This window comes from Pleurodeles waltl, chromosome 3_2 (assembly GCF_031143425.1).
Source record: "Pleurodeles waltl isolate 20211129_DDA chromosome 3_2, aPleWal1.hap1.20221129, whole genome shotgun sequence".
Lineage (NCBI taxonomy): Eukaryota > Metazoa > Chordata > Amphibia > Caudata > Salamandridae > Pleurodeles > Pleurodeles waltl.
In genome coordinates this window covers 78,264,172-78,552,529 of record NC_090441.1, presented here as the reverse complement: position 1 = coordinate 78,552,529, position 288,358 = coordinate 78,264,172, and the positions used below count along the sequence as shown (strand labels likewise).

The 288,358-nt window shown below is 44.2% G+C and overlaps 1 protein-coding gene across 35 annotated transcripts; it reads left to right on the top strand.

The window, feature by feature from the left end:
* Positions 1–72,696: 72,696 nt before the first annotated feature.
* On the top strand, positions 72,697–285,258 carry ELN (elastin). 35 transcript variants are annotated; one of them, XM_069226797.1, is made up of 43 exons: positions 72,697–72,862; positions 167,098–167,190; positions 169,502–169,543; positions 169,943–169,975; positions 183,448–183,603; positions 194,283–194,414; positions 203,338–203,514; positions 206,855–206,908; positions 207,133–207,342; positions 208,149–208,211; positions 208,309–208,356; positions 211,934–212,005; positions 212,529–212,558; positions 212,870–212,941; positions 215,569–215,610; positions 216,229–216,297; positions 218,651–218,704; positions 222,366–222,551; positions 223,218–223,265; positions 224,818–224,901; positions 230,415–230,447; positions 233,487–233,534; positions 239,319–239,357; positions 243,794–243,820; positions 245,091–245,117; positions 246,389–246,415; positions 247,687–247,713; positions 249,067–249,093; positions 250,968–251,006; positions 251,845–251,877; positions 254,976–255,008; positions 255,674–255,706; positions 259,236–259,274; positions 259,702–259,734; positions 266,621–266,680; positions 269,976–270,014; positions 270,179–270,211; positions 273,055–273,087; positions 273,730–273,762; positions 278,128–278,154; positions 280,764–280,790; positions 282,142–282,195; positions 283,802–283,999. In XM_069226797.1, exons 1-43 carry the CDS (start codon positions 72,787–72,789, stop codon positions 283,849–283,851), a joined length of 2,562 nt encoding a protein of 853 aa, XP_069082898.1. In that variant the 5' UTR covers positions 72,697–72,786; the 3' UTR covers positions 283,852–283,999. The 35 variants fall into 35 exon arrangements, with proteins under 35 accessions (XP_069082898.1, XP_069082909.1, XP_069082897.1 ...); XM_069226796.1 differs by having other exon boundaries at positions 72,698–72,862; positions 194,283–194,423; XM_069226808.1 differs by lacking the exon at positions 218,651–218,704 and having other exon boundaries at positions 194,283–194,423.
* Positions 285,259–288,358: the final 3,100 nt, after the last annotated feature.

The following is a 288,358-nucleotide window of genomic DNA, read 5'->3' as shown; positions in this document are numbered from 1 at the left end:
TTCATGCGTTGAAAAAGAACTGGATTTAAACGCCAGTCCGGGGGAAGAGCCACTGCCGAAGGAAAAACTCTGAACAATACTTTCATAAACTGTTTGATGATTCTGTTTGAGCGCAAAGTGAGTGAATGTGAGGATTGCCTGTATCTAGATGTTGAAGCGAGATGTATCTAGATAGAGTCATGCACCAACCCAGAATGAGCTACAGAAAGAAGACAGAGGAGTAGTAGTTGCTCAGGTGATGCCTGCAGAGGATGCAGATTTTATATCTGCAACCGTAAGCCAAAACGTCTCCATTTGGGCTGATGTGTTTTTATTATAGCTTTATTATAGCTTCCGCCCTTGCTTTGGAGATAGTCCCTGCTGTCCTGAGGAATATTTGTATCTTTGACTTCATAGATTTTAGGAGCGATGCGCATATGTGGAGAGAAGTTGGGACTGGATGAAGGACATGGCTTTGGTTCATCGCCAATGCTGCCTGGGCCACCTGGGAGCTAATGGATGAAGCGATACCACTCTTTCCTCTTGTAGGGAACTTTTGGTATTAGAGATATCTTGGGAAACGTGTAGGCATAGATCCCAGACCATACGATCGAAAAGGTATTCCCCCACAATCCTAAATGTGGATGCCAACTTGCATAGAACTGGCATTTGTGATTCTCGTTTGTTGCAAAGAGATCTGATGCTGGTTTGCCAAAGAGCGAAAATATCCTATTTAGCGTCAACTGATCAAGCTTCCATTCCTGGCAGCTGTTCCTAGTTCTGCTTAGCATGTCTGCTAAGAGATTGCTTGTCCGGGAACATGTTCAGCCTGAAGAGTTATTTTGTGAGTTGTCAACCAGCTCCAGATTTCCCGAGCTTCCTTGGACTGCACCACTGATCTTGTGCTCCTTTGTTTTTTCACATAGTGCATGCTGGTGGTATAGTCTGTGCGGCCTAACAGGTAAGACTCTGCTATGCATGGCAGGAAAGCTTAGAGACTGAAAAAGATGGCTTTGAGCTCCAGCTGATTGATGTGCCTGCTCCGCTGGAGCAGAGACCACATTCCTTGAATTTGGAGGTCCACAGATGACCGCTGAAGTCCTCTAGAGAGACATCCGTAGTTATTACGAAGTCGGGTACTTGAGGTAAGAAGGTGAGGCTCTCTGATAGGTATGAGTCCTGGGGACCACCAGGCTAGTGCTTTCATCATTCCTGATGTGATGTTCACTGGGTCCTCGAATGATCCTTCTGTTTGTATCCATGGTTTTGTAGCTGTTCCGGTAAGGCTGTAATTTCCAGGCGTGTGAGGGATCGCTGATAACATAATGCAGAGGCTATTTGAACAAATGCACTGAAACAGTCCTTTTTTCTGGGTAGTTTGAGAGCCACTTGCTTGAGCCTTTATTACCTGTCCTGGCATAGAAAGTCTTTGTCATGTATATATCTATTGTTGCTCCCAGGAACATTAACTTCTTGGAGGGAATAGTTGATCATTTTTGGTAATTTATAGTGACACAACTTTAGGAAAAGCTTTGTGGCATTGGGCAGTTGAAATGTTGTTGGTACTTCTATCAGCCCATCTTGGATGAAGGGGAATACCTGATGACGATGACCATCCCTCCTGAGAGAAGCTGCGACAGGGGCTAGGCATTTGATAAATGCGGAAAGCTGATTTGAGGCCAAATGGGAGGACTTTGACTTTGTATTGGGAGCTAGCTACAGTGAAGCATAGCTATTTGCAATGTTTAAAATGGATGGCAATGTGGAAGTATGCATCCTGTAAGTCCAGAGTTGTCAACTGCTCTCCGTGTTAAGAGATGTAGGATGTCTGAGTGTGTGACCGTGCAAAAAGACTGTGGGGCTCATTACGAGGTTGGCAGTCGTGAGACTGACAGCCTTTCGATGACGGTCGGACCGCCTCACTCCAGGTGGCCCGACCGCCACATTACAACCCTGGTGGTCAGACCGCTAGGGGACCGCCGTCCCTGTCAGGAACATGGTTCCCGATGGCCTGACGCCGTTCTGAGTTGTGGTCAGCCATGACGGCACTACACTCAGCACTGCTGTGCTGATTACAACTCAACTTTCCACCAAACATTTTATGGCAGGACCCCTCCAAAAAAAGGCTGGTGGAACCTCAAGACATTTTCGATATAAAGTCCTACATTTTAGACTAAAATCAGCTCCTTAGACATTTGGAAAATGTATTTCTGTTGTTGCAGTACATCTAAGGAAACCAAATATATTTATCTATTCTTACGTGATAAAAAGGAGCATTTTCAGATGTTGCAATCAGATTGGGTCTTCTGGTAAACCTAAAAAAATCCGCTCTCTTCCCTGTGCACAAATGACACTACCTGGGAGCTATAATAGATAAACAGTCTGAAAAATTGTTGCCTTTCTCCAAGGATTGGGGGCACACCTGGTCCACTTAAGGCCCCAAGGATTATGGTCATACAAAGAAAAAACCTACCACATTAACCTGCTTCAGCTAAGAGCAGTTCATCTGGCTTTGAAATCCTTTTCTTCCTGCAATTAAAACAACTTCTCTGCTTCTCAGACGGACAATACAACAACACTGTACTACCTGAACAAGTAGAGAGGGCACATTCAAGGTCTCTGTCACTAGAGTCACAAGCTATTTGGAAACTACTCATTGCAAGGAATTCGACAATCACAGCTATCCCATCTCCCTGATTTTCAAAACGAGAAGTGGACACCCTCAGGTGAACTTTTCAATAGAATCATAACTGGATTCTAAATGATGACGATATGGAAAAATAAATCCAAGACTGGAGAGTTCCTCAAATAGTTGTGTTTGCCAACGCAAAACAAATGCTAAGATTACTTCTCCAGATTTTACTAACCAGGATCGAAAGGGAATGCTCTTTCTACAATTACTTAAATTCCCCTCACACCAACAGTTCTGGTCAAGTTTTACCAGTCTAAGACCAGAATGATAATGATAGCACCGGAATGCCCTCATTAATGGTGGTTCACAGATCTCCTTCGCCTATCCAAGCTTCCACACAAAAGACTGCTGTGCAGACAGGATCTCCTGTACAAATTCAGGGGGCAGATCCTGCACCCCAATCTTCCATCACTGACGTAAGCAGCCTGGAACTTGAATTCCTACAATATGGTCATCTAGGTCTTCCAAAATACTGCATGAATTTCCTAATAGAAGCTAACCGGCCTTCAACTAGAAAATCGCATGACTTTAAATAGTAGAGGTCTTGCAGCTGTTGTATTTAGCAGCCACAATCCATCTTAATGCCAAGAAGATGTACAGATACTATTCCTCCTTCATCTGGAAATTTACAATCTACAAATTTCCTCTATAAAGTACACCTTGATGCCATAGTTGCCTATAGGGAATCCTCATCACAAACATTCTTCTTTGGAATGCCTGTGATTAAAGATTTTTTAGAAGGTATTAAAAAGGTATTTCCTCCTGTTACGTTTCCTTCTCCTCTTTAGGAACTTACCATTGCTGTATCTAAATTATTGGGACCCCCATTTGAACCCATTCACAAAGCCTGTTTACAACATCTTACATGGGAGTTAGTCTTCTTAGTGTCAGGCCTGCAAACCTGAACATGCTCAAGAACCCACATCTGGCATTTAGTAGAATGTGCCTGTAAGAACGAGTACTCCAAAGTTGTAGTAATTGTAGTTTATTCCTGGCAGCACATCACGTCCACCTGTATCACAGGCAGCCATCAACTGACTCCAGCATTCCCTTCATGACATTCCATGGAATACAGAATTAAGTTTACAATCAAAACATTACAATGGCATGCTCCAGTATAGACATAGAAAACAAATGTGACAGTGCCCCTACCCAAATCACCTGCCCTTGCATAGGCCATTGATTGTTGTTGCCTTTGATAAATGTTTACTTGAGCCAATGCTTGTTTTAGAACTTGTGTAGGGATCTGGGGCACGTGTCAACTTGTTGCCTGAGCTTGGGGCATCCTCATGAATCAGACTGGGTGAGACCAGGTACAGCAGTATTATGACTCAGACTGGGTGTGGCCAGGTGACCAAAACTGGGTGTGGCCGGGTGTAGCAGATATTTAAAGACATACCAGTCTTGAGGCGATTGCTTGCTGTGAGAGGTCCTCAGAAGCAGAGTGGGATTCTCTGCTCTTTCGCGCTTCTTCCTGGATCGTCTATTCCACAGCCCAGCATTGCGTATGCCGATCCTATAAAATAAGAGATCGTGTAGATTATCATCATTAAAGGCGGTAACGTGCTGCACATGCTTGAAAGGCTTCTTACTGGTTACCTTTCATAGTTGATTGCCGGATGTTCAGACGGGCAGTGCGCACTAGAAGGTCATGTTATCAGTGTCCTTGGTTACTTGAATACTTGCTGTCTGCCGAATATTAATGCTCATTGTTGTTAGCTCACAATGACAGTACAGATTTGAGCGCATGTTGGACAATTGGTATTTTAACGATGTACTATGAACATGTTTGTTATAGTTGAGTTTTATGTAGCATTTTTGTGATACCAATCATTGCCTATGATAAAGAACACCCAGTGCTTGGCATATGCTAGTTTCAAAACGTGATTCAACGGTCTGTTATTTCCATGTTCAATTATCCCTGTGATGTAACAGTCATGACACCAATTACATTCAGAAGTAAGCTTTACTATATTATCCCTGTGCTCTCAGTGTGGTTAAAACACTGAACTGTGTTCTTTCTGATAATAACATGCTGCACTGATTAATCCCTGAATATTTGAGAAATCTAACTGCTTAAGAATTGATTTTCATTCTTTATCGCCTGTTATATGTCATTGATTGTGAGTGTGACTGTGTTTCCCAAAGTCTCATCAAGACCCAACAAGCAAGACGTACACTGAATTTCTGGAACTTTTTAGGCAGGTCTTCCAGTGGGGCCACAATGACTTGGGAACAAGGTGGGAATACATGTAGTTAGTAGAGAAGGCTGAACATTGTATCTGGTTGCAGGTTTCATACTGTTTCTTGAAAATCCCTCGAGAGACGGGAGAGACATCAAAAGCAGGAAAGGGGACCCTGACAGGTACACCTAGTGTGTGGAAATTGGCGAAGAGTAGTTTTAGTATATCGGTTGCATGAAAAGTGTTATTTTACTAAATATTTATGTCTGCTCTTCGTAGACCACTGCTAGCTCTCCTGATCTTGCCAGGTGACGTCCATGTGTCTCTCTCTCTCATCTATGCCCTTTCCCCTGGAACGTTCCTGTGCTGATCATGTACAAGTAAGTGGGAGGCACGCAACATCTAGGTGGAGTTGGGAACAAGCAACTTGGCTCAGCATTTTGTCTCCGTGGGACGAACAGGTTAGTGCTTGACACTTAGGCGCTATTACCTCTGCACACAGAGTAGTAAGTGAGATTCAGGCTTGATGTGCAAAAGAGTAGTAATGAGAAATCACCCCAGCTTTCTTCCTAATGTAGTTTCAGATTTTCACATTAACAAAACCATTTCTTTACCTACATGCTTTCTAGTCCATCAACACCAGCAGAGAAACTTTGCATTCTCTGGAAGTAACATGTTTACTAAAATTCTGTTTAGAAAAAACTAAAGATATACAACATTCAGAACCTTTTTTCATAAACGATGGTCCCGTAAGAACAGGTTTACCTTCTTCTTCAAAGCAGTCCATTTCTAGATGGATAGTTTCCTGTATGCTTTTTAGATACTAACTAAGAAGCCCTGCCTAGTAGTCCTAAAGCACATTCCACACTGGAAAAAGCTGCTACTATATCACTTCTAGGAAATGGTCTTATTTCAGAGATTTGTAACGCTGCTCATTGAAGGTCTGTTCATACTTTTGCAAGTCACTATTGTCTAGATTGACATCCTAGTGCAGATACTCAAGTAGGGTAGGCCTGTTTGAGGAACTATTTTGGTTGATTGCTGAAGCTCTTTTTATTTCATGTCCGCTTATTTATGACAGTACCCGTTTTTCTCTATTGTGCTTTGCATTGCAGCCTTTTTGCTAACAATGCCATACATTCCCTTTCCTTTTCAAGATTTGTGAACGATTTTCTGTGGTCACTTCTATGGCAGTGACTAGTTTTCATGTAGTCTGCTCTTATTTAAAACGTAAATGGAATGAAATCTGGCCATTTTTGCCTTTTTTAAGCTGCAAACATATATGTAATGTACTGTTTTACAAAGTTATATACACATATGTATAATTTTAAAAGTGCTCTAGGATCCCTGCGCTTGATCGGGACTATTCAGTGCTTATGACTTTGATGAGGATTCCCCTCGAAGAGATCTAGGATTACAGGTAAGTAACTTTTACTTCTGCTGGGTCAGACAAAAACCTCATGTAATACTGGTTAATACTAGAACTATCACTGCTGCTGTGTCAGACAAGAACTGTCATTGCCTAAAGTTCAAACTAGAACTGCCACTAATACTTGGTCTGAGGAAAAGTGTCGGCAGAGAACTAGCACTTTCTCTGGGTCAGAATATAACTGTCACTGCCACTTGATCAAACTAGAGATGCGTCTTCCTCAGGGTCGGTGTAGGGCCTCAGTTTCAGTTTGGATATACTAGAACTGCCACTGCTTCTGGGTCAGATTGGAACTGTCTCTGCCTCATGTCTATATAGGATCTATACTGCCTTCTGGATCAGACTTGAACTGTCACTGCCCTGGAACCAGCTAGAACTGTCACTGCTGTTGTGACAGACTAAAACCCCCACTGCCACTCATTCAGGCTTGATCTGGCAAAGCTGTTCACTCAGATTAGTACTGCCAGTGCCTTAAAGTCAGACCACACACTCCAAAGCTGCCTGGGTCAGACCAGAACTCTCACTGCTGCTGAGTAGCCTAGAACTGTCCCTTCTGCTGGGCCCGACAAGAACCTCATGTAACGCTGGCTAATAATTGAACTGTCACTGCAGCTGTGTTGAACTAGAACTGTCATTGCCTTAAGTTCAGAATAGAACTGACACTGTCAAAGGGTCAGACTAGAACTGTCACTGCCACTGGGATAGGTTACAGAGCTCACAGCCTCTGAGTCAGGCTAAAATTGTCTCTCAGGTTTGAACTGTCACTGCCACTGGTATGGACTGGGATCTCAACTGCTTCCAGGACAGACTCAAAATGTCATTGCCTCTGGGTCAGTTTAGAACTGTCACTGCCACTAGGTTCAAGCTAAGGGTATGTGAAATTTGTGTAATATGAATTTCAGCAAGTTTCATGAAATTATGCATAACCACATGAAACGCAAATCCATAATTTTTCACCATATTTTAGTGCTAAATGCATCATTGTACTAATTTTTGGAGCATGGTCGAATATAAACAAAGCGCAAACGACGACCACTTGCGGTGTGCTGTTCCCATGTGTTTGCAGTACATTTTTACTGCATGGTTCCATTCACAGTAAATGTTTGCTGTAAATTGTGGGTAAATACGCAAGGTGGCATAGTGGCTTTTGGTGTAACAGAAAATTCCCGAAATTACGCAAATAACGCAGGTGTCATTTAAATTTTGCCCAGGCTTAGTTCATGCTAGAACTTTCACTTTCACTTGGTCAGACTAGAAAGGTTACTACTACTAGGTTAAAATATAAGTAATAGCGCATAATAAAATGATGGACAGAGTATCGAAACTTTTCAAACACTCAACCCTAGTCACAGATCAGTTCAATCCATCGTCATTTTGCTTGCCAAGTCACCCCAGTTTGGAACCAGCCATATGCAAATCATTCTTGGCCCTGCTCCCCATGGGAACAGTTAAGCCCAAACTGCCATGCCAGGTCCTCCCTGGACCGGAAATAAGCATCTGGGACCGGTTTTGGGGTATCACCCCTCATCGGCGCAGCGAGCAAGGGACCATGTTGGGCGTACCCTAGTCACTTATGGTGCACAGAGGAATGCTCTATGTCGCTCGATCAGGATAAAACTATTACTGTCTTTAAGTCACTCTATAACTGCCAATGCTGTTGGGTTTGACCATACCTAGCACTGCCTTAGGGTCACAGTAGAACCTCCACTGCAGCTGGGTCATACTATAACTATCACTGCTTCTAGGTCAGAGTAGAAACTCCATTACAAATGGTTTAGACTAGAACTGCTGCTGCTGCTGGTTCAGACTAGAACTATCACATCTGGTGGGTCAAACACCAACTGTCAGTGCTGCTGGCCTTGACTAGAACTGTCACTGGATCAGAGTGAGACTAGATCTGTCATTATTGTTTAGTCCGCACTGTTAGGTGGCATGCATCAAGTGTTAGTCTAACACGTTTCAGTTCTGGTGCCTTTCTTACTGCAATGAAATTAGAGGTGGGCGGAACTTGTGGAATTTTACCCCATGGAATTCTGTGGAGTTACATAAAAGCTATGCAAGATTCCACAGAGTTCTACCAATGGGCGGAAATAGGCATGATGCACCACTTGTGCTATGATTTAGTGGTGGTAGCATATTCCACACTGAAAAATCAGAGCAAACGGCACCACTCGATGCATCAAAGGGCACAGCTACTTGTGGTGATTTTGTTGCCACTCGAGTAGATTCACTACTCAAGCGGCAGCCTTCTGACTGCGAACACTCATGAGTGCCCACATTAGAAAAATCTTGCAGGATGTCCTTCTAGCAACCTGAAATCACGCTAGGAGACGTGAAATCTTGTTTGTGCTCGCCATCTTACCGTTCTGGAGCCTCGTGTGAGAAAAGATTCTGCCATGCTATGACTGGCAAAATTTGGCCGGAACTCTGTGTTACAAGAGTAATGTGGAGACGCCAATGCCACCAGTTCTGCAAGCGGAACAATATTCTGCCCACCCCTAACTACAATGCAATGTCATGCATAATGAAGCACTGCGGGAAGTCCCTTAAGGCACTGCAGAGTGGTGTTGTATATGAGTCTCTTGCTGTGCTTGCAGCAGGCAAGCCCCTGCGACTTAAGCGCAAGTAGCGGAGAGGTGACTGGTTGTTACTGGATACATTACAGCCTCTCAAGCTGGATCTGGACACAGTTTATTCTAGTGTGGGACCCACAGGAGTGGGGATCTTTCTCGAGTCCTCGTCTCCTCTCACAGTCACCTTGTGAGACAATGGAACAGTCACAGGCAGATTTGGAGACCTACAAGTGTGTGCTGACTGCGCATCTTCCATGCACAGGACAGCCACTCTTCACTCAGAATAACCTCAGGCCATCGCTGCTGACACTGCCTGATGCTCTGGGCAGTGCTTAATTTGAGCCAGTGTTTTCCGGTGCTCTGCACCGGCACTTAATTCTTAGCACCGGTGCTTATTGCAGTCTGCCACATTGTGGAACTCTCTGCCAAATTTGTGCATGAGCACAACAGCTGTTTATTATTTTAATACACATTAATAATCACTAATTTGTGCCACCCAAGCCATTCTTATAGCTCTGGGGGCCTTGAATAGAATGAATTGAAACACTTGCAGGAGTGTGATGGTTAGTACAGCGCAGGCTGGGGCTATGGATGGTGCAAGCTGCAGTGCCCTCCCGACGAGGGCCCTGGCACTTCTTGTTTTACAAATTAACCACTGGCTCCGGGGAAGCAGTGTGCTGCTGTCTCGCACTGCCAGGAGCGCTTAAAACATGCAATTGATGTTGGCAATCTGTTAAATGGAGCATTTTTAAAAAGGAAGATTTTTTTTTCCCTTAAATAGCACTCAGCGTAGCACGTTTTGTTAGGCCAAGACGCACGTTTTCCAGCCATTTCTTGTTTAAGTCAACTTAGTGTATATTTTGACTTAGTGACATGGCACCTGACTCTCCCCGATCAAGTTTGTCTTATGGGCCTAAGGCCTGCTGTTGGCTGTTCCAGTCCTGTCAGAGCTGTCAATCACCAGGCTTGAGGATGTTCTACCTGTGATATTATTGCTCGTCTACTCCCTGCCTTCAGAGCACGGGCTCTGCTGCCCTGGCCTGCTATGACTGACAGGCTGTCACACTTAGACAGCTCCATCGATGCTCAACTTCTTCCGACAAACTACTCCAGTCAGTGGCTCAACTTCATAATGTGAGCTCGTCTCCGGACTACCTAAAAGTCACAACAGCAGATTGCTATCCTCTAAACCATCCTTCCTTAAACCAAAACACTCAAAGCAAGTGCCCCTCTATGGATACCATGCATCGCCCCTACAAAGTTGGGACATAAATGCTGAGATTTTAGACAAGAGTGTATTTTTCCTGCTCAAGTCAATGTCAGTCGTAAAGCATTCTCATGTCAGGAACAAACAGCCTGAAAACCTGACAGCAGGGTCTGTCAGGTTCGAAGCTCAACTGTTGTTGGTTCAAACTAGAACTGTCACTGCCGCGCGTTAGGAATAGAAAAGCCACTGGCTCTGGGTCAGGTTAGAACCTCCACTGCCGCTTGTTCGGTCAAGAAGTGCCGCGGTTCCTTAGTCAGGCCAGGACTGTTACTGCCTCTAGGTGTGAGAAGAACCTCCTCTGCCTCTGGGTCATACTGGAACCGCCGGGGTGTCCGAACTACAACTCTCTCTGCGTCAGAGGGGCGACTGGCCTGGGGCTGTCATGGCTCGGTCTTGAATGGAGGATCTCTTTCCTCGTGGGCTGCCACCTCACCCTCACCCTCGCACTTTCATGGTACCATCCCGGTAGCAGTCAGGAAGGTCTGGAAAAGAAGACTTGTTCTGTATTTGAGAGTATTTTGGAGCTGTGAAGTAGGCACGGGTGGCAACATCCAGATCTCAAAGACTGATGTACGCAGAACCAGAGAAAACTCGGGGGCAAGGGGGGTTACAGGGCAGCCAGAGTAAAGCTTGAGACTAAGTATAGTGCCTAGCATGTGCAGTGCTAACATTTCAAGCTAGAGGGAACCAATAGCCTTGGCATTTCCAGTTTGAGTGTTGGAACTCGGGATGGCGTCTGAGTGCGCTAAGCGTGTCCTTTCTGCGATCTGACCCTCTTTCGTCGCAATATGTCTGGTACTTTGTATCCTAAACTGCGCCCCAGAGGCCATAAGAAATCAAGTTGCTGCTTTCGGGCACTCCCTGTGAAATAGTATCATGCTCGGTTTGTGTCACTGCCTTTCGTCTGTCGACCCTCCGGTGCTTCAAGGACGGTCTAGTTTTCTGATCGTGCCTCGCCTCTGCAGCCTCCTGTAATGTAAGCCCGGGTCTGTCACGAATTCAGGTTCTCCCCTTTGCAGATATCGCATTGGTACTGTCGCCGACACCATGTGATACAGCTCTGGGATTAATGCGGTGGTCTGAATGTCTGAAGCAAAACCTCGATCAGTGGAAACGCTGAAAGATGATTGCTTCCTGAAGTGATGCTTTTAGAACCAGTTGGCTTTTAAAGCCCTGTTGTCGCCTATCGAGTGCCCTCTACTGGCACTCATGAAAATAACAACTTGAATGCGAAAGGTTGAAAACGAGTTGGGGAAAAAATTCTGAATTCATGTCTGGTCTTCACTCGTATGATTGTTGCAGTCAAGCCTTACAATTACACCCATTTGCACACGCTTTAGAGTGAAACGGCTTCTTCGACTTACTCGTGAGAAATGGTAGATCCAGGGCTCGTCCAGGGGCGGCTCCTCGTTTCGTTTGCTAAAGCGGCGTGGCCACGGGGTGAATCGGGACATACTTCAGTGACACCAGTCGTTAGTGTAAAAGGTCATTTATTAGGACAGGATTGTAACAATAATACATATTTAAACTTTAAACGCTTACACCCCAACTTTAACAGATCCCACCCTTTAACCTTTCCCCGCGCATCTTTTTACTTCAAAACTCCCGCCTTTTCCGCTAAACACTCCCCTTTTCCTTTCATGCCCTAGTTGCTTTGTGCATCCCCCACGCTGTGATCCTTTGCCTGCTTATTTTTCTCCTGGAAAGGTGGCCAAGCCCGTATCTGACTCTCCACCCTCCCTTATCTACCGTCCCACTCCTGTCTTACAAACCTGCCCTAACTGACGTTCTTCAAAACTCCCTACTAGCCTACAACAATCACCCCAAACGGACTATGCCCTAACTAGACTTAATGATTATTGCCGGGTGGGTGGGTGGCCAAACTCCAAACCTAAAATCTTTGGCGTGGAAAGAGGCCAATCCCTCCCCGGCACCCCTTTTTATAACCTAACCTAGACCTCCCCCGGTTACCTAACATCCTGCCCTCCGTCCTTGAGTCACTTCCCCCGTCCCGAAAATGCCCGCGGAGACTAGAGTGTGTCTCATCTCTGCAGGCCCCTCCAGAGCAGTGAGGGGAGTGCACTGTGCATTCCCCTCAGTGCGCATGTATGTTTGGCCACCGGGCCGGCTAAACACACATGCGCAGAAGGCTCTCTCCAGCTCGGCACTGTGTTGCCAGGTTGGAGAGAGCCTGCACAGTCTCTCAGTCTGCCTGGGAGGGCCCTGGCTGGGCACTCTCAGCCAATCCTGATGCTGCTTTGAGCAGCGTCAGGATTGGCCCAGGGTAGACTGGGAGCCTGTGCCTGCAGCGAGACGGAGGAGAGGAGCGGCACGACGAGGCGCAAGGTAAGTTTTTATTTTAGTTATTTTTTATTACATTTTAGACCTCCTCCCACCCCCCGTACAGAACGCGCCCCACTCCTTATGAGTAAAGTGAGCCACAACTGGCTCGTTCTATGATTCTTGTGTCCCCTGTAGAAAGGGAATGTGCCAGGCCCCTCTACTTTGCATAGGACGGGTTGGGACTGTCTGAAGGGATGCAGGGATATTCTTCCAGATCCTTTGTGCATAAATGGAGAATGGTATTTTGTCTTTTTTTTCTCCTTTGGATTACTATGTCCCCTTACTGAAGATGTCTGGGATGTGGGTGTGTGGAGAGCCACTGGAGATAGTGAGCAGGTTATCCGAGTAAGCAGGGATGCTGATCACAATGGATTTGTAGATGTTGCAGGTGGTTTTGAAGGTGGTGTTGGTCGACAAGAGGGCTTTTGGAGTTCCATCAGGGTGGAGTGGGCCCTAACGAGGTGTGCAGTAGCATTTAGGATGCACTTAAAGGGGGATAGTGGAGATTACATTTCGAAGATAGATTCGCAAACACCCAGTGTGAGACAAGGTGTGTGATTTTAGAGCAAGATATGAAAGCAAACAGTTTAAAATGGCTTGATTTCCATTGAAGTAACTGTCAGATTAAGCAATGCGACCTAGTGAGATAAATCTGAGTTCTGGTACATTTACCTTTTTATTTGAAAGAATATAAATCACAGGCTGTACAAATAAAACATGAGAGTTAGACCTGATAGCCTTAGGGTGGTCATCCCTCAACTATTTGCCTACCTCCCTTCACCTTTCTGACACTGTTTTTGCTGGTTTTAGGACTCTGCGCACTTTACCACAGCTAACCAGTGCTAAAGTGCATATGCTCTCTCCCTTAAACATGGTAACATTGGTTCATTCCCATCTGGCATATTTGATTTACTTTTAAGTCCCTAGTAAAGTGCACTACATGTGCCCAGGGCCTGTCAATTGAATGCTATTAGTGGGCCTGCAGCACTGGTTGTGCCACCCTTATAAGTAGCCCCTTAACCATGTCTCAGGCCTGCCATTCCAAGGCCTGAGTGTGCAGTTTCACTGCCACTTCGGCTTGGCATTTAAAAGTACTGCCAAGCCTTAAACTCCCCTTCTTCTGCATATAAGTCACCACTAAGGTAGGCCCTAGGTAACCCATAGTACAGGGTGCTATGTAGGTAAAAGGCAGGACATGTACATGTGTGTTTTATATGTCCTGGTAGTGGAAAATTCCTAAATTAGTTTTCCACTACTGTAAGGCCTGCTCCTTTCAAAGGATAGCATTAGGGCTACCCTCATATACTGTTTGAGTGGTAGATTCTGATCAGAAAGGGGTAGACAGGTCATGTTTATTATGGCCAGAATGGTAATAGAAAATCCTGCTTATTGGTGAGGTTGGATTTTATATTGCTATTTTAGAAATGCCCCTTTTAGAAAGTAAGCATTTCTCTGCAATTAAAATCCATCTGTGCCTTACAGCCTGGCTCCAATCCACGTCTGGGCTGGGCTGGTTGACAGCTCTCTTGTGCATTCCACCCAGACAACCACAAATACAGAACACTCAGACACATCTGCATTCATCTGCATACTGAATGGGCCTTCCTGGGCTGGAAGGGTGGAGGGCCTGACACTTACATTTCAAAGGCTAGTGGCCTGCCCTCACACAATGGACTACCAAACCACCTACTGCGACTCTGGCAGATAGACCTGTACTGAAAGGGGACCTTGTGCACTTCAAAACCACTCTTTGAAGTCTCCCCCACTTCAAAGGCATTTTTGGGTACATAAACTGGGTCCCTGACCCCACCAACTCAGATACTTCTGGACCTGAACCTCCAACCTGTCAAGAGGAACTGCTGAGCTGCCAAAAGGACTCATCTGGACTGCTTTGCTGAGAAGGACTGCTGCCCTTCTGCCTTGCTGCCCTCTGACTTTGCTGAGAAGTGCTCTCCAAGGGCTTGGATTGAGCTTGCCTCCTCTTTTCTGAAGTCTCAGGGACAAAAAGACTTCATCTCTTGAGGAAACTCCTTGTGCGCTAAAAATCGATGCACAGCCTGCCAGAAATGACACACAGTTTGCCTTGCAATGAGAAAATCGCTGCACAGCCAAACCAAATGACGCAGCCCGACTTCCAGAGTAAAGATTCGACGCAGCGCCTGCCTTCCGACTAGAAATTCAATGCACAGCCCTACTGGATTGACGCACAGCTGAATCGGAACGACACAGCCCGACTTCCCGAGTGAAGAATAGATGCAGCGCCTGCCGTGTGACAGAAAATTATATGCATCACCTACTGGATCGACACAACGCCTGTGACTTATTCCTGCATGCCCAGGATTTTCCCTGCATCGTCCCTTGGCGTCAAAAAGATTCCTGCATCGCAGCCAGGAACCAAGACTGGGCATCAGAAAGTGACGCAAAGCCCCTTGCAGCGTGGAAAGAAATGACGCATTGTCTGTGCTGCGCTGGAAATTCCGACGCACACCCTATTTTTCCACGCATCGCCTCCTCTGCGGTCTCTGTGCGCATTATTTTTGACGCAAACCAGGTATTTTGTGCAAACAAGAGATAACTGTTGATTTCTAAGATTTAAGACTCTTTAATCTTGCAAAAGTGATATCTCAACTTGTGCTTATTGAATCTTTATTGTTTTGTCCTTAATTTAACCAGATAAATATCATATATTTTTCTAATCCTGTGTGGTGTATTTTTGTGGTGTTTTCACTGTGTTACTGTATGATTTATTGCACAAATACTTTACACATTGCCTTCTAAGTTAAGCCTGACTGCTTTGTGCCAAGCTACCAGAGGGTGGTCACAGGATAATTTAGATTGTGTGTGATTTACCCTGACTAGGATTGTGGTCCCTACTTGGACAAGGGTGTATACCTCTGCCAACGAGAGACCCCATTTCTAACAATGAGGGTTTTCTCCGACCATCATTAGCATTCTGGAATTTGTGTTATCCCAAATTTACATTGTTAAATGTAAAACTACCAGAATGGATTGATATGTAGGTTAATAGTGTTCAATTGCATTTACCCTGAGCCATGACTACAAGGCTCCTATCAACCCCCTCCGCAGCCTTTAAAGCATACATTCAGACTGCTCCAGAGTACATTTCTTTTCATAAATTAGCAAGATGCAGATTAATTTTTTTTTGCTATGCTTTCATCTACATACAATGATTTCTCAAAGAGGAAAGCATGTAATTGAACGTTTCTGTGACCCTTTCCTTGGTCCTCACAGTCCTGGACTATCTGTGAAGTCCAAGGGGTGGGAAGCCAGCCTTCTAGGGTTGTAATGTGGACCATATTTCACCAGCATTCTATCAGCATGGTTGCTATTTTCATGTCTAAACCAGGAGAAAGGTTGGGTATGGGAGTAAAAGCCATTATTTTCTTACAGGAAGACCAAGGCCGATTTGCATATGGCTGGTCCCTACCTGTAGGACACTAAGCAAACCAATGATGACCTGGAATGCTTACTATCATATTCACTAGGTGCTGAAATTATGTCAAGCATTCCGATAGGGGCTGAAAGTGATTCAGGTTCTCTGCCCGTCACATTTTTTTTTTTGCTCTTTGAAACTCTCAAAGTCAAATGGGTATGTCCAGATGTGGGCCCATTGCTCTCGGTGCTGTAAAGCACAAACTGCACCTCATTGAGAAAGCCTAACAAGTATGAGACTAGTCTCTGGTTTCTTGTGTTTCTGTTGAGAAAGGATATGACATAGAATGGTTGAATTGTTCGTATCTGAGCAGGACCAAGACTTATTTGCATAAGTGAATAAACAATATGGGCTGGAATTTCACCTCAGTAACAACCAGTGTCTTAGATTGATTCATGGATTCCTCCCATAACTTTTTGCTTTTCTCAGCAGAAAAAAGAGTAAAACTATCAATATAATTTCTTGTGATATAACTATATAGAACAAAAACTCCTTGGTTCTCTCATAAAATAAAATCTTTCGAGTTGACAATGTACATAATACAAATACAATGGCATAGAGACTAAGATATAAATTATAGATCAAAATATATCAGCATATCTGCCCCATATAAATTTAAAATCAAGGAAGCCAAGAAAAGCTACTTTTCTGATCGCATCTCTAAAGCTTTTACCCTTCAAAAGAAACCTCCCACATCATATCAGAACTACAATCTCCTTTAGTTTTCTCAGCTACCTTGTCAACATTCCAGAAAACTATATGATAAACTTGCTCGAAACTTCTTCAACAAGATTAAACTAAGACGTGACAACAGCTAGGCAGAAAAAAATATGACACATGATAAGCTTCCTGTGACCACTCAGAAAACCCGAACTGTGACTTCTTTAGCCTCTGATATATCAAAGTATGCAGGCACCTTGATGCAGCTGTTACAAGTTGTCATCCGACTGGCTTATGCCTAGCTAAATCCATGAAACACCTGTTGCCTTTTCTCAAAACTCAACTGCTGAACTTGCTTAGCTGTTTTGTAGGACAAGGTATTTTCCCCATAGATGGAAAATTATCCACATACATTTTTTTAAAAATCCATCCTTGACCCATACGATTTCAACACCTTTCAACCAAGCTCCCTACTGAAATTCTTTGTTAAAACTTTGGACTACAGGTTTTAAACAACTCCAGCAATTTTTGAAGACAATCTTTTGGATGCCTTCCAAGCCGAATCCGACCATGACACAGTAAGGAACTATTAATCCTATTTGGTTTGAAGAACTTCAACGCCAGCTTCTTACATTCTTACCTAAGTGTATATGAAATCTGTTCAGCCATCTGAACACTAGTCTACCATTGGAAACACAAATGACAAAAGTGCCCAGGATGTTGGTCCACTCAAATTCTTGAAAAACCTTTTACCTTACATTGACAGCATCTGGCACACAGCAGTAGGCAAAGTCTTAATTTAATCTAGGCAGGATTACTCTATGGGCATTTATTTAGCTGTACCTGAAAAACTCTATGCACTTCAAGTCATGCAAAACGCCAGTGCCTGTCTGACATTTGGCACTGCATGACACAACAGGATATCTCTGCTCCTAAAAACCCTACATAGACTACCATTCGATGTAGAGGTGCCTTAAAAGCCCATATGATCATACATAAAATATTACATCAACACTATCTTATCTTTCCAACTTCTAGATTGTTGATTTAGCAGCCAAACAGAACTTTACACTTCTTCAAGAAGTTTGGAAGTCAACTTTCAATTATCACATCACAGGATACTAAACACACTTTTAGTTTCACCAAGAAAGTGTCTATACACGGTTAGCCAAAATTGCTGAGTTACATTTTTGGATTTTCATCCCAAAACACCCTATCGTAAATCAGGCCAGTAATGTCTTTAACAGATGAGACAAGTGTTACAATGCGAAAGTTATGGGTCTTGAGACAAGCAGTCCATTGTTGCAATCTTAGTTCTTCCGTGACCATATTATTTGACCTTGGGCAAATCATGTTCTCCTTGGCCCTTTGTCTCCTTATCTGCCATCCTAGACTGGACATCTACTAATTCATGGCTGTTTTATTCTCAATGTGTACACTCCTCCCTTTTTACTACCTCTAAAGTAATCATAAACATTTTATTATAGTGGCTTGTGAATGCGCTGCAAGTTCTCCCTCCAAGTTACTATCTTAACATGCTAGTCTCTCTCACCTCTGCATTGTCAGTGCTGGGACATCCCGCTGCCCTGGGCTGCTTCAGGCTTCCCAGCTGGCCTCGTTGGTTTACATCCCTTTGTGATTAGCCTGTTTGCCTGTCTGCAACTGTCTTCTGGTGAGCAAAAGAGTTGGACAGTTGGTGTCCTATAAGGAGCTCACTCTGGAATGCAGGACAAACATTTAAAAGGGGGTCAATCCTGCACCCTACTATGCTATGCCATACAGCTTTGGACCAGTGCTGCGAAGCCCACGAGAGAGGGCCAGTGGTGTACCAATTGTGCCATGGGCCCAACACAAGCAAGGTAAAAGGGTTACTTCCCACACCCACTACCTAAACAGTAAAATACAGTGATCATTTGAGTAAATTGGTCCTATAAATCCCCTGGGCTCCAGAGCCACTGCACCTGCGGTACTTATGATATTTACACCCCTGAGAAGGGTCTCATTCCCTGGGCCTTGCAGACCAGTTATGTGTTGTGAGAATCTCCCTTGTCATAGGCCTCACAGGACCATGATTGAGAGGCCCAGAGCAGGGTTGCCAGAGGTGTAGCAATGGTGCCATGGGGCCTGTTGCAGGCAAGATGAGTACTCCACCCCCCCACCATCCACTGGTTGAATTGTAACATATAGCCTTAATTTAGGTGCATTGGGCATACATCCCTTGAAGGCCACTGTGTCACTGCACTTGCTACCCTGTTGATTGTTACACCGCTCAGAGGTGCCTCTTCTCTTGGCCCTCATGTCCATCAGCCGGGTCGTGCAGTGCTGGATCATGGCTGTGAGGCCCAAGGTAGAGAGTGCCACTGGTGTAGCAATTGCGCCATCGGTTCTGATGCAAGCAGAGCAAATTGGGCCCCCATCCACTTGGTGGTCAGTAAAACACAGCCATTATCTGGATGATTATACCGAGCCAGACGGGTGGGTGCGGCCAGAGACCTAGAAAGATTTATTTTAGACCTCCCACACACAAAGCGAGGCTGGTGTTGGATTCAGAAATCACAGAAGCAGAAATATCTGAAGCTACTTTCCAGATGGAGTCGAGGAAAACACCCCACTGAAAATGTTAAATGTGCCATATTCCACGTAGCGTTTCGACTGTGCGAACTATTCAATAGGGCAAGACCCCCCTTTTGTTTCATTGAACCTTTAAAAGCCCCACTGTGGGACCCTGCTACCATGACCATGTGGAGCAATTCCACATACTTGAGTAAACCCCCAGACCCCATATCAGTTACACCATCATCACTCCCCCTCCCTACACCTCCTGCTTTTTTCCCCCCCCCTTTTTTTTCTTTTTTCCTCTTTTTCACCTGTTTTTTTTTTTTTTTTTTTTTTCCCCCCCCGTTTCCTCCACCTTCTGTGTGTTCAACTGCGTCTCCCTTTTTCTCTCTCTATCTTTTGCTCTTTCTTCCTCACCTTGTGTTTTTTTTCCCCCACACTTGGCTTTCCGCCCCCCCTCCTCTTTTTTATCTTTGTTATCAATTTCCTGATTTCCCCTCTGTTTCTTTACTGTCCTTTCCTTTCTCTCCCCTTCTTTTCCCCTTTGTAGCTCTCTCCCCCTTTTTTTTTTTTTTCCCTTCCCTTTTCCCCCCCCCAACCCCCCCCCCCCCAACCTCCCCTGCTCCCTCTTCGTGACTATCCATCTCTTCTTTCTTCTCCCCCGACTGGGCTCGTCTCCTCATTATCCATTCCATTTTTCTTCATTTCCTCCTTGCTGTCTCTATTTCTTCCTCACTTCCTCTTTGCCCCCTCACTTAGCTCTTCCTTCCCCCCTTTCCCCTGCCTATCAATTACCTTTTTCCACCCCCCCGTTCCCCTCCCCCTGCTCCCTTTCGTCTCCTTTTCTTCCTTTTCGGCTTGGACTACCAGTCCGCCGTTTTGGGACTCGCTCTCCCAGCGGCCCCTGCTTTCAGTGACGCGTCGCGCGATACGCGCCGCGTCACTGCGGATTCCACCCCCGTGTGCGCCAGCCGCGCCACGACAGGGATACAACTATGCCTACGTTCCGTGGACTTTCCCACGGGACCCCGGTTTCCAGAGGTCCCGCGGACCACAACGCTTCACCACGGCCCTGCTGGCCCCCAGGCCCATGACACGGCACAGCCCCCGAGAGGGCGCGGCCAATCATATGGGCGTGGCACACCAATAATTTCCAACCGGGCTCACCTGGCTTTGCCCGGCATACTTGATCCCGTCCGGGCCCCGCCCCCACGCCAGGAGCACCAGACCGATTGGCTGCAAGCCACCATAAAGACTCACTTTGCTTACTAGCCGGTAGCAGAGCGGCCTGGCTCCGGCATGTAGGTACCCCCCATGGTATTCCCTTTGGAGTGGTAAGTGATGGCCTCCCTGGCCCCTTGGAATTCTCTCCCTTTCCCTTGCTCTCTTCCACGCTCTGATCTTTCTTTGGACAGTCTCTATGACCTGGCGTTTTCTTTCTTTTCTTCTCTGACACCTTTCCCCCCCCTTTTTTTTTTCATGTTCTGCCCCCATTTTCTTCCTTTTTTCCACCCCTTTTTTTCCCCCTCTCTCTCTCTTTTTTCTATTAGTCCCTCCTCCCTTCCTTCTCTCCTTCGCTCCTTTTATCCCCTCCCCTCATTAATCCCCCTGGTCTCTAGTCTCCCCTCTGCATACGTTGCGCCCCTACTTTCCGTCTCCTTTTTTACTGTTGACCCCACGCTAAACTGTTGACCCCCTCAGAGTGTGACTACAAGGGAAAACCCCCCCCGGCATCAGCCAGACCTGAGGCATACCGCCCCTCTGCCCGGGGTAAGTCACATTTGCATGCGTGTGTGAGTGTTTTTTACCTTATCTTATTTTATTCCTCACCAATTGCTGTGTTGTGTGCAGTGCCCACTTATTCCACCTTGAATAACTGTGATCTAATTATCATCTACCACAGGCCTACCCCACCGTGAACTACCTGTTCAGGTAGGCCACACCATTCTCTTTGAGCACCCCACTGACTACATGTGCTCCGACCCTGACGAATGCCCCTGACTTCCCAGCACACAGTGAGGGCAGAAACATGTTGGTCCTATGTACTTCTTTTTAGACTCCTAGAGACATTATTCTCTAACGAGCCTCTCTTCCCCCATATAGATTTTTTAGTCTTACCAGCATACACCACCATTAAAATTAGGAATAGTTATCGGTGACTTGCTCGGTAATTTTATTACTCACCCTATCTGGATCACTGTAACTATCCAGTCAGTTTAATTTCAGCACTCCCTCTGGTTCTTTTAACCAAGAGGTTGAGTCCGCCCAAGTAGTATCATCTTACTTGGGTGGGGCTAGGTGGTCATATGATGAAGCAAGACACTATTATGTGTGTGAGACCACCTAGTCCGTAAAGGAAACTCCCCTTGACTCCTGTGTGACAACACAGCATCCCCCTTTTTAGTTCCTACTACCCCACACCTTCAGTGTTTATACAAGATGGTAGAGCACCATACCAGGAAACCTAAGACAGGTCACGATTGTACTGAGCCACAAGCCTGGGAAGCCGAATGAGGATTGTCCCTCTTGCAGTCTGGTATCACTACTGAATGTAGAAACTAAGATTCTTGTGAGTGTCTGGGCCAACCACTTGATACAGATGGTGGATTCCCTGATGGGCCTGGATCAGTTGAATTTCATGCCCTGTAGAGACAAGACACAACTTGCGTCGTCTGGCTGCATGCTTCCCATGCAGAAACTATATAGCCAAATTGGCAATTGATTCATTGGAGTGGCCTATACATGTGTAAGTCCTGGAGAAGTTGGGATTCGGACCCAGATATTTGTCCTAGGTGGACTCCTCTACACCAGTCTGATGTCAAGATTAAAACTCAATGGGGCACTCTCAACAAGAGTTTACATTAGACAGAGGCATCCAGCAGGGATGTCCATTGTCTCATCTGCCGTTCGCAGTGGCACTCGAGCCACTGGCCACTTAGGTACGGAGGGATGTGCTAGTGCACGGGCTGTGATGGGATCCAGAATGGGAGGGCATAATTTCCCTCCTCACGGACATTATCCTACTCTATCTATTGGAATCAGAGAACTCTAGGCCAAACTCTAGAGATTCAGTGATTCGTATCAATTGGCACACTCAGTGACATATCCCCTGTTCCGGACCGCCTCCACTTCATGATGGAATAGCCCACTGAGATGGGAGCTGGCTAGGTTTTTGTATCTGGACATATTTGTGACCACAGAGAGGGAAGCTTTCTTTAGGAAAAACCTCACCAGAATTTTACATAGCTATAAAACAGATGTAGGCCGCTGGTGTAAACTTCCGTTGTCATTGATGGGAACGGCAGTCCAGTATAAAATAGTATAGCTGTCAAAATTTCAACATGTGTTACAGAAAACCCCTTTAAAGGTTATAGACTGGTTCTTCTGGTCAGTTGATGATGCCACTCGGGCCTGGCTATGGGGTGGAGTAGCGCCACAGATAGCCCCCACCACTTTGACCAGAAAGCCCCTAGAGGGCCGCCCACCCCAACCTGTTCTTATACTACTGGGCGACTCTGATACAGGTGATTAGCGACTGGGCATTCTCGTCACAACAAGAACCATCGCTGATGGCAGACCGATGAGCAATGGACCCAGAGGACTACATCTAATGCCTCTATAGGGTCAGGGGCTACCACCACTCCCCCCTCCGACAGAGGCGGTTACAAAAATATGGAAGAATGTGACAGCCATCCTGGGTGAAGGGCTAATGTGACAATGGAAACACCACTATGGGATTCTGATATATTGAAAGGCCTCTGAGTCATTGAAGGGCATAGAAAGTGAGACCTGCTGGTTATACCGAAGACTGGGGGTGTGTGACACGATAATAAGATGATACAGTCAGTCAGAAAATTCTTTATTCAGCAGATTGCCATAAAAGCACAGATCTACTGTAAACAAAGTAGAAAATAACTAAAACGCATTTCAAGATGTATAAAAAGTTAAAAACATATCAATACAATACAGAATCATGTTATATCCTGGAGACATAAAGACAACTAACAAGTTTAAACCGTTATCAATATACAAGAAATAAAATGTGACATTTACTTAATTAAGTTACAAAATCAAAAATTTGTTTCATAAACTAATCCATATCTGAATTAAGCTAAAATGCAGCTTAGTCAACCAGTTTGTATCGTTTCCTGATAGCGATTGCAGACTTAATAAAATTTAGTACAGAGTAACAGATTTGAATTCTTGGCAATTTTTGGACATGAATCAATGCGTCCTTATGGGATACAAATTTTAATTTACGTAAGCCAGGTAGAATAAAAACATGTCTAGGTGCAGTATACAGTGTACAAAATAAAAAGAAATGACATGTGCTCTGCTTAGATCTAGCATTGCAAGGGCAATTTGGAAGCTCTTTTTGCCAAATACATTGTTTGGGAAAAGCCACTCTAAAGTGAATTAAATTCAATCTAAATAGGGATAAAAGAAAACATAATTAGGGGCTCAAGAACCAAGTTAAATAGGGTTCCAAAATATCCGTGGTTGAAATTTGAACATCGGGGTCCAAAGTTTTCAGTTTCAAAAACCCGTGGAGCCTAAGATTCAAAGTATACTCAGTGTGCCGTTTTTTCACCAGCTCCTTTGCATTTATAGGTAGGGACCTTGGCTCAAGTAACATACACTCAAGCCCTGAATTTCGAAAAGATGTATGCAAATGTAGAAACCAAGGAATTCTGTTTATTTTAGTCAGTTGAATACAATCAGTCAAATAATCTTGTACCAGAATAGCCTCAGGATTACTCCAACATCTAAGCCACAATAGGAGAGGGGCAACTGCAACCAAGTTCTCTATGTGTTGTAAGCCCAATTTCTGATGGCAGATAATATTTGCTACATTCTTAGGTACCTGCAATAATCTGTGAGCAAATGTATTCTCAGCACGTTGAAGCTGATCTGATTTAGCATAGCCCAATAAACCCGCCCCATATGTGGGTGCTGAAACACATTTAGAGTTATAAAGCCTAGAGATGTGGTATACTGGTCTATGACCCAGTTTACGGGCAAAGCGGAAAACTGCTTCAACGTTTCTCACCATTTGCTGTGTCTTGATTCTAAGATGGGTGTTCCATAGCATAGAGGAACTTACATGCATACCAAGGTAACAAAAGTCTTGAACTTTGTTAATGATGTTTCCTCCCATAGTAAATTGTTTCGACCTTGTATTTCGAGGACCACAAGTCATAACATATGTCTTTGTGTAGTTTACTTTCAAATCAAGATCCTGCATGAAAGTTAAAAAAAGGTCCAACATACCTTGCAGACTGTTTGCTGTGCGCGTGATTATAACTGCGTCATCAGCACACAGTAATACTGGGAGCTGTCTCGGTCCCATCCTAGGAAAGGCCTTTCAATTTTTTACTAGGAAGTCATCAAGCCCATTAATATATAACAAAAATAGGAATGGCGCTAGGATGCAACCCTGTCTTACTCCTTGCGTAGTTGGAAAAGAGTGAGTTCTCTCACCATGAATATCGTATTGCACTGAAACCACCAGATCAGTGTGTAATTGCTTTATTAGCACCAACAGATGCGAGTCGATCCCCATGGTTTCCATGATCTGCCAAAGTTTACCTCTATTTACCAGATCAAAGGCATTTGACAGATCAACGAATGCCATGTGAATGGATTCTTTTCTAACAGTGACGTATTTACTGAGAATGAGGTGTAAGTTAAGAGCTTGTTCTACAGTGCCTAGACCAGGTCTAAATCCATATTGGATCGGGGAGAGGGTCTTTTCCTCTGACACCCACTCCCCTAGCTGCGACAAAATCACACTCCCCAAAATCTTGGCGGTTGAATCTATGAGGGAGATTGGCCTATAACAGGTTAGATCTCGTCTGTTGCCCTTTTTAAATATAGGTATAATTATGGCCAACGTCCATGAAGAAGGAATATTCCTCTTTACTATACTTCTTAGAACATTTGCAATTAAAGGACCCCAGAAATTTGGCATAGATTTAAAGAGGTCGACAGGAACCCCGTCCGGCCGGGAGCCTTGCCTGACCTTAAACGATTGATTGCTGTAATAACCTTGTGATGCTCAAAAGATATATCTAAGATATTCGAATTAGATTCCACAAGCTTCTGATTAATATTGTCAGCCCCCACCAAAAGAAGATTGTTACCAGGCGCAAATACCCTTATGAAATGATTCACCCAGACAGATTATGAAATGTCATATTCAGAGAAAAAAGGGTGATTTACTACCCTCCAAAATTTTGATGTGTCCCTCAGTTCAGTAGCTGCCAAGAGTTCTTCCCATACTTTTGTTCTGATTTCCGTTTTTCTCTCTTCTAATGTTGTCTTATACTGTCCCCTAGCCAGTTTAACTAAATCACAGGAAAAGGGAACAGATCTAAGAGCTTTTTAAAAAACTTTATGGGCGGCGGTGTACCTCCGGGCCCGAGGAATCCTATCCCCTACCAATGCCTCGGAGATTGCTTTACTTAAATGCTCGTATTCCAATACTATAAGTTTGTGAGTTGGGTGAGGCGACAAGCATAAATTAATGGAGTCTAACTTTTGTTTAATGATTTTCTAATTGAAATTCTTTGGGTCTACCTTTTCCCATTTCATACGTGCTCCAAGATTTTTTTTAAATGCAGGTTTACAACTCACTTACCTGTTTAATTTATCCAGTTTGGTATTATAAGCTAGATGAATCCATAAGGGATTGTGATCACTAGCACAATGTGGGAATACCTTAAAATCAAGAATTAAGAGAAAATCGGAAAAGTTAATAATACTAAAATCGATACTACTCCCTCTAGAATTCCCTGTGGGGATTTTTTGAACATTCACAGGGGCCTTCTCCCTTGCGTATGCAAGATCGTACATATACATAAAATAATTTAAGTCTTCACTTTGATTTGAATGAATGAAGTGGGCTTGTCGCCTCTCTACCCTCCGTAGGGGTGCTACATGCATGTGAGGCTTCCTGATGACATAGGGGCATATTGAAGTCTTCTAGCCATATCAAGGTTAGTTCTTTATCCTGAAGCCGAGTGAAGGAGTCCAGAAAGTCTATTACTTCCTCAAGGCTTTCCTTCAGGAGGCCACGTGGTATGTTATTATAAAAATGTATTAACAAGATACCTTTACTCCCCTCAATCAGCAATTATACAATCATAAAGTAAGATGAGGACCAGATTAAAGTTGCCTCCATTTTTGGTAATTGTAGTGAGACGAGAACCAAAAGTCCCCCACTTGTCCCTCCCGCTGTAGAGGCAATTGCTGGTTGATATAAGGATACATAACCATCCAATAAAAGGGGGTCCTTTGACCAAGTCTCCTGCAAACAAATTATATCATACATAGATATAAAATTCAACCAATCTGGATTTTTAGTATTAGACTGAAGCCCTGCAACATTCCAACTAATTAACGTCAAAGATTTGCGACCTAGTCCCACCACCTGATCTTTCCTAGTGGTAATGGGTGCAGAAACACCAAGGGAAATACCCATCTCATCAAGGCCATCCTCTAGTAAAAAAGTATCATGCCAAACTCCTTCCATTTCACCCGTGAAAACATCCCTTGTAAATCTATCAGTGCCTATAAGTCAGTCATTCTCGTCTAAGGGGTTAAGGGCCTGCCAACAATGAGTGATAGGAACATTGGTCCGAGCTTGTGGCAGAAACGGCCCTGAATTAAATTCACACTTCACTGCTGTGGAAACATAGAAGTGACTTAATAGGAAAGTTTGGATCCCCTCTTTGGTCCGGACACAGTGAACCAAGTCAGCCAACAGGCGCTTGACTAAATAAGGATTAGCAAAATTAATCACAACACAATCACCCTCATATGCTTTCTTTGATGAACCAACCCAGTTCACTCTATCTATAAGATGATTCATTTCTCTCAACTCCAAGAGCATTATGAACTGATGTATAGTCAGTACCTATGATACTGGCAGTTCTCATAAATCATAGGTCAGCATAAAGAGTTACTGATGTGATACAAGATGAGACGCCTTTAGAATGCGGGTTGCTAGGGGCATCTCTAACCAGCCATGCAGTGTCACAAATCAATTTTACACTTCTACATAACAGCCTCCCTCCGCTGACCATCCTGAGGGGAAAATTGCAAAACGACCTGGGCAGACTGGAGAATGATGACTGGGGTATGGCATGCCGATATCCCAGCAAATTGGCAATAAGACCAAAGATTCAACTGATCCAACTAAAAGTGTTCCATACAGCATACTCTACCAAAAACAAATTATCGTAAATGGTAAGGAGTGAGTCTGACCTTTGTTCATGGGGTTGTAGACAGAAGGACACACTACACACACTCTGGGGCTACCCTAAGATCCAGGCATGCTGTGTGGGAGACGCAAGATCTCTGAGGTGTTGGAAATAATAGTAGCTCTCACACCACAGCTGGTGATCTTGGGAGATCAGACTTCAGATCGATACGTGCTTCTTTTTTGCAATGTTGCCCTGATGATGGCTCCCTGCGATCTAATTCACAGGTGGAGTGGTGCCACACTCCCGACAGTGCGGAAATGGGAATCCAATATGGATTGGGTTATGCAAGCTGAAAATTTGTGTTTCAGTCCAAAGGTTTTCCCAGAAAATTTGAAAGTGTGCCCCCCCCTTGGGGGTGGCTGCAGACTTGTAACGGCAGATAATGGCGGTGGATCGTGTGTGGGGGTGAAGTCGGGGGGGTACACCGGGAGCTAAATATGCAGGGGATTCTGAATGGATAAAAATGTGGGGCGAATGCCCATCAGATATGATCATGATATGGGCAAAACATGATGTACGTACAATGGAGTACATGGCCTGAGTTATTGTTTCGGGTTCCCAGCTATTTGGGTAAGGGTTGTACTAAGACCACAATATAAATATGTTTATAAATACAAATAATAACTAGGATGAATTTGGTCTCTAACATCCCTGAACCCTAGTGACACTGCACCTGCTGCAATATTGACTGGTACACCTCTCTGAGGGGCCTCGTCCCTTGGGCCTCGCAGCATTAGTCCAGCACTGCAAAGCCTGTGGTAGGGCATCTTCTCTCCTTCGACTCACAGCACGCAACTGTGACAATACAGCCCAGGGGAGAAAAGCCCTCTCCTGGGCTTCGCAACACTGTAACATGAATGTGAGTCCCATGGAAAAGAGGCAAGCAGCAGAGCAATGGTGCTATGAGTCCTGGCACAAAGTAAAAGCACCCACAAGTAGTCTAGTGGCTGCACTGTAAAATGCAACCATAATATGGGTGCAGTGGGGCCATAACAGCCCTGGTGGCACTGCAATGATACACTATTGTCGGATATCATCATGGCATCAGCCATGCACACAGTCATGGTACAATGCTGTAAGGCACAAGAGAGGAGTCCGAATCCTGAGACCTAGATGGGGGAGGGAATCCCTACCTCGCTAAGCAACAGTGGTCTAGTGCTAGGGGGCCTACGGGATAGGAGTCCTTTCACTGGGTCTCGCAGCCTTCACCAACATGATGCAGAGCTGCAAAGCACCTGGTCACATCCATCATCTAGAAATGAAAGGCCCAGGTGAGGGGGGCCTCTCCCATGTGCCTTGTGGTTATGGTCTAATGCTGCAAGGCCCATTCCCTGAGACTTGCAGCTATGACACAGCACTGCAAGGTCCAAGGAAGGTGGCGCAGAGCTATGGTATAGTGCTATAAGGTTCATGAGAAGGTAGACCCATCTCATAGGCCTCAAAGCCATTGTCTAATGCTGTAAGGCCCAGGAAAGGGCCCACTGCACTGGGCCTTGCAGCCATGTTCTAATGCTACAAGGCCCACTGGAGGACAGCCTCCCTCTCCTTGGCCTTGCAGCCATGGTCTAGAGGGGCCTTGCAGACATGTTCTAATGCTAAAAGGCCCAGTGGAGGACAGCCTCCCTCTCCTTGGCCTTGCAGCCATGGTCTAGAGGTTCATGGCCTACGGGAAGGGTACCCTCCTCACTTGAATATCACAGCTATGACCCAGTGCTGTCTTCTCAACCATTATCCAGCTTTACAAAGTCCAGGTCTCGCAGGCAATGATCTGGTGCTCTGAAGCCCAAACCCAACTCTGCGGAGTCTGTGGGAGAGGAGCATTGTCAGGCCCAGTGGAGTTAGGGCCCTCAACCTTGGTTTGGCACTATGAGGCCCAGGAGAAAGGTTTCTCTCCCCTAGGCCTCTCAGCCATGGTCAAGTTCTGCGAGGCCAAGTGAGGGGACCCCAATCCCTGAGCTTCTCAGCCACAATCTAGAACTATGAGGCTGGGCTCTCTCTCTCTCACTGTCTCTCTCTCTCTCTTTTCCCCCCACCTCTCCCCCCCTATCTCCACCCCTCTCTCCCTCTCTCTCCTGGATCTCACAGTGCTGGGTCACAGCTGCAAGGCCCAGGCGTGGGGATCATTCTCCCTCAGGCCTCACAGTGCTAATCTATGGTCATGGTTGGGTGGGTCTTGCAGTTATGACCCATTGCTGTTAGGCCCAGGTGAGGAGAGCCATGGTTTAGCACTGCAAGGCCCACGGAAGAGAGATCCTCTCTTCAGGACCTCAAAGTCACGGTCTAGTGCTGTGAGGCCCAAGGGAAGGGGGGTCCATTCCCTTGCGTCTCACATCCATGATGTCCACGGCAGAGGGCCCTTTTTCCTCTCCCTCTGCTGGGCCTCTCAGCACTGGATTATAGCTGCATAGCCAAGAGGAGGGGACCCCTCTCACCTGGGCCTCGCAGCACTATGTCTGTGAGCCTTGCTCCTATGCCCAAGTACTGTGAGCCCCATGGGATGGGGTCCTTTTACTCTCTCCCTCTTCTGGGGATCTCACAACTGGGTCATAGGTGTGAGTTCCAGGGGAGGGGAACCATCTTCCTGGCCTCACAACTATGACCCAGTGTGGTGCAGATAGAACAGAGAGAAAAAGAGATGCCATTTATAGCACACTAGCCCTGGGCCCCCTGTCATGAGCTGAGGGCAGGGCCCTGGGCAGCTGCCCACACTGTGCATGCCAAGTGGGTATTTTGCTATGGACTAGCAGTAGCCTGTCACTGTGACTCCTACATTGAATCCAGCTGCTGCTATTTCTCTGTGAATGGCGAGTGCCTAAAACAAATTGATGTTGTGAAGGAGTTAAACAACCTGACTGGTATGAAATAGGGTGTCTGTGTGAGGTGTATGATTCAGGTGCACACATTTGAAAACTGAGGCATTACCCTTGTCCTACTCATTCGTCCTTGGTGTGTCCGGAGCTTGAATCCATTATGTCTCTGTAGCTGGTACTGCAGGATTCTCTTGAGCCCTGCTCTCAGTTATCTCTCCACGGTTCCTGATCAGTGACCTGATTTCTGATACCTGAGCTCATGATACTAATCTCGTGTGTGATCCCCACTCTTTGATCCCCTGGCCCTGATCTTGAGTCTCGCATTCGATTTCCTGTCCCTGCTGCTGATCATAGACAAGCTTTCTAGTCTCTGGTCACCTGTGACTGATCTCTCATCATTGATCTGTTTACCCTGGTGTCATGCCCCTATTCTGTTGTGATTTCCTCTCTTGATATGCCATCTCCAATGTTCTCTCGCCGATCTTCTATCCTCAGTCCCCTGTCCCATTCCCAATCCTCGGCTCTTGATTTACTCCATCTCCTGATTTCCCTACCTTAATCACTGATCCAAGTCCCGTAATTCGGGAGCTGCACTGGTCCTATGCTTTTTGAGGTTTATGCTTCTCCAGCTGCTGCTGTTTGTTCAACCCTCATTATGTTATAAATCCATAATTTGTTCGTGCCTTGGCTAATTTTAAGCTCACACCCCGGGTCTGGATATATCCTCCCTGAACATATCCAGAAATTCCAGTGAAAGTAGTTACTATGTTTGATGAGTATTTCCAAAACATCAAGGGCTTGGGAAAGCTCTTCCATTTCCATGCCAGGGATAGCCTCTTGAACTTTCCTTGGTAGGTGATTTTTACAGGGCTGAACTAAGATCAAGAAGACCATGAAAACTACTAACACCGGTGTGTGTGGGTGTGGGTGTTATGGCAGAAATGATATAGAGAAGCGAATTAGCCACAGGCCAGTATATACTCAAGTCATTTGGGACTCGAATATGGACAGTCACATGCCAGTCAAACCCTATGCACAAAAGAAGGGACGCTGGATCCCACAATAGAGGATGTACCAACAACAGCCGCTAGATGAACAGAGGGAATTTCGAAGAGATGTCAAGACGAAAAGCATGCTCTTCCCCAGCTTCATCATCCTGTCATATGCGCTACACAGGCAAAGCTCCTGGTTACTTTACCGACATGCTGCTTCTGAATGTTTATCAGACAAACCGATTGGGACACCAAACTAGAGACAGAAGAAATCACCCTTTTCAAAAACATCAGTCTACATTTGCTCAGAAAAAGGTGTTACTTTTTCAAAAGCATTAGAAGTATAAGTGTAACTAAATACCACTTTGCACAACCCATATCCCTTCTTTAATATACAACAAAATAAGAAAGAAAAGAAAGAAATATCAACATTATAACTCACTGCAGATGCTCCATAACAGAGTATACACAGTCACATTACAAAATCATGAAATTTCTTTGGCAACACAACCGACCTACCCCCACGTGTTGCTTAGTGATACCACTCAACTCAGTACCGTTAGTAACTGGAATGTGGATATCTCCTCTACCACTCCCATTTCCTTCACTCGAATTGGATGCACTTACATACTTGCATGCACTTGCTATGTCATCCCACATCCATTCCATAGAATGTGGAGGGTCTCCTTGTTCCCTTTTAGAAATTTGCCAATCAAGGACCTTATTGCATCTGGACATTCTACTAAAATGCCATATCTTTTAGTCACTGAGCAAAGCAGATTTGTTCTAAACCTCCACAACTTGCTTTTAAAAAAAATATATATATATATTAAATGGATGAATGAGACATAATTAATTACCAACACAAGAAAGGAGATAAGCTCCCATCTGGTACAGCAGCTTTACAATAAATTCAGAATAAAGTGCTTCATGCCATAATACATAAAGAGAAAAAAACAAAAAAAGAGAAAGATCAAATACGTACAGTTTTACAAGTGACAATAACAAGTCCATTACCTAGACCTAACCCAATCCCGAAGCACCCCCAGATTACCTGCCCCTTACTTCTTGCCTTCTTCCCCTTACTCTGGTGAAGTGCTATCTCAGATGATATACAGATAAGAGTCGCCCCAGCAATTGCTGAAATGATGGAGGTTGTGGATCTAGCCATGCAGATGCGACACAGATTCAATAGACCGCCATGACCATAAGGATGAAAAATTTAGGTCCTGCCACTCTTCCCTCTTCTAGTTCTCCAAAGACCAGCATACCCGGCGTAATGTCCAACTCATATTTTATCACCTCTTTTAAAAACCTTTTGACCTCCCCTTTTAAAGGTTCCAATTTTATGCAGGTAGCAAACATATGTATGAGATCTGTCCCGAATACCGAACACCTTGGACAACACGTCCCTGCCATCTTCTCCCATTTGACTATTTTAGATGGGTAAAATATAAGTCATATATTGTCTTATAATGCTGTGCCTGTAATGCTGATGAGATTAAAGTCATACACTCCAATTCAAGGGATTCATAAAATGTTGTGCTCCCACTATTCAGCCTGCCTTCCCACTTCTTGTATATTTCTCGAGGTCATCAAGCTGTTCTGATATGAGTAACAAATACAGGGAGCATATTGACGGCTGGGCCTCACCTATTATCATCTCCATGAGGGTTTTTTTAGTAAACCCAACCGGCCCGTCAGTCTTCTTACTTAAAAAATCTCTTATTTGCAGGTACTTTAAGAATTCCTGCTGCTCCATCCCATATCTTTCCCGGAAGTCCTCAAATGTTCTTATCACAGTTCCCTCCTAGAAATCTCCTAACCTCTGCATCCCGGCAGCTCCATTTTGCAGAGCAATGATTCTTAAAAATCTCTGGTATGGATTGATTATTATGGGTTGCACATACTGATTAAATCTACAGAGTCCAGCTTTCTTCCGCCAGGGGTTCCAGCATTTAAAAGCGACTTCTAGTACCTTAAACTATACTTTCTTATAGCAACTGGGTTCTACCAAGGTCAACAATCCCCCATTAGCTATCGGCCCAATTAATAATTCGTAAATATTTGGCCGATGTCCCTCACCTGCCACATCTCCTTTGCTTGCCATTAGCAGGCACATATACTGGAAGGCGGCTGCCAGTTGATGTAGTTTAATATAAATCTGCTAGCTCTTCTGCTCTTACCATACGCCCAAATAAATCTTGTTACTAGCTGATCCATTACTACAAACCACAACTTTTCAAAGTCCAATGGGATTGTTCGAAACAGGTACAGCACCTTGGGGAGAAAAATCAATTTAATCGTATTACAACGTCCCATTATGGACAAATGCAAGTTGTTCCATCTACTGAAGTCTTGCTTAGCTTTCCCTAAAATCGGCATTAAGTTTAGATTGACTATTTGTCCCAACGTGGGGCTATGCCTAGATATACTGCATGGTCCACTCTACGGGTGTCAATGGTAGTTGTATACTTATTAGCCAACAGCTGAGTCTTCTCTCTATTCAATAAATACCCAGAAATGTCACCGAAATTGCTTGCCACATTCTCTATTTACCTTAAAGCTTTGTCAGGGTTGGCTGTTATAACCGCTATATCATCTGCATATGCATAAGATATAAGTATCTTGGTGTCCCACCCATACATATTAACTGGTAAAATGGCTGGGTTCTTTTCTAGCTGCCTGAGCAAGGGATCGATGTACAGTGCAAACAACAGCGGGGCGCACTGACACCCCTGTCTGGTACACCGCCCAATTTGAATGATGTCAGATTGCCCTCCCATCAATTGTACATGAGCATTCGGTTGCCCATAAATAGCCTTAATTGCCTTTCCCAAACTTGTCTCAGAGTTCATACATCTCTAAAACTCTCCACAAATACTCCCAATTAACCCTATCAAAGGCCTTTTCAGCATCTAATAGTGCCACTGCCATAGATTTTTCTGCCACGCTTGTTGCATCAAACAGCGCAATGACTCTTCTAATGTGATCAGTGGTGTCCCTCCCGGGAACAAAATCAGGTTGATTTGGTGTGACTAGTTTCCTAATAATAGGAGATAAACATGATGCAAAAAAATTAGAGTATATCTTAGTGTCACTGTTTATTAATGTGATAGGCCTATATGAACTGGGATTTTGTGGTATTTTTCCCTTTTTCAGAAAAACTACTATTTTAGCAGTTTCTCAGGAGGGATGAGCCTTACTATCTTGTTGCACCTGAGTAAACAATTCGAGCATCACAGGCAGCAATATAGTCTTAAAGTGTTTATAACATTCTTGGGGGGCTGCATCCGTCCCCTCCGCCTTTTCAGTTGGAAGTCCGCAGATTGCCTCCTCATGTTCTTTCATCCTAATCTTGTCCCCCAGTGCCTCCTGATCCTCCGTCGTGGTACTGCCTGTCCCAACCCTGCTTAAAAACCTATTAACTGCTTCCACATCTACCAGGGGTGACCTTACAAAGTTCTGCATAATACCTGCAGAAAGCTTTCCTAATATCTTAAGGATCGGAGACAAGCCTTCCAAGCGGATCTTTAATTTCTCTAATAATACCAGCCTCTGCCTTTTGGCAAGCTCGTATCGCCAACAGGTGACCCACCTTCTCGCTGTATTCATAGCATTCAGCCCGCTTTGAGAGATATTTTTCCACCACTTTTTTTGCTGAGATTTCATTACTTGTTGCTTGGCTATTGCAATTTTCTGTAACGCACCCTTCACCTCCATGCCCCCATCAATAGCTAGGATGAGTTGATTTTCTGCCTCTTTAAGCTTGAAATGTGCTTCCTTGATCTGACTTTGGGCATACTTCTGCTTATTGATACTAAAGCTAAACGTTTCTCCACGTATTCCTGCCTTTAAGGTGTCCCATTCAATCTCCACCGGAGCGGACCCCCTGTTAAATTCAAGAAATTCCCTCAGCCATATGTTCATATGGTGGGGGTAATCTGGATCATTCAAAAGCCCTCTCTCAAAGGTCCACTCCCTCCTATTGCATTTAGAACCCTTCATATTTATTTCCAATATTAACGGATTATGATCTGACATAAACTATGGGTATAATTCCATACGAGCCCCTGTCAGCAGTTTGGGAGACATAAAAAATAATCTAATTGGGCCAATTTGGAGCCGGATCTGGTGCACACAATCCTGGCCAGCCATCCTCCAATCCTATTTCTTTTTGCAGACTACAGAGAGCTTTATACACTCTAAGTTTACATTGTTGATATCTATTGGGGTTGATCTCAATTAGGTCTTTCAAGAACCATTAAAATTCAGATCTCCACATACTATATATGGGGCCGGCCACTCTTCCAATTCTGCTGATATAAAATCTAATACTGATGGATCGTCCATCATTGAACCATAAAGGGAGCATAAGGTGAACCCTCCTTCACTATGTTGACATTCTACTACGGCCCATCGTCCATACTTATGTGCCGCCCGTTGTGTAAACTCATACTTACCACTGCCAGCTACTATGGCTACCCCTTTGGTCTTGACATTCTGTTCGGTGCATATCATAACCCTCATCCCAAGGGAATCTAAAATAGATCTTTTACCATACTCTATATGTGTTTCCTGTAAACAGTATATATCAGCCCTTAATGTTTTCATATCTTCAGCAATTCTCTGCCTCTTCTGGGAATTATTTAGCCCACAAATATTTATAGAAGCAATTCACATTTTAGACATTTGCCGACCATTTTTCACAAATTACCCTTGGGCTTATACAGTTGTGGAGAATCACATGCATTTCACCCTTCCTAGTAACTAGTCTTTTGCATCATATATCATACTTCAGTATTCTTAGTGCCTTATCCTTTTCCTCTTGTCTTATAATATCTTCTTCCCTTATCGTCCTCTGCCACCTCCTGTTCCCATTCATCCTTTTTTACCCAATGCCTGCCCACTGCCCTCCCTAAGTCATCCTCCCTCCCTCCCTTCCCTCTTCACCCTTCCCAACACTCCACCCACCCCCTCTTCCACCACCACCCTTCTCGCCCGCACCCCCCATCAATGGAGCAATCAGACCCCAAATGGTCTGAGTGATGATTCACTGAGTGCTGCCCGCAGCCCCCCCCCCCACTGGGACATGCTCCCACCATAGTCCGTAAAAATTAACACCTATTCTCGCTGTATGTTAGTGCCCTTTCTGTCACTGCTCAAATTTTTTGCAGATTCTGCTGCTTCAATTCACTCAAATACTCCTTTGCTTGAATCTCTGAAGTGAATACTCTAATTTTTCCTTTGATTATCATTTTCAACCGTGCTGGAGCTAACAAAAAAGGCTCCCCGCTGCATCCTGATAGGGCTTGATTAATTGTCGTAGCTCCATCTATGCTCTACAGTCACATAACAATAGTCTGGTTGACTGAAAAAAGTGAGATTGTCCATGCATCGAGGGGCACCCGATCGGGCCTTTTGGAAGATAGCTTGTCTTAGCAAATAGTTGCCAAAGAAAACCAGAATGGCCCTTGGGTGCTTGGATTCAGGGTTGTACTCTTTTCGCCTGACTGATGGGAATCAATGGGCTCTTTGTATTTCCACCTCCAATTTGAAAGTTCTGGAAAGGCCTTGCGTAGGAGATTGACCATGAATGACCTAATATCGTTGCCCTCCACCCCTTCTTCTGTGCCCAAGAAGCACAAGTTATTCCTCCTTTCTTGATTTTCTTAGTCTTCCAACTTCCACATGATGTTGGTTAATTGCCCCCGTGTGTTTCTGCCTGCTCTTTCAGTCCCTCGACTTCTGCCTCTATTATAGAAGCTCTGTTCTCCACTGTGATTAGTTTATCTTCAATTTCCCTGCAAGTTTTCGCCACTTTCCTTACCGTAACCTGCAGTTGTTTGGTAGCCATTCATGCTCTCTGACTCTCCATTCGTGTTTCAGTTTGCAGTTCCTTTATTGTACCATATATCAATTGCAACATTGTTTTGTCTGTACTGCCTGTACTACTTATGGGATCCTCCGTACTATTTTCTCCTAGTACCTCATTGGGAGATAGGATGGTCTCTGGGCCCCTCTCCTGGCTAGAAAGGGTGATCCATGAATATACCATTTAAAAGTCGAGCGCACCGTTCTAAATCTCCAGTTCCAGTAGCTGACGCAGGTCTCTGCTTTGTGCGCCTTCGCTGTTGTTGTTTTGCCATTTGGCCTGTATCTGATGATAGACTCTCAGAGCCATCTGAAATGCTTCCTTCGTCGTTGCTTGGATTACAGCCACTACTGATGGCCTCTGAGTCTTCAGTTAATGAGTAAAACTTCTCAGCACCATCTTAAGCCCAATCCATACTGTTCCCGCCCCATTCGGTCTTTCTTGCCTCGCCTTCCTGGCTGTCTGTGGCATGGCCATCTTCCAGACTTAGCTACTTGCAGTTCCTGATGTGAGTTTTTTTTCATAGGGCTTCAGGGGTTCGTCAACCATGCCACGTATGTCTTGTATGCCTTCATTATGGATATCTGCTTGTAGTTGTGTGCCTACATTAGTGGTTGACTCAGTGGCTTCTTCAGTCTGTTCCATCCACCTCCTGGATTCATCCAGCTGTCTCTCCCCTGTGTTAATGGCATGTTGGGATCGAGAACGGCTGGTAATTCTACACTAACCTGTATCTTCTCCCCTAATGAGTTTATCAGTTCTTGATTATCCTTTGCGTTAATCAGTGTGTCTTCCAACTGGGGCGAGGGCTCTGTGTTGACAATCTCTTGACCACCATTAGAAAAGAAGTTAATAATAGTGGGTTGTGGCCTACTCTTGGCCCTATGATCAGGCTGAACCGCCCTTCCCATGCTCAAACCATCCTTAAGAGCCCCCGCCGGTTTTGCTGAGTGATTTAATCGGTCCTGTAGCAGACCGCTTACCTGCTGGGCAGTCACAGCTCCCATCCTTTGCTCGCATTTGACACACCACCCTCGTTGAGCGGCCCTCAATAGTGGTGTTATCTCCTTTCTCCACCTTCTCTCCTCCAGTCCGCACGCTTTTTGGCGCCATGTCCACTTCGCCCGTCGGCCTCACTGACCAATTTCCTCTCAATATTCTCATTATTGCACTCACACGATCCGTCTCGCTCGCTACGAGGCAAAGTGTGCACCTCACTGGTAAAATCAGCATCCATAAACTGCTGCCTGGAGGGCGTTCTTTAGTACCCCCTAGCACACCCTTCTCGTAACGCGGCACCATCCTCGATTGTTTCCTGTTATAAAGACTCCGAGGGGATCTCGCACAAATATTTAGCCTCCCGGCATCTTCTCCACCTTTCACCTGGGGCGCCGAGCCTACCTGACGTGGCGGCTCCGCGTCTTCCAAGTCTGTGCTCACAGCAGCGAGCGCTTGCTCGCACATCACTGGTGGGCGGGACCTGCCGTCAGCAGCCCTACGCGCTCACCATCTTGCCCCCCACAACTTTCAATGGCTCCGAAAACTTGCTACCCCCTTTCTTTGTTTTGTGGCCTAATATTACTCTCACCCAATCTCCAGGTGCTAAATACACCTCCTTCACACCATATATCATATTATGTTATGTACAACTTCTGCATTTTCATTATTCTACTTTTCACCACTGAAGGAGACCATTTACTACAAATTCTCATAGGCCTCCAGGCCACACTCTCTTCCACTAAGAATTCTAAATGGGCTATACCCTGTTCCTGTGGGTGTTATCTTATATGCCCAGGCTGTGCTACTCAATTCCTTCAACCAATCCGGACCAGCATTGATGGCCACTTGTACACTGCCCATTACCACTTTCTTGAAGCGTTTCACAATGCCATTCCCAGTGGAGTTGTAAACTGGAATTTTCTTCCCTACAATCCCATTTCTGTTCAAATTTTTTTTCATATTTTTCAGAGATAAATCGTGCCCCATTATTGCTTAAAATGGACTTGGGAATACCTTTTCTTAAAAATATATTTTCTAGAAAGAAAACTAAGGACTTAGCATCAATTTCTTCCAACACCTCAATCTTGGGCCATTTGGACTAATGGTCGATGACCACAACAACATACTTAGATGCACCCCGAACATCTAAATGGGTCCTAGAATGTCTATGCTTACTTTTTTCCATGGGTGCTCTGGGCACTTCCGGTCCCCCAGAGATGGTCTAAAAATAGATTGTGCTTTATCAGAATTGTCAAATAACTGGCAATTCTTTCAAAATCTTTCTGTGTCTACATCTGTGCCTAGCCACCAATAGGTTGATTTCACTTTTTTTTAGCTTAACAGTACCAAGGCGTCCTTCATGATTTATGTCTAAAATCCCCATTCTGATGGCTACATCTACCTGTATACTCCTGACCTTTTAAATATCCCCAATGTGCAGCATTTGGTGAAACGTTTCTACATAGCTCTCCATGTCAACGAGAACATCATAAAGCACGGCTCTGCACGCAACTTTGTCTGACGTCATCAGAGCCATAAGAAGCCCTCGTCGGCATGCTGACCTCAGATCCCTTTTTTCTGCACCTTTGCCGCGTAACGGTTTTCTGGTAGCTCTCAGTTACATCTTAGATTTCCTTTGATAGTTGTTATGCAGGGTTGCAACATTGTTACTGGAAGAAAAATTTCTCCTCCAAGGAAGTCGGGATTAAAGCAGTGAAGGGAATGAAAAGGTCAGATGTCAATTTCTGACCCTCATGACAATTGCCTTTGGTGTTTGAGTTCTGGCCATGATGTAGAGAGCTGTTTATGGCCAAGGCAAGAGATGTCATCTGAAGTCTCAGCCTCGGGCAAAGTCGCCAACACCCCAATCTTCAAAGTAATTGAAAAGAAAACACAATAAGAAGCGGTGTCACTCCTCTCAATGCCGTTCTTCAAGGGATGACTCTCTGAAGTCGGGGTCTCCGAAGCAAAGTAGAGAAGATAGATGTGAGGTATCTCCTTCTCAATCTCCAATGCCCACTCTGAAGTCGCCTATGAGCCTGGCTCTGGCCCCGAGTTCACCTGGATGTTCTGATCTGGAGCATGAAGTTGAGCCTGTGCCTACTTCGGTACCGACTCCTCCGACACAGGAACAGGGTTATCTAGTATTTCCTGCTCTAGGGACAGATCCCTCAAATTTCCAGAATTCTATGTATGGCATTTTTGCAAGGGAGTTGACTTCATCTGAGTTCACTGTCCTATTCGCTGGATGGATTCCCGGAGCCATATCAGCAAGGCCCTTTCTTGCCTTTTGTACCTATGCCTCAGGTGTCCTGGCCTCATCCAGTGCTGAGGTGGTCGACTATGCCGGTCAAAGTAGTTTCGTCTGCACGGGCGCCAGCTATGTCTTCTCCAGCATCAACCGGAGTCACTGCGAAATTGTGTCATTCAACTCCAGCACCCTCTGTTCCTTCAGCCTAAGGTTCAAAGTCACCAGGACCATTGCTGGATTTACCGGCGCCATTGCCGGATTGCGCCGTTAACAATGTCACTGACTCTGATGATGAAGTCAAGGCAGAAATCTAGAAGCGAGGCTCAGAGACTTCTGGAAGAGGAACAGTATGCCTTGGAAAGAGGTGATCTTGAAGAGGGGCAAATAATTCAACTGGACCCTGATTGTGGATATAGCAAGTGGACTGGGCACTTTCTGCGAATAGGAACTGTTATCTCCAAAGGGTATCACTCCACTTGATGTCATGTCATATAACTCTGTGGTAAATGAGGCAGCTGAGATGTTAGATCTGCCTTTGCCCTCAACTGAACTTAAGTCACATTGGTTGAAAGAAGTGTTAGATTCTTCTTCTTCTGAACCTTTGTCTCCCTTTAATAATGTGCTGACTGAGCCAAACTGTGAAATCTGGCAGAAGCCTATAACTTCCGCTGCAGTGTCTCGACCAAATGCAAGGAGGCACAAGCCAGCTCCAGGAGACCCTTTGTTTTTGTCTTCACATCCTACACGTGAAAGTTTGGTTGTGCAGGTCTCGAGTTCTTCTAAGTTGACTCCTGAATTGTTTCCATCTTCCTCTGCTGATAGAGAGTCAGAAAGAATTTTCTTCATGTAGCATGGCACTAAAATCAACCAATGCAACATGTTTGTTGGGTTGGAACATACATGCTGTAATGGACTCGGCTAAAGCCATGGTACCAAAATTGCTGGAAGATGTCCAAGGCCATTTTGCTAAACTCTTGAATGATGGCCAAGCTGCTGCACGCCAAGTCATCCAGTCAGGCTCGGACACTGCTGACTCTGTGGCAGGAGTAATGGGAACCTCAGTTGATTCCAGGAGGCATGCTTGTTAAGTGGGTCTGGTTTCTCTTCTGATGTTCAAACAACCTTATTAGATCTCCCATTCAAATTGTTTAGTGCTAAAAGCTGACTCTGCTTTGGAGAGGTTCAATGAGAGTAAAGCAACAGCAAGATCTTTGGGCCTTCAAATCCAACCCAAGGACTATAGACAGTTTTGGAGGTTCCAAGGATTTGGAAGGTCTTTTTCCTTTCAAAGAAGACAATAATATCAGTAGCAGCAACATCAGTAATCAAATTCCCTCAATAGAAGTTACAGAAGGCAGAGTCATGGAAGACATCATGGAGTCGCCCGTCAGCCTTCCTCCTCCTCTTCCTCTTCGGCCAATGACTCAGGAAAGCATCGCCATCTTGGAAAATGCTTTACCTGTGGGAGGGAGGTTGGTTCATTTTCTACAAGAGTGGAGGTTCATAACATCGGACATGTGGGTGTTGAGTATTGTAGAAAATGGGTATGCCCCACCCTTCCAGGTTTTCTCATCTCCTTTTCCCCTCAACAAATTTTTGTTCCAAAGAACATCTCCTGCTACTTCAGCGGGAGGTCCAAACCCTACTTTTAAAAGACGAGGTGGAGTTGGTTCCAGAGCAGGAACGGGGTCAGGAATGTTATTCACGATATTTCTTGATTCCTAAAAAGGACAGTCGTTTGCGTCCAATCCTAGACCTTAGGGTTTTGAATTGGTTCCTCAAGCAGGAACAATTCAAAATGCGGACCCTAACACAGGTGCTTCTTGTGCTGAACAAGGAAGACTGAATGGTCTTGATCGATTTGCAGGATGTGTATTTTCATATATAAGGAAGACTGGATGGTCTTGATTGATTTGCAGGATGTGTATTTTCCCATTCCCATTCTGCAGTCGCACAGGAAGTATCTCCGCTTCCCAGTGGGGTCTCAACATTACCAGTTTGCGGCCCTTCCGTTTGATCTTACTTCTGCACCTCAAGTCTTCACAAAGGTGATGGCAGTGGTCGCAGCACATTTTAGCAAGTGGGGAATACTGGTGTTCCCTTACTTGGACAATTGGCTGCTCAAGACCGGGTCTCCAGAGTTGGTGTTGCATCATTTGCAGTTGACAACTCAGTTGTACAACTTAGGCTTTTCCATCAACGTGACCAAATCTCACCTAAAGCCCTCTCAGCACACCCTGTTTATAGGGGCACTCCTGGATACCACAGTGAATGGTGCCTACCCTTCTCCTCTGAGGATTCAGGACATACAGGCTATGATTCCGATGTTTCAAAATGGAGTAACGATTCCAGTCCTGAAGGTCTTGATTCTGCTCGGTCTGATTACTTCCTGCATTCTGTTGGTCAACCATGCACGCTGGCACATGAAGGCTCTCCAGTGGTGCCTCCACAGTTAGTGGTTTCAACACAATGGAGATCTCAGGAGTCCATCAAAATCTGCTGCAGTGGATCTTCGATGGTGCGGTGTGGACAGAAATCTGACTCAAGGGAAGCTATTTTGCCCTCTACCTCCGTAGCCAGAGTGATCACGGATGCTTCCACTTTAGGGTGCAGAGCTCATCCGGGGGATATGGAGATCAAAGGACTCTGGTCTCCAGAGGAACAGTTGTTCCACATCAATCTATTAGAATTGCAGGTGATACCTCTGGCTGTCAAGGCCTTCCTCCCTTCCATTTGCGGTCAGTTGGTGCAGGTCTTAACAGCCAATGCTATCACAATGTGATACATAACAAACAGGTTGTATCTTCTTTGCAAAGAAGCTCTGCGACTCTGGTCCTGGGCTCGGATTTGCGTCATAGCAAAACACTTGACTGGAGTTCTGAACATAGTTGGGGTTAGTCTCAGTCAGAATTTTTTAGCTGAACACGAGTGGCGTCTCCATCCAGATGTGGTGCTTCTCATCATCTGGCTATGGGGGACCCTCGGATAGGCCTGTTTGCCACTCACGAGACCAAGCACTGCCCATCGTTCTACAGCCTCCAGTATCCCCTGCAGGGAGCACTGGGGGATGCGTTTCAATTGGAATGGGGCTCCCAGCTGCTTTACATGTTTCCCCCGTACCCTTGATTCCTCTGGTTCTGAGGAAGATTCACAAAGATCGGGCCCCAGGCATATTTATAGTCCTGTATTTGTCTAGAAGGGTGTGGTACACAGACCTACTTCACCTCTCATTGTGTCCTCTGGTCCATCTCCTGCACAGGGAAGACCTCCTGTCGCAGTCTCAGGGGCAGGTTCTACACCCCCAACTTCAGAACCTGCACCTACATGCCTGGAGATTGAACGGGGCAACCTGAGTTCATTTTCTCTTCCTCCTTAGGTGGTGGATGTTGTTTATTCAGCCAGGATCTCTGGCTGGATGATCAACTGTTTGTTGGCTACATAGGCAAGATGAAAGGAAATGCTGTGCACAAGAGGACATTGTCCGGTTGGATCATCTTGTGCATAAAGATTTGATATGCCATGGCTAACAAAGAGCCAACAGAATGTATGAGCTCACTCTACTAGAGCTAAGTCTTCCACTTTTGCTTTAGCAAGAGGTGTGCCAGTGGTTGACATTTGTAAAGGAACTTGGGCCCCCGCACCACACTTTTGCAAAGCACTGTTGCTTAGACTCCGAAGTGAGGAGGGTATGTCATTTTGCCTGTTCTGTTTTACAGGATTTTTTGGTATAGGCAGACAGGCACCCACCGCCGAATGTGGGACTGCTTGGGGATTCTATTCAAAAGGTGAGGAATCCACAGGTCGATGTATCCATCACAAGAACAAGTTACTTACCCTCAGTAACGCTTTTTCTGGTGGATACAATATCTACCTATGGATTTCTCACTGACCCACCCGCCTCCCCATTGCTTGTCTGTATATACAAAAGAGAAATCTATTTATATATTGTGTTAGTATTCTTAATTTCATAAACATGATGTGTATATATGTAGATCTTTATGTTTGCAACCTGATGTTGTACTTGTGATGTTGGTTTAACCTGTTCGCCTCAAAGGCATAAAAAAAAGTAGGTGGAAACTGACATCAGCACGCCAACAAGGGCCTCTTATGGCTCTGATGACGTCAGACAGAGTCACGTGTGGAACCATGGCATTATGATGTCCTCGTCGATGTGGAGAGCTATGGAGAAAAATGACGGTTGAGTGCTGCGCATTGGGGATATGCAAAAGGTGAGGCATCCACTGGTATAAACTGTATCCACCAGAAAAAGTGTTACTGAAGATAAGTAATTTGTTCATCTCAATCCTTTTAGAGGTACCAATCTGTCTCCCCTGAGAACATAACCTGCATAGCTAAAGGATGATTCATCTTTAATTTCCCACAATCTCTTTAATTCATCCTGTAATTTGTTCTTAACCGACCGACCGACAATTGGTGATGAATCGTTTAACCAACACCAAAGTTTCATCTTCCTTATATTTTGCTTCCCATTCTTCCTTTGGTATGGCATCTTTGCCATCCTTAATCATTGCCACACTGTAGTCATTCCACTCCAAAATTACTTGTTCATCCATCAGCAAGGGAGAATGACTTAAATAATCTGCCACCTTATTCTTTTTCGCAGGCAATATTCAACATCATAGAAAAAATCCAGTAACCTCAAGGTCATTCTTGCAATACATGGAGTAGCTCTGATAATGCCCTTGGATGTGAGAATTTTCACTGTACGGCGTTTAAGCCAAGAGCCCCATAAATACAATCTACAGTTTTCCATTGCCCAGACTGCAGCTAATATTTCCTTCTCGATTAACGAGAATTTCTCTTCGGCAGGGGACAAAGAGTGGAAAGCGTATGCCACTGTACCTTCTTCTCCTGTTCCAGACACTTGGTTAATGCTGGCCCTAGGCCTTTCCCACTGGCATCTGTGGTGACAGTACTACATGCTCCTACTTCAAACCCCTGCAAGAAAACCGCTGTACTCATATCATGTTTTATTTTCTCAAAGTCAATTTGTAATTCTTCATTTGAACTGAATTCTTGTCTCATATTTAACAACTGTCTCATTCTATGTGTTGTCATGGGAAAGTTTTTTATAAACTTGGAATAAAATTCTTTAAGACCTACGAAGGACCTGACTTCCTGCTTGGAAGTTGAGGCTGGAACATTTCTTATTGCCCTAATTATGTTATTTGTGGGTGAAATACCATCTCTACCCACTTCATGACCAAGATATGTTACAGAATTCAATGCAAACTTGCATTTCTTTAGTTCAGCAGTCAGTCCCTTGTTGGCTAATTTCTCTAGCACCAACTTTAACCTAGAATCATGCCCCTGCCTGTCTCCACCCATCACCAGTATATCATCCTGAAAGTATGTCACTCCCTTGATGCCTTTAAAAAGTTTGTACATTAGGTGTTGAAATGCTGCAGCCACTGACGCAAGGCTAAACGGCATGCAAATGAATCTATAACACCCAAAGGGAGTGGTGAGCACAGTAAGATTCTTGGTAGATGGATGCAGTTGGACCTGGTGATAGGCCAAAGTTAAATCTATTGTTGAAAGCCATTTTATATGTTTGGATTGTTATATGAACTTGTCAACCCTACATAGTGGAAACTTGTCAATAGTAATGTTTTTATTCAAGTCATTGAGGTCAATGCATAGCTGTAAGTGGCCATCAGGTTTGCAGGCTACTACCAGGAGAGCCAACCATTCTGCGCTCTCTTCTAGCTTTATAATCACTTTACTCTTCAATTCATCCACTTCTTCATGACCCTTTCCCTGACACTCATAGTTATATTCATGACCTTATGACATACCAGTACTGCTCCATCCTTCAATACAATTTTGTAGACAAACCCACTCAATTTCCCTACTTTCCCAGAAACTACACCAGGAAATTGTGTCTTGATTTCCTCCTACATAGTCACAGCTGGTTTACTAAGTAGCATTACTTGGTCTCCACTACTGTGGTCAAGGATAATACCTAAAGCCCTTTGAATGATCCATCCAAATACAGATGGCCCTTTTTCTGCCACATACAATTTCCCTTGGGCTGTCCTGTTTTTTAATTCAAATGTAATGTCCCTAAAACCTACCATAGGGATCTTCTCACCTGTGAAGGTATCTGGGTGTACGTCTGTAGGATTCAACTGCTGCAAACTTGTCCTCTCATACAGAACATTGTACAATGGTATATGGTGACCCTGAGTACTAACGTTTATGTCGCACTTGGGTTTTTTATTGGAGCTTACTTTCACATCTAAAACTGCATCTTCAATACTAAGAATACCATTGTCACTCATGGCATCATTCTCTCCTTCCACATCATTCTCATTATCCATCCCACACTTAACAGTATTTCTGTCTCCTTTGTTATTCTTATTCCTGCAAACTTTGGAGAAATGGCCAATGATTCTGCAATGTGCACACTTAGGGCCTGATTTAGAACTTGGAGGAAGGGAATACTCTGTCACAAACATGATGGATATCCAGTCCACTGTATTATGATCCCACTAGGTCCTACGGAGATCATAATATGATGGATGGGATATTCGGCACATTTGTGACAGAATATTTCATCCACCAAGTTCTAAATCAGGCACTTAGTTTTAACTGCAGAACATTTTTTGTCCTTGGTTATATGGCCTCTATTTCCGCATCTAAAACACACAGATCTCTTGTCATCCAACTCAGTTTCACTTTTAACTGAGTTCTTCCACCCAGGACCATTGCTACTTTGCTACTTTGCCTTCCTACTTTCTTCTTGTCTTCTTTGGGATTGAACACCTTGCATACTGCCATTTTTCAAAGCAGCCTTAGCACACCTTTTTTACATTTCTGCCTTCTTCACAATTGCTACTATTTCATTTTAACGGTGAATCACCACATACCCATAGTTTTGTTTTTATTAGATATTTGCATTATTATGGTGCATCACTAACTGATCTCTAATTAGATCATCATGCAAGGCCCCAAATTCACACATTATTGCTAGTTCCTTGAGGGCAGCTACATAGTCCCGAACTGACTCAGTCTTATCTTGTCACTTTTGAAAAATGTGGACCTGTCAAAAGCCACACAAACGGTTGATAATAAACATTTAGATCTTCCATGGCATCTTTAAATACATCTGTGCTGTCAGTCAGTCTTGTTTTCTTTTCCATCTGACTATAAATATGCAACCCCCAGGGCCAAGACTGTAGTAGAATATTTTTCTTCCTAGAAGGAATACATTTCTCACAATTTTCTTCTTCTAGTGCTGAGATGTAATTAATAAAGTATTATATCCAGTCTGCCCATTTTAATAAAGGGTTACCAGGTTGTGGAAGAAATGGCACAGGTGAAGTGAGACCACACTTTTGGGGGCTCATTGCTAAATATTTGAGAGTCACACAATACAGATTACCCTTCTAAGGTTAATACTAATGTTACTTGCAATATATGTATCCTACAACATGTATATGTTTATAGATTGTAAAACACACTAAAATCATAATAATATTGCTTGTTGCAGAATATATGTGTGCAAATCACTGTGGAATTGCACTGTGTAACTTTCTATGTTCCAGGATAATTGTATCACTTCAATCTAAGTGTAAAGGTTAGGCACAATGATTTCTGAATAAGATGTGCGAGCCTTCATAAGGAGTTCGTATCACTGTGATGCCCAACAGCATATCTGAACTCATCCACTTCACTGTAACTCACCCTTAGTGAAGCTGGTGTCATAAGGTGTGCCGATCACTGTGACATGCACAAGTGCTGATAACATGAGGTGTGAGAATCACCGTGACATGCATCTAATAACTGCCGACTCCTAGAACAAGGTGTGTGCATCACTGGAAAGGAGCACTTCAAAGCAGAACCAATTAATGGTCCCGGGATCCAGTGCATCTTGGAATTGTAGTGGAGCTGTGAGGATCCTAAATTGGCGTTGATGTAGACACGAGCTCACGTCAGTAACTTCAGTAAATGTACAGATGTGACATCATCCCAATCCAAAATGGTGTAGACGTAGGCATAACCGTGCATCTGTAACATGCAGATACCACTCCAGAGTGACTTGTCTCACCTCTAACAACATCACTGTGTGGTTGCAGTGTTGCTACGCTCTGCCCTTCGCGTTCTACTGCAAATGTTGAGCTTGAGATCGAGTACAAGCAATATGTCCGAAAATTCTTGCACTTTCTGCCAATACAGCATGCAACCCGCGTTTTCTTGCAGTACACAGGAAACTCAGGAAGTACACCTGCACATCACACTAGTAGCTATGCCTGCACTCAGTACTGTAGAGAAAAACGCTGATTCAAGTGGCTGCTTACTCATAACTTTTATTCGAAGAGGCAGTCGGCAACCATCCGTACAACTCCAGAGCTAACGAACTTCTGTCCGAATCCGCTTCTCGCCCACGTTCTACCTCCCACCATTCTATCCCTAGTCGCGTGCAAGTGCCATGCACGCGACTATATACAAAACATCCTAAAATTAAAGACAATAAAAATTCAAAATTGTCCATTAAGAATCTAACACAAAATTCTGAAACTTCCTTGGTAATTCTATAACTCTTCTACTACGAGTAGCCACTTGAGGCAAATCCTTGTGATTATTAGTACAAGACTGGTTTGACATTTGTTCCTGTGTTTCCAGAGCAGGTGACAACTCATTTTGGACAACTGAAGATGTGGAACTTGAAATGAGTTCATGTTGTTCATCTCTTCCAGATTGTTCTCGTGTTGTCTGCAGATGCTCGTAATTCTTCTCACAATTGATCTCCATCTCTGGCCTAGACCAATCTAAGGCCCTCATTACGAACACGGCGGTAAACACCGCACCACCGGCGGCGGTGGTAAAAACCGCCAACAAACGTGCGGTCCGGACCACCAAAAAATGAACCATCTGAAACACAGGCATCCCGAAAACCACCCACCGCCAGCAGAGGAGTGCCGACAACGACGGCAGAGCCCGCCCACAGGCCGACGGAAAGGCCCTACTCGCCCATCAAATAATGAAGCACTAGACCGCCGTCAGTTCTGGGGCAAGAACCACCGCCACGCAAAGCCAGGTGGAAACAAACCAAATATAAGGAAACACTCACCGGAGGCTAACACAACACGCCGAAGCAGACATGGATAGAGAGCTGCAGATCATGCCAGCCCTTCTCCTTGCCATATACCTCCACGACCGAGACCGCCGACGAAGACGACGACGGTAAGTACCGCAACCTACGAAACAAGGCAAGAAAGGGCACAGTTATAGACCCACCCAATCCACCCTCCCTGCAACGCTCCAACAACCCTTCACAGCAGCACAACCCATGCACCCCACAGCAAGATGTACTACCTCGACACAAGGCAAATCTAATCTGTCTAAATTTCATACATATGCCCCACAAACAATGAAACAAGAGACCAGGGATCCAGAGTGTGCCGCCAAAAACACAGGCCACACATTAACTTTTTATTGTGCTCACTCAGCAAACGAAGTGGATAAAAGGCCAATGGCCAGTCCATCAGGACACCAGTCCGATAGGCCACAATGGCCCCACCCTGACTCCCACAAGTGCTATGGTACTCCACCTCATAGGGGCAACAATGGGGCATCCAGGCACCTCAGGGAACAGGGGCAGGAGGTGGTGGGGGTGGGGATTTACGACGGGGGTGGGGCTTAGATTTACGTTTGGAAGGTGGAGGGGGTTTGGGTTTGGCCTTGGAAGGTGTGCTTCTACCGGGTGGAGGCAGATGGAACAGGCTCAGCACATGGCTTCTTCCTCTCTGGGGGAGGGGCACAGGAATAGGAAGGGCGGTCAGGGGTGGGCTGTGATGTGGAAGGAGTGGATAGGGCAAGGAGGTGTACGCATTTCGGGTTGAGATGGGGTGGGTCAGTGGGTTGGAATAGGTCATCATGGGAGAGGAAAAGTTTCTTTGGTGCAATTGGGTTGGGCCTGGAGGGAGGCATGGGAGTGGAGGTAGAGAGAGTGGTCGTAAGTGGTGTAGGTGTGCGTGATGTGGTGCAGATGACTGGACAGGATGCTGAGGTGTGGCGGATGTGTGATTGGTGGGTGTTTTGGTGCGAATGAGTGTCTTGGGAGGAGTGGGGGACACAGTGGGACAAGACAGGCTGCCAGTGTGAATGTATGTTGTGTGGGTGTCTGGAAGTCTGGTGAGTGTGCTGCATGTGTCAACTAAAGTAGTTGTGGTGAGTGCAGGTGTGGTGTCTGGGGTGCATGTATGGATGTGTGCTATTGTGGTGACTGCAGGAATAGGCTCAGCAACAGTGAATGAAGATGCAGTGCCTGGGGTTGTGCATGTAGAGGGGACAGACATGGAGGCGGAAGAGATGGGCACACTGGGGGAAGTGGATGTTTTATGTGCATGTGTATGTTGGCTGTGTAAATGCTTGTGGTGGGAGGGGTGGTGCTTGTGTTTTGAAGTGTGCTTCTTGTGTGTTGAGGTGTGTGCCTGCATCTCAGAATGTGTGCTTTGGACGGGTGAAGGGAGTGGGGTGCTGGAAGGGGTAGAGGAGGTTGGCGGGGGGATGGAATGCCCAGGGACACTGGCTGCCATCCAAGAGGAGGCCAGAGCCTGAAAAGATCTCTGTAGGCCAGACACAGCACCGTGAATGCCATCCAGATAGGCATTGGTCTACTGCATCTCTGATGCTAGCCCCTGGATGGCATTGACAATGGTTGTCTGCCCTACAGAGATGGTTCTCAGGAGGTCAATAGCCTCCTCCATGAGGGCAGCAGGGCTGACTGGGGCAGGGGAAGAGGTGCCTAGGGTGAAGGAGACGCCCAGCCTTCTGGGTGAGCGGGCACAGGCAACTCGGTGGGGAGCAAATGGGAGGGCAGTGATGGTATGGAGGTGGCGGAAGATGACACAGTAGGTATGGGCCCACAAGGGTCCGCCACAGCCAGGGAACTCCCATCGGAGGAGGTATCAGAATTACTACCTCCAGTGGTAGTTGTATCCCCCGTGGTACTCCCCTCGCCCTCCAACCCACTGGTCCCCTAGGCGTCAGACGACTCTGCCTCCGAGGATCCGTGAGCCGCTGCATCCCCACTCGTCGGTGCCTCAGCTCCCTCGCCAGATGATGCTGATGTACACAGACAACACAAGAGAATAGGGATGGTTACATAATGGTTCATAAATACGCCCACCCAGAAGACCCTCCTACAGGCAGCACCTACCGCTATACCCATGGCTATGCCCCTGACTAGTGGCCAGAACCCTGCTCTACAGCCATTCCCCAAGTAACTTAAGGACCCGACATGTAGTAGACCTGACAAAAACACCCATATTCCCCACGGGGGCCATAATGTAGATGGACATCAGTCAGAGTCCCTGCAACTAAGCAGCATAAGTCCGAATGTACACACACACATCCATCAAGTGACAAATAAATGGGATGTGTACTCACCCCCTTGTGACTGCTGTGCAGACTTCATGCTCCCATCCAGGTCTGGGTACGCCACCGCCAGGATGCGTTGCACAAGGGGGCTCAGTGCCCAACGGGCACCCCTTCCCCGTTGGGAGGACTTCTCCAGCTGGGCATCACAGATTTTTTGCGCCCAGCTCCACAGGTCCTCCCACCTCTTCCTGCAGTGGGTGCTCTGCCAGTTGTAGACCCCCACGGTCCGAACCTCCTTGGCGATGGCATGCCAAAGTGCCCTTTTCTGGTGGGTGCTTACCTAAAAGGGACACACATAAATGTAACACAGAGGTCAGGCACTGGCCAATCAAATACAGCTTGCTATACGTCCACTATGGGACGGACAGTACAAACTGATGAACAGCACATTCACACGCAGCATGTCATGAACCCTGGCCCATCCAGTGTCAGATGTGCACACATATATGTAGCCAACACCAACCATTACACACATACATGGCCCCCAATCCTCCTACTCACCTTTACCTCTGGCCATCCGTAGAGCTTGGCGTACAAGGGCAGGACCCCATCCATGAGCCTCTCCAATTCCTCTTTTGTGAAGACCGGGGCCCTTTCCCCTGCAACACGTGCCACTTCCATGACCAGAGGCAGGACAGAGCAATACACTCAGTGGAGTACCTGCTTGCACGAGATCAGGGAGTCAAGTGAAGTTGGGATGACGACTTCGTGTACGCACTGCGGCGGTGTGCACCGTCACCGTCGGCGGCGATAATGATAACCTAGCATTCCCCATTGACATCCATGTTAACCAATGAATTGGCGCACAGCGGTAAACACCGCCTTATGCTGGTACGTCAACCGCTAGCGGTATGAGGTCACTTCAACAACGACAGTAGTGGATTACATGGGGCAGATATTTTGGCAAACACTACGCATTTTTAAAACTCAAATCTGCACAATGCAGGCCCATTGTTCCCCAAACACCCATAGGCATGTGGCAATTAACTTTACTGCATCTGACAAGCCCTGATCTATCATTGTGGTCAAGTTGCTGTTATGTCATACACACTATGCATTTGTGTAGACGACAATCATGCCAGCAGTACTCGATGACTGACAATGTGTGCAGATGTATGTGTGTTCCTCACAGGTGTTTTCAACTCCTCCCAGGTACAGACCCTTGTGGCGAGGAAGGGCCCCATCGGTGTACAGACCACTTGTGGATTTGCGGACCATGGTGGAGCGTCACAACATTTTTAATTACAGGCTCACTCGTGCAACTATTCTTGAACTTTGTTCATTACTAGATCCTGCACTGACTCCGGCAAATCGTAATCAGCATGCCATCCCTACTGAAGTGCTGGTGCTTTCTGCACTCCATTTCCTGGCCACAGGCTCATTTCAAGTGACAGTGGGCATGGGTGCAGGTTTTTCACAGCCAATGTTTAGCATTATACTGACAAGATTCCTGAATGCATTTGTATGACACCTGTAGTCCTATGTGAGGTTTCCCCAAAGTGCTGACCTCCCTGCCATCAAGTAGGACTTCTATGCCTATGCCAACATATCCCTTGTGATAGGTGCCATTGATGGCACCCACATAGCTATCATCCCCCAAGAGTCAGTGAACAGGTGTACAGAAACAGGAAGAACTTTCATTCCATGAACATTCAATTGGTGTGTACTGCAGACCAGTACATCACACATGTGAATTCCATGTTCCCTGGTTCAGTCCATGATTCATTTGTGCTGAGGAACAGTAGTGTGCCACACAAGATGGAACAACTACATGAGGACAGAGGGTGGATCATAGGTAGGTGTTTCTATCACTTATTGCCACCTAGCACACAGCCTGCCTGTCTGCCTCTGAGGCTTGTCATTTAAAGTTGTGTTGTGCACATTATTGTAGGTGATTCTGGCTATCCCAACTTGCGTTGGCTCCTGACACCAGTGAGGAAACCTGGAACAGATGCAGAGAGGAATTACAATGAGGCACATGGACGTACTACGAGGGTGATAGAGCGCACAATAGGTCTCCTGAAGGCTAGATTTAGTTGTCTACATATCTCTGGCGGTTCCCTGGCCTATGGGCCTGAAAAGGTGTGTAGAATAGTGGTGGCCTGCTGCATGCTGCACCACGTGGCTGTGAGAAATTCTATCCCCCTCTTGGAGAAGGAGGGTGCTGTATATCCAGACCAGCTTCCTTAGAGAGGGGATGAGAGTGATGGTGAGAATGAGGAAGGGGAAGATGTAAATTCCAGGGCCCAACTGATACAACTATACTTCCAATAACTATGTGGGACAATTGGCTGAGATTGGTGTCTGTGCATCATACTGTCAGTGTGCCTTGTCATCTGGGGGGGTTAGATGAATACTAATTGCCACTGTGACCAGGTCTGCATAGAACAGATTACAATTGAGTCCATTATTTCAACACATATTCAGGCACAACTACATGCAAGGCATGTGGTGCTTTTCATGCTACTCGGGTACAAATAAAGGAGTTATCAACCTGTTGCATCCATACTTCACTTTGTTCATACTTGATGACAGGGGACATTGAAGCAGGTGTAAAATGTGTTTTATTTGGTGCAGGGATAACATTGTGCAGATTACAGTGATGGGAGTGGGTCAATGGTGGTTATCCAAAATGGCAACATGGTGGCTGCATTGTTGGCAGTATTGGTAGGTCCATCCATGCTTACATGAGTTTTCATTATTTGTAGTACAGTTTGGTGGTTGATTGTGTGAGACGCTTGGTGGACAGTTTTTTGCAGAGTCACTTCTTAGAGGGGGCCTTGTTCTTGGCAGGTGTTCCTGTGCCATATCTTGGCCTGAGAGTCCGTTTGGGCGCCTGTTGTTGGCCTGTAGGGATTGAGATGGAGGTCCCCTGTATTTCCTCTGATGGTAGTACATGTGAGGTTGATGCTGATGCTCTTGTTGTCCGGTCTGTCTCCTGTGCTGTAGTGGGGGTTTCCTGTTCTGTGTGGGCCTCAGGCTGTGTTTGGACAAGCTGCAGCAGCGCACCTGCTATGCTGGCCATTGTGGCATTGTGCAGTTTCCACAGCTCCATGGCCTCTTGGTGGTGTGCTTGCTGCATCCTCTGACTCTGCTCCAGGGTGGATACTATCTGGGCCAATCTATCCTGGGTATGGTGGTATGCTCCCAGGACCTCCAAAATCACCTCCTGGGCTGCAGCATCCACCCTGTGGCCTCCCCCATGGGCCACTGATGCCCTCCTACTGTGCCTAGCCCCCTGTGCCTGTGTCCCCTGCACAGGTCTGGCGGTACCACTTGTACTGGGGCCATCGTCTTCCTGCCTGTTGGTAGGGGGTGACTGTGGCCTCTGTTCTTGTGTTCCACCAGTCTGTGGCCTGGACACACAGGTGTGGGGACGGTTGCCCTGGGCTGCTGTTATTGGCTGGGTGGTAAGGGTGTAAGTGGTATCCTGGGTGGTACTGCTGGATGGTGACAGTCCAGGACTGTGTGAGGGGCCAGCCTGGTCATCCGTGTCCAGGGTTCCATCCCCAGTGTCCTGTGAGGTGCCTCTGTCTCCCTGTGGTGCACTGGCACTCCTTGTCCTGTCCGTCAGGGTGGCATGGGTGGTGGTGCCTGTTGGGGGAAATGGGCATGTCTGTTACGTTAGCATGGTTGGATGGGGTTCAGAGGCCTGGGCGGGTTTGTGCAGCTTACACACTTTGGGGCCATGCAGGATGCTTTGGTGAGATTGGCATTGCTTTTAGCTTAGGATGTAGAGGTGCCTTGTGGGTGTTATGGGCCATTGTGTTTCCTTGCAGGGGTGGGTGGGTGTGCACAGGGGGAGGGATGTGGGCCTGTTAGTGGGTTTGTGGGCATGCAGGGGGAGTGGATTCAGTGCCTGTGGGCTGGGTGGGGTAGTGGTCCTGGCGGGTGTTGGAGGGGTGGGGTAGTGCATGCATTCCAGGTGTGATGGATATGGGGTAATTGTAGATGACTTACCCGAGTCCATTCCTCCAGTGAGTCCAGTGAGGCCCTCAGGGTGCAGAATGGCCAGTATCTTTTCCTCCCAGTCAGTGTAGTCGGTGGTGTTGGTGGAGGTCCTCCCCCAGTCTTCTGGACTGCAATGTGGTGCCTAGATGCCATGGCCCTGACCTTCCCCCGCAGGTCATTCCATCTCTTGCGGATGCCGTCCGTGGTGCGTGGATGGTGTCCCACAGCCTTGACCCTGTTGACAATGGTCTGCCATAGCTCCATCTTCCTGCCGATGGGTGTGTGCTGCACCTGAGCCCCGCATAGTTGTGGCTCGACCTTCAGGATCTCGTCCACCATGGTCCTTAGCTCCCTTTCTGTGAAGCGTGGGTGTTTGGGGGTGCCATGGTGAGTGTCGTGAATGGGTCTGGTGTGGATCTAGGTGCTCTTGTGTGGTTGGGTGTGAATATCGTGGATTGTGGCGTTCGGTGTCTGCTTCTGGTGTTCTCTGTCTTCGTTGGCCTACTTTCGTTGGGGTGTGTCTGTGAGTGTTTTATAGTGTTGTTGATGTGTGTCAGGTGTGTGGGTTTCTAACTTATCCAATGTGTGCACTTCTTACTGTTGGGTGCACTTGGCGGTCTGCTTCGCCAATGGTCGTTAGGCTTCCACTGACCGCCAAGGTGATTTGTGCATCATTATTTGGAGGGCAGGGTGTTGGTGTGCTCGGCGGTGGTGGGGTGGGAGGTACAGCATTTCCCCCGACAATGTCCTGGCGGAGACTGGTGGACAGGTGATTTTTTTCGGAATCAGATTTTTGCATCATTATATGGCAGGTGTCTGTTCACCGCCAATAGCAGTCTTCTGTTCACCGTCCCCACTGCAGTCGGCGGTGTTTACTGCTGTGTTCGTAATGAGTGCCTAAATGTGCACAAGGTTTTTCCAGTGCACTCACACCAGAACTCTTCACCATGTCACTACACCTGGCCAACCTACTACAATGCCATATCTTCCCATCACTCAACAATGCTGAACACTTGAACATTTTCCTTACTTGGAGGGGATTAGAGAATGTGCTATCTCCCTTCCTTGTCTTACACATAAATTTTATTTTGACCCAATCACCTGGCTTAAGTTTGACTTCCTCAGCCTTATGATTACGATCATAATACTTCCTATATGCTTCTTGTGCTTTTGAAATATTGCTTTTGACCATGGCAGGAGACCACCTACTCTGAATCTTAAGTTTTAGCCAAGCTCTGCTGTCTTTAGCAAATAGTTCTCTACCTCTTAAAATTTTGAGTGGACTATATCCTGTAACCGTTGGTGTAATTCTGTAAGCCCACATTATGCATGCAAGTTCCTTCTCCCAATCTTTCCCAGCACTGAATGCTGCTTGAATAGAATCCATAATCACATGGTTGAAGCGTTCTACAGCACCATTCCCTGCTGGATGATAGACAGGAGTATGTTTTCCTTAACACCATTTCTGGAAAGAAACTCTTTTCACTTTTCTGACACAAATTGAGGACCATTGTCACTCAAAACTGATCTGGGTATGTCCTCCTGCAAAAACGCATTTGAAACAAAGGAAATCAAAGTGGATGAGTCACACCTCTCACACACTTTGTACTCAGGCCATTTACAATAAAGATCTAACAATACTATTACATACTTAGTTTTGTCATAAAGACTATCTAAGGATTACGATATAGGACCTAAGATGTCAATTGCAACCTCCTCCCACGGATTATCTGGAAACAAATTTATACCTAAAGCTGGTCTGAATGTTTTCAAAGACTTGTCAGCATTAGCACAAACGCTACAATTCTGTACCACCCTTTCCACTTCTGCATCCATACCTGGTCACCAATATGACATTTTCACTCTTTTTTTGATTTGACAATTCCTAGATGACCTTCATGAGTTATTGCTAGAATCTTTTTACGAAGCACTTCCGGTGGTACCATTTTCTCCCTCCTCATGAGAAAGTTGTTCTCATTAATGGTCAACTCATTCCTGACCTCCCACCATTTGACAAAGTTTTGAGTCAGTTTCCTCTTGCAAGGCCAACCATTACGAACATACCCCATGATTTTTTGCAGAACCTCATCGCTGTTGTAAAGAGAAATCCATTCAGTTTCATTAATGACATCACCCTCCAAACTGATTTGATCTCCATCCACCACATCAGCAAATGCAAAACTATACTCATTCCATTCGCAATCTTCCGCCGCCTGGAATGGTAGCGGTGAACGACTTAAATAATCTGCCACTTTTTTCTTTTTATACCAGGGAGATATTCCACTTCATAAACATAATCCAACAATCGTAAAGATAACCTAGCTATGCGAGGCGTAGCCTTAGTAATTCCTTGAGAAGTCAAAACCTTCACCAGAGGTTTGTGATCCGTCCTCAATACAAAATCTGTTCCCCACTAATAGTGTCTAAATTTCTCCATACCCCGAACTGCAGCCAGTACTTCTTTTTCAATAACAGAGAATTTCTCCTCTGAAGGGGATAAGGCACGTGAGGCAAAGGCAATAACATTCTCTGCCCCTTTATCTGACACCTGAGTTAACGCTGCTCCCAGACCTTTTCCACTAGCGTCAACCGTGAGAATACTCTTTTCTTTGCAGTCAAATCCTTGCAGGGGAAGAGCTGAACACATTTCTTTTTTTTTTGCTCAAAATCTTTATTCAGCTCAGAATTCCACACAAATTCTTGTCTCTCCTTTATCAGTTGTCTTAAAAGATAAGACTTACTGGAAAAATGCTTCACAAATCTTGCATAGGATTCCACTAAACCCAAAAAGGATCTAACATCATCTTTGGAATTTGGAGCTGGAGCATCATTAATTGCAGATAGGATCCTATTCTTAGGAAGTATGCCTTGCTTACTCACGACATGTCCTAAATCCGTAACAGATTCCTTAGCAATCCTGCACTTACTTAACTCCGCCGTGAGCCCATTCTCTGCTAGCCTTGTAATAACCGACATCAGTCTCGAATCATGTTCACACCTGTATTTTCCCATGATGAGTATATCGTCCTGGAAATATGTGACCCCCACCATGTCTCCTAACAACCTGTACATAACTCGTTGGAACACCGCCTCAGCAGAAGCCAAACCAAATGGCATGCAGATGAATCTATAACACCCAAAAGGTGTTATAAACGATGTTAGTTTCTTACTTGACTGATGTAAACAGATTTGATGGTAAGCTGAATTAAGATCAATGGTAGAAAACCATTGACAACCCTTCGATTTAGATAAAAGCTCTTCAACCTTGGGTAAAGGAAATGTATCAATCACAATACACTTGTTTAGCTCTCTCAAATCCACACAAAGCCTAATTTGCCCACCTGCCTTGCGTGCTACAACTAAGGGTGCCAACCACTCTGCACTTTCAATCGGCTCTATTATACCTTCTTTCTCCAACCAGTCTAATTCCTTCATGACACCTTCCCTCACACTTAGAGGTATGTTCCTTACTTTGTGAGAAACAGGTGTAACTCCCTCTTTAAGTACAATTTTGTGCTTAAACTTCAATAATTCATATACCTTACCAGAAAACACTTGCAGAAATGTTTCCAATAACTGTACCTCTAAGAGTTTACCCGGCTCCTCTAAGGATAGTACTTGTGTGACACTATTGGGGTTTAAGACAACTCCTAGAGCTCCCTGATCCTTTCATCCTAAGACAGAAGGTCGTTTCTTGGCTACCAATAGGGTACACAGTGCCTTCCTGCCATTGAATTCAAACACCACATCTACAGAACCCACCATAGGATTTTTTTTCTCCTGTAAAGGTAACAGGGTGTACACACGATGGTGAAAGAACATTTCCATACAATTTAGCAAATTTTTCCTTCCGTACCTCTTTACAGATAATCGTAAAAGGTGGCCCAGAATCTACAAACAGGCTTGCTTCGCAGCTCATAGGTACCTAAAATGAAATTGTCTATACTTAGAACACACTCATCATCATCTGATTCACACCCTTCTGTAAGATCTCCTTGTTTAATATCCACACACTTCACAGTAGACTCATTCGACTTTCTTTTGCACACCTTGGCAAAATGCCCAACCACTCCACAAATGGCACATTTTGACTTGAATGCCGGGCAGCACTCCTCTCTTGCATAATGCCCTTTGTTACCGCATCTTTAACAGGTGACTTTCCCTTGCTGACTTTTCTTAGTGTTCGACTTATGCATGGAGCTATTGTTACAAAAAAATATTTTTTTCTTCTTGCATTACTTTTCACACCACATCACCATCCTTCCCATTACTTAATGCTGCTTTAGCACATCACTTAGATAACTCTGCTTTCTTGACAATAGCGATAATCTCATTCAAGGGGCATACCCACAAACCCATAGTTTTTTTTTAACTCCAGTATTATTTGAATCCATAATGATTTGATCCCAGATCTACAAGTTATTGCCAATTTCTTTAAAGCAGAGACATAATCCTCCACTGACTCATCCTTGCTTTGTTTCTGTTGAAAAAAATGGTATCTGTCCACAGCTGCACACACAACCCGTTGATAGTGTGCGTCTAGGTCTTCCAAGGCATGCCTGAAGACATCCATGTCTTCACTTGCCCTCTGTTGTTTCTGTAATTGGGTAAATACGCTCTGTCCCTCCAGTCCAAGACAATGTAAAAGAATGTGTTTTTTCCTAACACCACAGAACGCATCTTCATTCTCATCTTCTATTGCAGCTATGTAATTAAAATAATAGTCTTTCCAATCATTCCATTTCATTGTAGGTTCCCCAGCCTTAGGAAAAAAGGAAACAGGAGGAGTGAGTGAAAATGATTGAGCACACATTCTTCCAAATAAATATTAAAATTCCTTCCAAATAACAATGAAAAAAAGAAAAAGAAAAGAAAATCTTCTCTCCTTTTTAAAAAAATTTTTTATCACCAACAAAAATAATCCACAAAAACACTCTGAAAATAAAGGTTTGTTCTTTACATTCCTTTTTTTACAGTATTTATGCACTTCCAATAGTGTCAATCAGCCAAAATATTTCTTCACGTTTATTGCCTGGCTTCAAAATGTCCGCCGCTTGAAGATTCCTTAAGTCCTTCCCTTGTTTCTGCAGAAGTGATGCGTTGTACAGGAACGTCACCACGTTCAGGGCCAGTGCCTAATAATACCCTCTGTAGCCACGTGACGCCAACAACGATGTTCCCAGACGGCACAAAGTAAGCGTCTTCCTTATAAATAAAAGTCAAAGTCAATCACAAATAATGACATGTGAGGATCCACACACTGAATATTCGTCACGTGCATTCAGGCTCCGTCGTGTCAAACCCTGCAGTGCTGCACAAACCTCGTAAATGCTGAACGCTTTCCAGTCGCTCAGTAGAGGTTCGTGTCTGCTCGTCGCCAAAATTATGTAGAGAAAAACGCTGATTCAAGCGGCTGCTTACTCATAACTTTTATTCGAAGAGGCAGTCAGCGACCATCCGTACTACTCCAGAGTTAATGGACTTCTGTTTGAATCCGCTTCTCACCCACGTTCTACCTCCCACCATTCTATCCCTAGTCGCGTGCAGTCTATATACAACAAGTACCTTGACTGTCAGCGCCTGCAATGTCACCAATCCTCTGCTTGCTTTCTTCCAGGCAGGTGCTTCAGTTCCTTAGAGAACACCTGAAGTAGAAGGCCTTCACCTCATCACCAATTTGTAGGAATAACTACTTGTAGGAATTGGACAAGCAGGTAAGTTAAGGTGAGTTATACATTTATTGAGAGCAAGCCAGCAGCAGCATCAACTCCACCATGATCCTTTCAACTGACACTCCTCGCTCCCTTCAATCACCGCATTCCAGAATCTGTGGCATCCTGTTACCTAGACACAGGTAACATGGATACCACAAAAGGATGTTCCATTTTTATTGCCTGCATGACATTTTACCCATTTGCTAAATGTGTGGCTGTACAAGCTGTTGTCACCCTAAGACCCATCTTCAGATTCATATTTGTGCTTCGGTATTCAGACCTGAATTGAGCTGCCTAGTTTCAACAAATCTCCACTTGGAGACTTGACGTTCTCTGTTCAAATGTCTCTATACATCTTTCAGCCCGCATTAGGAATAGTCAAAATCATCTTACTTGCTGCAGGGTCCTCACGAGCTGGCTAAAGATCACTATCACCCTCAGTTTGTCAGACCATGCAGAACTGCCAACTGTGTCCTGAATTCTGGTACGTACCATGGGTCTATTTGTCCTGCATCATATCCTTCTGCCAAATATTGTTTTTCTGTGCTGTGATTGGGTTACGTCTCTGTCCCTCGTGTCTGGCACCTGGGCACAGGGTCAGACTGGGACATAAAGTAGGCCTGGGAACCAAAATAAAATGACCCCCATTAGTGAATTAGAAAGCTAAAAATGTGGCCCATGTTTACAAATTGTGCCAGTTTTGAGCTTTTAATGACACTTGGTGGAAGACTGCATGGATTGGAGCTTGCTTCAGGCAATGTCGGTTTTCATGTTAGGGAAATCAGCAGTAAAAAAAAAACTAGCCAGCTGGCCATAAAGCAGAACCAGAAACAACCAGAAAACGGTCCCACAGACTGACCTGTCAGACCGGCCCATCAGGCACTGCCTGGTTACGCTATGGGCCAGTCCAATCCTCCCTATGCACAATTCTCTCCCCTGCATTCTCCCATTCTGGCACTGACAACCTCCTGCACAAACTTCCAGCCGCTGCCTTACTTTCTTTAAATCACTCCCCTTTACATTTCTTTCCAGTCATTCTCCTCACTTTATTCCACGTGAAATCCACTGCGACATATGTGCACAGATCTGTCCGCCATTCACACATCATCCAACTAACTGTCCATTCGTGCCGCACCAGCCATACTTACAATACTCTTTGCATTGCATGCCTCTTTATGCTTTTTGACAGACAAGGGGATTGAGCTCGCTTGTTGGCCTACACTATATAAATTTCAGATGCTATAGCAAATCTGTTTTTTTCAATTTTACATAACAAGAACTTGGCCCATAATTATCAAAGCGCTTTACATTAGCACCAAATTACATTACACAGGGTCAGGTTTTAATTTTGACATGGAAGATGCTAATATTATTAAGCTAAAAGCTATCATAAGCTTCAGCAGAGAAACGGCGTCCTTCCATACAGTTTATGGAAATTCAGCTTGCATAGGATTGGATGTTGACCAGTTTTTAGACACCCACTCACGGACAAACACCATATATATAGAGATGTAAATTAAGATTACAGACAAATATAGCACACCTGGCCTTTTTTGCCACTTCTCCCCAAGTCAGACATTTTTTCTCAAATGCAACTCCATGTCATGGTTGGTTGGATCACTCAACATGGGTCGTTCTGTCTTAGGCACTAGAGCGGTGCCTTACAGCTGCTTGTCTTTGAAATAGGAAGAACTTGCAGTCTCTCACTGTCCGTCCTGTAGAGAGTCAGATTTTGGACTATGACCACTCTTTTGAAAGGGTCTAAGGCTATATGTGCTCTTAAAATGAAGTGCTCCAGGGGTCTTTTGTAGCAGATTTCTCAGCCTTCCCCATTAACCACTTCAGCTTCGCCTCATGCATCCAGCCAACTTGAAAACCTATACCATCGTTCTGCTTGTAATACTATTACCACTTCATCCATCTTCCTCTCCCTGTCCTTACATCCACGAGGGGTGCATCCTCCTCGAGTAAGGCTTCCCTTTAGTTATGTAGCTAGAAAAAGACATCTTTACATCCTATATTTTCTTCCATATCGTTCTCTTGCACTTTACATTAACCCCACCCTTTCCTCTCATGGACATCAGGGTTCTGTCTCCCCACGAGAAAGGTTTTACTTGAAGTAAGATTTAACTTTTTAACTGCATTCTTTTTTAATGTGCCTTATCAGGGTTCCATGCTTTATCAAGATCAGTGCAGCGTATCTTGGTGTTACTGCCTTAGCGGGAACCGTGCTTTATACCAGTGACTTTTTCCTGTACTGCGGGAAACTACTGTGCCGCTGGAGTATTGGTTAGTGAGTGCATTACTGTGCTTGGGAGGTTTCCTTCCCCAGCGTGAACATTGCTGTGTCCTGGCCCTGTGCGACAGTCTTTTTTGGCGTCCCCCCAACCCATGACCACCTTGTCGGATTCACTCACTACCACCCTTCGAATGAGCCCCTCATCTCTCCATAGCCCCCCTTAAACATACAGTGATTTGTTTTAAAGCACTTGCAAAGGCTGGCTTTACTAATCCACTCAACTATCCACATACAGTATAGTTCTGTTCTTTGCAGCAGGCATATTAACCCTTTACGCTACTTTATGGCAAGTCAAAGCTGCCGCTAGACAAAACTCTTGTCTCTCTCCCTAGCAGGAATGTTAATTACAGGAGGTGGCCTGACATTTTAATTGTTACCTGAAGGCTGGACGCACAAGGAACTTTTCAGAAGGTACTTTCAAATCGCAAGTTTTGAAACTCATTGCTAAACACAGCGCCCCCCTGAGGTCAGCGCCTCTCAATCCAGGTCAGCACCCGGTGCGGCTGCATCGCTTGCACTGCCCTAAAGCCAGCCTAGTCCTTTGCTGATGGAAACATTTCCATGCTCTGGGATGTTCTGTGCCCAGGCTGGAATATAAAGCACACTTAAGCATCACAGCAGGTATTTAGTGCGCCCTTCAAATGTTTATTTTGTTTTTCATTTAATGAGGCAGGGAGTTTTGTCGTGGGTGCGCTGATTGTGCAAAAAGGAGTTGTCCTATGGGGTGTGACGCCGGCCAAGGACATTCACTTATTGTGCAGAAACACACTTATGCAGTCATGATCATATGCAGCATCTTTGCCGTTCCCTGCTTTAGCGCGAACATGATGTTGTATGCCCCACTTTTTCGGTGGAGGTTAACAGGCAGGGAACATATCACAGTATTGTCATCTTGCTTTAGATAGGCTTAGTGAGTAAGTATATGTCTCCATACACTGAATCTGGTGGCTTAGTGGACTAATGCATCCACTTCCAGGGTTAGAATTGAAGGTCAGAGGTTCAAGTTCTGGTGGGATACACTCTGGGACACATTTATGGGGATCTGGCATAGGGCTGTGCAGCAAGTCACTTTGCTGCACTGCCTTCTGCCAAAGTGAAAGGGTAGGAATGCACTGTGTTAATGCAATATGGTGCATTTCTGTCCCGTCCCCCTGCGCTGGTGTCGTTGTGGCAGACTAGCGCCAACACAGGCACCCTTGCACTATGGTACAAGGTGCCTATGTTGTCAACAGGAATGTTTTTGTGCTGGAAGGGGCACATTCCTGCACAGAAACAATCCATAGAGGTGTTTTTGCTGCAGCACACATGGAAAGAGGAAAGAATTCGGAGATATAAAAATATTTCTCCTTGTTACGCCTGCCCTGGGGAGGTGTAAGGTTTTGATGCATTCCCATGTTTACAAGTCCTTGTAAATCTGGGAATGCATTAAATCTCATGGGAGTTGCCTGGGAAAACCCACCGCAACGCCCATTGAATACCTCCCTGGTGCAGAGTAGGGCATAGCAGCGACTTGCACTGCCTTGCCTTACTCCATATCTATGAGGCCATTCGAAGCCACGCAAAGTCACCTTGCGTGGCCTTGTAGATATGGTTGAGAGGTTTGCGCTACTGCTGCATCACTAAAAGTGACGGAGTGGTGGTGCAAGCCTCTCATAAATATGCCCCTCTGTCTTTATCCAGCCTGTCTCTAATGTTGGCTTTTGCAATAGAAAAAAATGATAAATTTAGAAAGAGAAAACATACTTTTGGAATGAGGTAAGTTCTGCTGGCACCGGGTTCAGGTCTTGTTTTCCAAACAATTTTCCTTCCATTCTACCATCCAGCACTCTTCTCTGTGTAGGGTAGGAACGGTGCAGAGAAGAGACATCTGGTGGAGATGAAGGAAGGGCTCTTATCCCTCTTGTTCTGATCCAAAGTCTATGACCTCTGAAGCTGTAACACCAGCATTAAAATCTGCCATAAAAAAATGCCCAGACGACCTCTTACCATAGCCGAATGAAGATGATGATGATGACCAAGATTCCTTACCAAAAGTGAAATCACTTCAAACAATTCAGTAGCAGCAAGTATTTCCCCACATCAGTGCATCACTGGGTACCCAGGAGCTAGATATCACAGATTACTTTGATGCCCATTATGAAGCCTTATCACCTAACTATCTTCTGCTTCATAACAGCATAGTTAAAGGATTACAGTTAAAGGAATGGAACGACGTTGAACATTCTGGTTTTCCAAATTCCTGTCAAAGAGATAAAAAAATACCTGAATTTGAGAAAGAATTTCCACAAACTGCAAAAGTTAACTCCTTTCAAGCCAGCATATCCTGCTTCCTCACTGGCAACAAAAGCAGATTTGTTATCAAATACATTAGACAAAAGAAGTCCAAGCCGCTCTAAAGTGACCATATTTTGCCTCTGATTTTTTTGTAAAGTGCTGGAATGTACATAGCTAACGAAGCCCAAACACTTTTGAAAGATTCCCAATCATTGTTTGAATCCATCCAAAAAGGTGAAGATTCAAGTTCTCTTGTTTTCTGTTGGAGAACCATGACCTCCTATTCCGCTTCATTTTAGATATTGCCTTCGATTTATTATGGTCAGCAGCAAAAGTGGAGGTAGCCTTGCTTGCAGAAAGAGGCCAACTATGGTTAAAGTTATGGAAGCTCAATCGAGGTCAATGATCAATTATAAATCATTAACACTTTTTGGAACACAAGTTATTAGAGACTGAGCTAAATGACAATTCAAAAGGCAGCAAATAAATGGAAGATCCATAATCTTTTCAGATCTTATCCAGGGTGTTGCAGATCATTTGTAATTCGAATACTATCAAAGAGAGTCAAAAATACCAGATAGCCTTCCATGGCCGAGCCCATGATCGGGGATATTGGGGTGAGTGGAGAAACCTGACACTATCAACAGAACCTGAATTGCTCCCTGTGCCAGCCTAGAAGCAGTGGGGGAAGAATTATAGCAGAATTTTGCCCCAATTCATCCTGGATGAAGAGGTTCCAGAAGTAATTTAAAATGGATAGTTTATAGAACTCCAAGATCCTCCAGCAGAACCTCTTTCCAGGACTATCCCTGAAACTTACAATCAGCAGAAACTACCAGTTCTTCTACAAGTGATATATTTTCTTTTGAAATGCAAGTTAGCAAAAATGCAAATGGTTCTATTAAATTCGTTGTTGATAATCAAACCAGACTTAACTTTCCATACCATTTTAGATCTGAATAAACTAAACAACTTTGTTCAACATATTCCATTCAAATTGTTATTTCTTCACTCTGTGGTTCAGCTATTTGCTCTGGGAGTCTTCCCAGTGACACTAAGTTTACTAGATATATGTTTCCATATTCTAATATTTCCTCTGGCTCAATGATTCCTAAGCAACATCACAAAATAAAATGATGGCGCATTGAAGCTTTTCAAACACTCACCCCCGGCCACAGATCTGGGTTTATTCCATCGTTATTTTGCTCTCCACGTCACCCCAGTTTGGATCCAGCCACAGGCAAATCAGTCTTGAACCTGCTCCCCATGGGATCAGTTCAGCCCGTACTGCCAAGTCAGGTCCTCCCTGGACCAGAAACAAGCATCCTTGGAGCAGTTTTGGTGTATCACCCCTCATCAGCCAAGCTAGCTTGAATCCAGTGGTGCAGTCAGTGAGCAGGGGACCCAGAAGAGAGTAATAAAGAATCCTTTGGGCTCCCTACATTCCAGGAGAGTAAAACAGTATAGCGGATCCCATAAACATGATTTTTCTTTCGTCAGTGTTTTTCCATCTGCCACAATAAAACTTCAGTATACAAACACTGGGAAATCTGTGGCTCGACCTATTTGGGTGAAATTACCTTCTCTCCCCATTTTTGCACAGAATTTGTATTGTAAAGCTTGGGGTGGGAGGTGGTACTCTCTCGCTCTCTCTCCCATGCCCCAAAGGACTCCCTTGTGCTTTTCTTCTTATTCCCATAATCCCATGAGTGCTGAGGAAGAATAACAGTGATTGTGATTTCCCCTTATTGGCCCACCCCCATTGGTTCCATTTCTTTTTAGGATATTGATTCTCTCTCTGTTTCTTCTGCAATTAGACCCTGCAACCCTATCGTTTTCTCCCATCCCTCATCAGGGTCTCGGTTGTCTTCATCTCTCAGCCTAGAGATTGCATGGGAAGGACTGAAATTAAAAGGCTGTTCTAGAGAGGTGATTATAGAAATTCAAGAATCCTTGAAAAAAGTATAATATTAGCTGTTATCTAAAATTCTGAAAACGTGTTGAATATTTGTGTCAAGAAAATACAAGACGACATGCAGTCTTTTTCAGAGATCCATAACAAATGGGTTTCGCCGCTCTACATTAAATTCACAGTGGTCAGCAATTTGAGGTTTTTAGAACAATGGGGTTCCTTAAAAAGAAAGAGGTATTTTAGTTTCTAAACTTTTTAAGAAGAAAACACCTATATTTCGTTTACCTTTATGCCCTGGCACCTTCACAATCATTCTCCAAGCGTACTCCAAGCATTACCTAATAATTTGTCAAGGCAGAGAAGTCCTTCAGCCAGGCCCAGAATTTAATTCTAAAGTATAGTTCCGATTCCATCTTTTTCAAGAAAGATTGTCCTGAAGATTAGAACATTAATTCATACTCCTTGGATGCCCCTTGGACGATCTCAGCCTAATTAGAAAGAAATAAAGGTTTTTGTTTGCCTGGATCATTTTTGTTTATTTCGGTGATCCTAGAAAAGGAAAGAAGCCCACAATAACGACCCTCAATAAATGGATACCCTTACTGTTTCTTAAGCGTATAATCCCAGAAGGAAAGAAATCCCAAGAGGCTTCCAGGTAGGTGGCAAGAAGAGCTGCTTCCTCTTGGGCAGAAGATAGTGAGGGTCGGTCTAAAAGAAATTTGTAGTACTGCGACATGGGCTAAATCATATACGTTTCTCATTTCTGACTCGTTTTTATATTTATATAGTAATTAAAACTATCAGTAAATAATCCGAGCATTAGACTACAGAAATTATTTTTTAAAGTGTCATTTTACAGTACCAGCAAAGCCTTCAAACCATGATTTCTCATTGTATGCTTTATACTTTTCTTCTGCTTGTACTTTCCCTCAGGTCACCTTCCTTGTGTAGGGGGTGTTTAAATCTTAACTGCGAATATATTAACAAAGTTTTTGTTGAGAGGTTGCCGTTAGTTAAGGCTTTTATTTGTACCACAGTCGCCTATTATTATTTACAGGCCTGGCAAGCCCTGAAAACCCGCTGACAAATAAGTGAACCTCTGTTTCCTACATCTTTGTATACAGCCAAATGATTTTGAGCTTTTGTCCAGTCTAACACGTTTACCCATTCACGTCCCCACTTGTGATGGCCGATCATGAAATGCTGATGCATGAAGCCCAACTCTTGCATGTGAAAGATACAGAACAACACTTACCTCTCTGTGCCCTTCAGTGCTAGAAATCAATCAGTCTGCTGCAGTCAAAGATCATCTGTAATACTCGTTAATGGCATCTTTTCTAGGTCCACCTAACCTACAGTCGCAGACCGTGAGGATATCTTTTGTTTTCAGTATCTATCAGTGGCGTAGCGTGGGTTGTCAGCACCCGGGGCAAGGCAAGTAATTTGCGCCCCCTAACCCGGGGCAAGGCAAGTAACTTGCGCCCCCTAACCCGTGGATTTAGTCTCTTCCAAGATGTTGCGCCCGGTGCGGCCGGCCCCCCCTGCACCCCCTACGCTACGCCACTGGTATCTATGCAATCTTCTGTTGTACTTATTAATGACATCTTTACATTTCTGGGTCTACTTAATCTTCCAGCGTATTCAGTGAGAACATGTTTTCTTTCAAGGTTTACCCAATTTTCTGTCATGCTGTTTTATGGCATTTTTCCTTTTGTAGGTCTACCCACCTTTGTGTTGTAGTCATTGAGGACATATTTCCTTTTCAAGATATATCCAATCTTTCATCGTGCTCATTATAGACATCCTTCCTTTTTAAGGGGTAACTGGGAAATTTAGAACTTCCTGATCCTATGGTTTGTACCCTATCGTTTTGCAGTTCTTCACAACTGGTGAAGCATTTGCACCGTGGTCTTCTTTCCTAATTTGTTCCTATTTTTTTTCTTCAATTTTACTGATTGATTTCATATCCTACCATGCTCTTATCTTACCATACTCTATGGCCGACCATATATGAGCTGATTCTTTTTAACTATGTTTTTGAATTGATCAATGGCGAATGAATTGGCCAGAGAATAGCTTACCACCCAGCATTCAAGGCAATGCGTTGTTGTAGTGGTTAAAGGTGGCTAATTAAATGGTGATGATGAAAAAGGTGTTTGAAAGTTCAACACACTCATGCTGTTGGCTTGGTACTGATGCTTTGTAAGCATAAGGGGGAGAGGTCACATCACACAGTGGGTCACTGTTGTTGGTAACTCACACAGGCAGGACAGGCAGGACAGGGCACAGTGTCCACCTATTGGTAATGGAGTGGGACATGTATGCCCCCTGTCACTGCCACACAGATTGTCCAGAGTGTTTGCTCTGGCAGGACTGGGAGCAGTGTCTACCCATTGGCAATGGAGTGGGACATGTATGGCCCCTGTCACTGCCACACAGATTGTCCAGAGTGTTTGCTCTGGCAGGACTGGGAGCAGTGTCTACCCATTGGCAATGGAGTGGGACATGTATGGCCCCTGTCACTGCCATCCAAGATTGTCCAGAATGTTTGCTCCAGACAGTCTGGGCAGAATGACTTTGAGCTGCAGAAATGATTTTGAGCAATCTTATCTTCATGCGCTAATGGTTAATTTCCTGCACATTCCTCTCCCACCACTGCTCTACATTTTTTGCGTTTTGTTTTCTCAGTGTTGCTTTTTGAATCTGTCACTTTTTATCATCCTCTAATCTCGCTTTCTGATGCTGTGGAACCTGCGTGTTAAAAAAAAAAAAATGTGCACACAGTGTAAAAAAAAACATGGACATCATTTTTTAGGGAAATGTGCAAAATTTTGCGCACGAAAAAAATGTCTTCAATACGTGCACATTCTGGTTTTCTATAGAAACGATCCGAACCTTCATTAATGTTTTGTAAACGCACTTAACTGAGTTCTATTTGCAAAATACACTAATTCTGTGTATTAGAGACGGTGCAAATCATTCATGATCACTGTTCGTATGAAGGAAATTTACATTTTGGCAGAGCTCACCACACCACCTCCCCATGATCTTCTTGGTGAGTGAGAGAGCACATACTTTCCCCATCAGCGCCGTTTCTTTTACTTGGCAGTCCTGTCCTTGGCATGAGAGAGAAGTCTGCCCTTACTGCCGGTGATGTACCTGTGAGAAAAGCTTGTATTCCTGCTTTCCTTGATTTATGAATTGAACTCACAGCCTGTGGTGTGCCCGTGAAAAAGCTCATATCTATGTTGCCCGTGGTACTTGAAAGACCCTCAAAGTGTTGTCGCCCTTCTTCCATTTCTTCACTTTGTGTGTCAGTGAAGCTTGCGCGCACGCAGCCCGTTGTACCAGTTCCACACTGATTTTTGGTGTGCTGTCCCTGCTGTGTGAGGAGATTTCATTGCGGTCGCCTGCTGGTGCTGTCTGTTCGAGTCGGGGGAAGTGCCCTACTGCTTACTTCCTGTACTGTGTCCCGTGTGCAGCTCGCGCTGGTGCTGGCTCCCTATGATGCTCTGGACCTGTCTTCTGTGTGTGAGAGCACCTTGCGCTACTGCCGCCCATGGACCATCAAGTTTGGATGCAGCGCGCGCGTTCCTTCACCGTGCCTGTGTGCGCATCTAGGGATAGGCGGCTCACTAGCTATCTCTACGGTGACCAGACGTCCCGGATCTCCCCTGACAGTCCCGGTTTTTAAAGGACTGATCCGGTGTCCCAACTCTTCTCTTAATTTTAAATACACTTCCCGTTTTTGGGGACAGATGTTCGGATTATTAAATAAATGTCCCGGTTGTTGGGACAAAGGTCAGATTATTAAATACATGACCCCGTTTTTGGGACAAAGGTCAGATTATTAAATACATGTCCCGGTTTTTGGGACAAAGGTCAGATCATCTAGGGAAGCATAAATTAAAGAGGCCTACGAAGTATAAAATAATTAAAGTATTTTATCTGTTACTGTCAGGCAACACAATCTCCTGCCTGCTCCCAGTAGAGAGAGGAGTGGGGAGCTGAGAGAGGTGGGTGGGGGCAGGTTGGGGGTGCAGGGTGGGAGGTCAAGCCATAGCTAATTTTATATATGTATTCTTGTGTATGTGTGTATATATATATGTGTGTGGGTGTGTGTGTATATACATATATGTACACGCACACACACACACATATAGGCACACATTCACAACGCTACGCAAAAAAACAGGACAGGCCAGAGATAAAAGTGAGAGTAATGTCTTTAGTCTTTCTTTTATGTCTGACCTGTCCGGTTTTAGCTCCTCAAAATCTGGTCACCCTATCGATAACACATGATGGATTGGGATGAAGAAAATGAAGAGGCGGCCACGCTTGACTTAAACTGACTTGGATGCAAATTGCAACGTCAAAAGGTCCAGGATGTAAGGAGGTCACTACTCTGGGGTAGTCTCGGTAGCTAAGGGACTTAAGACATGATGGGGGGAGAGGGAGGCTTCAAGCTCCTACACCTGCTCAGAATCATGCCCTAAGCAAGGTGCAGCGTGCAGGTGTCAGAGAGGACGAGGTGTGGGCCTGAACCGTTAAGAGAGCGGGAGAGATCTGGCTGGCCCAGGGCCCTTCCTCTCCTGTTTTCACTAAAGCCTGCTTTGGCAGCCTGCCTTCCCACTTGGCAGGGAATTGGAGACTGTAACGAGCAACGACAGAGCAGAATGAAAATAGTAAAGTTAAATAGCTCATAGTGGGGCGGGGAGGGGGCCTGGCCTGTCCCAGCGATGTGAACCCCTCAGTCTCTCCTCATCCATCCTCCTTTGCCCCCTCCCTCTAACACGCCCCCTCCCTCCCCTTACAACCTCGTCCCTGGGAGCCACAGTCCAGGCAGCTCCGGGATAAAACCCACGGCTGAGAAGGGACGGAGGCATTTCTCAGTGAGATGGCGAACCGAAAGGCTGCATCCCTCCTTTGTGGAGTCCTTCTCCTCTCGATCCTGGGATCTTCTCTTCAGGGAGGTGAGTAAACATTTCTTTCCTTCAGGGGTCACTTCCCTCATGGGAAGACGCAGCTGTACGGCCTTGTTGGGTCCTGCCTCAAGTGAGCTGCAGGGGAGAGTCAGTGGGACACGAACTGCAGGCAGTAAGGTGCAGGGACATTCAGGTGCGAAGTGCAGGTATTTAAGAAGAGATGAGGTCGAGAATCGGTGGCACTCGGAGCACAGCTCGTAGGGTGAAGGGTCCTTTAGCACATCTTCCAGGCAGCGGGGATGAGTCTGGGGAACATAGAGTGCCCCTCGTGAAGAGGAAGGCCATTGGGATGCGGAAGTACAGCTCGTGCTCTGGGGTCGGGGGATGTGAAGTGCAGGTAGGGAGGTGGTGGGCATTGGCATGTAAAGTTCAGGTACTGAGGTGGAATATCAGTAGGATATGAAGCACAGGCAGTAGAGTGGAGGGCACAGAGGGGTGATGTGCAGGCACCTGACTGGAGACTCTTTAAGAGATGCAGTCAAGAACCAATGACACCTGGAGTGCAGCCAGTAAGCTGCAGGATCCGTAGAACGTCAAGTGCATCCAGTGAAGTGGTGGGTGATGGGCACTTGGAAGTCCACCTCTTCCGCTGGAGGTATGGGGACATGTGTGAAATGCCAGCAGTGAGGTAGAGGGCTTTGGAGCATGAAGCTCAGTTAGTGAGCTGATGGTTAATGGCGACATGGAGTACAGGCAGTGAGCTGGAGAGGTGTTGGGACTGAAAGTGCTGGCAATGTGATGGAGAGTCATTGACACATGAAGAGCATGCAGTGTTATGGGAGATATCAGCACACGGGGTGCATGCAGTGAAGCTGAGGTCCATTGGGGTACCAAAAGCAGGCTGCAAGCAGAGGATAGCGTGATGCAGACAATCAGGTGAATAAGATTTGGACGTGAAATGCCGAAAGTGGGCAATTAGTTATTCAGGCAGGAAGTGCAGGTGTTTTGTCAATGGGACATGAAATGAAGGTAGTGAGTGGGGCATTTGGGGGTGAGGTTGTGTGTTGGTGGCATGTGAAGTGAAGGCAGTCAGGGGGAGAGTCACGGGAAACTGGCTTGGTCACCTGGAACTGAGTGTCAGAAATAGGCACTGTCTCCCCCCAAGACATGTGATCCTCAGAGACTAGTTCAGGGTTACAGAAGGAAAGCGACGCATACACTGCAACTCGGTCAGCACCCGATTGCATGCACGAGTGTGCGGAATATGTGTTTATTCACACGGATTTAAGTTTAGAGACTCCAGGTATCTCATAGGAGCACCTGCTAAGCTTGGTGTCCTCTTAGGGATCGGTAATGAGATTCCAGCTGTCGGAGGGATCTCTAGTGCATTTAACATGCTTTCATGGTTTGGGAGTCTCAATACATTTTAAGAAGATCCATGAACCTGACTTATTCTCATGGGCAGCGGTAGAGACTCTGGATGTTGAATAAGTTGATCCTGAGCCTAGTGCAGTCTTATCAATGGAGGAGGGGTGTCTCGACTGTATTAGAAGGCTGTCCTATGGGCCTGGTTCATTGCTATTGATGACAGAGGTGTACATTTTTCTGGGTTGGAGGTGTATTGCTTGAGCTCTAATGTATTAATTAAGAGGAATGTGAGTTACATAATCAGCGGGGGGGGGAGGGGTAGGGACCTGGGGGGCTCACTAGGTCTGGAGTTTCTTCCTAATGAGACTTATACTGAATCCTGAGCATTTGGGTAAGTGTCCCTAGAGCTGTAATGTAGTCTTTTAAAATGAATGCAAGTCTTACATGACGACCTGGGAGGATCTTTCCAAGCCTAGGCTGTATGTTTATAGAGAAAGCCAGTCTTAGTCATGGATGAATCTCTGTAACGCTGTGATGTAGGCAGTGAAGGGAATGCATCCTTTACAGGATTGTGGGTCTCGCACGATGTACTGGGCACCTGTGTCAGCACTTCATTCCTCAGTAAATCTGTGGGTGATTTTAACCTAGGAATGTGAGTCAAACCTAGTGCAGTGAAGGAATTAATGTAGATTGATGCTTTGATAGAGGAGTGTGAGTTAAACATATTGACCCGAAGGGATCTATGTAGATCTGTGTATTATTTTAATGGAGTAGTGGGAATTAACCTAGTGACCTAGAGGAATATCTGAAGATCAGTGTTTCTAATGGAGTAATGTGAATCACACCTAGTGACCTGAAGGGATCTTTGTAGATCAGCCTATCAGCAAAGTAATGTGAGTTAAACCTAGTGACCAAAGGGATATTTGAAGATTAGTATTTTTAATAGGCTAATGCAAGTAAACTTAGCAACTGAAGGATCTTTGTAGATCCGTGTTTTAATGGAGGAATGCAAGTAAACATAGTGACCCGAAGAGATCTTTGTAGATCAATGTTTTTAATGGAGGATTGCAACCTAAACCTAGTTCCCCGAAGGAACTCTGAAGATCGCAGCTTTTAATAGAAGAATGTGACTCTCACAAAGATAATGGATGGATCGCTTTATTTTCATGTTTTTATTGGTTGACAGAGGAATGCGAGTGTTGCCAGATGCTCTTATACCTTTGTGATGTATTCTGTTTCATGAACCTCACACAGTACACAGTGGAGGAAGTAGATCGATCAGCCTGTGAGTTGTTCTTAAAGAGTGAACTGAACGATCTCTCAGGTTCATGGTTTGTTCCTAGAGAGGAATGCGAGTTTCTCAAAGTAACCGGAGAGGCCTCTGTAGAGTCAGGTCTGTGTAGTGCATGTAGCGGAGCCTGCCACAGAAGGGATCAATCTGAGTTTCATTATCCTCACCATCAGCATTTTTGCAAGCATGCCTTCTGCATGTCGTATGGCAGCTCATACTCACCTAAGGGCTTGGGAGTGTCATGTGGCACATTCAGTATATAGACCACCTTCCAATTTGGGGATACATCTGGAAACTCAAAGGAGTGCACAGGATGCACACCCTTGGTCCTGCTGTGACTCAAAGCCTTCTGGTTTGTGCTTCCCCAAGTAAACACAACCCAACTTGACATCTTATTTCCACTGTAACAGCCCAAAGGGGTATTACTTTTTTAGGAGATTTAGATTACCATTTCATAACATGTTTACTTTTTTTTAAATCTCTTTTTATTACATCATTAAACACAGATACAGTCTGCATAAATAAAAGTGTTGAAAACTGCACCTTACCTCCTTGCCCCCCAAGACATCGCACACCTCATGTGTGTTTTAAGGGAGCCAGGTCCTGAGAGTCCACCCCTCTTCGGTGGTGTTCATTTGCACATAAATTGCCCTTGTAGGTATTCCAGCTCCTCCACATTTTCTCCCATTTCTTCGGGCATCCCCTACGTTCATCGATCACTCGCTCCTCCAACATACACCAACCTAAATCACATTTCCATGCCCCTATATCTGGTGGCTGAACGGATACCCAGCCTTTAGAGACGTTCCTCTTTGCCACCACTAGACCCACCGTCATCCATATTCTAGATGTCCTCCTGGCATCCGTCTCACCCTAATGGCATTTACTTAAAGTATACTTCTATTTGTTACACACTATCACTTCACGAACATGTGAATTTATACAGAAAAAAATTAAAACATGACACAAGAAGTATCTTTTATTAAAGAAATAAATGACTTATTATATACGCACACTCACGCACACTCGTTTCAAAAGCCAAAAAAGGTGGTGATTTTATTGCAAAACATGATTTATTGCAGGAAACCTCCCTGCATTTGCATCTAGTTATTCAGTGGGCTGAGCCTAGCCTTGACCTGGGGAGGGCGCAGAGAAGAGCTTTTATTTAACCAGCATTCCACAACCCTATACCCGCAGTGACATCTAAGTTTAACTCTTTCAGGTTCGAGCGTCCAGAGGTGAGATTCTGGGTGGAATATCAACAGATCGTATCTAGGGTTTTGTTATCTAATGCTTGTCATTGAAGGTCTACGCTGCTTCATGGTACTGTGAATGGCAGTTGTTACTATTACCCAACTCATTGGCATCGTGTATATCAACCTTGAAGGATGAAGGGTTGAGTGGACCCTGTTGAGATTCGAGCAAGTGACCTGCTGATCTCATTTGCATCATTGGGTTAGCTCACTGTGCATGAATCTGGATACGTTGGAAAATATATAGTGTCACACAGAGAGTGGACAATGAGTGTTTAGGTCCATTCCAACGTTTGTAATCTTTTGAGCGCTATAATATTACTGCAGAGCACAGCTGGTGCAGACGCATGGGAGCACCCCCTGCTTTGTGTCTTATTACACTTAGGGTGTCATAGTTAATGCTGTCGGAGAGTCTCATGCAGAGACTGTAGATGCAAAGCAGCAAGGCAGAGCTGTGTGCGTTACAGTTATTAGGAGGTCATTGGTGGTGAGTGGTCAGACCAGACCTGGGTGAATTACAGCACACAATCTCATGTGTGATGTGGTGTCAATTGTGGTGCTGGAACAATTATTAGAGTGTGCGTTCTGCTATCAAAGTTATATCACTGAACCACTAGGAATTCCATAAAATCCAAACATCACACAAAGAACCAGAGTCGCAAATGAACAAAGCTCATTCAGCAACAGCATGGTTAGGGTGTAGGATGTAGCTGGTGTTGCATTTTGGAGCACACTGTCACAAAAATATTACTAAAGCATGGTGTGGTAGTGCGCTGTCATTTACAGATAGCAGATTTTCCATTGAATGACATTACAACGACGTACAGTTTTACTGATAAAACTATGTAGCACACAAACCATAATTTGTTAGGTAAAAACAACATACTACAGCTTTCCTTTCCCACAAGCCAAATTAACTGAAAGTTCACTTTACAAAATCCTCAACCTTTTCAGTCAGAGAAAGAAAAGTAAACACCAATCTTCCTATAAAAATAAGCACTAATTTTTCAGAAGACTAGCCTGACATTTAACCTCTGTCTTTTAGTGCACTGCAAAGGTGACATGATAGAAACAACAGGTAAAACCATCTTTAATGCTCTTTCACCTTCGGAACTCAGGCATAGTTATTTTGGGGGTGCTGCCGTACCCCACCCCTACTTCCAGCACCCATGGGCATCAATATAGAGGGTCACAAAGGGTAGAGATAATGAAAGGAAGTTGCACCCTTGCGCACCACATATGGGATCTCGTTAGTGATGTATTGTCACTGTAGAGTCTCAGGTAGGATACGGAGAAGAGGGTTACCTAGATTCAGGGGTGTTTACAACACTCTAGAGGCTATTAAAGAGAGCGTAAAGGCTAAGGAACAAGACAGAATATGTATTTGCCTCAGTTTTATTGAAGACGGGCCTGTGATACACAGTACTAGCAGGGACATGTGGAGCTAAGTAGTGAGCACATGAAGACGTCGGACACCTTTGGTTGACTATAATATAGACCACATCACTTTGTCCCTGTTTCAAAGGGGACTTCCGATGACATTGCAAAGCAGCGCAGGCGTGTAATTGGCGGGCAGAGGACTTTTTCCCTTCAGTTGGGGAAGGACGGAAATAAAGTGCCCTAGAGTCCTGGCTCACTCAGAACCATGACACAGAAGAAATCTCTATCTCTCCACCCGACCTTCAATTGGAAAACTGGTACCAGCAACGGAATACACCAGCAGCCTGCAGAAAAGCAAGTACTGCTGTCGGTGCTACCCCCATCAACTCGCACCGATTTTTAGGCCCGGGTTTTGAGAGCTCAGTTGTCAAATAGATCTACAGTATTGCTTAAAATATGCATAGAGTGGGCCTTGCGTCCCCCTTTTCATCGAGCAGCCTCTTTCAGCGGTAGCCTTTAGACACCGTTAATCACGTCTTGGCTCAGCCCGGAAGGGTAAACTTCTCTCACCTGATGCTGTTCGCTGTTTCAGTGTATTCATCCGCCTCCACCGCCTCGTGACCCTGTGTCTGCTGCTGGCGGCTCTCTCCCATTGGTCTTGCGCTAATGGGCAACTCTGCATGAGTTACCCCATTGGGCCCAGACCTACTGGCTCTGTAAAATGCTTATTAAAGTAGGATGGATACATGGCAGTTGGAAGAAATAAATTTTGGTGACACAGATGTTATAAAAGTTGTATAAAATAAGAACGCAGCAGCAGTTAGCACATCACATGGCCTGTGGTTCTCTGTCCATGTGGCACAGGAAGCTCAAACACTGCAGAAGATAGCTCATCATCAGGTCTAGTTTAGTGTCTTCACTTCACACACAGTTCAGGCACTTTAGTAGATATCTCAGCACGGTCTGTGGTTTACTGGGCTCATACCATGGAGTACAGGCAATACATTTGACAGTTCTGTATGGTATGTGGTTTATTGTGCTTACTGCAAGAGAAGTTCAGACAAGGCAGTGAGTGTCTCAGGATGGTTTGGGGTTTATTGCTTTCAATGCATGTAAAACCCAGACAAGGCAGTGTCTATCTCCCTACATGGTTTACGGATTACACATTGCACATGGAGCTCAGCTCGCTGCCTGGCTTTAGTGTTTTAATCACAAATGAATCTCATAAAGTGTGACCGAAATCTCTGTACACAGTCTCATTGTTAAACATGAAGCTCACGGAGGATGGTGATGACTTCCCTGCAATGTTAATGAATTGCTGTCATTTTTATACCCAACCTTCTCCGCACGTCTGTGGTTTTATCTATATGTTGGTTATGGAACTAAAACAGAGAAGTATATATTGGTCTGCAGAGTCTGTAGTTTATTGTCCATGTTTTTTCTGAAGTACAGACGGGCTCGTGGATATGTCATTTTTAGTGAAAAACTTGAATCTTACTAGCCAGTGACACATAGATCACAATTAACTCCCTGACAACTCTAGCAGAAACTACATTTATATTTCATTTTAAAAGATGGGTAGACAGAGACAACAAACCAACCTAGAAGTTTTGCAAAAAATTCAGCAGGCTCGTTATAGCTATCCACAGGAGTGGTGAAGCAGTCCTCTATCTATCCTAAGGGACTTCTAAGCCCTTAGCCTCTTTGAGGAAGGAATGACTTATTAAATAAATCATTGTGCAAACAAAGGACAAACAAAACAGACTCTTAATCGAACAGAGTGATGGAGAGTCAGGGCTTTAACCCATGAACATCTGCTTTCAACCTATTTGCTGACTACAATAACCTATCCTTTACCCGAAAAAAAGCCAGGTCCCAATGCCCCAGATATGGTTATCTTACCTTAAAGTCTGAAGTTTCACATACGTATAGATTATGATGTATTTTCATTTAACATAGAAAACCGATTTTAAATTGTCAGATTAAGAACATTGTCTTACAAAATTATCGTGATACGAAAAGATCTTTTTGGCAACACCTGTACAAGTGTATAAACCATTTAGAAATACAGTTAGTCAAAACATTCTCAGTCGCAGGACATATTATTTTGCAGTTTTCTCATGCTCAAATAAATCACCTAGTTTGTAGTTTCTACTCCTCTGTCACAGGCCCTTCTGAAGAGTCTCTCGGTGCCTATCCATGCCCTAGTAACTGGCACTATTGACATTTGATTAAATCTCCAGTGTGTAAGTGCTAAACTGTTTTTATATTACGCAAATCGTACTTCTTTATTCCATTATATGTCAAGTGATGGTTTCAGTGGCGTAACAAAGGCCCCGCAGCCCCCGCAGTGTGGGGGCCCGTGTTCCAGGGGGCCGCCTCTGCACAGTACCCTGGCCTGAGAGCTCCTGAGTGAGTCCCCCCTTTGGGGAGGGAGGGGATTCTTGGGGGGGGGGGAGGTGTGTAGTTTGCAGGGGGGCGCTCAGCTTTGGTTACACCACTGGATGGTTTAAGGGACACCTTGCCCATACTGACTCTGAGGAGTCTTTCACTAGCTTCACTCTGAAAAAGCACATTAAACTCACTCCTTACAGGCTCTTCAGAAATATTCAGAGTGCATAATGTAACAGCTGGTGTGCCTACCTGCCTATCTGATCTTGTCTTACTATTAAACTCTACTGCAGGATTGACCACATCAGAAGGACCCTCTTAGCTTCAGGAAGGTGGTTGGAAACATTTGCCCAGTTCCCAAAACACCTAAAACGTAGCTGCCAAGTTTTCAGTGTGCTTGTGTGCAACGTTTCCTCTGCTTTCAGTGTCGGCACGTGTGACACTTTAATGCCTTATGCGTGACACTCCGAGAGACACTTCATTCATTCTTTCATTACCACCATCTGTATAGTACAGTCAGCCAGGGACTGGCACTGCCTGTCCAGCAATGATGATGCACAGGCAGCAGTTTTAGCGAGTCCCACAGCTCGCCCCCACCCCCGCATCTCCATTCTTGGGACTCCTGTGCCTTCTGCGTGATAGCGCCTTCGAATGGAAGTGTCTACTCATAAGGGGTGAGAAGAAGGCATCAGGAGAGGAGGGCCTGTGATCTGCAATTTCACCACCATTGCACTTCCGTTATATTTGCAGAAACAGTGCTCACTATGTGCGACCTGAGGGCAGATCCTTCTGCCATTGCTCTCATCATTCCTCCTTTACCTCTGCCCCCATTGTCCTTTAGGGAGGGCTTGACCAACAGAAACACACCCAACTCGATTTTAGCTTTTGGCAGAGGCGCTAGCAGAAAGGAGATTCTGAAATGTCTTCATGCATTCCTCATATAACTCCCCTCTGCATTCCTGTTAGCCCTGCTATATGCTGTGCGAGTATGCATAGCCCGTCGATGCTGCAATGACACTAACATTGTTTTGGTGCGTGACAGTGTAGTAGTAAGTGGAATTACCGTCTAGGTAATCTTCATTTAACACAGGAAAGGACTGTTCTTCATTGCTTCATTATCCTTTGACTTTGGCCTTTTGTCTCCTCATCATCCCCTTAACATTCCAGTAGATTCACTTTGCCGGATTGCCAATAGTACCTACCTGAGCAAGTCAATTTTTTGCCCTGGGTGTAGAGTTCACGATCGAGAGCGTTCTGTTTGCCTTTTTGGATCCAGACTAGGCATAGATTTTAAATAATATGATGTCACTCTACTTTTTATCAAACCACCCTTCTGACAGGACATCAAGTCCATTGATATGAAAGTGATCCGCATATGGTTCGAACATCTCATTACGGGTGTAAACCCCACTTTAACTCATTCTCCCTGACTCTTTTTCGGTTCCTCAAATGAAAACATATTCACTCTATTATTAGTGATCACCAGAAGAGTATCTATGTGTATATATTTACATATATCTCAGAGATATTGGAGGGCAATATATATATATATAGATATATAGATATATATATATATACACATACATATATATCACCCTCCAAGAGTTCCACTTGTCGCTACAAACCCTGTCAAGGTTGGTGTTCAGTAGTATTGGATTGGATTCCCACATATACTAGCCAAACTTCTAAACAAACCCAGGCACTCAGATGGGTTCCCTTCAATTGGCTATTTGTTCACCATGTGCAACCAGCAAACAGACGTGTTTCGGCTGAATTCTTCTAAAGGTGTCTGTTTGTGTGGATATATATATATATAAAACTCAGTGGTGATCGCCATTGGGTAGTTACAGTTAGGACCATGTTTCCACAACAAATGTATTTCTTTTTGTTTGCTGATAACTTTGGCACTATTTGACGAATCTTCACAAAACTTTCCAGAAAACATCTCATTCACCTCAGCTCCTTCCTGGAAATTTTTGGGAGATCCAACAAGAGGGGGTTGAGAAAAAGGGGGTCCCAAAACATAGGAAAATTGAATAGTGATGCAGAAAAAAATGGCAGAATGGAATTATATCAAATTGGGCAGAAAGCTAGATTTTTACCCAGCAAGCACACTTTTTGTGATTTAGTGTAAATCCATTTAGTAGATTTTGAGAAATTGAGGTTCAAAATTCAAGTATATTTTGGGTCGAGGAGGCTCTGCAGGCCCGAAATATCAGCACATTAAATCCAATTGCCTGCTATCAGCATCAAGAAAGATGTTGCAACAGTCATTTCAGGACCCAGTCCCCTATCCTGAAAAAATAATTAAATATTGTATTGGGGGTCAAGTTAGGGTTACTCTGGGATCCAAAACATATTTATATTTTTTTGGTACTGCGGATCTGGGGAGGAACCACGGATCCGCAATAAAATGTAAAATAGCAGTCTCCTGCCTTTTTCAAATAAAATGCTCACCCCAGGGGTGAGGAAGAGTCCAGGAGAGCTGGGGGGGGAAGCATATTTATTTTTTATTTATTGTGAAGGGGTCGAGCTGCCCTCCCTGAGCCATATAAAGGCTCTCCGTATCCCATCCCCTGAGGCCAATGCAATTTTTTGGGGGAGGGGCCAAGTGGCCCCAGTACCCAAGCCATTTAAAGGCACCGGCCTCAGTACCCCCATCACCAGGGCAGATGCACTTTTTTGTGGACAGGATGTGGGTCTCTGTCCATGAGCCATAGAATAGCCCTGGTGACCGCATCCCCTGAGATACTGTAGATTGTTCCTGCCCAGCGGTGGCAGAAAGAGAGGCTACTCAAAGCTGGGCAGGAGCAAAACTGTAGGCTGCTCCCACCTAGCGAGAGCAGAAAGAAAAACTGCTCACAGCCGGGCAGGTGCAAACTAGTGAAGCTGGCTCCCACTGGCATCCAGGATGGGTGCTTTATGTGGTGCCGCAGGGGCCACACGAAATCCCCCAGAACACCACCTACCCCCCTCCCTCCGTGGCCCCCAGTGACAGCATGTGCTGTCAGTGCTCTAGATGTGATCGGGGCACCTACTTAAAATAAAAAAAAGTTTTTATTTTTTTTAGTTTTTTTCAAAAGACACAGGCAGCACAGGAGTGGGTTACCCATGCTGACATTTTTTAAAACAAAAATAGACTGTTGGTGCCCTGGTTGGGATCCGGTCACCTCGGCCTCGCTGCTTCCCGATTAAGCAGTGAAGGTGTACATAAAATATTTTCTGCCCCCTCACAGGAGTGCCCCATAATGCCCTGCATGGGCTTTTTCTTAAAAATAATTTGGTTGTCATGGTGCCCCAAGGGGCTGTTGGGGCACACCTACAGTTTGTAAAAGTGTTGTGGGATATGCAAGGAGCACAGCACACCCCCAGGAAAGTTTTTGAAAAAACAACTGTAAGTCTCCTGGGTCATTGTCCCCAGGAGAGCCTACAATATTTGTAAAGCAGCCTGAGCTGGAGTTGTATGCTTTTCAACTGGGCTGCAGGACCTCTTGTGATTTATACAATGGATTCATTTTGTGGTTGGGAGTTTGTTAAAAGAAGAATCGTACATACATTTATAGTTATTTGGAGTAAAAAGATTTTTGGGACAAAGTCAATAGGTCTGCTTTAAATAGGTTTATGTTCTGACCACTTGCTAAAGCCAATGAAATAGCTTTCCTATTTTGGTCTTCTGACTCTTTGACAAAGCCAGTAGGCCTGCCTTAATTAAAGCAACATCCCTTTACATTGTGACTTTAAAAACAAATCTCAGAAATTCACTGAATAAGATTAAAGTGACGTTATAGTTAGGTGAAAATGCCAGTTAAAATGTATGTGACCAGTTCAAGTTAACTGGAGTAACTGTAACTCATGCCTTCATCATGCATTGCTCATAACCTCACATATTACAGCACTCATGGCATGTTCTATGACATAATTACTCTTTACCTAAATTTGTGAACTATCTACAGTTCCCAGCTACCTTTTTTGCATGTGTGTGTGTGTGTGTGTGTGTGCGCACGCGCACACATGTGTAGGAGATTGGGTTATTGTTTTGGGGGGATGAAAACCCTTCTCATGCAACAACCACAATTCTTGTTGGGGTGCACCACAAAAGTCATTATATTAACCTGTGCTTAACCCTCTGGTAGCTTAGTACAAAAGCAGTCAAGCTTAAATTAGAGGTACTGTTTTAAGTATTTATGCATCTCACAAATAGTAATAAAGTTCAAACACCACACAAGAGATATCCGATGCCACTTTCTAAAAATATAGTACAATTTAATAAATTTAATTAGTCCAAAAAGACAAAAATCCAATCAGTAGAACCAGACATTTGCAATTTAAAATTAAAGATTTAAGTAAAGATAGCACCAAGGAGCAGAAAGCGCTAACTGTGGCTATCTGTTTGTGCTAGACCAGAAGAAAGTCACAAGTTCAGGCTGACCACAATGAGTGCAGGCCAGAAACAAGGACCAGGTAAGACCCGCTGAAAAGTCAGCGCGCAATGTTCAAAACTTCAGGATTTCACAGGAGGAGCTCAACTGATGCCAGCCAAGGATACAGGGCCCTGGGAAGGTGCCTCTTGGGGATCAGGAACTCACACTCCAGCAGGGCTCAGGCAGGTCCAGTTGTAGGTCCAGTCAGGGCCTGTTGAAGGAGGTCACTCAGGTTAGCCTCAGATAAAGGGAGCAGGCCCAATCTTCATTCTCAGAGAAGAGGACAGGCTTCAAGCAGCAGGGAAGTCCTCTGAAGAACAAGGCAGACCTTGAGCAGCAGGGCAGTCCTCTGGAGAACAAGGCAGACCTTGAGCAGCAGGGCAGTCCTCTGGAGAATAAGGCAGTCCTTCTTTTGTAATGTCCACAGGTCCAGGAGCGTACTGAAGAGTTGGTCTGAGGGTTCATTATTTATACCTGGTTCTAGCTTTTGAAGTGGGATACGCTTCTAGCCCCTTCTACAGCTGGTTTCGGGAAACATCCTCCCTACCCCTGCCCAGGCTTCAAGACATCTAGGGTGACAAATGACTTTGTGAGTGTGAGTGTGCTGCAGCCAGCTCCTTCGAAATGTGATTGGGCCCGGGGAACAATTCCACACCACCCATCCTGCCAACAACTAGCCCCCCTTTGTCTCACTGTCTGGGTGGAATACAAATACCAGCTGCCATGCTAATCACAGTCATGTGACCCATGACACAAGCTACAGGCACCAAAATGCTAGGACAAAAAAAGACCAATTTTCCTAAAATGGCATTTTCAAAACTGTGCCTTAAATTCTTACTTTACCTTTAAAGAGGGTTTAAAATTACAATTCTTATTAAAATTATCAGATGTAATAAGGTAACCTAGTGTTATCCTATGGGAGATTTAGCCTCACAGTAGTAAAAAAAACAAATTTAGGAGTTTTTCACTACCAGGACCTGTAAAACTTAAAGGTACAGGTCTAACTTTTTGAATACAAAGCACCCTGCCCGATGGGCTGTCCAGGGCCTACCCCTGGGGCAGAGCCACTGGAATTGTGTGGCAAGGGAGAGTCAAAATTATGCGGGAGGGTTAAGTAAATTATGTGGCAACAAAAGGCAAATTATGCGGCACTTTTGTGATAGTATTACCTGATTATTTTGACATTTTGAAACCTGTTAACACTTTTTGGGTATTAGCTGCACTTCATTAGTACCAGGTTAACATCTAAATATAGCAATAAGCTACAGAAAGGTGACCAATCAGTTTTTGCAAAGGGTCTTCCACTGTGCGGCAACATGTGTCTCTGTGTTTTAGTAACTTTTGAACCGTTTGAGCTATAAACATTTTTTTTTAAAATCTGCAGATTGTGCAGCAGATAATGGATTAGGTGGCAAATGCAGAAAATGTCCAATTATGGGAAAATTGCCACTGCCAAACAATCGCATAATTCCAGTGACTTATATGTACTTTGCCATGCTGAAATGGCAGCTTACAAATTGCACACAGATGCTGCAATGGCAGGCCTGAAACATATTTAAAAGGCTACTTGTGTGTGGGTGGCACAATTTAATTTACATGCCATGAGTGCAGGTTCTACCACTTTTCTAGGGCCTTCCAAGTAAATGTGCCAGTTGGTGTATGCCAATTGTACCATGTTTAAAGGAGAGATCAAAAGCACTTTGGCACCAGTTAGCAGTTGTATAGGACACAGAGTCCTAAGGTCAACAAAAAAGATCAGCAACAAAATAGAGGAGTAAGGCAAAAAGTTTGGCGGAAGACCACCCTAAGGCTGACAGATCTAACATGGAGCCAGCAATGCTCCTTGTTTTAGTGCTTACTTCAGGCACATGCTCCCTGAAGTAGCTCTTGCTAAAGACATGGGTTTTGAGTGCCATCTGCAGGCACAGGTTTCGTGAACTATCTCGAGTGAGTGCTTACTCCAGACGTGCGTTCTGAAGAGTGTTTCCTGCAGAAACAGGGTCCTTTAATTACCTCTTGGTTGAGTGCTGCCTTCACACACAAAGTACTTGGAAGTGCCACTTGTGCGAGTACGTCCTGGAGATATGTGGGTTCCGGAGTGTCTTTCGTGTTAGTAGTTCTTTTCGAAGTCTGAATCCACCTTCTGCCCTGGGGATCTGTACAATACCTACCAGCACGTGAGCACCTCACCTTGTGGCCCCAAGCACCTCGTTTGTTGTTGCTGCCTGCACGCGCTTGAACCTCGTGGAGGGCTGGCTGGTTGCAGCTCCTCGTGCCCTTCTGCCACATTTTCCTCACTGTCGGAGTCATTGCGAGGGCCGTGGCTGGAGCTAGGATGACAGGAACGGGTCAGATAATGGACGGAAACAGTTTCGTCAGCCACTTACAGAGGCTTTCAAATGAACAAGGAGAAACTTGGAAGCAGAACCGAAAACAAATCACAAAATGGAGACAACTAATTCTGCGCCTAAGAAGAGAGGGTGACAGGGCAAAGGAACGTTCCTGTGCGCACGCGGGCCTCCCAGCTGTTTAAGCGGGGCTCGGCGCCTTCCCAAATCCCTTCTTTGACATATCCTGTTGTGAGAATATACATAGCCATCTTGGCACAGGTCTGGCCTTCCAGATGTTTAGCAGAACTTCGGGACACATCGTGATGTCTTCTCCTTCTCGGCCGCCCGCAGGAGAAAACCTCATCACGTTCAAGAAATCTTTACAGCAGTTCCTGCTGCAATAATCTCCATTCCAATCTCAAACCCGTTGGGCAGACTCAAGATACAGTCTGTGTGTGGTGGAGACTAAATAGCTTGCCTCCCCTCAGTCTTTCACTTGGTCTCTCCCGTGACTGCTTATCTTCTCACTGACGCACTCGTATTCTAAAACTGTGGTTCTTTAATCGCACTGTACACGTAAACTTCATTCGCAGTGTAATATTAGCCTAAAGTCTTTGTATAAAGTGACATAAAACAACCTTCAGGTAGACTTAATGCGTTTAAACATTAACACATTTTTCCCCTTCAAGACATGTTAAAATAAGCAATGGGGTCTTACAATAGCAGTAGCCCAACTCTGCATCCGTAGACTCTGGAAAGCACCTACTAAACCAAGGCTTTCAAATTGGCAAGCAGAAACGAAGGTGGGACACCAAAGAATTATAGATAAACTGAACGACCAATTAGAAGTCTTCAAGACCATATTATGTCAATTACCCACCTCAAACCACTAGTACTTGGCCAATGACCCCTCACATATGCTAAACATCAAGCCCCATTCTGAACAACTACATAAACTCAGAATCAGAACGACCCCGACTAACTGAGTTGATAAAAAATACCATCACTCTTGCTTGAGAAAAAGGCGACAACACCACAATTAGGATACACTAACACGTTAAGACCAAGACTGCATCTTCCACTAATAATAAAAGCAATCAACCCCTTATCGACCACACATTAGTATAGAACTCCTGATGCCAACCTGGGTCTGTTTAGGATGTGATAGGAATATGATGTGATAGGAATACCCGTCGTGATGTCTGATGTTCAGACCCCCACTCATGCACATCAGACTGCCAAATGGAATAGTACAACTTCCAAAACTTCAGTTGATTAACACAGAGTTGCTGATCACACTACCAGGAGACACAACCGTTCGTGACCATTCAGAAGAGGTACCCAAGGGCTGAAATATACCCTTTCGAATACCCACCGTCTTTTAGCCTCTGCCCCCCAACCAGACAGGTAAGAAAAGATTTACCTGCCTATGTACTTTTATCTTTGCTCCGTTTACGATGGAGAAACACTGAACATGTGTTTACAGAGTATATTATGTATGTGTGCTGAACATTCTCTGTGTTAACGAAACCCCCCGAAAAATAACAGTTCCTAAAAAAGCACAGCTGCAGGCCATCTGTCCTGTCTTCCATCCTCGGTCACAACTCCATGGAGCCCAGTTTTGATGCTCAAGTTTCCCGCTGTTTATGTTTAAAGCAGTTGATAGGCGACTTTCTTTGTGTGCCACTGCAACAAAATAGTGGAGGTAACACCATGGAGAGTTCCCAGACATTGTTCAATTTGTTTAGAAAGGGCCATATGAGGGACTTTATGATTTTTAAAGTTCCTCTATTTTAAGAAAGAACACACTGATGGCCCTATGATGGGATTCACTCAATGTTTTCCACTTCACCTGCATGATTATTGTCTCTCAAATACCTCCAGAATGGCATGCCACTATCGCTCACAGTTATACCTAGACGGTGTGAAAATAAGCTTAAAGGTTCTACCCAGAAAACAGTTGCCAAACTTTACAGTGTGACAACTACCCTGTTATCTGTAGTATTTCTAGGTCATTCGTGTTTTAGTCCTGTATGTTTTTTTCAGAGACCCTCTTCTATGGATAAGAGCTCTTTGTGGGACACCTGTGTCTATAAAACGAGGAATTCTTAGTTCAGATGCCTTCAGATATTTCCAATTCACACACTGTATCTTCAACTCCCAGTGTGACTCATAAAGGGCAAGTGATATTCCAAGCAGGCCTCCCACTAGCACACAGGGCATCAGGGATGCCTCATGTTCGCATGTGATTGGCAAACATCTACTGGGATTAATTCATTTGTACAGTACTGCAATACTTATGGTAAGTTTTCCACCTGTTCTTAACTATTGTTTCTCATTAATTTGGGGTGAGTGCGGGATGATCGCTCTGTAAAGACTGCACACCTGGTAATAAATCAATTGCTGCTCAACTCTCACCAGTTTTAGTGATTTATAAGTACTGGGAATGAAATACACAGGTGGTGGGTGGAATGCTTGCAAAAGCCTTAGCCAATGCGATTGCTTAGTGGTGATTTCAGATCATTGTTTTTTGCCCAATATGCCACTCCGTACCAGGCTCAGCCATATGCAAATTGTACTAGGTCCTGCTCCAATAAGAACAGTCCAGCCTGAACTGTGGGACCACGTCCTCTCTGAAAGGGAACACAAGGTACCCCACACTGGTTTTGGCCTTTTTGGGACTCATTAGTGAGGGTAAGCTTAACTGCTGTCCCATGGCAAGCAGGGGTCCCATATCTGTTAGTACCCAGTGCGCTCAGGGCTATCCTGCCCTGCAGTCACAAAAATGATTCATGGAATGTTTGCAAAAGTCTCTGTCAGTGGCAATCACTTAGGCCTCACTGTAGCCTATCTTTTTTAACTGAATATGCCACTCCAGACTGGTCTGCCAGCTCAGGCTGCACTTTTCCTAATAGAGCCAGACTGAGTCTTATTTGCATATACCTGTCCCCTGTCTGGAATGGTGTAGTGGACAAATAGACCATAAACCTAAAAGAGCTCCTATAGATTGTCAGTTGTTGAGACTTTTGCTAGCATTCTACTCATCACCTTTTTCTTTCAATATAACCTTGATGGTCAGGCAAATCTGGATATCCTTTCCAAATTTGGAGTGAACTGGACATTTGATGCAGTTCTATTGCTGTGATTTAGCTCGTGGTAGCAAAGATGAGTAGCTGTGAACAGTGTCTGTTGTCAGTATGAGGCAGCCTTGCATTTAGTGTCATACCCTCCTCTCAAAGTGCCTTCCTGGGGCACTATGGGAAGGATAGGATTGGAGGGGAGATCCCAAGTGAGTGACAGTAAGACTCCAAGCCAATACTTGGGCACACAGTTGTGCTAGGGAGGACCTGATCGGGTCCATCCTACAAGAGTTTTCATGAACTTTTCCTTCTGCTCAGTGTTGGGTTTCACAGATAAAGAAGTTAATGTATTGGACTCAGCTTCAAGGGAAGCACATCGCTGATGCATTCAAACCCCAGGGGGAGACATAAAGGATGATATCAGCATTTCACAGAAATTTGTAAGCTTCCTTGAACTTTGCATCAATATTCACATAAAGCAACAAATCAGTACTCCTCTCAAAAGCCATGCAGGCGAGGCAAAAAGCACTCATGCGCTCAGAACTGATGTTCGAGTCACTGTCTGACAGGGCTTCAAGTGGGGCGGGTCCGCACTGACGTTAAAACGGGTCCCAACTGGACCGCATATTAATCTTCCTAACTTTACAGGCAAAAATCTCGATCCATTTTCCAGCAATGACTGTAAAAACGCATTAATCCAAGTCATTGATGCAAGCTCCTGTTTACATTCCATATAGTTTACTTTAACTTGCATTGCCCAAGAGTATTTGCTTTTTCCAGTCCTGTTTTTGTAGTGTTTTTTTCATTGTAACATATGACTCTTGTATCGTGCATTGCATACTGTGAACTGAGTTGCCTCCCGGTGTCTGCATCCATTCAGTAGGTAATAAGGATAGGGCACGATTGAGAACATTGACACTGGGTCATAGAGGTAGTCAATTCACACATGCTCAGCCAGTCCTAGGCCTTTTTGCAGAGTGCACAGAGCGATGGTTACATATGTGCCAAATGTAATTCCCATTTTAGGTGAAAATATGTGATGGGATATACACAGCTGTTGCCATATGGACAACAACAAATGAAAAGCAGATGCTATGTTTACAGATGAGTAGTGAGAGAGTGGGTGTGTGTAAGAGAGGGCATTTCAATGGGAGGTGACACAAGGAAAAACATGCAGGAGACAGTGATGGAGAGGGAGAAGAGGATGTGTCAGTTATGAAGATGGAGAATGTGAGAAAAATGTGGGGAGAAAAGGGGTCTATGTATCTGTCAAATACAGCAAATGCAGAGGAAGGCTGTGTGAGGGGGATAAAGGGAGTGATTGAGGCACTCCGAGGACAAGTACCGTTCCACAGGCCTTAGTGATGTTTAATTCACAGGCTTATATTTTCAAAATGTAAAAATGTTCAATTATTTTTATTTATTAAAAATAATTTTTGTTAGTCATTTACCTGGTACTGCTGTCAAGACCAGGCAAAAACAATAGGTTTGCCTTGTTGAGGCATATGTTAGTTGTTGTGTGATGTGTCAAGATCCAATGACAGAAAACACAGAGCTGTGCCCAAATACTGGCTGTCATGCACACTGTTTGAAACGCTGGATTCCAGTTCACGTTGTTTGAGCCACATCCCTAGTTGCATAGGCTATGCCTCTGGAAAAGGATTCCTAGTTAATCATCTTTGACACGCCCCTCTTAGAGACCTTCTCTTTTTTCATCCCACTTTAGGCACCAGAAATGACATGTGTAAGAGCTCCAGCACTGTAAGTCAGTGCTTAATTTGAGCCGGTGGTTTCTGGTGCAGGGTGCTGGCACTTATCTTTGAGGGACGGCACTTAGGGGTATATTTAAGAGCCCCTAGCGCCACCTTAGCACCGCCTTAGCATCATTTTGTTTTATGCTAAGGCGGCACAAAAGTGGCTTTTCCCATGCGCCATATTTACAATGCATGCATTGCGACACTTTGTAAACCCTTGAACCACATTATGCCTGCGCCAGGCATAATGTATGAAAGGGGGCGTTCCGGCGCTAGGAGGCCCCACAAAAAAGGCTCAGTGAAATTTAACAGATTTCACTGCTCCATTTTTGTAGTCATTTTTAACGTCTGCTCAGAGCAAGCATTAAAATGACACTCACATAGAAACCTATGGGCCTCCTTGCACTTTGCTATACTAGCGTCAAAATTGTTGACGCTAGTGTAGCAAAGCACCACAATAGTGTAAAAAATGTTGACACTATTGTGCTAGCAACTGCCATGGTGCGCCATATTATAAATACGGCGCAACCATGGTGTTGTTAGGTGCCAGTAGGGGGCCCCAGAAAAAGTGGCACATCAGCTCTAATGAGCCACTTTTTCTAAAATATTGGCCTTAGTTTTTTGCATCAGGCATTTAGTGCGAGCAAATGACTCATATAGGAAAGGCAGAGGAAGGGAAAAACGAAAAAGGGTCACAAAAGGAGCAAGCAGGAAGCTGCAAGAGTAAGCTGAAGGGGCAGGAAGTGGCTGTAAATGGATTAAAGATGCCTGAGATGACTTTAGGATTACGCTGCCTCGGTGTTCAGTGCTCACACATTTAAAGGCAGTAGCAGCGTGATTCAAAGGAGAGCTTAGGGCACCGGCATGTTTTTATTTACAAATTAAGCACTGCTATAAGTGCAGAGCTGCATATCTGTACCAGAAGTGAAGGAGGATGCCTTGAACAGCTGCATAAGCTCAGGCACTGTAGGGAAACACATTAGAAGATGACGACCACTACAAGGAATGTCCTAGCGCAGTTGTCTTAAACTAATATCGGAAATGGCCTTGGGCAGTTCAACATTTTTTTAAACTGCAGGTGTTTGTCACACATTTATTCATTTATGCGTTCAGGTATCACAGTGCTATGCCCTGGCTGGACTACACAGACATCATCAAAACAGAAACATGGATTTCATCACAACGAATATGACTAGGAGAGAGGCAAGCAATGCAGTCACGTGGTCCTGGACACATGTTTGTAATGACTCAAACATCATGAGACCAAGAAGTTGAGGGGCAGGCCCATAACAGCAGTACAGCCACCAGAGACACATGGAACAAATTTGTGAGATCAGACTGAGACTAGGAGAATAATAAGAAGGTCAACTAGATTTGTTCAAATATAAGAGCCATAGGGTAACATGAGAATTACCTTGAAATATCTTTCAAGTGTAGTTTTCCTTTGGGAGCAGAGAGAGAGTTAGTGTTTGGGGTGTCTGAACTCACAATTTAAAAGACATTTTTGGGTGAAGTTGGTTTTTGAATTGTGAGTTTTAAAATGTAACTTTTAGAAAGTGGACATTTTCTTGCTTAACCTTTCAGTGCCTCTACCTGTCTGCTGAATACACGTCTGGGTCAGGATGACAGTTGGGCTGTTTGTGCATTAATTCTAGATAGTCACACAAAGGAAGCTGAGGTGTGCCCTGGATATCCTCATGGCCCATCATTAGGCTGATAGATCTTCTGGAGCTAGAGTGGTGGAGGACCTGACACTTGCACCTGAAAAGGGCTGTAGTAGGTGCACTTGCCAGGTCGACATGGCAAAACTGCACTCAGAGACACTGCAATGGCAGGCCTGAGCCATATTTACAGAGCGACTCATGTGGGTTGCGCAGTCAGTGCTGCAGGCTCGCTAGTAGCATTTGGTTTACAGGACCTGGACACACCCCGTACACTGTACTAAGGACTAACTAGTCAATCAAATATGCCAGTCATGGAGAAACCAATCACCAATACATTTTAGACAGAGAGCATATACACCTTATGACTGGTTAGCAGTGGTAAAATTCCCAGAGTCCTAAAGCCAACAAAAACAGGTCAGAAAAAATAGGAGGAAGAAGGCAAAAAGTTTGGGGATAACTCTGCAAAAAGGGCGAGGTCCAACATCTATCAAAACACCTCCGCCTAGATATTGATATGAAGGACCATTACTGTCAGCAGTGTCTTGTGATTGTGAAACCAATTACTGCACTCAATATTTGTGTGAGTACGGCCATTGGCAGAAAAGTTTCCCCAGAGTCAGCTTATGGTGCATTAGAAAATTGCAGCGAGGATGGAACATTAGTTACATCAACAATATTTTTATAGAAAGCCCAGATCATTCACATTCTTTTTAGTCCACTCACATCAATTATAAAAGAGGATTATGATTGGATATGATGAACTGCTCTGCTATTGGCCGTTGCATATTCTATCATTAAAAACAACTTTTTAAATCTACACAAACGCTGTTCCACGCCCTGCCATCTCTTATCAAGCTGACATGAGGTTGAATATGAGATGGGCATGCAGCCACTTCTTAAGTGAAAACAGGTATTTTTCTGTGATTGGCAAGAATCCTCCTCTCAAGTGGCAACAAATACTCCCCTGCGACTGCCAAGCAACCTCTTCTCCAGCTGACACAGCTGCTCTACTGTTCTTGATCAAGATGATTTTTGCGACCTCATAATCTCTAGATGGCGATCATGCTGGCTCCGAGTTACACCTAGTCTGGTCTGCCAGTGTTCTGCATGGCCATGAACTGCATTCCTCTGTTAATCCGAGACAGAGACTTGGGCTTCTGCCTTGTGTTCATAAGAAAAACCTTTTAGGTCATCCATCCCTTGATCAGAATTATAGCAGACTGCAGCGTACAGCGTGTACAGCAGTCACAGCAACTACCATGTCAAGTTCACAAGGAGGCAGATATGTTTATCTCACTGGCACCCTTGCCTCGAGCACGAAGTCAACCTTCAAACCTGGAGACTTCTTAGTAGTCTTTCTGTATAGGTCTCATTTCCATAGTTCATTGCCATAGAGCTGGATGCTCCTAGTCGGGTACGATGGAGCAGACTCACTAAAACATGTGAGAAAAAGGCATGCACTGGGGGTGCGTCTGGTACATACGTCTGCAACCAGTTCACTGTGGAAGGACCAGGTGCACAATATTGAGCAACCAGAATTTACATGACTATATAGGCGCACAACTCATATGGATTTTTAAGATCTTCCTGTCCACGTGGGCACGGGGGCAGTATAGCACCATCTTTTGGTTTACCCAGACAAAATCTAGAGGACATATTTTAAATTGACCATCCTCTGCAGTGCGACAAGTCGGGGCAACGCGCGGGTAGACATTGTCCACCAGCTATTTTCACAGGGTTGCCCCGTCCACCCTGCCAGAAAGTTGGGCCCCATTGAAATATGCTGAAGAAGTACTGGTGTAATTTTCAGACACAGGGACACGTTCATCAGCGCATGCAATGCCCGTTGTCTGATTTTGTTCAGCGTAGCAACATGCAGGCAGTGAGGGGGATTTTTTTTTTTTTCTAGCTGGGCCCAAAACAAAGGTCAAGGTTAAGGGGCTATCAGTCCTCCTTTTATTTGATTATCCTTGCTGGGAGCTGGCTGGAGCTTCATACCTAGATGCCAGGCAAGAGAGGGGAAACAAGGGCACACAGGTTATTACTTCACAAATTCTTAAGAGAGACATGGTTTGACTTTGTTCAGATCCTGTACATAAGAGATATGCATGCACTGTAAGTATCTTAGATGTGTAGGTCTGTCCCAGTATTTACACAAAAAATAATTTAAATACCTCTATTTTGTTTATTTCTTTTATAGCGCTATGCATTCCAATCCAGGATATCAGAGTACTTTACATAACATGTACATATTATACATTGGCAATAAATCATATAAGCATGTAAATCTATGTACAGGCTGTGTTACACAACAGCGAGGTTTACAAAGTGTAGGAGTCACATTTCTGTCAAAGCTCACTGTGCTATGTTAGAAGGATTGCAATCTATGAACTGCACATAACAAAAGATTCTCTGTGTGGAAAGCAGTAATCCACTTACCTAGCTATAAAAAATGAAAATATGTCACCTGTGTGTTACATGGTGTGCTTAGCAGGACATACATTAACACTCTACGCTACCTTGATTCAAAACTGGGACTAGGTAAATCACAGATCTGGCCAGCAAATGTGTTAACTTTCAAAGTTATCTTACCATTAATATTATTCCCTGAGATTTACTGGACACACAAAGAGCTCTGCAGGAGGTGCCCAAACCTCATAAGATGTATTAAAATGCAGACTTTGCAACCAGTTTAGCAGAACAGATTTTCTGCCACATTTCTCCAAGTTGCCAATTTCTTTGTGGCAGAGTTTGTAAAATGTAATGTGTAAGCTGAGGCCCGATTTTGTGTTGAGGTTGTGCCACTTTTTTATCACAACTTCAACATAAAATCTAATTTGTTGAATTTCATATTGTGCCTAAATGTGTTCATGATAGACCTGCTAAACATATGCGTGAGGTCTTAAGATCTGATGTCACTTCTTGTGAGGTCAAGGGGTTGTGATGTCACTTCCTGTCATGCCACTTGCAATGGCATGTGCCATGATGTTACGCGCTGTGATGTCACTTGCAAATACTGCCTAACATAGTTAGTCAGCCCACTTCTTTTTTTAGGACTTATGCTCTGATCCGCTGAATATCTACGTTTGCTAAATTAGTAATTTCTTCTCTTAGGAGAGAGGCGGCAATACATCGCGGGCAACAAAGCTTCTTCTGTGTACCAAGGCTGCTTACTGTGAATGGAAAATCACAGAGTTTGTACATGATGCTTTGGTGCCTGGTGCTTCCAGGAGTGCCAACTCACACTTTGCTGAAATGAGATCATTGTATGTGAGACATAGTGGATTAATGGGGTGCTTTTGAAGTAGACAATGTCCCTGTCACAGTTCTCTCCCCATCACCTCACCCGCCACCTCCTGCTTGCATTGCCCCTATTTTGCTTTAATGAAATGGCTGAGGAAATCACCAGAATTTTCACCGTAATGGATACTTGTGAATTTCTTATATGCACATGTTTTGTACATTTTTCTGAGTTGCCCTTGGACAGTTCTTAAAACTTCTGAGTGGCTTAATCCGTTTACTTCTGAGTCCACTGTCTCGCTACAGATAAATTCTCGTAGAAAGCAGAGGACTGAGATACAGGCAAATGTGCCCGATACTTCTGCACTTTTGAGACAAACTGTGTGTCTTACTCTACATGATGCTTCTGCTCTATTTTACACTTGACCGTGTTGCTGCTTTTCACCCCTGGCACGTCGTCTAGTTTCAATCTGTGTCTACCTGCATTTTCCCTGTGTGATTCTGTCTTGCACATCTTTTATCTGCATATCGTATCCTCCCTGCCCTCTTCAGAGTGCACGGCGGAAGCAGGGGACAGATCATTCATCGAGTGCATTCCCAGGATAGCTTGAGGAAAGGTGAGGCACTACATGGAAGATTACTAGTGTGAAAAATACATTTCTGAATGTTTGACTGCCCTTGCCTATCCACTGGCAAGTCAACTTCCATTTCTTCCAGGTGATCAGTAGAACAGCACCTCTTCCCTTCTAAGTGGCCCGGAAAAAACATCTTCTGTCCAAGCTTGTAAGGGAGGGCACAAAAGCTCAAACTTATCTGGAAAGATAAGTTATATTTTTAAGTCATACATGTCCAGGCGAATGAGTTAAACTTTAAAGTCTTCTTAGCAAGGGACATCTTCCAGGTTTTGAATCCTGTTTTGGAACTATGGGATTTACTTTTATTCCAGCCTTGAGCCTGAAACCTATAATTCTTACAGTTATCTGCTGAGATCAGAAGGCCGAATCCACGGCCTTGGGCAAGTGAAAAAACAGATGCCCAAGTGTGAAAAGAAGGGTTGAAATATGAAGCCTTCATTTTCCGAGTCCTGGATGGCTGGATTACAAATTGAATTGGACACGAGACCTGCAGCATATTCCCTTGTAGCATCTTGACTGTAGAACTAAAATCTCAAACGTGATATTTTCTTCTCCTCTTTCTGCATCCATCGATGGATTGACCATAAGAAAATTTCACCAAACAGCATTTGTACTTTCTGAATATATCCCCTATTTTCACTTTCCTGTGATTATAAGGTTATCAGCAGGCCTTCATTTTATTTTCACTTTTTGTCTGAAACCCAATCTTACGTGTCTGGAATGCTTCCTTTCTCCGAAGACCCCCTCTGTAGTATACTTTTCTGCATCATAGGATTCTCACTCATAGTCTTGAACATAGACGAGTCCTGCCTGGCTGCGAAACCTCTGAAAACTTCTTTACATACATGTATATATTTTTTTGGACATTGGAACTAGCCACCTCAATGTTGAACATTCTGGTGACACCTCAATGAGGCCATGATGGTCAGCTTTAACTCTATGTTTTCTGTAGAAAGCTACAATATTATTATAAATATGCTTATGAACCATATTGCAGCATGTGTTGTGGGAACAGTGACCTAGAACCCTGCTGTAGCTGCAGGGAAAAGGATGAAGGGAAAGGTGCATGTTAGGTTAAAAATGCATTACCTGCACTCAGCATGCACTGTAGCTATAAGGGAGCAATCAGAGACCATTACTCTGCAGGTGCTGTACTGGCAGTTTGCCTCAGAGACTCAGTTTTTTTTCTGGCTCATGCTGACTGAATCGCAGTACACTTCAGATATGTTTTACCTCTATTTTCTGAGGATTTTTCTCAGAAAGTCAGTAATAAGAACATCATGCAATTTTGTTTTGAATATCTAAAGAGTTTCTCTGTAATTTTTCCAGCTTAGGGATCTTCTTTTCCTTCATTATGCCATCACTATTTGTGAAATGTCCCAAATGTGGGATAAAGAAGGTTTCTTCAGACATAATGTGTGCATGATCTGTCTGCCATCCTCCCACATTGTTAAAGACTGTCACCATTGCCAAAAAATGTTTTAAAAAGGCGCTGAAGCACAGGAAAGGCATTTATTCGCCTTAGAGGAAAATTGGATAACCTCACATCTGAAGAAGAAAAGAAAAAGCAGAGAAAATAGGACAAGGCCTTTTTGGCCGCTAAAAGCTCCTCCAATAAAAAGGAAACCCATAGAGCTAGATCGAGGGAGAAAAACATAAAAAAACATTGGAGGCATCACCATCATCATTCCACACACTCTCACACCTCAGGAGATTATCATTTGATGTTGAAGCCATCAGCACCGACATGTTCACTGTAGAGAGGCTCTGTGGATCTGCCCGTGGTCACTCTGGCACCTCAGGCACCAACCACTGCGACTTTAATTCTAATTACATCAACTCTCTTGAAGACAAGACCGGCCCTATGGACACTCATAGTAACGACCCCGGCACCATGGCATCATTGCTCATCAAAAGCACCAACAACTACTTGATGGCAACACTCTGTTTTAATGCATTCTTTGGCCCCATCCTTAACATCAAGACATCCTATCTTGATGCCAAGAATGTCCAATGCCAGAATCCACAATTTGGTCAACTTCTAGAAGATCATCCTCAAGAAGGTTGTATTTTAGGCACTCTTCATGGTCAATCCATACCCTTTCTTCTATCCATTCTGATGCTATAATACTATTAGATCCTATACTATCTCCAAAACCAAGGTATATCATACTTGTGGAGGATCCACTGCAAGTACCTTTAAGACCATTGACACTACTGCCTCTACCTGTCACTCCGCTGACACCATCCACACCACAAAGTGAGACTGGTCAGGATGTTTATGTTTCTCCATCACATCATACGTCACTGTGACTGTGCCTACTCCAATTTGACAAAAAAGGAAAACAATACCCTCAAGTTCTCAGAGTACAGTTAAAGATCACTGTACAGATTCATCCTACAGACCAAGCTCACTTCCAGGATCTCCTGTAGGAAATTCACTTTTCAGGACACATTAGTGAGAGATACAGTAAAATAAACATGCAAACTGAAGTAACACAGACTTCAATTTCAGTAATTATGGAGACATAGCAGCCCAGAGCATTAAATAAGCGAATACTACCAATGGTCTGAGGTTTTATAGAACGTGTGGAAGAAAAATTACTATCACCAGCTACTTTAAATCAGCAGCACCGTGGAGACCTTTTCAACAGAATCTTGTTTACCTTTGATTTGAACCAAAGTCAGATTCTGTGATTGTTTCGGCAGTCCGGAAGAAGCTTCCCTCTGTGCCAGAGACGTTGGTTCCTCCAGAGTGAGAAAATAAAAGACTAGATGCTATGAGTATAAATGTTTGTGGGTCTGCAGCTGTGACACTGAATTCAGTGAGTGATTCTACTCTTTTGGGCAAATACAATAGAGCCTTATGAGACTCATTACTCTCCTTTGCTGATGATCTTTGAAAGGATAGAAAACAAGCTTTTTTTTGTGATTCTAAACAAGGAGCAGATAATCTCGAATCAAGCTATCAGTGCTGCTGAGATACTGCAGACTCAGCAGCAATAACATACTGCCATGGAATTACATCAAGGCACTCATCTTGGCTTCGTCTCACATCTCTTAAAGCAAATGCTAATTGAAAATTATGTATTTGTTCTCTGTGGTCCTCACACTGACAAAAAGATGGAAAGTTGTGGGCCTTGAAGAAAATAAGTGGTTGTACAGTTCTTAGTAGAGAAGCAGAGACTCCAGACAGTGTTGTCCCCTTAATGGTCCTTTTATCCTCAATCCCAGAAACAACAAGTACAACACCAACAGTCCCAGCATATACAAAGATCTGTTTGCGGGAGACGTCAACAGCCACAATCGCCTTAGCAAGATTCCAGCACAGGAAAGTCAAGACCCCAAAACAATAACAGCAGGCAATGAACAGAACACGCCATTCCTCTGTGCTCACACCTCTGGTGGGAAGGACTTTAATAAAACATCTGGAAGAGTGGAAATAATTACCACCAACAAAAGGGTCTCACAAATAATTCAGAAAGGCTACAACAATCAGTACAAGTCTCTGCCTCCCATCCAACTATTCCACCGAAAAAGACTCCTCACCATCAACTCCTTCACCTTCAGGTGGAAAAAAGATTTTTACTCCAAAAACAATCAAAAGAACCAGTCCTTTTCTCACGGAGAGAGAAAGGTTATTTATTCAACCCTCCCTCCTCTCCAGCTGACAAAGCAATTAATTTTTATACAGATAATTCATTTTGAATGTCATTTACTCCTGCTCAGTATGTGAGGCAAACTGGCAGTAGAGTGCATGATGGGTAATGGAAGCGGCTGGTTCCCTTAAAGCTACAGTGCATGCTGAGTGCAGCTAATACATCTTGAAACTGACAAGCACCTTCTCCTTCGTTCTTTTCTCTGCAGCCACAGCAGAGATATATGTAGTGTTTTTATTTGATGGCACTTTTCCAAATTATATGTTGCAATGTGGTTCACAATTACAAATATACCACTGTAGCTTTTTAGGATAAATGAAGTTAAAGCTGGCCTGTCATGGACTTTAGAAGGTGGCACCAGACTGCTCAACATTGAGGTGGCTACACCCAACGTCAATAAACATACCTTCAACACAGGACTAGATTAACAAGTAAGCGGCATTTCTTTCTTCGTGCCCACTATTTCCCATGTAAAAATGATGAAGTCCCCTTCCTTTCTCACACGTAGACTGAAGGGATAACAAACAAACTGATAACTTCTTGCATGAATGTGAAAACAGCTGCTCTTTAGAATAGTGATCTAAGGACTCCCAGCCATAGGTACAACCACTGAATGTAATTTGGTTGTCTTAATCTGTACTCCATCCATTCAATGAGGTCCAGGGTGTTTGGAGGAATACATCCACATGCCTCAGGCTTCTACTGATGGAATCCACTCCCACACCACCTGACAACTGGAACTATTTCCTGAGATTCTGGAGTGGGTTTAAGCCTTATCTCTCCCCCACCACCTGTGGGTCCATTCCAGTGTGATCTTACTGTATCGTGAACTAACAATCCTTTCTCGGAATCCCTTCCCACTGACATTGGTCGGAGAGATGCCTAAGACTGATGTTTGCTACTTTGCCCATTAGACAGACGTAGGAGTTAAGGGAAACTTCTCTTCAGAATTGAAAGTTGAGGGAAAACTCTTTTCCATCTAGGCCAAAGCTATCATGAGCCTGGTCCAGCACACCTGTCCGCCTGGACAGCCTACCTGCCTCAGTTTGTTACACCAGGCGTGCAGGTAGTCCTAGAATTCTCAGACCTGTGGGTCATTACATCAATTGACCTGATAGAAGGAACTGTGTAGGCCAGATCGTCAGAGACGTTCAAACAAGTATTGTTCATAATCAACTCAGTAACGCTGGGGAAAGAGGCAGAGACACCGCTGTGAAGATTGGGCTACTAAAGGAAAGCTCAAGGATATTTTTCAGAAATCCTGAATAACCCTTGCCCACAACTCTAGCCCCTCCATCTATGCCCAGAGATCTCTCCTCGAAGCGCGATTCATGCCCTCCGCGGAGCAGACAGGGAACCGTCTGTTTGGCTCTGCTTTTGGACACATTCAATTTGTAAATCGAAACAACATGCTGGGGGAAGCTCTTTTAAAAAGCAAGTCCCGCATGTTCGCTGCTGCTCTGACCCTGAGATTGTACTGTATACCCGGGCTGTGCAGAACCTGTGTCTCTGGCCGATTGCGGACGCACCACATGACTCCTTGCAGAAGCCGAGGCCTGTTCATGGGCCACTCCCACAGTCTGCCCCACCAGGAGAGCATAGGAATTATTATATCATGTAAAATGTTCTTCTTATTAGCTGTTCTTAACCCTTTAAAGACAGTGACAGAAAAGGTCATCTCTTCGGAACCTATCAAGTTGTGGTTCTCGATGTAATATAGAAAGCTGGAGTGCCCTCTGCTGTGCATTGACATTGGTGGGTGAGAAACAGTCGGGGCACACATTGCAGGTTCCCTTTACTTTGCGACTGTAGGAAAGATAGGATTCAAAATTCTGGTTACTCTCATCTTAAATTGAAAAAGGCAGTCAAGTGCACGCCGTTTGCTCTGAGTAATTGGTGTGCGAGTTTGCCAGAGTGCTGTGGTAGTTTAGGAATCCTAGGCAAAGTGCGCACTGAAGGATGATCTAAGTGTGTGTGTCAGTGTCAGGCAGATTACAACCCGATGGTCCTTCCACGGTCTGTAGAATAAGGAAGAGTGAGAGCGCACACCGCCCCTGCCCCCATGCACAGCCCACGGTTCTTGTGAGTTGTGTGGCAGGAGCAGTGAGAGCGCACAGCGCCCCTGCCCCCATGCACAGCCCACGGTTCTTGTGAGTTGTGTGTCAGGAGCAGTGAGAGCGCACACCGCCCCTGCCTCAACGCACAGCCCACAGTACATGGAGATAGGTGTCAGAAGCAGAGAGAGCTCACAGTGCACCTTCCTCCCTGCACTGCCCACACAGGGGCAAGAGGGCGCACACTGCGCCTTCCTCCACGCACTGCCCACACAGGGGCAAGAGGGCGCACACTGCACCTTCCTCCACGCACTGCCCACACAGGGGCAAGAGGGCGCATACTGCACCTTCCTCCACGCACTGCCCACACAGGGGCAAGAGGGCGCACACTGCACCTTCCTCCACGCACTGCCCACACAGGAGCAGAGAGGGCGCACACTGCACCTTCCTCCACGCACTGCCCACACAGGGGCAAGAGGGCGCACACTGCATCTTCCTCCACGCACTGCCCACACAGGAGCAGAGAGGGCGCACACTGCACCTTCCTCCACGCACTGCCCACACAGGAGCAGAGAGGGCGCACACTGCACCTTCCTCCACGCACTGCCCACGCAGGAGCAGAGAGGGCGCACACTGCACCTTCCTCCATGCACTGCCTACGCAGGAGCAGAGAGGGCCCACACTGCACCTATCTCCATGCACTGCCCACACAGGAGCAGAGAGGACGCACACTGCATCTTCCTCCACGCACTGCCCACACAGGAGCAGAGAGGGCGCACACTGCACCTTCCTCCATGCACTGCCTACACAGGAGCAGAGAGGGCCCACACCGCACCTATCTCCATGCACTGCCCACACAGGAGCAGAGAGGGCGCACACTGCACCTTCCTCCAGGGCGCACACTGCACCTATCTCCATGCACTGCCCACACTGGAGCAGAGAGGACGCACACTGCATCTTCCTCCATGCACTGCCCACAGTTCTTGTAAACTGTGTCAGGAGCAGTGAGAGGACACACCGCCCCAGCCTTCACGCACAGCCCACAGTTGTAATAAGATGTGTGGCAGGAGCAGCGAGGGCGCACACTGCACCTGCCTCCATGCACTGCCCACACAGTAGTAGAGAGGGCGCACACTGCACCTGCCTCCATGCACTGCCCACACAGTAGTAGAGAGGGCGCACACTGCACCTATCTCCATGCACTGCCCACACAGTAGTAGAGAGGGCGCACACTGCACCTTCCTCCATGCACTGCCCACACAGTAGTAGAGAGGGCGCACACTGCACCTGCCTCCATGTACTGCCCACACAGGAGCAGAGAGGACGCACACTGCACCTGCCTCCATGCACTGCCCACACAGTAGTAGAGAGGGCGCACACTGCACCTGCCTCCATGCACTGCCCACACAGTAGTAGAGAGGGCGCACACTGCACCTATCTCCATGCACTGTCCACACAGTAGTAGAGAGGGCGCACACTGCACCTATCTCCATGCACTGCCCACACAGTAGTAGAGAGGGCGCACACTGCACCTTCCTCCATGCACTGCCCACACAGTAGTAGAGAGGGCGCACACTGCACCTATCTCCATGCACTGCCCACACAGGAGCAGAGAGGGCGCACACTGCACCTGCCTCCATACACAGCCCACACAGTAGTAGAGAGGGCGCACACTGCACCTGCCTCCATGCACTGCCCACACAGTAGTAGAGAGGACGCACACTGCACCTATCTCCATGCACTGTCCACACAGTAGTAGAGAGGGCGCACACTGCACCTGCCTCCATGCACTGCCCACACAGTAGAAGAGAGGACGCACACTGCACCTATCTCCATGCACTGTCCACACAGTAGTAGAGAGGGCGCACACTGCATCTATCTCCATGCACTGCCTACACAGGAGCAGAGAGGACGCACACTGCACCTGCCTCCATGCACAGCCCACAGTTGTAATAAGATGTGTGGCAGGAGCAGCGAGGGTGCACACTGCACCTATCTCCATGCACTGTCCACACAGTAGTAGAGAGGGCGCACACTGCACCTATCTCCATGCACTGCCCACACAGTAGTAGAGAGGGCGCACACTGCACCTTCCTCCATGCACTGCCCACACAGTAGTAGAGAGGGCGCACACTGTACCTGTCTCCATGCACTGCCCACACAGGAGCAGAGAGGACGCACACTGCACCTGCCTCCATGCACAGCCCACACAGGAGCAGAGAGGGCGCACACTGCACCTGCCTCCATGCACTGCCCACACAGTAGTAGAGAGGGCGCACACTGCACCTGCCTCCATGCACTGCCCACACAGTAGTAGAGAGGACGCACACTGCACCTATCTCCATGCACTGTCCACACAGTAGTAGAGAGGGCGCACACTGCACCTGCCTCCATGCACTGCCCACACAGTAGAAGAGAGGACGCACTCTGCACCTATCTCCATGCACTGTCCACACAGTAGTAGAGAGGGCGCACACTGCATCTATCTCCATGCACTGTCCACACAGTAGTAGAGAGGGCGCACACTGCATCTATCTCCATGCACTGCCTACACAGGAGCAGAGAGGACGCACACTGCACCTGCCTCCATGCACAGCCCACAGTTGTAATAAGATGTGTGGCAGGAGCAGCGAGGGCGCACACTGCACCTATCTCCATGCACTGCCCACAAAGTAGTAGAGAGGGCGCACACTGCACCTGCCTCCATGCACAGCCCACATCCCGGGAAGACGTGTTGGTGTGATGACAGTGCGGCACCGGACCACTCCCTCCAACCTGTGTGCAAGCCACGAGATGCCACCACAGCGCCTGCAGGCCCTCATAGCTTGCTGCTCGCATTGGTGAGTTGATGTCACAGATGTCACTAGTCGTGCGTCTTTGCTCTGCCTCCTTGGTCTTTTCCGGGGACCCCTCTTACCCTTAAATTGCACAGGGTTGTTAAGATGTAGTCTGCGCTGCTAGGGTTAGTGGTACCAGCCTGTCACTATGGTTTCAAAATATATTTTAGAATACGGCAGTTATGAGCGTGGTACTCCTGCTTGGGGAGGTGTGGTGACTGATGGCATATCTGGACAGCCTATACAGAGTAGAGGGCGGTGAATTTTAATAGCATAAAAATTACGGCTAATAATGCCCTCGCCCTCGTTGGACAGCAGTGCCAGCCTACCGTTAATAATGCAAGTGCGGCTGTTCCTCAGAGCGTGCTTTCCGACTTCACCTTATGCCAGATTGTTTTGGTGTCATTAATTCAATACAACCCAGTGTACATTAAAATCAATTACAGCCTTTGTACCCTTCTCATGGGTAGAGTCTGAACCGCGTTAATTGCGCTGTGGGAATTTGCATAGACTATTCAGTTTCTGGTTAGTGGCTCGGTACAGGGACGCTCAGAGTACGCACATTCATCGCATCCCAATGCCAGCGCTTAGAAGCCTGTGTATGTGTGTATGTATGAGGTATTTGTGTCACGTGAACCTAGCCAAAAGGGGGCGCAGTGCTGTACGCGCCAAAGACAAGCATAAAGTCAGGGAGTTATTGAAGAGGTATCTGGGATGAGGTCGTGATGGATACGCGGATGTAGTTGCAGATCCTGGGTGCTTAGATGAACACAGGAACAGTGCGAGTGTAATCTGCTGGTTCTTGTAAAGTTGTTCCACCAGGAGGAGTCAGAGCACATGGTGTTCTTTGTAGCTTGTGTATGGACAGCAGGCACAGTGCAGACCCAGGGTTCATCAGAGCTTGTGTATGGCCAGCCGTCGCTGTGGTGACAGATGGATCTTCAGAGCTTGTGAATGGACAGCAGTCACAGTGCAGACCCAGGGTTCATCAGAGCTTGTGTATGAAGAGCAGTCGCAGTACGGATGGTTCTTTAGAGCTTGTGTTTGGACAGCAGTCACAGTGCAGACTGAGGGTTCTTTAGAGCTTGTGTATGGAGAGCAGTCGCAGTATGGATGGTTCTTCAGAGCTTGTGTTTGGAGAGCAGTCACAGCGCACACTGATGTTTCTTCAGAGCTTGTGTGTGGAGAGCAGACCAATGGTTCTTTCGAGCTTGTGTATGGTCAGCAGTCACTGCAGACCAATGTTTCTTTAAAGCTTGTGTATGGAGAGCAGTCGCACTGCAGACCGAGGATTCTTTAGAGCTTGTGTATGGAGAGTAGTCGCAGTACGGATGTTTCTTTAGAGTTTGAGTATGGAGAGCAGTCACAGTGCAGACATGTTTCTTCAGAGCTTGTGTATGGCGAGCAGTCGCAGTACGGATGGGTCTTTAGAGCTTGTGCATGGAGAGCAGTCACAGTGTAGATCGATGGTTCTTCAGAGCTTGTGAATGGAGAGCAGTCGCAGTATGGATGGTTCTTCAGAGCTTGTGTTTGGAGAGCAGTCACAGTGCAGACCGAGGATTCTTTAGAGCTTGTGTATGGAGAGTAGTCGCAGTACGGATGTTTCTTTAGAGTTTGAGTATGGAGAGCAGTCACAGTGCAGACATGTTTCTTCAGAGCTTGTGTATGGCAAGCAGTCGCAGTACGGATGGGTCTTTAGAGCTTGTGTAGTCGCAATATGGATGGTTCTTTAGAGTGTGTGCATGGAGAGCAGTCACAGTGGAGACCAATGGTTCTTCAGAGCTTGTGTATGGACAGCAGTCACTGCAGACCAATGATTCTTTAGAGCTTGTGTATGGAGAGCAGTCTCAGTATGGATGGTTCTTCAGAGCTTATGTATGGAGAGCAGTCGAAGTACGGATGTTTCTTAAAAGTTTGTGTATGGAGAGCAGTCACAGTGCACACTGATGTTTCTTCAGAGCTTGTGTATGGAGAGCAGTTGCAGTACAGATGGTTATTTAGAGTATGTGTATGGAGAGCAGTCGCAGTACGGATGGTTCTTCAGAGCTTGTGTATGGAGAGCAGTCATGTTCCAGACCGAGGGTTCTTTAGAGCTTGTTTATGTAGAGCACTCATGTTGCAGACCGAGGGTTCTTTAGAGCTTGTGTATCAAGAACAATCAGATTGCAGACTGCCGGGTCTTCTGAACTTATATTAAAATAGTCAGAATACCAGTCACGGCTCACAGGTGTTAAAGGGGGAGGGTGGAGTGGGCTGTGGGGGGGAGCAGGAGGGTGGCGGAGGGGAATAGTAATTAAATTAAAAAAATAAAAAAATAAAAACTTACCTTGGCTCCCGTGCCGCGCGCTGGTCCTTTGCTAGCTGCAGGCACAGGCTCCTAGCCTTCCCTGTGGCCAATCCTGACGCTGCTCAAAGCAGCATCAGGATTGGCTGGGAGTGCCAAGCCAGGGCGGTCCCAGGCAGACAGGGAGCCTGTGCAGGCTCTCTCCAGCCCAGCAACTGGAAAGAGCCCTGTGTGCATGTGTGTTTGGCTGGCCCGAGACGGACGGCCAAACACACATGCGCTCTGAGGGGGAGTGCTTGGGGAGTGCTGAGCATGTCCACTAATTGGTGACGTAGTGTATCTCATGGATCATGGGCATTCAGAGCATTACTTTCTTGTTGTTTGTTGTTTTGACCAGCAGCTGCTTGTTCGTTTCAGGGTCACAGGGCCAATGAGAGAGTATAGTGTGCTGGTTCCTGTAGGGAGGAGCAGAGGCCACCCCAAAGGACGCATTGAGGTCCGGTGCCTTAACGGCCACCTGGGACCCGAAAGAATCGGTTTGACCGACCTGGTGGCTGGCGGCAGACACTTCAAAGGAAGTGGCACCTACACGACACCTCCCCCAAGTCCCCCTAGAGCGCCAAAAGCAGCGCCAAGGAGCGGGGGCCAATTGGGGGTTAGGTTTTATTTTACCCCCCAATAAGGTGGCAAGTAAAGAGTACCTTGAGGGGGCGGGGTTTGCAGGAGGGTATAAGGAGCGCTGCCCCTCCACCAGGGGTCACATGAAAGAAAAATGTGGGACAGCGTGCAACACAACACCTGGGGATGTCTTACAGCAGTGTGAACGTGGCCTGCAGGGGAGTGAGTGGAGCACGGCACTCGCAGCCCAGACCCACCGGATGGACGGCAGGGCACAGACACGAAACATGGTAGCACATTGGGCCTAAGCAAAACAGGAGGCTACCCCCCTCTCACTAACAAGGACGAAACCAACAATATGCCAAGGGCATCCCCTCAAGCGGCATGTATGATTGCCGAACAAAGAAAGAGACAGAAAATAAGCCAAGCGGAGGTTAGGACTGGACTGAGATATGTCACCTTGGGAGTATGACCTAAGAGCAAATGTATATTTTGATGGCCTGTCACTTGTGATAGGTTTATGACCTTGTTGGCAATGATTTATGACTTGTGATTAATGTTACTCAATTTTTTCTTTAAAACTCACTGAAGTGATATCTAACGTGTGCAGTGGTGATCATGCATTGTTGATTAAAAGTGGAGCCTTTGTACAGCCTATAAGTGTATAAGAGTTTTTAATATCAACACTGTTGCACCTTAAGGGGTCTGGAGCGTTCCACGTGCGGGAGTTATGCATTCACAGCTCGGCTCAGAAACCTTTAGTACGCGTTATAATCGCGATACAGACTGATGCTTTATTTCGGTTTGTGTACCATGGACAGTCAGAATGCACACTGTTGCTGTTTCATCTTAATGCACAGGTCACAGGCTGCGTGCTCTTTTAGACTGTCATAGAGAGTGCGAGAACACATCCCTGCCCCTCCAGTGCGGGCACCAGAAAGAGTGGTGGTTCATTTTATCATGCTGATCGCTGACTACATACCCTGTGTCATCGACAGTGATGGCAGAAGTGCGTGCATCAGAGAGAGTGGTGTCACCCATTGTTGCCCAAGGTCACAAGACACAGCATCCTTGTGGATCGTGTCTCCTGGACTGTGCGCGTACTCGGCTGGCTCTGCGCGTGCATCAGCAGGGGCCCTGGTGGAGCCGCGGGTCATATGATCGTGCTCATCAGCCTGCACGTTCACTTAGACGGACGGTCTGCCGTGCTCAGTGCGCGCACTCGCTGCCGGCTCTGTCTTTACTGGAAGTGCACGCTGGAGTGGCGGCGGCTCCGCAGACCGCGGCTTCCTGTGATCGGGTGCATCCGGCCCAGACGGTGCGCACCCAGCGTGCTGCTCTTGGCTCCGACGCCACTGAAAGCCCCCCAAACCGTGCGTTCTGCTGACAGTTTGAAAGGTGACACTTTCTGAAAGCAAAGAATTTGAAAATGAGCATAATTTTGAGCGAGGTTGACCTACACTTCAGTAGCATTGCTGGCAGGCACGCGGGGTCCTGTGAGACAGCTGCACGGCAGAGGCTTTCCGCTCTGGGACCTCTCTCCCAGATAAAAACACTCTCACTAGCTGCCCATGCCCCTTCCTGCCCCTGCCTGCCTTTTACTGTTTGCTTTAATTCAGCTTGGAATAAAAAGAACAGTTCTCTGTGATCCGTAACCTCTACGCCATCTTCATTCACCAATCACCGCCCCTCCGACAACTCTCATGCATTCTGGCCTTGACTAATGGATACGTTTTCAGGAGCTATGTGCGGGCCCTCTTCAGAGGCCGCGGTGCTATCAAAGAATGATGGGCGATGAGCGGTTTAGTGAGCGCTGTTTATGTCTTGGAAAAGGAGCAGCGCTGCTCACAGATCAAGGTTGGCAGAACTGAATACAGGTGCTTGAGATCCTCTTTGTGCTAAAGAAAGGTGTGTGCAGGTCAGGACCGAGACTAATTGGAGGCCTATATTTGGAAGAGAAGTCTGTCTGTCCTGTGGATTTCCAGAGACAAGAGGTCAGATTTACAAAGCCACTTTTAGTGACACTCCGGTGGCGCTATGCAGTGTGCCACATTTACAAGGAGACCCTGAGCCACGTTTTGTGGCTTAACGTCTCGTAGTAAATATGGGCCCCTCTGAGGCAGTTTTCTGCGTCAGAGGGGCGTGCAATGCGTGTTGCTGTGGGCGTTCCACCACAACACCTATTGCTTTTGACGCTGCCCCAGATTTACAAGAGGGCATAAATCTGAGGCAGCGCCAAAAACTAATGCCACCCAAGGGGTGGCGTTAGCATGGCTCAACAAGGAGGAGTACCTTTATTACTCCTCGATTTTTGCTTTTTGCTCTTTCTATGTGTGCTGCGTTCTGCAGCACACATAGAAGGAGCAAAAGGCCACGAATGCTTATTTTTGTGCAGGAAGGTGTCCCTTCTTGCACAAAAACAGTCATTCCAAAATTACGCTTTGGTACTTCTATGTGTGCTGCATTTTGCAGCACACATAGAAGTGCCAAATCGTCATTGTGGATTGTTTATGTGCAGGAAGGGGCACCTTCCTGCACAAAAATAAGCATTCGTGGCCTTTTGCTCCTTCTATGTGTGCTGCAGATCTATCTAACAATCTATCTATCCCCTCAACGCAGACACCCTTGCACTTGGTGTGCAACTTAATTCAGCGCCAGCGCAGGAGGAAACACAGGAGTGCGCCGAATTCCTGTAAATGCAGCGCATTCCTGTGTTTCAAAAGTGGCTCAGCGCAGCGCTGCTATTTTTGGCACAGCACCACGCTGTGCCACTTTGTCATCAATCTGGGACAATGTTTCCCTTGATTAGCGACTCCATCATTTTTAGGTGTGGGCTAGATCAGCTTTAGCTTATTTCAGCAGGCTCATCTTTTCCAAAAATCATTATAACAATATATAGATGAATACAAACAGGGTTCTGTCAACCATTAGAGAGTCATTCAGATTTTGCTTCTGCCTACCATGGCAAACAGCAAAGGGAAGTGGTTCAGCCCACTTTATCAACTGACTCTCTTAACACTGTAAGTGGGTCCATTCGGCCTGATCACAAGTGGAGAGCCTCCTGAAAAGGAGTGCACTTCGTTGCCAGGACTACTGGGCTACTCCTTTATTTTTTTTTTTTATTTTTTTTTTTAATGTCTTTGCATACTGTATTTGTTCATCGTTTTTTTAAAGCACTCTTGTCAGGCCACCTATTAGCTTTAACAGTGGTTGTTTGCTTTAGTAGGGCTGGTTTCTCATGTTTCGTGGCATAATGTGCCACAGTCTGCTGCAATGGCTACTAACCTTCCCTGTCGCTGGTCATTTGAATCCTTGTGCATAAAACCACAACTTCACATCTCCATCAAATCTGCTGCCTGAAGGCAATTGTCAAGGTCTCGGGGAATATAGATGTGACAAGAGCCCATCTCTATTTGTATGCAGAGCTTACCTTGTTGGTCAGAAGCTGCTGGTAACTTTGGGAGTTGCTGGTGACTTGTTGCTCATGAACAGGTTGTACTGCTATCATGGGTCCTTTAACTATGTAAAGGAACCCCCAAAAAACACAATTGTGAGGCAACCAGATTTTGAACCTGCAGTAGAAGTGCACACGTTAGGGCAAAATAGGTTAAAATAGACTCCTGAAAGTAAAGTGGAACATATAAAGTCACGAATTACAGCAATAAAATGTAGAAATAAAAACATTGAGAGATAGCGAGTTGGTTAATGGCAGGCTTGAAATGAGTGGAGACGAGGCCACGCCTTTTTTTATCAGGCTTGGGGCACACCCTTTAACACTGAGGAGCACGATGGTTTGTTTGAGTGCAGTCACATCACTCTTTTGGGGTCTCCCGAGGCAAAGACCCCCTGTGTTTAGTGACAGATAATCACCGCTCGGAATTAATTTACCTGTAGCAAGAATCGTAAAAAACACACAGGTTAGATTTCCAGTATCCCATACCAAACTCTCAATTTTAGCTGGTGTCAGTGGTGTTGCAGTGGAACCTGCCTATTGTCGTAATGGTTTTTTGTTTCTTTTTTATTTCTGAAACTCAATACAAATATAGTTTAAAAAAAGAGGGTGTCCTAGGGACAGCTGAACCTTATATATCACCTGCACCCTCTGTCCCATTCTTAGGACCACACTTCCGGTCAGTTGTCCACCCCCAGCTGCCAGTCTCCTAGGAAACCAAAGGATGCAGGGAGACTCCACAATGGGCTGAGACAGTAGCCCAGCCCATGTCAAAATGGAATGGCTGTCAGCCCTGCACAGTGGCTCGACTAATGACACCTCTCCGCTACTGACAGGGGGCTTAACCCAAGACCATCTGCAGTAAGGAAGCTTTAGAGATCAAGATATTTAAACGTTTTTTTGATTTCCATTGACAACATTGTGATAAAGCCACACACTTGATCTCACAAAGATACAAACTGCACGGCTTCAGCTTCTTTAGCCATTCTATTTTTTGTTGGTGGCTAGGAAAGCTCTTTGTCCTCGAGCTCATTCTCAGAGCATCTGGTTTCATTTGACCCTCTTTGGATTCTGCATTGAGATAACCTTTGCTAGTACAAGAAGAGCTCCAGAAAAAGAACAAAGAGTGAAAGTAAGATTTTCTGACCAGCCCAGTCTCCCAGGTCAGGATCCCTGAATGTCCTGCAATTCCACCTACCGCCAGGCTTCGATTCTGCTGACAAGTCACCTAACTGGACTCTGCCATTTTGTTCAGAAATTCACATAAACTTTAATTAGACTTTATGGGCAAATAAATGGTCATCACCATTGACTTAAAAGGTTTAAAGTTATTTTCTCTATATACCTTCATCACAACCTTTTCGAAGTTTTTAATAATTAAAGATTTATTTGTAATGCTATGTTTGTCTGAACTTTCTGCAATTTATAATTTAAATTGATGGTGAGTATATTTGTAGATATTTGCCTTAAGTTCAGCCAGTGCAACTATTGGTAAGCCAATAGCGTTATCGATTATCTATGTTTCCTATTATTTGATATACGTAATCAATTAATCTGTGCATGTCACCAGTTATCTATGCCAGTTCTTTAGTGTCCAAAAGTACTTGTGCAGTTAAAACTGAGTCTATAAAACTTAATTAAAATAACCTAACAAGGAAGCCTTTTGTCTCACCTCTTTAGGTAAATCCTTGGATTAGGGCACATTAGAAGCTCGGCTAAATACACAACACAACCACTCTTGCTCTGCCAGCCCGTTGCTTACAGGGAACTGCAAGTATTCTTTGCACGTACAACATTCCTAGATACACAATCATTAAACAGCAAGCCCCAAACATTACTGTTCCCAGAATATATGGCCTTTTTCTCAATCACAGTGTGATTACATTTTTTTGTATGACATTTTATTTTCCATTTCACCATTCATACAAGGAGAGGCACGTACAAGGTCATTGACAAAGGTCATGCTGTAACACTGCTAATCATGCCATTACATGGATAAAGGTTTAGCCACAACGGTGCTTTCATACGTTGTGGAACATATTAGGTAAACAGATAACAGTAGATTTTTCTGCCCTGCCTGGGAACTCTTGGGCACCTGACATAACCTTAAGGTCCGGTGGATGGGGTTCAAGGGATACTACTCCCACTGTGATCCTCCCTTCCATTCGGATGTGTACCCAACCGCTGTTCACTCCAGCCCCAGATTTCTCAAATTTGGATGGGCATCCCTGCCCCGGGTAAAGCACGTGCTCTTCAGCCACAACACCAATCCACACCTCTGACCCGCTCCTACAGTGTCTCTGTTACGGAGTTACCCTAGAGTCTGGCTATGTCCCTCTTCTCTACAGTCAACAACTGATTTACAATCAAATTTTGACATCTTGTAAGGTCGGTAGTGTCTCACATCCATAAGAGCATGGCTGATGCAATCTTGACAGTTTCCAGTCCCTCTGTAGATTCAAGTTCCATATGTACTGAATTCCAAATAGTTCGAAATCATCGGGTGCTCCTATATTGTATGGAAAAAAGTGCCAGCTATTCTACACCCCCACAGAGAGTGTCCCCCTGCCAATTGTCAGCAGTTGTTGCCTGGTGTAATGTACCCTGTGCAACAAACAGTGATAACTGGGTGATTTGAAAGCTTCCTTAAACTACCCTTCCCTAAGGAAGTCTATGGCCTCTCTGCACATTCGTCATCCTCAACATGATCTACAACTCAGCTCAGCTGGATTTCAGCTTCGTCAAGTCTTTACATGTGGTGTCGCTCCTTGATTCCCCTAGTGTCACATGCCTGCTTCCAACAAGTTGGTCTCCATATGTCTGCTTCCAACAAGCTGGTCTGCACATGTCTGCTTCCAACAAGATTGACCTTGGTGTCAACCAGGTGGCCAAATCCCTCTCTCTATTGAGTTTGAGCCCCATCTTTACAGCCGCTTTGGTGGCTTGTGTGGCCCAGCTGGGCAGGGTGCCTCCATATATGAACTGTGTATAACCTTGCTACCCTATTGCACATGTCCATCTGAGATGTTGGCATGTGAAAGCATATATATTGACTGCAGTGAGTTAGGGCAGCATGATCATTTTTACAGCTACTGTAAAGTGCTATTACTGTCAAATTTGGATCTCTGAAGAGTCTCTAGGACGGTTCTGCCCCACCCCTTCCAAAGTAGAGTTCTAGTCATATCGTTGATCCTACGGAAAGAACTCTGCAGAATTTTATAGAGTATTTTAAATGATATATAACATTTTAGGAGTGCAATCATTTTGAAACTAAATCATTTTGAAAAAGGCAGTGTGGCTCAACAGAAAAAGAGGTAATGATTTCCAGTGTGAGATATTAGTCCGTACCAATGGGTCAGGGTTACCTGCAGTGAATGGTTGAGAGCCCACTGAGTCCCGTATCCCCACATACCTAAAGTGTTTATTTTACACCGTAGGGGGCATAGGAAGTTGGTTTCCACCGTCCACTGGAATCAGGGGTAATTTACTCCAGCTAATCCGGAGTACCTGTTGTATTAGTCAAATATAAATTTCAGACTAGAGAGCAATACTTCAGGGTTAGCTTTGTATATCAGTACGCCATTCATGTAAAGTAAAATGCTATCTTTCCATTTAGGTCTCCTGCACCATACCCTAATCTTTGCACGTGCCTTAATTAGATTGGCCAGCAGTTTGACCATCAAGGTGAAAAGCATCCGGGGCAGAGGGCATCCTACCGGGTGCCCTAGTGTATCTGGAGAGTCCTAGAGTGTGTTCTGTGTACTCTTACTCTAGTCTTCAGCAGTTGTACCTAAGAAAAGCAGTAGAGTTAAAAAACTATTTTTCTCAGTATGCATAGCCTACTTTACCATTTGATTGAATCAAATGCTTTGTTAGCGTCCTATGATATCACTGTAGGAGGTTCTGTGACTTCCCTCGCTGGAGCTAATTTTTTGTGGAGTCTTTGCAAGTAAAGTATGGTGGATTTATTTGTCATGAATCATAATTGATTTGGATAGTTCAAGCCTGGAATTGCAGATAATAATCTGCTGGCAAGCATCTTTGCCAGGATCTAAGTCTTACTGTTGATTAGGGAGATTAGGCAATATGATTCACATTGCCCCCACTGCTCCCCCTTTCTGTGGCTCAGAATCACAGTTGTCATTCTTAGGCTGGGTGGTAATGTTCCCTTTTCTCAGGATTCCAGAAATATTTCTCACATTGGTTTGGCTGTCACTTATGCCATTTTTATTGAAGCCTGTCAGCAGTACATTTGGACCTCGTGTCTTCCCTGTTTGTAATTTTGGAATTGCAGATCTCATGTCTTCAGTTATAAGGATCTCTTCCAATTCCTGCCGCTGTAACACTGTCATGCTGTGTAATGGACACAAATGCAAACTAGTTCACATTCAAGTTCTGACATGCCAATCTAGTGGTCTAGAAGGACTCAAGTTTATCTGCAAATCTCCCTGATACTGCTCTGTCGACCTTTATTCTCTCCTCGGTGTCTGTGAATATGTGGGGAATGTGCCTTAAGCTCCCTTCTTGCCTGATCAGCCGGGCCAAGAGTTTCCTTGCTTTATCTCATTTTGTATATTCTACACTGCTGTCCTATACTGTATATTGCTTCCATGCTTCATTATGTAATAACTCCCTATATGTGCCTCTTTTAATCTCTAATTCCATCATCAGTCTTGCTTCTGGGTGAGATACATTACAGTTCTGCTAGTGCAACTATCTACTGCTCTAGGTCGCGGAATTTCCGTTTACGTTCCAAATCTTTGCCCACTGACCGACCCTTCAGATGCCCCTGATGTGAGATGGGATATTGAATACTCTCCTGAACATCCATACCTCACCAGTAAATGGCCACAGTTTACTACTGAGCTATAGATTATTGAACCACTGCACATTCACACAAGTTTACAGTTTTCAAATTAGACTTTTCAGTGTGTCCGGCCCCTAGGACAGAAGCTTCACAGCACAGATATTCTGAAGAAAACCCACCCCTAAAAGTGTGTGAAGATTCAGATCGCTTGCAATTTCAAATATTACAGTGCGTTGGGGGTTTGTCTCTTCTTTCTGGAGTGCTGTCATCTAGTTTTAGAGCCAATCAGTTTAGTCATCCCTTGGGATCAGATTACATCCAGTTTTGTTCAAATCCATCCCCTGAGGCGGGCTTTCAGGCCGATATGGAATGATCTGGTTACCTAGACACAAAAAGGCATGTCACATAATGCGAGCATCGCGAGCACCGAGTTATAACCCAGTCCTTGCCACAGTTTTGGGCTGACTGTTTCTTAAGTAGTTGAAGAGCTGGAGCGGTGCTGTGTTCCCACTTTATAAAGTGGTAGATGGTTGTTTGTCACAACTTTCAAGGCGCGTGCTGCTCTTGGTCAGTAACACAGCAGTGTATAATGGCATATCCAAAGCAACAGGACACAACACAGCATAGCAAGGCAAAATAACCGCACATTGAAACACAACATAGCATATCACAATTGAACTGTCAAAACAGAAAGTAAAACAACAACCGCAGTACAATACAACAAAATCGTATTGCAATAATGTAGCACAAAACAACAGAACACATCACCACTACAACAAATTCCAAACAGCAAATGTGCGCACTTTCTTGCCACATATCACCAACTCCAGAATCTTGGTTTCATAACATGGTGTAAAAAGGGTTTGATGGCAGCACTGCCTGAACTAACCACCAAGAACATGAAATCACGACCGGAAAAAATGTTTTTGTAATCTAGCCCGAGTTTTCTTGTATCAGTAAAAGAGGCCAAGCCCATAGTCTGGGTGACCACATCATGTAGTCACAGGGAAGGGCGGGTGATGTTTCTGTGCGAGAAAGCCTGCGTCTCGAAGCCTGTCGTTTGGCACATTCTGCCACAGGACGGGCCCTTGCAAGCCATAGGCAGCACTGCCTGCCGTGTATACATTGGCACTCTCTTACCAGTTCTGAGGGTATTTTGTGAAATTCCTGGCATCACTTTTCCTGACTGGGCAGTAAATGTTCTTTCGAAAGGTTCAGCCAACAGTAGCAGGGCTGTGAGGCACAGAAGCAGCACTAAGTTCAGATCTGTGTTTGTGGATGTTACTGGCGACTTTTAGGTGATTGTGGGACATATGAGAGCAACAGGCGCCGCTGATGAGCCTCAGGTGGGTGCTGTGGGCGATGGAGATGTTTGTAGCCGTGGCATAGACAGCCTTACCTGCTGAGCTTGAGATGTGTCGACTAGAGCTATGAGGAGGGATGTGGCAGAAACAGGAACCTCTGTAGGTATTGGCAAAGTAAACAATGTGATTGTAAACGGTATAATCCTAATCTTAGCTGTTTTATGGGTGTGCATCTGACACTTATGAGAGAACAGACATATATTTAAACTCTAGCTAAGTTATCGACAGCAATCTAATGGAGGTGCTTGACCACAAAGTTTGGAGACATAGAGACTTTTGCTATGAACATCTATGGCCTGTGCTCACCCCGCCCCATCTGTGAGTGCTGTCCATGGGATGATGGGCAGGCAGAGAGCTAGGCCTTGTTCTGAATCCTGAGGTTGTGCAGATCAACTAGCCATATCAAAGGTTGGACTGCCTATTGTTCTTGAGAACCTGAGTACTAGGTTCTTGGTCTGAGATGGAGAAATGGGCATCTAAAGCCTTTTTAACTCTGACGTAGCTTGGTTGAGCAGTCAAGGCCTTAACAAGAGAGGCGATGCAAAGTTTTATGCAGAAACAGTATAACACAATTATAAGCACACACATTAACTATTGATGTACAGTTAGGTGTATTTCTTAAAAATAAATCACAGGTCATTAAGCACCTTTAAATGACAGCACAGTATAAGTAATACAGAATGGCCTTGTCTCATGTCTTTCTAACTATAACCAATTAAGCAAAATTACAGACAATAATGTTAGGATTAGAGCTGTGCTCTGAGGTTTGGAGGCCATTTTTTGACTTGGTTCTACAATTCGTTCTGGCAGAACACCTTTCATACAAAATAATGGGTCACTGGTATCTTAGGAGAGTTCTACAAAGGGACATCAGACAGCCTCTCTAATAGATATAGGGAGAACATAGACTTTAGAATCATGCAGCTACAGCCCAGTTTGTAATAGCCAGATGGAGGGTCAATGGTTCTAAGTTGAAGGGGACCTGAGTCTTTGTCTAAGGCTGGTAGGGGTTAGAACTGACTACAAGTCCAAGCTCTTGTTGACCAAAGTTTACCAAATGCAAAAGCAGTCACAGACATTGTGGTCTGCTGATCCCAGCAGGCCACCATCACTGTGAGGGTGGCCATTCCCAATGGGGTCACACATAGCGACCTACCTCATGAATATTGATGGGGTAGGCCATTTGCGACCCCATTAGGAATCGCAAACAGTGTACTTAACACTGTTGTGCATTTTGTTTTGCGACTCGCAATTTGCGATTCCCAACCGGCTCACAAAATGCGAGTCGCAAAATAAAAGGTTGTACATCTGGCCCTTAGTTCATTGCATCTTAAATTTCTTATGCCAAGTCTGGAGATGGTATCACTGGACAGGTTTGCATGTATGTTGCTACATCAGATGATGCTGACCTGCAGAGGCAGCTGTAGTTGGCCTATTAGGGTGGGAGATGGTGTGGTCATACTTCAGCGGTTTTATAAGTCAAGTAGTCGCTTGTGGGATGATCTTTAGTGTTGCTTAAGGTCACACTGGCAAGTATGGCATTGTCACCTTCCAAAACAGAAGTGATCAAGCTTCAATGTGGTTTTATGTGAATCTCCTTCACCTTCATGTTGGTGAGCCAGCCCTGAATTTCTTCTTCTTTAGGCGCAGTTGCTAGTGAAGGTCAATTTTGTGTTCACTGTGTTCATTTTGAGCAAAGCTGTTTATATTTAGGCATGGATGAGGTCATGGCATAAAGCAGTCTTTGAACCACTTAATGACCTTGATTATAAAAACTTTCAGATACAGTTGCACATATTTAAGAAGATAGAGGAGAGGATGCATCCTTGGGTTAATTGCTACTCACTGTGTGCTGCTGATTTCTGGAGTTGTCAGCCTGGATGGATGGTTGTGATGGAGTGTTTGAAGAAGAACCGTATTAGTACAATTGTCAAATCCCATACTTGATGACAGGATGTTGGTCAAGGAACAATGGTGAATGTTATCAAAGGTGGCTGAGGAATCAAGCAGGGTCAGGTGTCTAATGGAAAAAATGTCACATATACAGCACTAACAGAGGTTCTGCTTCCCAGTTGCCTCCCCCATCTAAAATTGTAATTGTAATTATGTAAGCAGGAACTCTCTAAGCATTTCATAAAACCATGGCGTGCCTCAGGGTTCTTATGTACAATAACATTAGGAAAATACTGAAAAATGTATTCAAGATATCAAACTTCTCCCTCTATACTAAAAGAATTATACACACATGTTCTTAAACAAAATAAACTCAAATCAATACAATACAAAACATTTTTATGACTAACTTACAGAAATCTGAACGCACATAGGTTTCCAGTTACCATATACTTTTAAGCCTCCTAACAATGAACACCGAATTATGTATGTATGCATCAAAACAAAATAATTTATTTTACATACAAACTCCTCCAAATAATTCTGATGTTTACGTGTCCTAATACTCTTTCTATACCTAGCACAAGATACAGTCACCCCTTTTTTGTAAATTGAGATCCATTGTTATAGACTGAAACTTGGCATTCTCCTATCTTTTTTTATTCACATTAGCTCCTGTATCAACTCTCACAACTCTATTTAAATTCCATATTCTTCTAGCATCAGTTTATAGCATTTTTTAGAAGTTCCATTACTTTAACAATTCAGGTAAACTAAGACGAATGTGCACAGCCAATGGGCACTTTAATTCTAACAAGGTTTCCAATTTTAGGAGTACTCACTTTTACATTCTTCTTCTTATCAAAATTAAATTTCTTCTTCTTTTGTAACTCCAATGCTCTCTTACACCACTCACTTAGACTATTATATTTAGCATCTTTACCCCATTTAATCTAACCCGGACACACTGATGTTCTAGCAACCCTTCCCTTAAAGAGTCCCCTCTGTGGATTCATTAGGTGACAAGTGATATGGATTGATTCTCTCTTGCAAAGTTTTCTTCCAATCACACCCTTTAGCTCTAGCCTACTGGTTGCTCCCCTTCAGAGTCTTGTTTAGTCTTTCTACTGCACCATTAATTTCAGGGTGATAAATGGAAACCTTTGTAAGGAATATAAAAGAATTTTTGAGAAACATTTGAGAAAATTTCCAAATTCCATTGTTGGTCGATATAGAATTAGGATAACTTTCTCTTTTGAAGATTTCTTCAAGAAGTTTGATTATACGGTATGTTTAAATATCTAAGACACAAGTGACCTCAACCCATCTGGAATGCAAATTAAAAAGAACTATTAGGTAAGGGGTGCTGTGTTACCTTCACAGAGGACCAACTATGTACATTGCAACTTCAACCTAAGGATGGGCCGGAGATTTCCTATACCACAGGAGTAGGATGAGTGACCAATATCTTACTACTTACTGCACTCCACACAATCTCTCACACAGCTTTCCACTTCTGTATCCATACCTGGCAATCAAAAAACGTAGAAATAAGCCCTCTTTAGTTTTATCTATGCCCATGTAGCCCACATGGGCTAGAGAAATTAGTTTGGACACCTATAGTCAATTCATCCTTCACTATTGACCAGTTTTTGTCTAGAAAACCTTTCTTCCCTGTTCCTGTTTGTTTTACAACATACTTGTTCCCCGTTCATCTTCAGTCACTTCACCAGGTGTGATTTCACAAATACTCATATTTTTTCCACATAAATCATCATCCTCTTCACACTGTGAAATGTTCAACTTATTAGTCCCCACTGAACGTGAAATACAGTCTGCAGAGCACATTTCCTCAATAGGAATGTATTCAACTACAAAATTACAGCTCTCAAGAGAAATAATTCATTTCCATATTCTGGATGGAATTGCGTCTAACCCTCTCTTTATAAAAACTACTTTCAATGGTTTGTGATTCGATCTCACCTCGAATGATATTCCCCATACAAAATTCTGAAACTTATTCAGAGCCCAGAATGTAGCTAATGCCCGCTTTCACTTACAGAATAGTTCAACTCTGGGCCTTTTAAATGCCTAAAAGCACACACTATTAATTGTTCCACTTCTCCCTTCTTTTGTAACAACACTGCTTCCAGACCTTTTGAGCTCTTATCTGTTACAATTTTGGTCTTCTCACCAAATATAAAAACTTGTAAATTGGGATCTTTTTGCAATTCATCCTTGATAGCTTTAAACTCTTCACAAACTTTGTGCTTCAATAAAATTCTGTGATCTTACAGATTATCTTCCTCAAATCAGTAGTTTTGTCCGTGTAGCTCTTGATAATCTTGTTATAATATTCCACTATACCAAGAAACAAAACTAACTCTTCCATGGTTGCAGGTTCTTTTTAATGAACAATCGTATCCAATAATTCTTTCCTTGGTGTAATGTCTGCACCGGAAGCATGATAACCCAGGTTGATTACTTCTTCCACTCCAAATCTACATTTCTGCTTCAGTCAACCTTTCTAGCACTCTTCAATCATCCTCAGCTCGATTACTTCCAAAGACCAACAAATCACCTTGGTGACACAGCACACCAGGTAAACCTTAGAAGTATTTAGACATTAGTCTTTGAAAGCATCAGAAATGACCCCAAATGCTATTCTTTTACATTTGTATGCATCCATGGGTGGTATGAATGCTGGCAGCTCATGTGAGGCATCATCCAAGTCTGCCTGGTGTACAGCCATGGCCCTCGACAGCAGCAGCTGCAAAACTTGAAAAATAAAATGATAATAAACCATGTCTATTGTTGTTTAATTTTTCTAGAGGGCAGGGCCATGGAGGATGACAGGCATGAGGGGGAGTAGTGTGAACTTTTGACAGTGCACATGTGGGTTTGGCCGACCATCTCAGGATGGCCAAACCAACATGCGCACTAGCTGTCTCCAACCTGAGCTGTGTTGCCAGGTTGGAGACAGCAGGCACAGGCTCCCAGTCTGTCTGGGAGCGCAAATCGAGGGCACTCACGCCAATCCTAATGTTGCGGCCATTCTGCCAGCAGCATGAGACCAGTGTTAGGATTGGTCACAGGGCAGTCTGAGAGCCTGTAGTGGAACCAGAAGAGCGGTGGTGTGGGGGGTACTGAGGTAAGTGGTCTTTTTTGTTTTTTTGATGTGTTTATATTTTTGTTTTGTAAACACCCCCCACAACGCCCCACCACTTTGCCCCGACACCAGCCACAACTGTTGTTGGTAGGCAAAAGTCCAATCCAACGCTGTAAAATATTTAGCTCCTTCCAGAGTAGACACTAACTCACCAATATTTTCCAGTGGGAGTCTACCTACAACCAGCTCCTGATTGAGCGCTCTTAAATAAATGCATCAGCACATTTCATCACTGAATTTTCTTGCTACTACTATGGGGGATGACCACTCAGTGGCGTCCACTGTCTCAGTCACATCAGGTTCACATTATTTTTGTAATACAGCTCATACAATATTCTTCATGCTCAATGGTACAGGTCTGACCTTAGCTACAATTGGTTTTGCTTCTTTCGAGTCTAATGTGATGTGTGTATCCTTTCAAACACCCCAGCTTATCAATGAATACCTGCTCAACTATTTGTACAAAGTAGGCTGTTTTAGATTGTACCTCTTGAACTATCACTTGAGGATTTCAATTAGGATCCAGTTTTACTCAGTGACTTCTGATGGGACCAACTTATCAAGTTATCTTCTTTAACGGAAGCATATACCTTATCTTCAACAATAGAGTCTTCCGGATGTAGTTTGGAAATATAATACCCAAGTGACTCTATAAGAAACCATCCATATCCTCCTGGTTTTATGTCTAATGCACACAATTTACAATCCCTTGCAAAATATTCTTCAAAGACATTCTTGGAGATTATAGTCAGGTGTGAGCAAGAATCAGACCTAATAAGTACTTCAAATTGTTAATCTTCACACATTCAGAAAGGTGTTCGCACTCTGTTTTAGTGCTAACACTTTCCACAGTAAATTGAAGAAACTTCTTGGTAGGTAACGCAAGCTATATCTTCAAGTTGGAATATTATCTCTTGGGTAATCTCCTGCACAGTCTTACATTTGTCTTTCAAATTGTTGCTTCAGCAATATTTCCCAAAATGTCCTTTTTTCCCCACATTCTTGACAAATAACTTGTAATTCTGGACAATTTAAAGCATTGGCTTTACAACTTTGTCTCCCACATCGAAAACACTCCCATTTTAATAAATATTTTGCTTCTTTTGTTTCTTCTACACAGTCTCCTCTAGCTGCACTTGTTGAGTGACTTGTTTGCGTTGTGAAGCACTTAATTATTTCACACAACTAATCATGTGTTCTCCTCTCCTAGCTACATTAATCACTTTGTCTAAAACCAGAGTTCTTCTCTGTCTTTATCATTCCCACACTTCAACACAAAATGTATCTCGTAATCTTTGCTCAAATGCCACTCCAAACGTACAGGTTCATGTTAATTGTCCTAAGGTGGTGATGTAATCCGTAACTGACTCATCTTTATCCTGCTCCTTTAAACCACATTGATATCTGTCCATAATGTTATTTACACATCCAAAATGATGTCAATCCATTTTAACCATACATGTTTCATATTTATTGAAATTCCTTTGTTCCTCAACAGATAATTCAGACAGTGTTTTGAGTACTTCTTGGCCGTTGCCTACTAAACAATGTAACAATAATGAATACTTCCATTCTGAACTGAGTTTTGTTCCACACACTCTTGCACAATTTAATGAAAATCTACTTCCACTTACTCTTAAAACTTTAGTTGAGTTACATTTTGCACTGTTTACACACTATTAATTTACTTTTAAGCGACACACTGTATTTTTTAAAGCCAAACTGCAAATTACAAATAAATATTATCTGTACTATAATGGTTTTCAGTACTTAAATCTCTACCCCAGTGTTCTTAGTGTCCCACGTGTACTAAAATAGACAAAGTCAACTTCTCTAATAAACCAGCACTGTTTCCATATTGACAGTGCTGAGACAAAATAATCAACAATCCCAAAATCAAAAAATAAGACAAAACAAAATTCATGCCAAAAATTTCTGAAAGGTGTGACAGTCACTGAAGCATGGGCTAATAAGAGTCATAGACCCTTACCTCCACAATGATGACATTTTCCTTCTCTTCTGCCTGTACAAGTACAGTCTCAAGCCAGGAGGACTGATATTGGAAACTCCAACATGAAAATTAAATGTCATATTGCACACAAATTTGCTAAGATGTCTTTTGTAAGCAAATGTAACCTTACCACAACTCTAGGTTCCTTCTGTGATGTTCATGTGTATAGAATATCACTCTAACTGGCTGCCAAACACGGATCACTTGGAAGATCATCTAGCCCAAATTAAGATTGCTGCCAACACTGTTTGGTGACTTTCTACAGGCGATTGCAGTCCTAGGCATTCCTCAATGAAGTAACTTGGCATGCTTCATACAAAATGGCTGCCAATGTCATCCATATCTGTTTCTATAGTTGATTGCTCTAACGAGTCACAACCCGATCCCGTCTCACCATGGTGTAGCAGGCAATGAATACTCCTTCTTCATTTGAGGTTTGCGCACCACCAACGTTTCCCTTTGATGTTGTACCAGTTCATTAGTAGACAGCTGGAACTCCCAGTCGACCGGAAGAACTGCAGTGATGCAGTTTCTTGCTTCCGCTCTCCGTTCGGATGTACTTCTTTGCCATCAAATTCACACCAAACTCGTCACCAGTACAGAGTTGTATGAAAGACACACCAAAAGGCTCAGGTAAGCCATTAGCTTTTTGGATGCACCCCAGCCAGAGCAGCTAGCCAGGAATAACGTCCGATCTCACAAATACCTCTGAGCATTGCATAGAACCTTAGCATGCGATTAGGTTCTTATGGACAACAGCATTAATAATTTGTAAAAGAATAAGTGCGAGGCACAAGGTTTTTATCAGAAGCCTGTGGCCAATGCTATCGAAGGTCAGGGTACCAAATACCAAGGATGCATAGTCTTGATTCCATCTCATGCTTTCTAATCCTGCACCAAACACTCCCTGTCCCTTTATCTCTCTTTTGCAGGTTCTTTTTCATCCCTGTGTTCTACTTATGTCACTATTTTTTCTCTTTATCCTTCGTCCCCCCTTTTATGTTGCCCTCTCTCTTGCTCTAGCTCACAGCTTGCCGAGTAAAAATAAGTCCTGGTCCTGAACAATGAGTGCTAGTGAGCCCACCCTGCAACCTCAGACCACGGAAATGGTGCTCTGTTCCTTCTAGAGGCATGTGCGATGGCTAACTCCTAATAGGTAGCTTTGGCCATGGTCATGACGTTTCCACCTGAGGAACAAAGAACTTGAAGTCTTATGAGTCTTGGTGGTTTTGGAGTTCCGTTTTGCATCATTTCTTTCTATGAATAGCCTTGGCTGGGGTAGGAGGAGATGCCTGGTGTCAACAGTGGCTAAATACAGTGTTATTCATGCGTACGGCCTCTTACCATACAGGAAGAGGCTGGCAGAGAGTGTGACTGTCACTTTCTGCTACAAAAGTGTTCTTAACTTTCCTCTTTCTGCCCCTTTTGGTTATACACCGAGACAGGCTCATGGCCAAGGGCAGATGTTTTGGGGGCCTGGCCTCCAAAGGAAAACTACAGCATAAATGGTGTCTTGGGCGGACAAGGATGCGCCTTACCCCCAATATATTTTAAAAACGACACACTATAATTACATTTTAAAGAATACAACACGTTTGGTGGTATTTTTAAAGTAGTCTACCTTGGCAGCTGTCTGTGATAAGTAGCAGAAAATTGTGCCATTAAAAACTAAGTGAGAAAGACACAGGGAATATCTGTCAAATTTTCCTTTGCAATCATTTCAGGGCAATGACACTAATGAACTCTAAATAGAATACGCCCTTTGTCAGTGCTCCAGCATCAGTGTCACCACGTCTGTTCTTTTGTGTTATTGTCCATGTCCCAATGGCAGCATTCCAATACCAGTGTCTCTGTGTTAGTGCCCTCTTGTCCACGTGCCTGTGTTCCCAGTCATCTTCACTGTGGCAGTAATCCTTGGCATTGTTGCCGTGCTCAAGGTCCATCTTAATTTCCCAGTGTAAACATCAATTCCTCTGTTCCAATGTCAGTGTCTCCATGTTAGAGTGCTTGTGTTGGAATCACAGAGTCAGTGACCCAGTATTGTGTCCCTCAAATAAGTGTCCTTTGTTAGTGTCCCTGTGCCATTTCAGTGTCCTGATGCTGTGTCCAAGTGTCAGTATTTTATTGTGAGTATCCAAGCGCCACCTTTTCACTATCTTAGTGTCACTGGCCTTTGCCACTGTCCCAGCATCAGTGTTTGTGCCCCACTTCAGCGTTCCAGTGTGACTGTTTCGAATCAGTATCTCATGTGAGTGTCGGTGCCCCTGTGTCTCAGTGACCGTGTCATTGTAACAGTATTTCTGTGTGAATGCTAGTGGCCCAGTGTCAGTGTTAGTAGCCTAGTGTCAGTGTCATAGTGGTAGTGTTTGTGACCCATACCAATGTTCCAGTTTCTATGTCCCCAATTTAAAATCCCCATGTCAGCGTTGGTGTCCCTGTTTCAGTGTTCTAGTGTCTGTGTCCCAGTTGCAGCATCCCAGTGTCAGTGATTCCATGTCAGAGTCTTGGTGCTAGCGCTCTCTGCCATCACCCTCCTCAGAACCCTAAAGTTACTGTTCCTTATCATGTCCTAATAGAAAACCCCTTGTGCCCTTACATCCCGGTGTTCCTTTCCCAGTGAAATCCCCCCATGCAAATGTCCCAGCATTAGTGATTGTGCAGCATGTCAGTGCTCCAGTGTCACTGCTCCCAAGTCAGTATTGGTTCTCCTGTTTCAGTGTCCCCTAGGCCAGTGGTCCAGTGTCCATGTTGATGTGCCTGTGCCATTATCCCAGTCACAGTGCCCATTTACCATCGCTTCCGTGTTAGTGTCTCGTTGTTAGTATCCTGGTGTCAGTCTACAGGTGTCGCTGTATCCATGTCAGTGTCTCCAACAGTATCTGTGTTGGGTGCCTCTTGTCAGGTGCCCTGTGTCATTGCTGGTAACCCTGTGTCAGGGTGAGTGTCAATGTACCAGCCATGAAGTCCCACATTATGTCATTGTTTGCTTATAATTTACTTATTATTTTATCCTAAGTAAACTTTGAAGCACTAAGGGCATGGATGAATACTGGTCGATTGAGGACAACAATGAAGAGTTCTAGTGAAGTATAAAATGGATCGGGGTAATGGACATTTTAGGGAGGCTACCTTGAAAAACTTTCTGAGTACTGGGGCATATTTACTAAATTTTAATTGAGCTCAGCACAGAAACCAATGTTGCTTTGCTCAAGAGGGAGAAATTAGCGCAGAGCCACATTTACTAAACTGGCCTTCTCCTGCTCCCTTCCTCACTATGGCACACAAACTGGCCGCCTAGTGTCCAAATGTGTGTGTGATGACTGGCATAGGTTTTCTCCCTGAAACTATGCCCTTTCGGTACACAATTGTATGCAGATAGATAGATAGATAGATAGATAGATAGATAGATAGATAGATAGATAGATAGATAGATAGATAGATAGATAGATAGATAGATAGATAGATATGAAATATCCCCTTCAAGGAGGTGTTATTTTTAATCAAATTCAAGTCTAGTGGTCTTATTAGACAGTTTTCTGCATCAATAAACAGTGATGCTTTATGCTGTAATGCCCAAGTATCACCCATGTAACTCCATCTTGATGCAAAGTGGCATGAAGCACAATTTATGCAAAGAAAAGTTATTTTAAACAAGAAAGTAAAACCATTTGCCAGAGGCTGCATCACTTGACATGACTACTGTGGTGCAAAGTCTTAGTATGTCTGCCCCAGTGTTTCTCCTTGAGAGAGAGAGACCACCACTTGAAACAGAGAGTTGAGAATAAAACATGCATTTCAATACCACATACATTACAGTGACTCCTGCAGAATTATGATTTTCCTTTATGTCACACAGATTTAAATAGATGACCATGTAGGAGCAGTAATGCAGATCTTTAATTTTAGATTGCGTGCTGAACATTTTCAGATGTGAAGGATGTGTTAATATGAGCTAAGTCTTTGTTTTGAAAACTGTCTCCTGATCCTGTGATCCCTGCCTGCTGTTAGCTGCAATTGTGGGGGTGGAGGGAGGGGATCAAGCATTGTAGGGGTGCCTGGTCGCCCCATCACTTCCTTCCCCACGCTTGCCCGGACTACCCCCTCGCCCGCTATGGCTAAAGCCCTATCCCAGGGATGAGGCATGCTTTCCCAAAGAAACTTTTTGTCTGTGAAAGCACCATGAGAATCAAAGCACAAGCAGGAAGCTGTTGAGCAACGTCCTGAGATTGAGAAATACTTTCCATTACAGGATCCATCCCAATCAGAAGAGATGCTTGAGAGCTTACGGCGAGGAGGCGTAACATTTATTTTGATACAGGGCTCCTCTACATCTCTCCCCCACAAGTGTGGCAGAACATCTTTGTCTGGTATATGAAGCCGGGCTCGAATGTGAAACTTGATTCTGTAGTGGAGCATTGTCACTCTGTTAGAGGTTTTTAGGCATGGGGCCACCGAGTACAGCATGGGGGGTACAAGCCAATGGTCTCCACTGTGTAGCAACCAAGGAATCTGGTGTTTAGTTCTCCGAGGAAAATATTTTATTCTTTTTTAATCTCATTCACACATGCACCTTCCATAGGATGAGCAATGAAAGGTGTACCCTAATAACCCAGTGACTTAGTTTGTGAGTAGAACATTGTTACAAATCACCTCAAAGAGTATACAGTCGCAGGAGCCTGTCCAATGTACCTGTCCCAGTTGCACAGAGCATTGCACTTTTTCTGTCTCAGGAATCGAGAAAGTTAGGGTGGTAATTTCCAATGCACTACTACCTTGGATACCCCATAGAAGAAACACTGGGGCAAGCTGTGCAGAAACACCGATTCCCATAGTCGGATTTAATGATGCTCCCACCGTAAGAGGAAAATGGTGCTACAAACATCTGCTTTAGAAACTGTAGCAGGTGAGGTATTACCACCAGTGCTTGAAATGGAAAAATAGACGTGCGGGTACTCTGTGCCAGAGTACCTTCTTGTTTCTGAGAAGTGCCAATACCCTGCAATTAAAAGTATTACGTTTTTTTGAGAAGTACAGGTACTCTCCCTCTCAAAATAAAAAAGTGCCGGTACTCAGTACCGGACAGCACTGGGCCATTTAAAGCACTGATTACCATCCACAAAACAGGGCTGCTCATAAAAATAGCCGATATCTTGTGTAGTGACACATAGGCTAGCTGTCCTCACTGGACTGACCCAGTATTGTGGATGCCGGGGAGATGGTAACAGGAAGGCAGCTGCAACGGGCCCTGCCTCAGGGAGACTTTCCTGAGGTGAAACTCTGCTTGGTGATCTCTTAGTTTTCCTCGGCTCAGATTAGTTGTCTTGATACCCTAATGTGTTTCTACTTTCAGTGGATTAGAAAACTCATGTGACTGACACAACAAAAAAGAGGAATACAATGCAGTCTTAGGTTCGTACACACAGGGGGTCATTTTGACCTTGGCGGACGGCGGAGGCCATCCGCCAAGGTACCGCCGCTGAATGACCGCACCGCGGTCAAAAGACCGCGGCGGCCATTCAGACATTTCCTCTGGGCCGGCGGGCGCTCTCCAAAAGAGCGCCCGCCGGCCCAGAGGAAATGCCCCTGCAACGAGGACGCCGGCTCAGAATTGAGCCGGCGTAGTTGCAGGGGTGCGACGGGTGCAGTTGCACCCGTCGCGTATTTCAGTGTCTGCTTAGCAGACACTGAAATACTTTGCGGGGCCCTCTTACGGGGGCCCCTGCAGTGCCCATGCCATGGGCATGGGCACTGCAGGGGCCCCCAGGGGCCCCGCGGCACCCCCTACCGCCAACAGGATGGCGGTGGGGGGTGTCAGAATCCCCATGGCTGCGGAGCGCGCTCCGCAGCCATGGAGGATTCTGTAGGGCAGTGGTAAACCGGCGGGAGACCGCCGGTTTACCCTTTCTGACCGCGGCTGAACCGCCGCGGTCAGAATGCCCTCGGGAGCACCGCCAGCCTGTTGGCGGTGCTCCCGTGGTCGGTGACCCTGGCGGTCACCGGCCGCCAGGGTCAGAATGACCCCCACAGTTTCCATTTTTTTCTTCATTTTGGGGAATTGGGAAAGGCCCCAGGTATACCCCGTGGAAATCCTCAAATCTTGCGGCTATCCCAATGTATCCCCAACTCGTTGTCTCTTACATTCCCGAAAAATGAGGGCTTTCTTGAAATTTCCATAGATTATTGCCCATCTCCCTCTCAATGGTTCAAGTGTAGGTTTAGGCAATAAGTAAGGGTGGGACCGAACTTCAAATGTTTACGAAGGGACAAGGTTATGCCTCTGGAGTGGCCCTCCCTCAGGGACTTCCTTAAGTCCCGTGCCGGGCGAGTCACATTTGACAAGAGAAAATCTGGGCAACTGGCAGTAGTAAGTGCTCTCCAAATCCGAGCCCTAAAACACAGCAGGCCCTGGCTTGGGAATCTGAGACTGCCTTTTAAAGGCAGAAGGGACACACTGTAAGTATCCAACCTTCACTTACATGAGCTTAAACTAAATAATCTGCCCCCATTTGTAATTAGTCTGTGTGTGGACGGAGGAAAGAGGCCCTAGTAGGGATGTGGTTCAAAGAGCTATTTGAGAAACCTCCACTAGATGCGCGGCCTTTATGGCTATCAACGCCACATAACATGTGAAGTGTAATCCTGTGTAAAACAAATTCAAAATTAGAGTCTGACTGGACTAAGAAGCACCGCAATATACAGCACCATTAGGCTCGACTATAAAGAACAAGACATTTGCTAATGTTATGTCCAAGTAAGTGGCCCTTTGATGGTTTGTTATTGCAGGGGCACAGCTATCAATTATCCAGCAGTTGCACCGGGAAGTATGGGACATACTGCGCCACAAATATAGCTGTTATTCACTAATAATCTAGGCGATGAAGGCCCATTTTTCTTGCCTGTATTAGGACCCATGACACCTTTGCTACGCCACTGTGCCCCCTTTGTAGGGTCAAGTGTACATGGAAGCACTTGGTTATTCAATACTGTTGTAGACCACAACACGTCAGTGGTAAACAAGAGAATCAATTGTTCTGCCCCTGCCAGCACTGCCAATGACAGTATGAACACAATTACTAATTGTTCCACTGCAGCGTGAGGCCCGAGTGCCATGTCACCAATGCCCGTAACACCCGACTCCACTGTAGAACCTGTGGCCCCGTTGTGTGATCGCAACACTGTGAAGTCAAAGCCTTGTGTCTTGACCTCCTGGATTCATCAATCCTGCCTTGTCACAAGGAACCAGCGCTTCGCCACCTCCCCTGCAACTGTAAGGAACCAATGCCTCACCTCCCCTGCCTAGCAGTAAGGAACCGACGCCTCACCTGCCCTTTAGCAGTAAGGAACCGACGCCTCACCTGCCCTTTAGCAGTAAGGAACCGACGCCTCACCTGCCCTTTAGCAGTAAGTAACCATCACCGCACTGGCTCTAGCGAAGCCTCACAGCTCCGACTACCTGCAATGTCTTTCTTTCCTTGTTTTCCAAGGTACTGTGCCTGGGGTCTGTGTGACTCTGTGACCTGCCTGCACTCCCTCACGAGTGGTGTCGGACTGTTGGGAATGACTTCGTCAAGACTTCATGATAGCCCCAGTTGGAGCTATTGTGTTTCTAAGTGCTATACTAAGACTTAATCTTTGACAATTTGTATCTTTGCTTGTGTATGTTGGATTTTTGTCATTCTGGTTTTCTTTTACTCAGATAAAAGTTGGATATGTTTCTAAAGTGTGTGGAATACTTTAGTAGTGTTTTCACTGTGTTACTGTGTGTGTGCAGAAATACTTTACACATTGCTTCAGAGATAAGCCTGACTGCTTGAGCGGAGCTACCAAAGGGGTGATCAGGGGTTATCTTAGGTGTGTGACTCCCCTACACTAACTAGAGTGAATGTCCCTCCTTGGACAGGGTGCAAACCACTGTCAACTAGAGGTCCCATTTCTAACACTAAACATCACACTTCTACAAGTGTGACAACTCAGACTATTCTTGGCACCCAAAACTAGAAAAAATTATTGGGTGGCAGGTATTGGTTCTTTTTACTCTATATTAAATTAATAAACAACTGTTGTTGTGCTCATTTCTAAATTAGACAGCACCACCTTGTGGCAGACTGTCATAAGTGCCAGTGTTGACAATTAAGTGCTGGTACCAAGTACTGGAAACTACCGGCTCAAATTAAGCACTGGTTTTGCTTTGTTCCTGTGTCTAAAAGTGAACTTCCATTGCTGTTTATTGTGCCTCAGGCAGATACCTTTTTTTTCTTCAGTGGACGGAATAGAGGCCCCGATGAATGTATGTTTTTCTTTCCCTGAACTGAGCCCTAGCTCGTCCTGTCTCACTTAGGGACTGCAGCCTGTCAATCTAGATAGACAAGGTCATACCTCTGTGGGCGCCATGTATAAAAGTCATGTCTGGCCCAGCACAAGGGAATCATTTTCTGTTTTTTAAAAACAGTCTCGTTGTCTCAGCTCGGAGACAGCAGTCTCTGAAAACCATGTTTCCCGAAGACTCTAGCATCACTGAAACGGGAAGTTTAGGAATTTATCGTGCTGGCTGGTAGATTCTGAAATAGTTATTCCCCATAAAAGGTATCTTTTTCCATCTTGGCAACTTATTGCTAAATGACGGATATGGACGGTCATAATATATATTTTTTGCAACTAACTGATTGTTTCCTTCTGTCATGAGGATGGAAGGCACGTGCCAGGCCCCTCGTTTTTCACCTGCCCCCAATCTCTCACTTTCAAGCCCGACCTGCAAAGCGTTTTACAGCCTCGGTACAGGCCGCGCTAGGAGAGGCTGTCTCCGTGAGGTCTGTATGCCTACAGGCGGATTGCAAATAGTCACTGGCTCAGCGCATACCAGAGAGCCTCGAACGAGGGTGGCTGGAAGGCGGTCACCACAGTGCTTAAGTACGCAGTTCTGTAATTTGCTGCTATGCACCCTTAATTGGACCCAGTTAATGTAACAATAGATGAAAGTAACTGCTGCGCCACTCTTTACGTTATGTTTGAATACTTTCAGGACTCCTACTGTTAAATCTCCATATCAGCTGGCATTGTGCATAGACTTGGTTAGGCACAGGCGTAAATACGCGCAACTATAGGTTCACGTTCGGGCATTCTGAAACAGGTGTGCCTGGAGGTGCATAGCAGAACACGTAGCATGAAAACAAAGTGACCCATAGTAGCATGTAGCGGTACGCGCCCGCCCTATCACTGCTACAAGCACGAGCACAGGTAAAGGTGGGCGAGCCACGGAAAGCACGAGCCAGGTGTGAGCCGGTGCCTTGTTCTGGACTGTCGAGCCCCATCAATAGAACTTTCATGTGGCTTCCACCTGCCACACTCGCTAACCTCACACACAAGGAATCAATAATAAAAACGCAGAATCCTTTGATGTATAAAAAGGGAGAAACATATATACCAGTTAGTGGCTGAGCAGCACAATGTGAATCCGGAAAAAAATGTGATCAATCCCTTCTTCCCTGCAGGACCAAATTGTGTAAACCAAGGAAAATATTCTATTTCAGCATGTCTCCTTTTCCTTCACCATTGCACATGAGAGAACATTCACGTGGTAGGTCCAGGGTGTGCGCTGTAAAACACCTCTTGCGTTTGATTTAATAGACTATAATGTTGCTTGGTGCAGAATAAGAATCTAGGCCACATGTGCGGTGCACATGACAACTGACCTGCCTTGTATTTCACTAGTAGCATTGTTGTCTTTGAGGGAGAGGCCTGAATATTTGTCTCGGCTCGGCTCGGCTGTGGGTCGGTTCTCCCTGTTAATGTGTTGACTCGCCCACTAGTCACAAGCCTCAACGAGAGGTACATAGTGACAGGGACCTACAGATACACTTGGAGCTCGATGGGCAGAAGAGACGCATATGTGCGTAAGTAGTAACTACACACACATGAGACGGATCACACTGGGACGCAAACTCCTGATCTAAAGAGGCAGACATCAATACGGGGATTGTAGACTTGAGGCCCCCTCGTTCTTTCTCGTCAGGCGGCGGATCTCGCTCCCTGGCACTCTAAGCCGCTGCTAATCATATTAGGAGGCTAGGAACCTTCAGCCTGTTGCCCCCTCTCTGACACTTTGGCACAGTAAATAGAATTTAGTAGCTTAGCAGTCATTAGAAGTCTAGGGGACCAGGCGCCCTTTAAAAAAAAAAAAAAAAAAAAAAAAGCACCAACACTAAATGTTTAAAAAATAAATAGGCAAACATTCTGTTTCTTGATAGAAACATACTAAACATTGAGCCCGAAAGTATGAAAAACTTTGGCAATGGGAATAGATTTGTACATACAAGTAGAAATATCTTACGATTCTCTTTTAAGTGAGTAGCAAAATTGTTGAGAATGAAACATAAGCAGTTCAGCCTTTAGTAATTTTCATACATATAGGGCCTCATTACGAGTTTGGCGGAGGGGATTACTCTGTCCCAAAAGTGAAAGATATCCCATCCGCGTTTTACAAGTTCCATAGAATATAATGGCGCTTGTAATATGGTAGACGGGATATCCATCACTTTTGGGATGGAGTAGTCCCCTCCGCCAAACTCGTAATGAGGCCCATACTCTTCTGAATAAAAAACAGCTCAGTGTCCTCCACTCACCCTTCAGAGAGCAGGCGATTGCTGAAATCCTTGTGTTAATAGGTTTTAGACAATGGGGAGCGTGCCACAGGTGGCCCCAAGAAGGTACTGTTGATCCACAAAGCCTCATTGATCAATGTGCTCTGTCATTTCAAAGAATTACTGGTGCCAGTGACTGCCATGTCCCAAGTAGAGCACTCATTCCACATTTACCGCACTGTCCAGGGGACTTCCTTTGCTTTCACAAAGGGTTGATCTTCATGGTGCCACCCTGAAGGACTGATTCTGGCTCTGCTGCTGTCTTTGTGCCTTGCTTTGGGTTTGACTCAGCAGTACTACATTTGGGCTAAAAGAAAAATCACCCACAGGGCAAAACCACAAATCCTGCTCCCTTTAATTTCAGTCAACGCTCTGAGATATCATCACACCACATTTATCCACAAAATCCGGTGGTGGGTGATAGCTGAATTGCAGAAGACACATATAAAAGTATGAACAGCTTTAGATGTGTACTAGTTCAAACCAGCATGCATGCATACGTGCACGCATGCACAGGCATACAGAGATGCTCACATGTAGGGGTCACACGTTACCAGAGGAGCATCGAGTAATGCAAAGAAACAATGACACCTACACAGAACCACTGGCAGCTCTTGTTGTCCCTTATAAAGGTATTGATAAGTTTGTGTGAGTTCATGCACAAACAAAAGTAGTCTCATAAGAACAGTAACACCATTTCCGTCCTCTTCTGGTACTCCTACCCATCCTGTACAGTAGTTGCACATTGCTGGCCTTGGAGGAGGCTTCTTTCTAGTGGTCCTACTGATAAAATCAAAGAAGGTGGGTGCAAAAGACAAATAAGGGCCTCAGAATTTGCTCATATTGTAGCCCATATTAAAATTATGCTCAACAAACTTTGAAGAAGAGCTTTGGCTCCCTTACCGTAGTGCTGCAGAAGGTGTGTACAGTTCCTGAAACGGATTCCCGATTGCACTCCCCACAAAGAAAGTGCCTAAATCTGAATACTGACCCCACACTTATGCTGAAGAATTCTTCTATAGCCTGGGCCAAGTCATTGCGAAATGCAGCATTCAGTAGAGAGTATGGCGGAAAGCACCACATAAATGGGCTGCTCTACATTTCCAGGTCTCTAGCGATAGGAGAACTGGTGAGTGGTCTGAATACATCATGGGCCAAGGTTTGCACTCTGGTTGTCAGGCTCCTACCTACCAACCAGTAATCTATGCGTGTAAGTCAATTATGCATCGCTGAAAAGTGAGTATACTCACCCCGCAGAGAACCTATGCCTCCAGATGTCTACCAGACCAGTGCTGGCTTCTTTGTTGGACACGTCATGCGCTGCAGTGGATGGGCATCTGGGGGGCCCGTTCGAGCAGTCTCATGTCGGGTTTAACACGCAGTTGAAATGTCCACCCCAGATCTGTGGCAAGTCTCCACAGCCAGCCAGTGTCACACATAAACTATAATAGAACTGTGGATTGTTGTAGTTTGGGCTGCAAAGTCCCACGAGCAAAAATATTAGATCAGCTTTGGTGCAACTGGCAACCATGTATCTGCCACCTGGGTCTTTTGCAAGCTCCTGCATGCATACCTCCAAGTTTTTCCCAGCCCAGACCAACAACCCATCCGCCTGTGAGGTTTATCCAGCTGCAAAGATTTAGCCTTGTAGTCTGAGCATTGTTAAAACTGTGCTGCCTGGAGCTAGGTGTGTTTCCTGCAGTATTGCCAAGCCTATACAATGTCGTTTCAAATACACTACAACTTTCCACACCTTTCTGTGGTTATTTAGTCCCTTGATGTTCCATGTTAATAACTTCAGGGTCGTGCTCTTAATCAGGCCATTAGACCCCACATTTGCTTCTGTCATGTAACATGTGCTGTAGAGTATGGTGTGGTTAACATGGGCCAAAAACCTGTTATAAACTGTTGTGAAAAACATACAAAAACAGTATCCAACATGTACCATATGGCCCATCCTCCACCTAAGGCAGGCTGATCTCCAACAAGCTTGTCTTTGTGTGTTTATGCCCACCCTGCCCCTCCCACCACCCTCTCAACAAGACCCTCCCATATTATATGTGGAACACACGTGGGGGCAGATGTTACCAGACAGTCACCCACGTTGCTCCAATCAAGCCGCCTGATAAGGAATTCTCGAGCCCCTATAAGAAAAACAAATCATATTTCTTATGGTATATAGCAAAGCAAGGCAACAACTTCTAGGCCCACCATTCAGCCCCGTCATCCAGTATAGTTAAATGAGTGAGGCAAGGGGAAGCTCCGCAGAGCACAATCTGTTCACTGTGATCAGTATTTAGACCCTTGCCACTCTATGTGAGGACCCGTCTCTGTGGAGCCATCTTCAACTGAGCAAGCAACAAGGGCAGAGAGGCATATGTCTATTAGTGGAACAAGTTATATCGCACCCCATCTAACCTTTGGGGGGTACCAGTGCGCCAGATCCTGCAAAGGAAGAAAGGAAGGAAGGGAAAGGTAGAAACTGCAAATTGAGAAACACTCTATTACCTCCCTCTCTAGGGAGTCGAGGCTGGCAAATTTAGTTGATTACCCGCAGCCACTCTGCGTTTCAGGAAGAGCATTAGTTGGTTATGGCCCATAAAGAGCAGTGGTTTCCCGTCAACAATGACTCGGAGCTTGGCAGGGTAAAGCATGCAGTATTCCAAGCGAAGTTCCTGTAGCTGATGGTTGGCCACCAAAACCAGCCTCTGTGCCTCCAGGACATTCTGGGTGAAGTCAGGATATAAAGAAATGTCTGAACCTTTATGACTAACAGTCTTAAATTCACGCACCTTTCTCAGGGCCCCATCCTGGTCTCTTTAATTTAATAGTTTGGCTACCACTGGGTGACGTGGCACTCCCAGGGGCGGCCTGGGCACCAGCGATTGATGCACTTGTTCACCACAAACATGTCTGACAAAGTTTTGCTCGCTGGAGTTGTTCGATATACTGCTCCATGTTGTCAATGGCTGTTGATTCCTCAATGCCCACCACACGTATGTTATTCCTGCAGGAATGGGCCTCCAAGTCCTCAACCTTGGTCTGCAGAGCAGCAAAAGTTTTATCCATCTTGGATTATGTTGTGGCGATGCTGGCATGGTCATCTTCAACTTTAGAAATTCTGCGCTCGGTTGCATCACAATGTTTATCAGGCCGCTCGGTCATCCTGTTCACCCTAAAGGACAGTGAGTCAATGTTGCAGTCTATTGTGGCAAAGCTTTGTTGCATCACAGAACGGATAGGTTTTAAATCAGGCTCCGCAGCAGTGTCAGGGTCTCCCATGGTAGATCTCGTGTCTTCTGCGTGCCCTTCACGAGACCTAGGAGTTTTGCACTGCTCAAAATGTAGCTGTGACTGGATCTTGTCCGCTTTGCCCATAATTGCATGTACAAGAGGCAGCCGGTGGGACAGCAGATCAGCAGAGGGCAAACAGTATCGCTATGCCAATCCATTACGACATAAATGGTCGCTGCAGAATAATAATGTGTAGAGGCAAAAACAAGGGGGGGAACTGGCAGCAACTGAGTTCCCAGATTTTTTGCAGCAAGTTTGAGCAGGCAGTCTGGTAAGTAAAGGGGAGTTCCCCACCCCTTTCCTGACTTCGAACAGATACCTGCCCTGGCACTAACAAATGCAGGTCACACCGAGGCCTGCCTACTGTTTGTTACCCTACATAGTTTGCAGCCAAATCCAGGAAAGGGTGATGATTAAACAAAGGGAGCTTCACCCACCCACAGGATGGCACTGGCTATAAAAAATGGCACCTTCAGTACCTCTCATCAGAACACTCCTGGATCCGTGGAAGATTCAGAAGAAGGACTGCCTTGCTGTCCTAACAAGAAAGACTGGACCTGCTTGCCTGAGACCCGGAATCCCCTGAATTGACTCCAGGGGGTCAGTTGACTGTTGGAGCTACAGGGACACAACAAGCTTCCTGAGACCTCTTCTGATTTCCAGTTCACTACATCCACTAGACCTGACCTGGTCCCCTCTGCAGGCCTTTGTTAGAGTGAGTTCTGACTTCCAAATGTTGTGTTCAAGTCCTGGACCCTTGGCTGGAGTCAGTATACTCCTCCCTACACAACTGAAGGTTTCACCAGATCCAATACAGCGTGTCACTGACTGATGCAGAACCTTGCATAGCAACTCCTGAACGGGTGCTCCACTGGTACCGACACAGTGTGGCACAGACTGGCGCAGGACCTCACATCTCAGCACCATGCAGCTGAGATGCTTCACCAAATCCAACACAGAGCAACGTTAAGCCCTGCAGAGCCCTGCAATTCCTACCTGAAGGCTTCAAAGGATCCGACACAGAGCCTTGCAGAACCATGCTGTGTTGATCATGAATCAAGGATAAAAAAGGTACAACTTCCAGTGGGAGGAACTGGGTCCTGTACCTTGCCCACGCTCCAGTGTGGTCCACCAGAACTTGTGACCTTGTCCTGGTCCAGCATGACCAGATAACTGCTGTTAGCGCTTTGTGATTTTTGGAGGTAGTTTCACTTTAAACTTTAAAAACGTATAACTCAGGTTCTCTCGAACCAGGAAACGCAGTGCACGAGACGGCTGGCCAAACATACATGTGCCCCATCACGCCCGTGGCCCGCCCACTTTTATAGCAAAAACATAATAAACAGGGTTTATTATGTTTTTGCTATAAATGTTTTGTGGTTCCTGCTGCTGGCAGGGGGAAGGGTGGTACGCTCCTCCTCCCCTGACTATTTTAATGCCTGACTTCTGGAAAGTCAGTTTTGTGCCCTCCCTATTCCTTGTGTCTGTGTGGGTGGTCTTGACATAGTAAAAGTTATCTGCATTCACTAGTTCCTTAGATATTGGTCCCCGAAGTCCAGCGTTTCCTTTGGCAGGAACATTTGCAGAGGGACAGCTTGAAAGAAACTTTCAACACACTTAGGGCCATATGTACGAACACATTTTTCCATAGACACAGAATGGGCAAAACTGCTTGCTACATCTGGCCCTTAGTGATTTTAAAAGGGTCACTCTATGACTTGTGTACATTGTAATTCTGTACCACATCCCGGAGGATTCCAGTTCAAGGTGCTGGATAACAGTTGTAGTCCCCAAACTAGACTTCCTCCTCATCCCCCAGAGCCCCACACTCGAGGATCACTTATTGCATACTGGGGTGGTCTCTTCAGGCCTGCTTGGAAGGTGGCTGTTGGTGCCTGGGCCCAATGAAGCTGAGAATCATCTACAGAGCAGAGCAGAGCTTGAGATCAGGCAGATGAGATGTTTGTATCACACAGTTCATTTCCCCAATGCTTCGCTCGCAGGAGTCCACACTGCCCCAAATGCACAATCAACTGTCCGCTGTCAGCTTTCTAGTGCACGTGTACACTGAGTGAAGGAGGGGCAGTGGTTGAGGTCACATAAAGACTTCACAAGCAATTGTGCTGCTCGCGCAGCCTAAAACCAGAAGAGATACACTAACTCTATTCTCTCCTGACTTCAACCTCACTAGAAAAGGGTTGATAATTAGAGGTAATCAGCACTGCGGGAAGGTCCCATATATTTAGCCCATCTTGTCAAAGTTTGTAGGCAGGGGTAGATTATAGTGAAGATCTGGTGATAAACACAGCAGGTAAGGTCTGTTAATTGTGAAAACTCTGGTTAAATTGCTTATTACTTTTCCTTGAATACTTTGGGGTTAATTATGTTTGGTACTAGGTTTTGTAGGTTGATTAAAGAGTTTTTACATAAAACACAGGTAAAATGTTGATGTAATAATTGTTCTTGATCGCGTTGCTAACTTCTCAGTCTCAAGGTACGCTATATTCCTAAGTGAGCCATAGACTGTTCTGCTTTTGTACCCTGAGGGCCAAGTACTAAAGGGGTGTCTTTGGTGGTCAAGTTTGGGTCAGATAGTACGACGCCTAATGTAAAAGAACCGATTTGTCACACTTGGAGCCAAGTAACCCCAATTGCCCTGGGACCCTCGACAAGGTCCACAGCTATGCTCATTGAAAGCATCTGCAAACATTTAGGAAAATAAAAAGGTCAATGAGAGCAGTGTGGAAGTCATCATGCCATTTGCATGATGGTCCCAGGTTAAGGAAAGGAATAACTAAGGACGAGGTCTTTACAGTACTATTGCTGGGAAATAGAGGTGAAAACACCATAATCTTGGAATCATGCAGTAAACAGATAGTTCCACGGGATATCATATAACAGTTCAAAGAGTATATGCTATGTTCAAAGAGATATTTATGATATCCTTCCATATTCATTGGAAACGTATGTCGAAAACCTTCAATTATTCCTGCACCATTACATAGTGGTTAGTAGGTGCCTTAAAAGGTCCAAAGTCATCCCACTGGTTTATTTTTGCATCATTTTTTACATTTCCTAAACTGAGAATTATCTTTAAAACTGTGAATTATCTATACTTTCTCCCCCGCTAGCGATGCCTTTTAGTTTAAGAAGTGCTGGGTGCCGGTTGATGCTGCATGTGCTGGAAAGTCATAGCCAACAGAATGAGTTATGTGGTACAATCTAACACGAAAACTAGGAAAAGATCTTCATGAGGTACAGCTATGTCCTCAGGGGTCTTGTGACCGGTGGTCAGCGGTGTTGAACTGGAGCCCAGATGGACTGAGATTTCCTTCTGAATATTTATAGCCCCTGGTTTTTGCCTCTGCTCTTCACAGCTGTTCTGAATCTATCCCAAGAGCTGCTCGAGTGTTCAGGCTGAATGCACTAATCAATACCAACATATCAACTATGTGTGTATCTATACATATGTATAGATCTGAGTTAACATTATCATATGTGTATATGATTACACATTTACATAGAGTTATCTTCATAACATGTTCCCAGGTCATTTTATGTAGTACAAATTTGTATTGGGGGGTCATGCGCGTCTTTGCAGACCGAGGGCCTGATTTGGAGCTCGGCGAACGGATTGCCCCGTCACAATGGTGATGGATATCCTGTCTGCCGAAATCGAAATCCCATTCTACACTTCAAAATTAAAACATAAGATGTGCCTTATAGCTGGTAGGCCTACTCGCCCTGATTAGTTATCAAAACATATAAAATGTAACTTAAACCCCATTGTGCCATAAATACTCAAATTGATTTTGTATCTAAAATAAGTGGTGCAGTTTTCTGATACACAGTGTTCATCATGGGACAAATTTTGCACGTAGTCTTCACCTGTAACTCAGTGTTGGTGCTCACTTAGACCCCCTTCATGGTTAATAGATATATCCATATTAACTGCCCAATACAAAATTTGTAAGCATTTGCTGCAGTGTTGCTTTAGCTCCAAGGAGTAACAGAGCATTTTGTAAAGAACATTTTTATTGTAGCAGAAGCATTTAAAACCTAACATACTTGTACACAGAATGGCATGGAATCGGGTTTAGAGTAGATCATAGAAATAAATATATGGTAAGGGGTAGGGTATGATGGGGTGTGAGCCTGTAATTGGGACAGCATTAGAAAACACATTTTGCAATCGGATTGATTCATACACATGTTTTCAGTTTCAGGCACACGCAGTCTCCATTGGCCCAAAATGATTTTCCATATTTCAAGGCCCACTGAGCCCCTGGAACGTCACTTTTAATGACGGTCTGGCAGCGCACACTGCATTCCCATATTTACAAGGCCACGTAAAGCCACCCTACGTGACTTTTCATGGACTAGTAAATATGGACTGAGGCAATGCAGCGTAAGTCGAGGCTTTCTATGGGCGTTACGGTGGGTGTTCCCACGTAACACCCATGGCATTTGACACATTTACAGATTTACAAGGTTTTGTAAACCTAGGAATGCGTCAAAAGCCTACGTCTCCACAGGGCAGGCGCAAGGGAGGCGTAACGTGGAGAAATAATATTATTTCTCCTCGTTTTTTTCCCTTTCTATGTGTGCTGCATGGTGCAGCACACAAAGAAAGAGTAAAATGCCTCTTGTGATTGTTTTTGTGCAGGAAGGTTTGCCTTCCTGCACAAAAACAATCATCCCCTCAACGCAGACATCCTTGCACCATGGTTCGAGGGTACCTGCGTTGGCGCATGGCAACCCATTGTGCGCCAGCGCAGGGGAAAAGGACTGGCATGAGCCCTATCTTGTGGATATGGCACATTCCTACCCTTTTGTTTTGGCGCAGGGCAGCACAGCTAGAAGGGTTGCAGCCCTTCCCTGCATCAAAACTTTGTAAATATGGCCCTCTGAGGCTTTTGGTCATATGACAAAGTCAGGGTTAACATCCAGATTTCTTTGTTCCAACATCAGGAGCGTAGCCGCTGTTTTTCTCTTCTACTACACGGGGTAAACTTACCTGGATCACATCTGCACTTCCGTGTTCTCTTTGCTACTTCCCCACAATATGTAATCTTCGTGGCTGACACGGCCATTGCCACGCGCCATTTTTAACACAACTGCCTCTCAACTATTTTCATGTCACTAAATCATATGAGATTTAGAAACCGCGAAGTGTCTCTCTGTGAGAGTCATAATATTCGTCTATGCTGCGCACCTGTCTGTTCTGCACAGGAAAGTGATCATCTTTGTCATTGATGGTCAGGGTGTAACTAAATTGTGTCGGATCTCAGTGTGTCACATTATTAGTTGTGACTGTACAAGCGAGTTCCGACTGTAGATGATTTCTGTGAGTGCCTCAGTAACGCGCAAGGCTGACTGGGCTGTGTAGATTGGCCATGATAATATTGTATTGTTCTGTGCTCTATGAGGGTCTCAATATAGTCTTGCTTAGTGGGATGTGGCTATGTTTGCCAGTGATTAACATAGTTTTATTCTGTTGTATTGTTCCCTAACAAAAGTCATGATATTAGTCTTGTTGAACAAATGGCAGCTGTATTTGTATGTATGTACATATGCCATCTTTATGGAGTGAGACCTTGGTGAAAGGCAGTGTAACACTGTACAGGATCAAAAGCAAAGACAGAGTCAATGTGTAATAGGTGTGGTAGCTGGTTAACGAACTGTTAACGTATCATGATGTAGTGTTCTTTAAAGATGTCTGAAACAACTGTTTCCTGAACTGAAGCACAGTTTAAGCATTCCTGATGGATACAAGGATAGCATTCCAGATCTTAGGTGCATGAATAGGCAAGGCCTGTTGTCTTGGTTTTGGTTATTTGAACTTTTTTCATTTCCAGTCTGATGGTGTCCTGGTTGCAGGTATTCTGAAAGCCATTGGCAATGATGAGCTTATCAGTCAGCTAGGCTCAGGGGCGTTGCTTGGGAGGGGTAGGGGGTGTTTGGGGTGCTACACCCCTCTAATAAATGAATTTTCTGATAAATAGTTGGGCACAGATTCTGCCAGTTGGGTATGGTGAGAGTCTGCCGGATTTCACCAGGACTTTTTACATTCATTCAGACAAAAATGCACACACACTCTCTCCCTCTCAGTTTTTAAAGTTGTCAAAAATATTGCTAATTTTACAAAATATTGTGTTTTCCATCACTCAGTGCCCCTAGCAACCCACATTCCTCTCTCTTTTCACTGCCCCATAGGCCCCTGCCATGCAGCCTGTTTGTCGTATAATGTATTTAAACATTATATGCCAGCCTGATTGTCAGAAAATCTGAAGTTCACCCCCAATCTTACTGGCCAAGCAATGCCCCTGGGTAGGCTGTATTGTAGAAGAGCTGTGTGAAGGTCCCAATGGTGCTTAATGCTGAGCAGCCCCAGTAGTATTTAAGCTGACTGTAATGTGACTAATGAATAGGGGCTATACATAACATTGTGTCTGTACCGTAGCCTCAGCATTTACCTTCCTGAGCAGGCTGTCACTGTACAGAAATGGGTTCCGTAAGAGTTGCCATATTGGCCAGCGCTGAGCAGAGTGTCATAGTACAGTCTTTTTGTATGAGTCCCATGCTGGTAAATGCTTAGCAGGATTTAAGTACATTGTATCAACAATTCTTCAGAGTCACAGATCTGGTCTTACTGAGCAGGTGTGTCTGTACTGTGAAGCAGGGCCGGCTTTTGGACTGGTGGCGCCCGGTGCGGTAATCTTTTATGGCGCCCTCCCTATTACCTCCGCCTCGGATTCCCTCACCAGCACCCAGCAAGAGTTCCCCTCATCTCTCCATAGCTCCTTTCTAAAATACATTCAATTTGTTTTAAAGAATGGTGAGGGCTGGCTTTATTAATCCACTCAGCTATCTGAATAAAACACAGAGCTGTTCTTTGCAGCAGGCATATTAACCCTCTGCGCTAATTTATGGCGTGTCAAAGCTGCCAATAGACAAAACTCCGATCTCTTTAGCAGGAATATTAGTCACAAGAGTTATCATTACATTTTTATTGCTGCCTTGAAAGCTGGACGTACAAGGAACTCTGCAGAAGGTGCCTTTAAATGGTACTGTTAATGCTAAACCCTCCCCCCTCCACCCCCACCTACACCCCCCTCCCACCCCGCTTCGAGGTCAGTGCCCTCCCTCTAGGTCGGCTCCAAGTGCGGCCGGACCGGTTGCACCACCCTAAAACTGGACATGCTGCATAGTCTTGAGACAATCACTCGGTTACTCAGTGAGCACTGTATTCAGGGCAATTTCTCTTATATCTGAAAATCTGTGTGGCGCTCAGTGCTAAACTTACTAGTGAGTTCCTGCTAGAACCAGACTGTTGCTAAGCTCTTCTATCATTTTGCTGCCTATCAGATTTTATTCACTTCCTGCGGAGAAGTATTTTTTGAGGAAGGGACATAAAATACTAGAATAAATCTGGAAAGCAAAAATTCAACTATCTATCAATAGTAGTTCTTCTGTGCAACATACCATAACAAGTGTAGCTCACTTCGATTTTGATTTATTCTTTAAAAAATCCAAATAACATATGCATTCGAATTATACTTAATTACATTAATTTGGGGGTAAATAATTTAGTACATCAAAATACAGTTCAAATTTCCCAGTATGCACTGTTACCAAAAGTACTTTTTGCTTTTCAATGCGTGTGTATTGAAGGACAAGCTTACCAAAGTCCACTTCCACTTCATCATTGATTTACAGTCTAGAAAAGAAGATAGGCCCGTAAACAGTCGAGCTCTCAGAACTGAATAGGTTGTCAAACAAATATAATAAACCTCTATTTTCAGCTTCATGCACACAGAATGTTTTGGGTGCATATTCATGCCACACGTGTTCCTAGGAAGTTATTTATGCAAGGTCGAGATTTTGTGGCCTTTGTTAAATATGCTTTTACAGTCAATGTGTTGTGGGACTGTGTGTTATGGTCACAGCCATTGGAATTATGTGGTTTGCTGCATTTGCCACATAATCTATCATCTGCTGCATAATCCGCAGATTATAACAAAAAAAATGTTCTAACTCTAGCGGTTCAAAAGTTACTAAAAATGCAGCAGCAGGTGTTGCCATTTGGTGGAAGGCCCTTTGCAGAGGTTGACTGCTCACCTTTCTGTTGTATTTGGGTGTTAAACTGATACTAATGAGGTGCAACCCATACCCAGACAGTGTTAGTAAGTGTAAAAATAATGTATGTAATAAAACAATGTGTTACATTAGCCTGTATAATTTCCCTTTCCTTGCGCCTCAATCCTGCTGCATAATTTGACCCTCCCCTGCTGCTTTATTCCAGTGGCCCTAGTGATGGTGCAAGCAGGAAGCTACAGTTGTGGTTGAAAGCCACGTAAAGACAGCTATCAAACATGGTCTTCATTTTAAGATGCCCACCAATCACAGACTCTATTACGAGATGTCAATCAAATACGAATATCTTTCCAATGTGTGCATTTCTGAAACCAGCCCCTTCCTCTCAGACTATTCCTTTTCAGAGACCAGCCTCTTCCTGTCCCGTGAGCCATATTCTACTAGAACATATAGAGCCTGTCTCTGATCAGTGCCCCAGTGCATCACAACTCCCACTGGCTTGTGGATTCTTTGCTTCTGCGGTGATCCAGTTCTGCTGCAGTCCCTGCAGCTCCATTTTGCTCCTGTCATAGTCTTACTCAGATTCAAAATACTTCTGCTTTTCAAGAATTGTCCTACAGTTGAGACTCAGCACTTTCGAGGTTTTTGGGCCTTTAATCTTTTCTGCCTTGCGCTGTCAGGCAGTGCTTTCCCAGAGGGGAGCCTCTGTACAACCTGTGTCACACCTGGGACAGACAGTGTGGTTTCTGGAATGGGTCTCCCTTTCCTCAGAGCTTGTAAGAAAGAGGTGAAGAATCGACCCCTAAATCCAGCCCTTGACAATAGGTGTTCTGGAGATCAAGGCGGGAGGTGTATTTTTAAGTAGCACTCCTAAATGTCTAGTGGAGGGATATGGCAAGCATATCAGATGGAGAGATCTATGGAGTGAAGGAACATGGAGATGGGTTAGATGAGGCTGGAAAATAGATCATTTCAATTTTTGAAAAATGGACATGCAGGTATTAAAGCAAAGGTTTATTGAAAAGCAACCTTTCCTCTCTCCACCCCCTCTCTTTCTACTCGTAAAGTGAAATATACCACCAGCCGTACCTGCTGAAAATCCTCCAGTTCTATTAGGAAGTAACCTCTAAGACTCCTTCATGATTCATCATCATATATTTTTTATATATTGCCTTCTACCGCAGTTCTGACACTATTGCATTTGTAAATAATGTTTCTTGCTATTACTCAGTTTAATGGTACTCAATTTATGGCCTTTGGATGGAAGGCAGAGCTGGCCATGTTGCAATTCAACATTGTAAACTGCAGAACAGCAGCAGAGGATGGTGTTAGAATGTAACTCCTGAGCCACAGTGCGAGCTTCTGGTTTATAATAAGATTTAAAACAAAATGTATTCAAATGACATAGTTATAAAGGACTTTGGGCCAGATGTATGTAAGTTTGGCTTTGCGATTTCCTAATAGCGACGCTTAACGATTCGCTATTAGGAAATCACATACTGGGATGTGTAAAAGTGTGTTTAACACTCTTTGTGCTTCCCAATGGGGTCGCAAATGGCCTACCTCATCAATATTGACAAGGTAAGTCGCAATTTGCGACCCCTTTGGGAATGGCTGCACTCACAGGGATGGATGGTGGCCTCCTGGGGACAGCAGACCACCATGTCTGTGACTGCTTCTAAATGAAGCATTTTTTTTAATGCAGCCCATTTTCCTTAAAGGAAAATGGGATGCATTTCAAACAAAAAAATGAAGAGTTTTCTTTTCATTTTTTTCAGAGTAGGCAGGACCACTACCTGCTCTGAAAAAATATTTTCACTTCCATTCACAAAGGGGAAGGGGTCCCATAAGGACCCCTTCCCATTTGCAAATGGGTTACTGCCAACTTGAAGTTGGTGGCAACTACGATTGCTTTGCAGCTGCATTCACAGTTGCAAAACAATCTTACATCCCCCTGCGACTCGCTATGTGGAAGGGACGCCCCTTGCTACTCCCTTTCCTAATAGCGACTCGCAAACCTATTCTGCGAGTTGGCAACAGGTTACCGACTCGCAGAACAGGATTGTTACATGGGGAAAAGCCGTTTCCCAGTCGCAAATGGCCCATTTATGACCGAGAAAAGGCTTGATACATCTGGCCCTTTGAGATGATTTGCGGTTTGTTGACGTCCTGGGGGCTATTTGTTGTTAACGGCCATCTTAAAAAATATTTTTGATTTTCAAACATTTATGGATGTATAAGTTGATCTTACAGCTTATCTTCGCCTGATTCCAAACTCAAAGGGGATGACACGTTACTAGTACAATTACGATGCAATAAAAAACAATTTCACACACGTACAAAAAGTTGCCTTTCACAGCTGCTTGTCTCTAACGGCTGCAGTTTTTCACCATGGTTGACATGTCTGGTGTTTCTTTACCACAATGAACAAGAACTCTGGGGACAATAGGCAGCTGTTTCCGTGTTATGTGAGCGAACATATGCAGTCCTCATCACTGAGAAGCACTACTCTAGCTGACACACTTCTGCAGCGTTTTTTGCCTCAAAGTTATTCCACATAAATGAGCCCTAGAACAGACCTGAACGTCAAATTTCATGGACTTTCATTAAATGCCGGCAAAATTCCACTTAAAAGAAAAAGTTGGTTTAACCTAGAAGTTGTACTCTGCACTTAATGTTATGTGTATGTGTGCAGTGTTTGGTGTGTTCGTGTGGCAGTGAAGCATGTTTCCAGCTCTTCGGGCTGTGTGTGCATTATAGACCTCGCTAGAGGCCACCTGTAATCTGTCCTCAGTTAAATAAATGATTTGTACCTCCACTGTGGTCCATATCAGTGGTTGCTGGGTTGTTCTGTTGTGTGTGTTGCGCGATAATATTGGGTTGAGGATGGAGGTTTTGCCATTGTGAGGGATTTGTGTTGTTTGGAGGTGAATTGCTTCTGTGAAAACGGTGGTGTGCTGTATCTCGCGCTGGGTTGTGTCTTAAAAAAAGTGTTTGATGTTTGTTGTCCTTGGTGTACGAGAGAGAGAGGTCATATTTCAAAGTGGTGTGTGTGTTGTAGAGACCACCTCACTTAAGAAGCTGTCTGTTACCTGTAGTCAGAGAATTATAGAATAATTTGTACTTACACAGTGATCCTAGTGCCAGGGTGGCTTTAAGTTGTTCTGTTGTGTTGGCTGGCATGTGGAATTCGGTTTGACAGAGAATTTGTTATGAGGGATTTGTTTTTTTTAGGGTGAATGGCTTCCTTAAGTAGGAAGGCTATGGTATCTTGTGTTGAAGTGTTTGCTGTGTACTGTCATTGGAGAGAGGAGAAATGAATCATGAGGGTTGCCACCTTTCACAAAAAAGTATCCCGCCCATTTGTTCATTTTGTACAATCCTGCAAAGGAGTGGCCGTGATACTTAAATAGACCTTCATTTAAAATCGTCTTTAATCATTTTGAGTATGGCCTTGCTACTTAAGCCTCTGGTTAACATCACTTTGAGTGACTGCATTTTGCTCTTTCACGGGGTGCACAATGTGCAGGCAAGGAGTTCTCTTTAGTTCCAGTGTTGTCTGATGGGATAGCAGGAAGCTTTTGAAGTGAGCACAGGGTACATCCCAACTTTATCAGTTCCCGTCCCCTTCCAGTGCTGTTGTAAATTCCTTTTGAAGTTAACTGCATCATATTTTGTGTTCCGGGACTCAGTCTCACCAGTCCCTCTTTGATAAACTTTGCCCAGGAAGAAAACCAAGCTTTATGGTGTTTAGTTTGGAACACACTTGAAACAGCTTTATTTATACATAGATGGGGTGTTATATGGGTTTTGGAATCAATACTTTACACCACACGTTTTACTATATATAGTTCTTTCTTTCTTTCTTTTTCCTTTCCTTTTTTTCCTTTTTTCTTTTTTTGACTTTTCCATCTTTTTTGTTTTTGCCTTCATTCCTTCTTTTGTTCTTCCTTTTTTTTCTTCCTTTTTGTTTCCTTCTCTCTTTCCTTTCTCCTCTTGTTTTTTCACCTCCTTTCTTTTCTTTTTTGCCTTTCTTTTTGTCGTTCTTTCTTTCCTTTTGTCCTTCTTTTTCATTTTTTTCCTTTTCCTTCTTTCTTTCTCTTTTGCCTTCTTTCATTCATTCTTCCTTCCTTCTTTCTTTTTTAGTCTTCTTTCCTTTTTATTTCCTTCTTTCTTTTTTGTCTACTTTACTTTTTATTTAATTCTTTCTTTCTTTTTGCTTTCTTTCCTTATTTCCTTTCTTTCCTTTTTGCCTTCATTCCTTTTTTATCCTTATTTCCCTTCTATCTTTGCACCTTCAGTTCTTGATCTTTTTACTTGTTTCCCCTTTCTATTGTTCCTTCATTTTTGCCTTATTACCATCTTACTTTCATTTTGCCTTCCTTCTTCCTTTCTTTTTTACCTTCTTTCCATTTTGCTTGGTTTACTTCTTTTTTGTCTTCTTTCCTTTTCCCCTTTCCCTTCTTTTCCTTCTTTCCCTTTTTCTTCCCTTCCTTTTTCTGTTTTGCCTTTTCTTTCATTGTTTCCTTCTTTCTTTTTTCTTTCTTGTTGCCTTCTTTCTCCCTGTATTTCCTTTTTTCTTTCTTTTGCCTTCTTCCTTTTTTCTTCTTTCTTTTTTGCCTTTTTTCTTTTTTCTTTCCTTCTTTATTCCTTTCTTTCATGCGTTATTTCTCTTTGCCTTCTTTCCTTCTCCCCGCCTTTCTTCCTTTTTGCCTTCCTTCTTTCCCTTTTTTCACCCTCACTTTCTTCCTTCATTTTGCCTCCCCTCCTTTTATGTCTGCCTTCCTTCTTTTTTTCTGCCTTTCTTCCATTCTTTCCTTTCTCAAAGGCGAGACTAGCAGCCAATGCCAGAAAAATTGTTTTTTTAGGACTGTGATAGCCAAGGTTTTTTGATTTTACTAAATATATGCATAACATAGTTACTTATAGGTGTTTTCAGCCAGACATCATCCATTAGTCTGCGATTGATTCATTCATATTTTGCTTCCACCCACTCCAGCATGCATCACTTGGAAATGTTAGCCACTTCAGCCATTGACTGACCTCACTATGAATGACGGCATGCTGCCTTTCACAACAAGCACATCCACACACAACATAGTTCCCTTCAGTGCTGAATGTACCCTGATAATGTGTACTTTTCTGAGGCCAGAAAAGCACTTTTGTCTTTAGCCATTTTTTTTTATTTAAGAAGGGCCCAGCAGGGGTGCTGCTCAAACAGTAACGTTTTTGGAAAACCAGGACAAAACAAGAATTGTTAAAAGGCTGGTGGCCAACAAGAGACCTATTGGCTTTGCCAATGCTTGTTTGTTTTGGTCTGGAATAAAGATACTGGTCCTGTCAGTATAGAAAACGGTCCACTGGCAAACAAAATTGTGAATCTAAGTTGCTTTCTTGCACGTATGTGCGTGTTGTGTGTGTGCACGGGCTCTTTACTCGGAAGACTAGACAGTATTTGGCGACTTGGAGTGCTCCTGTAGATGGCGGGTGAAACAGAGAGATGAGATTGTCTGAGCAGAGAGGATTTGTTTTTTTTTGTGAGGGATTTGTGTTTTTTGAGGGGGAATGGTTTCTGATAATAGAAATGTTAAGTATCTTGTAGTGACTGCTTATGTTCAAGTGTCTGCTATTTGCTGTTAATGGTGTGAGGAGAAATGTATTTTGAATCTAAGCGTGCTTTCCCTGACATGTTTGGGTGTGTGTGTGTGTGTGTGTGTGTGCGCGTGCGTGCGTGCACTTCTCCACTCTCAAGAGTGGACAGTATTTGAAAGCTTGGAGTGTTCCTGTAGATGGCAGGTGAAAGAGAGGCATTAGTTTGCCTGAGCGGAGAGGACCTGTTTGTTCTTGGTTGTGGGGAGGGTGTGTGTGTGTATGTGTGTACCACATAAGATGCCAGTGGTGACTGTGGTTGAGAGGGCCTTTGGCCTTTTTATGGTAAGATGCCTTCTAACAGTTTAATACTGTTCTTTTGTGCCAGTTGGTGGATGATATTGTTTTTTTGTGAGGGATTAATTCTCTTCTTTGAAGTTGAATGCTTTGTGTGAGACAGAAGGTGTCTTGTGTCTGATTGTGGTGTGTGTCATCTGTAGAGTAAGTGTTAGATAATTGAGGTGAACAAATCTAGAGTGTCGCTGGTGTTGCTGGGTGCCCCTTACTGGAACTGCTCTCCACCTAAACCCAGGAACTACTCAGAGTTCTCTCTTCTTTTTTGCATAATTTATGCATCACTCTAACCCTGAAAGAGTTTTGTTTTGACTTATACTGGGTACTCCCTTGTGTTTGGACAAAACCAAACTTATCTGAAGAGCTATAATGATAGCAAAACATGTGTCAGGGGTTGATTTTACTCATTCCAGATGGGCTTGGATGGTATTTTACCAGTCCAAAGCTGTAATACTGTGCCTTGAGTCGTGAATGGTTTTTAGGTCGAGCCCTCAAGTGCTCTGACCTGTTGTAATCTATCAGTGGGTTTTTAACCATGCCCACTGTGCGCCCATCGCTATCACTCGTTTGTGGGCTTGCCTTTCAAAAATCCTTTGTTATCATTGGTAAATGCTTTATGTTTGTGCCTCCTTGGGGCTGTTTGGTTACCGCCTTAGACATCAACCCTGTTACATGGATAATTTCATGTTTGCCCATAAGTTAGACTGCATGCAAACGTCTTTTTCCCTTTGTGTCTCTCCTTCGTGCTGATGCTCATGGCGGCCGTGGCTCTTTAAATCGGCTCGCTTATGTCAACTGTTTTACTTTTCATTTTCAATTTGAGTGGCAAGAAAAGTGAAGTTAAGAATTTACAACATTAACAGCTCTAACTCAAGCAAAAGCAAGACCCATTACATTGCAAATGCTTGTTGTCATTTTACAGCTCGGCGAGGATGGCACTGTGTCATGCTTAAAGATTTTGCTGTTCAAATGTCAAAATACTTTGTCCCTGTCTAGCTTGGCGTGGATAGCACTTTACTAATCCTATGCTTAAAAACTTTGCTAGATAAACAGACATTTGAGGTGATTAAACCTAGAGTGTTGCTGGTGTTGCAGGGTGCTCCTTACTGGAGCTGCTCTCCACCTAAACTTGGGAACTACCCAGAGTTCTCTCTTCTCTTTTGCATATATATATATATATATATATTATATAAATATATATATATATATATATATATATATATATATATATATATATATATATATATATATAAATATATATATATATATTTATATATATATATATATATATATATATATATATATATATATATATATATATATATATATATATATACATATACTGAATCTGCTGACTCACTGATATTCCCCCTACCATTAACCAAATGGCAGTGCTCAGGAAAGAATAATGAGTGATTCCCTGCTAAAAAATGTCACAACAGAATTCCTGAAGGGAGCCGTTTCTTCATCCCTTCATACTTCCAACCCTCCAACTCAGGACCGCAGGCGATACTCTTCCAATGTGTTGCGGGGCTGTATCCCAACCTCCAGCTTGTGCCATGCCAATCATGGCCAATCCAAAACAGATATCATTGGCTGCAGCATTCACACACTTGTAACCATTGAGTACTGCACATACACTCACACTTGGCAAACACAGGACTGTCAGCGCAAGGTCTGGGCATGACATGTAAGTGGAACTTTATAGGAGTGAGCCTGTAAGCATGTGAACAGGTGAAAACGCCTGCCCAATACTATGGATTCAAAAATGGTATGATACCGCCACTACACATAGCACATAGTACATGAATGATGGTTTGCGCTGTAGAGCTACCATACTCATAATATATACATACATGTACCAATGACACAAACAGTATTCTCGTGTCCGCTAGAGAGTATGCTTTTGACACCTCTCCTGACCGTACAGCCAGGCCCTGAATCTCGTGGTCAACTTCAGGCCTAAACCTTAGCACGAATGCAGGATTCATGTGTACTGGGGCCTATCAGAAATCTGGACACCAGATTCACATGCAGTAGTGGTACTTAGGGTAGGGGTGCTTGTCAATTTACCATGCAGGGAACATTCCCATCTCAACATATACATTGTTGAATCCAATCCCTTGAAGAGAAATGCTTTTCTTGATTCTGAGGCCCTCCTGCACTGATCTGTGTGAGTCCACCCTTCTCTGGCCCTGCCTAGGGTATCTGTCAGTGCTTCCAGGGGCTATAAATCATTCTGCGTGTTTGGTCCTCTCCTCCCCGCTGCAGGAGGACACTGAGCCTCTTTCTGTTTAGTCTCTGCCGATTCATCACTGGCCAGTGACAATATCTACTTTTTCTCAGAACTCTGGAAGTGGCTGGCCGACTGCTGTTTACAGCTGAGCACCGAAGACAGGGGTGCTGCTGACAGGCTCAGAGAACAGATTACCCAGAACTGCAAATATGCGTCAGGGCTTCATGAAAAAATTAATCATAAGCATTCAGGCCAAATTCCTAGCTCCGGCGAAGCATTTCGAAGTGACTTTCTGGCCAGCTTCTGGCATTAAAGATTACTAGAGTCATGAAAGGCTAAGTGTGTTCCGTCTTATAGGGAGATCAGGTGGTTAGACGCCAAGCTAGTGCTTTTGTCAAGCTTGATGGGTGTGGAATAGAGTCAGCTACGTACCTCAGACCCACAACTCTTTCACAGACAACGGTCTGTCGTCTATGTCTTTGATGTCTTTATTGACCAAGCCACTTCTCATTAACACTGTCCTCTTAATCCAACTGTCCTCTTAATCCAACTGGACTGTTCATCCAAAGACCCGTTTCCTTTAGGGTACCTCAGCTCTGTACATGTACAAGGACATAACTATGCCTTTGCTGTCTTTATGTAGAGAGAATATATGACGTCCCTTCATGATGGCAGTGAGTTGCAGGCTTCCTGCTGACATCTGGGAGCACCAAACGTGGGCTTCCATCCTACCAAAGGTGGTAAACTGACTACGTACCCATTCAGAAAACGAGCAGACCCCGTCAGATCTCTTTAGAATGCAGGCAGGGTTTCCAGTTGAAAATCAAATTCTGCTCAGAAGGGAGCCAGTCGCCTTAGTTTGCAAGTCAAATGTTTTATCACATCCTACAACCTTGAGCTTTTGGTACTTTACCAGGTTCTGGAAGAAGCGAAGGAACCTCACATCTCAGGGTGTGTTGGTGCAACCACTGCTGGTGCTCTTCCTAGATGAGAGGGACAACTGGAAGAATCTCATCCCACACTTATGCCAGTGGGGACCAAAGCCTCAGGACGCGGCGAACTACCATACCCACATTAAATGTTGCTGAGGTGAACGGGGAAATTGGTGCTGACATGAAGCCCTGCCTCCTCTGCCACGTCTGTGCCAATGTATCTTTCTTTTGGTAAAGCTGGTGCATCAGAGAACTCTAAGGTGCATACTTCCTCTCTTCTATAAAAAGCCTTTCCAGGTCCAACCCCCAAATACATGCTGATATATTGCTGAAGAAATGAAGGGACTCTCTTGATGTCTAATTCCATATCCTCATGTGATGGAGTAAAGTCAGTCACAGTACAATGAGAGATGCCCCGTACAGAAGTACCAGGCATCTCTTACTGTATAGAATTGCCATCAGTCGTGCCAGCTGCCAGCAAAGACTTTAATGCAAAGACTAAAGGGTGGCACTGCAAACTGGCTGATGTGACTGAAGATGCAGAACTGTAAACCGGAGGAACCACCGATCTCCGTGACCAGAATGTGGGCGCAGGCATCTTATAGACGTGTAATGTCAAGGGCAGTGCCAACTTGAGGAGCCTGGAAGATTGTTAGAAATGAGCAGAGTGAAGAGAGGAGGACGCAGAGGGATATCTGCTGGAAAGGACGGGGCAATAAGATGATGATACAGAAAGCATAAGTAACTGGGAATTCATAAACTGAAAATTCAGGGGAATGGGTCCGTAGAGTGGAAGAGTAATGAGAATATTACATAGAACGATGGCAACAGAGAGGGCCAGGGATATAAGATGAGGATACAAAGGCGTACCTGCAGAGGGACGGAGTGATTGAATGATCCTACCCAGAGATGTCTGCAGTCAGTGAGTGGCCTGAGGCGGTTACTGGGGGGTAACTGCAGAGAGGTGCAGATCAAGAACATGAGGATAGCAGCAGAGAGCTAGAGTGATAGATGAGGATACAAAGGCACACCTGCAGAGGGGCAGAGTGATTACAGGATCATACCCGGAGATTTCTGTAGTAAAGGAGTGACATGATGAGGTTACTGAGGGATAGCTGCAGAGAGCAGCAGATAAGTGCATGGGATACAGGTAGATAGATACCTGCACAGAGAGCTGGGGTGGTAAGATGAGGATACAAAGGTATCCTGCAAAGAGGGACAGAGTGATTACATGATTATGCCCAGAGATTTCTGCGGTAAAGGAGTGACATGATGAGGTTACTGAGGGATAGCTGCAGAGAGCAGCAGTATGTGATGATACAGCTGCGGAGAGGTATGGTGGTAAGATGAGGATACAAAGGCACACCTGCAGAGGGGGACAGAGTGATTACATGATCCTACTCTGCGATGTCTGCAGAAAGGGGTGACATGGTGAAATTGCAGAGGGGTAGCTGCAGATAAAAAAGAGTAGGATACAGAGGAGCGGCCCTAAAGTGAAAGGGGAGTGCAATCGTCCGTGCACATACACGGGTACTTCTAGCGGACAGCACAGTATCAGAGACGCAGTACTGAGGGAGAGTAAAGGAGTGTCGGCAGAGAAATGAAGAGACGTCGCAGAAGAATGCAGTTGAATACTTGTGGGGAGAGAATGCGTGCGAGGATTGCATGGAGAGAAACACGGGATACGAACCGAAATTAGGACCTGTGTTTCAGGGATATATGTATTAGGATGAAGTACCACGAAGAAAGGTAAGGGCCGTTAATTTATGGCGCCTCACACACACACACACACACACACAGAGCTGTTTCATTGCTCAGAGGTGCCTTTCTTCTGCCCCACAGAGGGGGTGCTCGGAATCATTCGCTCAGAGGGGTAGAGGACTGGCAGGGCCAGGATTTGAACCCATGACCTGCTCGGACTGGCTGCGCGTGCTCACGCGCCTGCTCCGCTCTGCGGGCTCCGCGAGGGGGCGACGTGCTAGAGCAGAGAGGGAGGGCGGGCCCGGTGCATTCCGCTGGCAGGAGAGGGCGGGCCCGGTGCATTCCGCTGGCAGGAGAGGGCGTGTTTACAGGCTCGCGCTCTCCAAATTCCTCTTGAACTGAGATCAACTGTTATGGAATCCGTAATCAGTTCCAACGCTGGGACCTTTTAAGGGGGACGTTCTACTCTAATGCAATCCAGACGCTCCAGTTCGATGCTTATTGATGTTTTACTGGGTCTGTGCACGTGGATGCCCTCCAGCTGCAGGGCGCGTGCTGGACAGGCACACATGTACTGGGCCTTCAGTAAAACGTGCACTATGCTCTATGCCCAGAGCTGTCAATCATAGGGTCCACCGACAGGGCCTGTGCTATTGAGTATCCAGACTAGGGTCCTCTGCAGTGCTTTAAATGGGCAGGTCCTGTCTGGTACTCAGTACCTGCTCTTCTTTAATTTGAAAGGGAGAGTACCGGCACTTTTTAACACTGTAGCACTACATTTATTAGGAGAGTACCGGCACTTCCAAAGAGCAAACAGGTACTGAAAACAGTGAGTATCTGCACTTGTATATTTCCATTCAAAGCACTGGCTCTGGAAGCAGGGACTGTGGTGTCCAATGGACGAGCAGGGTGATGCATACCTCCTCGTGTGCCTGGCGGTCACTGCTTCACCTGCGCCAGGACTCCGCTGAGGAGGGGCACAGTCCAATAATGCTTTATTAAAGTGACTGCGGTGCATGTATTGCCGAAGCCCAATGTAGCCCAGCATTTCTTTACCTGTGTGTTGGTGCCTGTGTAATCAATCACCTAGGGTGTGCAGGGTCTGACTTAACAGCAGGACTTGTGCGGTGCAGGGTACAACACATGTAATGGTGCGTTACTGATTGTTGCAAAACTGCTAGATGTAGTTCTTCTTGGATTATACCTCTATCCATTCTTTGCTTCACATTACCGTTCTCACTGCGCTAGTCCTTTTGTTACAGCTCTCAGTCACTGCACTTGGCCTTGTATTTCCACTATTGGGGTGTTTGGCCTTTTATTTCCACTATTGGGGTGTTTGGCCTTGTATTTCCACTATTGGCGTGTTTTGCCTTGTATTTCTACCATTGGCGCTTTTGACCTTGTATTTCCACTAATCGTGAGCTTCACCTTGTATTTGTACTGTTAGCGCATTTGGCCTTGTATTTCCATTATTGGCGCGTTTGGCCTTGCATCACGGCTCTTGGTGTGCTTGGCCTTGTATTTACACTATTGGCGCGTTTGGCCTTGTAGCTCCACTGTTGGTGCGTTTGGCCTTGTATTTCCACTATTGGTGCATTTGACCTTGCATCACAGCTCTTGGTGTGCTTGGCCTTGTATTTCTATTATTGGCGCGTTTGGCCTTGTATTTCCACTGTTAGTGCGCTTGGCTTTGCATCACAGCTCTTGCTGAGCTTGGCCTTGTAGTACCACGCATGCTGCAATGAACCTTATATTAACTTCACTCGGCACGCCCAGGCCTATATTTCAACTCTCAGTGCTCTTGACCTTCCATTAGTACTTTCAGTGTGCTTTGCCTCGTGTTACCTACCGTTCTCCATACACTTGGTCTTGTATTACCGTTATCTGTATGACTGGGCTTGTATTCCAAATCTCAGTGATGTTTGTCTTGTGTAGCCATTTATTACCGCTCTCAATGCGCTTGGCTTTGTGTTACTTAAGTATGACCTTGTATTACAGTGTCAAGTGTGCTTGTCCTGGTAGTAGACCTCGAGCTGTGTTTGGCAGCTCTTGAAGTGTTTCACCCACTGATGCATTATAGGCGTGGTGTTCACAAAAAATAAACAACACAGAATTCCTGCACCTAAACTGTTGTGGTGGATCTCCCAGGGAGATTTCCCTCCTTCTTCCAGAGATGGCTCGCTAGTCTTTCAGCAGAGTGTCCATACACATGCATAAACACCACACTAGGGTGACCCACCTGCACTAGGTGGACTTTTTTAATTGAAGGTCCGGTTGAGTGACAGGAGCAGGAAGACACTCTCCCTCACAGATACTCCACAACAGTTAAGGTGTACTACTGCTGTTTAGTTTTATTTATTCCTGAACACCACATCGGGAAAAGGTGGGGGGCTAAGCGCCAGTGCACATTGGCATCTGTTGTTATCAATGCCATTGACCTGGGAGTGCGCTAGATTGGGGCACATTCGTGTTGACAAGAATTTGGGGGTGCATAATACAGCCTGCAAGGGTGTGGTTTTTAACCACACGAACAGAAGAAAGAATAAAGTCAGGGAATACTATGAACATCCCCTAAACCTTTTTCAAATATGACCCCAATCACAATTTCACCAGCAAGGAAAGTGTGAATTTATTTACTCACTAAATACAGTGAACGTCTAACTTTTTAAAAAGTGTGATCCAAGCTTGTTAGTGACACTGTGACCTTCCCGAAGAGCTCCAAGAAGATCCCACCATGAACCAAATATATGGTTCTGCTGTGGATGAACCTTATGGTGAAGCGTGCCAAGGGATTTACTTAAAATTGTGCTGCAGCTCTAGCCGTGTGTGGTCTTGTTCTACAGCTCTAGGTGTGCTTAATATTGTGCTGAAGCTCTAGCTGTGTCTGGTCTTGTTCTACAGCTCTAGTTGTTTTTGAACAGCTCTAGCTGTGCTTGGTCTTGTACTACTGCTTTATAGTCCATGTTCCACATACAGAGTGCTACAGAGTACATTTGTGCTTGACACTGAGCTGTAGCTCTGAGTGTACTTGCTCTTCTGTTCTTTATGTAGGTGTGGTTGATCGTTTGTTACAATTCTAGCTGTGTCTGGTCTTGTTCAACATCTCTAGATATGTTTGAACAGCTCTAGCTGATCTTTGTCTTGTGCTACAGTTCTAGCTGTGCGTGGTCTTGATCTACAGCTCTAGATGTGTTTGAACAGCTCTAGCTGTGTGTGGTCTTCTTCTACAGCCCTAGGGGTGCTTAATATTGTGATGAAGCTCTAGCTGTGTCTGGTCTTGTTCTACATCTCTAGGTGTGTTTGAACAGCTCTAGATGAGTTTTGTCTTGTGCTACAGCTCTAGCTGGGTGTGGTCTTGTTCTACAGCTCTAGGAGTGCTTAATATTGTGCTGCAGCTCCAGCTGTGTCTGGTCTTGTGCCACAGCTTTATAGTCCATGTTCCAAATACTTGTGTAGTGCTGTAAACCTAGCTGTTTACGGAGTCCAGATGTGCTTGACACTGAGCTGTACGTCTGAGAGTGTTTGATCTTCTGTTCCTTACGTAGGTGTGGGTGATCGTGTGCTACAGATCTAGCTGTCTCTGGTCTTGATCTACATCTCTAGATGTGTTTGAACAGCTCTAGCTGTGTGTTGTCTTGTTCTACAGCTCTAGGAGTGCTTAATATTGTGCTGCAGCTTTAGATGTGTCTGGTCTTGTGCTACTGCCTAATAGTCCATGTTCCACATACTTGTGTAGTGCTGTAAACCTAGATGTTTACAGAGTCCAGATGTGCTTGACACTGTGCTGTAGCTCTGAGTGTGTTTGCTTTTCTCTTCCATACCTGGTTGTGGTTGATGGTGTACTGCAGCTCTACATGTGCTTTGCTTCTGGTACACCAGCAGCCCTGCTCCGCATTATGCTACCTGGTTTGGAGGTCACTGCTTAGTGTTTCAGCTTTAGTTTGGACGTCCTAATTTTACAAGTTTTGCTAATTGTGATTTGGGGTCTCCTTTTGAGGGTGATTGCTCTAAGTGTGCTGTCTGGTGTTATTCTGTAGCACGTTGATCTCTATTAACCCTCCTCCAGGTAATGAATAAACAAAAAAATTCTGATTTATGACTATACAGGGATAGAGTTTGACCTTTCCACTATGTACACCACAACCACGCACTTCATGCTTATACAGTGTGTTTTTCACACTGCAAATGTCTGGCTACATCCCTTCAAATCTGTAAATAGGAGCATTGCTATTTATTTATTGCCAGGGTTGGGACTAGAGAGAGGGTTACTATTTGGTGGAGTCCCTACCAATGGTCCCCTCTGAAGCTAAAATAAACATATTGTGAATATCAAGCTTTTTTATACCCTGCAAATAGTGCAACATTTGTTAGTCTCTGGTTGTGGCACGTTAGAAAACCGAGACACATTGTTCAATATCACACGATGTGGTAGACCATCTAGCAAGCAGTGTTAAAAGCGGGGTCTTGCCGAGAACTTATCTTTGCCACTGGGCCGTATCCCTGCCTCACCCTGACAGGAATGCATTCCACAAGGAACTTGCAGAATTCGCATAGGTTTCACTCTTGTGTACGAATAACAAAATAGTCATAAAACATTTGCTCTGTAAAGGAATCTTTACGTATGAAGAGCATGCTTATCCAAAGTTGGAAGGCATGTGTTTTTTTTAATGTTTTTGTCTTTTGACAGCTTGTATTACGTGCGGCCTAACAGGACCAGTGAACGCGGTTGCAATGTGAAGTACTTCGTATGCATACACGGCCTTGCAGCACCACCTGCTGGAAAAATAGAATGTCCTTGCATAGTATTTTGTTTGCCACCAGGGCCATTTAAAGCGTAGCCGCTGGTGACTTGTCACAGTTCATATCGCCCTGAAGTGTTATTTAATTAGACATTATCTCATAGTTTCTGTTTATAATTCCCACTCCTGTATAGTCAAGCATTTTGGCAGGTGTGTTACACTCATCTGGGCTTGGGGCAAACGAGCTGATGTAAAGGTTTCTATCCATTCAACAGTTTTCAAGCAACGGCAGGGATTTAGAAACAGGCGCCATGGGAGCCTAATAAGGGGCCAGTTCTGAAATATTGATCTCACGTTTGACACCTCTCCCGGGTTATATGTCACTTATCCTCTCTTATATTGCCCAGCTGCATGAATTGTTTACGATTTTATCCAGAATTGATTGGAACGAACGTCACTGAAACATTGTAAATAAGTAATATATTTTATTTTGGGTGTTGACACCAATAAACATCTAACTAAGTAGTTTCAATTTTGAGTTCGATGTGCCTAATAGTTCGTCCCATAGGAAAATATAATTTTTTAAGTTGTACATTTCCCCCAAAATATTTGTCTAATGGGGCCTAGTTTTGGATAACCGATAAGCCATGCCTCTGCTGCACTAAGGGAGGCGGGGTCTGTTCCACGGAAGGCAGAGAGAGAAAGGAAAGGCTTAATTATTTAAACAAGCATTTGTAATAATTTGCTCGAATTAGTTATTACCATTGTAAACTCCTAACCGGACTTTTCTTGACACATAAATTGAAAATGAAAAATAAAAAAAGTTTTACATAAGCAAGCCAATTCACAGCCCACTGCCGCCATTAACATCAGCGCAAGGGGAAAGACAAAAAGAAAAAGAAGTTCACTTGCAATCAAACTTGTAGGCAAAAGTGAATTAGTCATGTAACAGGGGCGATGGCCAAGGCAGTAACAAAACCTCCCCAAGGAGGGACAAATCTAAACCATTTACCAATGTCATCAAAGGATTTTGGAAGGGCAAGCCCACTAACGAGTGGTAGTGAAGGGCGTGAGGTAGGCGTCGTTAAAAGCCCAGATACACACCAACAGGTCGGAAAAGCAGCGCTTGCACGCTGCTATGCTCGACCTAAAAACGACGCCCTCGCTTTCTCTCCGTGCCCTCCGTCATACATTCCCCACTGGGTGCAGCTGGAATAGGGACTGGTTAGCCGTCCATCCATGCCGAGGGAGTAGGAAGCGCGCCCCACTGCTGTGATTGTCTCTCACGTAACCGCCATGTTTTTCTAGGATTTTTCTGTCACTGGAAGACTTTAAAAACACGCGCTTTTGAGCGCTATATATATTAAACGGAATATATTCTTCTTGCACTTTCTTCGTGAGGGAATGCGTAAATTAGAGGGACGTGTTACTGCCACAGCGATGCTAAGGGATAAAGGTTACTGTACAATTATGCCAGGAATGCTCCGCTACAGTTTGCGGGGTCACCGACCATAGGCGAGAGAGATGCTCCTCCTGCTGTCACTTAAGCCTGCTGGCTCCGCCTTCTGCGTGCACGCACAGCGCGCGCATCTCTATTCATCCCACTGCTGTGTGTGGAGCTAGATGTTCCTGCATCTTCCGCCGCTCACCTCTCACTGCTAAGGGGTCAAGTACAAGTGGGTGCATTCACCCTCCTGGTGAATGTACACACAGCGCCAAAAGAGGCCCGGGAAAGCCTGCAGCACGTTTACCAGCAGAGAGCCTGACTGCGGTATTCAACTGCTCTCAGTCTCATCCTCTCAGGGACGGACGCTTGCAATTTCCAAAGTAGCATCAACGGGTACCACTTCCCAGGGTGCCATTTAGCGCCCTTCGTGCATTCACGTTGTACCTGGAACCTACTGTACCCTCAACAAGGCGAGAATTTCACCAATGAACAGAACCCATTACACTGCCGGCTGAAAAGAAATAATTTCAGCGCAACTTTTCAGAACTCTTGCAGTGTTTTGGACTGTATTTCTGGAAGCAGAAAGGGGCTGTGCTACGAGCCTCTGAAGCCATGAAATACATGCATCTCACCATCTAGAGTTAGCAGCCGCCGATGCTGGGCTCTGTTATTAGAAAGGAACGTTTGAAATGTGTGAAAATTCACGTTTTTGCTTGAAGTGCATGCTCGGTTACTTCAGCAGTGTGGCTTGTGGACGCCAGCACTCAGTAAAGCTACCAAGTCAACGGGACCCGTATTGTGCAACATCTTCAGCCAGCCCTGGCTCTGAAGAAACGGCATTGCCATTCTGGGGCTTGGAATTGTGAATTTAGCACAATGAATACTGGAGCGACTCTCCAGCAAACAAAGAACTATTTTCTATCGGAAAATTGTTGTTTCATTAGAATAAAATGAAAATAACCTATGTACTGAATTTGTAAACCCTTGATAGTGCATGACATATATTAAGAGAAAAAAATGTTTTTTGATTGAGGGGGTGAAAACCAACAACCACAATACTTGCCTGGGTTAACCACAAAAGTAAATACATTATTCTGTGCTTAAGCAAAGAAGCAGTTTGACTTAAGTTAGAGGCAATGTGTAAAGTATTACTGCATCATACAAACAATAATAATGTGAAAACATAACACAAGAAAAATCCCAAACCAATTTAGAAAAATAGAGTAAATGTAATATATAAAATGAGACCAAAACAACAAAATTCCGTTCAGTAGACCCGGAGCAATGCAATTTTAAAGGGGTAAGTGAAAAATAGTGGCAAGAAGGAGAAAACACTGACTGCGGGTACCTGGTCGCACTAGAGTAGGACAGAGTCACAAGTTCAGGCCGACCACGTGAAATGTGGGACAGATAAAATGGACCAGAACAGTCCAGCTGAAAAAGTTACCTTCTTAATGTCAGCACAAAGAATTCAAGGCTTCAGGATTTCACAGAAGGAGCTCAACTGATGCCAGCCAAGGGTCCAGGACCCAAGGAGGGACGTTTTGGGGATCAGGAACTCACTCCAGCAGAGGCCAGCAAGGCTCAGGCAGGTCCGGTTGCAGGCAGGTCTAGTTGCAGGTCCAGGCTGATTCAGTTGCACAGATCAGCTGGACAGTTGCAGGGAGGCCTCTGTAGCTTGTTGTGTCCCGGTAGCTCAGAGGAGGTCAGCCAATGTCCCCTTGGAGTCAGGTTTGCCTGGGAAGGAGGGAGCAAGTCGGGTAGTGGTGGGGGAGGCAAAGAGAACATATACATCTTTAAAAATTATCTGCAATTATTATTTTTGTATTTAAAATGTTCACTGCAAGCTTATAGCTGTCAAATTTAGGTGGCTGCATGTTGTTTTTTAAATATCGTTTGTGGCATTTGCTTGCAACAAACATTAGCTTGGCAACGTCAGACCTGTTGACTTTTCCAATGCATGTTTTAACTATATAACTCCATAGCCATTGTAATCTGTTGTGTAGTGAAAATACATTGTTCATATATCCAAATAAATCAACAAGTGTATAGTTAATTTGATTAAAGTAAGTATATATTGTAGATTACAAGTCTGGGGAAGGAATCTGTTTATGAAAGGTCACAGACAATTTGGATAGCCCCGGTATAGTATCAGTTTGATGTTTACAGATGCATCATGTTCCATGTTGGTAATCATGTCACTGAAGTAGACGAACAAAGAGCTGAGATTTGCACCTGAGCAGATCACACAGCAGATGTCTGGCTTGAGTGTAACATATTCTTCAATGTGCTTGTTTCTGCAGGAGTGCCAGGCGCTGTCCCAGGAGGTGTTCCCGGTGGTATTCCCATCAGTGTTCCAGGAGGAGGGCAGTACTACCCTGCTGGCGTGTACCCAGGTGAGGACACATTCCAAGCAAACAATACCAGGCCCAAGTCCTCTGCTGTGTAGCACCCCATAAAGGTCTCAGCTTCCATTTCTATGATGTGGTATTTCGCTGTGGTCTCCTTGTTAGGAGATTTGTACATTCATTGTCCCCCTCAGTGGCAGAGGCGTTTGCCCTCCATAGGTGTAGATCTTCATAGTTGAAGGCAAGAGTATTGGTATTGTCCAGAGTCTTTAGAAATTGTGAAAGCTCATCACACTGACCAATGTGCCTGTGTCAGTGAGGACCCTGATTGTTGTGCTTGCCACTCTGACTTCAAAAGTGAGTTGGCCTCCTGTGTTTCTTAAGGTGCTTGGTGAACAAGGTGAGAAAGACTTCTTCATCCTCTGAGGATGTCTTGACCTGGGTGCTGCTCATCCAGGCACTCATCCACACACCACATGGGATGGAGCCCTCGGGTGCAGAGTCAGTCAGTGAGAGCTGTCGGACGGGTTTGTTCTTCCTTTAGCTCCACGGCTCCCAGACCCCTCCCCCCAGCACAGCTTGGAAAAGTAGTTGAATTTGCCACAGTTTGAGCATGTTGTTCTTTGGACAAGACAGTTATCTAGGGGTTGTTCTTCTCACCCTCAATTCTGTAGAGTGGAGCTGATATGGGTGCGACCAGCCTGTGGGTGTGTGCTCCTCAGCCTTTTAATTACTGCATCTACCATTTCTGTCTTGGCAAGGTTCACTTTACTGCTGTTTTGGCTGTAGGTCAGAGCAAGGTCCATTTAGTTGGCTTATGAAGCACAGAGGTCATGGGATCTTGCCAGGGTGAGGATGTCGTCGAGGCTGCTGTTTGGTTGCCTTCCAATGAGGGGCCTCAGAGAGTTTTTGACAAGCATCCTTGGATGATCTGCTGTCAGCTTTCCTTTGGCTGATCATCAGCGGTACATGCTCTGGCCAATTACCAGAGGCGAGAATAAAAAATGTCAATTGACTCCCATTTGCGTTGGCACGCTTGTTGTTGTTTGATGCACTCAAAGTCTGCGTTCAGTTGCGGGTCGAAAGGGGCATTAAGAGACCTCACAGCAGCGTTATAATTGTCTTTTGCCCCTGGGGCAGGGAGATGCTCAAACAGTTTTTAAATTGCCTCCCCTACATAGTGAAGTAAAAGAAGCTGTTTCAGAGTGCCACTGATTTCTGAGGTAATTCTAAAGTAATGGCTTAATCAGCCCACCCACATCTTCCATCTGGGGGTAGCCATTGCAGGGTCTGCTAGTTCAGTGAACGGTTGGAGTGCCGCACTGGGTTGTGCTGTGGGGCAGCTGCCAGTGTGCCATGGTTCGAAGACATGGTGCAATACGCATGCTCAGTTGACTCCGCTGTCTCATCAATGGACCTGGCTCAGGATGAGCGCTGATCACCAGGTGGAGCTAGATGCTGTGCTGCTATGTCAAAACCACACATCAAGGTTGCTAGTCACTGTTGATGGCAAAGTCCCTTCCATTTGGGACGGCGCACCTGCTGATCCTGCCTGCCTAAGCACATGGCACAGTGAAAGTGGAGCCCAGTAGCCGTGCCGTGCGATCTGGTCCATAGGGTCCCACTGCAGTAGGTAACAAGGTGTACATTCAGGGCCACCAAATGTGGTAGGGGGGCCCAACACAGCAGACACCGGGCATAGTGAGAGGGCTGGAGCAGACCCTTAGTCAACTGGAGCATGGCCAGGTGCTGGGGCCTGAAAGGCAGTTGCAGGGCCTGAAAGGCAATTGCATGGCCTTGACTGAGGCCTGGAAACAGGCGAGGCCCTCCAGGAGCGGTGCCGCCAGCACCACCACAGGCGTGCAGTTCGGGCCCAGTTCACAGGTGGAGCCAGGAGGGTGGAGCCATGACCAGCAACCGGCAATGACAGAGCAGCAGTGAGGCAGCAGAAGGCGTAGGATACTCCCTTGTCACCAATGTAGTGAGAGCCTGTGCACAGATCCTCAGAGAGTGGAGGGCAGACACGGTGTAACAGTATGGGCGAGGACCCCGAGCAGTCTTACACCTTTTTATTTATACCCTTGGCTGCGCCCAGTCCTAAGGGTGAGATGCAATAAATCTGGGCCTGGGTCAGGAATCTAATAGCCAAGTGGCTCACTACACTAGTGTCCTCTTCCATTATCTCCCCCTTCTCTATTTCTCTTCCTTCTTTGTCTCTTTTTCTGTTCATCACTTTACTTTTGGTTTGCTTTTATCTTGCCTCTCTTACTTCAGTGCAGGGACTGTTGTGCCCAAACGAGATGGTGATACAAACCAGTACAAAGACATGGTATTGACTTTCTCTTTCTGTCTATCACAGGCGCTGGGGCAGGAGGACTCCCTGGAGGTGTTGGAGGAGCAGGTGGGTCAGCGTGATAGATGCAGAATTATGATTGCTATGTTTGATGTGATGGAATCATCTCCTGAGCTAGCACAATTTGCTATAAACCAAGCAAGATAAATGGAAGACAAAGAGACCACCACAGACAAGAGTATCATAGCTAGAGTAGTCATAGTTTATAACTGTGGTGTGTGAAGTTGCAAAGTCCTGAGTTAGGGCAGGCACAGTGAGATAACTGTTCTACACACCAATGAGTCGCAGAGAGTGCAAAGCTCTCCTTAGATTTCTCACCGACTGTTGGACAGCAAGTGGCTCTTTGACATTAGTCTTTGTCAGTTGCTCTACATCAAGACTGTAATGCTCAATAGTGACATTCTTTTATTGCATGGCTCTGACATCATGACTTTTATATTTCAATAGGAGTTGGTGCAGGCGGCAAACCCCCCAAACCAGGTAACAGACGTTTCTTCCAAATTAATCTTAAAATGGATAGTGCACAGAATGCTGATGGATGCTTATTGTGTACAGACGGTGGCGTTGGTGGATGTGAGCACTCATTTTTTGGTACCGGAAATTATTTTAATCTTTAAACCTACCCTCAGAGCAAGAGAGAGGCAATTAGAAAAGGGAGAACAAATGAGTATGTTAAAGATAGGAAAACAGTCACAAAGGGAGAAAGAAGAGATTAAAAAAATCCACAAAAGTGAGATTGAGAAACAGGAAATGTAGAGTGATGGAAGAAAGAAGCATGAGGTGGAATCAAGAGCCTCGGTATTAGGCAACCATGGCATTTGGCAGCACCAACAGCAGAATCCTGAGAAAATTATTGGGCCCCTGCAGTTAAGTTTTATTTTCTTTTTTGGCAAACTAAGCACTGGTGCTGATAGTGTGAGTGGATTTCCATATTATTGTGTGCATAGTTTGAATGCTTGAGTGTACTAGAGGCTGTAAGTGTTGGTTTCCTTGCACATTTGTAAGATGGCAGAGATGGGAGCGTGGGCATAGATTTCTCAGAGTGACCCTCCATCCATATTCCCCACCTAAACAGCAGCTGCTTTCATTACATCATTCCCATGTACCTCTCAAGCATTGTAAGGTGCTGCTTTCTCATTATCAGTCGTTCACAGTCATGGGTTGTTGTCAAATCATCTTGTTTACAGGCAACAGATTGGTGGTGTCCTAGCCAATGTAGCCATACTAGATACTCCTTTTTGCACTCCTTTTTGACACTCGCAGGCAGAAAACAATAAAGACAAGGCCACATATTTACTAAATTCTGTAACGAAATGGAGCACTCCTGCTCTCTTGTAGAGTTGGCGCACTTCTAGTACCAATGCAAGCACCCTTGTGCCACAAAGCAATGGTACCTGTGCTGTGGTCAAAATAGTTTTTGCGCAGGAAGGTGTACCTTCCTGGACAAAAAACTATTCTGAGAGGCTTATTCCTCTTTGTGTGTGTGATGCAGCATGCAGCACAAATGCAAAAAGGAAGTATTGAGGAGAACTAAAGATCTTTCCCTTCAGTATGCCAGCCTTGGGTAGACAAACCAATGTTTGCTGACTTCAGTAAATATGGGTTTGTGTGTAAATACATGTGTGGATGCACAGGAATGCCCATGCTCCGCCCATCTAATGCCTCCCTGGCTGAAGGTAACACAAGGCAGTGCAATGCGCTAAGTTGCGCTTCCTTTGGGATCAATTCCCACACAAAGTAATGCAAATTAAGATTTGTGTGGCTTGGTGATTCCCAATATGGATTTGTTGTCCGGACTGTGCCACAAAAGTAGTGCAATCTCAATGCAAAATCTCAGTAAATCTTAGCTACAATTTCCTTTCCAGATTACAAACAAACGTGTACAGGGTTACACCATGGCTACACCCCAGCAGAAAGTACAGGAGTCTGACTGTGTTTATGAGTCTGGGCAGGTTTTGGTATTCTTCCAGGGATCCTCATCAATAGTCATAAGCACTGAATAGTTCCACCCACACATATGGATCTGGGAACACTTTTAAACTAAACATATATGTACATCTCTCTTCGTACAACAGTACTCAACCCATATGTTTTCAGCCTAAAGAAAGGCAACATATTGCCACATTACATTTGCGTTTCATTTTAAATAAAGAAAATAACTGCATTAAAGTTAATCACTGATAAAGAAGTGACCATGCAAATCTTCCACAAATGTTTTTTTTTTTAAACTGAAAAGGATAGGGAATGTGTGACGTTGTTATTCAGTAGGTTACACGGTAAAACATAGAAGAGAAAACTGGCACTGTGCCTTTAAGAGTCTCACAATACACCCTGCATCCCATCATGCTCTACAGGTAGCAGTTAGGTCAGTTCCGTTTTCCGGTTGATGGAAACAAGAACCTGGGGCACAGAGCTCTGCTTTTTTTGGCTCTAAATTATTGCAAAATCTTTCCAAAACCTTTAAATTTTGTATTCACTTGACATCTTTTAAGGCTGAGACTATGGTTACACCTTTTTTTGGCAGAAAACAAAATATTTGCTTGACAAATTGCCTTCAATTTTTGTGACTTCCCTTCATGTGGGAAAAAGAAGGCCTAGGCAGATCCACACTCTGCAGTTTTTGCTTTCCGGAAGTCCATCATCCAGAGACCTGTAGCCATTGTCAGAAATTCTCCAGAACAATCCTCTAGGTCAGAGAAAAGATTAAGCTGCATGCCCTCCAGAAAAGGAGGCAAGAAACAGCAGCTGGGTCTACAAGAGGCCTTGAGGAAGGTAATACTTTGGCCCTAGTGCACTTGTCCACTCCAAGGAATCCTCTTGAAGGAGATCAAGGGAGAAATACCATCAGAGAAAGAGGCAACTCCCCGTTAGATGTTGAGAAGCATGACATCAAGAATGGAAAAGCTACCTGCATGTTTATCTTCAACGGGCACACTGTCGAAGATGCTGTAGAGAAAGCACTCGACGTCAAAGCATTCTTATTATTCCTCATCGAACCACCTTTTAATGTCAAAGTCACCGTAGATCTTGAAAGTCAGTCGAAGCTCACAGTTGAAGCATATCTCGCCGCTGAACACATCTTGATGATGAAGAGAATTTCAATGTTGAAAAACCGATGCATTCACCAACAAAGCACAATTTGATGTCAATACATATTACAATATTGACATTACCATCAAAGCCTCCTTCAACCACAGATTCTAAATCATGCTCCATATCAAAAGGTAGATCACACTCTGTCATGAATTTTTCATCACAATGGCTTCAAAGTTTGCAACAAAAATGTGTGCCACACACAGATTTTTCCACACCTATTCTCCGTAGTGGGTCACACCTGAGGTCCAGTTCAAGCACACCATTGCGTAGATTTCAACATTTGTTCATTTCACTCCAGGCACACAACCTAATGCAACACCTTCTGCTACTCCTGCAGGTCCCCTGAGCAGCCCACAACTGACTACTCCACCACCTAATTCTCTGGAAAATCTAGAAGTTGAAAGAGGCACCATCACACCAGATCTAGAACTAGAACTAGGAGAGCATCTAAAAGCAGGTCATCATCCAGGTGTTCAAGAAGATCAAGAAGGAGATCACACCCTCGTCACAGACGGCGATTTCCAACCTGGACTACCACTACGTGCTCATTGGTCAGAGATTGCTCACTTTCTCTGACAGTTACACCGCCAACCCAACAAGAGTCTCTCCAGTAGATGATCTACTAACTTTTAATGATATGTTGGTAAGAGAAGCAGTAAATTTAAATATCAGTATACCTACTTCTATCAGATCAGCCACTATCATTTTTGAAACCCTATGTAATAAAGTGACAGCAAGACCTTTACTTTCTCTAGTCCCTGGTCTAGTGGAGCATGCAATGCAGCTATTCTTCATGCTTGTGTCAGTGATGTCTGCTCCATCTAGGCTTCTCAAAACTCCATCTGAAACCAGACCAGCTACCTGATCAGGACCATCTGTTCCTTAGAACCAACGTTTCTCCAGATTCAGTGGTTGTAGCCCCAGCAAGGAAGTCTCATACAATCACTCCTTCATCGTTCGTACCACTGGGTAAAGTGAATGAGCAGATAGATTCACTAGGGAAAAAGATATGTGGAACATCAGCAAACTACAATAAAAGATGGCAGTGCTACCACGCTTTTGGGGAGTAGTAATAGATCTCTTTAGAATTCTCTACAAAGATTTGCTGAAAAATTACAAAGGAGGACAAACAAGACGTGCAAGAAATTGTTAATGATGGTGGCATGGTAGCAAACTAAATAATAAGTGCACAGCTGACACATCAGGCCTAGCTGCTCATGGCTATTGTCATGGAATTTGTGAAAGGAGAAATTCTTGGCTCAGACTGACTGGACTCAAACCAGAATCCCAACATTGCATTCTGAATTTGCCATTTTTGGAGAACACTCTCTTTGGATCTCACGCTGTGGATAAATATTTAGCATGAAGCCTGGAATGGGCAGTTTAATTGCTGATAGTCTGGAGGTGATCAAAGAGTACTGTAGGAGGTACAGGCCCTATGATAGGAGATATGTTGCAAAGAGGGTCCAAATCTCTCAGTGGTCACAGCATCAGAGATAGTCGGATCACTCTTGTAAGTCCTCCAGAGGTGAAAGAGGCCAACAACAATCTGGAACTGCAGGAATGCCCCCTGCCAAACAATGGTTCTGTACTTTCCCCTTCTCTGTCAGTCACTGTGGTGGAAGAAGTAGTGTCAGACATCTGGAAGAGTGGTGTTTCATAACAGTAGACAAATGGATTTTAAATAGTGTTCAGAATCGGTACTCAAGTACACTCCTCCTTCGGTTCCACCAGCCAAGACATCAGTTTATCAGAAAGATCTGCTTCAGGAGGAAATCAACAGTTTAGTGCAGAAAAATACAGTAGAAGAGGTTCCTCATCACCAAAGAGTATTGGAAATGTATTCCCAATACTTTCTGGTTAAAAAAATGGACCAAAATAAAAATTCTGACCCATTCACGATCTTTGAGTGCTGAACAAGTACATTGAGAAAGAAAAAATCAGGATGTTGCATTACACTAGAGCTATCATTAACTGCATCAAGGAGCCTGAATGTGTGCAATAGATCATCAAGATGCCTACTTCCACATTCTGATAGGAGCAAAGCATAGAACGTTTCAAAGTAGGCTCCAAACATTTTTAATACAAAGTCCTACCTTTTAGACTACAATCACCACCTCAAACATTTGCAGAATATAATGCCATTGTCACATCTTATATAAGGAAACAAAATATATTTGTCTATCCTTATCTAAATGACTGGTTCATAAAAGGCATAGCTTCAGAGGAGATATTAAACATTTTCAAATATGTCTCAAAACATTAACCAAGTTGGGTATTCCAGTGAACCTCAGAAAAACTACAACCTACTTAGTGCAAAAAATACAATTCCTTGGAGTGATACTAGATACTCAGCCTACAAAAGTATATTCTTCAGAGGAGAGAGGATCATCAATCTGTCTGAATTGTAACTGTCTTTTGCACACTCTTCATCCAGTGGCACAATAGATTTCAACCCTACCCAGCCTATGACCTCTTGCAAGTTTCTGGTTCCACATGCCAGACTTTACCCGAGGCCTGTACAACAATGCCTAGAGAGCCAGTGGAACCAGTTTTTGGATCACTGGAAAAACAAACTGGCTCTTTCACAGTCTGCAATCCAGTCTCTTCCATGATGAAAACAACTAATTTACTAAAAATGACATTTTTAATTAGGATCTTCCGGTTCAAACTCTAGTCACAGATGCATCTCTTCAAGAAAGGGGAGCTCACGTGAAACACTTAAAAACCCAAGGACTATGGCCAAACAAGGAAAAGACCTGCTATATCAACCTAGGTTCAAGAATTGTTTATGTGGTGTTGTAGTATTTTCTACCTCCCATAATGACAAACTCCATTTTTGTTCTGACAGACAATACAACAATAATGTATTATCTAAACAGGCAGGGTGGAATTCACTGGAGGCCACTATCCCTCGAATATCTAGCCAAATGGAAATGGTTAATAGCAAGACAATTGAGAATAATGGCTGTCCCCCTTCTAGGTGTTCAGAACGTACAAGCAGATTCACTCAGCTGAGTATTCAAAAAAACCATAACTGGGTTCTAAGCTACAATTGCAATTAAGTTTTCAAGACTGGGGTTATCCACAAATAGGTTTGTTTGCAGACTCAAAAAAACTGAAAATGCCAAGATTACGTATCCACATTCTGCCAACCAGTATTGAAGGGGAATGTCTTTTTTTTACATCATTTGATCATTTGGAGAAAAAAAAAGCAGAGAGATCTCTGCATTCTATAGATGTAAAAAGATCCCTTAAATACTATTTAAACAAAACTAAAGATTTAACACAATCAGATAATCTTTTCTAACATTACGGTCTAGTAAGATCAGGCTTACCTTCATCAAGCTGTCCATTTCTAGGTGGCTAGTTTCCTGTATACTACTTTCATACCAGTTAGCTAAAAGCTCCTACCTAGTAAACATAAAGCACATTCCCTTTATGCTGACAGTTCTCATCAAGTATACTACTTTCATACCAGTTAACTAAAAGCTCCTACCTAGTAAACATAAAGCACATTCCTTTTATGCTGACAGTTCTCATCAAGTTTTACCACTGCAAAGCCTGAATGCTAATGATGTTAGCATCAGAGTGGCCTCATCAGTGGAGGTTCACGGACCTCCTTCATTTGTCAGAGAAACTGCACAAAAGACTGACATGCAGACAGGATCTCCTGTATAAGTTCAGAGGTAAGGTCTTATGTCCAAATCTTCCATCACTGAACTTAGGTGCCTGCCCCTTGAATTCCTGTGGTGTGGTCATCTAGGTCTTCCACAAGACTGCATTAACATTCTTCGAGAAGCAAAACAACTTTTCCCTAGGAGTTTGTATGCCTTTAGGTGGAAGAGATTTTGTATTTGGTGTATTTAGAACAGCCATAATCCATCCTCAAGTTAAGAAGCTGTGGTAGTACTTTATATACTCCACCTGGTAAGGTCTAGTTTGCAGTTTTCTTCTGTTAAAGTCCACCTTCTATTATAACTGCCTTTAGGAAATCTCTATCTCAAGCCTTCTTCTTTAGGATACCTGTAGTTGAACCATTCTTAGAATGTATTAAAAAGGTATTTCCTCCTGTTAAGTCGAATTCTTCTCCCTGGGAGTTTATCCAAATGAATGGGACCACCCTTTGAACCAATTCACAAAACTTCTTTACATCTTACGTGGTAAGCAACTTTATTAGTGCATTTACTGCTCTGCGCAGAGTTAATGAAATTCAGGCTTTATGCGCTATTGAAACATACACAGTATTCCACAGTAATAGAGTGGTAATAGGAATACTCCTAATTTCTTTCCTAAGGTGTTTTCAGATTTTCACATTAACCAAACCATTTATTTACCTACATTTTTTTCCAGTCCATCAACAGCAGCAGAGAGATCTCATAGTTATAAAATGGCTGGGGACGGAACCCCGAGATACCTAGTCTGGCTGAGGGATGTGTCTGAATGGGCGACTGCTGAGGAGATACGCATGAAGCATGTACTCAGATGTGAAAATCTGGAAGATGATTTGAGAGCCTTGACAGCCATGCTGTTTGTCTTGAGGGAACCCCCAGAGGATGAGTAATGTGGGGAACCAACAGTTAGATGTAGCCGACGACCACATGGTCACCGGGGAGCAGGGGAGTGTTCTGGGTGCTGTGTGGAGACGAAGTTTCACCGGGGATTGATTAATACCACACTAATACCAGTAGTCTGTCTTTGGAGCCATGTGCAAGAGTGGGGTGGGGGGGGGGGGCAGGAGGGAGGGTAGTTGGAGATAGTTTAATTGGTCGTAATGATTATCATCCACTGTTGTTGTTATGCAAATCTGCTGATCATTGCTGATGCCCATTGTATTATATGAAACTTTAATAATGATCATTTGGAAAAAAAAGCAGAGACATCTCTGCATTCTATAGATGTAAAAAGATCCCTTAAATACTATTTAAACAAAACTAAAGATTTAACACAATCAGATAATCTTTTCTAACATTACGGTCTAGTAAGATCAAGCTTACCTTCATCAAGCTGTCCATTTCTAGGTGGCTAGTTTCCTGTATACTACTTTCATACCAGTTAGCTAAAAGCTCCTACCTAGTAAACATAAAGCACATTCCACATGAAGAAAAGCTGCTACTCTGGCCCTTCTTAGTACTGTTCAAATCTCAGAAGTTTGTGAGGCCGCTACTTGAAGCTCTGTTCAGACTTTCACTAGACACTTTTGTCTAGATTCAGACTTCAGAGCGGATACTCAAGAAGGGCATGGGTCTTTGAGGAAACGTTTCTGGTGATTGCTGTAGCTGAATTCTATTTCTTGAATGCTTATTTATGGGATTGATGTGCTATTTTATTCAGTTCTTATGACTATTGGTAAGGATCCCCTGGAGAAACCTTACTCACCTGTAATCCTAGTTCTCATACTACTTCTCACTTTGGTGTCCCTGTGCATGGGCAGGACTATTCAGTGCTTAAGACATTGATCAGGATCCCCTGAGGGAGCACTAGGATTACAGGTAAGTAACCTTTTCTTATTAAGGAATGCAAAAGTCTGCCACTGAGATATTTACTTTGCTCATTGAAATATTGATAGTGAGGGTGGTCAGTGGACTGTGTATTTGTTGGCTTCCCATTTCAGAGTAAATAAATGTGAGGGATTGCAGTTGATTGAGTGTTTGTTCACTGCTCCTTGTTGTGCTGGCACAGAAGGCAGACGTTTTTACAATGCTTTGGTTACATTCTGCTGCAACAGAGTGGCAGTTAGTATTGGAGCCTGAGGTGTGTTGGTTTCCTTGCTCAGTGTTAGTTTGGTGGTGATAGCAGTAAATTGAGTGTAATGGCTTTATTGCTCAGCGTTATGTAGGTTGAGAATAAAAGAGGATCAGGTTATGTGTATGTGTGGTAGATTTAATGCTCAGTGTTATGTTGGTAGAAGCTAGAATATTGACTGTGTGTAGTTGGTTTCTTGTTCAGTGTTGTTTTGATAGAAAGTACATGAGGTTAAGTGTCTGGTAATGCTTTATTAGAGAGTGCAGGGGTTTGACTGTGTCTTGACTTAAATGCTGAATGCAGTGCTGGTAGTGACTACAAGTGTATGAGTGTGTTTGTTTCCTTGTGCTGTAAAAGCATGGTAGGCAGTGCTGGAGGTCAGACTCCTTGCTCAGTGTAGACAGATTGTGAATACTGGGCATTTATTGAGTCTGGTGCTCCGTTGCTTAGTGTTAGTTCATAAAGAGCTTGGGTGTGTGATGAGTTAATTGCAGTTAGTGTTGTGTTGACTGAAGTTGGTTGCATGTGTGTTGTAAGTTCCTTTGTCAGTGTCATGTTGGTAGAGTGTGCAGGATGTTAAGTGTGTGTGGTGAGTTAATTGCTCGCAGTATTTTGAAATAGAGTACACAACGTTGAGTATGTGCAGCAGGCTCACTGCTCAGTGTTATCTCGACAGTAGAGGTTGTGTGTATTTGTATGTGTGTGTTGTGGGTTCATTCCTCTGTGTCATGTCGGTAGAGAATATAGGAGTCTGAATGTGTGTCAGTCTCACTGACAGAGAGTCATTGAACCAGAGTGTGTGTTGATGTCCTTGCTCAGTGGTAGACAAGTAGAGGGGCCTGGTGCCTTGGTCTGTGTTATGGCTTCATCGCTCATTGTTATGATGACTGAGAGTCCAAGAGGTTGTGTGTTTTGTATGTGTTTGGCGTGCGCCTATGATGACTTCATTGCTCAGTGCAATGAATGAATGAGTGAATGTTGCATTTGTAAAGCGCGACTCTCACTCCTAAATGGAGCATCCTGGCGCTGTGCAATGCCGGTTAGAACGCAGAACTTGCGTGTGTATATGGTGGATTCATTGTTCAGTGTCCTGTTGATAGAATGTGCTGGACTCTGTGTGTCTGTGGGGAGGTCAGTGCTCAGGGTTATATGTGTACTGCATGTATAGTGTGTATGTCTGGTCACCCTACTGGGAAGTGCAGGTTTGGCATGACCTGGAATGTGCAAACCGTATTGTGCAGAAAGTGGTATTCCTGAAGAAATGAAGTACTCATGATCAGGACTTGAAGTCCCCAAACAGACACTACAATTACAGCTAATGGCCAGCCCACCATGCAGAACTAGGGGTTTTGGCAGCTTACATATTCACACTGCAGTACTAAGCCAAGAATAGTTTAAGCCATGAAAAGATTGGCCTAAAACATTTGTCTGCTGTACTCCTTTTGTATTTTCTAAGAAGAAAGAGTATAATAGCAGATCTTGGGAACGACTACACGTTTGATGTTTGTATGGCATGCATACCAGGCATCAGCATGCTGACCAAACGTCAAACAGATTACCGTAAAGCGCGGACAAATGCATCTGAAAAATACAGGACAAAAGGGGTGTTATATTTTCTGCAACATGCTTCTTTTAGTTGTTTTGCCAGCGCTCTGCCACAGTACTTTCAGGAGTAAAATAGATCTGTATACGTTCCAGTAGTGGTGGAAGTGCACACCAAATCAGCAACTATATACACAGTAAAAATACAATTCTCCTGGGGGATGAGCCATGATGTGATGGCTTTGCTCAAACCAAAGGCTGATGGTTTCTGAACAAAAAGCCAATGGCTGAAGGAGGATGCCCCAAAGACTCTTAAAGAAAGTATGAATACAATGACCTAGTCAGAAAGGTAAATCTACATGTGTAGGTTTACTTGCATTACTGGAGGGGGGGACAGATTTTTAAAGTAAAAAAACTGGGACATTTTGCAAAAATAGTGGAAGGACTATAATTTTACTTCAACGGAGCTCACGCAATGACAGCCCTCATCAGCATACAGTTACGGAAGATGTACTAAGAATATAAATAAAATAAAAATTTTAAAGCCATTATCATGCTTGTTAGCTAAATTGTTTTCTGATAAGAGCTGCTAACTATCCCTGCTTTGGAAAACATAAAAACGCACCTCCCACTGTTTTCGGTCGACCCCCTCTAAAAACCGGGATATGAGTTAAATTTCCCAAAATCTGCCAGGACAACTGGTGAAAAACGGGACTGTCCTGGCAAAACTGTGACACGTGATCAACCTAGGGGCGTGGGGGCAGTCAGTAAAAATGCAATTAAAAACACTAATTTACTACTAGTAGTAAATTTGTAACCATATTTGACATTCTGGACACTTTGTGGAACCTCAGAAATTCGGGCAGAGACCTCCATATGGAAAAATTTTGGGAAACTTTTCAGTTGTTATAAACTTTTATATAGTTAATGAAAATGTAGAACAAATTAATAAATGCTACAGCACTTTTCACCTAAATAATAATTCATCATTTAAATAATTATTTTATATTAAATTAAAATAAATGTTATTTGTAGCTTTGAATAAGTGAACAAATCCCACCTAAAGTACACAATTCATATTAATTTATTGTGTACTTAAAATGTGCTCATGTTTTAAATTATTGTAACATTATTTTATTAATTTTTTTAAAGCATATAGGTAACATTAAATTTAAATTAAAAAAGTAAATACATAATTTATAAATATATTTATTTAAATATAATTAATTACAGAAGACATTAAATGTATTTATATATGAAAACGATTTTTGGTTTCATGTGTAGCTAGAGGTTTTCACCACTAGGGCTTATAACTCCCTATGGTAAAATATATGGAACAGTTTAAACATTAATAAAACTAAAAAATAATTAAAGTATTGTAATTTTTAACACTAATGTAAATTCATTTTACATACTTATTTTAAAGGTAGAAAAAAGTGCACATCACAGTTAACTTTATTTCAGTTATATAATTAATTTACTTATATTAAATGAAATAAATATTAGTTTGGAAAGGTTTATTACAAATAAAACTTACAGCATAAAGTTTATCTCTTTAACGTCTTGGAAAATCTATGCTTATAAATTATTTAAAGTAATTTTAATTTGCTTATTATTACTAAAGTTTAGTAAAAGTTTACTAAAGTTTTTTAATTTTAACATAACTTAACTATTTTAAAAATATTCATTAAATTAGCTATATTTGTAACTATAAAATGCAATTATTTATATTTTTAAAAAGTTAAAATATATTATCTTATGTTAACATTAATTCTTAAGGGAGTCTGTTTTGAAATACCTACATTCATTATATTCTATAGGAGTGTGTTGCAGTAGGTCTGAGTAGCCATGTGCGGTGCTCGTCTTACTCTAACTCTGAAATGCAATACGTTTGCTACTGTTGTGGGTTCATTTTGACAGGAGTAACTATAGAAGTGAAGTTTGTGTATAGGAGGGAGGGTCTTTTGAGGGTGGGTCCATGTTCCTCCCTAAAGCCCTCCTACCTCTCCCATAAACCCTTCAAACTCCCCCCCTAAACAGTTGCCCTAAATATTCCCCATTTTCAAGCAACTTCCCTCTGTCCCCCCCACATTTACTGCTAAAACATAAGACTTCATGTGTGGAGACACGCAGTCGGGTGGAGATCTTTGCACAGAAAAAGATAGGGCAGGCTAAGTTCCAGGTTTCCGCACATAGTTAGTGAGTAGCATTTTGAAGTACTATTATAGGACTACAAACATACTACAAAGTGCAGTTTGTAAATAGGCCTTATTATGTATGCTGTGGGTAATGCACATACCATGTACATCATACCTAAAACCAGCCTTTACTAAACAACTGAGATTAGTGTTTTATATAACTTGACTTGGTTAATCCAGTGGAAAAGATTAAAAAACAAATAATGTGTGCTTTATGTTTCTATAAATCCCTCCCCGCTACATCTTGGAATATTTTCTCCTGGAAGAAAAGGCACGTCCAGTGCAGTTTACAGAGCCCCATGGAATGAGCAAGATTCCCATTATCCTAAAGTTTTCCCAATATGAATGGTTTATATACGGCCTACTTCCAGTTTCTACACTTAGAATTCTGCAGGTTTCAAGAGCCTCTGAGTATGGCTTGGTATGGCATGGAAGATGCAGATGGTGGATTTCCTGTGGATATCTAGATGACCTGTAGAGGAGCTAGGACTCTTGGGTGTTTGGGATGCACCTGAGCATGGACATTATTGTGTTGCCAGAGATATTCCTTTGGATATGAAGCTTCCCTAAGTGGACTTAGAATTCAGAAAGGTTGGAGAGCCACCGAACATGGCTTGGAATTTGCTGCCACTATCGTTCATGAGGACAATAGTTTCTCTTGCCCTGAATTTGGAATCCTGCTAATTTGAAGAGCCCATAGTAGGGCTTAGAATGTTTTGGCACGGGCGTTCCTGGAAACATGAAGTTCCCATCAGTTGAACGTTATGGAACTTTAGTTGTGCAGACCAAGAGTTTCCATAGATTTTACGTATGCTGTTTTGAAAGCAGAGGAAACAGGATTTTTCTTCAAAGGATCCTTATTGATCTCCCACTGAATAGTACCACCCAGGCCGCACATGAGTGGGGCTATTCACTATTGCTCAAGTCTTCAATGAAGATTCCTTTGAAAGACAAGTAGGAATACAAGTAAGTAACTTTTTCTGCTCCTCCGAGGGCTGTTCATTGATAGTCATAAACACTGATGAGACCTACCCATGCAAGGGATCTAATGCTACCTAAGGAAGGCCTGTTGGGTGCTTATGACTTCAGTGAAGTTTCCTTTGAAAAAGTACTAATACTAGATGAGGTGGAAGCCCCTTGCCACTCCGGGGAGGGAACCACTGTGTGTAATTATTTGAATAGATTTTCCATCTTTGGGATCATTTCCTAACATTTGATCTGTTTGATGAAAAGGATCACCCTACTGCTTTTGTGGATTTCTCTATTCTAATTCCATGGACCTGAGGTGTGCTGTTTGCACATAGGCTACCAAACATTCCTCAAAAAGTAGTTGACTCCTGTTCCTTCAATAGGATTTCTTTTACCTTGCAGGAGTCGGCGGGCTTGGTGCTGGTGGACTTGGTGGATGGGGAGCTGGCGGATTGGGTACTGGCAGACTTGGTGCTGGTGGTTGGGGTGCTGGTGGACTCGGCGCTGGTGGATTAGGTGCAGGTGGGCTTGGGGCAGGTTACAAGCCTGGCAAAGCTGGTAAGAGTTTAATGTACTATATTTGGGTTAAATGTAGTGCATGTAAATGGATCACAAAGCATTTCACAACAACAATGTAACCCAGAGCATAAAAATAAAACCAAAGAGGCGACAGTGTGTGTCATGCTCCTTTATACTCGTGACCTTCAATCATTGCTGCACACCTGATGTAAATGCCATTGTTGTATAGAAACGCAAATGTGTTCAACTGGGAAATCAGAAGAAGCAGGCCTAAAAGTGGTCAGCCTGTGCTGTTGTACCCCTATTACCACATTGGCTTGAACTGAAATTTGCCCAGCCAGCTCGTAACATGAGAAATATGAGAAGGGTAAATAGTGCACTCAACCTAGCAAACCACATCAGAGCACCTACTGGTTGTTTTACACATTCCATCCATCCACTGTGCACCTCTCAAGAATGGTAATGAAAACATTGGTACCACACCATCCATCCAGAATAGTACCCACTCCTACATGCCTGAGTCACATGAGTATGTGGTGCAAGCAGAGGACCAGAAAAACACAGTTTTGCAACACACAATCCTCACTATTAATCATAAACAGAATATTCCCACCCACGTGCAGGGAGTCCAGAACACTTTCTTCTGAATACAACAGTTTCAATCTTTAGTTGGAGGTAAGCCCCTCAATGTCCATAGTCACCCTCCACACACAGCAAGACATGCTAGCTTTTACTGTATTTGTCTTGTGTAGAAATATTTTTCTTTTATAGCGGTAAGACCACATTGAAGCACCTAACTGAAAGTAATTTGCTACACTATCCAAAATAACTTGTAACTTTCACTCAGAGAAAGAGAAAAATGAAGCAAAGGGTGCCTGTCAAGTCAAAGTTGCAGAAGTTGCAGAACACATGAACTGTCAGCACCTTCCCTTTTCCAGCATGCACTATACTGGCACTTAGCCTCACCCTCAAATTGTTTTTTCTGAGATTACCTCAAAACACTTTCTGGGTTGTCTTACCTAATGTTCCTTCCTTTTTATGTTTGAAAACGTTTGACTTCCATTCAACATTTTCAACGCTTGAGATCATTTTTTCCACCCTTTTACATCTGTGACCAATTTTTTGGCTAAAATGCCATCTGTCTTTGTGAAATGTCCCTCATGTGTGAAGATAAAAGCTTCCTCAGACTCTCATTCTGTTTGTGTGGTCTGTCTCCCTGCACACATTCAGTAAAGGAGACTGACTTTTAACACAAAATTCCAAGAGAGACCTTAAAGACAGCAAAGGAATTCACCTAAGAGTGAAGCTTGAAAACCGGGGCTCTGAAAAAGAAAGGAAGAAAAACAGTCCAAAGAGGGGGGCTTCCGCTACTGAAACCAAACCTTCTGGTGAAAAAGAACCCCATAGGTGGATATCTAGAAAGAGGAGATGAAGAAAACGTTGTCATCACTATTTGAGCACTTCATCCACACCCAGGAGCACTGGTCAAAGTCAAGGCAGGTGTCAGCTCTGACATTCTCTGTCAGGGAGACTCTTTCTCTGGGCCTATCCCGAACAAAATTATCTCTACCTAAGTTAAGATCTGTGGCAACAACACAGCCATCAATCGTGAGATGTTCTACAGGGAAACCTTGATGCAGAGAAGACATCAACAGTGTCTGTCTAGAAGGTCTGCCTCCATGCTGCCAAGGTCACCCTTGACGTTAAGCAGATCGGAGCTGACACTATACAGCTTCTGTTTTCTCCATTTCGTCAGAAGCACAGTATGGAATCTGCCCTGATTTTAACTTGTCTTCCTGTTCCACCCAGAACAGTCCATCCTTAAGATCTAGTGATGGTGCCAAGGAGCACTTCGTTGTCACCCATCCCACCACTGTCACCTTAGCGACCGCTCCAAGAGTGACTACGACTGCACTGAGAGATGTAAACAGAGAACATTGCCTAGAGTAACTTGACTGATCCTGTACATGTCATATACTCCAACATCACTGATTGCATCACTCAAGATCATCACCAGTGGATGGCATTTTTTACGTTCCAGGAAGTCTTGAAAAGTGGAGCCATGAAGTTCAATATTCAACTCCAGGCTCCTTTGATGACAGTCTCCATGATAATGGTGACACTGGAGCCCAGAGCTTCTCCTCGGCCCATACTACCATTGGTTCCTCACTTTTTAGAATTAGCTGAAGAGAAAATCCTTACTAGCTATAGTTAAGGCAGCAGCTCTACAGCTCCTAAAAACGACTGAGTGTTGTGCCATAACAACATGAAGACACAGCTGATTGTTCTTTAAGGATGAGTTTCATTCAAGAAACAAGGACCCCACTTCTTGTACGCCTGTCTCCGTGCATCCCATGGGGCAACTGACTCAAGCAGTGGTTAGAAACCAAGGAGAAAGAACGCGGAGCGGGCGAGCATATTAAATATAAACAAAGAGCAAGATGTTACCTCAAATACACATTAACTGTAAATCATTAAAACTAAAGAGGGACACAACATCAGTGCATTACACCAAGCAAGACCCTAAACCGGACTCAGTTATAGTTTCATCTGTCAGAAAAAGGCACGCTTCTGCACCAAAGATGGCGCAGAGTCCCATTGTGCACGTCTCGATTGGCAAGACCGACGCAGAACACATTCAGTGCTCAGATGAAGGGAGCCTGTGAGCTGCCATGAGGCCAACACGCAGGGCCCCCCTTTTGCCCTCCATCCCTCCCGGCTCGATCCTGATAAAGACGTCCTGACACAGACCCTGAGAGGGCGACTTTGCAATCACGCCACTTCTGATTTCCCTCGAGTGGGCCCTAGTGAGCAGCTCTCAACCCAACACCTCCTTGCAAATGGCAGCCATGGCCTAGTTTTAAGAGATGTCTGAGCACGGCCTCTATGCACCACCATCAAGCACTAACGAGGCCTGTTAGGGCACAGATTGCCCTTGCACCCCCTTTTCATGGATGATGTCCCAGGGGTGGAGGTGGGAGGGAGGGTTGTACAGTGGAACAGTGCATGGAAACTTGTGAGGGCTGCTGGCACGGCCCTGAGCAGTGAGCCTTTAAAACATGGTGAGGCACTGCTCACGCCAGGACCACATGTCCCGGGACTTGCTGCTTAGAGGAGGCTGGTGTGCCTCCAGCTGCCCCTACTTTTCTCAGAGGGGCAGAGTCTGGCTGGTGTTGTTGGCCCCCCTGCCAGAAAGTTAGTCTCACCAGGGCCCCGGTTTGGCACCATCTCCAATATAGGATGTGCCTGTATGTGTCGCCCCCTTGAGCAGGGCCTAGGGGGTGGCAGCGATGGCTTCTGATCTGGACCTGATTATAGCCTGGAGGGTCCAGAACCTGCAACCTGATCCATGATATGGTGATGTGAAGCTACCTTGATAAATGCACCATGGGTTGGTCCTTGACACTGCAGAGCACCCACTGCCCCTTGACCCTTATGATGTAAATCCTTGACTGGCATGGCATCATGCTGCTCCCAGGATCTGGGCAACTGACTTTAAGTAGCAGTACACAAAGTAATCGAGAGAATCACCTGGGATCTCACAAAATGTACTGGGTCCACAACTTTCATATTTCCAACTATATTTGAGTGCCCCCCATTGCCTATGCCCAGACCTGTCCCTGGGCTAATTCTCAGGACAGCGCTTAATTTGAGACAGTGACTGCCTGTGGATTGGTCGAATAGCCACATTCAAAATTACATAACTGATCCATATCCTATACATCTTTTAGGCCTTGCCCCTACCCTTGAGGAAGGAGGATGTCTCACTCCTACAGGTGTCCTGCATGACCTATGTCTGGGAATGTAAGCGCTCCATACTCGCCGCCAAAATCTGCACCACACTCGAGGGAGGGTACTAAGTATACTCCATCTGCTGCACCACTGTAGCTTCTCAGTTGAGCTACATGATCGAATGGTTCAAAGGGAAAATGGAGAATCAATGGTGCTTTGTGGGCCAGAAGCTGGCTGCTGGTAGGGGAAGAACCAATGGTCACTAAGAATATGTGAGGTTGTCTCCTCTACCTTCACCCAGTTACTAGGGCTTCACACGGGGTCAGGCGGACCTTGCTCCTTTCCCTTCCTCTCTTACACTGATTATAGGCGATTCAGATGTTTCATGGGGAACAGCGACCCACGACCTCCAGTTCTAGAGGACAAAATGGTGCTTTTGCTTTTCGGATTTCTACTCTAGAGTCATCCTGAGATTCTTTGAGAATATCAAACATATATATGACACTCCCGAGGGCGAACGCTTCCACTACCTACAGATTTGGTGCACTTAATACGGTCCTGTCCCCGGCTGGGACATTTCTGAGATAAGGTCTTTATCACCATATCACAAATGAACGGCCAGAACATAGCCAAACTCCCCGAGACTGCCGTGCTTAGTAGAGCATCCTCTACTCCATAAAAGGTAAATGATCGGCCACCTCTTTTTAGCAGTCAAGCACATTATCTTATCTCTTTGGGGAAAAACAATCTCACCAACATAAACTATGGAGCCTACTAGGTCACGAGAAATTAGCAGACAACCTAGTAGACAAATTTCAACTTTTCACTAGATTATGGGCCCCTGTCCTATCCTACTTAAGCTCGGACTTTAGAGGCCTAACTTACCAGCAATCTCTGAGGGTGCTGAGTCTAGTCGACACTGTTTCTTATCCCAGTTTGTCTCACCTATGCCCTTGGAAGACTGATATGTAGTGGAATTCAGGACTCTAACAGTGAGTGGTCCTTGGTATTGATTGGATGTTGGGGGCTCACTGGGGGAATTGTTATCAGTGGATGCTACCACCAGATGCTGACTTAGTTTTTTCAAGCTGCACTATGCAATATAAGACATTATTAAAACAAAAAAACTGCAAGCTCATCCGCACTGCTGGGGAGATAGGATAGACAAATGTGGGAGTCTTTTTCTACTTTTGCAGATTAACTTTGAAAGGAGAGAAGACAAGATTTCTTAGAGATATTTTAGGAGGGCATATTGTCTCAAACCAATCTATCTGTGCCGCTATCAATTCTTTAGATCTAGCTGTTATGGAGTTTTGCTATGGTATTGCGCTTTGTAGCTAGTACTGACCTAGGCAGACGACTTTAAAATCAGTGGTGCACCTTAAAATCATGAATTTCCTCTTCACTAGAACGGTCCAATATGATCCTTATAGCAATGACGAAATGGAACACATGACAAGGGAAGTGGAAACCCTTATTACTGTGAGATTGCAGGTAAAGAAGATGGTTTTACCAATACAGACAAGGGATTTCAGATACCCCCTCAGTACTTTTATTCTCAGGAACAGGGACTGCAGCAGCAATAAAAGCAGCATTCTCAAAACAATAGTAAAGGCAATCAAGGAAGAAGTCAGCAACAGCATTCATACACTTCAAAATCATGCTCACAATCTAACTGTTGAAAGATCATTTTACTGTGTCTCCACTCCAGTGGGAGGGAGTGCATCAAGCAATATGGCAGGATAGAAGTTGATAACCACTAATAAATGGGTCTTTAAGATCTTTCAGGGTTGCTACTCCATCTAGTTAAAAGCTTCTCCTCCCTTAACACCTACAAAACAGCACAAACACAGTTGCTACAATTAAGAAAGGAGATAAAATCTCTACTCAAAAACATGGAATAGAACCAGGTTTTCCATCTCAAAGAGGGAAAGGAATCTAATCCAGGTATTTTTTGGTTCCCAAAAATGGCTGAGGAGAGTGGGGTCCAGGCTGATGCACAACCTAAGACAGGTCAACAAACAAAAGTTTAGGATGTTAGTCCTGCACCAGATATACCCAGAGCTTATAAAGAGAGACTCCCTGTGTTCTGTGGATCTACAGGATGCGTACTTTCACATACCAGTGGCAGTAAAGCAAATAATGTTTCTAAGATTTATAATAGACACAGCTCATTATCAATATTGAAATCAACCCTCAACTGAAATCTGTTCCAACAACAATCACCAAATGCATGGCAAAGGTGGCAGTTCAACTCCGATGGAAAAAGATCTGCCTCTATCCCTACCTGGATGACTGGTTGAAAAAGGCATGGTCTACACAATCGGCCCAGTTGGGTGTAACACCACAGCCAACCTATTAAAGTGCTTAGGTTTGCAACTCACCCTTGTGGAATCAATGCCCTATCTAGAATAGCGCCTCCACTATCTGGGAGGAACTCTAGGAACTTGAAAAGGAGAAGTGTGTGCTTTGGAGAAAAGAATGTGTATTATTTCACAGAAATGTCACCACTTGCTTCAGACACCAAACAGACTCAGGTAGCTCAACAGATTTCATGCTTGTTGGCATCAAGGCATCATGTATTTTTCTAGTAGCACGCAGGTCTTCATTTGAGACCACTGCAATAGTGCCTACAGGATCAGTGGGCCCAATGGAAAGGCAATATGAAAGACAAGCTAACTCTTACTACACAGGTCAAACAGTCTCTGATATGGTGGTGCAAGAAAAGCAGTCTATTAAAAAGAATTCATCAAGATCTGCCAAGCCAAAGTATTGCGACGGATACTTCCCTAACAGGATGGGGTCCTCATCTGCAAGATCTTACTAGTCAAGGACTCTGGTCATAAACTCAACAATTTTGCCACATAAATCTGGCCTTGAAAACGTTTGCTCCAACTTAGACTACAAACAGGCTCTTCATACAAATGCACAATACTACAACTATGCACTACCTAATGAGGGGCATGAGATTAAGAACCCCAATGCTAGATTTGTAAGGAATTTGGCACTGGCTGCTGTCAAGGCATCTCACTTCTTGTAAGTGGGATGGAAGAGGTGTGGGGACTCAAAATGGGCGTGGCCTATCTAACAAAGGTTGTGGCCTAGTGGAGGCACTACTGTCTTGCACTGTACAAGTTCATAAACAATCAGTTCTTTCACAAAACCGTACATTGAAAATCATAAGCACCAATACATTTAAGTTTATGCAGAAACATGTTCCTGTGCTATTAGTAACAGTGAGCCTGAAAGCAAATTTCTGGGGGGAAATACCTTAAAAAACTGACACATTTTCTGGACTAATTACTACAGATTGGCCATTATCATATACCTCATACAAACACCTAACAGAATCTGTTTGGGTTGCCTTTATTTATAATTGAATGGAGCAGACTTTTTCACTTATTTTTTGAAAATGTTATGCAGAAATATGACGTCCAATAGCTATTTTACAGATTTTGTTTTATTTTGAAAGTGTTGACAGTTAAGGAAAAGTCAGGAAACAGTCATTGTGTATGAACTTCCAAAACCACTGAGTGGTGAGCAACAATGACATTGAGTACCCAGCATGCACGGCAGCCAGAGAAAGTGACCAGAGTGTGACACAACTTCCCCCCCTGTGGTCCCCTGCACTTGTTCTCCACCAGCCTTTTCATGTCCTTGAACCGCAATAAAAAGGCTGTTGAAGAACGTGGTTGTAATCAGCACGGCCACGGCTGATTACAACCACAACCATCATCATCCCGTCGGGATCAAAGATCCTGGCAGAAAAAGCGGTCTTTTGGCGGCCTGACCACCAGGGTCGTAATGTGGCTGTCAGACCGCCACAGCCACAGCAGTCAGACCGCCACCGCGAGTCTGGCGTTCTTGAGATCACCAGACTTGTCATAGGGCCATAATCATTGAGTTATGCAGCACTGTTGCTGAATTAATTCAATATGGGCTTGTAACCTTAACACTAGATTGTCTGAACATTCTTAAAGAGGCTAAGTGTTCTTCCACAAGAGCGTCTTATCAGTTTAACTGGAGGAGCTTTGTCCTGTGGCACTTGAAAAACATCAGTGACCCTATAGACTGTCAGAGGAATATCATCTGGCTAAGTGAACTCTGCAGGATGCTTCCATCAAAGTCCTTCTTTCTGCTGTTATAGTGTACAGCAAGAGAACAGGACAAAGATCTTCCTTTACAATTCTTGTCATAAAAGTCTTTTTGGAAAGATTAAATATGACTTTTCCATCGATTAGACGTCCTCATCCTATCCTGGAGTTAAACCTTCCCTTATCCCATACGTAAGGCCCATACGTAAGGCCTCATTGCAGCAGCTTTCCTGGAAGGTAGCGTTTTTGGTGACAATCATTTCAGCTAGAAGAGTTAGGGAGCAGCAGCTCTTTCTTCAATGGAAACATGCAGTAACAGCGTAGTGTTAAGAACACATGCCTCTTTTTTATCTAAAGTCACTTCAGACTTTCATAAATGAAACAATATCTCTTCCAACATGTTTTTGCGATCCTTCTCCTCCAGCAGAGAGGACACTTCACTCCTTAAAAGTTAGGTGAATCCTTAAGTTCTATTTGGACAGAACTAAGGATATTCATACCATAAACAAGTTCCTTGTTAATTACGTCCATGTCAGAAGTGATATGGCTTCCTCAATGTAGATTATAGCCAGGTGGAAAGTTTAGTGTAGTGCTTGTTGTTATCAATTAGCTAACAGCCCTCTCTCCTCTCTCTCCCTTGGAGATCTAGAGCTCACTTTTACATTTGGAAAAGCCGCATCCACGTCCTCAGTAAGGAATGTACTTCTTACTGAGATTACCCACCTGGAGATCATTGCACACATTTTTCAAGCATTATTACGTAGATGAGGATTCACTAGCCGACAATCTAATTGGTAAGGCAGCATTAAGGAATTGTTTGGGCTAATGCATCTCTTGCTAAATAAAGTAATGGATGACTGCTTGTAGTTTTATTGGCAACGCAAAATGGAAATATGCTGGCTGTTCTGTGAAGAGCCCACGTTGCAGAAAGAAGTGTTACCTATTTGAGATCCTAGTTGTGGACGCTAGAAGTCCTTACTGAAGTCATAAATAACTTTCCCTCCTCCCCGGTTGGCAATGTCACTCGGAATTTTTTTAGTTATCACATGTTGCCATTCAAAACGAACTGGGGCTGTGAGGCTACTGCCACTGCAGCGTATGCTGGGAAAGGGAAGTTGCAGGCTTCTTAAAGGAACAGTGTATGTTTTTTGCAACTTCTGCGTTTTTGACCTGACCGGCATCTTTCATTCATTTTTCTCTTTCTCTGTTGAAGGTTACTTGGTATTTTGGTTAGTGCAGCAATGTGGTCTTACTGCTATAAATGAACGTTTTCTACTCAAGAAAAACATAATAACAGTTAGCCTGCCTTGCCAATTATGGAGGTCTCACCATATTATGGACATTGAGATCCCTACTTTCAAATACAGATTGACACATATTCAGAAGACAGTGTTCATATAAATATTCTACGTTTGTGATTCTAGAGAGTATTACAAAGATGTATTGTACACAAATGTGTACACTTATATTCCCTGCTCAAGTGTTAAGGTCTGGATGTGTGTTGGTTGGCTGATAGGTTGATAGCAATAGCAGAATGCTCAGGGAGAGTTGGTTTCCTTGCTCACTGAAAGGTTGATGGAGTGGACAACAACTTTAGCATGTATGTCTTCTTTGCAAAGTCATATAATGTCACGGATTGCAGTTTTTTCGAGCTTGTGTTTAATTTCATCGCTCATTGATTGGTCGAGAGTGCAGGAAGTTGTGTAGGCTTTCTAGCTCAGTGCCATGTTGACTGAGGTTACAGAAGGTGGAGGGTATGTTGATTTCCTTGTGTTTTATAGGGTTGGGAGAGAGTGCTGGAGGTTGGTTGTGCATAGATCCTTGGTTATTTTTAGATCAATGGAGATGGCAGGAGGCTGAGTGAGTGCGCTGGCTTCAGTATTATGTTTGTAGAGGGGAGTAGGTGTGTGTGTGTTTGTGTGTGGTATTTTCATTGCTGAGTGTTGTGTTATACAGTATACAAACAAAATACTGTGTGTGTGTGTACATATGTTAGTTTCCTTATGCTGTTAAAGAATGCTGGAAGCTAAATAATAGGGCGATCGCAAGGGTAAGATAATGAGCATGTGGAGTGGCCCCATTGCACAATGCTGTGCTGGTTGAGAGTGCATAATTTTAAGTATGTGGTGCCTTAATTGTTACTGAAGTAGATACTCACTCAGCCTGAATATCCTTTGGATCCTCTAAGGGGTTGCAAAGAGCTATGTAAATGCCAATGCAAGGCAATATAATTTCTCATTGTCGTCTTGGGGGTGTGTACAGAAGTTTTAGCCTGTGCTGCTTTCCACTTGCAGTAGATGGATGAGTGCTGGAGTCTACGTAAGCTTTACGGCACTCCAGTACCAAGGAACATAGAACTATGATTAGTACATTTCATGCTTCTGATTTCACTGTAATTTATGGTGTGTATCCTCCTGCATTCTAGAGATTCAGATGATCTGCACTGCTGCCCCAAGTATGCAATTAAATGTGCACAGAGTGCTTTTTCTGAGGATGTCCAGCTCTGCGCGCAGGGCATTGACACCTCTGGGTTTGGTTCCCACATGTTTAAAGCTCCCCTAAGCTGGGCTTAGAGTTTCTCAGGGCCGGTAATTGAGTTGTAAAGACTGTGGATTTCCACATATCTGACATTTGACATGTGGAAAGTTTTCAAAGTATATAAAACAGGTTTGAATGCTGCAAGTTTATATTTATGAAATATTCTTCGTATTTGGAAAAAAATTATTCCCTCAAATTGAAGCTAATTAAGAAGTAGTGGAAGGGTTTAGCTCTTGGCAAGCTCTTAGTTTTAATTTTGTGGACTTGATGTCTACAATTCTCCAATCAGACCTTGACACATGCTATTTTTGGATTACTTGATAGGACTTTAATGGCGATCCTTTTGCATTGCAGGAGTTGGCGGACTTGGTGCCGGTGGACTTGGTGGATTGGGGGCTGGCGGATTGGGTGCTGGAGGACTTGGAGCTGGTGGTTTGGGTGCTGGTGGACTTGGTGCTGGTGGTCTTGGAGCAGGTTACAAACCTGGTAAAGCTGGTGAGATTTCCATGTACTCAACGTTTGTTAGTTTGGTGTATTCAAAATGATTGCAGATTGTTTCACAATTGTAATCTACAATGCAGCAAAAACTTAAACAAAAAAACAGGGGTCAGTATGTTATGTAACTCATGCAAATGTGCTCAAATGGGAAACTAGTTGAGAATCCCATAAAAATGTTCAAACCGCTCAAACAATCATTACCTCTCGGGCTTGAAATTTGTTGAGCCAATAAAGCTGATACATTTTCACTTGTTCTTTCCTAAGAAATGAATGAAGGAGGAACGTGAACAGAGAACACTATCAAGCAGATTGCTTTATGGTGCTCACTCAAAGGTGAGTGAGTCACATCAGAATTTGAAATTGTAGGAAAAACTATCAATCCCCAGCCAAAAAATAGGCAGGAAGGGAGCAGAGCTCAAAGAAGAGAACACTACACCCTGGGTGTGCCTTAGACAAGTGACCTTCTAAAGTAACAAATGTGGAAATGAAATGGTACAGATATCTTGATGAGAATGCAGAAATCCATCCAGATCATCCCTCCCATCAATTAACGCACACATGATAAATTAAAACATGAAGCAGATTGGAAACTCCAGTGCAAATTCTCTACTCTCCTGGCTCAAATATTTTCTCCCTGAGGCAAGGGCTAACAGATATTTCCTTGCCAGTCCTTAGTATCTTAGTCCTTCCTAGCTCTCTCAACTCCAAGAGCATATACATACTCCACATTAAGGATGGTAAAGTTGAAATAGCCAGATGAACCATTTGGTACCTTGTGTTCAAGTCTATCAAGTTGTGACAAATAATAATACTACCACTTAAGGCAAGTCCACCCTAAGGTGTCAGCAGGATGAAAACAGGATAGAGGAATATGGCCACATACAGCCCTATGAAAAGAAGTGGTCCACTGCTCCCCCCCCCCAGGCACGTATGCACTGGGACATCACTTTGGAAGTGCAGTGACACGTCCAGTGACGGCTGCCTTGAACTGCTTTCTCCTGGCCACTTTCTTCTCAAACTTTACATGAATTGCTTATACAGATTTTTAACTTCATCTTCATGCTAGACCAAAGTGCATGTTACACATTATGTGGTACCCTATATTATCTTAATAATAGTAGGGTTAAGCTGAAAAGTTTCTTGGCAACTCAGAAGGATCATTGTATTGATAGTTTGGAACATCAATTTTAATACAATTGAACCATAGGCATTTTTCCTGTGCATCGATTTATCAATGAAAACTGTGAAGGAGCAGTGGCAAAAGTATCTCTATTATGCACTCCAGATAAAGGAAATAATACACATAAGAGCAAAAGTAACTGGATATGAAATATTGAATAGAAAGGTTATGCCATAGGTACAAAAGATGATGGACCTTCTGAAATAAATGTCCATGTTATCTCTACAGTGCTTAGAATGGAGTCCTGATGAAAAGTAGTGCAGCCCATCTAAAGGACATTAAGAGGCTGGCCTGCCAAAATATTGAGTTTTTAATATCGTCATGCACCCGTAGAGACTCCACAATATTAGTACCAAAACATTGGCAGGTTAAGTAATTGTGTAGTTAATAGCAGCACATCTATACTTTCTTATATATTCTTACCTTGACGATATGTTGTATGTGATATTTGTATAGGTCAATTTAATTCCCATTATATTTTTATGGGCTGTCTATTATGTGCCACAAGAACTTTGTGCTTCTTTGTCAACACAAAAGGTTTTCTTGATCAAAGAAGTTTGTGTTCTATGGGCAGGTCGGAAGCTCAAAGGAACTAATTTCTGAGGGTGGTCTGCCACTGGTGATTGTATATTGAGGTTACTAGTGTCAATCCACATATATATCAACTATAGAAGATTTAGAAGGTAAACTACCAACTTATGTCAAAGTAAGCATATTTAGGAAAGTATAGGTTTACTCATGCTAACTACCCATCTAATTACCTTGATCATATGTTGGTAGTTGATACTGTGGAGTGATATAAGTGCATTGCAGTATTAAAAACTCAGTTCTTTAGGTCAAACACCCCAGCGTCTACTCAATGACGTTGGACGAACACAGAAGTTGACAAGTGAGTATACATTTGCAAAAACCTTAATCCCATAGAACTCTTCTTACAGTGGGGATTAAGAGTCTACTCTTCATGGAAAAAAATAAGCTTCTCTTCAAAGGGATCCTCATCAAAGTCATAAGTGTTATGAATTGCTCTGCTCATGTGCCTACAGATAAGGAAATATGTGTATCAGAATCAGAAAATGACCAAATATCATTTATGTTTTATTTTTTTTAATTATTTTCTAATTGTGCAAATACAGATGTGATAAAGTGATTCGAAATATCCGTCACAAACTTCTCTTTTTAAAATGGAAAAAATAAAGGAAATGGAAGCCCTTTGTAAAACATAGACTAAGTAGCTGGAGCATTGAGCTGACATTGTAACTTTAAGGGTTCACCCTTGCTCCAGTGTCTCATCGTTTTATTTCAATTCATTTTTCTGGCTCCTGCCAGCAGGATTCTGGAGGATTGAACTTGGATTTTTCTGGCTTTAAATTTCAAAAACCCTTCAATGTTTTATGTCACTTATGTATCAGTTACACGTGTGGACCTCTTTGGAGTTCCAATTCATGAAATAAATAAACTTGAAACTTGAAAAACCCTTTTTGAAAGATTTTCTGAACATTTTCACTAAACATCCTATGGGGATAGTTGCTATTCCAGCTTGTTTCTGACAGGATTTTTTTTATCTTTTCCTGTCAAAAATTACTTCACTTTTTGTGAAGTACCCTAACTGTAGCAAGGAAAAATCCCAGTCAGACCCTCACAACCTGTGCATAGTATATCTTCCGGAACAATATCGCCTCAGGATGCCAGGAGTGGTGAGGAGGTCACTAGCCACCTACCTCTGCACACTCATCTCATGATACAGACTACCCTGAAGAGTGGAAATAATCATGAGAAAAACATTGTTTGTCGACACATATGATGTCAAGGACAGGAACTATGGTGACTTGCTTGCTGGCAAGAAGAAGATCTTTGCCATCGATGTTGGGACACCACAGTAAGTCAATGTCAAAATAGCAGTTAACGTCCAGACAAGAACCCCCTTCGACACTCAGGCCTCCATCGATGTCAAGAACATCAATATCAAGACAGCCACTGTCTACATTGAGACAACCACTATCAACACAAAAAGACCAGCCTTGTTAAGCATCAAAGCTTTTGTCTTCTGTTCCTCCATCATGCAGACACACAGCAGACTGGCTTCTCTACCTAAAAAGAAGACCAGTGTGCCACATTCTTAAGATTCTGAGTATTCTAGAACATATTCACCTACAAGGCAGGTTACGCCAGTTATAAGTCTATCTGCTACTTCTTCCCCAAGGGAATATGAATCTTTTAGGTTGTCTCTAACTATACCAAAGCCAGTGTCTCCACATGTCTAACTTATGCCTGTGAGCAAACACAATAGTCAAGAGGGCATAGTAGATCTATGCCGCCAAGAAGATCTATAACACCTAGATGTTTTGTTTCCCTGAGGAGATCCAAATCTCATTCAAGGCATCTCAGACATCATTGGAGAAGATTGTCTTCACACAGAACCTACAGATGAAGTCACTACTCACCATCCACACACTGTACTCCCTCTTCGATTAAAGATTATCCTCCAGTACTTTCAGACTCCCTCCTGCCAGAGTGTCACCAATAGATGACATCAACACAATTATCAATGTTTTAGTCAAAGGGGCTTCAAAATTCAACATACCTATTCAGGCGCCTGCCACTACAACTTCTGTGGTAATCACAACCATCCATCAGCTTCTTCAAGACCTTTACTGCCTTTGGTTCCAGGTACACAATTCTGGCCAGGCAGTTATTCTTAACCCCAACTTCTGCAAAATCGGAACCTTTTAGACTGCTTAAGAAATGTAAGACCCGTGCACAATTGACTGCACATTGGCTTGCCAATGGCAATGGCGATGTTACCTTTGTGGTTGAGGTATGCAAAGCTTGTAACTGTGAAGTTTTTTTAACTCCTGGATTGATTTTCCTGCAGTATATTCCAGTACACAAAATGTCATACATACTCTAAGGCATCAGTTCCAGCTGCATATAGACCTTATGACTATTTAGAAATACCATTAACATACCAGGAACATCAAAACTGGTTCCAAGGCGCTCTCCCACATACACTCCAACATGTAAGGCTGGGTCCTGTCAGTAATGATGGAGCAACCTGGCCAGCGTTAGCTGGTTACACACCATATCCAAATGCAGGAGCATTAGGTAATTGCAAAGTGCTTGCTCTGTGAACTCATTTAGTTACACTGTATTCACGTCTAATGCAGTTTGCTCTGCATACAATATCTACTGCACCAGCAAGGGGTCTTTAAGCTGGGCAGCCACAGTTAGCTATGCCTACTATTAGTCTGGTTACTAGTAATGCTATCTTGGGTAATATACCAACCAAACAGGAGGAGATTCTGTTTTGGATTGCACAAAAAAAGTCACCTTGAATCAGCGTTTCCCCATACGGGACTTCCACTTGCAGTGTTTCCCGCAGTTGAAGATTGTGCTACAAGGGATACTATCTTTGCTGCCAAATATACCATTACACACTGCACCCCATCAATTGCTGTTTTGCCTGAAGTGCTTAAGCAAATTCAAAATTAACATGGGGCATCACCCGCCCTGGATTTGGGGATGAAAATAATTGGCAATTTTGCTACAGTGTCCTCAATAATTTTCAGTAATATTAAAGGGCAGGCAGCACCTTTGGCAATATACCAATGTCTTGCGTTGGTTACCGATGCAGATCAGATTCTATTTTAAGGGCCCAGGGAAGATTCTGTAGGATCCCACAAGGGTTTTGGAACAGTCCAGGTCTGTTTGCTGTTGCCTGTGTAACATCACTTGTACAAGAAATTGACTCAGAATCGCTGTCTTACTTTGATAACATTTACCTCACAGATGATGATTTAGACACATATTTGGCCAGAGTGGATCGCATAGTTGTAGGATTGGCAGACCAAGGCTGTAAATTCAATTTTCAAAAATCTAAATTTGCTTTTCCCAGTGTCCTGTTTCTAGGATGTGAATTATCAAACTTTGGTAGAGCATACATACTGGATTATGCACAACGGGTTAAACCGTTGTACGATTTAATTCAGCCTGATTTTTTAGACTAACATTGGACTACAGAACATGCTTGCATCTAGACACTTACATACTCATATCAACACTACTATTTTAGTAATCTGCATAATTATGGGTTCTATTGGTTACACATACGTCATCTATATATTTGTGGTGTCCCCCACTCTAACCTTAGAGGCTAACCAAGGCAAGCATTCCTAATATGAAAGCCTTACATCCACAATGGATCCAGTGGGCCATTTCCTTGACAGCTACCTCCCCGGGGCACTGTAAAAAAGGTGTGCAGAGGGGCTGCATGGCCCCCTGCAACCTGGGGAACACCACCTCCCGGGGGCAAAAGAATAATTTATACTGAGGGAACCCCGTAAGGCCTCCCTTTCACAGCCCCGGAGACCGCCACCTCACCAGGGCTAAATATAAAATTAATGTGGGGTGGGTTGCACATGCCCCCCCCCGAAGATCTGGGGGCTGCCACCTCCCCAGGGCAATTTTTTCAAATCAAGGGGGGGGCACAGCTCGGGGGACCGCCACGTCCTCGGGGCTGAAATAAAATAATGAAGTGGGTCTGTTGTGGACCCTAGGGGACCACCACCTCTCTGAGGCTAAGTTAAACATTTGCGGGGTGCCGCGCAGCCACCCTTATGGAGCCAATAAGGGCCCTGGGGACCGCCACACCCCAGGTCCAGTTCCTGCTATGTCCCAGGGTTCCCACCCCTGGGACATAGGAGTTTGCTCTGACTTGGCAGGAGCTTTGACAGCTCGTGCCAAGTCTAAAGAAACACTCTGCTTCCAGTGGGTGAGAGCTGTCAAAATCCTCAGACATGCGGGCAGGGAAAGAGATGAAACAATTGCTCTTGCACACAGGGAGTTGCATGTTTAGCAGCTCCCTGTGTGCAAGAGCCATTCCGGCTCCCGCAGGAGGCGGGGAGCTGGCTGGGACTGCGGAGGTCTTGAGTGTCCCCTCACGGTCCTGATCCTGCACATTGGGTGCCGAAGGCCACCCAGGTGATATAGCAAGGCTCTGGGTGATGGGATCCCGGGGGCCGAAATCGGCCCAGGCAGGGGGCTGTGTGGCCCCCCACCCCTATTGAATTGGCCCCACACCATCCACATTAGTAGTATGCAAAGGTCTTCCTGCCTTTTGCCAGAATGATGGACAGCTTATCAAAGAGCCCCCAGTACTTTTCCCATCCATTTTTGTGTTGTTTTCTAGATGCTGAGGAAAATGAGGACATCCCCACCAAACAAAGAAGCACTTACGACATATAGCTAAAAAGAAGGACCCTGGTTTGGTGGAGATTTACATCTTTGTAGTCTTGTTGTCCTCTCTATAGGAGGATTCATCTTATCACAGAATTCATGAGAAAAACGCACCAGTAAACAATTATGTTGCCAAAATGCACACAAGGTCAATTGTGAAATTTCCGTGTGCTCCATTACACAGTTGTAGTGTAGAATACATACTGGACATTTACCTATGGAGGCAGAAAGAACTCCACTTTGGTAGATATTTTGTGCAAAACTGTGGACTCTTGTTGGATAAAAGGGCAAGTGAGATTCCTTTGTGGCTGGGTCACTCAGACAGCTACTGACACAGACACTCACACACCCACTCACAGATGAACTCAGACACTCACTTAGACACTCATGCATCCACTTACAGACTCACTCAGACACTCATGTAATCATTCACAGACCCACTCAGACATTCACTCATACACTCACAGACCATCTCAAACATTAATGCACCCACTCACAGACCCACTAAGGCTCATGCACCCATTCATAGACCAACTCAGACACTTATGCACTCATTCACAGACCCTCTCAGAAACTCATGCTCTCACTCACAGATGCGCTCAGAGACTCATGTACCCACTCACAGACCTACTCAGACACACATGCACCTACTCAGAGACCCAATCTGACACTCACACACCCACTCACAAACCCACTCTGACCCTCACACATGCACTCAGACACTCAAGTATTCACTCACAGACCCACTCAGACCCTCAAGCATCCATTCACAGACCCACTCAGACACTCATGCATACAATCATAGGCACACTCAGACAATCATGTACCTACTCAGAGACACACTCAAAGAGTCATGCATCCACTCACAGATGTACTTAAAGAGTCATGCATCCACTCACACATCCACTCAGAGACTCATGCACCACTCACAGACCCACTCAGAGACGCATGCACCCACTGACAAACCCACTGATGTATACTTGCACACACTCACAGAACCACTCAGAGACTTATGCATGCAGGGTTGGGTGATTATAGGGGGTTAGCTGCAGAACCTGGCCTGCAACCAACTCCCGCTGTGCACAGCCAAAGGCCATACATGGCGCAGCGTTGGGTGGCCGTGTGCGTGCCAGTGGTTGGATTAACGTGTAGTAAATACAATTTTAAAAACCATAGAAATTCACTGAAAAAAATAAAGGTTCCCGGACATTATAGTTAGGAAATAGAACTTAAAAACCATAGACATTCACTTAAAAAAGGGACGTTATAGATAGGATCTAAATTTACTCGCACAAAACCATAGAAATTCAGCAGTTATAGTTATGGTAAATGCAAGTAACTATAACTCATACCCTAAGGTAACTATTACGCATGCCCTCACCATGCACTGCTAATTACCCCATGTAGCACATCACTCATGACATCTTTGATAACCTCATTGATAATATCAATGTAACACGTGCAGTAAAATTATTGAGAAGAAAACTGTGCATGGCGGGGGTGTGAGTTATAGTTATCTTAGGGCCTTGGCTTTTTAAGCGCATTTCCATGTTTTTTTTATTCTATTCTAACGTCCCAGTAGCCTTTGTTTTTTTCAGTGAATAAATATATATATATATATATATATATGTATATATATATATATATATATATGTGTGTGTGTATTTATATATATATGTATGTATATAAATAGATAGATAGATAGATAGATAGATAGATAGATAGATAGATAGATAGATAGATAGATAGATAGATAGATAGATAGATAGATAGATAGATATGTTTACATGTAGGTTTATTATTTTCGAAAGTTCTCTGGGGCTCTGCACAATACAGTGCTTATTACTTTGATAGGGATTCCCCTTGAAGAGAACCAGAATTACAAGAAAGAAACTTATGCTTTATAAAAATCACAGCAACCTAATGTCCTGTGAGCAGTGTTTTATAAGCCATGAAAAATTATGCATCTCTTTGCGGATGAGTTGAAGTTGATAACCAATATTTTTTAGTATCTTGTGGAATAGTTGGGATGAGGTTACAACAAGGAGCCAAATGCAACTGCTATCACCCTAAGAAATGTGGGTTCTATTAAAACATTGACAATCGGGACTCCTCTGGAGTTGATCAGTGTGGTCTGACCATATCATAAATATGACTGTATGGTGACACAGTGCCAGAAATAAATATTCTGGTATCAAGAAGTCAAGCAAGAAAATGCTGCATGTCTGGCTGGGTGACTAGTCAGTTGCCTCATAGCTCAAATGAAATGTTTGAACCTACAATATTTTGAGAGACATATCAGCAGACTCTAAATATGGGCACAACTTGGTGTATGTCATGCCACCTAAAGTTACTGAAGTTAAACTTGAATTTAAAGTTACTGTTAAAGTATTGTGACCATTCTGAAAATTGCTGTGTGGCCCATGAGGTATCTGAACATTTCAGCCTGCTTGGGCTCTCTGTTCCTGTATTCTTAGTATTTTTTTTTCTCTGTGTCAGGCCCTGGAGTACAGCCAGGTGTGATCCCCGGTGGTCTTCAGCCAGGCCAATACCCTGGTGGCCTGCAGCCTGGCGTTTACCCCGGTGGTCTCCGACCAGGTGTGGCTCCTGGTACTTCATGGTCTGGTCAGGCTCCTGGTGCACTCAAGTCTGCCTATAAAGCAGCCCTCAAAGCTGGTAAGTTAATACAATTTGCTTTCCATTTGTTGTTTAGCTTTGTGATCTTTCACTACCTGACCCTAGTATTGCCCAGCCTATCAGTCAGCTTCCCATTTGTCATGGAGCAGGAAGTTTCCTTTTGAATTATAAATACCTACATACATCCCTAGAGTAACACACGTTAGCCTAACGCAGATTTATTATCGATGTTTTGACTTTCCTCCACGAAAAAATTTGGATTTTTGCGTAATTCTTCTAACTGCAGATTCCTCACTTTGTGAATCTCCCCGAGCCATGACAGAACTAAGTTGCATAAATGTGCCCCCCAGGGGCACTGATGCCATCTCCTTTTTTTCCGTGCTGGAAAACACAGATCTGGAGGTCTGCTCATACCAATTTTGGGATTCACAGAATTTCATTCAAATTCTTAAAGAAACTTTGACAGTGTGCAGAGTTGCCACCCTACCAGATGACAGGTTTCAAACCACGCAGCACATGTTGGAAGCAGATGTTGATGAGGGACTCACATGACAAAAGCTTTTGGTTCCTTGAAACTAAGCAGAACTCCCAGTCGTGCAATAACTTTACCTTGATGCACCTGCAGGCCATCAGAGGCAGAGAAGCAAGCTGCACGTCATGGAACACAAGTGGCAAATCCAGTCTCAGTAAAAATCACTCTCTTGAGGTAGGTCTAAGGTAAAGTTAAAAGACAAGTCCTAGGACATGTTGAGAAAAAATCACACAAAGCGCGACAGAAGTTCCCCTACATCAAGGTGCTTCCAGTTCAGGGGACGATAGGCAAATGTGACACCCAACTCTGTCTTTGGTGTCTTACTCTGAACAAATACTGACTTGAGAGCAGATTCATTTCATTTGGCCATCGGCCACTTTGCAGCAGGTTATAGCCTTGAACTTGACCATACTCTAAAAATATATGCTCCTGCCAGCTCTCTCTAGGCACATCGGGTCTCCAGTCAGACTTCTGCTGGTGGACTGTCCCCTGGCACCAATGGAAACCATTCAAATTTAGCCCACTCTGCCAGCGCTTCTAAGACGTGGATCCACTCCTGTGCTACAGGTCCCACCTTCTGTACCTCTCTCAGTGCTGTATTTTCTTCTGCCAGTTTGGTGGTACGCTGCCTGGATGCAGTTTGTCTCACATGTCATTGCACTAATGCCATTTGGTGCATGGCACATGATTGTTTGCTGGCTTTGCCAGAGAATATGTGCATCACCTTTACAAAGACAGCTTAGATGCTGCACTGTATCTTTTGTGTTCTGGACTGGACACTGGATTATTTTGCCTGTGCTGTGGGCATCATTGTCATCCTTTTTGAACAACCCTGGATGAACTACACTGGATCCTCAGGGGGTGTCCAGATTTCCCTAATGAATATGTCATTCATTGGCTCTTTTTCCTTTAGACAAGAAGTCTGTTGGGGCCTTGGTGAATTTTAAAGATGGCAGAGCCACGGCCCATTTGTTGAGGTTACTTTCCCTAGTTCCACAGGTTCATCATCAATTCAGGAAGTTCAGAAGGTACTGAAGGGGGTCTCACATTTTACCAGCAACATCCCTCTCAAATTATACAACAACAGAGGTAGATTTCTTGTGGGGAGCAGAAGTACAGGAAGTTTCACCACAACAGAAGCAACAACAAAGGCCACAACAGAAGCAACTCTACTTTTCATCCTCTACACCTTGCACCATTGCCAAACCTCTGTATTTTGCCCTTCCATCTAATGCTGAGACCAGTGGGTGGCAGAATCCAACATTCCCTGCCTTCTTGGTGATCCACCACATCAGACCAATGGGACCCTCAAATTATCTAAGTTTGTTGTGCCCTTCCTTTTTTGGATGCACCTCTCCAAGTTCCCTCAGTTTACTCTCAGACATTGTCACAGCACACCTTAATTCGGTCATGAGAGTCTGATACTCTCAAATGATGAACTTGAACATCTCTCTTCCACTTTGGCTTCTTCTTCTGGTTCTATTACATGGAGTGGGCATTCGGGTATTAATAATTAATAAGGTCCCATGTTAGCTGATGCTGTTGCACACTACCAATGAAAGAGCAATACCCTTTGCTACACTTTGTATTCTTGGGTGATTAGATTGATGTCAGCAAGCCTGGGTGGCCCCTCTATGCTGCCATGTATCAACATGTTCAGAGTTGCAATGGAAGTCGATGGTGCCACCTGTTGATGTGCAATAGCTATTGCATGAGTTTCTGGTTCTATTTGGGTACCTGGGGGGAATCACAAGGTGACAAATCTTCAGATAGAGTATCCACCAGAAAGAGGGTAATCAAAGGTAAGTAACTTATTCATTTGTAGCACCTCCTTCCCATCAAAGCAACTGAATAACTTTGCTGATACATTGATACATATATTGCTTTGTGGAGTATAAGAGACAAGGGAAATATCAATGAATTCCTTCTTGCAATTCTATCAATCAATAACATTGTGGGTAGAATACAGTAAGATGGACCTAAAAATAATTTACAAACTGTACATTCATTGTACATTATTTTTACATGAAGATAAAATGGCTGTCCAAATGTTTGACTAAATAGTGATTAATGGCAGTCTATTTACTTAAGCCACAGCAAAGGTTTATGAGATCTAAAAATAAGTGATTTGGTCTCGCGCAGAGATTGGGAATAGGACTTTATGATGTTAAGATGCAGGCCTGGTCAGTTGTTGCCAAAGCTGAGGTCCATCAGTGAGTGTACTGTGGCATATGCACAGTAGCACTCTGGCTAGGGCAAGACATGCTGAGTATTATCTAGCAAGGTGTCCAAAAGAGTGGAGAATGGTCAGCATTTTTAATCTTTGTGGTCATGAGAGTGAGGCTACAAACCCTGCACCAAACAGAGATCGTCTTAGCCAGGGACAGTAGGTGAAAATTGTAGCCTTTAAAGCGTTTCATAAATTCTGTGCATGTCATCTATAGAATTATTGTAGCAATTGGTAGTCTATTCGGGTGGTGTAAATATACAGAACTGTGGTGGCCCTATGGCTAGGTATGTGCAACATAAATGCATTTCACACACCTGCATAACAATGTGCCAGTATATGTGCACTGTCAGCCCTATATTTGTAAATCCCTATATATCAACCATCTCAGGTATGGTTAGCCTACTTATGTGGATATGCTGGTTAGAATTTATCTGTATTTGTCACTCTGGAAATGTAGTCCTCTGCATGAGCGAATTAGTCTTTATTTGCCTGTATCATTGCGTTGCTTGTTAATCAGTTACCACAAACTATTTCTACTGTTAGCTCAGTTTCTCCTGCCCTCCAAATGAGAAGAAGTCTGCCCAGCCTATAATTAATACTGCTTCCTGTTTTTCCAGGTCTCATCCCGGGAGCTGGAGTCGCACAGCCTGGTGCTGGCGTTGGTGGAGTAGGTAAGTGACTTCAGGTCTATTCATTAGTCACTGGTCTACATACACATTTATCACTAGTATAGCTTGGCAGGGCATATGAACAAACATTTAACAGATGAATTTGTGGGAGGGTTGATTTACTAGAAAGAGTGACCTTTAAGAAACAAAGTCCCTAGATATTACTTTAAGGAATGAATTTGAATCTTCATCTCCAAAGAGTTGCATCTTCATTTTCTTCTGATCAGGTGTTGGAGGTGTTCCCGGCGTTGGCGGTGTTCCCGGCATTGGTGGTGTTCCTGGAGTTGGTGGTGTGCCCGGCATTGGTGGTGTGCCCGGCGCTGGTGGTGTGCCCGGTGTTGGTGGTGTGCCCGGCGTTGGTGGTGTGCCCGGTATTGGCGGTGTGCCCGGCTTTGGTGGTGTGCCTGGCGTTGGTGTACAGCCTGGTTTACCTACAGGTAGCAATTACAGAGACTACAAAATGTTTTGTTTGTAGTGCGAAATCCAGTTCACTTAGTACCAATAAAGCCCTCATTACAAGTTCTTTTGGTGTTGGGATACCAGAAGGTGACATTTCTGATTTCAGCAGGTATTTCCATACCAAACTCTGTTGATTGTAAGTTTTCCCCCTGAATGGAGAATAACCACACTGACCCAGAGATACCATGCCTTTTAATCTAAGGTTTCCCAAACCCTGAGTAGGAAACCACAGACATTTTCTACCTGCGCAGTGCAGGCAGAAAGTGTCTGCAAAGGTGCAGTAAGGGGTGGAGTGGGTGATCAGGGCAGGCTTCATCCGTTCAGAGGGAAGAAGTTCCTGCCCCATGCCCCCTCTGCAGCAAGAGTTTGGTGGAGGCCGTGCTGTTGAAATGTTGGCAGCCCCCACAGCATCAAAGACAGGTCTGGTGTCTCTAGGCTCCGAACTGTTAGGTGCGGAGTTTTCAGACACGATCACTCCAAGGAATGATCATTCTAGATTACGTGTGGCTTAATTGCACACCAAGTTATCACTCCCATGAAACTCTGCCACTCATAATTAGGGCCAGGTCTGGTGTCTGCGTACTTGATCATTCCAGGCCTGGAGACACTTATAATTGTGGGTGGTATAGTGTCACCTGGAACTATTGCTCTGCCACTCGTAATGAGGGCTTTGACCTGCATTTGGTGCTGTATAAAACTCTCATTTAGTGTACCAAGGAAAATCTGCTTCAAGGGGAATGTGTTTGTGAGTTTTAAAAGCATTCTGTATCTCGCTGTTTTTCAGGTGCTGTGGTTCCCGGGGTCGGGGCAGGGGCAGGTGTTGGTGGAAAGCCTGGAAAAGTTCCAGGTAGGTTAAATTAACAACAACTTTGAAAGACTTTTAGAAAAAAGAGCATATGTTTAGAAATCACATTGCATTAATGGCCTCTCTTTTTCGTTAACAGGTGTTGGACTACCTGGAGTCTACCCAGGTGGTGTAGTCCCAGGGACTGGTATGTTTCATAATATTCTCATGCAATGTATCAGCTAATGCCTAAAGTATTTCATATTACACAAAAACATTTTATGACAGGACCTCACAAATTGACACTTGCTCCCTTCTTGTGAGAACCTGGGCTCTCTTCATCCACTCATGCAGTCATGCAAACCATCATCATGTTTGATACGCTTATGCAGACATCTGAGCTTGTTTCGTTCTCTCATATAGACACAACAGCCTGAGCACATCTCATCTACTTATAGAAAAACAAGTGATTTGACATGCTTCAACACATCATATGGACATAAGATCATGAGCATACAACATCTTCTCATGAAAAAATAACGTGTGGATGCCTCATCATCTCATATAGAAACAAGACCCTAAGTGTGGTCAATTCGCATATAGATAGAGGGATCTGAGCTTGTTCAGTCTTCTCATATGGACACAATAAACTGAGAATGCCTATCCCTGTCATGTTAAGACTTGACCGCAACAACTTTATCCTCTCAATAAGATGCAAGGCCCAGACCATGCCTCAGTTTCTCACACACAAACACCTCAGTAAGCTTTGCCCTCTCAGATGAATGTAAGAACGTCAACATGCAATATTCTCTGCTGTAGACTGAAGAGCCAGTTTATACATCATCCTCTGATATGGAAGAAAGAACATGAACATGCTTCCTTCCCTTAAATATATATAAGACCCTGAACATACTTCATCCTCTCATTTAAAGATGTATGAATATCTGCTTGTAAAATACTGGCTGCACACTGCAACCAGTGTTTTTGCAGTTAATGAAGATTTTTTACAAAACAGATCTATGTACTAATTGGCCAGTTCTTCAAAAATCTTAGTCGTAGTGGGTCAAAACTCGACCTAACTCATGAACATTATTTAGTTAGATCACAAATAGCGACTCACTGTGATTGGAGGAAATCACAGGGATGGTGGCCTGTCAGGGTCAGCAGACCACCATGTCTCTGATTGCCTTTAGATAAAGCAAACTTTTTTTTATGGACCCTGTTTTAGTTAAAGGAAATGTGACTGTGTTTAGAAATTAAAGTTTACTTTTTCTCTGTTTAAGAGTTGGCAGTTTAAATTTCCCAAAGGGGAGGTCCCGATGGGACCGCATCACTTTAACAATTCCATTACCACCCTCTTTGAGGTGTAAAAAAAAATCAATGTTCGGAGAACAGATTTGAGTTGTAAAGCATTGATACATATGGTAGGGATTTGATATTTGGAAGGGAAACCTACAACGTGCCCCTTTCAGATATGCGATTGGTATCAATTCCGAATCACATTTTTGGAGCCTGAAAAACTTTTCAACTCCTAAAATGGGGTTAGTACATAGAAAAAGCATTTCAACAGTGACAAACACTGGATTAGAGCGTTTGCAACTGTTAAAATGCTTTGTACATCCGGCTCCTAATACCAGAGAACATGCTGTCATAGACAGAGACCTGAGAACTCTTAAACTGCTCATATTCATAGAAGGACCTGAGCATCCTTCGTTTGTCCATGTAGAAAGAAAAGCCAGACCACTCGTCACCCTCTCATAAAGACACAAAGACCTGCTAACTCTCCATCCTCTGGTACAGAAACAAGAACCTGATAACTCCTCGTCCTCTGGTGTAGATTCAAGATCCTGAGAGCTCCTCATCCTTTCACACAGGCACTAAATCCTTAGCATCCTTTGTCCTCTCTTGGACACCAAAACACCAGAATGCTGTCCAACCTGACATATAAGTACATCATTTAATAACATTGAACTTCCAGAAGCTGCCTCTCAGTCGTCTCAGGCAGGCATGAGAAACTAACAGGGTGGCAAACCCTCGTGCTTTCAAAGTTTTATGCGGTGGAGTTGAGCGTCATCCATACACTAGTTTTCCCGCTCATCCTCATATAAAACCCTGGATGCTGTGCACCTTCTAAGCTTTCCACGAAAAAAGAGCGAATGCTCTCACCATCTGCTTAAAATAGACAGAAATATGAGCAAACCGCCAGACACCAGAAGCTCTCCTTCCTGTAGCAAAGCTTACTAGACAATAAATAACCTGTTCACTCTGTGACCTTGAAGGGAGACAGGAACCCACGCGCGCTGCCCGTGAATATATTATAGGTTAAGGGGCCTCTTTTTCACATATGAGGTGTGCAGTTTACAGTTCCTCATAACATTAAAACTTATGACCTTATCCGAATGATAGGGAATCTGGAATCTGTGCAGTTTCTAACATAGTCAAATTACAAAGTCTGGGCACCCCCACCCATGCGCAGTGGATGTACATCCATTGGTGCCCTAAAATGTCAGACATAAAAACATAGGCCCTCATTCCGACATTGGCCGGCGGCGGTCGCCGCCGGCCTGTCGGGGCCGCCAGAATACCGTTCCGCGGTCGAAAGACCGCGGCGGTGATTCTGACTTTCCCGCTGGGCTGGCGGGCGGCCGCCTTCAGGCCGCCCGCCAGCCCAGCGGGAAAGAGGCTTCCACGATGAAGCCGGCTCGGAATCGAGCCGGCGGAGTGGAAGCTGTGCGACGGGTGCAGTTGCCCCCGTCGCGTATTTCACTGTCTGCGAAGCAGACAGTGAAATACATTTAGGGGCCCTCTTACGGGGGCCCCTGCAGTGCCCATGCCTTTGGCATGGGCACTGCAGGGGCCTCCAGGGGCCCCGCGACCCCCCCTACCGCCATCCGGTTCCCGGCGGGAGAACCGCCGGGAACTGGATGGCGGTAGGGGGGGTCGGAATCCCCTCGGCGGCGCACCTAGCTGCGCCGCCTTGGAGGATTCCAATGGGCGGCGGTACACTGGCGGGAGACCGCCAGTGTTGCCGGTCCGACCGCGGCTTTACCGCCGCGGTCGGAATGCCCATTGGAGCACCGCCGGCCTGTCGGCGGTGCTCCCGCGGTCCTCCACCCTGGCGGTTTGAAACCGCCAGGGTCGGAATGAGGGCCATAGTGTCTCTTTGGCACCGCCAAAATAAAAAAAAATATCCCACGAGCAGTGGCGTAAGAAAGGCACCCGCAGCCCACGTGGTGCGTGGAGGGGGGAGCTCCAGGGGGCCCCCTCAGCATAGTACACTGTGCACGGGGGCAGGCCCCGGACTGTGTCCAGGGAGAAGGGGGGCCCCTGCAGGTACTTTGCAGAATGGGCCCTTTAAGTTTCCTTACGCCACTGCCCAGGAGCCATCAAAATCGGTTACCTGCTAAGAAACCATTGCAGTTTCTAACAAGTACACATAAAATACCTCTACAGAATTAATCTCACTAAGCCAAAAACCTCTCCACCATATTTCTAAAATTCCTCCACATTGTCAAATGTCCCCTAAATACAAGAGTACTGTGCACCCTACGCTCTCCCCAGAGACGGAAGCTGCACAACCTGCAAACACTGGGAGGCATAAGAAATAGCACCTCGTACTAGGCAAGGCACTCTCAAAGCTGTGATGCAACCAAGGATTCTTTTTCCAAAGTCGGCATCAGGAATAATGTCTCCTTAGAACTAATCTGAATCAAGATGATTTGCAAGAACCCTCACGTGCTATGGCTGTAGAACTCATGCACTGCTTTTCTGGACCTGTGTTTCAGGACTTCGATACCCTGGTGTCGGGGTGCTGCCTGGAGTCCCCACAGGGACAGGAGTGAAACAGAAAGTGCCTGGTATGTGAAGGCTGTGGGTGATAACACAAGACTGAGTACGTCAATTGGCGGGTGGAGATTAGGGTGGACCAGATATTAGAAGGATATGTCAAGGGAGATGTAGATGGAGACTTAGAGTGCGTGGGGAGGAGACAGAATTTTGAAGGGCGTGGGTGGCTCTAAATGGATAGTTATTGTTCTAAATTAGCATTTGCATAGCACACAATTTGTCACTGGTAAATTTCTCCACATTGTGCACATTTCAGGAGTGTCAGGGATGCCATTCCAAAAATTTCCATCGCAGATTGGAGTCTCATCCGGTTTTGTGGCAGTACTCGTTCAGCTGGGTGGGTTTGTCCATTGTAATCAGTTGTGAGGTTTGGTGGTTGGAGAGAGTGGAATGCTGAGCAAGAAAGAGAGGTATGGGTTGAGTAAAAAGATAACAGGGATTTAAATGATGTGAACAGAGTAGGGATTGCAAAGAAAAGATGACAATTGAAGCCTCTTGCACAAACCCTACTTTAATCACTGTGTCTCTGTTCAGGTGCAGGAGGAGCCATTGGTGGAATTCCAGGTGAGTTGTGCCCCTCTGTTGACAATCTCACACCATGCAGGACACAGATTCAGGCAGCTGCCCACATTTAAAGCTAAGCTATTAAATACAGCCCTGAAATGGCATGCTTTTTTCAAGAAATGGTTAGCGGAAATGGCATAGCTCTCTCATTGGGTAGCATCTGGGATCCTTCACAGTGATAGTTACTACCTCTTCATGCTGCATGGTCTTTGTTATCCAAGAGAAGCAGAGATGGGGAATATGTGTGAAAGGTAGTGAGCCAACAGCACAGTGGCAATGTAGGTTTCATAACATATCTTTTTTTGTTGCAGGGGTTGGAGGTTTTGGGGGTCAGAGGCCAGGAGTTCCACTTGGGTATCCCATCAAAGCCCCCAAACTGCCAGGTAAGTGACATAATTACCATGTGCACTGTACTAAGTTTCGAATCTGACTGATGTGGTTCAAGCAGAAGAGGTGTGTGTTTCAACTGTAGTGAAAACCAGAAAAACCTCGTTGTGAGTGTTGTGGACCCTCAACCGTTAAGTCCACAGCACTGGAGGTATCCTTACCAGGGTGGAGTTGGCAGGTACTCTCAGTGGAACTCTCAGGTGCTACTAAAAATGTGGAATTACCAGGCGTATCATTAGTTACTCCAGTTTAGGAACTTTCATAGATTCACATGCTTGAATCATTCCCCGTCATTGAGAGGGGAGTCCCCGGTACCTTTATAAAGTAGTGTCAATTAAGATCTAAACATAGAGGCCTTAGGCCCATTAGTTTAGTATTCTATCAGAGTCATTTTAAAAAATAAAAAAAAAGACTAAAGCTGAGAGTCCACTAATCAGGCGACACCACCCTTTAGAACACTTCTGAGAGAAGCTCCAGTCCCTCAGATTTTTGCAGCACTTGTGCTTAGTAAGCCCGCAGCACTCATTGTGCCACCAACTTAAGTAGCAATTTAAACATGTCTCAGGCCTACTATTGCAGCCTTTGTGTGCAGCCTAAGCTGCTATTTTGACCTGTCAAAATAAACCTTTTGCCAGGCGGAAACCTTCCTTTTTAATGAATAGAAGTTACCCCTAGAGTAGGCCCTGGCTAGCCCAGAGGGCAGGTTGCAATGTATTTGAAAAGCAGGACATGTACTTTTAAGTTTTACATGTCCTGGTAGTGAAAACCCCTTATTTGTTTTTCACTACTGCATGACCTACCTCTCCCATAGAGTAACTTGCGCCCTAAGGTAACTGTAACTCGCACCCTTTCCATGCACAGTTTTCTTATCAATAAATGTATTGCAAATGTTGCAGTGATAATATCAAAGATGCCATACAAGATCTCATCAATGATATAATATGTGCAGTAATTAGCTGTGCATGGTGAAGACGTGACTTATAGTTACCTTAGGGTGAAAATTATAGTTATTTGAAAGAACTCTAACTATAACTATATTTTGTGAATACTTTGCGAAAATTTGTGCATGGTGATGCAAAATTATTTTAAACCCATAATTTGGACCAAAAACAAACCGATAGCATACCCATGGGGGTCAGGGTACCTTCATCCTGACCCCTATACCACTTTCAATTAGAATTTTCACCCCCCGGCACATGTCCCATGAAATAAAATGGCGGCCTCAACTTTCTAGTCAGGTTGTGATCAGCCAATTACCAAGCTTCTTTTCACATGCGTATTAAAATGTTCGCGAATTATGTGCGGCCAGAGATATACAAATGTATTTTCCCTTTAATGCCTCAAAAACTACTGAACGGATTTACTCCAAATAAGAAAAATATCAGTCTGCATATCGAAAGCTAACTTTCTGCCATATTTGATGTAATTCCGTCCAGCGGTTCGGGCTTTAGTTGTGTCCAAATGTCCTATGGGTATTAACGTGGGAAACGCAACTTTTTTACACCACTTTTTCTCTGCCCCTGCTTGACGCATCACCCTGAAACTTTCTGTGCACAACAACAGTCACTGCAACACTTTTTTCGGTAAATTTTGTGACGATTCAGCAAAGATATAGGCAAGTCAAAAAATGCTTTTTCTATTGAACTCTGGCTAGTGCCCAAGGTTAGGTTGAGAGCAACTTAATTATTTGTAGCACCATAGACAACACCATCAACAATCTGAATCTTCTCATCTCATATGTCTGTTATTCTGGCACAGTTTTAAAGATTTTAAGCATAGGATAATTCCAGTTCCATCCACGTTGAACCTAGAAAGTGACAAAGCCTTTTGCCCTTTTTCCAGCAAACTCTTCAAGCACAGGATAGGCAAGGGCCATCCACGCCAAGAAGAAAAATGACAAAAGCCTTTTACCACTCCAGTATTACAGCTTTGAAATCCAGTCCAAAGGTGGATGGAGTGGGTGTATCAATGCTATGTGGTACTGATAACCATTTAACATAGGATGAGCTGTGGGTAGCAGAGATGAGCAGGGTGGTGATATTAAGAAGGTAATGTACCAAGTAAGTGGTGTTCATAGAGGATTAGTTGCCGAAGGTCTGAAATAGAGGTGGCAATGAACAATGGTAATGTTCAGTGGATCACCATATTTAATTTTAGACTGCAAAGATCAGTGTTTTGTGGTGGGTATTCAACACGGAAAGAAGAAATCAGTGATGAATAATGGTACTTAGATTTGTACATGTAAGCAACTCCTGGGCAAGTATCTTAATTTGTTACGGGAATACCAGATTGTGGACATTTTGGATGAGTCTTGGTGTAGTTGAACAATGAGGATGGATGTGGGCAGCTGACATTGCACATAGATAGTAGAAATGCATGGTTTGGAGTGAGGAAGAAAATTGGGAAGCAGAAAGGTTAACAGGAGGTTAACAGGAGGCATGTTGTTTCTAGGAATGCGGACAGCTGACATCATTAGTGTTAGTGTGTGGTATGTGTTGGGAGTGAATTGTGAATGGCAGACATAATGCAAGTAGTTGCAGGCTGTGTGGTCATATTCGTATGCATGGATGGAATTGTATTCTCTTGTCAGACCTTTATCATTAACTGTTTCTATTCCTATTAGGTGGCTATGGACTCCCATACAGCACCGGGAAAGTGCCCTATGGTACGTATGCACTATTTTTGCAAACATACTTCCAAATATCAGATCTTATCTGCTTAAACCTACTGTAGATGCTAAATGTTTGAGAAGTCAATTCTGCCCTCTGTGTGTTTCCAATTAGCAATATGTAAATTATCAGTGGGGAGAGATGTTAGTATTCAATTAAGAGGGAGCATCTCTTGGCTATAGAAGGCACTGCCAGTGCGCATATGCACTATGCAGTAGGATTGGGAATGGGGTTGGTTCCAATCCAAAGTTTCACTTCTGTTGAAACATATTTGAAGTTGATATTTCTCATTTTTCACATGAAGTTGTTAATGGGAGACTGCGTGACCATTGTCTTTTGACATTATACTGCAGTCTTTCGCATTACTATTACTGGGAAGTCCTCCGTGAGCCTTTGTTTTTGCCTTCTGTCTGCTCTGGTGCCTCCTGTGTCCGTCTTGTTCTTTTCTTAAACTATTGCCTTCATTGTGATCTTCCCGTCTGCTCCCTTCTCCACCCGTAACGTGTGCACCATGGATACATGTGCTTCTGGAAGAAACATTTATTAACAGGACTACCGGGGTACACTCTCCCTTTTTAGAAAATTGTACTTGAGCATCTCTGTGATTGTTTCAGGGTATGGCCCCGGTGGCATTGGTGTGGGAGCAGGTGCTGGTGGAAAAGCAGGGTACCCCACTGGAACAGGTATGGGTCATTAAAATCTTTGCTTCAGAATGTACGTTTCTCCTGTATGGAATCCGTTTCATATCAGTAAATTGTAGAATTCTTTCTCCAGCATTGGATCTTTCATAGATTCACATGCTTGAATCATTCCTGACCTGAATGAGAATGATTCAATCTTGTGAATTCATGAGAGATACCAACAATGGAGATACTCAAATGTAAGTAACTTTTTTCTTCCATGCAGGGGCTTCCTGACTACATCTTTTGACAGTTGTATTTTTATTTAAATTATTTTCAGTGCAACAGTATACTAAGGGTTTCTTGAGGTTACAAGGTTTCCAACACTTTAGGAGAGAAAACGGAACCCTTTAGAGTGAACTCCACAATGCCTGGCACTAACTGCGCTGTTTACACATATTTTTTAATTCACTTTCAATGGTGAATATCTAGGAACCTACCTCTCATATTTTTAACTCTTTTAGCATTTAATATGGGGACACTTAGAGTTGCTTAGTTTTAAGTCCTATTAAATTTTATTTCTTCATGTGTAATTGTATTAATAAAATAATTTAAATTGATTTTTCCAAATGAATACACTTATTTTTCAATAAAGATTTGTGGAACACCGAAGTTGCCCGCAATTTGCCATGACATTGTCTTCCTTTTTAAGAAGTGAGATTCACAGCCCTTCCAGGTAGACTGATGTCAGATAAGTATTTTTGATGCCTCAAGGCCCCAACGAGTAGCGCACTTTCTTTTGAGCATTGGCCACCGCCTTTGCAAGAGAGAGGGGTTAAAGGTCAGTTATTTATTACAGAGAAGGGACCACATCTACTTTAATTTGTCTACACCTGTAGGGACCTCTTTTGGCATGTTTGCAGAAGTCTTTGTTTAGATGTGTGGAGATCTGCGCAGTGTGAGATTTCTCTCTTCCAATCGGCTCATCGATGATTACACCCCCTTACATAACCTTTACTTGTTTCCAGTGGTGGCTCTTCTGCTATAGCGAAGGAGTTGCCCCCCTCCTCCCCTCCTACCCTCTCCCGGCAGCAGCAGAAGCTGCAAACCTTTCACAACAATAGGATAATAAACATAGTTTATTATCCTTTTGTTGTGAAAGGGGCAGGCCATGCTGGATGACGGGGATGAGGGGAGTGCCAAACGCACATGCGCATTTTGCTCTCTCCAGCCCGACACTGTGTTGTTGGGCTGGAGAGAGCAGGATCAGGCTCCCATTCTGCCTAGGAGCAGCCCCTGCTGGGCGCCCTCAGCCAATCCTAACATTTTTCTGAGCAACGTCAGGATTGGCCGCAGGGCAGCCTGGGACCCTGTGCCTGCCTGCAGTGATGAGGGAAAGAGGAGCGGTGCGGCGGCGGAGCAGGTTATTTTTTTTTTTTATTTTTTTTTTTTATTAAATGCCCCGCTCTTCACACCCGCCCCTCCCCTTCAGAGCGCAGCGAGCCACGACTGCTTGTTTCAGATATTGAGTACTTCCCATATCGGGGTGGCACACACCGACATTAGGCAACCACATTCACCACCTTAGTGTCGATCTCATCTTTCAACATTTAAGTCCCCATCACTGGGAAGTGTTGAGCTGCTTTACTCAGAGATGCTCGCGTCTTACTTCTGCCTCCTTGAACGTATGTTCACATCTGCTGAAGTAAAGAAATCCATCACTTAACCGTTCATGCCGACTTGTCCCAGTGAATATTTTAATTGCTGCATCACTGCTGGCTGCTTACCTCAGCACCGCTGGTTTTGGGGAATATAAAGAGGTCTTGTATGCTACCACGGTGCATTGGACTGTGGAAGATAAGGTTAGCTGAACGCATCACCTGCCCCATTCAAATAGTATACTGAATGCACTTTTAACTGATGTTCTTGTGGAGTATCATCAAAAGTTAAAAAGAGATTTAATGTGTACATGATTTGTGTCTGCGGCATACGTGCAGCTAAATGTAGTATCAAAAAGGTTTAATTTAGGATATTCCAAGTCTAATGTAAGCATGTATGTACTGTCACCCCAATTATGTATAATTCTTCATTTTGCCACCACATGGTCTATACATTTAAAATGTGACATGATGCAAACAGAAATCCTATATGTGAAACCGTTCATTAAAAAAACACACGTGCAAATATTAAAATGGGTGTCTATATTTGTATCATAAGTCAATGAAGCATTAGAAAAATATATCCTGAGCACAGCTTTTGTACGGTGAGCGCCTACACTGAGCGCCTACTCCTTCACCTCTCAATATAGCTAACTGGAATGTGATGCATATGGACCGGGTTGCATCTGCTCCCGATTTCTGTCCCCAGCGCACTGATCTATCTGCTCTGATCACTGCTTCTCTCCTCTATCACCCAGGCGTGGGAGCTCAGGCCGCGGCCCTGAAGGCCGCCTACAAAGCAGCAAAGTATGGTGAGTGTTCAGTTCCAGCCAGTCTAACGCTTCTGTCTCAGCTCACTCCTCCTCCCCACTAGCAACAGGAGACGCTTACAGTGAGAATTCGCAGAATGCTTGTGTCAGGGATGCTGTGTGCCCCGGCACCCTTCCCTGAGTTGGGTTCTGTGGTTAGCTGATAACAGACAGGGCTACTAAAGCTGTTGCAGTATAAATGGTTGGAATTTGGAATTTCCCAGTTGCACGTGCCTGGCACATTTTGGATGTATAACCTCCCCTTCTGGTGATATTTCTCCTCCTTTGTAGTGTCCCCATTCGTTGGTATTGTTTAGGATGCACAGACATTTTGGGGACATGGTGAGTTTGGTAACACCAATGCTCTCCCCTAATTGTCATGTTTTGCTATAGTCTCTTTGGTGTCCTTTTGCAGTGATTAACTTGCTTTGGACTAGTGCATTGACCATGATATTGGCAGAGTGTAAAATTAAGTAGGATCAGATTTTATGTATTTTCAGGTAAATTTCGCAAGAGGACGTTGTAGTCCATGTAAAGAAGGGATGGTTCTTTACTCACTTGCTGCCTACCCACTTCCTAATCTCTGTCCACCACTTTTTTCTTAATCTCTGTCTTCGCCTGACATATAGGACCTCGTTTACAAGGAACTGGCGCATTGGCTCCGATGCGCCAGTCTCCTTGTGTTGCCCTGTGCCCCCTAACGACACCACTGTTGCGCTGTATTTGTAATACAGTGCACCATGGCGCTCGTTAGGACAACTGCGTGAAACTTTTTGACACAGTTGAGGCTCTTTGCTGGACTAGTGTAAAAAATGTTGATGCTCATCCAGCAGAACTCGCTGAGGCCCATTGAAATGAGCCTAGCGTCAGTTTAACGCCTGCCCTGGGATGGCATTAAAAACAATGCTAGAATGGCGCAGTGAAATCTTGTAGATTTCACTGCGCCTTTGTTTTGGGCTTCCCTGCGGGAGAAAGCCTCCCTTGCATCCATTATACCTGGTGCAGGTATAATGTGGCACAAGGGTTTACAAACTGGCGCAATGGTGACATTGCACCAGTTTGTAAATCTGGTGCGGGGTGGGGGACTGTTTTGCGCCGCAGTAGCTTAAAAAAATGACACTAAGGTGGCGCAAGGGGCTTGTAAATGAGCCCATATTTCTTCTCCCCATTCCCATTTCCGTTGCTCTCTCGCTCCACCCTTCCCCCGCATGACCACGCATAATCCTGCTTTGATCACTGATTGAATATTGCTGCTAACAGGACCAACATGCTGATTTTGCAGACTTGTCTCTGCTACTTTAGTTGGTAACCCTGAAAACTCTTCTCCCCGCCCACAATTTGTTTCATTATAACCCGAGCACCCTGGCCTCACAGTGCTTTCATTTGAAGCACGTTGGCATATCCATGGCAGGGTGAAGAAGGAAGTTGGGAAATGGTGTGATTTAGGTGCAGTGGACGAACGGGCAGTACGTGACCACAGTCTTACCAGTGTTGATTGTTGTGAGTGGTGCCATCCAGCAATCCAGTTTTGTCTTCTAGTGAGCCTATAAGGGAGGCAGAAAATGATTTGGAAATCATGAAAAAGAGGTGGTAGATTCAATTCTAGCTTGCAAAAAAGGAAGAACAGGCCTAGGACAGACCTTTGCAAGGCCACTGCAAGTGAGATGGCATGGAGCTGGTGGACCACCAGACAGAGAGCAGTATTAATCCGCATGGATGGGATCCGGCTCAGCACTGCTCCAGTGCCTGTTGCCCTCAGGACAGCATGGGAAGGTGGGAGGGAGACTAGAGGGATGAGATTGACGGGGAGGTGATGGCTTAGGTATGGGAGTCAGTGACGGAGTGAAATCTGCATTTCCACTGTGTTATTCTTACAGGGGCCTTCAGAGCCTATGCTTATCTACCACGTGTTCTCTGTTGTCCTGCTGTCCCTCTTTCCCAACTACCTGCTGACAATCCCAGACAGTTATGAAGAATGGAGAGCAAGACCATGGGCCTCAGACTCAAAGATGCTTTGCAATTGTACTTGAACACATACATATCCTGTGTATATGTACTTGTACCTTTTTTAAAGCTGGAGAGTTATTATGCTTATGTTCTGGAGTTCTGTATTCTGTGACCTAGCTGAGTTCTCTCTAGAGTGAGTTGTCTGCTGGCCGGAGAGGGGGCACCAGCTGAGGAGAAGGGCAGTGCTTACATGGTGGTGGATGATGGAGACGTTTTGGGTAGGAAAATGAGAGTGTGAGAAATGAGTGAGAGAAGGAGCTGTGGAGGTAAAGGAGGGCATGGAGAACATGGGGTTGGAGATGGTAGATGGTCCAGGCATAGATTACACCTATGGATTATATATGTAAGGTATAATGTGTATAATGTGTTGTTTAGGCACTGTCATAGGCATAGATACATATATGGGAAACATAAGTGTTTAAGAAATCATTTTATTTTATTATTATTAATATTATTATTTTATTGTTGAAAAATTAAAGTGGTTTTGCATATTATTATTTTAGTGAAAAGTTTAGTTTCTGTAAAGAGAGGAAGATGTCTTGTACTTTAACACATACATATACTTGGTATATGTACTTGTGCCTTTAAATCTGGAGAATCATTGTGCTTATGTTCTAGAGTTGTGTTTTCGGTGACCTGGTTGAGTTCTCTCAAGAGTAAGTTGTCTGCTGGCTGGAGAGGGAGCACTAACTGTGGTCATATGTGACTTAAATAAGTGACATGATGAACCTTTAATGGCTGATGGAGGCATCCTCTTACAGGATAAAGCCAGCGATTTGCAAGGACCCAGGGCTCCTTTCACTCTTCTGCAAACTATAGCAGCCTCACAAAAGGGCTTTAGAGACCCGTTCCGAATTGCAGATGGAGGGTGCCGGGGAGTAAAAACAGTGAGCCCTCCTATTTGAACATCTGAAAGATATGTATCAAACGTTTACGACTGCACTTGAGGCTGTGAACTATGGATCTGTTAATGACTGGAGTTAGCTGGTTTGGTCGGCCTCTGTAGCTGCTGCCTTCCTGAGGGGCATGGACTGGGGTGATTTAAAAAAGTCAGATCGGGAATGTGAATGTAGTGGTAGAAGTCTGCTGGCCGCTGTATGCCATTCACAGGGTCACAAATTCCTTCTGACTGCTTAATATTCACGAGAAGGGATGGTTTTGCATCCTCCTGCAAATAATAATTTGTTGATGTGACTGAATAAATGCTGGGCATGTCTTGGCTCACTGTTGTGCGACATTCCCTAGAGTTCATCAGGCCCTGCGGGTACAGTAATCGCCACAAGGGCAATTGTTCTTATCCCATTCCATGGTTTGCCACCTTTAAACGATGTTTCAAAGAAGGTCTTTTGGCCGATCTTTGCTTGCAAAGTAAGTTGGTCTTTCCTCTTGAAGGATAGGTACCTACAGTTAATTCATACAAGCATCATGGCTGATATTTCAAGGATGCTCATAGTGCTGAGTGGTTAACTTCAGCTGAAATGTCAGAGATGCTTGGAACATACACTGGTCTTGGTCCTTGGTCTGAAAACGTCTTTTTCCTGAGCCTCACAATTCTGAAGTCTAGTTAATCGGGCTAATACCAAGATGTTCCTCTATTTTAGCTCTTAAGGTTCCTGTATATATGACCATGCTTTTTAATTCCTGCCACCCTCTACAGGGGCTGGAGTCCTACCTGGAGGAGGAGTTGGAGGCGTACCCGGTGCTGGTGGTGTACCAGGTGCTGGAGGTGTGCCAGGGGCTGGCGGTGTTCCAGGATTAGTGCCAGGGGCTGGAGGTGTGCCAGGGGCTGGAGGCGTGCCTGGAGCTGGCGGTGTGCCCGGAGCTGGTGGAGTGCCGGGAGCAGGTAAAGCAGTCTTGTTGCCTCTCCTTGAACAGTAAATGTGCTCTTGGTGCACTGGCCCGTCTGAAAAGAATATTAATAGTGAAAAGAAAGTGCCTTTTTCACACTTCCCAAGCAGTCATCCTTTTATTTCCGGTGATTCAAGCATGTTGACGTAAAAGTCAAATATTTTTATTTAAAAGAAGTCAGATGGGCCATAGCCATAATCTGACTTTAGTAGAACTTCTAGGCGGGGGATGCCCCATAAAAAGAGATACCCACAAAGCAGGGGACACCTGTTCATATGTGACTTGCACATTATCAAGCAGTAAGCTATCCACGTTTGATTATCTGTGTATGTCATTGGTCGCTGCTGTGTTCTGCTGGGGTATAGTGTGGGTGTGTTATGGAGAGCACATCACCAAAAATAGGCATCAAAGCCTTTACCCCCATAATGAGGAAATGCTCTGTGGACAAACACCGGTGAACACAAACTAGATCTATGGCAGTTTAAAATTAAAGATATTGTATAGCTAGGGGTTGGGGCTTTGCAAAGGGACACGATTCATACTAACTTCTCACTCTTCTGCTTTGTTCCACTCTGCTTGTGTGCACAGTCTCTTACAACCCTTCGCCTAGTCTAACTATTGCTTCCCTTATCACCCTCCTGAACCTGTGTTTATATTTCAGGTATTCCTCAAGTTGGCGTACAGCCAGGGGCCAAACCACCCAAGTACGGTATGTAATACCGGTTTTTGTGAGGAGAACGAGATCGCAAACATGGTCATTAGCAGCACAATCGTAGTTAAGAATAGTATAAGCTATTGCAGGAAGGTAGCAGCATTGATTCCCCCCTGCACAGGGTCTCTTTCTGCATCTCCTCTCCTCGGGCTTCGCCAGTCCTAGAGTTACTTTCAATATCACGTAGCAGATTTACGAACCCCTAGCACCATCTTAACGCCGCCTTAGCATCATCTTATGATGCTAAGGCGGCATTAAGGTGGCCATTCCCCAAAGTCATATTTACAAAGTGGTGCAATGCATGCATTGCGCTATATTGTGCTTGCTTCAGGCATGTTGTATGCAAGGGGACATTCCCACGCAGGGAGGCCCGAAAAAGTGGCGCAGTGAAATTTACAAGATTTTACTGCGCCATTTTTCCTGTGCAGGTGTTAAAGTGACGCAACCATAATGATCCATGGGCCACCCTGTGCTTTGCTGCACTAGCGTCAACATTTTTGACACTAGTGCAGCAAAGCGCCACAACAGCATAAAAGATTTTGACGCTGTTCTGGTAACCACCACCATGCTGCGCAATATTGTAAATATGGCACAACCATGGTGTCGTTAGGGGGGGGGACACAAGGAAAGTGGCGCATCAGGGCCGATGAGCCACTTTGTTGTAAATCTGCCCCTATGTCTCTCAGGCGCCTGCTACCTCATCCTTGCAGTCTTAGCAGTTATCCTGTCCCTCGGTCCTCCTTATCCCTGAATGAACTTCGAGTAGTTTCCCTCACAATGCACATTCCCTTGACAGTTCTCCTCCTGAAGTTTCTGTCCTTCCAGTCTTTCTTGGATGTGAAGTTGAGCATAGCTTGAGCTTCAGTGCCAGCCTCTCTGAAAGCAGGCACCTCACAGTACTGACCCTGTAGGGTAGGCAGAAGCTCAACTGGATGGTGACACAATCTCAAGCGCCAGCTATTTTAGGTGGGTGTCATGCGCTGCCAGGTGAGAGATTTCATTGTAGTGAGAGCTAGTGACACCTGTTTTTGGCTTCAGCTCTTAGTGGGCGCTCAGTTCAATTCAGGAAAAGCCCTGCTCTGTGCTTTCCCTGTGAGCCTGCATTCATTTGCACAGTTTGACACAGTATCCAAGCAGACAATTTATTCTCATACTTTTCCATTCTGCTTGCTGGTTGTCCTCCAAGTACATGCCACAGGAAACGAGGCACTTTTGTGAGATTTTACTACTGGTATAAAATGCCCGCACCCTGAACTGGGTTTAAATAACTCCTTAGTTCTCCTTGCATTTCTTGCTATGTGTTGTGTTATGCTAGAGCAGGATCATCTATTGAAAGACGGTAGCCTGCTAGCAGAAGATGCCGAGTCTGCATGTATCCAGGGAATGCATCCCTTCCAGATATTCCAGGTTTGCCCCGCATGAACCCAGAGCCCCAGCATGTGACAGCTTTCTTGCTCTTATCACGTGACCATGGTTTCTCTTAGCCCCCTACAGTGATCCCCACAGCTTAAAATCCTAAACTGCTAACGTTGCTTCACTCTGTTGCCAGGCGTGCCAGGCGTCGGAGGGGTTCCGGGCGTTGCAGGAGTGCCAGGTGTTGGTGGTGTACCCGGAGTTGGAGGAGTTGTACAACGTGAGTAAATACAACCTGATCAACAAAGCAGTGCTGCTAATGGACACGTTGGGGTACTGGGACTCCTGCATTGCTTTAAGGAGCAGTGTAAACATTCTTATATATAAACGATGAGGCCTTTACACCACACAGTTGCTTGTTCTGTCCTTTCCCTTAAGGTAGGATTTTGAGCCAAATATGTTTTATAGTGTTTAAACTTGAATTGGCTCTTTCTAAAAGCACAGAAATATTGCTTGCCACATGCATGTTTTCTTCTTGAGATCATTTTCAAAAATTAAAGTTGTGTCTATTAAAAATGTGTTCAAGAAGCCTGCACTTAGGTAGAAATAGTAGGGGTAGTAATGCTTTCAATTCGAGAAAGAAACCTATAAATTGTAGCTGCATTTGTACTTTGGCGTATCTCTTTCATGTAAATACCCTTCAAATACATAGGTACAGTTCTATACATGGACGTGAGGCCTGTTCCACCTTCGGTGGAGCATAAAGGGTATTTACAAAAGGTCTGATCCGTTGATGAGGCTGCAGACTCCATGTCTGAACTATCTAGTGAAACAACAATATTGACTAATCAGACTGAAGATCTCTTGCCTTCATTGATTTTTTTAACTGTGATTTGTAAAGTGCAGACACTGACAAAGGCCTTGAAGCACTTTACAAAAGATGCCTAAAAATAAGCATCGAACAGATTAGAAGCAAGGAAGATGTCCTCCTCTACCAGATCATGCGCCTGTGGGGAGTAGATGTTTTCAACTTTCTGTAAGTTCTGGAAGGATTCCACCAAGCTGGTGGAAGAGAATTTCAGAAAACACTGACTGCCCCAGTAAATGAGTGTGCCATGATTTTCAGAACTAAAAAGGCAGCTCCAGCTCTAGAATATGCTCACTGCGGAAGAGATGCAGATCCCTTGAGGACGTTAGCTTATTTCAAATGTAAGCGGGGATATCCAAATAGAGATTTGTAGATATGGCAAAAATGTTAACACAGGATGATAGTCTTGGAAGGGAGCCAGTGCACCACTCGAAGGATAGATCACACATGGCCAAATTATGAGCCGTACCACTAGGCTGGCGAAAGCATGAGAGGTTTCCTTTAAATGGAGCAGAGGAAACTTTGGTAACACGCACATCTGTTGCTTCTAGAGAGTCACAGTCTGAACCACTGAACTGAAGCCACCATGTTCCTCAGGAGAAACAGGTGGCTGTATAGACAGAGCCTGCACCTTCAGCATAGGACCCAGCAGCGGAGGAGTGTCGCCCCACTGGCTGAGAGCCAGCAGCTGAAAAACAAAAAAATAGTTTTTTTTCATTTTATTTTTCAGCTGCTGGCTGAGCGAGCGTGTGCTGTGAGGGGCTAGGCCAGGCCATGGGAGGAGGAGTGGAGTAGTGGTGTGCGCTTAAGTGCGCAAGTTAATTTGGCCGGCTGTTCTAGGCCGGCCAAACAGACATGTTCAGTTAGGTTTCCCCAACCCAGCTGTATTGCACAGCCAGGTTAGTGAAACTGCACAGACTCCCTGTGCCTGAACTAGCGTTAAACCAGCCCGCTCAGGCCAATCCCTGCGCTGCTCTCATGCTTGGTACTAGCATGAGAGCAGCACAGGGAATGCACAGGGAGTCTCTGATGCTGTCCCAGGGACTGCTGGGACCAACAAGGGGAGGCGCACATGGCGGCCGGCAGCACCACGTACGTGTTTTTTAATTATTAAACTCCCCCGTGATCCCTCTGTACCCCCTCCACCCGCCCCACAACTTTTAATTTGTGTCGGCCGCCACTGATATAATCACAAAGAAAGCAGAGTTATTTAGTTATTTGCCTTCTCATGCCGTGCAGTCATGGGGTTAATACCGTCAGAGGCTAAGGCTTGGAGCCAGGACAGAATTACCATGGAGCAGACATTGTAAGTGATAGATGTCAGCGCAGCATTCAGCACCTGTCTTGATGAAAGGAGATACCTTTTTAGTCAGCTGGTCTTTAGCCGTTTGGCTGGCTATGAGGAGGGGGTTAGTAGCGGTGTTGTGAACCAGCCTACATCATTTTCCCAGAGAACAGCTCTCTCCTGTCTGCCTTTAAGCCCACCCCGGGCTTCCTGTATCATCAGACTGGTCCTTATGGTTCCAAAGGTGCAAGAAAATGAAGGGCGAGGAACTGAGAAAACCTCGTGGTCTCGCGCCAAAAACAAGGGACATATGGATGACCTGATCCTCATTTCTTTGGGCTTTTAACCACACCCATGTCACGCCTGTCACTTTCATTGGTTCGTAGGCTTGCCTTTTAAAATCCGCTTGATTTCATTAGTGAAAGGCATGCATGCGTCCTGCCTTTTCCGGTGTTTTCGGGTTTAGCATGCTTGCACCATAGCCACTGACCATTGTATTTTTTCTAGTACATCCTCTCTCTTTGTAGACCAATCGCGTACAATGTGCTAAAATGTTTCAATCGCTATACAACATCTGAGGCACGTTGGGTTGGGGCCTTTGCCTATTTTTCCCCAGTCATTCCGAGTTGCAGTATATTCTGTGAAAATATTTAAACTGGCCATGTCTTTATCTAGTCTTAGCTTCAATGTAGATGAGATGGCAACCTTTATGGAAAGGCCACCAATTTTGCCTGCTGCCATACGTCAGCCTCCATTTCACAAAGATTGTGTTCCCATTTACACCGTGTTGTATCTGGCGCATCAGTATTGTTGACAACCAGATGCTTGTATATCCTGAAGATGCCCTTGCAGAGAATAGGTTCCATTGTTATTTCGGGGTGTAAGGGGTTGAACCGTGGAACCTCCGCCAGGGCTGTGCTATGAGAATAGAGTATGGCATAATTGCAAGTATCTAAATAACTGTGTATGATGCAGGTCACATTCCTCAGCTAACTGGTCCTAAGCTTTAACGTGCGTGCCAGCCCATCTCTGACCTAACTTAGAAATTCCCACCAGGTCCTATGTCATGAAGTCCTGGAGCTTTGTGACATGTGTCAGCCCTGTCTCATGCCATAAGGGTCTCTCTTTAGTCACTTTGCTCTCTCATTTGGTGTACTTTAAGCACATGAAGTGATCCGTGGCAACCACAAGGGCGTTTTGCCCCCATATAATGGCAATATCCCAGGGTTTTGATTCCGATTCAGCTCTAGTCGAATTGCTGGGTTTCGTCTTTCGTCAAATAGCCACTCATTAGAACCATCTGGGAGAACCATCTGGGAGTTGAATAGATGAATGTCAGTCGTGTGAAGCCCTCCCTCAAACAGAGTTTGAGTGCATTTTGCAAATTAAATTCTAGATTGGGCTTACACGCCCAAAACGTTCTTGAAGCTAAAGACTGTAATTCGATGAAGAAGTTGGAGGGAATTATATACGTATAGTTTTGCAATGTGTGAACAAATCAGGAGAGGGACTCCTTTTTGAATAGGGCAGACCTTCCCAATAAAGAAATGTGAAGAGGACCATCTCTCTGGCTCCCTCCTTGTGCGATGGATCAAGAATACAGTGTTCAGTACCCGGCATTTCTTCTGGTCCAGGTTATAACTATGCCTAGGTATTTGAAATGATCCCTGGCAATTTGTAATTGGGTGCATTTCAGACAGTGCGGTGGGGAATCACGGATTTGCAGATAGGCTCACTTTCATCTGTCTGTAGCGTACGCGTCAGCCAAGGCAGGGCGTATTCTGTCTGATGAATATATAGCAACATGTAGTCTGCGTGTAAGGAACCTGTCTTTGACTCATTCTTGAGGCTGAAAACCTGATAGTTGGGCATCCTTCCTGATCCATTCAGCCAGTGGCTGCATGATCAGGACAAGCACCAGAGGAGTAAGTGGGCACCCAAATGCGTACCTCTGCTACAGGGGGTGGATAGCACACTGTTCACCTGCCTATGGCCCCACAGGGCATTGTGTGGCATAGGTATGAGAAATCATGGGTGGAAGATCATTCTTAGGGACTCTTGGAACATAAAAGGTCAATGTACTGAACCAGAATCTATCTGTTGCCCTGGCCAGTGCGACCTGCGGGCGCCAAGTGTTCCTGCCTGAACATTTTGGCCAGGGTGTATTAAGGAGCATATGACCTTCACCAACCTTCTTGGAAGAATTTTAGCTAGGATCTTACATTTATATTGATTAAAGAGATCATGTTGTATGAGGTGCATTCACCTTCCGTTGTGCCAGGCTTCAAGATGACATACACATATATATACTTGTTTATATATATATATATACATATATATATATATGTGTGTGTGTTTGTGGGTGTATATGTGTGTGTCAAAATCTAAGTGGCGAAGGGCTTTGCCCGAAATGCATTGGGTTCACACCATCATGTTACATATGACAAATTATGTACTTTGACATGTTGCATAATTACGCCTGGATTGGCATTCTCATACATTTGAAAATTGGAATCATGATGCCTCTGTGCGAGTATTGCAAGCATTGAAGAAAGCATAAATGGATTACATTTTTGGAAAACATGCACTAGTTTGGATTGCTGATTATGGTGATAAAATTGGCCTATGCCTGGTGGCTGTACATCTGGGGTCCGGTGCACTTCTTTGCACCGGTTTGTTAAAATTGTAAGTGTCCACTAACATGTTATTTAGAGCTTCTATACTAATAAATGCACATTTGGGAGTTCACGTGTTCATTACTGAAATGCCAAGTTGAATTTCGAGTTCATTACCACTGTAAAGCAAAATTGACACAGTAGAAATTCTTTTTACTGCCTCAAAGATTGCAGGTAGCAATTACTTAACACAGAAAAACAACTCTCCTTTTGATCATACGGTCTCTTCAGTGTGATTTTACTTTTATTACCGTTGATGGCAGAGACATCATGAGTCACTCGTAGCTTCGCCTCTACCCACACTCAACAGTGGTAATAAATACTATATTACAGTTAACATAACTGCAAATGTACTACATCTATTTTTTCACTGGAAAAACACTGTGATGGCTCCAGTCAAACGTGCAAAACCACTGAATTTTCCAGTTATGGTTACCACTGCAACCCACACATGCCATAACTCGTGCCTCCTTCCATGTTATTGTATGGATAGCTTTTTTTGTTTGTTTCTGCAATGTTGGTAAATTGATATCTATAGGAACTTGTTATGGCTATAAATCAGAGCAGCTCTGACTGCGAGCGACTTTCCATGCTTATTCACGGATATAGGAGTTCGAGGGGATTTATTATAATTACACATACGGAACTGAAGGAGAAATATTGCTAATTCCGTACATTCTGATGGAACCTGTTATAGATACATAGATGGGAACTGTAATGTGACGTGGACAGGTATTGAGACTCTTGGGCTGGGATGGGGTTTGGACATGCATTAGGTCCTCCGTTATGTTATAGGAGCCTAGCAGTGCTGAGGGCACTTTCTGCATGTGTATGCGGCCATTGAAAGAGCAAAGAGCATACCCAGTGCGTCTCGAAAGTATGTGCACAGGGCAGCATCCTCACGTTTGTACTTATGTCACTCAGATGCTCGGTTCTTTCTAACGCTTTTTATATTCTACTTGCAGCTGGATTTGGAGCGGGAAGATTACCAGGCGGAGGTTTGTGGCACTATTTATGTTAATTTCGTACATGTCCTGTAAAGCAGACAGCAGTCTCCTGTCTAGACTCACTGCCACATCCGTTTCTGAAGTAAAAAGCTAATCGCCAAGGGGGCACTGAGTAAGAAAACCAATGTCATCAAGACAAAGAACTGTTAATGTTCTTACTTTCAGAGCCATAACCTGCTGCCCTGCCTCATCACACAAGGCATCCATCTAACATATACCATTCTCTCAGTACCAGAGTAAATAGATATCACAAAACCTCAAGCATTTATTCTAACATTAATCAACTCACTCATTAACTCAGTATAATAATTTCACCATGTGCTCCAGCATTCCTGCTGACATACTACAGTTCACCCATAGTTAAAGCATAAAGTTCTTATCCTGTCTTACCTCAACACTTAAATATTCCCTCTAACATTAATAAGTTTCTCATTGTCAGAGCACAATGATCTCACCATGTCCACCCTTATTACTTAAGCACTGAGCTATACCTTTCAGGGACAGTGGAACTCTGCATAGTTCCCTATTCCAAGTTCTCTGTTGGTTCCAAATGGCGATGAAGGTTCTGCACCGTTCAGTTGAGCGCTGTCCGGCCTCGATGTCACCAACGTTGCTTTATGTCCATGAATCAGCATCACTACATTACTACTGTGTCTGGGTCGGCTGGGTAATGTTCATGGTATCACACAGAGCAGTGGTGAAACAATCCAAAAGTATGAGTTGGTTACTATGGTGGAGAGTGATACAGTTTTGAAGAAAGCGGAGTTGTTAATCAAAGAGGGTACAGAAGGGAGAGTTGTGCACCAGTAGGTACGCATCACTCTTTAACGTCTTTAATGAATTTTCTGTGTGCATTGAAGAAGTGATGATGTGGGATGCCTGTTTGTGCTCCCAAATTGTTTTCAGAGAAAGCCCATAGAAATGGCATGTGAAGGACACTTGGGACAAATCATAATAAGAAAACGGGGGAAGAAAACATTTCAGTTGTGTAGGGGAGTGGAAGGTTTTAAGGTTTATAAAGTGGGTAGAAAAAGACTGAAAGTTGGTGGTTACACTACATCAGTGATCCAGGTGTCCCATTGGAAAAATACTGTCTGGATTTTACTGGACCGTTTAGGGACTTGCCAGATTCTCCCCATTTTGTGGCTGTTGTTGTTGATGTGAGCCCAAAGATGCTGGTATTGGGGTTTTAAAGGTAGGTCAGTACTAGAATGATCATTCGAATACTAAGGAAAATATTTTAAAGGAAGGTTAACCTAGTTATATCATAACTGATAATGGGAGACACTTCACTTCAGAGGAAATTAGATTTATTTGGACGACTGTGGTATAAAACAAAGTAGAACTACACTTTTAAATCCACAAGGAAATGGCATAGTTGAGCAAGAGATTAGAGAAAGGGACTATTGAGTCAGCAATAAACAGCAGATTCGATGTGGAAAGATCTGAAATGGATATGGTGTGGCCCCACCACACCACTCAAAATTGATCACGAGGAGGCACACAATTCTCCTTAATGATGGGAGGCGAAGCTGGCACAGAGGTGTGCTTAAAAGAGATGGTAACAGGTGTTGAACAAATTGATGGACAAGTAGAAGAGGTTCGAGGTCTTTTGGGTTTCTGTGAGTGTTTGAGTAAAGTAAGACATGGGAGAATTGCAAGGGGGTGTCCTAGGTTCAGAGGCCAATACAGGGTAAAAACAGTTAAAGTAAATTACATAGAGGTGTATTATGGGAAGAAATGGAATAGAAGGCGAGTTGTTGTGGATCAGAAAGGTGGTGAATGTCAAAATTTATAACAGAGAAGTGGGGTGATGATGAGTGATGAGGATTTGAGACAAGACCATGAGGATATGGCAGTGACAAGAGGGATTAAGTAGTGATGTCAATAGCAAGAGCAGAGAACATATAGCAGGTAGGGATATACTTAGAATCCATACTGGAGTCTGTGGAGTAGTGAGAAGAAGATCCAAGGCTATATCAGCAAGTGTAAAAAGTCTAAATGTTCCAGTGTAGCTAGGTGATTATGTCTCTGAGGTTGAAGCACTCACCTTGTTTATGGTCTCTACCTGGGCAATATGTGTTTGTTCCAGGTTGGGGTCCCCAGCTTTCGTGCTTCCCAAAGGGTTTATTCTTTTTATGTTTCTTATCTTGTTTGCCATGCCTGATCATTGTGTACATAGTTTTTTTCTAGTTGTTAAAACCTAGCTTCGCATTGTGTCATCTTTGCATCTTTGTTTTATTGTATTTTTTATTATTAAGGAGAAATGATGTGTTATGCCTTTAGGGAACTATGGGGGTTATTCTAACTTTGGAGGAGGTGTTAATCCGTCCCAAAAGTGACGGAAAAGTGACGGATTTACCACCAGCCGTATTACGAGTCCATTATATCCTATGGAACTCGTAATACGGCTGGTGGTATATCCGTCACTTTACCATCACTTTTGGGACGGATTAACACTCCTCCAAAGTTAGAATAACCCCCTATGTTCCCTGTTTCAAGTTCTGTGCTGGTTCTAAACTTTCGAGGAAGTTCTAGACAGGTCAACTGAGAGCTAGCTGGACTGGATGCACTGCTGATGGTATCTCCATGATATGTCTTATTCCATTACTATTGTGTGTGACCTCCCTCGTCACCACACATTCTCTTTTACATTAATTATCTCACCCATTGTCCCACCACAGGGAACTCACAAAGCACAACCTCAACATGTAAACATTCTTTCCAAAATGGATCCCACTGCTGGAGCAGAGTGATGTCACCCAGTTGCTCTCCTAAAACTGATACATCCTATCAGTCACATTCATTACCTTGCCTGTCTAATATCCCGTATGCTCTGTAATATTCATCCTATTTGCTTGTACAGCAGATTTTGCAAATGCAGCGAGGCAGTGATGTGAATGCCTCAAAGTTACTTCTCTCTGTTCTGTGATCTCTGGGTGTACAGTGTAGGACCAGAAGGCCACCTAGAGTGAGCAATAATTAAAAATGGAAACAATAAGTTCTCTTACTTATTTTTATGTTTCATAGGTTTGGTTCCAGGAGCAGTTGGTGCCGGAGGAAAGCCACCAAAACCAGGTGCATTTTAATTTCCCATTTCTTAAGTAATATCAGACGAATTAAAAGATGGAAACGAATATGAATCTGGTGCACTGGTCCTTACACCTGCAATCTTCAGTGGATGATCATAAAGTTAATAATTGTGGTCGATAAAGCAAGAGAAGTGGATGTAGGAGATACTGCAAGAACACTGAGTATGGGGGTAGTTTAAATGTATTAGATATTGGAATTGGTTAAAATTGTTTTGTTTGGAAATATTGTGTGTGTGCTTGCTCCTTGGAGCATGTGAGTAACCTCAATATAGGAACAATTCATGGTTAATGGATGGCTGGGGATTGCAGGAAAGAAAACCAGATGTGGGTAGAAAATCGGGAACTTGACTATTAGGTGTGAGTTTGTGATACAAAGAACAGTCTAGTAGATGTCAATAATGCACGAGCTACAGCTCTGAGTATACCGTAGGAGTGATGGCTATGTGGGGTAGCCCGTGATTCTAACATCAGCTAACAGAAAGCTCACTGAGGCAAATAACACTTCTTAGTTTGCAGTTGTGGTTTTTGGCCCTAGATGGTGCTCTCCACTTCCTGGACGCTGGAGAGTGGTCAAAAGTGAAACATCTTACACACAGTTTTTCAGGAGATGTCTCTATAGTAAGCAGCTTACAAAATGATTTAATTCATACAGTTTTCCTGCACATGCTCACACCCATTAACCACATCTAAGTAAACAAAACTGTTGTTAATATTAATAATATTTTAGTATTAGTATTATTTTGGTTACAATAACTTCTGACAGAGACTTCTAACTGCAGATTCCTCAACTTAGACTATCCCCCAGGAGTCAGACTGGATCCAGAAACTACTGAGCAGCATCTCTGTGTGCAGTTTGATGGCGGTGACCAGCTCCTAAGTGACGTCATCTGCGTCGGACGTGATGTTGCAGTGCCCACATAAGTACCACTACGGTGTCTTGACTTCAGTCAGTTCCTTCCACACCAGTAGCTTGTATCCAGAGAGCTACCTCTGTCACTTTCTGACCAACTTTTTTAACCTTTTGTTGACCACTTTGTTGCAATTTCTTCCAGGGTGCTAGGGACATGTCCCTTACTAAACCTACAGGCTTAAGCCATGTGGATGGGGAACGTCACATGCAGATATCTGTGGCTGATCCTCACTCAGTCTGTTTCTGGTGCCTGGGTTTGGGGCATGACCCCAATGCCTGCGTCGAGTGCAAGTCCATGAAGCTCCTGGAGGCACAGCAGAAAAATGCCCTGCAGTATCCTCGGTCCAGTTCCCAAGGTGGACCTTGGGGACGTTCCCGTGGATGATCATCTTCCCACTTCAAGACTTCCTCCTCCAGGTTAAGTCAAAGAAGCACAAGGAAAGAAGTCAAATTTTTCTTCGGCTTTCATGACAAAGCCTTCTGCTTCAAGGTCTTACTTCCTCAATCTACCTGCAGAGCCAGCATTGGGGACCGCTCCATGCTATCCTGGGTTTCCCGGAGCCAAAGTGATGACCGCCCAGTTAAAGGGCTTCTATAACACCCTGCACGCCACCTTTGGCCCACAAATTCCCTCTGGTATGCTTTTGGGCCCCACGGAGCTGCAAGGTGCCCCGGCTTGGTTATCGCTAGCTGGTTCTCCCACTCGATGTTGACAATGGTGCCGTCCAAACCCTACCAACCTCTGGACTTGCCACCCCTAAACAGGCCCTTTAAACCTGCAGGAGAAGATTAGGAAAAGGGGTATGGACCCTTTGTGGAGGACCAAGTGAACAGGTATGAGGAGTTGGGTGATGCTTGAGGTCTGAACATGTCCCCAGAGTCTGTCATGCTTTGGCCTTCAGGCCTTGTTTCAGAAGAGGTTGCATCTTTTACCACCATAATGCTCAGGAAAGCAGAGCTCCTTGACCTACAACTGCCTGCCATTGAAGTTATGTTCCACTGGATTTTCTGGGGTTGTTGAAGCTCATTGACTTGCCATTTGATGACTTCCACTAGTTTGGCTACAAAGCTGATACTGACCTGGAGTAGTTCTGGGAAAGCCGAGTCATTGCCAGGACCCTGGGCCTTTCTAAGGATTCTCGCTCACAGCAGCAGTCACCCCTTGTGCCCTTGTTTGTGGTACCTATAGGCATCATCAATATCAGCCTTACCCCTAGCCTAGTAGACCACCCATTCTTTTTGTGGCTGGGGTCAAAGATTCCAGAGAGGATGCAGGAGTAATACCAAGCCCACTGTCCAGTCCCCAGCCTCTCCGGCTGCCACATCCTCCAGACCACTTTAGTGAGCCATCCACGCCACACAGTCATCCAGTTGGCGGCAAGATTCAGTACCACTTGCACCAGTGGAGCAACATGATTTCGAATAAGTGGGTGCTCCAAATTGGGCATAAGGGTTATGCTCTTCCATTTCTGGAAACTCTTCCACCCTTGCCACCATCCCCAGAATGGCTGACAGTGGACCATCTCTTCTTGCTCAGTCAGGAAGTGCAGGCTGTTTTGGGCAAAGGTGTCATAGAGAGGATGCCAGCACCAGAGATAGGGTGTGGTTGCTATTGCTGCTGCTTCCTGATAATGTGAAATGACAGAGACCTCTGTCCCATACTAGATTTGAAATGAAAGATGCTTATGTTAGTTTAGGTTCTGTCTACCCTCGATCCTAGAGACTGGATGGTAGCTTTGGACTTGACAGCGCATATTTTCACATTCCTGTCCTGCAGGCCTATAGGAGTTACTTATGGTTCACAGTTGGCCAGGAGTATTTCCAGTTCACTGTACTCCCCTTTGGTCTTACCAGTGTCCCTCAGGTGTTCACAAAGGGGGTGGTGGTTGCAGCACATCTTCAGAGGTCGGGGGTTCCATTCCTCCCCTACCTCAATGACTGGCTGCTGAAGGCGGGCTCTCTCCAAGCAGTTGTCAGCCTCCTCCAGAATATTTTGAATCTTTCTCATTCACTGACGTTCACTATCAACATGCCAAAGTAATACCTGACTCCTTCTTAGATGCTCCCTTTCACCTGAGCCATTCTGGATACAGTGCAGCTCTGCGCCTTCCCTCCATAGCGAAGAGTCCAGGATATTTGGGCTGTAACCCCGATATCTGAGCCTCAGTCCTATATTTTGGTGAGGCTGCCTCTGAGACTTCTGAGTCTAATGTCCTTCTGCATACTGCTGGTGAAGCATACTTGATGACATATGAGGGCTCTATAATGGGATCAGAAGTCCCAGTGGGCATGGGCACAGCAATAGGGGAATCTTTCCACCTGGTCCAGATTTCGATGGAGACTGCGAAAGTTATGAAGAGGTGGCTAATGGCCCTCGACTGGGTCAAAGTCTTACCACTCTCTCCATCCCACCCAGAGTTGACAGTGATGACCGATGCATCACTTCTGGGTTCGGGCAGTCACTTGGGAGAGGTCTCTGGTCTCTGGTGGAAGCTCAGCTCCAGATCAGTTTTCTGGAGTTGAGGGCTTTCTATTGCCATTGAAAGTCTTCCTCCCCTCCATTAAAGGAAGGCTGGTTCAGGTGTTCATGCACAAAACCACTGTCATGAGGTATTGCAACAAAAGGACAGGGTGGGAATGTGGTCCCTGTGCCAGGAGTCTCTGCTCCTTTGGACTTGGTTGGAGCAGCAGGGCATCTTCCTGGTTGTACACCACATGGCAGGATCCTTGAACACCAGGGCAGATGAACTCAGCCATCAGTGCCTTGTAGATCACAGATGGTGATTACATCCAGAGGTGGTGCAAGGTCTCTTCCAAGGATGGGGATAACCTCGGCTTGATTTGTTCACCACTTCCAAGAATGTAAAATGTCATCACTTTTGCACGTGGAGTTTCCAAAGTGTCTCTCACTTGGAGACATGCTCTAACTCAAGTGGAACTCAGGATTCCTGTACACCTTTCCCCTGATACCATTACTACCCCAAGCTCTAAATAAAATCAGGACAGACCAGGCCCAACTCATCCTACTGGCTCAAGATCGGGCGCGGAGTATGGTATCCTTAACTCCTGAGCATGAGCATGTGTCCTCTGGTCAGCCTGCCCCTTCTTCTGTCACAGCATCAGGGCAGGGTCCTGCCTCTGAACCTACACACTCTCCTGCTTCATGCCTGGAGATTGAGCAACACAGTTGAGTGTTCCTCCTGAGGTCTGTGATATCATCTTGGTAGCCAGGTGTCCTTCCACAAAAAGTGTATGGCTGCCAATGGGATACGTTTGTGGCTTCATGTTCCTCATGCCATGTGAACCCTCTTTCTGCCTCTCTGTTGGAGGTATTGCTGTTTGCTTTATAATTGGCCTGGCAAATGCCTTGCCCTGGGCTCTGTTAAGAGTTACCTGTGTGCCATTTTGGCTGTCCTGTGGCTCCTGGTTCAACCATCTCTGTTCGAGTCACCAGTTGTGACTGTTTTTAAAAAAGTTTACTGCATTTGTTCCTTCATGCCCTTTTTGTGATGCCCCAATGGGACCCCAATCTGGTCCTTACATACATCATGTGTTCTCCATTTGAGCCTCTGCACAGCTCTCTCTGTGGCTCCCAACAATCAAGACAGTTTTCTTGGTAGCTATAACATCGGCCGGAAGGGTCTGCGAGCTTCAGGATCTGTCGGTTTTTCCAAACAAACTGGTTCCTTCGGATGTGTGCCTCTTTCCTTCCAAAGGTGGTCACCCCCTTTCATGTTGGCTAGAACATCAAGTTGCCTACCTTCTTCTCTCTGCCTAAACCTTCTGAAGAGGAGAAGGAGAGACTTCATTGTCTGATCCCTAAGAGAGATCTGTCCTTCTACATTAGTTGCATCAAAGAACACCAGGTGGATGATCAGTTCTTCATTGGGGCAGAGAAGGGCAAGGCTGTGCAGATGCGGACCATCTCAGGATGGATTGTACTCTGCATTAAGATCTGCTAAGCATTGGCAAAGAAGCAGTCCCCTGAGGGATTGTGGGCACATTCCACCAGAGCCAAGGCCACCACTACTGGGTAGGTGCTCAAGGTACCTGTCCTGGAAATCTGCCAAGCTGTCATGTGGACATCACTCCACACATTCACTAAGCACTAAAAGATCCCATTAGATGATGCACTCTGGTCAAACATTGTTTTTTGTGAGGTTCTGCATTTTTGGCAAGGAAGAAGAAATGAAAGAAACTGATGTCAGCGCACCAAAGTGGTGCTTCTGTGAACACCAGGATGTCACATCCAACACAGATGACATTGACACGGAGCCGATCGATGTCTCCTGCTGGCACGAAGAGATACTGCTCAAGATTTTCTGGGTTCAGTCTGATTCCTGGGGAATATTCTAAGGTGAGGAATTTGTGATTATGTAGCGTCTCTACCAGAAAAGGTGTAACTGAAGGTAAGTAACAGGTTCAGTACCTCTTCTACTAATAATAATAATAATATTATAATAATAATAATAATAATAATAACATGTGAAATCTACAAAGTTCTTTTGCAAAGAGCTTCACATACAATTTCTGTATCCAGTACTTTTATTAAGCTAAAATGGGTTGATGCTAGATGTGTGACTGTTTTAAAGTACTTCGTGCATTGGAGGTGTAAGAGCACTGAGAAGGGAGATGTTGTAAGGGTACTGGATATTAGAATAGGATACAGTTGCTTGATGTGGAAGCATTGTCAGTGTGCTTGATGTAGGAATAATGTGCGCGTGCTGGACGTGTGGAGAATGTGAGTGTTTTCAGTGAGGGAATGGGGTAGCTGCTCTGGCTTTGGTGGTTGTGTGGAGGAGAGTGGTGGTGAGTGATTCCTGATTTTGGCCTGTTGGTAAGCTCTTGAATTTTTCTTAGGTTACGGAGCTGGGTTTGGTGCTGGTGTTCTTCCTGGAGGTGAGTTGGGAAGAAATATACCTGATTAACAAAATAAATTAAATGTAGTGAGACAGAGAGAACCCTCAGCAACAAACAAACAAGCAAGTTGTAGAGTCCCTCTATTGTGGCTTGATGTATGGGTGCAGGCTGTACTGTAATTTGTGGAAATTATGGTGAGGACGATGGCGCACTGGTGCTGGTTCTGGGGTTGTGTAAAACAAGATTGGTTATGAGGCATAGTCTTGTCAAATGAATTGCAGGTGTGGGGTAAGAACTCTAGATTTAGGCCGAAAAAAGGAGTCCTGGCTATTGAGTGTTTTGTATGAGCACCTCGATATATGAGGGATGCTTTAGGAATCATAGCTATCAGGTTTTGTAGTGAAGCACAGGTGAAAGGGCCAATGTAGGTGCTTGGTGCAAGGAATGGTGTTGGCCCCAACTGTGATAAATCATGCTGGTTGTAGTTGGTTTCACGACTTCCAGGGTGCTGTACAGTGGCTCACACATACAACAACCTTTCTGCATCCGTTTTCAGAACATTAGTGTCAGACAAGGAGGTTTACCATATATTTTAATTCTTAGAGCTTTGGTGTATGTGCCCATCCTAAGCACCTGTCTTGACCTAAATAATGCTAACGTACTATGATATTACTCATGTTATCTACATAATTATTAATAATAATAATCAAATAGTGCCAATAATAATCTCCAGCATTGGCTCTTTGATGGCAGGCTGGGAATCTTCGTTAGTCACTGTTTATTTCATAGCTTTAACAGCAGTGAAACAGCCATCTAATATTTGTAGTCGCTCTTTCTCACATTGTAATCCAAACTCCTGCTGGTGACGTGGAGAGACACGAACTTCAACTCCTCTCCGAGGATCAACTGTGCAGAATTTCTACTGCACATCCCGCAAACTATTTATTTGATGATTTTCCCCAGCCTTTCACATAAAGGATGGGTGATGTTACCACAGTTTTACATTTTTGGGGTGGGAATTAAAGCCTGGGAGACCTCTTCAGAATGTCTGACATATCTTCAGAAAAGTCTCCATTAAAAGTCTCGTCAACGTTTTGATTCAAGACTTGCATTACATGTTGCAAAAATGATATCTACACAGATATTCCTCATACTTAGTGTATCTACTGCCTTTATCTTAGTCATGAATTAAAAAACTACATTTCTGCCTCACATCTTCAAGAGATTTTTGGCCCTATCTCTTTTGGAATAAATGTCTGCTGCTTCCAATTCCACGCCTAATAATCAAAAGCTTAGTTTGGTGCTAACAAAAGCAAAGTCTACCTCAGTCCATCTGGACTCCAAAGAAAACTTCTGGATGTACCATTTAAGATGATTGAATCCAGATGGACAGGACATCACTAGCAACACTATCTTACTACTCCATATCTCAGTAGACCTCAGGACTCTGTTGATTCCACATAGAATCGTCCGTCATGATGCTTTTTGAAAATCCAGCAGTGGCATCTGTGCAGTCACTGAGCAAACAATCTTGTACTACCTGAGGAAGGTAAAAGCTGAAACACTGTAGTGGATATATATATATATATAGAGAGAGAGAGATATAGAGATATAGATATATAGAGGTATGTCCAGTTGAAGGCGTTTGCCGAAACGCGTTGACATTTGGCCGGGACAGCGTGTGTTTGTTGTTTTTTGGCATTATTTTGATTATTATTATACTTTTTGAGTGACTTTTTGAAATTTATAAATTCAGATTTGCCTTTATGAATTTTTTCTTCAATAAATAGAGGTAATGATTTTTCACAAAAATTAATTTTTAACTGTTTTCGTTATCTACTTTCCACGATCTCCTAGATATTGTGCAGCCATTTGGTGTTGAAATATGTTGCACCGGTTTTTAAAATGTATATATATATATATATATAAATATTTATTAGATTTATATGTATGTATATATTCATGCTTGGTCATGGGTCATGTTTCACTGAGGTCGGTGAGGTTGGTGTTGTGCTCCTATATTCATTAGGTTCTTATCTGATTATTGTGTTCCTCCATTGTTGACTAACTTCCTCTGTAATTAGTTTTGTCTTCCATAGTGGGCTAGGTTGCTTTCTGGTTGGTATTGCCCTAAGTTATTTGGCAGTCCCCTCTGTAATTCAATTTGTCCATAATGGTTGGTTAGACTTTTCAAGTCATTCCTTAGTTCATTCGGAATGTCCGTGGTTGTTTTGTACTCTCCATAAATCGCATGATGTGTGTCTGTGGCTGTTTAGCTCCCTGTGTGTTAGTTTCCTCTGTGGTACTTATACTCTCTTGTGGTTCACTGTGCCCCTCTTTGAGTGTAGTGGCTGGTTGGCTCCTTCCAAAGTTACTGTGGTTGCTCAGTAATAAGAATGTTCAGTTTATTGTTGGTATGGGTGCTAAATGGTTGGTACACTCCCCCTATGCAAAGTTATCTCTTACCATGGTTGTTGTGCTTCTTCGTGGTTGAGTAGATCCCTCCAAGGTTATTTAACTATTTCAGTATTGGTTGGTATGGCTGCAGTTTGTACGTTCCTCCAGGGCTGGTTATGTCCCTTTGTATATGGTACAAACCTTCACTGATAGTTACATCCCTTTGTGCTTAAATAATCTTCAACGATTGATGAGTTCCTTCATGAGTATTATGGCCCCTGAATCATTTCTTACACCCTTGCATTGTTGGTCACACGATGGTTAGCTTCTCCACTACCTAGGTGGTTAGCTCCTTTTGTGGTTGTTATGGTCATCCATGTTTGGCGATATCTCTCTGAGGATAGAATGGTTCACCATTCATACAGTTGGCATGCCCTGCCGTGTGTATTTTGGTTTCTCTTTAGTTGGTATAATCTTCTATGAATTATTACGTTTCTGTGTGGTTGGAACGTTTTTTCATGATTGCTTAGCACCCCTTCCATAATAGGTATGACCCATTTGTTTTTGGGAAAGTCCATCCATGTATGTGAAGGTTGGGAAAGTCCCTACATGTATGTGAAGGTCCCTATATTATTCCCAGTATATTTGTATGGTTCCTTAACCATTGATAAATGCTGTCAATGATCTGTACTGGCATTGTTGGTTTCACTGGTTGCTAAGCCCCCAAACCATCCACGATTGTGTAGGTTCTTATTTTATGATGGGTATGTTCCCCTGTGGTGGATGCGGCCTTCTGTGGATGTAAATTTATATTTTTTGCTCCTGTTGATGTGTATATTGCCCCTCTTTGTTTCTTTTTGTCACTTGATGGTTGGTACTGACTGCAGCTCTATGGCTAATATGGCAATTCTGTTATTGCTATACCACACTTAACCTGATTCCAGTCCTTCCATGATTTGCTTTCATTCAGTAGGTACTGGTCCTTCATGGAGGGAATGGTTCCTGAAGAGTAATGGGGTCCTTTTGTATTAGTTTGATCCCTTCATTGTTGAACTTTCTGTCACATAAAATGCATGGTCCCATGGTTTGTATAGTCTCCCAAAGGTTATTCTATAATCTGTATATTCTTCTGAAGGAAGCATGTCTCTTTGGGGTTGGTATAGCCCTTCCTTTCTATTTTGGTGTCTCCAATTCTTGTAGCCTCACAGTCTGTATGGCTTCTCATTTGTCTCTTCCCTTTGTATGTGTTTAATATACTTGTTCTATTATGTACATTACTATATATTGGGTATGGTCTCTTTGTGGTTGCGGAGTCCCTCCTTGTTAAATTGAATAATCACCACTTGGCAAAACCCGTTCACAGATACTAAGGCCCTCATTACAACATTGGCGGGCGGCGGTTGTAACCGCCGTGCGGCCGCCAATGCGGCCGCACTCCCGTGGTGCCCATTATGACATCCCCGCTGGGCCGGCGGGCGGAAACTGTTTCCGCCCGCCGGCCCAGCGGGGATGTGGGCCGCAACATGGGAGCCGGCTCCAAATGGAGCCGGCGGTGTTGCGGCCGTGCGACGGGTGCAGTTGCACCCGTCGCACTTTTCACTGTCTGCAGGGCAGACAGTGAAAAGCCGCATGGGGCCCTGTCAGGGGGCCCCTGCACTGCCCATGCCTCTTTAGGTTAACCTTCTTCTTTAGGTGAACCTGTTCAAGACTCCAGGGCTATACATAGAGAAGGCTGATTTTGGATCATTCTTTGCAAACATATGGATTTGTAATCCTTTCAGGATCTGACGTTGCCAGGTAGAGATGGTTAATTTAATAGCTTGATAGTAAAATTATTTGAAGTCCACTTCCTTGTACATAACGCAGTATTGAAGTACAAAAAATATGTCTAACTCTGTTGTAGAAGCATACCAACATGTGGGAAATATTTGTAGATTTGCTTTTGTCATACTAGGAAACTAGTCTTATTTAAAAATGAGGCACACCATTCCAACAACTAACTAAAATTGCCTTTGATGCAGTGCTGGTGAAGTTATATTTGAACACGTTTGTATGACAACATTTGTGTTTGTTTGCAGGTTACGGTACTGGCGGATTACCTGCTGGTGAGTTTTGAAAAACTTTTAATGTGTATATTGCCCCTCTTTGTTTCTTTTTGTCACTTGATGGTTGGTACTGACTACAGCTCTATGGATAATATGACAATTCTGTTATTGCTATACCACACTCAACCTGATTCCAGTCCTTCCATGATTTGCTTTCATTCAGTAGGTAGTGGTCCTTCATGGAGGGAATGGTTCCTGAAGAGTAATGTGGTCCTTTTGTATAAGTTTGATCCCTTCATTGTTGAACTTTCTGTCCCATAAAATGCATGGTCCTATGGTTTGTAAAGTCTCCCAAAGGTTATTCTATAATCTGTATATTCTTCTGAAGGAAGCATGTCTCTTTGGGGTTGGTATAGCCCTTCCTTTCTATTTTGGTGTCTCAATTCTTGTAGCCTCACAGTCTGTATGGCTTCTCATTTATCTCTTCCCTTTGTCTGTATTTAATATACTTGTTCTATTATGTACATTACTATATATTGGGTATGGTCTCTTTGTGGTTGCGGAGTCCCTCCTTGTTAAATTGAATAGTCACCACTTGGCAAAACCCGTTCACAGATACTAAGGCCCTCATTACAACATTGGCGGGCGGCGGTTGTAACCGCCGTGCGGCCGCCAATGCGGCCGCACTCCCGCAGTGCCCATTTTGACATCCCCGCTGGGCCGGCGGGCGGAATCTGTTTCCGCCCACCGGCCCAGCGGGGATGTGGGCCGCAACATGGGAGCCGGCTCCAAATGGAGCCGGCGGTGTTGCGGCCGTGCGACAGGTGCAGTTGCACCCGTCGCACTTTTCACATTCTGAAGGGCAGACAATGAAAAGCCGCATGGGGCCCTGTCAGGGGGCCCCTGCACTGCCCATGCCTCTTTAGGTTAGCCTTCTTCTTTAGGTGAACCTGTTCAAGACTCCCGGGCTATACATAGAGAAGGCTGATTTTGGATCATTCTTTGCAAACATGTGGATTTGTAATCCTTTTAGGATCTGACGTTGCCAGGTAGAGATGGTTAATTTAATAGCTTGATAGTAAAATTATTTGAAGTCCACTTCCTTGTACATAACGCAGTATTGAAGTACAAAAAATATGTCTAACTCTGTTGTAGAAGCATACCAACATGTTGGAAATATTTGTAGATTTGCTTTTGTCATACTAGGAAACTAGTCTTATTTAAAAATGAGGCACACCATTCCAACAACTAACTAAAATTGCCTTTGATGCAGTGCTGGTGAAGTTATATTTGAACACGTTTGTATGACAACATTTGTGTTTGTTTGCAGGTTACGGTACTGGTGGATTACCTGCTGGTGAGTTTTGAAAAACTTTTAATGTGTATATTGCCCCTCTTTGTTTCTTTTTGTCACTTGATGGTTGGTACTGACTACAGCTCTATGGATAATATGACAATTCTGTTATTGCTATACCACACTCAACCTGATTCCAGTCCTTCCATGATTTGCTTTCATTCAGTAGGTAGTGGTCCTTCATGGAGGGAATGGTTCCTGAAGAGTAATGTGGTCCTTTTGTATAAGTTTGATCCCTTCATTGTTGAACTTTCTGTCCCATAAAATGCATGGTCCTATGGTTTGTAAAGTCTCCCAAAGGTTATTCTATAATCTGTATATTCTTCTGAAGGAAGCATGTCTCTTTGGGGTTGGTATAGCCCTTCCTTTCTATTTTGGTGTCTCAATTCTTGTAGCCTCACAGTCTGTATGGCTTCTCATTTATCTCTTCCCTTTGTCTGTATTTAATATACTTGTTCTATTATGTACATTACTATATATTGGGTATGGTCTCTTTGTGGTTGCGGAGTCCCTCCTTGTTAAATTGAATAGTCACCACTTGGCAAAACCCGTTCACAGATACTAAGGCCCTCATTACAACATTGGCGGGCGGCGGTTGTAACCGCCGTGAGGCCGCCAATGCGGCCGCACTCCCGCAGTGCCCATTTTGACATCCCCGCTGGGCCGGCGGGCGGAATCTGTTTCCGCCCACCGGCCCAGCGGGGATGTGGGCCGCAACATGGGAGCCGGCTCCAAATGGAGCCGGCGGTGTTGCGGCCGTGCGACAGGTGCAGTTGCACCCGTCGCAGTTTTCACTGTCTGAAGGGCAGACAATGAAAAGCCGCATGGGGCCCTGTCAGGGGGCCCCTGCACTGCCCATGCCTCTTTAGGTTAGCCTTCTTCTTTAGGTGAACCTGTTCAAGACTCCCGGGCTATACATAGAGAAGGCTGATTTTGGATCATTCTTTGCAAACATATGGATTTGTAATCCTTTCAGGATCTGACGTTGCCAGGTAGAGATGGTTAATTTAATAGCTTGATAGTAAAATTATTTGAAGTCCACTTCCTTGTACATAACGCAGTATTGAAGTACAAAGAAAGATGTCTAACTCTGTTGTAGAAGCATGCCAACATGTGGGAAATATTTGTAGATTTGCTTTTGTCATACTAGGAAACTAGTCTTATTTAAAAATGAGGCACACCATTCCAAAAAGTAACTAAAATTGCCTTTGATGGAGTGCTGGTGAAGTTATATTTGAACACGTTGGTATGACAACATTTGTGTTTGTTTGCAGGTTACGGTACTGGTGGATTACCTGCTGGTGAGTATTGAAAAACTGTTAATGTGTATATTGCCCCTCTTTGTTTCTTTTTGTCACTTGATGGTTGGTACTGACTACAGCTCTATGGATAATATGACAATTCGGTTATTGCTATACCACACTCAACCTGATTCGAGTCCTTCCATGATTTGCTTTCATTCAGTAGGCAGTGGTCCTTCATGGAGGGAATGGTTCCTGAAGAGTAATGTGGTCCTTTTGTATAAGTTTGATCTCTTCATTGTTGAACTTTCTGTCCCATAAAATGCATGGTCCTATGGTTTGTAAAGTCTCCCAAAGGTTATTCTATAATCTGTATATTCTTCTGAAGGAAGCATGTCTCTTTGGGGTTGGTATAGCCCTTCCTTTCTATTTTGGTGTCTCAATTCTTGTAGCCTCACAGTCTGTATGGCTTCTCATTTATCTCTTCCCTTTGTCTGTATTTAATATACTTGTTCTATTATGTACATTACTATATATTGGGTATGGTCTCTTTGTGGTTGCGGAGTCCCTCCTTGTTAAATTGAATAGTCACCACTTGGCAAAACCCGTTCACAGATACTAAGGCCCTCATTACAACATTGGCGGGCGGCGGTTGTAACCGCCGTGAGGCCGCCAATGCGGCCGCACTCCCGCAGTGCCCATTTTGACATCCCCGCTGGGCCGGCGGGCGGAATCTGTTTCCGCCCACCGGCCCAGCAGGGATGTGGGCCGCAACATGGGAGCCGGCTCCAAATGGAGCCGGCGGTGTTGCGGCCGTGCGACAGGTGCAGTTGCACCCGTCGCAGTTTTCACTGTCTGAAGGGCAGACAATGAAAAGCCGCATGGGGCCCTGTCAGGGGGCCCCTGCACTGCCCATGCCTCTTTAGGTTAGCCTTCTTCTTTAGGTGAACCTGTTCAAGACTCCCGGGCTATACATAGAGAAGGCTGATTTTGGATCATTCTTTGCAAACATATGGATTTGTAATCCTTTCAGGATCTGACGTTGCCAGGTAGAGATGGTTAATTTAATAGCTTGATAGTAAAATTATTTGAAGTCCACTTCCTTGTACATAACGCAGTATTGAAGTACAAAGAAAGATGTCTAACTCTGTTGTAGAAGCATGCCAACATGTGGGAAATATTTGTAGATTTGCTTTTGTCATACTAGGAAACTAGTCTTATTTAAAAATGAGGCACACCATTCCAAAAAGTAACTAAAATTGCCTTTGATGGAGTGCTGGTGAAGTTATATTTGAACACGTTGGTATGACAACATTTGTGTTTGTTTGCAGGTTACGGTACTGGTGGATTACCTGCTGGTGAGTATTGAAAAACTGTTAATGTGTATATTGCCCCTCTTTGTTTCTTTTTGTCACTTGATGGTTGGTACTGACTACAGCTCTATGGATAATATGACAATTCGGTTATTGCTATACCACACTCAACCTGATTCGAGTCCTTCCATGATTTGCTTTCATTCAGTAGGCAGTGGTCCTTCATGGAGGGAATGGTTCCTGAAGAGTAATGTGGTCCTTTTGTATAAGTTTGATCTCTTCATTGTTGAACTTTCTGTCCCATAAAATGCATGGTCCTATGGTTTGTAAAGTCTCCCAAAGGTTATTCTATAATCTGTATATTCTTCTGAAGGAAGCATGTCTCTTTGGGGTTGGCATAGCCCTTCCTTTCTATTTTGGTGTCTCCAATTCTTGTAGCCTCACAGTCTGTATGGATTCTCATTTGTCTCTTCCCTTTGTCTGTGTTTAATGTGCTTGTTCTATTATGTACATTACTATACATTGGGTATGGTCTCTTTGTGGTTGCGGAGTCCCCCTCCTTGTTAAATTGAGTAGTCAACACTTGGCAAAACCCGTTCACAGATACTAAGTATTTATATTTGCTGTTGGAACATGTTCCGTGTACTTCAGGGCTCCCATGTCACTGAACACCATAGGTATTTTTGTTTCTTTTTATGTAGTGTATTTTTATACAGCAAATTTAGGCTTGAAGTGGAGGAGACTGCTAAACATTCCATAATAGAGCAACTCGGAGAGAGGTAGAAACATTCCACACTTTTCACAATAAAACAAGCAGTGTAAAGATAACCTGGGCAGTAACATTTGTTATCAGAGGTGTGCAGAAGAGTGCAAATATTGGAATCTGTGGTCAGAGTGGTCGAATTCATTGAGGGAGGAGTTGGATGGTTGGATGAGAGGTTTTGTGTGAATTTATGAAGACAGGTGAATCTGTTCAAGAGAGAACCTCTTTAGGTTAACCTTCTTCTTTAGGTGAACCTGTTCAAGACTCCCGGGCTATACATAGAGAAGGCTGCTTTTGGATAATTCTTTAGTTATGTATGGATTTGTAGTCCTTTCAGGATCTGACGTTGCCAGGTAGAGATGGTTGATTTAATAGCTTGATAGTAAAATTATTTGAAGTCCACTTCCTTGTACATAACGCAGTATTGAAGTACAAAGAAAGATGACTAATTCTGTTGTAGAAGCATGCCAACATGTGGGAAATATTTGTAGATTTGCTATTGTCATACTAGGAAACTAGTCTTATTTAAAAATGAGGTACACAGTTCCAAAAAGTAACTAAAATTGCCTTTGATGCAGTGCTGGTTAAGTTATATTTGAACACGTTTGTATGACAACATTTGTGTTTGTTTGCAGGTTACGGTGCTGGTGGATTGCCTGCTGGTGAGTTTTGAAAGACAATGAGTGTGACATAAACATCTTCAATGGCATTATTTAAAAATGTGGTAAATTATTTCATTCTCAGACCTGACCATCTGAAGCACTAAACTAAAAATCTTTTCTGTCCAACATTGTTCTTTTCACTGGCCCCCTAACCAATGTCACATCATCAATATTTTATGTACCACAATTATGTATCTACTGGGGCATCTGTCAGAGGCTCAACCTAACTTTCTTAGCCAACATGTCCCTGCCCTATCAAGCAGCCTCAGCAGGCCTGGGACATTCTTCAGAGCTGTGGGTCCCTATCTGACTCAAGCATTCTAAACGCTGAGGTATGTTATTCTATTCAATCATTATAACCTAGGTGGGTCTCACCTGAGTGAGGATACTAGTCCTGTGACCTATTTGTGATTAGAACAAAAAAATAAAGGTTAACGATAACAATAAGAAAAATCCCTATGCAAGTTTGTTATATCAAATGTACCTTGGTCATGCAGGTGGCAATTCACTGCATGTAACTGAAAAACTACATGTGTTCAGTGAAGGAATGTGTACACACTCAATGAACATGCATTTGCACCTACAGTAAGTATCTTCGTCTACAAATGCAATTTCTAGGTAAAACCATTATTCAAACAAATTTAATCTTGGAAAGCCACTATTACTTTAAATTAAATAAAACAAAATAGAATAAAGTATCCCTTATCCTACATTTTCATGGATACTAGCTCCTGGTGTGGGAAGGGGACGATGTCCTTTGTAGTCACATACTGATATAGTAATATCATAAAATGTCTGAATAATTAAAGGTCACTAGAGGACCTTGTCGAAACACTGTTATCAGACAACACTTTTACTCTACAATATAGTGCTCATCTCTCTACATTGTTCATTTTATATTCCTTTCATGTCAGGGACTTTACACTTGCCCAAATAATATCAGTGTTATTAATTACTGATGTCCAATAATCATGTACCCACATTACTAGATCTATTCGTATTGGAGAAAAACACTATATTGTTCCTAACTAGCTCAAAAATTAGGAGGCATTTTTCATGCCACCTGTCGGTTCCAAAATCGGAGCAGCGAAAGCGTGTGCTAGCAGATGTCTGTGCGCAAACGTCTCCTGGTAGTGGGAGGAGTCTGTAGTTTGTAAAATAGTTAGATATTCGAGCTTGAATATCACACACATACATTTTCCAGTTAGGAATTAGTTATGTTGTAATTAATTTGCATGAGAAGTGTTAAGCGTAGTTTAAGGTCGTGTAGTCACTGTGGTTATTCCCACACATTGATCTATTTCTACAACCTTTTGAATTTTTTGGCACGGATTAGGTGAAAGGAAAAGGGTGGGCACAGATGCCCCAAACTGATGCATCATCTTATTTTTTGACACAATGAAACAGACTAAGTCCGAATTTGTCTCTCTTAGCACGGTAACAGCATGTGATCCCTCCAGGTATGGTAGCTGATAGACAAGGTTAATAGACTGTTGCCCTATGTGGGTAAACGATTCAGAGTCCCAAATGGCGATAAAACAGAGCTTCCAGTCAAATACTCCAGCAGGTCCCCTCCTAGCCATTGATTTGAGGATGTAAATAACAACTGCGTTGTGAACAAGGGATACGTTGAGTCAGAATCCCATATGGTCTAGATCAGTGAAAGGTTTCTGGTAGGTCGGTGTTTTTCTGGCCACATTCATGTTTAGTATGGTATTTTAGAGAGGGCTCTGCTTTCTGTCCATGTCCTGGTGGCCCCATGGGGCTTGGGTGTCTTATTTATTGTACACTGCATCATCTCCCATGCCCCGGTACATTTGGATGTCTTTCTGTGATATGATGACCATGTGAACTCTGCTTTGTGTATCCCTCAGGATGGTACCCGGGCGTTGGACAGAAACCTCCCAAACCAGGTACCCTTATTATTATAGTTCAAAGGTCCAGGAAGAACACAGAGTGCCTCGAGATAGTGCCACTCACATTTATGGGGTGTGGATATGCCACACTCGTAGAAGGCAGTCATTTTCAAAAGAATATAACGGGGCGTTTTCCAGTGCCACGTGCCACTTAATGCTGTTTCGCTCTTCTGAGCGGGCCGTGTTTGGTGGCTAAAAATTCATACTCAGTCACATAGAAAGGTGGGTGATCATATGTCATCATGCCGCCAGGAATTTCCAAAGTTCTTTGAGAAACGGCTGAGAAGCTTTGACATCTGCAATGTGGTTCAACTGTGCCAACTACAGACGCAGACTACTGTGTACGAACGCCAGCTGCAGGGCAGTGGCTTGGAGTGTTGACTGTGTTGGAGCACCGACTGCAGTACTGCACTCCGTTCAGTGGAAGTACTGACTGACACTCTGAGTAGTACTGTGCAGTAGGGCACAGGGTACTTTGTAGAGACGGGTACTGTTGGGATCCTGTGTAGGAGCACTGACAGGGGGGCAATGTGTCTGGGCACAACCTGCTGCCAGTATTGTATAGACACACTAGCTGCAGTAGTGCCTAGGAGCACTGAATGAGGAGCACTTCACAGGAGTTCAGACTGAGCTGTACTATGTAGAAACTCACTAGTCTGAGGTGTAGTGCAAGTAAGCCTTCTGCGGTGAGGGGCCTAGAGCATTATGTATGTCGGATAGTATACACTCGCTGGCTGGACGAGAGAGTGTGGTGGTACTCTTGGGGTAAGATACTGTACATTCTGGTGGCAGTATGCCTGATTACTCTGGTGGTGAAGTCTCTACTTGTTCTCAGGTTATGGAGTTGGTGCAGGAGGTTTGCTGCCAGGTGAGTTAAATGAGGTTTTCTCCAAAGTACTTTGATTAATTGTTCCATACTTTGAATTCCCTCTTGACATTAACATGGATAAACATAAAATATAAACTTCTTACCTGCGGCCACGAGGGACATGTTTTGTGTTTCAGTAGACGTTGTACAACAGACATGTGGGCACCTCACTGACTATAACATTCTATTACTGTAATACAATGTAAAGCCCGCCACAGGTCCCACCCACTGTCTGCGTCCCTGCCTGAATGGCACTTTTAGGCCTGTAACCGAAGCCCTGGTTCCCATCATTTAGTCCGACAGTGGGGCAATGCACAGTATCCAGTGCCAGCAGAAACTCCTCAAATGCAGTGTTTCACTCAGAAATGCGGGTACTACATAGTAGTTGAGAGATCAACCATTCTCCCCAACATGCTGCCACGCCACACTCCTTTGGTGCTTGCATTGCCACCAAGCACACCTTGCACTCACACACATGGAATACGGAGTGCCCATGAGTTTGCCTGCTTTTCCTCTTTTACTTGCCTGGGATACAACTTGAAGACTAAACACCTTAGTTTTGAACAATTAATGGTTTTGTGGGAGGTTATGTTCGATCCTTCCATGCTTTTCTCATGCTGGTATTCATCCTTTTAATTTACTTTCTTAGATTTGTCTAAAATGTTGTGTGTGCCCTGCTCCTGCTCACAAAATTGAACCCTGTTCCAAAATGGCTTCTCATCTACTGATCACAGTAGCATTTTTGCCTAGAACACAAGAACATGGAGTTCTAGCATCGACTATCTTTCCCTACGCCCCATCTAAAATCTATTTGATAACAGCTAAAATAACTGTGTTACACCTTGTTAAATGCAGACATACAATTGAGATTTCTGGCAAGTTAGCTTGGCCATTCATTTTCATAAGGATGGTAAAAGTACAGAGTTTTTGTTGCTGGCTCCATCTTTAATAATCTGCAAAGCAAAATAGTGTCTGGTATAGGAATTGTGATTGATATTAATTAATCTAAGAGTTTTAACTCCAAATCCTGCATGTTAACAATTGATTCTGAAATTAGTACTTGAAGGTGCAGCAAAGAATTGTGGACTTGCCTTCCCTAAAACACGTGTTTCTTCTAAAAGTTTTTTTTCCTTGACTTACTGAAGTTTGGACTCTTATGACCTGAATACATTACTTCATTTGTGACCCACGCTATTGAGACCTTCTGTTAATGACCTCCTTTCTTTCCCTGCCTTGTTACTTAACTTGACCCGATTCTGAGAATTGCAATACTCAATGTTTAAGAGTATATTCAGCCTCCTGTATGCTTTTGTAAGTTGTATAGTTTTCTAATGGCAGCAATCCACAGTGGTGGAAAGATTTGACGCTTGTTATGCTTCTGATCCATTTCTTAAATCATATAAATCAACCATAGCAGCAAATAATATATCAATCACTAATTAGTTTAACAAATGTTTTGCAGCGAAGGTCATAAGTAAAGTCACAACAGTTCTTTTCAGATTTTATGACAAGAGAAAACAAAATACAGTAGAAAGGACACTTCCCACTCAGATCTAGGTACAAGGAGATTGATGGGGCGACAAGGGGAGATAAGCACCTTTTTCATATATTCTACGTTAGTTAGAAACATCATAGACTCTCAGTGTAATGATCAGTACTAACTACATTAATTCTCTCTCTGCCTATAAATTGGGAACAACTTGAAACAGCCTTTTGCAAAGGCCAACTCACGCTCAAGTCATACGAAATAAGAATACTGGAAACATTCCTCTTCCATTGGGCTTACCCCCTACAGGCAAGATATGAACTTGTGGTCTCCCTGTAAAGATCTTGGCCTTCTCAGACCCATAATTGCGCCTGGCACCACAAAGATACTGGTAGGCCCTTGGCACACAGTTACTTTTTGACCATCTGCAGTTCACCCCTAGGCCACAGAGTCACAAAGCATAAAGTCCCTCGAACAAGATGGTACCCTTCTTTGCTTCCACTTTTTTACCATTTTGCTTTAAGCTGTGCCTTCAACCACTGACAGTACAACGTATGTACCCTTGTGTTTCTCCGCAGGACCTCTGGTAGGCTGCTGGGTTGCTTTTAGCTCTGAGATCTAATATGGAAAATATCTGTCCAATACCGCACTTTAGATGAAATTGTGTTATAACTTTTTCATTTCTCCAATTTCATCAAGGACAATTAGCACCAGGATATGCAGACTTTCTGCTTTCACAACATTTTCTAAGCAATCCACATTATCCTCATTATGGTTCATTATGGGTGCCACAATACAGCTTTCACATCTATGTTGTGGGGCATCTTCTTATGCTTCCTGGAATTCTCAATCGCTTTACCTCAATTGTTGAAGGCACTAACTTTGTTGTGCTCGTCCATATCTGGGTTCTTCCAGGGCTCATTCCTGATCTGAGAACTTGTTGTCAATTCTGTGTGAGGTGCGCTGTGTGCCCTTCAATACTTGCATTCTTTGCAATGTTCCCTTAGAGAGACATCATCAGACTCACTGGTGTCTGTGTCGCTGGGTGTCTTTTATGGCTGACTCGGTGACACGTTCTTCCAGATGTGAATTGTCAAATTATTTGTGTGCTGTCCTACACGCCTACAGAGCCCACATTTCAGACCCACATTGGACTGTTCTAAGTGAGATTTCCCTTTAGGGGCTTACCTTTCAGCAGTCTCCCACGCCCATGTGTGAACCAACAACCCTTCATTTGTGTAAAATTGCTCTGTTAGTCTACAACTGAGTTCAAAATAGGTTAGGCACTAGTTGATGTGATTACTGCCAGTTTTTCCCAAATATCTTTCTAGATTGTATGTTTCTTCTTGCGTGCCCTGAAAAGCAATGCTTTAAATTATTTTTGCTTTATATTCCATAATTAACCTCTTAACCAAAGAATTAAAACTTAAGCCATCACAGTAAACCATTTAATTGATACTACATGGTCCAGGAGGACGTTGTTGCATCTGAAATCCAAAATCTGCCTGTATCCACAAGAATACAGTCTGCCCTCTCGGTGGGAGATGATGTAAGAGATCTGTGTAGTTCTGTGTAATTGTTTTCTGATGTGGATGTTTCTGCTTGTTCTCAGGTTTTGGAACTGGTGCTGGAGGTTTACCCGCAGGTGAGTTAAATCCTGACATTTGATGGGAAGAACCCAAAAGTGCATATCACACACATGCAAAAACAGAAGACACAAAGAGAGAGACCTCAGTGTGGAGAGAAGGATGTCTGAGCATCGATTCTGGGGGATGGAGTGAAATGTTTGAATGTTAAGGGATCGTTTTGAGTGTTGGTTGTCTCTCCACGGTGTAGAAGCGCTGGCTGTGTGCGACGGAGTGTGATTATTGTGATGGTTAATAGAAAAAAGTAATCAACAGTACAGTAAGAAACATCATCAACTACAAGGTTTCCATCAAGTTTAAGCTCAAATGTAAAAGAAACATTTTGCAAACCTGGAAAAAAACATACATGGAAGACGGTGGAATGGGCAGGATAAAGATACTTATCCAGTTTGGCTACAAATTGGTTAAAATGTACAAAAGGATAGTCTTTTTGCGTTTCGTGAAGGTGCAGGAGCATTGAGTTGCTGGTACTTGGGCAGATGTACTGGATCTCTGATAATATCCAGGAGCAGTAGATATGCGGAGAAGGGTAGCTCACTGATGTGTCTTGATTTTTCAAGAGTGCTGGATGAGTATTCATGTCGTTAGTAATACCAGCTGTGGTTGTTGATGTTGTAACACAGTTAGAGTTTTGTCTGTTACTGAAATTTCCCCATTTTCTTAGGTTACGGCACTGGTGCAGCAGGTTTTCCAGGAGGTGAGTTTCTATACTATTCTTTGCTGCTAAGGCATGTCGGCTACTACTAAACAATGGCACAGAGATTGCTCCCTTTCACCAACCCGTAAATCCAGAACTATCACACATATCCAGAAGTCTGAACCATCCCCTAAACCAGGATCTGCTAACTTCACCAACCCAGAGCCAGTGGTCCCTCCCACTGCTTCCTCCAAACCCAGAACCCCTTCAGCACTTCCAAAGTTAGATATTGTTGCGTCATCTGTTGTAACAAGCTTCTTAATGGAATTCCAATGGAGAACAGTTGTTGAACCTTCTCTCTTAATAAGAATCCAAGCGAGTGCAACAACCTAGAGCCCCTTCCCTTTCCTTCAGGGCCCAAACCTTGGAATTTCTGCTTCCAAATGCTCAGTCTCCATGCGGCAGAGTTGGAGCTTCTACATCACAGTCTCAAGCCTGATCAGTAAATTGCAGTAATCTTGTTACTTGGTTTGGGACGTTTCTGCGCAGCCCCTGGAGACTCTACTGTGACAAAATACTAAGAAAATAGCAAACTATAAGTGAAATACAAACCATTCAGTGGCGTCATCCTTTGAAGTCTACGTGCAGTCTAATATCCCGCTAAGCATTGTCAGCGAGATGTGAGGGGTGGGACAGATAAAAATGGAAGTTCATAGCACAACTGCAGCAGGCATCAAAAGGTAAAGGTGTTGCGTGCAAATTGCTGTTGCCTCAGGCTAATGTCAGCCAGCATCCTAGTAGCTAACATCTGTCAGCTGCAGGTAACACCTGCTGCTACATAACGCCAACAGCAGCTTCCTAAGGAGCAGTGGCCATATGGACCTATCTTCCTGGGCATCATGTTTCGAAGCCTGGTCGTTCCTGTAACTAATTCATTCACTAAACTTAGTGTTGCTACCACCAATCAACATAGCAATCCAGAAAACTGAACTATGAGCTCTGTCCTCAATTTATTTGTCCCAGTTGACCCAAAGTACAGGACATTAATGATTTCTTAGATCCAAGACTGGGAGGTGGACCTAACACTACAGGACACTTTACTTATGTATGTCCCAGAAACCTTTCAGGCATGCCTGACACACATCCTAATGTTAATATTGGGAAACCGTATCTGCTACGCCACTCGCTGATCTTACTCCAGGAAAGAGACTATGAAAGAAGTTATCTTCTTGCCTTATGCTTGGCCTTTCTAAGATGGCCTGCAGGCAGTGAATTCCAAGGCAAAACCCTGAAAATTGAAAGAGAGTGGTGCAGCCCTCTGGGTGAGTGTCACAGCCCAGGCAAGCACTGATGCATCTCTACTGGTTTGGTGCCTCAAGCTTTCCTTGCTCGCAGGTTATGGAGCAGGAGGTTTGCGAGCAGGTTAGGTGGAGATCATACTGAACACAAAGGAGAGAACGAAGATACGTTATCTTACTAGCCATTGACGCACCAGTAACCTGCATGTTAGACCTAATTTTCCTGTCAGTCATATCCCCACATTCAATGTCCTCTTACATGACCTCTTTGAGAGAAGCCTGCAGACAACAGTGACCTATTGCGTAGCACAGAACCGAGGAGCTGTGCGTAGACCTCTTAGAGAGCTCCCCCATCCTTAATAATGTTATTTTGTTCACATCCTGGTTTCCACTGTTAAGCATCTGAAGTCTCTTTATTTTAAGCTTACACCTTTTAATCAACTATGGGCCTGATTACAACTTTGGAGGAGGTGTTAATCCGTCCCAAAAGTGACGGTAAAGTGACGGATATACCACCAGCCGTATTACGAGTCCATTATATCCTATGGAACTCGTAATACGGCTGGTGGTATGTCCGTCACTTTTGGGACGGATTAACACCTCCTCCAAAGTTGTAATCAGGCCCTATGTCCATTCTGGCCATCTAATCAGACTTTGATGCAGGGACAGTTATTGCTTTAAGAATATTGCAGCTGCAGAGAATAACAGTTGCCAAATGCTTACCCAAGCGCTATGGGGGAAAGTTCTAAGGTGAGGATTGGCACTAATAAATGTATTGATGTCTGTATTGAAGATCAAGAATGTTATTAGTATGCTCATTCAGTTGTGCATTCCCACTAAGCACTGCACTTGTAAAAACTTCCCACATTATCACACAACTGACACCTCTGACAGCAACCTATTTTCTCAATGGTTTTCTGAACACAAAACTCCATCATAATCTGTCCTCTACAAACCTCTCCCACTCTCTCCAAACCAACCTGGCGTATGCATATGTGCACCAGTTCCAACTGGACTAACGATCTTGTAACCAGGCTCCAGGTGGAACTGATATCTGAGCCTGCACATCCTGCCTGGCCACGGTTAGGGCTCACTATAGCCAACCACCGAGTCCTACCACATCAACCTGCCCAAAGATGTCTCCCTGACCCTTTTTCTCTGCCAGAGTCTCCACTTTATCCCCACACAGAATCCACTAGGACTTCCACCATGCCAACCAGAATGGAAGAACAAACATCAAGGTAGCCTGCTGCTGGCACCTCACACCCCTTGAAAGGGTAATGGTGCAGAGGCTGGAACAGAGCGCCAAGCAGGCATAGCATCTACAAAGATATATGGATTAACTTGATGAGTGTCTGCCAACAGTCTTGTTAACTCCCAAACCAAGGCTTCTTATTAGTTGTGGGGCACTAGGGGTGGCTTTTTATTCAGCATGGCATTCCCCACTTGCTGGAATAATTTGTGTGGATGTTTTGCCACTTTGTGATCCGGTAAGAGCTAAGGGATCATTTGAGGATCACGTCCATGGTAGTTATACGAGTTTGTACCCTTTCATCTTTGTCCTAAATAGGGCTGGCAGCTCAACGCATTCCGGTAAGCTTCATTTAAAAATCCCAAAAATAATTTTCGCCATTCAGGACAAGTGCAGCTTTTGGAACAACAGCAACATTCCCTTCATACTGTTGCTTACCTACTTCAGCTATCTGGGCCTGTGAAAAAAGTTTAAAACTTAATTTCCAATCCTTTACCTAGCACAATAGTTTTCACTAGGCTCGCAACCTTTGTATTACCTGGGTTTATACAAAGTCATTCAAACTTGCATTATTCTAAAAAAAAAGTTAATTTTGCAGACTGTTGAGCTACGGGCCTGAGAGTTGAGAAAAATAGATTCATGTTTACCTACTGCCAAATCATGAATGAGCCATCCTCTGACTAATGAAGAAACATAATTGTTTGTTAAGCTCCTCACTCATTGCTTTGCTCCATCAGTTTATTAGGCCTATTATTCACCAAATGTCACTCCAGCCTTGAATGACCATTGTTTCTTGTGCATGGATATCAGGACCGCAGTACTGACTACCAACATAAACATATCATCAAGGAAAGTAGATTTGGATTTAAGATATGTGATATATTATGTTGGGTTGTTGATATTCAGAAGTCGGCAGATGTGCAGGTGTATATTATTGACTCTTCTTGACCACGACCAATGATCAGTGATGTTGCACTGGCCTCCTCCTGTTTGAATGTATCTTGATGTTTTTTAATTTTCTTCTTTGTATTTGTCACAGGGGTGTATCCAGGGGCTGGACAGAAACCTCCCAAACCAGGTAACAATATTACTTTGCTTTATTAACCAGACTTTGGAGAAGGGTAACTGGCTGTGTGGGTTGCTGTAATTAGTAGGTGCTGTTTTAAAGGATGGTCTAGACTACTGGGTATATGTGATAGTGCTGGCTTTGGAGGGTGGTGGAAGATTGCCAGTTCCCTGCCATTGTGTAGTAGTAGCAGTAGTAAAATTGCCTTTGTGAGAAATGTTATGATCGTTAGCTCAGTACCATAATGTAGTGTAGCTGATTGTATACAGACTCATTTCCTGTAGCATTATGTAATACTACCTTTAAAACAAAGAGCACAAGCCCAGTGTATCTGTAAAATATAGTACTTCCTTAGGTTTTGCATATAGTTATGTATTGAAAGTGGAAAGGGACTTTTACCTCATTGGCTTCTCATGGTGAATTGTCTTCTTGTTCTCAGGTTATGGAGCTGGAGCTGGCTTCTTCCCAGGCGGTGAGTTATTGATAATGTTAAACCCAGCTACATGTGGAAGTATCTAAGTGTCCTTGGCTGTAAGAAACTGTTTATTAGCATTGTGCCTGGGATATTTTAAATGAAAATTGTATCACTGAGATTTTAATATCCGACTTAGGGCCTGATTTAGAGTTGGCAGTAATGGTCCTGCCATTGTTTTTTTAACAAAAAAACAGCTCGCCCATTATACGATCCACCCGACCGATTTAAGATGTTGGCGGTCCCATACGAGGTAACCCGCCCAAGTCCCGCTCACTGTGCCAGAACTTCTGAATCACATTGACAGCACCATAGGAGAAAGAAGCTGACGGTGGGACTTCTGCCACCCTTCCCGCTGAGGCGATTGGGATGTGCCTTTAAAACTGCACTTCAGGCTGCTTTGGTAGGCCTTAAACATGTTTTAAAGTGCCACTTTAGTGGGTGGCATAATAAGTGCTGCAGGCCCACTAATAGCATTTAATTGACAAGGCATGGGTATAGGTAGAACCATTCACAAGGCTTACAAGTAAATTAAAGGTGCCAGTTAGGTGTAAGCCAATTTAACCATGTTTTAAGGAGAGAACACAAGCACTTTAGCACTGGTTAGCAGTGGAAAGTGCACAGAGTCCTAAAGCCAACCTAGAGGAGTGAAGGCAAAACATTTGGGGTCCTACCGCCCAAGGGTATCAGGTCTAACAGGCATGTATCCAAAAAAAGATAGATTCTGTCTCAAGGGATCTCCATTGATAATCATAAGAACTGAATAGCCCCACCCACGTGGGGAGGCCCCGAATCAGTTCTTTCAAAGTCACATCTACTTCACCTTAATTCGGAAAGGCTATGAAACATGTGACAGATGTTTAATGTTGCAGCCCTAAAATAGGCTATATTACCAATCTTATTGAATTACTTTAAAATGTAGAAGGAAAAAAGGGTAATACTCTTAAAAAGTTACTTAATTAAAAGAAAAATGACCTTTTAAAAACATCCTTCACAAACACTTTATACTTCTTTTTAAAGTAAGATAAAGAGTAATACATAGCAATGTAGGCTGCATAGGCTGCAGCAGTGAACAATGCAAATTGGGCACTGCGTCCTTAAGGCATCTCTTTTTGCGAACATCTGCGAAAGTGACAGTAAAACGGCAAAAACAGACCCCCACAAAACTTGTATCCTTTGTTTACTGGTCTCCCATGACCCCAAGATGTGTCAGCACTGCAAGACCCTCTAAAGGCGCACTTTGAGGGTGCAAGAGAATATTCCATAGCCAAATGGACCACCGAAGACGTTAAGATTCCCAGGCTGGTAAGACTTCTGAGGGGCAAGGAGAGACTCTACCCTCTATCAGTGCCCCTAAGTCATACTCTGAGGACTCCCGCAGAGGGAGATCCAGAAAGAGACAATCTGAAGAAAAATGTTGCTCCCATTCGACGTTAAGGATATCGACGTCGAGAACAGGTACTGCACCTACTTGTTCACCGTCAGGGGCTGAGTTGATGTTGATAACACTTATGACATCGAGGAGGAGAGCACCATCGACATTGAGAGGTACTTCAACATTGAGACACCTTACAAGGTCAAGAACTTCAGTGCCAAGACATGGATTGATGTCAAGACATCAGTCAACTTCCTTAACTAAGACAGCGGAGTGACTTTCACACATGAAAGCTTGCAGGCTTCCATCAGAGTCTGATTCGGAGTATTCCTGAGCATGTTCACCATCCAGACCAACATCTCCAGTCACCATACCCAATTCACCAACACCTTCTCAGGCAAGATCACCTACCGCCTCCACCTCCTCTGCCTCCAAAGCTTCCTCCACAACCAGCCGTTCCAGCAGTATGTTCGCCACAGCCAACTACTCCTTCTCAGCCTCATCTATGCCAGTGACATCTCCATGGAGCTCTAGATCACACTAGTAGTGTTAAATCAAACCTTGCAGCTATAGGTCTAAGTCATGCTCAAGTTGTTGTGATCACCATCCTCTTACCAGATCATCACACTCCTCGCAAAAAATATTTTGTTTCTCTCAATCAAGATCCTTACAGTCTCATCATAATCCTTCATCTTCAGGTCTGTACTCACCTACACTGACAGATTCTCCTCCACTGAGAATATCTCCTATAGATGATATTAGTGGTTTCCAGAAGGTTCTCATCAGAGGAGCCAATAAGTTGAATATTGATTTACCAACTACTACCATCTCCACATCAGTATTCTCCGAAATGCTACACCAAAGGGCCATTTCTAGACCCCTAAAACCGCTGGTACCCGGATTGATTTAACATGCTGTGGATTTGTTGCTGACACCAGCTTTTGTTAAGGCTGCTCCATCCCACCTTCAGAAGAAATACATTCCTCTGGATCAAGATCCCTGTTTCCTATGTGCGGACCCTGTTCCAGACTCAGTTATAGTCTCTGCAGCCTGTAAGGTACATGCTACAGCTGCCTCATCCACTGTTCCTCTTGACAAGGAGAGTAAAAAGCTGGACTCTGGTAGAATAAGGGTAGTTGGTACTTCTGCTGTCACAATGAAAGTGGACAATGCTTCTGCACTTCTGGGGCATTATGACAGATCTCTTTGAGATTCTATCCAAAAATTCATAGTGGATCTTCCAAGAGCCAGACATGAAGACTTCCAGGAGATCATCAATAAAAGCCCAAAGGTGAATAATCAAATTATCAGTGCCGCAGCTAATACTTCTAGTTTTGCAGCACATGGATATTGTCATGGCCTAGCTCTCCATCGCTCATCGTGGCTCAGACTTACAGGGTTAAAACCAGAAGCACAGCACTGTATCCTAACTCTCCCTTTTTCAGGTGCAAGGATTTCATGCTGATAATGATATGTTTTGCATGAAGATGGCACTGGACGCTCTTGAGGATGTTGGTCTGGAGAAAAGAAAGAACTATAGAAGACACACATATAGATTTTGTGATCGCTGGTACTACCATCAGAGGGTTCAAACTCCTCATTGGCTTCACGGGCAGCAACAACAACAGCATCAACAGCCAAACAGACCGCAACAGCACAGATGTCAGTCGAGAAGCAGAGGATGTCAGCAACCATTGCCCAAACCGGCAAACCAACCACCGCAGGAATACAATGAGTCAGATCTTCCTCCTCTTCTGTTATCCACTCCGGTAGGGGGAAGCATAACATCTTTCCTGCTAGAACGGCAAAGAATAATCACCGGCCAGTGGGTTCTGAATATCATAGAGCGTGGATACTGTTTCAGATTCAAATGTCCACCACCATCTATTCTACTGAAGAAAATGTCCCGTCACCAGCTGGAAAAACTGCAGGCGAGTGTAAACATCCTCTTGCAGAAACACGCAGTGGAGAATGTCCCCTTTTACCTGAGAGGAATGGGAATTTATTCCTGTTACTTTCTGGTGCAGAAGAATGGCCCCAAAAATAAGTACAGACCCATTTTAGACCCTAAGAAAGTGAACACATGGATTCACAAATGAAAGTTCAGGATGGTGGCTCTTCATCAGATGTACCCTCAACTCCATCAACGGAATTGGTTACGCTTGGGAGACCTGTAAGATGCCTATGTTTTCAGGTTCCTGAGGCATCTGGCCACTACCAATACAAGGTTCTTCCTTTCGGCTGACATCTGCACCACAAACTCTATCCAAATGTATGGCATTGTAGCAGTCCATCGCAGAAAAATTTAAAGCTTCATCTATCCATAGCTGGACGATGGCTCATCAAGGCATCTTTCTATCAGAAAGCAAGTCAACAGTATCATCTGTCATGACTCTCAATCGACTAGGTCTACAAGTGAATTACGACAAATCTGTCTCGAAATGTGCTCAATCCCTGCACTATCTGGGTGCAGTTCTAGCAACAGTACGCCCAAAAGTGTTTCATTTGGAGGAGAAATGATTATCTATCTTTCAGAAATGTTGCAGTCTGAAGAATAAATTACATCCAACTGTGAGACAAGCCTCTTCCCTCCTGGGTTCAATGGCGTCATGCATCTTTCTGGTACCACATGCACATCTCTTCATGCGGGCTCTCCAACGATGTCTGGAAGATCAATGGAATCAGCTCTCAGGAATATGGGAAGACAGAGTGAAACTGCCTCCTCATGTGAAACAATCACTTAAATGGGGGTGCCGCTCAGGGAATCTCCTCAGAGGGATGAATTTCCACCAAGACATCCCAGCCCAAACCATAGTAACAGATGTTTCCTTAACAGCTTGGTGTGCTTATATGGTCTAGATATTCAAGGCAAGTGGTCCCAAAAGGAACAGTCTTACCACACCAACCTTCTGGAACTGAGGGCAGTAAAACTAGCCCTGAAGACTTTCTTCCTGTTGTTCAGAGGAGACTCTTTCCTTGTTCAGATGGACAATTCAACAACCATGCATTATCTGAACAAGCAGGGAGGGACGAGATACAGACCTCTGTCCCTGGAAGCACAAACAATCTGGAAGTGGCTCATTTCCAGGGATCTCAAGACTACAGCGGTCCGTTCTCTGGGACCCCGAATGCTCAAGCAGACACTCGTAGTAGACTTATTCAAGAAAATCATGAATTGATTATAACGATGATGTACTGCACAACATCTTTTACAGTTGGGGTTTTCCCCAAATAGATCTTTTCACAGACTGAAAAATCACGAAATGCCCAAGCTTCACCTCGAGGTTCTGCCAACCAGGCATACTAGAGAATGCCCTATGGATCGACTGGTCAAGCAAATTTCTTTATATCTTTTCTCCAATTCCCCTATTACCACAATGATCATCAAGTTCTCACACTTGAAAGCCCTGGAGTGGCCCTGACAGTGGCAGTTCACGGATCTCCTTAACTTCTGAGTGTTCACAAAGGGAGCTGCTTCAGAAATATGGAGGGCAGATTCAACATCCCAACCTTTACTCATTGAACTTGGCTGCATGGTTCTTGAACTCATACAATATGGTCACCTCAATCTCCCTCAGTAACGCATGGATGTTCTGAGGGAAGCTAAACATGATCCACTAGAACTTCCTATTCCTTCAAGGAGAAGAGATACTGCATCTGGTGAGAACAATTTCTATCCTCTTACTTGTCATGGAGAGGCTGTTCTTCCATACCTTCTCCATCTTTCTAAAACAAAATGGCAGTTCTCCTCAATTAGAGTGCATCTTACATCAACCGTAGCTTATCAAAAATGTACTTCACAAATGTCCTTTTTACAGAATGCCTTTTGTCAAAGATTTTCTGGAAGGCATTAAGAAGATGTATCCTTCCCTCAGGAGACCATCTCCTTCATGGGAGTTAAACATTCATAAAGCTTCTCTACATCACCTATCATGGAAGGCTTCCTTCTTAGTAGCCATTCCTTCAGCTCACAAAGTTAACAAGACTCCCTGTACCCATGAACTTTACATAGTATTCCATAGCAACAGAGAAGTGATGAGGACCCATCCTAAGTTCCTTCCTAAAGTAGTCTTGGATTTTCATGTCAATCAGACTATTACTTTACTTACATTTTTTCAGAACCCTTCTCATGCAGAGAGGTTTCTCCACACTCTCAATGTTAGTAGGGTTTCGGAGTTTTATCTAGGGAGCACAGATCTTTAGGAAAATAAAGCAACTCTTTGTCAACTATGCAGACACGAGATGCCACATCGAAACAATCCTTGTCTAGGTGAATTGTCTCTTGGCATAATCCTTTCCTCTCAGAAAGCAAACAAAACCCTGTCTGGTAGACCTAGAGCCCACTCCACCTGAAGTACTCAGCTGCTGCTGCTTTACTGAGGAACCTTCCAATTACTGAGATTTGCAAATCTGCAACTTGGAGATTGGTTCATACTTTTATGAGACACTATTGTCTTGATTCGAATGCTAATGATGATTCCCAAGTGAGGCAAGCATCTCTAAGGAATGTGTTTGCCTAATTATGCTATTCTCCTTTTTTATATCTTCCTTTGCATGATTTTTTTGGGCTGAACTAGCTAATCTATTCAGTCCTTATGATTATCAATGGAGATCCATTGACAGAGAAGGAATGGTTTCTTATCTGTAATCCAAGTTATCTATGAGGGGGATCTCCATTGAAATGATAAGCAACCCTTCATCCTCCCCGATGGAAGAGATAATACATGTATAACACTATACTGCTAATTTACTTGTCAAAAAGAACTGAGTAAACTGCCACCACCAGGGCCTGATAGTACACTGGTGATCATGTCTGTCACAATTTCCTGGCCTTTCCAAAGAAAGGTGAAGTGAATGTGAATTTGAAAGAACTGCTCCAGGGTCCTCGCACGTGGGCGGGACTATTCAGTGCTTCTGATTTTAACTGAGATTCTCCTGAGAGAGAACTAGGATTAGAGGTATGAAAGCATTCCACTCTGTGGACAGTGAGCCAAAATAGGAACAAAGGGAGTGGATTTCTCACCAGACTGCTTGTGGTGTTGAGAAGAAATCTGAATTTGGTAGTGATTGTCGGTAAGTAGATTGGAAGAAGCCAGTGCCTCCTGATGATTACACTAATAGAGTACAAGGCTCGGGATCAGTCAAGAGAAGTGGTAATGGTCAGGGGATGTACCAGGTGCTGACATTAAAGGCTCATGAAGAGGTCAAGACATTGAACTCAGTGTCCTGTTGTTCACAACCTCAAAAAGCAATACATGACTTCCATGTTGTTTGAAAGCTATATATCTGTTATTGTTGTGTGTAGTTTAACCTTTAGAACAGCAAAATCCTACACTGTTGCTTGTTTCTAGAAGACCATGGGATGCTAGAAGCGTCTTCTTTACCAGAATCTGGCTAAAGAAATTAACCTAAGCCAAACTAACTGAGCAGTGAACTGCATATTGTAATAATTTATTACATTCATTGTTATCTAATAAATGATGATGGATATAACAATATCATCTCTTTCAGGTGGTATAGGTGCCAGGCCTGGTGTAGGAGTAGGTGGAGTTGGAGGAGTCGGTGCAGGAGGTAAATAGAAGCATCTCATCTAATATAACAAGTTGTATTCTTTTGTCCTGCACTACAAGCTGTTACTTTCCAGTAATTCACCCTGCTCTACACTGGAAGAATATTACATATTCCTTTAGACTCCTTTCAGACTTCCAAGGAAGACTGTTCTTCTACATAACTACTAATTGCATGAATTGGCTTCTTTCGTTCCACCCATCCAAGCTCAGAAGAGAGCAAACAAAGAGAACAGGGACTAGTGACAGGTGGGCAGCAAGACAAAGGGGGCTTATGGTCACAAAGAAGTTATTTACGGGAAGGGGAAGTGACAGGAAGGAGGCATGAAGTAAAAAGGTGAAATACTGTGGGATCAGCCAGCGATAGGAAGTCAAGGATTAAAAAAATATGCCGGGAGGATAGGAGAGGTAACAGGGATGGAGGAAAACAAATACAAGTAGTATAGGGGCATGTCAATGTCTGAGGCTGAACGGAAAGGAGTAGGCTGGCAGGGACAAGTTAAGAAAGCGTTGGTGTACAGGGCAGTTAGATCAAAAGCGGGAAAAGATTAAGATAAGAGATTGCTGATAACATAACATCTCTATCATGCAACAGGAATCAATGGCATCTCTCAAATGTTTATCCTACATTGGGGGAGAGTCTACCCTAGAATGTTCTCTAACCTCTAAAGGGAAGTACTGCCATCACAGAATGGCAGTCATGTTGCCCCTGTGACTCTCTATACTCACACTGCCACTTTGTACATGCAGACCACTGGTGTGCATCATGATGAGCAAATCTGCAGGTTGCCTGGTGTGTTAAGCCCTATATAAATACCATATGCACATAAATGACTTTATTTCCATATTCCATGGCTTATCAAAGTGTTTGATAGTTCTCGATTTTGGAGGTGGTGGTACTGCAGTTGTGCATTAGTAGTCTTAAAACTGCCTCAGAAGGACAATTTATGACTTCTGGCTCAGTAGCAGGCTACCAGCATCATAAACACTTTCCTACAATATTCTCTTCAAGGTAGCCTGCACCTCTAGTGTTCGATGAAGGATTAGTATCAAACGCTGCAAGCATACATGTTCTTTTCTTAAATGGTCATGCAGTGGTTCATTTTCAACGTCACCAACCACCAACTTTTCTTTCACATGAAAATGTCCACTGCTGATTATATCCTCTCTGAAATTAACTGAGTTGGGTTCATCCCCCGTGAAACCCTGAAGATAAAATCAATTGGCTTCATCCTTCACACTGACGGTCTTATCGTTCAAAGACCACTGTGCATAGAAAACCAAGACAGCATTGTAGACATTTTCCCTCCTGAAGAAAGTGAAAAGTGTATCTCCCTGAAACCGACTGCAAACACAGCCCAAGCCTACATACTCTCACGCCTAGATTGAAGCTATACCATGCAGTGCAGTTTCCCTAACATCACTCGGCCTCCTTTGAATGGCATACTACATGAGTCAATATGACTCATCAAAGCCCTAAACAGGTTTTATCATATGACTTCAACCCTGATGGAAATACATTGGCTCATTCACCGTGTCTGCGTCTAGATAAGCTGCATGACAAACAAGGACACCAGAACTGGTACCCCTCCATGTCTGGCAGACGAATGCACTTCTTTGAATAGGGAGCATCAAATTAGAAACTAGGACATCACAAGGATGGAAACAAAAAATGTAAACAAGGTAAAAGGAGAAGACGGGCCTTCTTCATCTGTACTCCCTAGATCTGAAACGACAGACCCATCAACATCAGAAGTGATGTCCCAACCCTTCCACATCCAGAAAGGAGCTACAGGGCCACATCTTCAAACAACACTATCTGCACAAAGAGGGTTCACCATCAACATCTCGTTTCGTTGTAACAAATACTGAGTCATAGCTCAGGATTGTCACCCATGCTTAGCCCACATTGCTCTCTAGCTATGTTCAAACATAGATTGTATCTATTTCTGCAATAAATGGCAGATAGGACTTTGAAGGTATGAAAATTGACCTTGTGACAGAGCTCAGCTTGTGCTGGGCACAGTGCTAAACTCAGGAGCCAACTCTTTTTAAGCCTGTTTTACCACTGAACTGGTGCATGGCTTACCGAAAACTGCACTTTCCCAGGTTTTGTGGTTACTTTTTACCACAAACTTTAAGCTCAGTACAAATAAACATAGAAAATGAAGAAATGTGATGGAGAAGAAGAATAGGATTTGAAAAAAATACGACTTACATGTGTCATTGCGAATTTTTGTGCAAGGCTGTAATTCACTCCCTTTGGTGCTCTGCTGAGATCATGTTCCAAACTGTATTTCGGCCTTTTCATAAAAACACAAATTGAGAAATCAGACAAGCTACGACAATCCTGTTGGGTGTACAGAGTAAGGAATCCGAAAAACTTTTGATTCTAAGATCCGCAGCTTCCATATTCGTACATAAAAGAGAAACAGCAAGAATATGCTACATGCTGAATGCTTTAGAATTTAACATTTGGTAATCTGTAATCGATTCAGGGTTTGTCTGTTTCTCATTTGCTGGCTTTGTCATCAATCAGTTTCCAAAGCCTCTAGGCAGGTAGCTCGTCCACAAGAACAGAACTTTGTCCCAATGTACAGCAGCATTTGCAGGAGGGTTTTCCCTCAGTTCATCTTCTGTACTGAGTCAACCAATGAATGCATCTAATCCCAGGGTCACGGAGATCCCTACCTCCTCCTTCAAAAATTAAAGCTTCTAAGGGAAGAGCTACCTTGGATTCTGTTGGTTTCGAGCTTCGGCCTAGATTTATTTACTGGTGCAGTAGTGATTAGGGTGTTTATGCCATTCTTTGTAAAAGCAAAGTGGCACTTATCAGTGCCTTTTGTTTCAAAAGGACATGCATGAGGGTTTCAGTACTGTGGAGAAACGTGACTTTTCCTGAGGATCTTTGTTTCGGGTGAAGCCAGCATTAACATCTGTCATCTGCACTGGCAGTCTAGCACTCACCCTCCATATTCGTGTTTTTTTCAACAATGCTTTCCCTTCTTGTTTACCGCCCATCCCCAAACCGTCCTAATGAAGGATTTAAACCAGTAACTTTTACACTGACCCAGAACATTAGCTCATGCTTGCAATTGTTGACTCCAAAGCATAACATCTTAAGGCGTCGTTGCTGCTCTGGTTGTATTCTGTGTAGGACCGTCCCCTGAAAGCACTCTTAAATGGTTTATAGTTACAGAAAATCGGAACTAGCATTACCTATATCTTAAGAATGTCTGCGAGTGTCAAGTTCTTCCTGTGGTATTCTGAGCCTCCAATACCCTGACTCTGTTTTTCAGGTGTGTATCCAGGCGCTGGCCAGAAAGCTCCCAAGCCAGGTATCTTTTTCATTTAATTTCTTATGGGTTGCTAAAGTCCCTAAGTATGTAAATGACAATGAAGGTGCATGGGATGTGCATGCCGTTGTGTTAGCGCTAACTGTGCAGGGTCATGTCGCCCCTTTGTGCTGTGTCCTGATGCTGTAATTTCTTCATGGTCTTAGGTTATGGGGCTGGCGCTGGAGGGCTCCCCGCAGGTGAGTTGCTGCAGCTAGTGTGCGTGATATCTGTGCACCCAGATGAGCAGACACGGGCAATGACACCATCTCCGCCCTGGGCTTGGAGTCTTAAGTCGTGAAGGCGGGGGTGGCCCATATAAAATAAAGGGAGAGGTGGCCCGAATGACCGTGCTGACACCGGGGGTTGTGCAGGGGGATATTTAAGATCACTTACTGGTGTTGCAGTGCTGCTGCGAGAATAGTGTGAAAACCCTAGCTGTGATGAAAGGAGCAGGAACACGGAATTGAGAATATTGTGGGAGAAAAGGCTGTCAATCAACTTTTAAAACAGTGTTCAAGCTCACGCCGAGGTCACCGTAGAGCTGGATGCTCTGGTAAGGGACACTGCAAGGCTAGAAGACTGTGGATCTGGGATGTGTAGATACTTTCGGTCTGGATCACTACCGGACCGCCACTCTGAGCACAGCAGCAATTACATTAATGATGTGGATTATTCGCGCGCCCAACATGCACCTTCAGGTGCTCCCAGAGCAAAGTGCGCCCCCGCCCTCCCCGCCCCCTCCAGTACGCTTCACTTTTGGTTGATCCTTTTTGCCGTCGCATAGACAAATGTCCTTTATTATCATTTACCTGCTCTGTTTAATGAGCATTGGGGACTAATAGTTGGAGCCTAATGTTGACATTCTCCATACCGTTTCACCTACCGCGGTCTTCTCGGGAAAGATAGTTTTCTTGACGTTATATGCGTGAAAGGCATCATAACACTGGTCTGATGCCGCCATTGAACCTTTTACGAAGATAATTAGAACACCTTGCCTGCTCCCACTTTATTAATAATAAAAAAAATAAAAAAAATACTAGGATCGTTGCTCAGCTATAGGACTTTGTACACCAGAGTCCGTGCACATCGTCTTCTGGCCACCAGATGGCAGTAGCACCATTTGTATGCTGTGGAAATTTGCTTGCATCGTTTGTAATGATTCATGATTAAAAGCTTAAATTTAAAAAAAAATCAGAGTCGGACTGGCCAATAGGGCATCTGGCAGATTCAGATGCAGGTTAGTGTATGGACCGCCGTTGTAGGTGTGCGTGTGCCGGTTTTGGGGGGATGGCCAGCTGTGTGGCTGCATGTGGGCTGCTGCTGTGAGCATCTGCATATAATGAGTAGGACGTAGCAGCCGGAAGCACAATGTGACGGTAGCTTGCACTGGGCATACCATATGACACACAGCACTTGGGAGTCTCATATGGTATGAAAGGAGTGCAAGGTGTCCTATAAAGTGTGCTGCAGCAGGTGGAGAATAAATCAACTTCTCCCAGACCCACAACAGCTGCTGAGCACACACCTTCCCCAGTAGCCCACTCCCCGACTTCATCTTTCCTCTGGTCACGCGAGCTCCCAATGCCCATAGTGCAAACTGCCCAGCAATGCTAGCAGAGGATGGATCGAGTGTTCATGCCTTTGGTGTAGAGTCCTACACAAATGGGATGCATATTGGAGAAGTCCAGTTGGGGGCTCGCCAGATATTTTTACTATCCAGTTTGCAAATGGGGCCACCTTTATTTTGGTGCCGGGTCTATTTTCTGTCCTAGTCTGACCCTGAATAAAAAGCCTACTGCACTGAAAAAGCAAAGCAAAAAAAAAGAACTAAGAAGTTATGGAAGCGAGCGCACCAACTAAAGTTGCTGGGTTGCGTTGCGTGAAGGTGAGAGCAGAACAGTCCCATATCTACTAAGATGTGGCGCTGTTTTCCCCTTCTATGTTGGCATACTTTAGGCATCCATTTGCCAACACAGACACCCTTGTGCAATAGTGCAAGGGTGTCTGCATTCAAGAAGAATAGCTTTTGTACATTAAAAGGACCCTTCCAATACAACAATAATTAGGCTTCCGGCTTGTCGCGCTTTGTATGTGTGCTGTACAATGCAGCACACAAGCAAGGTAGGAAAAACAAGGAGCAAGGATAAAAGAAAACATTTGTCCTTTTTGCGCATGCCTCAATAAGGGTTAGGATTGAGGCACAAATCCTTATCTACAATTGTAGATGGGGGTTTGCGTCAAAACCCATAGTTGTATGGGAAAGAGCGCACCACTCAAATAACGTCCGCTTGATGCAAAGCAACACAAGGCTGCGCACCGCGCAACTTTGCGTTACATTGAGATACTGTCCAACACAAATCTAGGTTTATGTTGCATGGTAAATCGCACTGTAACACTTTGCGTTCGGTTTTAATTTACAAAAGTAACGCAAACCTGGTGCAAAGCGTTAGTAAATCTGGGCCGTAATGTTTTCTGTATACATCTATGCCATAAAGTATTTAATGTATCATAATTCAGTGTACTTTTGAAATGTTAAATAGTCCCTCTTGTTTTACGAGGCAAATACTCCAAGAGAGGCGGAATAATATGCCAACCAGCCAACAGGATCAGGTTAGAGGTGGAGTCAAAACCCAAGCTTTTATATTTAAAGGATAGGTAATGATAGTTCATGCAGACATCTCGGCTGGCAAGACAGACCTATAAAATTTAGCATTTTATTTTTTACTTAGAAAGCGGATTTTACATGGTAGAGTGCTCATATTTTTCACATGGAGTCCCACAATCTTCCTGTGATGGCAACTGAACTGAAACTGGACACGGGCTTCTTGCTGGGTTTTGTGTTTGCTTGTGGGAATGGTACTGGCTTCAGCCCAATCACTGGCTGTAATCCCTGCCAATGGAGCGTTGGCTGAGATGCTGGGCTGGGTCATTTGTGAGCTCTGAGTATGGAGGACTGAATAATAGCATTGGCCAGAGGGACCGACTAGAAATGCTCTATATAAAGTTTGCTGGTGTATTTAGATGCATTTTCTATTCTCAGGTTATGGAGCTGGTGTTGGAGGCTTGCCAGCAGGTGAGTACAGAAAACAGTGATGAACTTTATGTATGAAAGGCCTTGTGCCATGGCCGTCAGCTGCACGCATGGAATTTAGCTGTAGACATCTCTAAACTGAGTAGGCTGTAACTACAGCAAGTAAAGCTATCCTGATGTGGAAGATTTGGCTTTTGTGGGTGAGGAAGCCATGTAGAGTTCTGGCCTTCATCGTATTGTAGAATCTTTACCTTTTGGGATGGTGCAGGACCACTGCCTGTACAGGGTGTTGTAGCAAGCAGGTACAGTGGTAAAGGTGTACTGGCAATGATGGGATAGCATTGCTACCTTGGGGTGGTGTTGAAATGAATCACTTAGGAATAGTGTAGACACGTTGGCCCTCGAAAATGGAGACGAGATGTGGCTGTTGAAAACTGACTGTGGAGATGGTTTCTTACTATGGTGAAATGAGAGGATGATGTAGAGGGCATTTGGAACGATAAAGTAGCACTCTGTGCGAGAGATGCTGGAGTGAGAATAGTGCATGGACCAAACCATCTGTGTGAGGGGAGAGCGGGAGAGTGCAGCCTGTATGGAGACAGTGGAGGGGCTGTAGGAACAGCGCGGGGGCTGGAAGAATGAGAACCAGTTGTGTTCTGACCAGACGTCTTCACTTGTCTTCAGGTTATGGAGCTGGGGCAGGAGGCTTGCCAGCAGGTGAGTTGCTAAACATCATTATGTCAATGTCGTTGCAAATGTGCCTTTAGTTGGTTAACTTCACAGTGTTCATAAGCTCGATAAATTCATCGAACTACTTGGAAGAAATGTATTGTAATGCTACAAACCTGTGTCAGTTATGACAAAAGTCAAATAATGAAGGCGCTATCAGTTCACATGTTCATCACCCTCTTTGCTAGATAGGTCTTATATGTGGGTGATCGCACTGTCCAGTCTCTCTTCGAGTGCTGGTGAGTTGTTTCTTAGAGAAGTGTTTGATGAGAACTCACTATTCCTGACCCTGGCATAAAGATTTAGAAAGTCTGGGGCCGGGAGAAAGGTATCTCCGTTATGTTCCTTAAAATTGGACTTAGAGTGAATCAGAGATTTTGTCAAGATGGACAAGTATGCAGATAAAGGGATTTTGAACTTGGACCTCTCGTTATAATATCATAACGCAATTGCTTGAAGGAACAGATTCTCTAAAGGGAGAGTAGAATGTGACTCATGCCCGGCGTTCTCATATTGTGATAGTTATTGAATTTAAAGTATTGAATTCTGGCCTGTTTTCTCTCATGTCTTCACTGCAAGCTACAGTTGTTCTTTCCTTTGGTCTTATTAACTCTGCAGCAAGCGAGTATAGACCATAAAGTTCCAGATAAAGATTGTTGTGAGTGGCTGAGACGCCTTTATGCCTCAGTCTCCCTTCATCTGGCCTTAACCCGAATGCTATCCAATCACATAAACAGTATGGACCTGTAAGTCCTGCCACCAGCAGTTAAATGCATTTATGATGAGGATGAAAAGTTTGGCTAACTGAAGTACCATATAAGGGTTGCTGACACTGAATCTGCTGCCCAGTTAGGAAGCCACTGTGCAGCAACTGTGTTGTTTCAAGATGGCCTCCTTGTGTCCATTGGTTTTCACTGTGATGCTTGTGATTGACCTGCTGCCAGCCTTGAGGATGTGTCCAGCATTAACTCTCACAGATCTGACTTCCCTGACGGGTATTTATCACACAGTGCTCTATGGAAGAAGTAGGCTGTGGTAGTTTGGACTGATGTCAGAAAAGTGCTCCAAGATCTAAAGCCTTTGGCGTGAACCCTCTCCGCTGCCATAGAAGTGGTGGCTTTCTCAAATACTGAGAAGGACCTCGTCTTCAAATGCCATTCGGGTGTTCATACACCGCACCTGATGCTCCCTGGTTCCATTTTACCACTTCTCTCTTCATAGCCTTGCAATATTTTCAATAATTCTAAAGCCTTATCTCTTCCATGGCACCCTCGCTGGTGCACTGGTCTGCTCTGCAGGATGCCGGGACATCTTCAGTTGCTACAGGCTTTCTGTCACAGCAGAGAAGAGCCACAAAAGCACCGAGTGTGCCTACATCTTTTGGTACCTTTTCTAACTCCTGCACTGGCCTTTGTGCTTATTCCCAAAGACAAACTTGAAGGGCCACCCGGTTACACCACTACCCATGGTTTCTGCAAATAGCACAGGAGTTGTTGGAGTCTATATTCAACCACTACCCATGGTGGTCGCAGAAGATGAGTACCTTGAGGGTGTCTATCAAAGAGCCAGTTGGACCTATGAAGAGAAATCTCTGACAACTTTTTTTGAACAAAGAGGTCCTCACAGCCGGGAATATGCATTCACAACAGGTGAGTGGCAGGAACTGAACATCTGTCAAATCAAATACTAATGATAACAGAATCTAATAGAACGATGCATGAGTTGCGCAAGAAGATAAAAAGGCAGAAAACACCTTGCGCTATCATGCAGCAAGATATAAGAAAACCTGTAAAAACAATGGCGAACTGAAACCTTATAATAACATGTCAAAACATTTTTCTAGTAATTACATTATATTGTGTTCACTCCCTCACACACTCACACGTGGTTGCTTGCTCATGTCTAAGAGTAACTGGCCTCATCTCTGAAATCCTGGCACACCTGCAGCACATGGACGGTGGTCACAAAATTAGTACTGATTTTCAGAAAGATTCAGAGATCCAAGCCATCCAGCTGTCCTCAAAAGGTCTTCATGAGAGTAGGTTTGTCCATCGGCAGCAACTGACCAGCAGCAGGTCCTTTTGGGAGTGTCCATTTGAAGACAGTTTTGCAGCCTGCAGCTAGCAGGAGGAGCACTTGCAGCTAGCAGGAGGAGCCCTGCGCGTGCGAGCATCCTTCCTCCTCAGCCACCACTGCTGTTGAACAACAGCGTAATCAGCAGTTCTAGACTGAGAGACCTTTTGTGGCTAAACTCCAGACGGTGCAGTCAAGAGACCCAGGTGCTAATCCCGGCTTCATCTGAATACCACGTGTGCTTCTAGCCAGATAGTGCTTTGTGTATCAGTTTCCTTATCTGTCAAAGTCGAGAATGCTAAAACAAACGCAAACCCAAAGCCTGTATTAAGCTGTATATTAATAAAATATGAAAAATCCTATTTAGTACAAAATTGGTTCCGTCTTCAGTACTGAGCTATATGAGCCCGGGACATGGACTTTCATCCCTCCTCAGGAAATGAAACCCAACCTCCTTCACGATAATAACACCTTTCCCACACAATGTGTTTAATTTATTCTGCGTTTTGTGTCCTCCTCAGTCATGGCCACAGACTAACACCTTCGCTCTCACTTGTACTTTTGATTTAACTGGCCAGAGTGCTCAGGGCCTTCTGGTTAGTTTTATCTTGATTTCACACTTGACTCCGTGCACCCTTGCCTCTGGGAGAGTTTCTCCTTCTACGCCACTGAGGGGCCCTTTATGTTTCTGTCAAAGCGTTCTTTGGTTTCCTGCTTCACCTGGGGATGTGGTTCATTGTTTCGCTACTTGGAGGCAGCGTGATCTTAAATGCAGTGACTCCACCTTGGCTAAATCCTTCCATTGTGTATTCATTTTGTCTGCTGTCTGTTGTCAAACATTGCTGTCAGATAACCATATCAGCCCCAGCAGTTCGAAACAAAGGGCCATATATGCATACTTTCTAGTCACAAATACTAGTGGTAATTTTTGAGCGATATTTTCGTGTCCAGAAAGTTTTTCTTGCGAACCAGCTGTGTATGAATATGTCGGTTAGCAAAGATATTCTTATGATGTAGGTTGCAAATTGCAACTCACTCCGATTGGAGAAAATCACTGTCACGGTGGCCCGCCGGGGTCAGCAGACCACGATGCCTGTGATTGGCTTTAAATAAAGTACCTTTTTTAAGCAGACCAACTTCCTTAAACGAAAAAGGCCTGCTTTGAAAAAAAATATTTTTTGAAAAAGTTACTCTGATAGTTGAGAGTAGTCCTGTGGGCCGCTGCCTATTTACCCAGAAACAGTTTTACAAAAGTCACAAAGGGGAAGGAGTCCCCATGTCTTCACGAGCTTGCTCTGAATCTTCCATAGATGCACATATTGTGATGGGCTTCTCACATCATGTGATAGGTGACCAGGGTATTGAATCTAAGGAAGGTGACTTTTTTTCTCGAGCAATGGAATGGTCATACATTAATCTGTTATGACGCATGCCGAGAACTGGGAGACAACCAATCACAGCATTTGACTCCGTGAATGTTACCACAGTCAGAGAATCAGTTACACTCTTGATTTTAATCTAGTTCCTCTTTGACCACCGAAGCCCGAGTCAACCAAATAGTCCAGATCAGTCGCCACCAATTAAAGCACGGATTGTACAGATTGTACATCTAGCATTTCCTGGACAGATGCCACCTGGCCTTTAGAGTCAGGTCCATGATAGGAGTGTTCTAGCACTAATGTAATGGACTTCTCCAATAACCTGATCACCTTCCAAAGTTTAGTCACATTGTCCCTAACACACACAAGCATGTATACATAATTCCAGTCCTTCGTAGTTTCCCTTGGTTACCGGTTGGGTCAATCATGTCACATAATATTTTGTTCAAATTGTGTTAATTGCTTATAAAGAAATACATCACTAACTCTTTCAGCTCGGTATTTCTGTTTCTGTTCCAGCACCTAGTTCTCCCATGCAATCCGCTGACTTTGAAGACTCAACATCGGAGGCTGATAGATTTCTAACGAACAAAACCTTATTCTGTGCATACTGACTAACCTACCGAAATGGAGTTAGTTTTCTTAAATGTATCTTTTGAAGTGTTCCTACTAGATTCCAACTGATGAGTGAATTTTTTATTCACACTTCTTGAACCAGGTAGCACTTGAATGCCTCATGTTTGGTTATTAACCCTATATTACAAACCCATACCTTAATAACAGACATGTGATTTTTGGAGAGAATAACATGGGAACTCAGACTATAGACGACGATGCTATAACAAACCTGGTACTTTAGGTTTGATCGTATTATAATGTTTGCGTGTTTGCCTTTTCTTAGGTTATGGAGCTGGAGGTCTGCCTGCAGGTGAGTTATAAAAGTGATAAACCTGCGATTGAAATGGATTGGATAATGAAGCCCTAGGTGATGCTCGAGAACAACAGAGTAGAGCTGAATAGTACTTCAGAGTTGAATGAGATAAGGAAAGAGCGCTCAGTGTTTAAGAAGAAAGACGTTGAATGAGCATTGCATACCTCGACGTCTAGGGCACTGGTTCTGAGTATCACGTAGCAGTGATGGCGGGGAGCTGGTAAGTGTTAGGCAGTTTAGGCGCCTTGGCTCTGAGCGATAGAGCTATTGAGACTTTTGTTGAAAGGGTGAGCATGAAAGTGGTGATGGGAGGGAAGGTATAAGCTATCTGTAGGATGATGTGAAAGGCTGGTAGGGATGGTGCAATGGCTGCAAGGGATAATGCGAGGGCTGGTTCATGAGAGTCTAACAGTTGTATGTGTGAGGAAATTGCTTAGGCTGGGAGTCCCCAGCTTCCAATAATGATTTAGTGGGGTCCTTAGATTCCAATAATGATTCAGTGGGGGACCATAACAGTCAAAAGATTAAGAACCACTGCTTTAGTGTAAAGCACACCTAGTAAAGGCGGGATACATTAGAAGATATGCTGCGTCACTCCTTGCTTGCATCAGCTTTCTTTTCACCAAAACCTTCGGTTTCTGTGCTGGTCCAACCGAGACACACACCCCTTGCAAACATTAAGGGGGGGTTGGTGCAACGCAGTTGGGGAGCAGCACGGGGATCAACTTCCAGCATAAATTACCCTTTATATGTGAAAGTTGATCCATTGCTGCTGTTTGCAGCACTTTGTAAACTTCATGATGGTTTGTGTCGCTTATCACTGAAGCACCAGCACAGACCCTTAGTAAATTTGGCCTTTGGTTTGAGCATCAGGATAAGGTGTTTCCTAGGGGTGTAAAACTTTGATGTGGCAGCTAGTATTGTAATGGTTGGTGTGAGGATTGTCCATGAGGTATGGTGTAAGTGTTGGTGGTGTAGGGATGGTGTAAGAGTAATCTAAATGTATGATGTAAGTACTGGTTGTGTAGGCATGGTTTAAATGTTTACCATGGAGCCCTGTGAAAGCCAGCTGTGAGGAAATTCATGTGTTTGTGAGGGATAGCTTGTATACGAGGGACAGCCTAATAACCATAGCTGTGAAGGATAGGTGAAAGCGTTGATTGTGGTGCACAGTGTACAGGTTTTGGGTGTGAGGATGCTATGAGAGCATTAACTGGGATACAATTAAGAGCATTGGCTTTGAGGCATCAAACAAGCCTTTAGCTATGAGGGTTAATTTAAAATGGCTTTGAAGGATTAAGTCTGAAGGATGATGTAAGAGTGTTGGTAATGAGTGATGTTATGTGTATTTGTAAAGCACTCTATCACCCGCCAGGGTATACTGGCTCTGAGCAGGTGTGTGTGCCTAGCCCTCCCTATGGAAGTTTGGTTAATTGAAAAGCTAGAGAGGGAGAGTGTGAGGTCCTTGTCATCAACGTAGGAGAGGATGTTGATGTGTTCACAGATGACGGTGGCAAGAGGGATTATGTATATGTTGAAGAGGGTGGGACTTAGCGATGAACCTTGAGGCTCGCTGCAGATGTGTTTGATGGTTTCCGAGGAGTAATGTGTTAGGCCGGCAGCTTATGTTCTATCTGGTAAGAAAGAGCAGATCCAGCAGAGAGTGGGTCCTGGGATGCCAGTCTTATGCAGGTTCCTGATGAGCATGGGGTGTGAAATAGTGTCAAATGCTGCATAGAGGTCTAGGAGAATGAGGGCTCCTGTGTCACCTCTGTCAAGAGTCATGCCCATGTGTCTGTGGGGATGATGAGTGCTATTTCTGTACTGTGGTTGGACCTGAATTCACATTGCGTGGCATCGAGGAGCAGGTGTTTGCTGAGATTGTTGCTGAGGCGTTAGTTGATTAGTTTCTCTAAGACCTTTGCTGGGTATGGTAGGAGGGGGATGGGTCTGTAGGTGGAAAGCCCAGCAGATAGTTTCTTGAGCAGGGGCGTGATGGTGGCAAGGGTCAGAAAGGCCCCCAAGTGGATGATCTTCATGGTAGCAGCGATTTTGACAGTGGTGATGTTGGGCCATGAGGTCCGTGTTCGTTCTTCGGCCGTGATGGGAAGTTGAGTTGCATGGTCACTGAGTGTGCTTAAGGGTCAAAGTTTCTGTATATGGAGGTGATTTTGTTACAGAAGAATTCTGAGAACTCATTGCGAAGATCTAGTGTGTGGGTGATGTTGCTGGAGATGGAAGGAGGCACAGCAAAACCTTTGATGATGACAAAGATTTCCCTATTCCTGTTAGTGCCGCCGTCAATGTGATCTGCAAAAGCTGTGCGCTTGGTGTTCCGTATCTGCTGGTGGTAGCATCTTAGGGCTGAATTTAAGGTGTCTTTATATGTGGTGTCTTGACTTGATTTCCATTCGCACTCAAGTTGCTTGTAGTGCCATTTTATCAGCCTGATTTCCACTATGTACCAGCTGGTCTGTGGAGGGGTATTGCCATTGGATTGCATTTGATGGGATCCAGGGTGTCGGTGTTAATGATGGTCTAAGTTCAGAGTTGTCCTGCAGCCTGATTAGGTTTCTCAAAGTGAAGTTTCTTTTTTTTCTCCTCAGGTTATGGTGCTGGTGGTTTGGCTGCAGGTGAGTTACTGAAACTGGCCACACTGATGTCTAGCTGAGCTTTAAATCCATGTACCAGACATAAACCTGTAAACCTGTGAATTAATATCAGGGCACTACATGCCATATGCTATAACATCTTTATTCACCAAGTGCATTGTTTTGTTTTGCATCATCGGGGCCATCCTTTCTCTTGCTTATTGAGCTATACGTCATTCATCCCGAGTGTTTGCACTGCCTTATTCTCTCAATATACCTTCTATAACGCGTTTCCCTCTTGCTTCTCTGAAATTTACCTCTGTTATGATACCTGTTTTTGGCTTCCATTTTCTTGTTCCTTTGCATCCTTCTCTCGTTCTGTTACTTGTGTCAACCTTTATGCTTCTGCTCCTTACGTCTTCTCCTTTGATTCCTTTGCCATCCTTCCCTCTTCCTGTGGGTTTGCTATTCTTTCATCTTCTGTTACCAGTCCCACTCTTCTCTTTTGTGGTGTCTATGGGACCATTCTCTCTTTATGTAACTGGGCCATTCCGACCTTTTCTAGTGTCTGTTTTCACCTTCACTTTTTTGGTACCTGTACCATTCTGCCCCCTTCTTGCATCAGTTAAAATCTTCTTGTTTCTCATGTGTGCTAACCTAGAGGTTTTGTTTTCTGTGGCATCCTTAGCATTTCTGTTCCATGTATTTGTCACATACGGGTCCCTGAGGTCAGACCGAAATCACTACTGTGTACAAGTCTGGTATAATGTCTAGACCTCTAGCTTGTTCTGCAGGCCCAGGGATCTTAGTTGTATTAGTGAGCACTCCCGCAATGTAACATGTGTGTAACACTCTGGCATTTATTGACACAATAAAAGAAAGTCTGGAAACAGCATACATCCCGCGTAGGTCATCTCACTAGTTACAGGGAGAATATCCACCCAAACAATTCATAACAATAATAATAGACTATGGCCACCCAGGTAACCGAGTCTCATTAGAGATGAATCATTCACACTGATCGATCACACATCCACACACACACTCATTACTGACCCGAAGTGCACAGTTAATGTGATTCTTCCCGTCTCTTCTGTGTTGGCCATCAGGCATGGGTGCTTTCACTCTGCTTTGGTTAACTGTGACCTCCATCTTTTGAAGTCTATTCTATGTCATCATTCACTTCCTAGTGTCTCTCCTGCCTCGTCATTCACTTATCCAGAATCTTTTGAATGCTACACTCTCTTGGCAAGGGCTTTTTCTATATGTTAAATATTATCCTTCTCAACAGGAGGGTGAAGGGGGAGGTTTGTGGTACTGGCAGTTTGTGCTTTCATGTGTGTTGAGTGATAATTTTGATGACTTCTGATCTGCAACTTCTCTGTCCCGACAGCGAAACCTGCCAAGTCCTACGGTGGTGGCGCACTGGCTGCCCTGGGATACCGAGGTAAGTCGAGCCCAGAGAGGCTGTCAGGAATCTGCTGCTCATCCTAGGTCTCTATTGATATCAGTGTTTTCCACAAAAATATTGTTTGGTGGTGTTCAGCACCTCCAATATTTGTCAGCCCCATAAGTGTGAGACCTAAAATATTGTGTGATCCCGGATTGATTCTGAAACCATACCACCTCAAATTCAATCCATTTCATTACGTATTTTTGAACCCCTCTAATACTTGTCTGACCCTCTTATTTTGATCCCCAAATCTGTCACAAGCTCCTAAATGTTGTGTGATGTTATAATCCCATCCTTCATTGCTGGATTCATATTATCCATTTGTTAATCACACAGTGCTCGCTGGCATCCAGGGTTGTGACTGCCATACATACATTAGCTAGTGCTGTGCATATTGCCACCTCTTCTCTCATTCAGGGCCTCTGAGTTTTGGATGCGATCTCTACCGATGCAGTCAGACCTCCCAGTGCTCACATCCACCCCATGAGGTTAAACTGTCCAGTGGTTTCAGTGCCATGCACTCAGTCCTGTACCTTTCCTTACTGGGCAAGTCTCACCACTCCCTTCTTTTCTATTGAGTCAGATGTTCCACTGTTGTCTTTCAGAGTCTCAAAATGATGTCAGCTTCCGCATGTTGTCTCTATATGTTAGTTCTTCCACTGCTGTATCCTTACTATGCCTTTCCGTTCTTTCAATTTTGTGTTACTACATGCTATCTGCCACCCCACTCCTCGTAGACTAGCCCCTTCTTTTCGGATAACTATTTGACAGCTCCCCCTTAATATTTTATGTTCTTGCTATAAATATGGGAATTCCAAAGTCCATGCTGGCTACCATTTTACGATGATCACATTTCCAATGCACTAACTTAGGGTAAATAAGATTGTGCTGAACTACTCAATAAACAGGATTGGCCTATTTTTTACATTTCTTAAATATATCAATAGGTGTAACGCAAATGTATAGTTTTCTCCTTAAAATATTCTGGTAACATTGACTGCAATAGAAAGTCAGAGAAAAGTGAAAGCAGCTATTATTGTAAGATGTCAGAACCAAACTCAGTGGCCTGAGATGTACTGAATTAAACACTTTTTGCTACTACACCAAGGGGCATATTTACAATCCCTTAGCACCTACCGCCGTTTTGATGCTGGTGTCCTAATGACTGCCATGGTTTGCTGTATTGTAAATATGGCGCAACCATGATGTTGTTAAGTGGGACAGGGCCGACACAAGAAAAGTGATGCATCAGGACCGATACGCCACTTTATTGTAAATATGCCCCCAAGTGTGTTGTCATTTCAACTTAGAGGTACTCGGCTTTGACTTTGACCTCTCATTGACTGATCTTTCACGTGTTTCAACTGTTAGTTCCTGAAACAGGTGCCAGTGAGGACTAAGGTGAAGTCCAAGAGAACAGAGGCACATCCTTTCCAACATCACCCGTTCAGTGGGGTTAGGCTTTGAAGCTGCCCCACCATGTATCACGTACATTGTGTCACCAGGTGGCTGAAGACCCATCTCAGTGCTTGTTTTACCTTCGTCTTCCATCCCCAGTTTACTCTGCAGCTGATTTTGATGCATTTTCTTTCCTTCCTAGGTGGTGCTGCGTGCGGGCAAGGGAAGTACTGCGGCCGGAAGAGGAAGTAACCAAGCGACTGCTTTACAACTCACCTCATGAACCTTGGTGCTACTGCGTGGTCGGGAATGCAAACCTTGAATTTTACAAATAATGCAAAAAAGACGTCCGACTCGATAAACTACCCTTCCAACCCGATATGCCCCACTACAGAGAAAAATACACTGAGAATGCTGTAATAAGGAGAGAGAGGGCGGATCTGGAAGCCACGCGCTCAGAAGAGTGAAATGAGAGAGCTCCGGTTAGAGCCCCTTACTGTATGAGCAAGACTTCTGGGGAAACCGCCATCACACACACCTCTCTCTCCCCAGGCAGGAAGTTAGACAAGAAGCATAGAAAGGTCATGTCGCGCCCTCCCCCCACACCTTCCCCTCTGGTGCTATTGAAATTTGGGGAATCCCTTTTACACCGCCCCTCAACAACTCCACAGGAGAACCTATGCCTCAGCCTAGGGTCGCTGCAAGTGCCCCTATCTAGACATGTCTAGAGGAAAGAGGTGGGACCGAGCATTGGCACTCGATCATAAGCGTTAGCACCAGTGCCTCTTCGGCCTGTTGTCAGACGTCTTTAGCACAAGGCACGCACTGTGCCCCCACGTCTTCTCCCCTTCTCATTTGCCTCGGTGGTCAACTGCCTCCAGTCCCTGCATCCACAATGTATGAGAGCCTGTACATGTTCCTGTTGGACTTTCTACTTGTATGATACTCCTGAACTACATAACTTATGAGTTGAACCAGACCCTGTCTGGAACTGAATATCGCTAGCTTGTTGGTGTATGTATGCTTGTGCGAGGACTTTGGGTCAATTTCTGCTAATTTTGTGGGGTAGGCTGGGCTAGTTGGACCCCAAAGGCTGGGAAGGCTGCAATGGCCAAGGAGTAGAGGGCTAAAGACTTGGTCCAACAATTCTTGTCAGTGGTGCTGCTCAAACAACTGCAGTTTTGACCTCCTCACACTGTCTTCTCACAGTCCTCTCCATTTCCACCAGGAAAGCAGGTGAGATGAATCCTTCGGTACCAATCATTACAATGTGCCATGCGTGCCGAGCGTTAACGGTGATGCCAAGGCACACAGCTGTCGAGAAGGCATATGTTATCCCATGCTTTGTGCACTGTGTAAAATAGCCGTACTGTTAATAACGCATAGGAATCCAGGTCCAGCACCTTCCAGGCCATAGTGACGGCCATGAGGTCCTCGTTGCTGTCTTCCCGTCTGACTGCCATGATGCATAACATTAGCATTTGTGTTGCTTCTGTTTTGTTTTGGGCTGACTTTTCTGTACCTTGGAGATTTCCTGCAAAATGTTCATTGTAATCACTGATATAACGCTGATGAAACACTTCTTTTGTACAAAAGTAATAAAACGAAATGTTAAAGTAACTGCTTCAGAAACAGTCTAATAAATGGAATCTTTTGAAAGCTGATGGTGTGGTTTATATGCATGCCAACGGGATGGGAAGGTTGTTGGTAGTTGCACTTTTCAGTGACTTTTGAGGGGATTCAGGTGGTATAGCAGGCAGGTGGCTGGACACGAAGTCTGCACCGCCTTTGTCTTGCATACATCTGTGTCCAGAGTTCTGTATATTATGTCACATAGAGATGGGGTAAATTTATGCAGTTTGAAGGGACTGAAATATAAGCGAGGGACAGTGTACAACCATTCAATTTTGGTGTGGCAATGGGTGGATGAACACACAAACTCATCACTTTGCAGCTGGTGTGTTTTCACAGTAGTTGCTTCATTTGATTCCAATACTGCTCATGTCTGGCCCGGTGGTGGAAGGATTAAGCCCAGGAACTCTTCACTAGGACTGGAGTTTGAAGGCAATATTGTCTTTTTTTACATGGATTTTATTGTCCAGTGAGCTAGGCTTGGTAGTCATTTAATTCAAGTCATATACCGCTGAGAAACTGGAACCCAAAGGAACACATTCCATAGCAGAGCCCAGTACTAAATTAATTCCTTTGAAGTGTGCCCAGAACTGTGGCTTCTGGGAACAAGCATTTGCAATGCAATGGGTCTCACATTTGCTGGAGTTAGAAGTATTAGTGTTGTACATTCTTAACTGGACTTTCTTGCCACATAAATTGAAAATGAAAAGTAAAACAGTTGACATAAGCAAGTCAATTCAAAGCGCCACAGCCGCCATGAGCGTGAGCGCAAAGGAGGGACACAAAAGGAAAAAGAAGCTCGCTCGCAGTCAAACATATCGGCAAATGTTCAATTATCCATGTAACAGGGTCGGTGTCCAGGCGGTAGCAAAACCGCCCCAAGGAAGGACAAACGTAAAGCATTTACTACTGTCATCAAAGGATTCTTGAAAGCAAGTCCACAAACAAGTGAAAGTGATGGGCGTGGTTAAAAGCCCACATAGATAACAACATGATGGAAAAGCAGCGCTTGTGCGCTACTATGCTCGACCTAAAAATGGAGCTACTTAGTCTTGCCTCTTTGCTTCAGTCCCCCTTCATTACAGCTCTTCTGGGAAAGTCTTCCAAACACAAAGCTCAACGTCAAGACATGGCTCAGCTGTTTTGAAACAGCAGAGCCAAGGTAGAGGCCATCTCTTAACCATAGTACACAGTTTTTTGGTCAGGAAGAAGTCAGACAAGTTCTTCGGCGGAAACAAGTTAAGTTAAATGTGAAATGTTATCAGATGCAGAGTGTCCCAGCCTCACAAATTCCTAACAGCCAACAAGCGAGTCAACTCCTGCAGGCTTTTACTTCTGTAGAATCTAATCACGAACCATTTGGACAGTAAGGCACTCATGATGTCTCATTAAACAGAGAAACCCTGGAAGATCCCGTAACCTACTGGCTTGATTCTTTTAGGCTATCCTTATGGCCATCCAAAATAGAACAGGAAACAGACAGGATCGAAGACGTTTTGGAGAGTACACACAATGCACACTCAATATTATCCCGATTATTCCTCCATCAGCTAGTATAGAGACATGGTCTGAAGCTAGATGAGTGCCTTATGCTTTAGAGTAAAGCGAGGAAAATAGAAATGCAACTCATGCCCCTGCTTCTAGTACAAAAAAGCTGAAATGTCAAGGGAAAGGCATGTTCAACCACAAATCCTACTTGTTAGGCGAAATCAACTAAGAGGATTTAAGATTGAGATTGAGACTAAAATCTTGCAGGTATATAAAGGGTTTAGGCATTAAGAACGGATAAATATCTGACATGTCCTCTTTGGGCAACTCCACAGCACCTATTTCAACTTCTGTACAGGTTTGCAAAAGAGAGAGTGTGTGCACACACTAATGGAGTGGCCTGATGGTGAAGGGTAGCTGGAATCAATCTGCGTAGAAGAAGTTAGGGAGACAGATTCCTCTTTTTGACAAGATGCAATGAACCACACTTTCACTGACTGTGGCCACTTTTTAACCTGTATGCTCTGTCAACTGAATAACAGACTGATAAGTGCAAGAATGGTTTAAAAAAAAGAAAACAACATGCTGTTAAATGCAGTTTCATGTATACTCAGCCCTTCTATGCAACATTTCTAACAACAAGAAAACCAAACCAAAATTATTTCACTCTGGATCCTTATGGGGTTATTTAATGTCTGATAAATGGCCTGTTGTTCCGCTAGGTTGGTGAGGGTCATAACCTCTGCAAATTTTGGTAGATAAAGGGCTGCTTTGGTGTAGAGATTTCCACCTACTGTGCGGCGATCTCTGTGTATTCAAAGGAGCTGCCACCATGGTGGCTCCTCTGAAAGCACTAAGGGCCTCCTATACAAGGAAATGACGGAGCACAGACTGGCACCAAATTTGGCAGCACCGTGCTCCGACATTTTAGAAACGCAGGGATGCTCCGTATTTACAACACCCCTGTGTGTTCCTTAGCACTGGTGCTAAAAATAGCTGCCTAGCACCAACGCAGACGCCCTTGCACCATAGTGCAAGCGTGCCTGCATTGCAGGGAATGAGTGTTTATGTGCAGGAAGGTGTCCCTTTGTTACTTCTATGTGCTGCAGAATCGCCATTACTTAATGATTGTTTATGTGCAGAAGAGACACCTCCTGCAAATAAGCAATCATTAATGACGTTTTGCTCTTCTATCTGTGCTGCCGGGTGCAGCACACATAGAAAAATCTAAACAAAGAGAAATTATTTCTCCTCATTGCATTGCACTACTCTAACACCACCCCGGGTGTAGCGATAGTTTTTGGGGCTGCCTCAGGTTTCCAATTTCTCGTAAATCTAGGGCAGTGTCAAAAGCAATGGGTGTTGTATGGAAATGCCCAGAGCAACACCCATTGCACACCCCTCTGCCACTGTATAATACGTCAAGAGGGCACATATTTACAAGGCGGCACTAAGCCATGTAAGGTGGCTTAGCACTGCCTTGTAAATATGGAAAAGGGCACAGTGCCACTGGGGCATCGCTTAGGGGCTTGTAAGTGAGCCCCTAAGTTTGCTGTGCAGCCACCTTGCTTCATGACGTCACTCAGCAAACTTTTTTGTTTTTCTAATGCAAACTTCCCAAGTGGTAGAAACTAAAGGG

What these genes read in the sequence shown, in the direction of transcription:
- ELN (XM_069226796.1), top strand. Translation starts at nt 72,787, where the DNA reads ATGGCGAACCGAAAGGCTGCATCCCTCCTTTGTGGAGTCCTTCTCCTC. An exon ending in AGCTGGCTTCTTCCCAGGCG is followed by an intron (nt 259,735 to 266,620) that starts GTGAGTTATTGA and finishes CATCTCTTTCAG; the next exon opens with GTGGTATAGGTGCCAGGCCT. An exon ending in GGCTGCCCTGGGATACCGAG is followed by an intron (nt 282,196 to 283,801) that starts GTAAGTCGAGCC and finishes TTTCCTTCCTAG; the next exon opens with GTGGTGCTGCGTGCGGGCAA.